The sequence below is a fragment of the Lithobates pipiens genome, unplaced genomic scaffold, assembly GCF_037356315.1.
Source record: "Lithobates pipiens isolate NorthernLeopardFrog02 unplaced genomic scaffold, aLitPip1_a1.2 Scaffold_8, whole genome shotgun sequence".
Taxonomy (NCBI): Eukaryota; Metazoa; Chordata; class Amphibia; order Anura; family Ranidae; genus Lithobates; species Lithobates pipiens.
Window position 1 is genome coordinate 689,531,140 of NW_027507903.1, and position 288,358 is coordinate 689,819,497.

Genomic DNA, 288,358 nt, shown 5'->3' on the forward strand with positions numbered 1-288,358 from the left:
CATGCCCACAGGCAAAATGGAAAACGCCTGGAGACGTTTTCCTAAGCAGTTTTGAACAAAGAAAAACACTTGGAAGAGACTCGGACAGCACTTAGAAGTAAAATATTTAGAATACTTAATTTCAAACATTATTGCGGGAAAATAAAAAACCGGCGGTGGAACCCCGCTTTAAGGATATAAAATTGTGCCTGAAATTCATCAGCCTATGGGACCTTTTCTGTTTGTTCTGTCCTAATAACATCCATCAATGTGGCTGAGATGAGAGACATATAAAGGAGGAGGCACACGAATTTGAGCTACCAGTGATTGCATAAAGATCCTGGCTGGGGGATGAGTTTCAGGCATGATTTGTTCTCCTTAAAAAGAGATCTGGTCAGCTGGTAAGCCTCAGTGGATCTATTGGTGGAGGATTTTCTCTTTGATGCACCTTTCTCACGGCTTGAGGGTGTTGTGTGCAGTGTCACCTAACAGGACTGAAGTTTTGTCTCCGTATCCTCCTGCTTCTACAATTTAATTGTGGATTTTCCATATATTTGTGGACTATGTGCACTTGGCTTTCACTATTGTCATTTCACTTTACTTAAATTTATGATTTTCTATATAGCTTACTACATGTGAAAAATGTATTTATTTTTGGCACGTTAGTAGTGAATTAATTCAGTATAATTTATAATATTATTTGTCATATGAATGTATATCACGTATCTTTATGGTTTTTCATTGCAGCTTCTTTTTTGATTAGTATTCTATTGTGTGTATCTCACATTAAGTTGCAGCAGAAATCTTTTCTTTTCCATTTATTATTTTTTTCTGTTCACTGATATTTATTTATTTATAGACAGCGCTGTTTTTTTTCACCTTTCACATCCTCCATACTACTCTCTGTCCTCCATACTACTCTCCTCTCCTCTCCCTGCACTCTCTCCTCTCCTCTCCTCTCCCTGCACTCTCTCCTCTCCCTCTCCCTCTCCCTCTCCCTCTCCCTCTCCCCTCTCCCTCTCCCCTCTCCCTCTCCCCTCTCCCTCTCCCTCTCCTCTCTCCTCTCCTTGGATGTAATAAGGTGATGCGGCTCTATCTAACATATACGGCATTCCCGGCTCCCAGTGTCTCTCTGCAATGTCTTTCTCCATGTTGCTGACATTATCTTGTATAAGAACAGAACCCGATCCATCAGCAATCCCAAGGAGAGACGGAGATCTCATAGCCGGCTCTCTGCTGCCTTATATCAGAGTTTTTCTTCCACAACCAGAACTTTATCCCCCTGAATGACAAGCTTAGCCAAGTCATCCCATTTCTAGAAGTTCATCTTTACTTCTGCCAACTCCCCCATCTCTGCTCTGCATGACTCTCTGCCAACACGGCTACTAAGATTTCATTGTGCCGAGTCCGTTCAGCCGCTTCGCCTTTCACTGACAACTTGCTTCAATTTTTATTATATCATCTAAATGGATTTATCCACCGATTGTTCTGATTACATTTCATGTCTGATATATTGTATATGAGGATCATGTATTATTCCCGGAGGATTTCATGTCATGGATCATTACCCAAAGGGACGCAATTATCCCGATTGATTATTTGGATACCAATATTATTACCTGGTTATTGGAAGGTGTTATTCTCTATAGATTTACCCCATTGAGGGTTTTTACTCATCAATAAAGTTGTGTATATTTTATTAACATTATTCTGCGATGCTGTGATTATTACCAACTTCTCAGCTTGTTCTCCACAACTGATACCCTCTCACCTCTCCCTTCCCCCACTCACCACTCCCTTCCCCCACTCACCACTCCCTTCCCCCTCTGCCTTCTCACCTCTCCCCTCTCCCTTCCTCCTCTCACCTCTCCTCTCCCCCTTCCACCTCTCCCTTCCCCCTCTCCTCTCCCCCTTCCACCTCTCCCTCCCCCCTCTCTACTCTGCCTTCACCCTCTTACCTCTTCCCCCTCTCTCACCTCTACCTTCCTCCTCTTACATCTCCCTTCCCTCTCTCTCCTCCCCTTTCCCCTCTCACTTCTCCATTTCCCTTCCCCCCTCTCTCCTTTACCTTCCCCCCCTCTCTCCTCTCCTTTCCTCCTCTCTCCTCTAACTTCCCCCCTCCCTCCTTTACCTTCCCCCCCTCTCTCTCACCCCTCTTTGCCCTCTCTGCATTCTGTCCTTTCCTTGCACTCTCTTCTCCCTGCCTCTCTATATTTACCACATAATATGTTCCTCTCACCTCTCCCTCCCCCTCTCTCCACTGCCTTCACCCTCTTACTTCTTCCCCCTATCTCATCTCTACCTTCCTCCTCTTACATCTCCCTTCCCTCTCTCTCCTCCCCTTTCCCCTCTCACTTCTCTTTTCATCTGTCTTCCCCATTTCCCATCCCCCCTCTCTTCTCTCCCTTCCCCCTCTCTCTCACCCCTCTTTGCCCTCTCTGCATTCTGTCCTTTCCTTGCACTCTCTTCTCCCTGCCTCTCTATATTTACCACATAATATGTTCCTACCATATACTGTATATATTACATAACATTTGTACCATAAAATGTATGCATGTTTCCTATATATAAGTCCCAAATTGGATGCACAGAATACAGGTGGAGCATTGAGGACACCTACTGGTGGGTGAAGAAATTACAGCCCAGTCCAATCACACCTTGCTATGGGTAGTAAGAAGATAGGTACAGGCAGGAGAAGCAGGAATCTCTTGAGGTCTCTGGTGCAGCACCTTCCCCTTCTATGGAAATATGAGTTGTCAGAGCTGCAGCCAATGCTATAGGTAGGAATAGGGAAGAGATGTCTGTGCTGTGGACAGTTGGAATAAGAGATTGCAAGATATCATACACAAGGTGGAGGGGATGGTATTAGGTGAGGCGGGGTCTCCTCAGGTGGAGGGGATGGTATTGGCTGAGGTGGGGTGTCCTCATGCAGGGAGGACAGTATCGGGTGAGTTGGGGTCGCCTCAGGTGGAAGGGTTAGTATTGGGTGAGATGGGGTCTCCTCAGGTGAAGCGGATGGTATTAGGTGAGGTGGGGGTCTTCTTGGGTGGGGGACGGTATTGGGTGAGGTGTGGTCTCAGGCAAGAAGGACGGTGACAGGTGAGGTGGGTTCTTGGGCGGGGAGGATGGAATCCGGCAAGGTTTTCTCAGGAGAGGATGGTAATGGGTGAGGTGGGGTCTCCTTGTGCAGGGAGGATGGCAACCCGCCTCCTGTATACTCCCACAAAACTAAGGCACACTGGGAGTGGGAGTAGGAGGGGCTATACTGGGCCACAGTTTTTGTTTGCCAGTGTTCTATTGGGGCGGCAGTATAACCCAACAGTCTATAAATTATTGGGCCCCCTCAAAGAAGAAGAAATAAATACAGATTTTGTTTTCCTTGACAGAGAGAATCCAATGGTAATGGAAGGGTCATCAGAACAGCTGAGGCACCTGGAGAGATACAGCACACCAGCCAGGGGCCCACCTAGGGCCAATGATTCCACCTGCTGCTAATGAGACACTGAAAGAGGACATATCACAAATGGGGTATCTATGGTGTCAGCTGGATCAATATTACCCAGATGGGTTCCTATCAGAACACTGGGATCTAGTCATTGGTGGACAGGAGAGGGGCCCCAGTGCAGATCCAGGCCATCTTCTTGCAATCTATCCATGGACAGGTCCTCTTATCTTCACTATTCCTCAGCAATGCCACTGCCTGTCCTTGTTATACATAGAGAAAATATGCATCTGCATAGGAAATTTAGCCATGGAAATATGGGACAGCAAAGCACATTAATAATGTGAAAGTCAAACCCAACAGCAGTAATGTAAATCTGAACTCTGATTTCATTGGAGGGCCCAGGATGGAAGGCCAGCCTCCATCTTTGTCCATCCACAAATCACTGTGAGATGTGATGACACTGGGTGAGGCTCCTTGTGTACTGATTGGCTGGATATAAATTGGGCCCCCAATATGGTGGTACCACACCCAGCTGACGTGTTCAGGGACATGACTCCTCCCTATAACCCCATCTGCAGCATCCCAATATACACGTATGATCTCCTGTGTGATGTCCACAGCTGTCACATGACCTCTATGTCCACCACCAAACTCTCAGATTTCATGTAGTTGCACCATTTGGGCACCGGGGAGGTCAGTTCTCTCCCGCCCGCCATGTATCATGTCCGGCGTCGCTGAGTTTTGTCTGTGCGAATTTCAGTGCCACCTCCAGAACTAATGGGAGATGACAATACGGGAGGTTCTCCAACCTCTGATGACTTCACTCCCACACCATTCCCTGACACTCTATTGTCCTTCCATGCTCTTCCACCTCACTGTTTATCATCAGGCGGCTCTCCTGAGACCGGATGGAAGCAACAATCAGCCTGCTGATACGGAGCATGCCTGAGGAGCACAGAGGAGGCGTTCCAGGAAGGCAGAGGGAGGGGGAGTTCCAGGGAGGCAGAGGGAGGGGGAGTTCCAGGGAGGCAGAGGGAGGGGGAGTTCCAGGGAGGCAGAGGGAGGGGGAGTTCCAGGGAGGCAGAGGGAGGGGGAGTTCCAGGAAGGCAGAGGGAGGGGGAGTTCCAGGAAGGCAGAGGGAGGGGGAGTTCCAGGAAGGCAGAGGGAGGGGGAGTTCCAGGGAGGCAGAGGGAGGGGGAGTTCCAGGGAGGCAGAGGGAGGGGGAGTCCCAGGGAGGCAGAGGGAGGGGGAGTCCCAGGGAGGCAGAGGGAGGGGGAGTCCCAGGGAGGCAGAGGGAGGGGGAGTCCCAGGGAGGCAGAGGGAGGGGGAGTTCCAGGGAGGCAGAGGGAGGGGGAGTCCCAGGGAGGCAGAGGGAGGGGGAGTCCCAGGGAGGCAGAGGGAGGGGGAGTCCCAGGGAGGCAGAGGGAGGGGGAGTCCCAGGGAGGCAGAGGGAGGGGGGAGTTCCAGGGAGGCAGAGGGAGGGGGAGTTCCAGGGAGGCAGAGGGAGGGGGAGTTCCAGGGAGGCAGAGGGAGGGGGAGTCCCAGGAAGGCAGAGGGAGGGGGAGTCCCAGGAAGGCAGATGGAGGGGGAGTTCCAGCGAGGCAGAGGGAGGGGGAGTTCCAGGGAGGGGGAGTTCCAGGGAGGGGGAGTTCCAGGGAGGGGGAGTTCCAGGGCGGGGGAGTTCCAGGGCGGGGGAGTTCCAGGGCGGGGGAGTTCCAGGGCGGGGGAGTTCCAGGGAGGCGGAGGGAGGAGGTGTTCCAGGGAGGAAGGACAATATTCTCTATATCAGGAGAGGAAATGGTGATCTCTCATTGGAAGAGACTCCTCCTCCACACAGTCCACGATGATGGGACGCTGGCCATTCCTCTCCAGCAGACTCAGGACTCTCTCTACAGCCTGGTGGAGGGGGAAAAGGAGCATTTGAATCTGATTGGTGGCAGGAGATCTCCCAGGACTGAAGTCTGCTCTATGCCAGGATATCCTATACCTTGGAGGATTCCATCCAATGAATAGCTGTAAAGGCATCCGACCAGACAGTATAAAATATATTATCCCCATGTGCAAGATATCCCCACCTCTCCTTTACCCATCTCCTTATCCCCCATGTGTAAGATAACCCCACACCTCTTTTAGCCATTTCCCTATCCCTGCCCCTCCTTTAGCCGTCTCCTTTTGCCCATGTGTAAGATAGCTCAACACCTCCTTTACCCATCTCCCTATTGCCATGTGTAAGAAAGCCCCGCCCCTTCTTTACCTTTCTCCCTATCACCTTCCTCACAGCTATGTTGGTCGATCATTGCCAAGCAATGACACGGTTATGGTTACGGCTTTGTTGGAGCTTCCAGTGATAGATTGTCTCCCTCGATCACACATCTCCCCACCAATGTGAAACTTCTTATTTTTATTTTGGTGTCCATCATTTTTTTTTCCAATCGGTACCCCTTCTATTTAGTCTGTAAGTCAGGTGACCACATTTCTCCCCTCTGCTGTGGGTTATAGAATCACCCGTTTCCTAACACCCCCCATTTTCACTTACATCCATCACAAGTCCGACCTCCGAGCGTCGTTCAGGGAAGGAGTTATCATCTTCATCCGCTCAACAATGGAATCCACTTCCCTGCATAGAACCTGCCCCGTCTCCCATGCCTGGAGAGAAGGATCAAAATAACAGTACATTTCAATGATTTTTAATTCTAAGGCCGCGTACACACGGGCAGATTGTCTGCCCAACTTAGTCCGCTGAACAGTGTTTCAGCGGACAATCCGCTCGTGTGTGGGCTTCAGCTGACTTTTTCAGCGGACAATCTGACGGACAAAGTCTTACGGAATTTCCGTAAGACAGTCCGTTCAAACTTGGTTTTGTCCGTCCAAACTTGGTTTCAGTGGACAGTCCGCTCGTGTGTAGGCAAGTTGGACGGACTAAGTATGGCGCATGCTCAGAAAGGATTTACACGGCCGAAGGTTGCATTGCAGTGTATAGGACGTCGTTTTTCTAGTCCCGTCGTACCTGCTGTACACGTCATCGCGCACGCTTTCAGCGGACTGTCTGCTCATCGTGTGTGGTCAAGTCCGTTCATGCAAATTTTCATGCACTGTCGGATTGTCTGACGAACTTAGTTGGCCAGACAATCCGCCCGTGTGTACGCGGCCTTAATCATCATCAATAATTACAAGAATTATAATTAAATTGTATCACAGAATTGAACACAGAAAGTAAGAGCACAGCGCAATGTTTCCACTGAGTGAGGGAACTGAAGTGGGAACCATCAGGACTTCAGAGGATTATTTTTCTCTCCAAAAGGTACAGTCAAGACTCCGTCCCCTTCACCCACGCCATGGCTTGTTGCCTATGACTGAATTATACACAGCTAAATCTGATCATCTTCATTGATCATGTTAATCACATTTGGCTGCTATATATTTCAATGATTATCATGATAGTCACACAGTACAGGTGCTTGACTATAGGATCTGTCAACCTTGGGACTTACCATTAAATTAAAGACACAAACTGCGTGACATGGATTTTAAATGGCCACAGCAGCCATGTTTTATTAACCAAAGAATAAAATAACATTACTTAAAACATGTAAAACAATACCGATAACAAGAGGTCTTTGGGTGTCTTTAAGGCACAATTTTAACTCTAATGATCTATGTCTATGCCCCGACCGGCTCGAGGACTCTCTGACGTCACCCATACTTCCATATTACCTTCCCCCAGGGGACCCAGCTCCTGGGAGAACCACCGCTAACCAAGTGTAAGCGCCATACACCTTAGATGGGCCCCACTAATCCTGTAACAACGTAATCCCTCACTGACCCCCCAAAGACCCCTTGAACCACCACATGAGCTTGATTGAACTCTCATTCATGCAAATCCCTCCACACCCACAAGGCCCTCACCACCCCTTTCTGAAGGCCCAGGGACCAGAAGTCAATGCCCACTGCATTCAAGTGAACACCACCATCTCACCACTATGCCCCCAAGCCGAGCCACAAACCTCCCAACTGCTCTATTCAACTTAATCCTCATTTTGTTCCAGCGGCCAACTGAGCGAGTAAAACGCCACACCTTTCTAGCCACAATTTCCGACCACACAATGATGAAGACGGGGAACTCAAGCAGTAAGTGCAAAATGTCAAATTTGCCCTCGCCAGGTCCCTAGCGGCCCGGACACCCAGATCATTACCTCCTGCCTGCAGTACTAAAACATCCCGGGGCTTGTCAACTCGGGAATAATAATGAAATTCTGGAAGGACCTGGCCCCAAATCATGCCCCGCACTCCCAACCATTTGAGCACAGCTTCTACCCCCAGAAAAAATATGAATCCCCCAAGATCTTAAAAAGAAGATAAAAGAACATGAAACCGACAACACCCATTAAAACATATCACAGTAGATAAGGGTGAACATAAATCTTAAAACAATCCAACTCCCACTCCTATGCATCTCACCACCCGTGCCTCCAAACCCCGTCTGGCCGCCTTGGTAGCCGCCGCCACCCGGAAAGAATGAGTATTAAACTGGGAAACGTCTCTACCCGCCATAGCTAGACAACGGCGGAAAACCATCAAAAACTGAAAATGCGGCAAAGACAAACCGTCCTTGTGCAGCAAAAAGGAACCCACCCCCGAACCCCTCACCCTAAGGTACTGTAGGACTGCAGAAACGGGGCAAACCGCTTCTGGCAGCACCCGAAACAAACACACTGAAACCCCTTTACCCAACTCATCCGTTTTAGACCTCCCAATATGAAGCCAGATGCAATCACCGGACACAGTAACATCTGATAGTTGGAGATCCCCCACACCCCGCTTGTTTTTGCTCACCAGCTCCCCAATGCGCAATGCCCCAAAAAAAGCCAAAGCGAAAGCCACCGTGAACAAACTCACCTCATAAGCAGAGGTACAAACCTCAGGCAACCTCTCCACCAAATCCTGCAGTAACTCAAACGAGACCGGGCATCTAGTATCCAGCAGCACCCGCCCACGCCTGAAAGCCTTCATAGCCTGCCTCACCCTAAAGTCCTTTGTCATGTCGACAAGGCCGTGCATCCGAAAAAAAACGCCAATGCCGCCAAATTCCTGTTCATTTTTGAAACTGATATTCCCTGGGTGAATCCTGTCCCAATGAAATACAACAGCAAAGACAGTTGGTCCAGTGTAGAAACACACCCCCAACCGACCTTACCAAATTGGACCACTCACCCCAAACAGATGAGTATGCAGCCCAGGTGTTCTCGCTCAGCGTTCGATGCAACAACCCTTCCGCTACTCCAATGCCAGACTCCACAGCCGCTCGGGACAAGGAACCCCCTGTTGCTCTGCCTCCGGGGCCAACTTCCGGAACCTCTCCCAATGGAAACGAGACAAGGAATTAGCAATGGAATTTAGAACACCCAGAACATGAACAGTTTGTACAAAGAAATTCAAGCTTAAACAATGCAAGACCAGATGACGCAGCAAAGCGCACCACTGGCCGCGAAGAAGCGGACAAACTAGACACCACCTCTACCACCCCCATGTTATCACAATGAAAACAAACGCACCGATTCTGAAATTTTGGGGTCCCAAATTTCCACAGCCACTAGAATTGAGAAGAGTTCCAGTAAAACCAAATTACACAAGAACCCCGCTTCACGCCAAGCCTCAGGCCATGCCACCGCACACCACGCCCTCTGACAAAATGCCCAAACCCTGAACTGCCCACCACGTCAGTGTAAAGGTCTATGTCAGAAGTCGCCACCACTGGGGCCATCCATAAAGACCTACCATTATAAAAGAGGCCAAAAACACACCCCACACCCTCAAATCATCCTTCAACTCACGCGAAAGCCTGATTATGTGGTGAGGCAAGAGAGTTCCCGGAGTGGCACCACTAAGGCGATGGCTTAAAATGTGACCCATAGGCATGATGCGGCAGGCAAAATTGCGTTTTCCCAACAAGGACTGCAATTGCCTAAGCCTGACTTTCTTCGACCACCCTCTCCCACAGATCCTCCAGCTTGTCCATTGGTAAGCGACATTCCATGCGCCGTGTATCAATGACAATGCCCAAAAACTGTATGGCCATAGCTGGACCCTCTGTTTTCCCAGGCGCCAACGGAATCCCGAACCGCGTCGCAATAGCTTCCAGTGTGTGCAACAATACTGAACAGACCAAGGAATCGGGAGGGCCAATGCAAAGGAAATCATCAGCCGCGTCTCCTCCCGGACCACCCATTCCACAAAGGTGCTAAATACCTCAAAATACAGCAGCCCATCGGGAGACAACGGTCAAGAAAAAACTGCCCTTCTCAACAACAACCCAGCAAGTGCTGGCTCTCCGGGTGTACCGGCAGCAAGCATAAGGTGGATTCAATATCCATCTTTGCCAACAGCGAACCCTGTCCATAACACTGCACCCAACCGACTGCGGCATCAAAGGAGGTGTAAAACACCGAAGACAACTCCGGATCAATAGCATCATTCAACGAAGCCCCCTTTGGATACGACAAATGATGCATTAACCAAATTTTGTTGGGTTCTCTTTTGGGCACCACCCCTAACGGGGACACATGTAAAGACAGAATGGGAGGATGATCAAATGGTCCAGCCATCCTCCCAAGCTCCACCTCTTTCGCCAACTTATCAAAGACAACCTGGGGAAATTGCCTAGTTGATTTTGGATTTTTTTAGCCGAGGGGGCGTGGCAACTGGCCCCGAACTTGGAATCCGAAAACCATGTGCAAAACCCTCCACTAAAAAAACTTGCCGCCCCCTCCGCTGATACCTATCTAGATATGGCACCATTGCGGGAAGGCTTAATGGAGTCCTCTCTTTTCGAAGCAGACTCACCTGGCTGTTTTTTTCCTTTTTTGAAACATTTGGCATAGCTGTGTGAGCCCCCGCAACCAGAGCACTCGTGACGGAAATGACAGGCCACGCCAAAATGGCATGACCTCTCATTAAACTGCCAACAAATGCCTCTCTTAGAAAAGGCTGACTGTCCAGCGGTACCTGAACCGCTGGCCCCTCTGAAAAAGGGCTGACCCGGAACCCTCGCCTGCACCATGAGCTTCATCCAAAACCCAATGTCTTTATGATCCCAGCGCAAGCTAGGCCGCAAGGCCTTGCGCTGATGGAACTGCTTGTCATAGCGCAGCCAAGCAATCCCACCATAAACCCTGTACGCTTCACCAATGGCATCCAGATTAGAGGTTGACCGATATATCGGCCAATATTTGACGTTTTTTAATTAATTGGCATCGGCCGATTTTGCTGATAAAAAGGCAGATTTAGAACTACAGCAGGACTTACAAACCACTTCTGTCTTCATAGAAGAGACTTTCCTCCTCTCTGGGCAGTCTGCCAAGAAAAGAGCAAAGAGATACAATGTTTACACTTGAATGAATGAACTCATCTCAGTGTGTAGAGTTCTCAGTTTAACCATTTAAAGACTAAATATTTTCTGACATTTGTTGCTTACAAGTAAAAATCCTGTATTTTCTGCCAGAAAATCACTTAGACCCCCCAAAAATTATATATATTTTTTTAGCAGAGATCCTAGGGAATAAAATAGCGGTTGTTGTAATATTTTATGTCACACAGCATTTGCGCAGAGGTCTTTCAAATGCAATTTTTTGGGGGAAAAAATACACTAATGATTTTAAAAAAAATAAAATAAAACAGTAAAGTTAGCCCATTTTTTTTGTCCAAAAGTTTTGACTACCTGTTTTTATTTAATATATAGTGTTTTTTTTTTGTTTGTTTTTTAATCTAAATCATACATACAAGTAAACTGATTGGAGGTTTGTTTTGTTTAATAAATGTTTAAATGTAAGAAATTTTCTGTATCACTTATGAAGGCGGCTTTCACACTGGAGCGGGCAGATGATGATGGTACAACGCTGCTAGTTTTAGCGGCGCTTTACCATCATTCTAGTGGTGCTATTTGGCTGCTAGTGGGGTGCATTTAACCCAGCTAGCGGCCGAGGAAGAGGTTAAATGCGCCCGAGAAGCACCGCTGCCAAATCACATTGCATGCGCTTCGGCAGTGGTACCCATTAATAGCCATGGGCAGGAGTGGTGGAGGAGCGGTATACACCACTCCAAACGTGCTGCTTGCAGGACTTTTTTAACATCCTGCCAGCGCATCGCCTCAGTATGAAAGCGCTCGGTCTTTCACACAGACTGCAGGGGAGCCGTTTTGCAGGCACTTTACAGGCGCTATTTTTAGCCCAAAAGCGCCTGAAAAACGTCCCAGTGGGAAAGGTGTCTGTTAGATTTTATGAGATGGAGGGGGATAGGAAAAAAAAAATCGGCCTAACATCAGCCCAAAAAAATAAAATCAGCATCATATACGCCGATGCTTGCCACGCTGTCTCCACCGGGGGGACAGATACAGATGCAGATCTGAGGCGGTGACTGGCAGAGGAGGATTGGGGCACCCCCCAGTGTGTCTTCTCCCCTCATGCACAGCATGCCCTTCCGAAGCAGCCAAGGGGCGGTGGCGCCCCGCTGCGTTTCCTCAGCGGGGGAGGAGGGGGAGGCGGCCGCAAGCTCCGGCTAGCACGAGGGGGATAGGAAGGGCTCTGGGGGCTCGGATTCCTCCCAGAGACCCCGCCAAGGCAGAGAGCAGGCGCCCGGCAGTAAGCCCTGGAGGGTCCCTGCGCAAGGGGCTCCTAACTGGGGATGGGCTCCAACAATCCGGGGGCTCCTCTTCCTAGCCTATTTTTGGCCTGGTGAGATGCAGTGGAAGCCCCCGACCCCCCAAGAACTCCAGACAGCTGCTGCTGCAGCCACTGAGGGCCCCGTTTGGCCCTACCCTGATCTAACAAGGCCTCTAGATCACTCATCCCCCTTTCTTTTCTACCTGCAGATGGAAGCTGGCTGTCTTGAAGCTGTCTTGTCCTCCTAATCCCTGGAATGCTGCGTCAAACTCCCCGTCCACCTGACTCCCTCCACTGGACCCAGCCCCCTCTTCCTTTGACCACCAATCAGGTAAGAGCTCCCTTCCTTGTCCCAACACTGACCTAGCTGACCGATAGCTGACCCCTTGGTCCTCCCCCTAGTCATGCAGCCCCTCTGTCCATCCTTTCCTACAGGTCTCACTTTAAGTCACATGACCTGTACTGTGTGTGTAATTCTCATGGTGATGATGATGGGCGGTGAAATGCATCCTTGGCACTCATTTAGGGCTCATTCACACAGGGCACAGACATCCATCTGCCATGCACAGACTTTTACCAGCGCAGTGTTGTGTGTGTCCCCATGTCAGTGTCCCGTTCATTTATTTTGGGACACATGGCTGCATGGACACAGAGACTGCGCCCCAATATGTCTGGAGGGGGCATGTCCTGATAGAAATGGAAGATCGGCATGATGATGTACACAGCACTGTGCTGGTAAAGGCCTCTGCATGAGACATGGGTGCCGGTGCCCTGTGTGAATGTGCCCTCACACTTGTGTTTGGGAGGGTGGTAAAAATGTCACGCGTGTCTTTTTACCATCCCCAACCACTTCCCCTTATTTTGTAAATCAGCCGAAGGTGGATACTATATGCTGTGGCCATGAAGCGTTTTCCACAGCAAACATGATCCCTGCTGCGTTCAGCCCCCCCCCCCGTTCTCCCCTCCCCCGTCCTCCCCTCCCCCATTCTCCTCTCCTCCGTTCTCCCCTCCCCCGTTCTCCCCTCCCCGTACTCCCCTCCCCCGTTCTCCCCTCCCCCGTTCTCCCCTCCCCCGCTCTCCCCTCCCCCGTTCTCCCCTCCCCCGTTCTCCCCTCCCCCGCTCTCCCCTCCCCCGTTCTCCCCTCCCCCGTTCTCCCCTCCCCCGCTCTCCCCTCCCCCGTTCTCCCAGTCTCTCCCATTCCATCTGGTGGGATTGGCAGCACACAGAGAAGGAGGAACGTCAGTTTCTCCCTCTCCTCTGTGACAACTGAGGCCATGAAGATCTCATCACTTCCACTATCAGTTCTGCATTTCCCTGGCTGCTCCCAGCTTTCTCCATAGGATATGTCACTGCCCAACGTATCACAAGGATGATAAATATCACTGGAAGACAGCTCAACTCTTTTATGAGGTTAGGGCCGGGTCAGGGATGGGCCCAGGGGTGGGGTCATGGACCCCATCAGGTAGGCTGTAGGAGGCCCCATGGTATCTAACAGTTGCCCCCTGCCTCTGATAAGAAGGGAGGGCACAGACTCAGGCAGTGGCTGTGTATGTGCAGTCATCCTTCTCAGTCACACTGTGTGGGGGGCGCTAGGGAGCCACAGAGAAATAAGAGCACAGACTACTATGCTGGAGTTTGTAGTCCCATGGAGGTGGGGAAATGCTCACACATACTGGGGAGGGGGAGGGGCTGGACATATAAAGTAAAAGGCTCTGTGCTGTTACAGGGCTGCCATGGCTGACCTGACCCCTGTCTAGAAATACTTATTGTCTGGCTGTCCTTTCCGTTAAGGTTTTGATGGGGCAATTTTGATGGGACAATTTTGATGGGGAAATATGATGGTGCAATAAGATGGGGCAGTTTAGTGGGGCAGTGTAATGGGGCAATTTTTATTGTGGCAGTATAATGGGGAAATTTTGATGGGGCAAATAACATGGGGCAATAGGATGGGATAGTTTTGATGAGGCAATTTTGATGGTGGTAGTTTTGATGGGGGCAATTTAGATAGGGCAATTTTGATGAGTTTTGATGGGGCAATTTTGATTGTGGTAGTATAATGGGGCAATTGGGATGGGGCAGTTTCGATGGGGGTAATTTTGATGGGGCAGTTTTGATGGGGAAATTTTAAAGGGGGCAGTTTTGATGCAGCAGTTTTGATGGAGGTAGTTTTGATGGGGCAGTTTTGATGCGGCGATTTTGATGGGGAAATATGATGGGGCAATAAGATGGGGCAGTTTTGATGGGGCCAATATGATGGGGCAGTTTTGATGGTGGAAGTATAATGGGACAATTTTGATGGGCACAATAGGATGAGGTAGTTTCGAGGGGAAAATTTTGATGGGGCAACTTGATGGGGCAGTTTTGATGGAGAAATTTTGATTGTGACAGTATAATGGGGCAATTTTGATGGGGGCAATAAGATGGCAACATTTTATGGGGCAATAGGACGGGGCAGTTTTGATGGGGGCAAAATGATGGCTCAATTTTGATGGGGCAATTTTGAAGGGGCAAATTTGATGGGGCAGTTTTGATGGGGCAAGTTTGATATTGCAATATGATGGGGCAATTTTGATGGGTGCTGTTTTGATGAGGCAGTTTTGATGGGGCAATTAATGGGGCAATTTTGATTGTGGCAGTATAATGAAGAAATTGTAATGGGGCAGTTTTGATGGGGCAATAGGATTGGGCAGTTTTGTTGGGGGTAATTTTGATAGGACAGCTTTGATGGTGGCATCATAATGGGGCAATAGGATGGGGTAGTTTTGATGGGAAAATTTTGATGGGGCAATTTTGATGGGGGCAGTTTTTATGATGCAATTTGATAAGGGCAATAAGATGGTACAATTTGATGGGGCAGTTTTGATGGGGCAATTTTAATGGTGGCAATATGATGGGCAATTGTGATGGGGCAATTTTGATGTTGGCAGTTTGATGGAGAAATTTTCATGGGGTCATTTTGATGGGGGCCGTTTTGATGGGGGCAATTTGATGGGGCAGTAATGATGGTGGCAGTATAATGGGGCAATTTTGATGGGGCAATAGGATGGGGCAGTTCTGATGGTGGTAGTATAATGGGGCAAATTTGATGGGGGCAATAGGATGGGGTGGTTTTAATGGGGCAACTTTATGGGGGCCAATATGATGGTGCAGTTTTAATGGGGCAATATGATGGTGCAGTTTTGAAGGGGCAGTTTTGATGGGGGCAAAAGGATGGTGCTGTATAATGGGTAAATTTTAATGGGGCAATAGGATGGGGTAGTTTTGATGGGGGGATTTTGATGGAGAAATATGATGGGACCATTTTGATGGGGCAATTTTGATGGGGGCAATTTTGGTCAAGTTGCATTAAAAATTGCAGCAAAAATTGCGGTAAAGTTGCGGCAAAGTCACGCAACTTTGGGGTTGCAGTGGTGAAGACCTAGCCTCAGTGGCATATGTGATCTTCATGCATCCAATTTAGTATGGAATATGACCACTTATATTAAACGATTGATTTGCACAATTTACCAGTATTTTTTTATTGTGATATTAATATGTTATAAATGAAGCACAAATTGGGGAGGGTCGTTTACATTGCGATTTGCATTGTCACCTTGGCTGTTAAGCCGTTGTTTCTTCTGCCATACACAGTGCAGTCAAGCAAGATCCCGATCTGCGGGCGATTTATTAGATGGTGACAAATGTGATGTAGATTGTGTTGAATATATAATGTATAATGATATCCCTGGTTGGATATAGGAGGTGTGCTTGGATTTTTGAATTGTTGAAATGCTCATATTGATTGTAGAATGCAGTGCAGCCCTTATGAGAATACATGATAGCTGGAGAGTGCAGCTGGATGGGAGGTGAGAGACGCTCAACAGCAACATGAACACATGGCGGGGTTAATGTCCGTCTATGGGTATAAAAGGTTGGGAGGTGCGTTGTGTGGCCACGCCCTCTGATGACAGCAATGAGGAAACGTGTCAGGTGTGACCATGTAATGACCCACACCACAGAATCACCCTGCCGGCTCTCCAGTTGGCCTCACCCGGGATCACCGCTGTAGTGGTATAGAGGTATATAAAGGTATATAGAGGTATATAGAGGTATATCAGGGGGAGGGGCTTCATTATAATTCTATTCATGATTTTATCATCTGTTGTTATAGTAAGTGAACATCTAGGAGGAGCTACGGGATAAACACACCTTATTGATGAATTGGATTACGTTATGAGAACCTCTTTTCTCCGCTTATAACGAGCGACATATAGATGGGAAGATTCAGTGATTGCTGATTATAACCACCTGACATCCACACACCTTCCTATTGGAGGAAGATTCACAGAGCCACACCCAGAGATACGCCGTATATCCCCTAATATCTGGTCAGTGACCTTCCTTTGGGGGATGGTCATACAAGTGTCACGGAGATGGTCAATCGTCTGGATCCATGAATTATAACTCACCTCTAATTCTTATCTTCTGGAGAGGATCACCTTTCATCTCTTTTCTTACATTTTACTTCCTATTTTATCAAATCTACACGGAGCATCAAGTCTGAGGACTCTTGGATTTTATAAGCTCTATTAGTGTTTTATATATTTATATTTGGAGACATTTTCTGATGTATTGTTTTCCTATTATAGTAGCAGCTTTGTAGATATTATACTGTGAGCGCTGAGGGGGAGATCTCTACCATTGTTTGATCATTTCTCATTTCTCTGTCATGTAGAAGAATAAATATCCAACTAAACTCAGGAAGAAATTCCATTTTATACATTTTCTTTGGATATTTAATATAGAAAAAAAGTAAAAAATATGGTTTTGTTTTCAAAATTGTTGCCCTTTTTTGTTTATAGCGCAAAAAATTAAAACTCAGAGGGGATCAAATACCACCAAAAGAAAGTTCTATTTGTGGGAAAAAAGGACGTCAGTTTTGTTTGGGAGCCGCGTCACATGACCGCGCAATTGTCAGTTAAAGTGACGCAAAAAGTGCTGTGGTCATTGGCCAGTGGAATGGTCCGGGGCTGAAGGGGTTAAACCTTCCTCTATGTTTTTTGGGGTAACACTTTCTAGGTACCAATTTATCTACATCCTTTAATACCATTTGTATAAAAACCTCCCGATGTCTATTGGAAGGTTGTGGAGGATTAAATAAAGATTTATTGTTTAGCCCACTATCGCCCCCTCTGGTTGTGTGATCAATTCTATTCCTTGGATCCCATTGAATTCCTAAGAAGTATCTTTTCATCTTTATTTCTCTTCTATATTTCTGTACATCTATATAAACACCACATTTGTTCATCGCTTTATTAGCGGCACGTTTGAGTCCGGAATTTACAATCTTCATTTCTTTATGGTTGAATTGTATGTTTGGTAAATTATATATTATATTATTATTACTGGTAAGGGGCTGCGGGGTATTTCCTATTGGGGTGGATTCCACCCCCCTCGCCCCCTGGTGCATCGCATACTAGTCCTGTGTGGGCAGCATCCATCTTCTTGCCCTCTTCCTTTGGGCCCGCTGACTCCGGCAATGTGATTTTCCGGAGCCGTGTGATGTCACTCCCATGCATACGCACGGAAGCCGTGACTAGCGGCATATGCTAGGGAAGAAACTGCATTTAGCTTTGTTTCTTCCCCGTGCATGGGCTGTACAAATTTCCGGCAGACTACAAGTGAAATATCTCCTAAACAGCGCACGTTTAGGAGATATTTCCACTACCTATAGGTAAGCCTTACTCTAGGATCACCTATAGGTAAATGTACAAAAAGTGGGTTTACAACCACTTTAACTATGGGTACTGTCTGTAGCTTTGTCTGGTTCCCACATCCTCTGTGGTTGGCTGGCTCCTGTGTCCTCTGTGGCTGGCTCCTGTGGGTGGCTGGCTCCCTGGTGTGGGTCGGTCACCAAGGGTGGCTAGCTGGCTGGCACCCTGGACCTGCTGTGGGTGAGTCACTGTGGGTGTGTGGCTGGCACCCTGGCTTTGCTGTAGGTGGGTCACCATGGGTGGTTGGCTGGCACGCACCCTGGCCCTGCTGTGGGTGGGTCACCATGGGTGGTTGGCTGCCTCCCTGGCCCTGCTGTGAGTGGGTGGCTGACTGGCACTCTGGCTGGTTGGTGTGTCATCTCCTCTTCCGCCATTTTGAGCACTGTTTGTCAAGGTGAGGGAGGTACTTGGAGGTAGTTTGTGACCTTTGCCCTACCCAGGACGGTACATCTAGAAGGTTTGCAGCAGGCCCTGTGGGACATGTCTCGCAACAGATAATGACTTCTCCTGTGTGTGTGGGTCCTCTCTGTGCCCATTTGAGAGTCTATGTTAGAAAAATTTCTCATCAGTACCCATCAGTGCATCCTCTCCAGTGCTTCTCAATGCAGCCTCACCAGTGCCAGTCAGTGCAGCCTCACCAGTGCCCATGAATGTAGCTTCACCACTGCCAATGAATGCAGCCTGATCAGTGCCCATGAATGCAGCCTGATCAGTGCCCATCAATGCAGCCTCACCAGTACCTATGAATTCAGCCTCACTATTGCCTCTTAATGCAGCCTCACCAGTGCCCCTTAATGCAGCCTCACCAGTGCCCCTCAATGCAGCCTCACCAGTGGCCATCAATTCAGCCTCACCAGTGCCCCTCAATACAGCTTTACCATTGTACCCTTCAATGCAGCCTCACCAGAGTGGCCCCTCCATGCAGCCTCACCAGAATGCACAGGAATAGAGAGGAGAGCCTCCGGATCACACAGAGCGGGTGAACTCCCACTGTGACACCTGGCGACCGCTGTTATCGGATGTCCTGCCTCCTTTGTTAGATGTCACACTTCCCAGGATTGGACCAGTGAGATATCTATCAAAGGAGGCGGGACATTGGATGACAACGTCAAGTGGGAGATCCCTGCTCTATGTAATTCAGCGACGCCTGCCCTCCCCTTACCCTCCGAGGCAGTGCTGGGGCCCATGTGGGCTGAAAAGGTGATCACCAGCCTTAAAGGGTCCAGCAGGTGGATCTGGCAGGCCCCCTTTAGTGTCTGAAGGGTCCGACTGGTCAGTCTACCCCTGTCTAAGAGTCACAATCACCAATATAAACTCACAGAAAAAGCCATTTGTAAAGTATAGAGTGACTACAGTTACCGGAATAGAGAAGAGCAGCGTTCCGGGGGTGTCCCCTGCTTCCCGCAGCGTCTCCATGCTGCTGGGAGCCACTTTAAATACCATCCCTCTGATGTGAATACCGGATGCGGACGTAAGAACTGCGCTGCGTGTGCGCGAGCCTCGCCGCAGTGACTCGCTCGTCCATTCCTGCTGGGTCCTAAGGCCCGGTCCGATGAATGGAAGCAAGACTCCCTCTGCAATTGGAATGACGTTGGATTTATTTATTGAAAGCTACAGCTTATCCCGGGATAAATGAAATGCTTTGTTACAAACTGTTCCCTTAAGACCCTTATTTTTGGTACTTTGTTACTTGTCCCTCATCTACTTTATGGATTGTCCATCCTCCTCCTTCTCTCTGCCTTTCCTTTCCATTCCCCCTTTCCTTAACCTTCCCCCTTTCCTTCCCCCCTTTTTTTTCCCCTCCCCCTTATTTCCTCTCTCTTTTTCTCCCCCACCCCATTTTCTATCTATCCCTGTTCCCAGTGTCTTCTTCATATTGTATTGGATCCCAACAACAAACCCCCCTCTTTTCATTACCCCCCTTGACCTGCAGACCACATTCCACCTCATGTTCAGATAAATGACCTAAACATAAAAAGTGGTGTCTCTGCCTTATGATTTGCTGAACCATTAATGGGCTCCTAATTATCACATATTTTTCATGTATATTATCATCGTTAAAACAAATTTATGCTCCCTTTATTATATTATTGCTGTCTTAAGTTTTTTCATGATTTACTTTTGTATTTTTACTGATTTGGGTTCTTTTTATTATTATAATCATATATTGTAAATGCCATTGTGTCTCCAAGTTCATGGCTATGCCCCGCCTCCTTATGTCCATCTCTCTCCTAATTCCATCCAGCCGACCGCTCTGCAAAATCGGGATGTTGTTTTGCTGATTTTGAATCTCATATGGCATTGAGGTGAACATATGGATGCCCAGGCTGTCCTGGCGTACAGCCGGCGCCTGTTCTGCTGTGCCCGAGGTGTGTGCATCACTACCTGTGTGAAGTCTTTCCTGTCCTTGTGACTGGAGAGTTCTCCTCACTCCACCCCCACAGGGAGTCTTATTTCCATTCATTGGACTGAGCCTTAAGAGCCGGTGGGAATGGACGAGAGAGTCACTGCGGCGAGGCTCGCGCATGCGCTGTGCAGTTCTTACATCCGCATCTGGTGTTCACACTGGAGGGATGGTATTTGAATTGGCTCCCAGCAGCATGGAGAGTCTGCGGGAAGCAGGGGACACCCCGTCATGCTGCTCTTCTCTAGTCCGGTAACTGTAGTCACTCTATACTTTACAAATGGCTTTTCCTGTGACTTTAGATTGGTAATTGTGACTCTTATGCCCCGTACACACACTCCGACTTTCCGACGGAAAATGTGCGATCGGAGCTTGTTGTCGGAAATTCTGACCGTGTGTGCACGAATAAGACTATTGAAGATAATTATTTCAGTTTGCTGGCCTTGTACAGCAAGTTACAAGTGTTGTTCTAATTTTGTTCACCAGATATCCCAAAACTTACCTGATTATTGGGAGGTGTGTGGCCCTGGGCATTTAGCCAGCTGCTGAACCTGCCCCTGTAAGTAGACCCCACTTTAGCTTCTTGCCCCCTTGATGTCTGAAAGGATATTCCATCTCTCCCTCTGGCACTATGGGGGTCATTACTGTTTTCCCGTTTTTCAGTTGGTCTTTATTCACCATTTTAAAGCCAGGTTCCTCTGATGCAGTAAAACATCCGGCCATCCCGGCAGTTCTTGGTCTCCTCTTAGGAGAGGTAGGTAAGCAGTGCTACCTTGAAAGAGGAGACCCATTTCTATAAGAATGTTTTCTGATATAAAAGTTTCTATTTTTGTATTCTTGAATTAATCCAATATGTCCAATTGTCTGTTTCTTGGTAGAAGGCACTGTACGTCACACATGACCAGCATCCCCTGAGGAAGCCCAACTTATGGGCGAAACATGTTGGGAAGTCCATCATATATTACTGTGTTGCCGTAACTGTAACCTATTGTACTAATAATCATTGTATCTCCTTTCCTTCTTTCCTTTTAATGAATGAATTCTTATTTTGTTCCTCAAAATAAAATATTTTATATACTATTTTTGATATTAATTTTAATTTATGTGCACCTTTTAAAATTCCAATTTCTGTACCTTTTGATTGTCGCATCCTATTGCCCCATCAAAACTGTCCCATCCTATTGCCCCATTATACTGCCACCATCAAGATTGCCTCATAAAATTACCCCATCAAAATTGCCTCATCAAATATGCCCCATCAAAACTGCTCCAACAAAACTGCCCCATACCATTGACCCATTATACTGCCACCATCAAAATTGCCCCATCAAAATTCTCCCATTAATACCGCCCCATCAAAATTGCCCCTGTCAAACTGCCCTATCAATAATGCCCCATCAAAATTCCCCCATAAAAATTGTCTTATCAAAATTGCCTCATAAAAACTGCCCAATATAAATAGCCCCATCTAAATTGCCTCATCAAAACTGCCCCATTATACTGCCTCCATCAAGATTGCCCCATAAAATTACCCCATCAAAATTGTCCCATCAAAACTGCCCCAACAAAACTGCCCCAACAAAACTGCCCCATATCATTGCCCCATTATACTGCCACCATAAAAATTGCCCCCATCAAAATTCTCCCATTAATACTGCCCCATCAAAATTGCCCCTGTCAAACTGCCCCATCAATAATGCCCCATGAAAATTCCCCCATCACAATTGTCTTATCAAAATTGCCTTATAAAAACTGGCCAATATAAATAGCCCCATCTAAATTGCCTTATCAAAACTGCCCCATCCCATTGCCCCATTATATTGCCATCAAAATTGCCCCATCCTATTGCCCATCAAATTGCCCCATTAATACCTTCCCATCAAAACTTCCCCATCAAAATTGCCCCATCAAAACTGCCCCATTATACTGCAACCATCAAAATTTCCCCATCCTATAGCCCCATCAAGACTTCCCCATCAAAATTGCCCCCATCAAAACTGCCTCATCAAAATTGCCCCATCAAAACTGCCCCATTAAATCTGCCCCATCTAAATTCCCTTATCAAATCTGGCCCATCTAAATTCCCTCATCAAAACTGCCCCATCTAATTGCCCATCTAAATTGTCCCATCAAAACTGCCCCATTCTATTGCCACTATCAAAATTGCACATCCTATTGTCCCATCAATATTGCCCCATCGAAACTGCCCCATCAAATTTGCCCCCATCAAAGCTGCCCCATCTAAATTGCCCCATCAAAACTGCCCCAACAAACTTGCCCATTTCAAAACTTCCCCATAAATTGCCTCATCAAAACTGCCCCGTCATTATGCCTCGCACTGCCACCATCAAAATTGCCCCCACCAAAATTGCCCCATCAATACTGTCCCATCTAAATTGCCCCATGTAAATTGCCTTGTCAAAACTGCCCCATCCTATTGCCCCATCCTATTGCCTCATCAAATCTTCCAGTTTCAAAATTGCCCCATTCTATTGCCCCCTCAGCACAGGTATTTTGTCCCCACCCCCTCATGTGTTGTGTAATGGAATATTGATGGGTTGATCACATGACATGTTTTGAGATTCTACTTCCAGCACTGGGAGTCTGGGATTATCTCCTCACAATGGATTTTGGCATCTTGGCCCCACCCCCTCAGGTGATGTATAATGACTTGGTCATGTGACATGAGGTAATGACTCATACACATGCACTGTGATGTCATTTCTCCATGTATAGATAGCACACATATAGGACTAAGCGCCATGCTGATACAAAGAACAATCCACTAACATATGTGGGGATACAGATACCAGGTGTGTCTAAATAGTTCATCCATCACTCCCATATCACAACATGGGCCAGGTGCACACGCATGTACATGTCTATTCAGAGACACGCTGAGAAGAACCATCTAGTGTGGAATACACGTGACTGTCGGGGTAAATCCACTGTGGGCGGGGGGAGGGGCACAATGGGACAATGATGGAAGTTCTGCTACAAATTGGGGAAACCAGCGAAGGAGACACATGAAATGTTGGACGATTGTACGGGACGGAAGTCGTGAGCAGAAGATGAGTTTATGACGGTTCAGGAAGGAAAGAACTGAGGAGGAGCCACGCTCGGGTCACTCATCTACAAGCAGGACCCCACACACCATCCAACAAATCCCACAAATGCTGCCACCAGATTGGCCACTGACTCTACAATGGATGGTGGAGTAATTGGGCATTAGCCAGGACACTGTGCCCCCCATCCCCCACCAAGATTTGGGGAAGCAGAAGATCTCTTCCATCATTCACAACATTTTATAAATTGGAGATGAATATCTCAATCCTTTCTTGTGATTGGTCAGCGCTGACAATCTGATCGCTTTTCTGGAGCAGATTTTTGTGACCATCGATTGATTGTTATAGTGGCTGCTTATGTTGTTTTGGATCCTCATTCTGTGATTGGATGAGCACTGGGGGGAGGGGCCAACCTTTTATGTGACTATTTCTCATTGATTAGATATTGAATTTTGTTCCCTATAGCAGCCATGGAGGCGGGGAAATCGATCAGTAACCAAACAATTCATTCAGATGACTTATTTGCAGTAGATGCGGCACCAGGTGAAAATGTGGATCATCAATAATTCCTCACAACATCGGGGGACACATTAGAGAAGACAAATCGGCACTTGGTGGGATATTTGGACGATCGAACAATACCTAAAAGAGACAATCATCATGAGGAGCCTCAGGGGGGAAGGGACCCCACAGGGGGGTCTAAGTGAGGAAGGGTCTATGAATGACGACTTACACTTCTTTAATGGGGGGTTTAAATTACACCAACTGGTGTTATAAAGGAAAAAAAAAGGTTATTTGAGAAAATGATCGATGATTTGTAAACATTTAAAAGAAATGAGAAAAAATTGATAGAGAAACACAGAAAAAGAAAATAAAACAATTCCACAGGGACATGGGAAACTTCAAAAATAATTCAATTTACTTAATGCAAAACGCTAGTAGGGAGCAGAGGGATGTGGATGAGAAGGCTGATCTAGCACCACTGCCATTGAGAATGGTTCCAAATAATGGGGTAGAAGATGATTTGTCAGCACCAAAATGGACTGCCATCCCCCAACCCTTCACCCAACGAGGTAGAGGAGGCCGAAGAGGGAGGAGAGGGAGAAGAAATAATAAAAATGAAGATAATTGATATTTCAATCAGCCGTATCCTCAGAAGACTTCTAGGCCCCATTCAGTGCTCCCTACTAATAATTATTATACAAATAATGATAATAGGGATCATTATAGAGCACAACCTATTAATATTAGGGAACAAAAGTATAGGAACCCATGGACCAATCACCATCAGTATTCTGATGATAGAGATCAATGGAGTCCATCCCCCTTCTAATCAATATGAAATGTTACACCACTGGAACACCAATACCTCAAAACCAGCAAGGAGGAGGGGGAGGGGTGGGCAGAGAGGAAGAGGAGGGACCCAGTGGAAATTTCACGCCCCCAAAGATGACACAATACCCCAGGGAGCGAGGAGGTGGGATTCACCCCAATAGGAAAGACCCCACAGCCCCTTACCAGTAATAAGAACACAGGATATAGAGGCTGTAGAGGGTGGTGAAGAGTCCAAAAAAAGAAGGGAGATGGATTAGAAAGATTTATAATTTACCAAACATCCAACTCAACCATAAAGAAATGAAGATTGTAAACGCCGGACTCAAACGTGCCGCCAATAAAGAGATGAACAAATGTGGTGTTTATATAGATGTGCAGAAATATAGAAGAGAAATAAAGATGAAAAGATACTTCTTAGGAATCCAATGGGATCCAAGGAATAGAATTGATCACACAACCAGAGGGGGCGATAGTGGGCTAAACAAGAAATCTTTATTTAATCCTCCAAACGTTCCAATAAACATCGGGAGGTTTTTATACAAATGGTATTAAAGGATGTAGATAAATTGGTACCTAGAAAGTGTGTTACCCCAAAATACATAGAGGAAGGTTTAACCCCTTCAGCCCCGGACCATTTCACTGGCCAATGACCACAGCACTTTCTGTGTTGCTTTAACTGACAATTGTGCGGTCATGTGACGCGGCTCCCAAAAAAAATGAACGTCCTTTTTTCCCCACAAATAGAACTTTCTTTTGGTGGTATTTGATCGCCTCTGTGGTTTTTATTTTTTGCGCTATAAACAAAAAAGTGCGACAATTTTGAAAACAAAACCATATTTTTTACTTTTTATTATAATAAATATCCCAAAAAAATGTATAAAATGGATTTTCTTCCTGAGTTTAGTTGGATATTTATTCTTCTACATGACAGAGAAATGAGAAATGATCAAACAATGGTAGAGATCTCTCCCTCAGCACTCACAGTATAATATCTACAAAGCTGCTACTATAATAGGAAAACAATACATCAGAAAATGTCTCCAAATATAAATATATAAAACACTAATAGAGCTTATAAAATCCAAGAGTCCTCAGACTTGATGCTCCGTGTAGATTTGATAAAATAGGAAGTAAAATGTAAGAAAAGAGATGAAAGGTGATCCTCTCCAGAAGATAAGAATTAGAGGTGAGTTATAATTCATGGATCCAGACGATTGACCGTCTCCGTGACACTTGTATGACCATCCCCCAAAGGAAGGTCACTGACCAGATATTAGGGGATATACGGCATATCTCTGGGTGTGGCTCTGGGAATCTTCCTCCAATAGGAAGGTGTGTGGATGTCAGGTGGTTATAATCAGCAATCACTGAATCTTCCCATCTATATGTCGCTCGTTATAAGCGGAGAAAAGAGGTTCTCATAACGTAATCCAATTCATCAATAAGGTGTGTTTATCCCGTAGCTCCTCCTAGATGTCCACTTACTATAACAACAGATGATAAAATCATGAATAGAATTATAATGAAGCCCCTCCCTCTGATATACTTCTATATACCTCTATATACCTTTATATACCTCTATATACCTCTATACCACTACAGCGAGGATTCCGGTTGAGGCCAACTGGAGAGCCGGCAGGGTGATTCGGTGGTGTGGGTCACTGCATGGTCACGCCCTGATGCATTTCCTCATTGCTTTCATCAGAGGGCGTGGCCACAAAACGCACCTCCCAACCTTTTATACACATACGGAAAGACGGACATTAACCCGCCGTGTGTTCATGTCTCTGTTGAGCGGCTCTCACCTCCCATCCAGCTGCACTCTCCAGCTATCCTGTATTCTCATAAGGGCTGCACTGCATTCTACAATCAATATGAGCATTTCAACAATTCAAAAATCCAAGCACACCTTCTATATCCAACCAGGGATATCATTAAACATTATATATTCAACACGATCTACATCACATTTGTCACCATCTAATAAATCACCCCGCAGATCGGGATCTTGCTTGATTGCACTGTGTATGGCAGAAGAAACAACGGCTTAACAGCCAAGGTGATAATGCAAATCGCGATGTAAACGACCCTCCCCAATGTGTGCTTCATTTATAACATATTAATATCACAATAAACAAATACTGGTAAATTGTGCAAATCAATAGTTTAATATAAGTGGTCATATTCCATACTAAATTGGATGCATGAAGATCACATATGCCACTAAGGCTAGGTCTCCACCACTGCAACCCCAAAGTTGCAAAGACTTTGCCGCAACTTTACCGCAATTTTTGCTGCAATTTTTATGCAACTTGACCAAAATTGCCCCAATCAAAATTGTCCCAACCTATTGCCCCTATCAAAACTGCCCCATCAAAACGGTCCCATCACATTGCCCCCATCAAAACTACTCCATCCTATTGCCCCATCAAAATTTACCCATTATACAGCACCATTCTATTGCCCCCATCAAAACTGCCCCTTCAAAACTGCACCATCATATTGCCCCATCAAAACTGCACCATCATATTGACCCCATAAAGTTGCCCCATTAAAACTACCCCATACTATTGCCCCCATCAAAATTGTCCCATTATACTGCCACCATCAAATTGCCCCCATACAAATGGCCCCCATCAAAATGGCCCCATGAAAATTTCTCCATCAAACTGCCAACATCAAAATTGCCCCATCACAATTGCCCATCATATTGCCACCATTAAAATTGCCCCATGAAAACTGCCCCGTCTTATTGCCCCATCAAATTGTGCCATCTTATTGCCCTCATTAAATTGCCTCATACAAAATGTCCCCGTCAAATTTCCCCATCAAAATTTTCCCATCAAAACTACCCATCCTATTGCCCCATTATGCTGCCACCATCAAAACTGTCCCATCAAAATTACCCCATCAAAACTGCCCGATCCTATTGCCCCATCAAAACTGCCCCATTACAATTTCCCCATTATAATGCCACAATCAAAATTGCCCCATTAATTGCCCCATCAAAACTGTCTCATAAAATTTGACCCTTCAAAATGGCCCCATCAAAATTGAGCCACCATATTGCCCCCATCAAAACTGCCCCATCCTATTGCCCCATCAAATGTTGCCATCTTATTGCCCCATCAAAATTGCCCCATCATATTGCAATATCAAACTTGCCCCATCAAAACTGCCCCATCAAATTTGCCCCTTCAAAATGGCCCCATCAAAATTGAGCCATCATATTGCCCCCATCAAAACTGCCCCATCCTATTGCCCCATAAAATGTTGCCATCTTATTGCCCCCATCAAAATTGCCCCATTATACTGTCACAATCAAAATGTCTCCATCAAAACTGCCCCATCAAATTGCCCCATCAAATTTTCCCCTGAAAACTACCCCATCCTATTGTGCCCATCAAAATTGTCCCATTATACTGCCACCATCAAAAGTGCCCCATCATATTGCCCCCATCAAAACTGCCCCATCATATTGCCCCCATCAAAACTGCCCCATCTTATTGCCCCATCATATTTCCCCATCAAAATCACTGCATCAAAACTGCCCCATCAAAACTGCCCCCTTTAAAATTGCCCCATCAAAATTACCCCCATCAAAACTGCCCCATCACAATTGCCCCATTATACTGCCACAATCAAAATTGCCCCATCAAAACTGCCTCATCAAAATTGCCCTATAAAAATTGCCCCATCAAAACTACCACCATCAAAATTGCCCCAACAAAACTATCCCATCCTATTGCCCCATGTTATTTCCCCATCAAAATTTCCCTATTATACTGCCACAATCAAAATTGCCCCATTACACTGCCCCATCTTATTGCCCCATCATATTTCCCATCAAAATTGTCCCATCAAAACTGCTCGATCAAAACTGCCCCATCCTTTTGCCCCCATCAAAGCCTTAACAGAAAGGACAGCCAGACAATAAGTATTTCTAGACAGGGGTCAGTTCAGCCATGGCAGCCCTGTAACAGCACAGAGCCTTTTACTTTATATGACCAGCCCCTCCCCCTCCCCAGTATGTGTGAGCATTTCCCCACCTCCATGGGACTACAAACTCCAGCATAGTAGTCTGTGCTCTTATTTCTCTGCGGCTCCCTAGCGCCCCCCCCACACAGTGTGACTGAGAAGGATGACTGCACATACACAGCCACTGCCAGAGTCTGTGCCCCCTCCCTTCTTATCAGAGGCAGGGGGCGACTGTTAGATATCATGGGGCCCCCTACAGCCTACCTGATGGGGCCCATGACCCCACCCCTGGGCCCATCCCTGACCCGCCCCCAACCTCATAAAAGAGTTCAGCTGTCTTCCAGTGATATTTATCATCCTTGTGATACGTTGGGCAGTGACATATCCTATGGAGAAAGCTGGGAGCAGCCAGGGAAATGCAGAACTGATAGTGGAAGTGATGAGATCTTCATGGCCTCAGTTGTCACAGAGGAGAGGGAGAAACTGACGTTCCTCCTTCTCTGTGTGCTGCCAATCCCACCAGATGGAATGGGAGAGACTGGGAGAACGGGGGAGGGGAGAACGGGGGAGGGGAGAACGGGGGAGGGGAGAGCGGGGGAGGGGGGCTGAACGCAGCAGGGATCATATTTGCTGTGCAAAACACTTCATGGCCACAGCATCTTCGGCTGATTTTCAAAATAAGGGGAAGTGGTCGGGGATGGTAAAAAGACAAGCGTGACGTTTTTACCTCCCTCCCAAACACAAGTGTGAGGGCACATTCACACAGGGCACCGGCACCCATGTCTCATGTAGAGACTTTTACCGGCACAGTGCTGTGTACATCCTCATGCCGATCTTCCATTTCTATTAGGACACGCACCCTGGGGACACTGACATGGGGACGCACACAACACTGCACTGGTAAAAGTCTGTGCATGGCAGATGGGTGTCTGTGCCCTGTGTGAATGAGCCCTAAATGAGTGCCAAGGATGCATTTCACCGCCCATCATCATCACCATGAGAATTACACACACAGTGCAGGTCATGTGACTTAAAGCACCTGTAATGTGTGACTATCATGATAATCATTGGAATATATAGCAGCCAAATGTCATCAATATGATCAATGAAGATGATCAGATTTAGCTGTGTATAATTCAGTCATGGGCAACAAGCCATGGCATGGGGGGAGGGGGTGGAGTCTGGACTGTACCTTTGGAGAGAAAAATAATCCTCTGAAGTCTTAATGGGTCCCACTTCAGTTCCCTCGCTCAGTGGAAACAGTGCGCTGTGCTCTTACTTTCTGTGTTCAATTCTGTGATACAATTTAATTATAATTCTTTTAGTTATTGATGATGATTAAGAATTAAAAATCAGTGAAATTTACTGTTATTTTGATCCTGTACAATAAAATATAAGACCTCCCGGGGTCACCTTCATCCTCCGATCTTCTCTCCAGGCATGGGAGACGGGGCAGGTTCTACGCAGGGAAGTGGATTCCATTGTTGAGCGGATGAAGATGATTATTCTTTCCCTGAATGACGCTCGGAGGTTGTCCAAGGAGGTCGGACTTGTGACGGATGTAAGTGAAGATGGGGGGTGTTAGAAAACGGGTGATACTATATCCCACAGCAGGGGGAGAAATGTGGTCACCTGACTTACAGACTAAATAGAAGGGGTATCGATTGAAAAAAGATGGACACCAAAATAAAAATAAGAAGTTTCACATTGGTCAGGAGATGTGTGATCGTGGGAGACAATCTATCACTGGATGCTCCAACAAAGCCGCCATAACCGTGTCATTGTTCCTTTACATTGCAGAGTGTGGACAGCGCCTCCATGCGCCAGTGGCAGATGAAGGAACTACAGGCGTCTCTCAAGGCTTTGCAATGATCGACCAACATAGCTGTGTGGAAGGCGATAGGGAGAAAGGTAAAGAAGGGGCGGGACTTTCTTACACATGGCGATAGGGAGACGGGTATAGGAGGGGTGGAGCTATCTTACACATTACTAATGGGAGATGACAAGCAGGTGGAATCATTGGCCCTAGGTGGGCCCCTGGCTGGTGTGCTTTATCTCTCCAGGGGCCTCAGCTGTTCTGATGACCCTTCCATTACCACTGGATTTTCTCTGTCAAGGAAAACAAAATCTGTATTTATTTCTTCTTCTTTGAAGGGCCCAATCATTTATAGACTGTTGGGTTATACTGCCGCCCAATAGGACACTGGCAAACAAACTGTGGCCCAGTATAGCCCCTCCTACTCCCACTCCTACTCCCAGTATGCCTTAGTTTTCTGGGAGTATACAGGAGGCGGGTTGCCATCCTCCCTGCACAAGGAGACCCCACCTCACCCGTTACCATCCTTTCCTGAGAAAACCTTGCCGGATACCATCCTCCCCTCCCAAGAACACACCTCACCTGTCACCGTCCTCCTTGCCTGATACCACACCTCACTCAATACCATCCCCCCACCAAAGAAGACCCCCACCTCACCTAACACCATCCCCTGCACCTGAGGAGACCCCATCTCACCCAATACTATCCCCTCCACCTGAGGAGACCCCAACTCACCCAATTCTGTCCTGCCTGCATGAGTAGACCCCCACATCACCCGTTACTGTCCTCCCTGCATGAGGAGACCCCACTTCACCCGTTATCATCCTCCTCCCCAGAGGAGACCTCACCTGATACCCTCCCCTTCACCTGAGAAGACCCCACCTCACCTAATACCATCCCCTCCACCTGAGGAGACCCCCACCTCACCTAATACCATCCCCTCCACCTTGTGTATGATATCTGTCAGTCTCTTATTCCAACTGTCCACAGCACAGATATCTCTTCCCTATTCCTACCTATAGCATTGGCTGAAGCTCTGACAGACTCATATTTCCATAGAAGGGGAAGGTTCTTCACCAGAGACCTCAGGAGATTCCTGCTTCTCCTGCCTGTACCTACCTTCTTACTACCCATAGCAAGGTGTGATTGGACTGGGCTGTAATTTCTTCACCTACCAGTAGGTGTCCTCAATGCTCCACCTGCAACCCCTGCATTCTGTACATCCAACTTGGGGCTTTTATATAGAAAACATGCATACATTTTATGGTACAAATGTTATGTCATATATACAGTATATGGTAGGAACATATTATGTGGTAAATATAGAGAGGCAGAGAGAAGAGAGTGCAAGGAAAGGACAGAATGCAGAGAGGGGGAAGAGGGGTGAGAGAGAGGGGGAAGGGAGAGGAAAGAGGGGGGAATGGAGAGGAGAGAGGGGGGAATGGAGAGGAGAGAGGGGGGAAGGTAGAGGAGAGAGGGGGGAAGGTAGAGGAGAGAGGGGGGTGGATAGGGGAGAGAGAGGGGGAAGGGAAAGGTAGAAGGCAGATAAAAAGAGAAGGGAGAGGGGAAAGGGGAGGAGAGAGAGTTAAGGTAGAGGTGAGGGGGAGGGAGAGGGGGAGGAAGAGGTGAGAGGGGGAAGGGAGAAGTGAGAGGGGGAAGGGAGAGGTGAGATGGGGGAAGGGAGAGGTGAGAGGGGGAAGGGAGAGGTGAGGGGGAAGGGAGAGGTGAGAGGGTATCGGCTGTGGAGAACAAGATAAGAAATTGGTAATAATCAGAGAATCGCAGAATAAGGTTAATAAAATATACAAAACTTTATTGATGAGTAAAAACCCTCAATGGGGTAAATCTATAGAGAATAACACCTTCCAATAACTAGGTAATAATATTGGTGGCCCAATAATCAATCGGGATAATCGCATCCCTTTGGGTAATGATCCATGACATGAAATCCTCCGGGAATAATACATGATCCTCATATACAATATATCAGACATGAAATGTAATCAGAACAATCGGTGGATAAATCCATTTAGATGATATAATAAAAATTGAAGCAAGTTGTCAGTGAAAGGCGAAGCGGCTGAACGGACTCGGCACAATGAAATCTTAGGAGCCGTGTTGGCAGAGAGTCATGCAGAGCAGAGATGGGGGAGTTGGCAGAAGTAAAGATGAACTTGGGATGACTTGGCTAAGCTTGTCATTCAGGGGGATAAAGTTCTGGTTGTGGAAGAAAAACTCTGATATAAGGCAGCAGAGAGCCGGCTATGAGATCTCCGTCTCTCCTTGGGATTGCTGATGGATCGATTTCTGTTCTTATACAAGATAATGTCAGAAACATGGAGAAAGACATTGCAGAGAGAGACACTGGGAGCCGGGAATGCCGTATATGTTAGATAGAGCCGCATCACTTTATTACATCCAAGGAGAGGAGAGAGAGTGCAGGGAGAGGAGAATGGAGGATGGAGAGGAGTATGGAGGACGGAGAGGAGAGATTATGGAGAGATTATGGAGAGGAGTATGGGGGATGGAGAGGAGTTTGGATGACGGAGAGGAGTATGGAGAATGGAGAGGAGTGGGGAGGATGGAGAAGAGTGGGGAGGATGGAGAGGAGTATGGAGGATGGAGAGTAGTATAGAGGACTGAGAGGAGTAGGGATGATGGAGAGCAGTATGGAGGATGGAGAGCAATATGGATGACGGAGAGGAGTATGGAGGATGGAGAATTGAGCGGAGGATGGAAAGGAGTGGGGAGGATGGAGAGGAGTATGGAGGATGGAGAGGAGTATGGAGAGTAGTATAGAGGACGGAGAGGAGTATGGATGATGGAGAGGAGTATAGAGGATGGAAAGGAGGATGGAGAGTAGTATGGAGGATGGAGAGTAGTATGGAGGATGGAGAGGAGTGGGAAGGATGGAGAGGAGGGTGGAGAGGAGTAGCAGTAAGAGGAAGATGCGGTCTCTTTCTCTGTATTAGTGATTGCTCCGGTCAGCTTTCATTAATGAGAAACTTTAAAAATTTAGAAAATGTATTTTTCCCGCCATGAATGAGTCTTAATAATGAGTTGGATCCTCATCACCATCATAGTAGTATTGATAATATTGGAAAGTGTGGAATCCTACAGAGGGGAGAAGAGGGAATTCACAATGGGAGGCGACCATTATATCCATGAAGAGTAGAAGACTTTCCTTTAGAGGGTTGCAGAGAAATCCGAGGTGTCGGTGAGGAGATCCTCTATACATGGAAGAGGTCCAGCAGACCCAACACCGGGACACAATCACCAGACACATCTCTAGCCGTCTACAAGAGATAATTGTACAATTACACGGAGATATTACATTGTATACATTCCATGAAATGTGTCATCAATACATATATATGTGAATGTGATGTGAATATCATTCCATGTTACACAGGGACTCGTCATATCAGTAATTTGGCTACTTTCCATCCACAGAAGAATTGGGATCATGTGACCTGAGGAAGATCTGCAGATCCCAATATCAGCAGCAGAGCCGACTGAGGAGACGATTGTATTCAGAATATTGAATGTCGGTCCCATTCCCATCCCTGGAACAGCCAGGACGGGTTTTATTATTTTCTGTTAGGAAGTGATCCAGATCTATAGAGAGGAGAAGCCGGAATCCAGGAACTGGACTGATCAGCACTAGAGATGGGCCAACAGTTCTATCCGAGCAAAAGTTCCCCCTGAACATCACCTGCTCGCCCGCTCGGCAAACACACACATTTGCGGTTAGTTTGGCGGAATGTTCACCCGCTGAGCGTCCCCACAATGCACTGTGAGCTTCGCACTGCATTCTAGAGGACCTAATTGGATGAAGCCAGTGGTCAGGTGCAATTAGCACTTTCAGGACCCTGATTGGACAAAGTTATGATGACTTTCTCCAACCAGGGCTCAGTGCTCATAGTCCCACCCCACACTATAAATGGTTCCTTCTTATAGGAAGCCTTTGCAGTGTTGGAGTGGAGATATATAGAGCCGGGCTCAGTTTACTACAGGTGAGTTAGTGTGTTCATTTATTGTGATTCTGAGTGTAGAGTGTGAGTATAGTGTAGTGTCAGTGTAGAGTGTTGGTGTATTATTAGTATAGTGTGTGAGTATGGTGTGTCAGTATAGTGTAGTGTGTGTGTAGAGTGTTAGTATACTGTTAGTATAGTGTGTGAGTATAGTGTAGTGTGTTGTGCAGTGAAGTGTTTAACACCACATTACATAACATTTAGTGCTGTATATCCTTCTTGGTTGCTGCATGTTTTTTTTTTTCCTGCCCCCTTTTTTTAAATTGTCAGCTGCAGTTTTTTCTGACTGTGACGTTGGTGTTCCCCCTTTTTTTATAGTTTTTACATTTCTGTCAGCGGAAGTCCTCAATTTAAAGTGCACCAAACACCACTTCTCATTGAATAAAGTGCATCCAATCACACATTTTCCGGTTTATAATAAGTTTGGGTAATAACCCCCCATCATGTCTGGGAGGACAACAAGGAGAGGCAGACATTCCCCATGGCACTGTGAGGGGTCCAGCAGCGTATGTGACCACAGGCAAAGGTGGATGTGGTCAGTCCTCAGGCAGGACATCATTTCCTCTGTTTAGTGATGGTGCCCGTGCTATCCAGCCACAGCATGCAGAGGAGGTGGTGGACTGGCTTACTAAACCCTCCTCATCCTTGGTCATCCTCCTCATTATCCTCATCCTCCGTCACCCTAGCAGAGACTAGTGCACAGTCCCCTGCAGTTGCCAGAGCAGCTTATTCTGCCTCCTTGTCCACATCTATTCCTGCCCTAGCCCCAGCATCAGGCATGCTCCTTGATGATGCACAGCCATTACTGGATTCAGATGTTGGTTCTGAGGTTGAGGTTGAGGAAGGCAGGAACATGAGCCTACAGAGAGGGGAGAACACTGGCACACAAATTGGCAGTCATGTTCCCCCAGCTGCAGCGTATTGCCAAGTTGTCTCCGGTGGTAATGAGGATGGAGGTGATGATGATGATGAGGTCACTGATGTGACTTGGGTGCCGGATAGAGCAGAGGAGGAAAGTGAGGGTGAGGCACAACCCCAACGAGACAGCCATCATGGAAGAGTAGAGAGCAGCCACCCTATTCCATCACATTGTGGAGCTGTCATCTCCCGGCCCACTTCCCACAGCTCAGATGTCTAGACTTTTTTTGCACATGTGCAGCCGATCGCACTGTTCCAATTTGCAAACTTTGTCTCAAGCACATTGAACATGGCAAAAACTCCAACCAGTTGGGTGCCACATGCTTGACAAGGCATTTAACCTTCCACCACTCAGCCCATTGCAAGAGCACCTAAAAGCCACACAAAAGGGGCACAAATCTGTCCCTCCTCCTCACCTCAGTCTGTCCCCGCTATGCCTCATGACCTCTCAGCAGCCTCCACTGACAGGGATGATATTATAGTGCAGGGTGTCCCAGGTCCTTGCAGCACATCTGCCAGCAGCACACCACCAGATGCAGAGTAGTAAGGCTTGCTCAAAGTGGTGCAAAAAATGTGTTATTTCCATCCAAAGTCTGCCAAAGAGACACCAGAATGTATCCAACAATCCTCTAATCTTGTTCCCAGTGCACTGCATTGTGACCTCATCATACAGACTGGCCCCCAAGCCGTTATTTATAAAAGAAAGCTTGCAGGAAAAAACTATTTAACCACTTTCAGACCGGACCATTTTGCTGGTCAAAGACCAGACCACTTTTTGCGATTCGGCACTGCGTCACTTTAACTGACAATTGCGCGGTCGTGCGACATGGCTCCCAAACAAAATTGACGTCCTTTTTTTCCCACAAATAGAGCTTTCTTTTGGTGGTATTTGATCACCCCTGCAGTTTTTATTTTTTGCGCTATAAACAAAAATAGAGCGACAATTTTGAAAAAAATGCATTATTTTTTACTTTTTGTTATAATAAATATCCCCCAAAAATATATATAAAAAAAAAAAATTTTCCCTCAGTTTAGGCTGATACATATTCTTCAACATATTTTTGGTATAAAAAAAATCGCAATAAGCGATTATTGATTGGTTTCCGCAAAAGTTATAGCGTTTACAAAATAGGGATAGTTTTATAGCATTTTTATTAATAATTTTTTATTATTTTTTTTTTACTAGTAATGGCGGCGATCAGCGATTTTTATTGTGACTGCGACATTGTGGGGGACCCATCGCACATTTTTGACACATTTTTGGGACCATTGTCATTTATACAGTAATCACTGCTATATAAATGCAGGGATTCCTGTGTAAATGACACTGGCAGTGAAAGGGTTAACCAGTGGGTGGCAGTGTAGGGGTTAAGTGTTCCTAGGGGTGTGTTACTAACTGTGGGGGGCTGGGATTTCATTTAGTGAACACTGATCTCTGCTCCAATCACATGGAGCAGAGATCAGCGTCACTAGTTGCTGGGCAGAATGGAGAAATGCTGTTTACACGGCATTTCCTCCATTCAGCCGTCCCGTGAGACGATCGCGGGGATGCCTGCGGCGATCGAGTCCATGGGTCCCGCGACCGGACTCACGGGGGTCCCAACCAGCACGGGAGCACGCCACCAGCGGTGCGCTCCCGATGGCAGGGCGGCATTTCCTCCATTCAGCCGTCCCGTGAGACGATCGCGGGTATGCCCGCGGCGATCAAGTCCACTTTACAGGCAGAGTAAAGACACCCCTGGCACTATATTTAACCACTTGCTTACTGGGCACTTAAACCCCCCTCCTGCCCAGACCAATTTTCAGCTTTCAGGGCTGATGCACTTTGAATGACAATTGCGCGGCCATTGTACCCAAATGGAATTTTTATCATTTTTTTCCCACAAATAGAGCTTTCTTTTGGTGGTATTTAATTACAGCTGGGAGTTTTATTTTTTGCTAAACAAACAAAAAAAGATGCAAAATAAAAAAAATAAAAAATCATGTTTAATAGTTTGTTATAAAATTTTGCAAGCAGGTCATTTTCTCCTTCATTGAAGTGCGCTGATGAGGTGGCACTGGTGGGCACTGATAGGCTGCACTGGTGGGCACTGATAGGCATAGTTAAGGCGGCACTAATAGGCACAGATAAGGTGGCACCGATAGGCACAGATAAGGCAGTACTGATGGGCACAGATAAGGCAATACTGATGGGTACAGATAAGGCGGCACTGATGGGCAAAAATGGGCACAGATACGATGGCACGGATGGGTGGCACTGATAGGTACCAATGATAGATGGGACTGATGGGCACTGATAGGTGGCACTGATGGGTGGCACTGATGGGTACCACTGGTAGATGACTGATGGGCACGGATATGTGGCACTGGGGTGCAGCACCGTTGTTGAGGCAGATTGTGTGCACTGATGGGTGGCACTGTGGGCACTGATGTGTGGTACTTTTTTATTACTGAGCTGGCATTGGCAGGGGGCAGGTGGGCACTGATGGGTGGCACGGATGGGTGGCACTGATAGGTACCACTGATAGATGGGACTGATGGGCACTGATAGGTGGCTCTGATGGCTGGCACTGATGGGTGGCACTGGTAGATGACACTGATGGGCATGGATATGTGGCAATGGGGTGCATCACCATTGTTGAGGCAGATTGTGGGCACTGATGGGTGGCACTGTGGGCACTGATGGGTGGCACTTTTTTATTACTGAGGTGGCACTGGCAGGGGGCAGGTGGGCACTGGTAAGTGCCCCCTATCAGTGCCACCCATCAGTGCCCATAGTGCCATACATCAGTGCCCACAGTGCCACCCATCAGTGCCCACAGTGCCACCCATCAGTGCCCACAATCTGCCTCAACAACGGTGCTGCAGTCCCGATCACGGCCAGCTTACCAGTGCCCACCTACCCCCTGCCAGTGCCACCTCAGTAATAAAAAAGTGCCACCCATCAGTGCCAACAGTGCCACCCATCAGTGCCACCCATCAGTGCCCACAATCTGCCTCAACGGTGAGTGAATGAATGAATGAAATACTTATATAGCGCACAATGCAACCTGAATCGCCTCTAGGCGCTGTGGCGAGCTTTGATCATCTGCTAAAAGAGGAAGGTCTTGAGTTTTTTCCTAAAAGCCAGGTGATTTTCTTCCAGGCGGATGTTGATTGGTAGAGCATTCCATAGCCGAGGCCCTTGGACAGCGAATCTCCGATCACCCTTGGATTTATACCGGGCTTTGGGCACAAGGAGGAGGTTTTTGTTGGCTGATCGAAGACTGCGGTTTGGTGTGTAATGATTTATTTTCTCCATTAGGTATTGCGGAGCTTCTCTATGCACGCATTTGTGGGTGAGGCAAAGGGTCTTGAACGTGATCTGATTTATTATGGTTAGCCAACGTAAGCTCCTCAGTGAAGGAGAAATGGATTCCCAGGGTTTTTTTCCTGTTATCAGCCTTGCCGCCGTGTTTTGGATCAGTTGTAATCGCGCAAGTTGATATTGTGGTAATCCTATGTAAAGCGAGTTTGCGTAGTCCAGTCGTGAATTAATGATTGTTCCAACTACCACTGCTTTGTCATTCTTTGGGATAAAAGGGATGAGTCTGCGAAGCATGCGCAGCAGATGGTGAGATCCACTGACTACAGATCCTATTTGCGCATCCATTGACATTTGTGCGTCTAAATTAACCCCAAGACTCTTCGCTTTGGTCTTTGGGGAGATAGTCTGCCCAAAGACGGTTGGTGGAGACCAGGAGGTTTCGGTTGCGGGCTTATGATTTGGGTGTAAGATAAGAAGCTCTGTCTTTGATTGGTTCAGCTGGAGGGAGTTGGTGGTCATCCAGTCCTCTATTGATTTGAGGCAGTTTTCAAGTTGTTGTTGGTGATCTTTTTTTCCATTGATCCGGAAATAAAGTTGCGTGTCGTCAGCATAAGAGTGGAAGCAGAGATCTGAGCATCTGATGATTTGAAGGAGTGGGCGAATGTAAATGTTGAAGAGAACGGGTGACAACGGAGAGCCTTGAGGGACTCCGCAGGTGACTGCCCGAGTTTCGGAGAGGAATTTTCCTAGTTTCACTGTCTGTGACCGATTTCCTAGGAAGGACGCGAACCATTGGAGATCTATGTCTTGGACTCCGGCTACTTCTGCGAGTACGAGTAGAGTATTGTGATCTACTGTATCAAACGCTGCACTTAGGTCTAGCAGTACGAGGAGACACGGCTCTCCGTCATCTGCTGCTTCGAGGGCATCATCCCAAATCTTGAGGAGAGCTGTGTCTGTTCCATGACCCGGGCGGAAGCCTGATTGCAGCGGGTCCAGGAGTTTGTGAGTATCCAGGTGAAGTTGTAGCTGATGTACTACAGCTTTCTCCATGATCTTAGAAATGGTGTTGAGGCTTGTAATTGGCCTATGGTTGTTTGGATCCTGAGGGTCCAGGTTTGGTTTCTTGAGTAGAGGTTTGACGATGCCTTGTTTGAGGATGCTGGAACAATCCCTTCGTGGAATGATCGGTTTATGAGGTGGGTTATGGTTGGAGCCACGATGTCGGAGCATTCTTTCAGTAGTTTTGTGGGGATGATGTCAATAGGTGAGGTACTGTCACTCAGTTTATTAATGATGTTTTTTGCGGTGTCTACGGTAATTGGGGATAGTGAAAATTTTGGCGGTTGCGGTATGTTGGTGCGGACATCCTCTTTATGTATTTATTGGCTGAGGTTTGATGTTTTCTTCTGACAAATTGTTTCCCTGATGGTTTTGACTTTATCGATGAAAAAATCCGACAGTTTGTCACTGTAATCCTGGGATTCGCTTTCTGGGGGTTCTAGGCACACCGGATTCATTGATTGATTAACCAGTTTAAACAGTTCCCGTGGTTGGTTTGCGGCCGTTGAGATTGTATATGAGAAGTGGTCCTTTTTGGCTTTGAAGATTGCTTTCCGATAATTCTCTGTCAGACCTTTGTAGTTAAATAGGTTTTCCTCGGTGAGATTTCTTCTCCATGTTCTTTCCGCTCTTCTGCGTTCTTGCTTTAGTACGGAGAGGGAGCTATTAAACCATCCAGCATTTTTCTTCCTGATGAGAGCCCAGCGTTTTGGTGCTACCGAGTCTGCTGATTGCAGTAATGCCTTGTTCAGGGAGTTGAATGTTTCCACCGTAGAGTGGTTTAAGGTTATTGTAGATATTTTTTTGGACAGAGTGGTTTTGAAGGCTTCGGAGTACAGTTTTTTGTGCGATCTGGTCCAATGCGTTGTTACAGGTTTCCGTTTTGCGTTGGTGATGTTGGTAGCGATTTTGAATTTGATGGCGTGGTGATCCGTCCATGGCAGAGTCATGTTGTCGAGTATGTTGACGTCGATGTTCTGTTTGAAAATGAGGTCCAGGGTGTGTCCTGACCCATGCGTGGGAGTCTTTATCAGTTGCTGTAGACCCAGTTCTTCTAGTTGATTGATGCAGGCAGTCGTGATGGGGTCTTTAGGCTCGTTTGCCCAAAGGTTGAAATCTCTGAGTGCCAGGAAATTTTTGAATTTTAGGGTGTGCATTGCAAAGGATTCCGTGAGGGGTGAAAGAAGATTGGACTTTGGTCCCGGTGGTCTGTAGCACAGTAGAATATGAGTGGTGTCATGGGGTGTTGGTTGAAGATGTAGCGTCAGGGTTTCCATAAAAGACACTGGGTTCTGAGATGATGGTTTAGTGAGATCCAGGTGACCTTTAAAGATCACTGCTAGGCCTCCTCCTTTTTTCCCTATCCGGTGTTCGGTTAGGATCCTGTAGTTTTCCGACACCAATTCGGTGAGGATGGTGTTGCAGTCAGAGGTTAACCAGCTTTCGGTGATGAAGAGGCAGTCTACATTGTTCTCGATGATGAAGTTGTGTACTTCCAGTCTATGTTTGACTGCAGACCTGGCGTTAATCAAGGCGCAATCTAATTGTAGTGGTCGAGTAGATGTCTTCCTGTGGTTGGGAGCTGGTTGTCGTCCGGTTTTTAATAGTTGTTCTCTTTGAAGTATTTTTTGTATGGAAGATGGCAATGTGGTGTTGATGTTCCTTAGTCTGTGCAGAACTTCAGCTGAGTATTTGAAGTAGCACATGGTTTGTGGATGCTGTTGATGGTACTATGGGCCTAAGATGATGATCCTGATCAGGGTATTGATCCTGAGGTGGGGCTAGGTATCAGACTTGCCACCGTGCTTGAGGCTATTAGCGTGCAAGTTGATCAGGGGATGCCTATATGGATGCGGAAGGAGTTGTTGTATTTGTTTGCTGGCTGTTCCAGCTGCCTTTACTTAAGGTTGAGGTCTCCGCTTAGAAAAGAAGTCTGGCTGTGATCTGGAATAGTCGTCCTAGGATAGCGTAAAAAATGGAAAGGAGGCCGGAGGTAGGGGTATGCTAACCTATGGTTGTTCCAGAGGAAGGCGAAAAAACCCCTGACAGTAACAGCCAAATGCACCAGTGGGGCAAAAATTCCTTCCTGACCCCCATAGGCAGTCGGACGGAGTCCCTGGAACAATCACTGGGGGGGGGGGAGTGGAGGTGCGAGCTTACCTGGCTGCGGTTGTCCCCTTTAAACACTCTGGTTCCGGTGAATCTGGCTTGCTGTCAGCCTGACATTTCTGGAAAGCTGTCTGGTTGCCCCTTGCAGTGGGATCTTTAAAATGGAGGGGAGGATGGAGGTGGGATAGAGGTTAGAGACTCCTGTCTTAATTCCTGTTTTCACGGTGCTGCAGTCCCGATCACGGCCAGCTTACCAGTGCCCACCTGCCCCCTGCCAGTGCCACCTCAGTAATAAAAAAGTGCCCCCATCAGTGCCACCCATCAGTGCCCATAGTGCCACACATCAGTGCCCACAGTGCCACACATCAGTGCCCACAGTGCCACCCATCAGTGCCCACAATCTGCCTCAACAATGGTGCTGCACTCCCGATCACGGCCAGCTTACCAGTGCCCACCTGCCCCCTACCAGTGCCACCTCAGTTAAAAAAATCGCCGATTACCAGCTCCATTGTGTCACATGATCAGCTGTCATTGGCTGACAGCTGATCACATGGTAAGGGGTCAGGATCGACCCCTTGCTTCGATCCGTGATCAGGCGAGTCTCATAGACTTGCTGATAACAGAGCGTGCCGCGCGCGCCCCTCAGGGGGCACGCAGGCCACTCGTGCACAGGACGACGTCAATAGACATAGTCCCGGCAAAATAGGTCTGCGTTGTAGCCATCATTCGGCTATAGCGCAGATCCCTAGTGGTTAAAGGAATTTTTCATTTTTATTGTTTCACTTTAAGCATCATTAAAATCATTGCTCCTTTAAAAAATATTGTTTTAAAAAAAATGTTTTTCATTGATGTCCCCCAGGGGAGTACCCGGGCCCCCATACCCTCTTTATGGCCAATTAGTTGCATATAAGTCTTTAAAATTGGGACAATGAGGTTTGCCATTCAGGTCTAATTTTTTGTGATGTTCAAACGTTCTGATATGTTATGAACAAGAGGGTGTGCAGCCCATCACTAGTGACTACACGTAATGCTCTGCAGTGGGTTGGGTGACATGTAATGCTCTGCAGTGGGTTGGGTGACATGTAATGCTCTGCAGTGGGATGGGTGACATGTAATATGCTCTGCAGTGGGATAGGGGACATGTAATGCTCTGCAGTGGGTTGGGTGACATATAATGCTCTGCAGTGGGATGGGTGACATGTAATATGCTCTGCAGTGGGATGGGTGACATGTAATATGCTCTGCAGTGGGATGGGTGACACGTAATGCTCTGCAGTGGGATGCGTGACATGTAATGCTCTGCAGTGGGATGCGTGACACGTAATGCTCTGCAGTGGGAGGGGTGACACGTAATGCTCTGCAGTGGGATGGGTGACACGTAATGCTATGCAGTGGGATGGGTGACATGCAATGCTGCTAGAATAGATGGGTGACACACAATGCCCTGGGGGGTGACACTGAATCTGCCTGGGGTGGCACAGAATCTTCCTAGGGGGTGACACTGAGTCTTCCTGGGTAGAGACACAGAATCTTCCTGGGGGGTGACACAGAATCTTCCTGGGGGTGACACAGAATCGTCCTGGGGGGTGACACAGAATCGTCCTGGGGTGACACATAATAAACCAGAATAAACCATTTTTTTCCAATGAAAATTGAGTCAGTAAAATGTATTGTCAGTAAATTTGACACAACAGGACAGTGTCTTGTATGAATAAAGTTTGTTGTAATGTTTGGTCCTTGTGCCGTTGTCACAGAACATCATTCAGGAGCCAATCCACATGCAGCTCTGAAAGTGCGGGGGCAGTTGTCACTCATAGAGAGGAGGCGGGGCTCCAATCAGATGACAATGGAGGCGGAGCTGTATCGGTGATCTGATGGGCGGTGCAGCCAGTGTGTCACCGCAGGCTTGTAGTACAATAGATGGGAGCACGCATGCGCGGGTGCCCCTATCAGATCAGTGGTGTGAAGGGGGCACCGGTCACACAACAACACAGGAAGTGGGCAATACTGAGCAGAAATGACGCCATTTAGAAGAGGAAAAGAAGAGAAAGATTACTATTACTGGAATTCTATATTTAAGGATCAGAAAGAGAAAATAAAAGCTGAGAGTTGATGTGACTTTACTCTGATATCATCCATTCCGGACATTCTCTTCATATCCGGATCCGTGTATTACCTGAGAGGGGGAGGGGCTCCCACACACCATCTTCTGATCTTCTTCTCTTTATAGATACATCCCAGCCTCCTCCTGCACCCCTTCATAGAAGAATAAAATGAGCGTTAGAGGAGGAAATGTTGCTGTGATGATGGAAGGGGGGAGGGGCTCATACTGAGCTCTGTAAGAAATGATGGAAAAGTGAGGGGCCCTCACCATGGCAGGGGCCCCACACTCATCTCCATCCATCCATTGGGTTAGCAGACTGTATGCCGGGTGTGCTGGGCTGTCATGTGTACAGGCTGAGAACACACATCTGATTGGCTCAGTTATACTGACACATTGGATGGACCTCGGGGGATGGGGGGGTTTCCTGTAAAAGGTAAAACCTTGTGGAAGATTGTAGGACCTGACTAAGATTATTATTGGTGGATCTGATTCTCCCATCCCCCATCTGTAATGATAAAACTTGGGATGAGGAATAAATTCTCCATCATCTGGGAAATCTGTGACTGGCACAGGAAATCTCAATCATCTCTCTCATTATCTGTATAACTACAGAGACCTCCAATGGGCTCTACAGAAATTGTATAGAATGTTTGTCACCCGTCCTTCCATCTTCATTACAGAGCAGCCCGGGTGTCAGAAGACCTCCCAACAACGTCTCATCTCCATCATCTCATCTCCATCACCTCATCTCCATCATCTCATCTCCATCATCTCATCTCCATCATCTCACCTCCATCTCACCCCCATCATCTCATCTCCATCACCTCATCTCCATCATCTCATCCCCATCATCTCATCTCCATCATCATCACACCTCCATCATCTCATCCCCATCATCTCACCCCCATCACCTCACCTCCATCATCTCATCACCATCATCTCACCTCATCATCTCACCCCCATCATCTCACCTCCATCATCTCATCTCCATCATCTCACCTCCATCATCTCATCTCCCCCATCATCTCGCCCGCATCATCTCACCCCCATCATCTCATCTCCATCATCTCATCTCCATCATCTCACCTCCATCACCTCACCTCCATCATCTCATCTCCATCATCTCACCTCCATCATCTCATCTCCATCATCTCATCTCCATCACCTCACCTCACCTCCATCATCTCACCTCCATCATCTCATCTTGATCATCTCATCCCATCATCACATCTCATCACATCTCCATCATCTCACCCCCATCATCTCACCCCCATCATCTCACCCCATCATCTCACCCCATCATCTCACCCCCATCATCTCATCCCCATCATCTCATCCCCATTATCTCATTCCCATCACCTCACCCCCATCATCTCACCCCATCATCTCACCCCCATCATCTCACCCCATCATCTCACCCCCATCATCTCACCCCCATCATCTCACCCCCGTCACTTCACCCCCATCCAATGTTGTCTACATTTTACTATTCACATTCTAAGACTTAGTATGTGTGTTACCTCCAATAGAACAGATCTTACCTGTCTCTATCCACAGAGAAGCCGGCATTCCGGAGGACCTCACAACGTCGTCTCACTTCTGACTCTGACATCTTCTCATCATCATTCAATGATATAGACAGATCGGTCAGAGTTCGGTTTGTGGAGATAACGGAGCAAAGATCATCACAGCTCCATAATGTCCCTTTACATTCATAGACACTGGAGGGAGAAGCAGGAAAGAGGTGAAATTTTCTTCCAGGGAGGGGCAGAAGTAGACATATCCAATGAATAATCAGTGGGCGGGGTCCTAGAAAATGAAATACAAAGCCACCTCATATGTGCCCACAGTGCCCATTAATCAGTGCCCACCAGTGGTGCTGATCAGTGTAGTCTCATCAGGCAATTTGAAGGGGCAGATTTGATGATGGCAGTTTTTTATGGGGAAAATAGGATGGGGAAATTTTGATGGTGGCAGTATAATGGGACAATATAATGTGGCAGTTTTTATGGGGAAATTTGATGGAGCAATTTTGATGTTGGCAGTATAATGGGACAATTTTGATGGGGGCAATTTCATAGGGCAGTTTTGATGAGGCAATTTTGATGGGGCAATTTCATGGTGTAATTTTGATTGTGCCAGGATAATGGGACATTTTGATGGGGCAGTTTTGATGGGGGCAATATGATGGAGCATTTGTTATGGGGTAATTTTTACTGGACAATTTTAATGGTGGCTGTATAATAGGGAAATTTTGATGGCAGCAATAGGGTGGGGCAATTTTGATGGTGGCAGTATGACTGGGCAGTTTTTGAGGGGCAATTTTGATGGTGGCAGTATAATGGGGCAAATTTGATGGTGGCAGTATAATGGGGCAAATTTGAAGGGAGCAATTTCATGGAGAAATTTGATGGGGCAAATTTGATGGGGCAATTTTGGTGGGGAAAATTTGATGGGGGCAATTTTGATTGTGGTAGTATGATGGAGCAATTTTATGGGTGTCATTTTAAGGGGACAATTTGATGGGGCAATAGGATGAGGCAGTTTTGATTGTGGCAATTTTGATGGGGCAATAGGATAGGGGTAATTTTGATGGTGGCAGTATGATGGGGCAATAGTATGGGGCAATTTGATGGGGCAATTTCCTGGTGCAATAGGATGAGGCAGTTTTGATGGGACAATTTTGGTGGTGGCAGTATAATGGAGCAATTTTGATGGGGCAATAAGATGGGATAATTTGATGGGGCAGTTTTGATGGGGTTATTTTGATGGGGGCAATATTATGGGGCAAATTTGATGGGGCAATTTGATGGTAGCAGTATAATGGGGCAATTTCATGGGGAAATTTGATAGGGCAGTTTTGATGGGGCAATTTGATAGGGCAATTTTGATGGAGGCAATTTACATGGTGGCAGTATTGTGGGGCAATATTGATGGGAGTAATAGGATAAGGCAGTTATTATGGTGGCAGTATGATGGGGCAATTTTGATGAGGGCAATTTTGATGGTGCCAGTATAATGGGCAATTTTGATGGGGACAAAAGGATGGGGCAGTTTTTATGGGGCAATAGAATGGGGCAATTTTGATGGTGGAAGTATAATGGGGCAAATTTGATGGGGGCAATTTCATAGGACAGTTTTGATGAGGCATTTTGAGGGGGCAATTTCATGGTACAATTTTGATTGTGCCAGTATAATGGGACATTTTGATGGGGCAATAGGATGGGGCAGTTTTAATGGAGGGCAATATGATTGGGCAATTGTGATGGTGGCAGTAAAACGGGGCAATATGATGGGGGCAATGTTGATGATAGCAGTTTTGATGGGGATAATTTTAAGGGGGCAATTTGATTGGGGCAGTGGGATGAGGCAGTTTTGATGGAGTTTTGATGGAGCAATTTTGATTGTGACCATTTTGATGATGGCAGTATGATGGGGCAAAATGATGGGGCAATTTTGATGGTGTTAATATGATGGGGGCAATTTTGATGGTGGCAGTATGATGGGGCAATTTTGATGTGACAGTAGGATGGGGCATTTTTGGTGGGGGCAATATGATGGAGCAATAGGATTGGGCAAATTTGAAGGGGCAATTTTTATGGGGCAATAGGATGGGGCAGTTTTGATGAGGATAATTTGATGGGGAAGCTTCTGCAAAAGGAAATTACTTTATAAAAGATGCACATAAACAAGGAATATCATTTACAATTATCTTTTATAAAGTAATTTCCTTTTGCAGGAGATTTTTGTATTTCTAGATTTATAATCTTTGTAAATGTAGATAAAATTCCTGCTTCCTGGAGGGGGAGGGGAGGTTTGCATAGCTAAGGGGTGGGAACTTCCTCTGACATTGCTATGGAAACCCGACCTACAACCTATTACACGGCTCGTGCTGCTCTGAGCATGTGCAAGATCTGGTGGTGCATGCTGGGTAACCATGGAATAACCATGGAATACAGGAAGAGATACAGTCTGGCTTCAGATGCCCACACATGAGATGGCGGCGGCCTGCTGGGACTTACAGAAGTAAGAAATCAATGCTGCAAAAATAGAAAGCGGCCCTTGGATTACAGCGTAACCTTTACTAGAATACATGAATCATGAGGATTATAGGGGGAGATTTATCTACAAAGTCACATTTCTCCGGAGCACCACTTTATATATACAAGTGCCATAAAAGCCCCCCTTAGGGGTATTTATTTTGCTTCTAACAAGTTTTTGGATGTGGCACTACTGAGAGGAAATCCTCAGCGACTCCATTTCTACAATTACCGGGATAAAGTTGTTAGTTTTCTGTATAAAGTGTATTAATAGCAATTCATTATTGTGCAGCACATTGTTCCAGCACTGAGGTTGTGGTAGTAGCAGACATATATTCTATGTAGTATTTGCTTTGTATTATCATTTTTGTTGTGTAATTATTATTTGGAAGTATCAGGATCAGGTGGTTAGGTGGTTTGTTACATAGTTACACAGCCGTATAGTAACACTGGGGTTGTGGTAACACTTACCTCTGTCTGCAGGTAGGTTGTCTGTCTGTGTAATATAGAGCAGAGCTACACTAGTTTGTTATTTAGTGTATAAAATATGTAGAAAGATAAAGAATGAGAGAAAATACAACAAAGACAAAAGGACAGACACAGTCTGGCTGTGAGAATAAAACAGAAATAAACTTTTTCTGAGGATTATCCTGTGACAGGAACATGTCAGGAACATCCACTATTCACCGGTTAGACCGGCACCATGGGAATCACCCCGTCCATATCTCAGGATCCTCAATTTATGGATGTGGGTGGAGTTTAGCCATCAGCCAATCAACCCTGGGGGGTGTTCCCTGCCCAGCCCACAAGCCGGTCCTGTGTTCTGAAGGAACCAGAGCTAAATGGACCATGAATGGTTCTGATGGATGAGGATTGGATTTCCAACACCGGCATGTCAGTCTGATCCCAACAAGACCAATCAGAGCTTGTCTGGTGTGATCAGACCCCATAGAACCATTCTGGGGGTTCTCCTGGATTCTATCCTCACTACACATACAATGTTATATGTACATGTACCCCAACATGTCTACAATCAGGAGCAATTATTTCCATCTCTCTGCAACTAATATTTTATTTTGTATGAGAGATAAAATAGATTCCTCTGATCTCTGATATAAATCAATGTGTGGCAGACAGTTCGGGGTCTTCTCCCTGTATCAGCATGAAGGGTAAGGTCGCGCTATGGAACTGTTGGATATAGTTCTGGTAAGAGCGGCCTCTATTTAAATTTCTACCCAATGTGGGTGAAACAATGAAATGAAATTGGGGGAAATAGACTTGGCGCTATACCATTTGAGATTCAAAATAATTACAATTTGCATAAAATTTCCAGCGTGCTGGTAAGTAATAAAAAGTTAATATTTAAAAGTACACAAATAATAGTGCAAACCTCTCTGTGTAATGCCAAATGATAGTCTATAGCAATTGTTCATATATATATATATATATATATATATATATATATATATATATATATATATATATTTATCAATAGATGTCATTAAATCATAATAATCAATAAACCATAAAGATCAATGAGCCATAGGTAAACTAATGCTACATGCAATTCTTACATTACAATATTAAAGTGCAAGTGCCAGTGAACAAACTTGTGCCAGTGTTTAGAATGCACGAAATTCAATTGCAAAAAATATAGAAAATGAAAATAAAAATGAATAAATATAAATATAAAAATAAAAATAAATATAAATGTAAAAATAAAAATGAATAACCATTCAATTATCTATTTTGCATATCATATGTCCATTTGTGCACCTGTGACGAGAAGTCCGTGAATGAATGGTATATAAGAATATGATTAAAACAGAAAGAATGTAAAATTAATAATGGATATTAAAATGAAAAAATGTGATAAAAAATTGACCAAAAATTGATGATAAAAATAGTGAAAAAATGGTGAAAAATAGTGAAAAAATAGTGACAAAAATGGTGGAATTTCTTCTATAAGTGGGGGGGAGGGGGGGTGACTTCAACTGTTGCTCCCGGTGCTCGGTGACCACTTATGTAATTGCTCTCACCAGAGGTATAACCCCGTCCGGTGTGGATCAGCCTTCACAGTATGAGCCACTGTGTTGCTCTCTGGCTTGCCTCTGCTGTGGTTCTGGGAGTCCCTCGTTCCTCCATTGGTATAGCGTGCAACGTTATATGCAACAAGGAAGAGGCATATCCATGGTGTAGTACATTTATAATTTAAGGTTTTATTTAACCGCCTCCCGCCCGCCCTATAGCCGAATGACGGCCTTAGAGTGGGCGTTTCCTTCGCCTGGCCGTCCCTGGACGGCCTGGTGTTTACTTCCGCAATGCGCGCCGCCGGGGGCGCGCATCGTGGAAGTATTGTATTTGCCGTGTCTCCCGGAGACAGGCAAATACAGATCGCCGTGAACGGCCAATCAAAGCGGCCGTTCACAGCGCGATCGCAGCTGCCAATGGGAGATGATCTCATATGTAAACATATGAGATCATCTCCCATTGCCGTGTCTCTCCCTCCTCACACAGAGACAGCGTGTGAGGAGGGAGAGAGATCTATGTGTCAGCCCCAGTGCCAGTGTCAGCCCCAGTGCCTGTGTCAGCCCCAGTGCCTGTATCAGCCCCAGTGCCTGTGTCAGCCCCAGTGCCTGTGTCAGCCCCAGTGCCAGTGTCAGCCCCAGTGCCATCTGTCAGCCCCAGTGCCAGTGCCATCTGTCAGCCCAGTGCCATCTGTCAGCCCAGTGCCATCTGCCAGTAGTGCCAGTGCCACCTGCCAGCGCCTGCCGTCAGCCCCAGTGCTGTCAGCCCCAGTGCCGACAGCCCCAGTGCCGCCAGCGCCAGTGCCACCTGCCAGCGCCACCTGCCATCGCCAGTGCCGCCCGTCAGTCCCAGTGCCGTCCGTCAGCCCCAGTGCCGTCCGTCAGCCCCAGTGCCGTCAGTGCCGTCAGCCCCAGTGCCGCCAGTGCCGTCAGCCCCAGTGCCACCTGCCAGTGCCACCTGCCAGCACCAGTGCCACCTGCCAGTGCCATCCGTCAGCCCCAGTGCCGTCAGCCCCAGTGCCAGTGCCACCTGCCAGTGCCACCTGCCAGCGCCAGTGCCACCTGCCAGCGCCAGTGCCATCCGTCAGCCCCAGTGCCACCAGCCCCAGTGCCACGTGCCAGTGCCACCTGCCAGTGCCACCTGTCAGTGCCACCTGCCAGCGCCAGTGCCATCCGTCAGCCCCAGTGCCGCCAGCCCCAGTGCCACCTGCCAGTGCCACCTGCCAGCGCCACCTGCCAGCGCCAGTGCCATCTGCCAGCCGCAGTGCCATCTGCCAGCCCCATTTGCCAGAGCAATTAGCCAGAGCAAATAGCCAGCACCATCTGCCAGTGCCAGCCCCAGCCCCATCTGCCAGCCCCATCTGCCAGCCCCAACTGCCAGCCCCAACTGTCAGCCCCATCTGCCAGCCCCATCTGCCAGCCCCATCTGCCTCCAGTGCCATCTGCCTCCAGTGCCATCTGCCTCCAGTGCCATCTGTCAGTGCCACGTGTCGTCAGTGCCACGTGGGGTCACTTTGTGGGCATTTCCATTGTCCTGGTGCTCCAGGGCCTTCAAAACTGTAATAGGTTGAGAAATGAAATGTGTAATTTATGCTCCTAGAACGCCTGATGGTGCTATTTCCATATTGGGCCTCTGTATGTGGCCAGGCTGTGTAAAAGTCTCACACATTTGGTATCGTAATACTCAGAAGGAGTAGTAGAACGTATTTTGGGGTGTCATTTGTGGTATACACATGCCATGTGAGAGAAATAACCTATTACATTGAAAATTTTGTGAGAAAAAAAAAATAAAAAAAATCTTCATTTTGCAAAGAATTGTGGGAAAAAGATGACAACATCAAAAACCTCACCATGCATCTTAGTAAATACCTTGGAATGTTTACTTTCAAAAAAGGGGTCATTTGGGGGTATTTGTACTTTCCTGACTTGTTCGGGTCGCAAGAAATTAGATAGGTCACCAGTACATCAGGTGTGATCAATTTTGTGCGTTTCGCACCACAGATTGTAGACTCTCTAACTTTCACAAAGACCAAATAATATCCACTAATTTGGGTTATTTTTACCAAAGATATGTAGCAGTATAAATTGTGGCCAAAATTTATGAAAAAAAATTATAATTTGCAAAATTTTATCACAGAAACAAAGAAATATGTGTTTTTTTTCAAAATTTTCGGTCTTTTTTCATTTATAGCGCAAAAAATAAAAGCCCCAGAGGTGATCAAATACCACCAAAAGAAAGCTCTATTTGTGGGAAAAAAAGGACACAAAATTCATTTGGGTACAGTGTTGCATGACTGAGTAATTGTCATTCAAAGTGTGAGAGCACCAAAAGCTGAAAATTGGTCTGGTCAGGAAGGGTGTTTAAGTGCCCAGTAAGCAAGTGGTTAAATAAACAAATTTACTCACAAGCAATCAATGAATGTAATCTCGTTTGTTTATGCTGCTTGGTTTCTTTTAAAAGAAGACAGGTCCCGCTCGGCTGCCTCGCCATCTGAGTTAGAGGTGTATGCTGTCTGGCCACACCCTACGCGTTTCGTCATTAAGACGTCATCTGGAGCGGCCATCTGCATGCACCTTTTTCTTTATATAGGGTGTAATGTGCCAACACGCATGCGCGGAAAAACGCCGCCATTTTTATTGAGGGAATGCCCTCTATTAGCGATGATATAAAACATACTGGGCTAAGCAGGGGATTGTTTAATGCGCCTGCGTTGATACTGTTATTTGGTGCCGGAATAAGGGTTGGACATTACTCCTGTATATATGGACTCTGTATATCTGGGATTTACTGTAAAATCACTGCCAATTCATTAAACCAAAATGAAACACAAGTAAATACAGATAAAAACATTAGTGAACTTAGGTAAATAAAAACATAATGCGCTTGGATAAATAGAAAAGGAAGAAAGGGGAATAAAGCGGAAGAAAATATAGCGGAAGAAAATGTAAAAAATGTAATTGAATGTACTTCTCCCTGTATCAGCCTCGTCCCCTGCTGGGCTTGTAGATGAAATGACTAGGACTTCTCTTTGAGGCTCAGTGAGGTGACAATTTTATATCTACAAGGATGGGGGGATTTTATTGGCATCTAGGGGTCACTTCTGGTCTAGAGACTCACTCTGTCCTTCCAGATTCTAATTGAGGACCATCTGTCTATGATTGGTCACTGAATGAAGAGAATACAGAGTCCTGTGCGTCTTCTGGTCTGTTTCAGGTCCAAATTCAGCCCAAAATTAAGCCATAAATCGGACCAGAAAAGGTGAATGGAGACGCACCGGACCCCCTTCTGTGATCTGCTGTGACCTCCAGTGTGACCCCAAGTCTGATCTCTGATAGTCAGTGGAGGGGGAGGGGATGAAAGCCAATAACAGCGAGTGACCTGAAGGACTATGATGGGAACTCCCAGTGTAACCGGCCAATCAGAAGTCTGTCTTTGTATAACTTTCATCTAGGTGATATGTCTGGATCCCTCACATAGAAGATTTATACCAGAATCCTGCAGAATATTATATCATTCATAGGATAATTCTCACCTCAGACTCTGCAGAGTACAGCCAGGATCTCTGAGCGTCTCACATAGAAGTTTTATTCCAGAGTTTTCCAGATTATTATATGATAAATCCAGTGTGGTGAGGGATCGATTATTGATAAGAATGGATCGGAGATCATCACAGCCGGAGGAAGTCACACCACATCCCTCCAACCTGCAGAGACAAATCCAGACACATGATATTATATTATAAGATGAATATGAGGAATTATTCCCATTTAGTGAAAAGTAACATAACATCAGTAGAGCGGAATATCAGGATATACAGAATGTTATACAGAGGAAAGATCTTGTTATTAGGGAAGCTGATAAAGGTGAAGCTGTTGTAGTACTTATGTCTACACGATATAAAGAGGGGACGCTGTGACAGCTCAGTCACCCCCTTATGTACCCGGTTATTAAGCAGGACCTCACACAGTGTCTCAAAGGGGCTTCTGAAATTGATAGATAAAAGGAAAGGATCTGGGGGGTTTATGAAATAAAACAGCAGAATTTCTGACGGTGGTTCCCCCATGACCCCAATATTCCATCACCTTCATAAAGTCCACCAATCAGAAGTTCCCATTGAAGGTCACCGGATTGTGGCAGGACTAGGATCCCTTATAGAGAATGTAGGGGGATGGGTGGATATACATTTCCAGCCTTTAGTGCTGAGACTTCTGGGATATATTAGAGATACAAGTACTATATTGGTGGATATTCCACATTTACAATGGGATTCTACATTCACATGGGGGACACTTCACATTAAAGCACTTTATTCTTCCATCCCCCATTCTTTAGTGTCTCCACCAATCAGATATCATCTCCATATATATAGATCATATACTAGGATGTTACAGGAATTATTACAGAGGATGGAAAGGATGAAGGTTTTTTACCTTAACCACTTCAGCCCCGGAAGGTTTTACCCCCTTAATGACCAGAGCACTTTTTACAATTTGGCACTGCGCTGCTTTATCTGGTAATTGTGCGGTCATGCAATGCTGTACACAAACAACATTTGTGTCCTTTTTTACTACAAATAGAGCTTTATTTTGGTGGTGTTTTATCAGCTCTGGGAATTTTATTTTTTGCAATATAAATGAAAAAAGACAAAAAATATTTAAAAAATATATATTCCAACTTTTTGTTATAAGAAAAATCCAATAAACTCAATTTTAGTCAATGTTGGAAAGTAAAGTAGATCTCCTCCAGTCATATATCTGCCAAAATATGCCGATAGTATCACACTGACACTGAATGAGATAACAACTGATGCAGTGTCAGTGTGATACTATCGGCATATATAGTGACATAGTTAGTCAGGTTGAAAAAAGACACATGTCCATCCAGTTCAACAAAAAAATAAAATAATAATAATAATATCATACAATCCCATATACCCAATTCTATACCCACAGTTGATCCAGAGGAAGACAAAAAACCCCAGCAGGGCATGATCCAATTTGCTAAAGCAGGGGAAAAAATTCCTTCCTGATCCCCCGGGAGGCAATCGGATTTTCCCCGGATCAACTTTACCTGTAAATGTCAGTACCCAGTTATATTATGTACACTTAGGAAATAATCCAGGCCTTTCTTAAAGCAATCCACTGAGCTGGCCATAACCACCTCTGCAGGGAGTCTATTCCACATTTTCACACTGTGAAGAAACCTTTCCGTATTTGGAGATGAAATCTCTTTTCCTCTAGACGTCAAGAGTGCCCCCTTGTCCTCTTTGTTGACTGTAAAGTGAATAACTCAACACCAAGTTCACTATATGGACCGATTATATATTTGTACATGTTGATCATATCCCCCTTAATCTCCTCTTATCAAGAGGGAATAAATTCAGTTCCTGTAATCTTTCCTCATAGCTGAGCTCCTCCATGCCTCTTATCAGTTTGGTTGTCCTTCTCTGCACTTTCTCCAGTTCCCTGATATCCTTTTTGAGAACTGGTGCCCAAAACTGAACTGCATATTCCAGATGAGGTCTTACTAATGATTTGTACAGGGGCAAAATTATATCTCCCTCTCTGGAGTCCATACCTCTCTTAATTCAGGAAAGTACTTTGCTCGCTTTGGAAAACGCAGCTTGGCATTGCATGCTATTATTGAGCTTATGATTTACCAAAACCCCCAGATCCTTCTCCACTATGGATTCCCCCAGTTGTACTCCCCCTAGCACATATGATGCATATTCTTAGCCCACAAGTGCAGAACTTTACATTTCTAAACATTAAACCTCATCTGCCACATAGTCCCCCAATTAGGCAGAGCATTGAAGTTGGCTTGTAAATTGGAGACATCCTGTAAGGACGTTATTCCACTGCATAGCGCGGTGTCATCTGCAAAGACGAAAATGTTACTTTTGATCCCAGACCCAATATCATTTATAAAGCTATTAAAAAGTAAGGGTCCCAACACTGACCCTCGGGGTACACCACTGATAACCTTAGACCATTCAGAGTAAGAATCATTACCCACTACTCTCTCTGAATTCTGTCTTTTAGCCAGTTTTCTATCCATTTACAAACTGATATTTCCAAACCTGTAGACTTTACCTTACACATGAGCCGTGTGTGTGGAACTGTATCAAACGCTTTTGCAAAATCCAAGTATACCACGTCCACCGCCCCCCTTCTGTCTGAGTATACCACGTCCACCGCCACCCCTCTGTCCAACTATACCCCGTCCACCGCCACCCCTCTGTCCAAGGTTTTACTTACCTCTTCATAAAAAGAAATTAGGTTTGTCTGACAACTTCTGCCTTTCATGAATCCATGCTGTCTGTTGCTTAAAATATTTTTTTTCCTGCAAAAAATCGTCTATGTGGTCTTTTATTAATCTCTCCAGTATCTTCCCAACTATAGAAGTTAAGCTAACAGGTCTATAATTACTTGGTAAAGACTTTGGCCCTGCGCCAATCCAGTGGTACTATTCCTGTCATTAATGAGTCCCTAAAAATTAGATACAATGGCTTTGAAATTACAGAGCTCAATTCTTTTAGGATCCGTGGGTGGATGCCATCAGGTCCAGGAGCTTTATCCACCTTTATTCTGTCCAAATATTTCTGTACCATATCACTTTTGAGCCATTGTGGATTTGGGGCTGTGTCACTACCACACCCATTATGGACATGAGCTCCCCCATGCTCCTTTGTATACACAGAGCTGAAGAAAGTATTTAATAAGTTAGCCTTCTCTTTGTCCCCAGTCACCCACTCCAGATTAGTTTGTAAAGGGGCTACATGCTCAGACTTGACCTTTTTACTATTAATATATTTGAAGAATTTTTGGGGGTTTGTCCTACTATCTTTGGCAGATATATGACTGGAGGAGATCTACTTTACATTCCAACATACGGGATACCAGCTGAAAGGCAGCCAGGTGATTTACAGATGGATACTGCAATGGTGTGGTGACTGTGGTGCTGATATACATCTTAGCACTCGCTGACCAGCATCTGACTTGAGTTTCCTTTTGAAATAACAGCTGAAAATCTTATCTGTTTATTCACATCAGAGTCATTCTGCCTTGCTACTTTGTCTGCCTAAATAAACAAAGGAGATTACTTGTTGCCAGTGGTTGAAACATTATAAGTCTGCCGGCCGCTTTGGAATGTGCATTGGAAGTGTGGTGAAGTGATTAAATAGAAGGCTGTTACAATTAAATGCCACGGATTGGATGGGATTTCCTACTGTGCATTGGCTTTTTCTATCGTTACACTATTGCACATTGTTTAACCTTTCCAGCACCAAGGGATGGAGACGTGACTATCATAGCAATATTATTAGCATTAACTACAGATAGGATTTGTCTGAATTGAACATGTAATTTTTCAGCTATCTACCTCATCCCCTCTCTCCCTTCCCCCACTCAATATTGATTTAGTTCATTGATTAACCGTTTAGTTATTGAAAGAAATAGGGAATTTTGACCCTGTAATATTCAGTAGGTAATCTAATACGTGGGTTGCAATGGACTAAAGCAATTTGTCCAGACCTGGAGTAGTGTTTTGTGTTTTATGTATGTCCTGTTTGTCTTATTGTCTGTGGGTACACAATTAATTATATTAGATTGAGAACCATTACTTTTATAAACTGCACAGTTTTTTTTTTTTTGATACTTTAATAAAATTGGTTGTTATTCATTTAGATCTATTTATTGTTGCCATTAGTAACCCCTTGTTAGCCTGCTCTTAGCGGGCTAAAGTTCTCTTTTTTCTATATCTCCTGTACCCTGCCCACAGCTTCTGACATCTCCTGTACCATGCCCGCAGCCTCTACATCTCCTGTACCATGCCCGCAGCCTATGACATCTTATGTACCATGACCACAGTCTCTGCCATATTGACATCTTCTGTACCATGCCCACAGTCTCTGCCATATTGACATCTTCTGTACCATGCCCACAGCCTCTGCCATATTGACATCTTCTGTACCATGCCCACAGCCCCTACATCTCCTGTACCATGCCCGCAGCCTATGACATCTTCTGTACCATGCCCAAAGCCTCTGACATTTCCTGTACCCTGCCCGTAGCCTCTGGCATCTTGACATCTCCTGTACCATCCCCACAGCCTTGACATCTCATGTACCATGCCCACAGCCTTTGACATCTCCTGTACCACGACCACAGCCTCTGACATCTCCAGTAGGGATGAGCCGAACACCCCCCGGTTCGGACCAGAACTTTCGAACGGACCCCAAATTCGAACGAACTTTAGAACCCCATTGAAGTCTATGGGACTCGAACGTTCAAAATGAAAAGTGCTAATTTTAATGGCTAATATGCAAGATACTGTCCTAAAAAGGGTTTGGGGACCTGGCTCCTGCCCCAGGGGACATGGGTCAATGCCTAAAATGTTTTTAAAAATGGCCGTTGGGCGGGAGCACTGATTTTAATGGCGATTAAAGTGAAAAAAAAGTGAAATATTCCTTTAAATATGGTGCCTGGGGGGTGTCTGTAGTATGCCTGTGAAGTGCCACGTGTTTCCCGTGTTTAGAACAGTCCCTGCACAAAATGACATTAAACGGAAATAACACCATTTAAAACTGCTTGCGGTTTTAATGTTATATCTGGTTCCTGCAATATGGTTGAAAATCATTGAGAAAAATGGCATGGGTAGCCCTCCCTGCCCATTACCAGTCTATTTGGGTCTTGTACGCATATTAAGGGGAACCCTGTAGCCATATTAAAAAAAGGAAATGCGTGTGGCCCCCAGGCCCTATATACTCAGAACAGCAGTATACAGGCGGTGCAAACAAGACAGGGACTGTGTAGGTTTGTTGTGTTAAGTTGAATCTGTTTGTAATTTTCAACTGGTACATTTTTAAAGTGTAGCTCCAGTCAAAAAAACTATTTTTAATCTTTTTGGAAAACATAGGGAAGGGTTATCACCCCTGTATAATTTGTTTTGTCGTCCATCTTTTTTCATCTCACTTGCTGTTGTCTCCTTCCGTTTGCAAGTAGGAGATGTTTGTAAATTGGATGTTGAAAGTAGGGGCCTGCCCTATATGCTCTGCAGAAATGGCGGAACAAGGTGTTGGTTTTGCCACAACATAGTAAGTCCTCAAAGTGACTCTTGGTGGGCGCTGGAGCGCCCTGCTGTGAACAATTATATCAAGAATTGTAATTACATGCCATTGTTGAACAGTGGTAGAAAAATTGACCTTTGGTGGTTGTGGTGCTGGTGCCACAACACTATAAGTCCTCACCGTTACTCTGGGTGGGCACAGGAAGGGGCCCTCCTGTGAAATATTATATCAAGAATTGTAATTACATGTCCCTGTTAAACAGGGGCAGAAAAATTTGGCCTTAGGCACTCCTGCTGGTGCCACCACACTGCAACCTCTCCCATATACTCTAGTTTTATTGCAGGAATTAGCCCTGCTGCAAAGCATTGCATCAAAAATTGTAATTAAACGCCCCTGTTAAACAGGGGCAGAAAAATTGGGCCTTAGGCACTGGTGCTGGTGCCACCACACTGCAACCTCTCTCATATACTCTTGTTTGATTGCAGGAATTAGCCCTGCTGCAAAGCATTGCATCAAAAATTGTACTTAAACGCCCCTGTTAAACAGGGGTAGAAAAATTGGGCTGATGGCATCAACCAGAAATGTTCTTCCAACATATCAGCGGAGGAGGAAGAGGATAGACAATCAACATAACAGGACAGTCACTCAGCATCAGCATAGGCAGTCTTGAAGGGATGTGATATTTCAAAAAAAATTATTCTGTTACATCAGCTTCAGGCGCTTGGTAGCTGTGGGTGATCCAAGACTGATTCATCTTGATGAAGGTCAGTCGATCAACTGATTCGGTGGACAGGCACACCCTGTGATCGGTAACAAAGCCACCAGCAGCACTGAAGGTGCGTTCCGAAAGAACGCTGGATGCAGGACAGGCCAGTAGCTCAATTGCATACTGTGCAAGCTCTGGCCAGTGATCCATCCTCAAGACCCAGTAAGCCAGAGGATTTTCGGTGGGAAAGGTGTCCAAGTCTGACCTTGCCCCTAGGTATTCCTGCACCATGTAAATCAGACACTGGCGATGGGTGCTGGAACCGATCATACCTTGGGGCTGCGGACTAAAAAATTGTCTGAAAGCATCAGTCAGACGGCCACTTTCTCCACCGCTCCTTCTGACCGATGCCTCAGCAACACGTTGTCCAGGACCAGGAGTTTGTAACCTCCCAGTCTCTGGGAACGCATTGCACAGACCTTTCTGCAAGGCCTCCGGAGATGTCTCATCCTCTGCTCCCTCTGCGATGGCAAGACAAGATCGGCAACCTTACCCTTGTACCGTGGATCAAGGAGAGTGGCCAGCCAGTAATCGTCCCTCTCCTTGATCCGAAGAATACGAGGATCCTTCCGCAGGCTTTGCAGGATCAGGGAGGCCATGCAGCGTAGGTTAGCTGAGGCATTCGGTCCGGAGTCCTCTGGGTCACTAAGGACAACATGATCCGCAGCTACCTACTCCCAGCCACGTACAAGTCCACGTGTTTCTTGGGACTGTAAATCATCCCTACAAGACTGCTGCTGCTGCTGCTGCTGATGCTGAGTGCCAGCCTCCACCTCCATGCTGACACAATCATCCTCCTCCTCCTCTTCCTCCTCCTCATCCTCTTCCTGTGTGATGGGTGGCACAGCAGGAACACTGTCTGGATAAAGGGGGCCTTGAGAGGCAAGGAAGTCCTCCTCTTCCTGCCTCTGTTCTGCCTCAAGTGCCCTGTCCATTATTCCACGCAGCGTATGCTCCAAGAGGTGGACAAGAGGTACAGTGTCACTGATGCATGCACTGTCACTGCTCACCATCCTTGTGGCCTCCTCAAACGGTGACAGGACAGTGCATGCATCCCTGATCATGCCCCACTGGCGTGGTGAGAAAAAACCGAGCTCCCCTGACCCTGTCCTGGTGCTGTAGTCGCACAGGTACTCATTGATGGCCCTCTGCTGCGTGTGCAGCCGCTGCAGCATGGCCAATGTTGAGTTCCATCTGGTGGGCATGTCACATATAAGGCGGTTCTTGGGCAGGTTCAACTCCTTTTGGAGCTCAGCCATCCGAGCACAGGCATTAAATGATCGGCGGAAATGCACACAGACTTTCCTGGCCTGCTTCAGGACATTCTGTAAGCCGGGGTACCTGCCCAAGAACCGCTGCACCACCAGGTTAAAGACGTGAGCTACACAGGGCACATGGGTCAGTTGTCCCTGTCGGAGGGCGGAGAGGAGGTTGGTGCCATTGTCGCAAACCACCATTCCTGGCTTAAGCTGGCGTGGCGTCAACCACCTCTCGGCCTGCCCCTGCAGAGCTGACAAAACATCCGCCCCAGTGTGGCTCCTGTCCCCCAAACAAACCAGCGCAAGCACGGCATGGCATCGTTTTGCCTGCGTACTTGCGTAGCCCCTGGAACGCCTACGAAGCACAGATGGTTCTGAGGACAGAGCACTGGAAGAGGCCATGGAGGAAGAAGAAGAGGAGGGGGTGGAGGAGAGAGGTGTGTCACAACCAATAGTAGCATTTTGGAGGCGTGGTGGCGGAACAACCTCCAACACTACTGCACCTTGTCCTGCATCCTTCCCAGCTGCCAGAAGAGTGACCCAATGGGCCGTGAAAGATAGGCAACGTCCCTGTCCATGCCTGCTGGACCATGAGTCAGCGGTAATATGCACCTTACCGCTGACCGCCCTGTCCAGCGAGGCAAGGACATTCCACATGCCGATAGAGAGCCGGAATCGCCTTCCGTGAGAAAAAGTGGCGTTTGGGGACCTGCCACTGAGCAACCGCACATTGTACAAACTCACGGAAGGGGGCCGAGTTTACCAACTGAAAAGGCAGCAGTTGAAGTGCTAGCAATTTAGCCAAGCTAGCATTCAACCGCTGGGCATGTGGATGGCTGGGAGTGAACTTCTTTCGCCGGTCCAGCAGCTGGGGCAGGGACATTTGCCTGCTATAATCGGACGTGGGTGTACCGCTAGCAGAGTTCCCGGAAGCACTTGGCTGTGACACACCTAATTCTACACCTTCATTCCTCTCAGAGCAGGTTTCAGAGAGGACTGAAGGTCTAGTGGGGTTGGAGATGCCAGCTGATGAGGAGCAAGGAGAGGTCCGCTTTGTTCTTTGGTGTGGGTCTTTGAGGTACGCTTGCCAACGAGCTGCATGGCAGGTCAACATATGTCTGGTCAAGCATGTGGTGCCCAAGCTGCTGATGTTTTTGGCCACGTGAGATACGCTTGAGACATATGTTGCAAATAGCAGTGGTGCGATCTGATGCACTCGTCTCAAAAAAGGCCCACACCAAAGAACTTTTAGAATAACGCGCAGAGGCAGCGCTCTGCACAGCGGAGCACTGCGGTGTGATTCAGTCGGTGTGCTGCCCCTAAGCTGGCCCCCGGAGGGCATCCTGCCTCGTTGGACATGTGCCTCCTCCTCTTCCTCCTCTCTCCTTCCAGGCACACACGTGGAGTCAGTGCCCTCATCATCCCCTCCCTCTTCATCGCTGTAGCAAACCTGGCAGTATGCTGCAGCTTGTGGAACATGACTGCCAGATTGCTGTCCTTCTTGAGCATCCCCTCTCTCTGCGCTCACGCTACTGCCTTCCTCTAGCTGAGTGTCATCATCAGAGCCCACAAAACACTGGGCATCCTCCTGGAGCATGTACCCAACACTGTGCTCAAAGAGTTCAGGAGACTCCTCAGGAGGACGTGGTGGGTCTAGGGAAGGAGTCACTGATGATGACATTGAGAGGAGGGAAGACGATGCATTGGCAGCTGCTTTGCTAGTACCCTGAGACTGGGTGAGAGAGGGTGAGGAGGATGAAGAGGGCTTGGTCATCCACTCTACCAAGTCTTTGGCATGTTGCGGTTCAACATGTCCAGCTGCCGAAAAGAAGGACAAGCGTGTTCCATGGCCACGTGCTGATGACAATGCACCGCGTCCACGACCAGCACTGCTGTCTCTAGACACAGAGCCTTCTTGCCCTCTTTTATCGGCTCGCGCCTGTCTGCCTCTCCTTGCTGGCCTTCCAGACATGGTAATGGCCTGAAGGGAGTTGGGTAAAAAAAGCAGTTGGGTAGTGTATATTGTGCTAGAGGCACACAACACCCACTAACTCCTGCAGATGCCTTTATTATAGAACACCAGAGATAAAGGGGTATATACAGATGTATAATGTGCTGTGCTGGAGGCACACACAACTTCCAATAACTCCTGCAGATGGCAAGTGGTCTCAAATAGAGAAGAGCTATGTAGGTGGATATAGCGGTATGTACTGGGTACAGAGCACGCAGACAGCACGCACTAGCTCCTAACACTACTGACTGCAAGCTCTATTATAAAAGATAGATCACTAGCTATATAGGTGAGGTGAATATAGCGGTGTATACTGCGGTCAGGGCACGCAGACAACAACCACTACACAACAGCAAGATCGAAAATTGTCCGAAAACGATCGGTGTGTACTGTGCTGAAGCTACACAGAACACCCACTACCTCCTGCAGATGCCTTTATTATAGAACACCAGAGATAAAGGGGTATATACAGGTGTATACTGTGCTGTGCTGTGCTGGAGGCACACACAACTTCCAATAACTCCTGCAGATGGCAAGTGGGCTCAAATAGAGAAGAGCTATGTAGGTGGATATAGCGGTATGTACTGGGTACAGAGCACGCAGACAGCATGCACTAGCTCCTAACACTACTGACTGCAAGCTCTATTATAAAAGATAGATCACTAGCTATATAGGTGAGGTGAATATAGCGGTGTATACTGCGGTCAGGGCACGCAGACAATAACCACTACACAACAGCAAGATCGAAAATCGGCCAAAAACGATTGGTGTGTACTGTGTTGAAGGTACACAGAACACCCACTGCTTCAGACGCCAACACACTACACAAGGCCGCCACGCTGGCGGCCTTATATAGTGTGGGGCGTGCACTACACAGCCTGAGCTATGATTGGCCACAAGCATCCTGCCTGTGGCCAATCATGGCTCTCCTCGCTGCTGGTGCTGCGATTGGCCAAGCATGCGGGGTCACAGTGCATGCTTGGCCAATCATGAGCCAGCAATGCACTGCGCCATGGCAGTGCATTGTGGGCCGTGAGCGCCACACGAATTTGGTGCGAACGGACCAAAATGTTCGGACTTCGCCGAACGGACGAACAGCCAATGTTCGAGTCGAACGTATGTTCGACTCGAACACGAAGCTCATCCCTAATCTCCAGTACCATGCCCGCAGGGTCTGCCATCTTGACATCTTTTGCACCATGCCAACAGCCCCTACATCTCCTGTACCATGCCCACAGCCTCTGACATCTCCAGTACTATGCCCAAAGCCTCTCCCATCTTGACATTTTCTGTACCATGCCCACAGCCTCTGACATCTCCTGTACTATGCCCAAAGCCTCTGCTATCTTGACATCTTCTGTACCATGCCACTGCCTCTGACATCTCCTGTATCATGCCCACAGCCTCTGCCATACTGACATCTTCTGCACCATGCCCACAGCCTCCAACATCTCCTGTACCATGCCCACAGCCTCTGACATTTCCCGTACCATGCCCGCAACCTCTGACATCTTCTGTACCATGACGATAGCCTCTGACATCTTGACATATTCTGTACCATGCCCACAGCCTCTGACATTTCCTGTACCATGCCCGCAAGCCTCTGCCATCTTGACATCTTCTATACCATGCCCACAGCCTTGACATCTCCTGTACCATGCCCAAAGCCTCTGACATCTCCTGTACCATGACCACAGCCTCTGCCATCTTGACATATTCTGTACCATGCCCACAGCCTCTGACATCTCCTGCACCATGCCCACAGCCTCTGACATCTCCAGTACCATGCCCGCAGCCTCTGCCATCTTGACATCTCCTGCACCATGCCCACAGCCTCTGACAACTTCTGTACCATGTCCACAGCCTTTGCCATTTTGACATCTTCTGTACCATGTCCCCAGCCTTGACATGTTAGCCGGCAGCTTTGGAATGTGCATTGGAAGTGTGGTGAAGTGATTAAATAGAAGGCTGTTACAATTAAATGCCATGGATTGGATGGGATTTCCTACTGTGCATTGGCTTTTTCTATCGTTACACTATTGTACATTGTTTAACCTTTCCAGCACCAAGGGATGGAGACATGTGACTACCATAGCAATAATATTAGCACTAACTACAGATAGGATTTGTCTTAATTGAACACATCATTTTTCAGCTATCTACCTCATCCCCTCTCTCCCTTCCCCCACTCAATGTTGATTTAGTTCATTGATTAACCGTTTAGTTATTGGAAGAAATAGGGAATTTTGACCCTGTAATATTCAGTAGGTAATCTAATACGTGGGTTGCAATGGACTAAAGCAATTTGTCCGGACCTCAGTAGTGTTTTGTGTTGTTTTATGTGTATCCTGTTTGTCTTATTGTCTGTGGGTACACAATTAATTATATTAGATTGAGAACCATTATTTTTATGAACTGCACAGGTTTTTTCTATTTTTGATACTTTAATAAAATTGGTTAAGCTATTTAAACTGGAATCAATTAATTTAGATCTATTTATTGTTGCCATTATTAACCCATTGTTATCCTGCTCTTAGCGGACTAATGTTCTCTTTTTTCTATATCTCCTGTACCATGCCCAAAGCCGATGACATCCTGACATCTCGTGTACCATGCCCACAGCCTCTGACATCTCCTGTACCATGCCCACAGCCTCTGACATCTCCTGTACCATGCCCGCAGCCTCTTACATCTCCTGTACCATGCCCACAGCTTCTGACATCTCCATTACTATGCCTGCAGCCTCTGACATCTTGACATCTTCTGCACCATGCCCACAGCCTCCGACATTTCCTGTACCATGCCCACAGCCTCTGACATCTTCTGTACCATGCCCACAGCCTCTGCCTTCTTGACATCTCCTGTACCATGACCACAGCCTCTGCCATCTTGACATAGTCTGTACCATGTCCACAGCCTTTGACATCTGCTTTACCATACCCACAGCCTCTGACATTTCCTGTACCATGCCCGCAGCCTCTGACATCTTCTGTACCATGCCCACAGCCACTGACATTTCCTGTACCATGCCCACAGCCTCTGCCATCTTGACATAGTCTGTACCATGCCCACAGCCTCTGACATCTGCTTTACCATGCCCACAGCCTCTGACAACTTCTGTACCATGCCCACAGCCTCTGTCATCTTGACATCTTCTGTACCATGCCCACAGCCTTGTCATCTCCTGTACAACACCCACAGCCTCTGACATCTCCTGTACTATGACCACAGCCTTCGACATCTTGACATATTCTATACCATGCCCACAGCCTCTGACATCTCCTTTACCATGCCCACAGCCTCTGACATCTCATGTACCATGCCCAAAGGCCTCTGACATCTCCTTTACCATGCCCACAGCCTCTGACATCTCCTTTACCATGCCCACAGCCTCTGACATCTTGACATCTTCTGCACCATGCCCACAGCCTCTGACATCTCCTGTACCATGCCGACAGCCCCTGACATCTTGACATCTTCTGTACCATGCCCGCAGCCTCTGCCATCTTGACATATTCTGTACCATGCCCGCAGCCTTGACATCTCCTGTACCATACACACAGCCTCTGACATCTCCTGTACCATGCCCGCAGCCTCTATCATCTCCTATACAATGCCCACAGCCTCTGCCATCTTGACATCTCCTGTAGCATGCCCGCAGCCTCTGCATCTTGACATGTTCTGTACCATGCCCACAGCCTCTGACATCTCCTGTACCATGCCCACAGCCCCTACCTCTCCTGTACCATGCCCAAAGCCTCTGCCATCTTGACATCTTCTGTACCATGCCCACAGCCTTGACATCTCCTGTACCATGCTTGAAGCCTCAGACATCTCCTGTACAATACCCACAGCCTCTGCCATCTTGACATCTCCTGTACCATGCCCACAGCCTCTGACATCTCCTGTTCCATGTACTTATGCCCACAGCCTCTCACATCTCCTGTACCATGACCACAGCCTCTAACTTCTTGACATCTTTTATTACATGCCCACAGCCTCTGACATCTCCTGTACTATGCCCAAAGCCTCTGCTATCTTGACATCTTCTGTACCATGCCACTGCCTCTGACATCTCCTGTATCATGCCCACAGCCTCTGCCATACTGACATCTTCTGCACCATGCCCACAGCCTCCAACATCTCCTGTACCATGCCCACAGCCTCTGACATTTCCCATACCATGCCCGCAACCTCTGACATCTTCTGTACCATGACGATAGCCTCTGACATCTTGACATCTTTTGTACCATGCCCACAGCCTCTGACATTTGCTGTACCATGCCCGCAAGCCTCTGCCATCTTGACATCTTCTATACCATGCCCACAGCCTTGACATCTCCTGTACCATACCCAAAGCCTCTGACATCTCCTGTACCATGACCACAGCCTCTGCCATCTTGACATATTCTGTACCATGCCCACAGCCTCTGACATCTCCTGCACCATGCCCACAGCCTCTCACATCTCCTGTACCATGCCTGCAGCCTCTGACATCTCATGTACCATACCCACAGCCTCTGACATCTCCAGTACCATGCCTGCAGCCTCTGCCATCTTGAGATCTCCTGCACCATGCCCACAGCCTCTGACAACTTCTGTACCATGTCCACAGCCTTTGCCATTTTGACATCTTCTGTACCATGTCCCCAGCCTTGACATGTCAGCCGGCAGCTTTGGAATGTGCATTGGAAGTGTGGTGAAGTGATTAAATAGAAGGCTGTTACAATTAAATGCCATGGATTGGATGGGATTTCCTACTGTGCATTGGCTTTTTCTATCGTTACACTATTGTACATTGTTTAACCTTTCCAGCACCAAGGGATGGAGACATGTGACTACCATAGCAATAATATTAGCACTAACTACAGATAGGATTTGTCTTAATTGAACACATCATTTTTCAGCTATCTACCTCATCCCCTCTCTCCCTTCCCCCACTCAATGTTTATTTAGTTCATTGATTAACCGTTTAGTTATGGGAAGAAATAGGGAATTTTGACCCTGTAATATTCAGTAGGCAATCTAATACGTGGGTTGCAATGGACTAAAGCAATTTGTCCGGACCTCAGTAGTGTTTTGTGTTGTTTTATGTGTGTCCTGTTTGTCTTATTGTCTGTGGGTACACAATTAATTATATTAGATTGAGAACCATTATTTTTATGAACTGCACAGGTTTTTCTATTTTTGATACTTTAATAAAATTGGTTAAGCTATTTAAACTGGAATCAATTAATTTAGATCTATTTATTGTTGCCATTAGTAACCCATTGTTATCCTGCTCTTAGCGGACTAATGTTCTCTTTTTTCTATATCTCCTGTACCATGCCCACAGCCGATGACATCCTGACATCTCCTGTACCATGCCCACAGCCTCTGACATCTCCTGTACCATGCCCACAGCCTCTGACATCTCCTGTACCATGCCCGCAGCCTCTTACATCTCTTGTACCATGCCCACAGCCTCTGACATCTCCATTACTATGCCTGCAGCCTCTGCCATCTTGACATCTTCTGCACCATGCCCACAGCCTCCGACATTTCCTGTACCATGCCCACAGCCTCTGACATCTTCTGTACCATGCCCACAGCCTCTGCCTTCTTGACATCTCCTGTACCATGACCACAGCCTCTGCCATCTTGACATAGTCTGTACCATGCCCACAGCCTTTGACATCTGCTTTACCATACCCACAGCCTCTGACATTTCCTGTACCATGCCCGCAGCCTCTGACATCTTCTGTACCATGCCCACAGCCACTGACATTTCCTGTACCATGCCCACAGCCTCTGCCATCTTGACATAGTCTGTACCATGCCCACAGCCTCTGACATCTGCTTTACCATGCCCACAGCCTCTGACAACTTCTGTACCATGCCCACAGCCTCTGTCATCTTGACATCTTCTGTACCATGCCCACAGCCTTGACATCTCCTGTACAACACCCACAGCCTCTGACATCTCCTGTACTATGACCACAGCCTCTGACATCTTGACATATTCTATACCATGCCCGCAGCCTCTGACATCTCCTTTACCATGCCCACAGCCTCTGACATCTCATGTACCATGCCCAAAGGCCTCTGACATATCCTTTACCATGCCCACAGCCTCTGACATCTCCTTTACCATGCCCACAGCCTCTGACATCTTGACATCTTCTGCACCATGCCCACAGCCTCTGACATCTCCTGTACCATGCCGACAGCCTCTGACATCTTGACATCTTCTGTACCATGCCCGCAGCCTCTGCCATCTTGACATATTCTGTACCATGCCCGCAGCCTTGACATCTCCTGTACCATACACACAGCCTCTGACATCTCCTGTACCATGCCCGCAGCCTCTATCATCTCCTATACAATGCCCACAGCCTCTGCCATCTTGACATCTCCTGTAGCATGCCCGCAGCCTCTGCATCTTGACATGTTCTGTACCATGCCCACAGCCCCTACCTCTCCTGTACCATGCCCAAAGCCTCTGCCATCTTGACATCTTCTGTACCATGCCCACAGCCTTGACATCTCCTGTACCATGCTTGAAGCCTCAGACATCTCCTGTACAATACCCACAGCCTCTGCCATCTTGACATCTCCTGTACCATGCCCACAGCCTCTGACATCTGTACCATTCCCACAGCCTCTGAAGTCTCCTGTACCATGCCCATAGCCCCTGACATCTCCTGTACCATACCCAAAGCCTCTGACATCTCCTGTACAATGCACACAGCCTCTGACATTTCCTGTACCATGCCCATAGCCTCTGCTATGTTGATATCCTCTGTACAATGCGCACAGCCTCTGACATTTCCTGTACCATGTCCATAGCCTCTGACATCTCCTTTACCATGCCCACTGCCTCTGCCATCTTGACACCTTCTGTACCATGCCTACAGCCTCTGACTTCTCTTGTACCATGCCCGCAGCCTCTGCCATCTCCTCTATAATTGTTAATTATGTTCCTTTGTGCCGTGAGTATACGCCTCCTATGGTGTACTACAATGGAAAAATCCCAGTGACAATATTTAATTTAACAGGGCACTGTGTCCTCTGAATTAATTTGTGCCGTGAGTGCACCCCGCTTACTGGGTATTACAGTAAGTCAATCAGTGACTATATTTAAGAGTGTTGCATCCCCTGAATCAAAATGTGTGTCCCTCCCATCCTTAGAAAGGGTACTTGCAAATAGTAGAAATATTTTTTTGTTTAAAGTATGTGAAAAATGTAGTAGATAGTGATACGTATCTAAGATCAATATCTAATGACCAATTTGAAACCATAAACAACCATTATACATACATGCATACCTCTAATATACTGTATCATCAATAGATGATAAACAGTTGACTTACAAGGATGCATACATATGGTAATGTGCAAAAATAAAGCATGTGAGGGGAAAAAATATTTCTATATAACTAGACCCAAAAAAGTTTTTTCAAAAAGTGACTTGTGCAGACTTTCTGTGGTTGTTCCAAAGGTGGAAAGAGCTCCCGGTGCGCTTTTCTGTGGAAATAAATGATATTGCGCTCACCAGATACCCTGCCCCTGCAGGGGTAGATTCGCCCCTGTGCCGCTCTCTGGTATTTCCCTGGGAGTTTAATTTCTCATCCACTGGTATAAATGCCTCATTTATATGTTCAACAAAAGAGAAGAATATCCATGGTGTTGTATGTCTTCATAAACAATTTATTTAGAAAATAAAACTATTCACATGTAGCAAAGATTAAAAACCGTAATATAAGAAAACCACGCCATCCACTGTAGTTTGTTATGGAGAGGTTACATCCTATGGCCACTCCCTGCGCGTTTCGTCATCAGGACGTCATCTGGAGGGGCCATATTGGTGCACCTCTCTGCTTATATAGGGTGCAGTGTTCCGCTCATGTGTGGGATCGATCCACGCCATCTTTGTTGGGGGAGCCTGTCAGTTCTATGTACTCATCCGATCTCCTGTACCATGCCCACAGCCTGTGACATCCTGTTGTATATCATGTCTGGAGTCTGGATAGGAATCAACAGTGGGAACACCGCCAGGATGGGGGTCATGGGAGAAGTCAGACTTGTATGTGGACTTCGGAGAGGATAGTATAGGAAACCAGAACTTAGTGTATTCTTTCTGCGGAAGGTCATCTTTGGTCATCAGAGTCCCCCCACTTTCCCAGAGTCCCAGGTGTCCCCCTTAATGATTGCTCCACGTTTACCACTTATAACTGGAATTTTATATATATATATATATATATATATATATATATATATATATATATACACATAAAATTGAGTACCTGTGTGAGTATGGCACCAGGACAGGGTCAGGGCAGCTTGGCTTCTTTTTACCATCCAGTGGCTACTGATCAAGGATGCATGCACTGTCCTGGCAACATTTTGAGGAGGCCACAAGGATGATGAGCAGCAACCATGCATGCATCAGTGACATTGTCCCTCTAGTCTAGCACACGCTTTGTGGAATCATGGACAGGGCACTTGAGGCAGAACAGCTGGAGGAAGAGGAAGACTTCCTTTCCTCCCAAGGCCCCCTTTTTCCAGATAGCATTCCTGTGGGCCCACCAAACACACAGGAAAAAGAGGAGGAAGATTGTGTCAGCATGGATGTTGAGGATAACATGCAGCAGTCTTCAACAGATGGTTTTCAGTCCCCAGAAACCGAAGGAGTTGTACATGGCTGGGAGGAGGTAGTTACTGATAATGTGATAATTAGTGACCCAGAGGACTCAGAATCAAATGCCTCTGCAAACTTATGTTGCATGGCCTCCCTGATTCTGCAAAGCTTGTGAAAGGACCCAAGGATTTGTGGTATTAAGGAGAGGGATCATTACTGGCTGGCAACCGTTCTTGATCCATGTTACAAGGGTAAGGTTGCAGAACTCATCCTGCCTTCGCAGAGGTAGCAGAGGATGAAACATCTTCAGGAGGCCTTAATTAAAAGTTTGTGTAATGCATTTCCAGACCCTGGGAGGTTTCCATCCTGGTGCTGGACAATCTGTTTCTGAGGCTTTGTTCGGTCAGAGGAAGAGCGGTGGAGAAGGTGGCCGGCTAACCGATGCCTTTAAACAATTTTTCAGTCCTCAGTGCCAAGTTCTGATAGGTTCCAGCAACTATCATCAGTGTCTGCATTATATGGGGCAGGAATATCAAGGGCAAGAGCAGACTTGGAGACCTTTCCGAACATCCATTAGGTTAATGGGTCTTGAGGTTGGACCACTGGCCAGAACTTGCTCAATATGCAATCAAGCTACACAGACTCCATTGATAGGCTCACATTTATAAAAAAAATAGTCCTGGATCAGCAGCTATCAAGCACCTGAGGCTGATGTAACTGATTGAACTTGCTATTGTCAGGGCTCTGCTCGCGCTTTGTGGGCGAATCTGCGTGCACGCTTGCGCACGCGCGCCGTTATGCAACCCAAGAATCGGCGTGTGTGTGTGCGCCAGTATGCACCTCAAGTGCACTCGCATGCACAACAGGTGCATGTGCACGCTAGTGCGGTTTGTCGCCAGTGGCCCTATTTAAAGTTACAGCTGCATTTGTTCAGTGCTGTTTGTCTGCAGCTTGTACCTGAGACTCCTGTTACCTGTTCATCTGATTGCTATCACTGACCCAGCTTATGTCGGACTCTGCTATTCTCTTCTGCCCCGATCCCCGCCTGCCTGACCCTGTTTATGGACTGCCTATTTGATGCTGAACCTTTGCTAGCCTGTGACCTTGCCTTTGCCTGCCATTACTGCCCGATTGCCTATCTGCTCTGATCCGGCTTGTCTGACCAACCCTCTGCTTGTTCCAAGTGTGCTGAGTCTATCCAGGATCTGCTGCCACTGTTCCTGTGCCTTCATCTACCCAGCTGGCTGTTCATCCTCCTGCTCTGCCCAACTTCTGCCAGCTCTGCCAGTTTCTGCAGTTTCAGCTATCCGGAGGACCATCTCCACTGCCTGCATCGGCTGCTGCATCCAGCTCAGACACTCCTACCCTGCTGCACTCACGGGACCACTGTCTTCACTCCAGTGGGCCCTGAACCAGAGTTGTAAGAGAAGTCTTCTTCCACAAGTCAGGCTCACCACCCAGGTACCTAACAGTACAAACAACCATGACTGAGCCTGCGGAAGAAGCTTCTGCTATGAAGGAGATCTGTTCACTAGAGATGGACGAACTTCCGACGGGACATTTTGCGAATGCGAACTGTGAACGCGGATGAAAGTTTGCGAACAGCAAAGACACCAGCACTGTGATATAGAGCACTGACACCAGCACCATGATATAGAGCACTGACACTAGCACCGAGATATAGAGCACTGACACCAGCACCGAGATATAGAGCACTGACACCAGCACCGTGATATAGAGCACTGATACCAGCACCGTGATAGAGAGCACTGACAGTAGCACTGATACAAGCAACTCACTGCTGGGCCCCAAAAATATGACACCGCTCAACCTCTTCAAATAGGAGGGTACGGGCATATAGTATGGTGTGCTTTTTTTGTACAAGGAAGTGAGCCAAATGTAGAAAAAAGGTCTGTGTGCTCAATTAACCGGTTCCCGACCAACGCACGACGATGTACGTCGACAGAATGGCACGAGCAGGCATATTGGCGTACAGGTATGTCCAATATTCAATGCCGCCCTGCCATCGGGAGTGCGCCATCGGCGGAGTGCTCCCACGCTGGTTGGGACCCCCGTGAGTCCAGTCGCGGGACCCACAGACTCGATCGCCGCGGGCACCCCCGCGATCGTCTCACGGGACGGCTGAATGGAGGAAATGCCGTGTAAACAGCATTTCTCCATTCTGCCTAGCAACTAGTGACGCTGATCTCTGCTCCATGTGATTGGAGCAGAGATCAGTGTTCACTAAATGAAAGCCCAACCCCCCCACAGTTAGTAACACACCCCTAGGAACACTTAACCCCTACACTGCCACCCACTGGTTAACCCCTTCACTGCCAGTGTCATTTACACAGCAATCACTGCATTTATATAGCAGTGATTACTGTATAAATGACAATGGTCCCAAAAATGTGTCAAAAATGTCCGATGGGTCCCCTACAATGTCGCAGTCACAATAAAAATCGCTGATCGCCGCCATTACTAGTAAAAAAAATAATAAAAAATTATTAATAAAAATGCTATAAAACTATCCCTAATTTGTAAACGCTATAACTTTTGCGCAAACCAATAAATAATCGCTTATTGCGATTTTTTTACCAAAAATATGTGGAAGAATACGTATCGGCCTAAACTGAGGGGAAAAAAATGTTTTTTTATATATTTTTGGGGGATATTTATTATAACAAAAAGTAAAAAATAATGCGTTTTTTTCAAAATTGTTGCTCTATTTTTGTTTATAACGAAAAAAATAAAAACCGCAGGGGTGATCAAATACCACCAAAAGAAAGCTCTATTTGTGGGAAAAAAAGGACGTCAATTTTGTTTGGGAGCCACGTCGCACGACCGCGCAATTGTCAGTTAAAGCAACGCAGTGCCGAATCTCAAAAAGTGGTCTGGTCTTTGACCAGCAAAATGGTCCGGTCTGTAAGTGGTTAAATAAATCATTTTTAGAGATATGCATGGTCTACTGGTCACATGTGTTGAATTCCTCAGAGATCCATGCCTAGAGTGCACTGACACTAGCACCGTGATAGAGAGCACTGACACCACACCAGCACCGAGATAGAGAGCACTGACACCAGACCAGCACCATGATAGAGAGCACTGACACCACACCAGCACCATGATAGAGGGCACTGACACCACACCAGCACCATGATAGAGAGCACTGACACCACACCAGCACCGTGATAGAGAGCACTGACATGAGCACCGAGATAGAGAGCACTGAGACCACACCAGCACCAAGATAGAGAGCACCGACACCACACCAGCACAGTGATGGAGAGCACTGACACCACACCAGCACCGAGATAGAGAGCACTGACACCACACCAGCACCGTAATAGAGAGCACTGACAGCAGCACTGTGATAGAGAGCACTGAGACCAGCACTGAGATAGAGTGCACTGACACCAGCACCGTGATATAGAGCACTGACACCAGCACCGTGATATAGAGCACTGACACCAGCACTGATACAAGCAACTCACTGCTGGGCCCCAAAAATATGACACCGCTCAACCTCTTCAAACAGGAGGGTACGGGCATATAGTACGGTGTGCTTTTTTTGTACAAGGAAGTGAGCCAATTGTAGAAAAAAGGTCTGTGTGCTCAATTAAATAAATCGTTTATAGAGATATACATGGTCTACTGGTCACGTGTGTTGAATTCCTCCGAGATGCATGCCTCATTCATTTTTAGAAATGTGAGATAGTCAACACTGTCGTGAGCTAGGCGAGTGCGCTTATCGGTCAAGATCCCCCCTGCTGCTCTGAACGTCCTTTCGGACTGGACACTGGATGAGGGGCAAGCCAACAGTTCCATTGCAAATTGTGCAAGCTCTGGCCAGAGGTAAAGTCTGCCCACCCAGTAGTCCAGGGGTTCATCACTCTTCAGAGCATCCACATCGGCCGTTAACCCGATGTAGTCAGACACCTGTTGGTCTAGGCATTCCCTGATGCTGGATCCGGATGACACCTGTCGATGGGTCGGCTGAAAGAATGACCTCATATCAGAAGTCACCAACACATCTTCAAACCACCCTCTTCTTGCAGGCGCTGTTGGATTAGTACCCGCAACTCTTTCTCTGGGAGTGGGAATTGCTCCACTGCCAGCGCACGCAAAAGCAAAATGTAGCATTTCTCGAAGCAAGGCCTGAAAGTGCTCCATTCTGACAGCCCTCTTTTGTGTTTGTACCGGGGTCTAAGTACATTGCCACCCAGTACTGGTCCTTTACCCTTATGATTTTTATACGGGGGTCCCTGTTAAAACACTGGAGCATGAAGGCCCCCATTTGCACTTAACTGGAAGCGGTGTGGTGGCCAGGCTCCTGCTCATCATCCAGAATAATGTCGTCCTCCTCTTTCTCCTCTCCCCATCCACGCACAACAACAGGGATCCCAGAAAGGTTTAAAGCATGCTCTTCTTGTTCCTCCTCATCCGCCCGGCACCATCCTCCTCTGACTCCTCTTCAGACTCCTGTTGTTGACTTGTCTCAGATAGAGTAGCCCCCAGGAATTCATCCAGCATTGCGACTTCCTCATCTTCCCGCTCCTGCTCCTCCAAGGCTTGATCAATGGCACGACGCAACGCAAGCTCCATAAAGAAGGCATAAGGTACCATGTCACTGATGGGGCCATGGCTGTGACTGACCAGTTTTGGTGATCTCATCAAATGGCTGCAGAAGTCTGCATGCATCGCGCATGAGCAGCCACTGGCGCTGTGAAAAAAAAAACAGCTCCCCAGAACCTGTTCTGCCGCAGAGTTCATACAGGTAGACGTTAACTGCACGTTTCTGCTGGAGCAGCCTATTAAGCATATAGAAGGTTGAGTTCCATCGCATCGGGCAATCGTAAATAAGACATCTGACTGGCAGATTGTGTCGCCGCTGAATGTCAGCAAGGCGAGCCATGGCCGTGTAAGATCTTCTGAAATGGGGCGAGATTTTCCTTGCCTGCCGCAAGATGTCCTGGACCCAAGGGTATTTGACAACGAATCGCGCATGACCAAGTTTAAGATGTGTGCCATGTATGGCACGTGCAGAATTTTTCCCTGTTTCAATGCGCTAAGACGACTGGCACCGTTGTCACACACCACTTTACCAACTGTCAAATTGAGCAGTGTTAGTCACTGATCTGCCTGTGAACGCAAAGCTGAAAGGAGTGCCAGGCCAGTGTGGCTCTTGGCTTCCAGGCACAACAGACACAGCACGGCATGGCAACGTCTCACCTGGCATGTCAAATAGGTTCTGGGGAGCTTGGGCGGTGCAGCGAAAGAGACTTTAGCAGCAGAAAAGGAGGAGTCAGCCAAGAATGAGAGGGAGGAGGATGGAGAAGGAGGAGGAGGAGAAGAAGAGCCAGGCCTGAATGCAATTCGTGGCAGTAAAACCAAATCTACACAGGTGTCACGGGTTATATGCTTGACGGCCATCAAAAAGTTCACCCAGTGGGCAGTAAAAGTGATATACCTTCCCTGCCCGTTTTTGCTAGACCATGTGTCTGTGGTCAGATGTATCTTGGCACAGACACTGTGTGCCAGAGATACATTCACTTGCCGCTGAACATGGCCATAGTGTTGGGCTTACCGCGACTTATGTGTTGACTGCAAAGATTGCAGATGGCAACACTATTGTCAGCAGCGGACACGTTAAAAAAGCCCACATTGCGGAGCCATGTGCCGGCATCCTGGGAGCGCCAGATGTGACCGTACATGGTTGATGACTCGCTCCTGATACATTAGCAGTCTGCTTTGTCCCTCCTCTGCAATCTAAGTTCTTCCTGCTTCTCCTCCCTATCTGTTGGTCCATATCTTCCTCTGAACTCCCCTCCTCTTCCTCTCTTGTGGGCACCCACATCACATGGCATCACTAGACAAGTCATCATCAACGTCACCTTCCCCACCACTATAATTAGAGATCTCGGAGTAGGCAGCAACAGAGGGGACAAACCTCCGCCTTGGGCTGATCTGGGTACTGTCGCCAGACTGTTGATTGGCGGTTGTTGCTACCTCCTCTTCCTGATACAATGCCAAGAGTGGCTGTGCATTAGAAATGTCTTGATATGGACCAGAAAATAATTCCTGTGACTCAAGCGGAAGGTATATGGTGGTGGTGGTGTTGGTGGTAGTGTCTTTGGGGGTGCACATAGCAGAGAGTGAAGAGGGTGTAGATCGAGAGGATGAGGAGGGTACATAAGAGTAAGGCTGAGTGAGCCACTCAACCAAGTCTGGTGCGTCCTTTAACATAACCGCACGCACCTTCTGCAATTTGCCACTTTGGCTCAAGTCTGTTGCTCCTGCCCTACCCCTACCACCCCTGCGGAAGGGCCTGCCTCTTCCTCTGCCTGTCATTTTTTAAATGACCCTGTGACAAAAGTCTCTAGAGAAGTGCAGTATCTATGTGGAAGAAGGTATATAACAGCGCTTCAATCTTTCGTTTTTGGGGGCCACTGGTCTATCACACCAGTTATAATACTTTTTTTAATTGCGTTTGTCACTCTTTGTAGTATCGCTGCAGAACCCCTCAGCAGTCACAATGCTGCACAGTGGAAATGCACTATACTATGCTTTCTATATGTGCAAGTATTGTATACGTGTATTACACACCTATATACTGCACACCAAATAGTACACCTATACCAGTCCTTAAAAGGACCTTAGTGGACCTAGTAGCTAGTGATTTGCAGACTGTACCTCAGTCCCTACACTGACAAAGGACTGTTGCAGATTAGGGCAGTAATCTGCAGCAGTGCACCACAACCCTATATATTGTACACCTATGCCAGTCCTTACAAGGACCTTTGTGGACCTAGTAGCTAGTGATTTGCAGACTGTACCTCAGTCCCTACACTGATAAAGGACTGCTGCAGAATAGGGCAGCAGTCAAGTATAATATTCTTTCTATATTTGGAAGAAAGTATATTATACGTGTACAACCCTATATATTGTACACCTATACCAGTCCTTAAAAGGACCTTTGTGGACCTAATAGTAATAGCTAGTGATTGAACTGACTGTGCCAGCTGCACACAGCGTCCTGTCCCTCCCTGAACTGACAAAAGACAGGCTGCTGCAATCACCAGCACAGCAGTGCACTCAACCCTATATAGTGTACTACACCTATACCATACCAGTCCTTAAAAGGACTTTCGTGGACCTAATAGCTAGCGATTTGTGTCACTACAGTCTCTCCCTGCTCCACACAGCAACCTCTCCCTATAATGACATAAGACAGAATGTAAAATGGCTGCCAGATCAGGTCTATTTATAAGGTAGGGGGGATGTCAAATTGTCCATGTGCTGAAATGTCTCAATTGGCTGTCCTGTACCCCATGATGGATGTGTCATCATGGGTCAAAGTTCTTTCACACTATAAACACATATGTCCGCTGGGCGAACAGCAGCAATAGTCCGCCAATCGGGCGAATCGCGAACACGCAAAATTTGCCACGAAGCGACCGCCGGGCGAACAGTTCGGCCATCCCTACTGTTCACATCTTGTGGCTCTCACTTAGGCCATGAAATCTCTCCAGGAAGGATACACCAGATTGGAAGAGCGGGCTCAACATCTTTCTGGTTCCAGTCCCATGGTCGCTGCACCTCCTTTGCTTTCTGCTCAAACCCCTTCCCAGCCTGCAGTGATGATGCTCCCACCTGAACCAAGGGTGCCTATCCCAAAAGGATTCTCGGGGGCCGTTATAAGTTCCGGGCTTTCTGAAATGCCTGCCAGCTGTATTTTGCTCTCCAACCCAGGACTTTTTCTTAGGAAGATACCAAGGTGGGATTCATGATTTCTCTGCTGCAAGGGGAGGCTCAGACCTGGGCCCATCATCTCCTGGAAGCAGACAGTGCTCTGACTCAATCCCTTCCTTCCTTTTTTGAGGCCATGGCACAGCTGTATGAAGACCCCCAGAGAACTGCTACAGCTGAATGTGCCCTATCTGCGCTCCAGCAGGGCCGCAGAGAGGCCAAGGACTACATTACATTCACCCAGTGGAATGAGTCAGCTCTGAGACACCAGTTCCACATGGGCCTCTCAGAAGGACTTAAAGATGAACTTGCTCATGTTGGTACCCCAGATTCCCTGGAAAGTCTGATCACACTCGCCATCCAAATTGACCACTGGCTCCGGGAACGCTGATCTGAACATTCCTCACAACTCCATCACCCGGCTTGGATGACTGCAAGGGTCCCTACTCCTGCCACCCGCTACCCACCTGCTCCACAGGGGGGTTCTGCCAGCCCTGCTCCTGTCACCGATGAGCCAATGCAGCTTGGACTTATGCGACCCACCTTGTCTCCGGAAGAACGTGCTCGTCGCCGGCAGTTGAACTTGTGCCTCTACTGTGGTGGGTTGGGCATTATGTGAATAACTGCCCTGCTAAGATACGCAAGTGCCTCTCCTCTGTGTCTGCCAGCCCTGTATCCTTGCCAGTCAACACCACCCACATTGCTCTCCAGTGGAGGCCCATCCATAGGGGGCACCCGGGCACCACCCCCCTTCTGTGTAGTTAAAAAAAAGCGCCGGACACAGTGCACTATGGGAAGCACCATGTCAATGCAATCATGAGATTGCAGATGTGGCGCTTCATTTGCGGGAGTTTAGCCCACCTTGGGGCGATTTCTGAAGCGCTGAGTAGTTTCCCCCCGACGCTGTAGTATGTATTACTACGGCCGGGCGGTTTGATTGATATCTGACTCAGATGTCACTTCCTGTCTTCTCTCTCCCATTGCACCGGAGAGAATACAGGAAGTATGAGGAGTGGAACACACCGCAGGAGAGGAGAACACAGTCATCAAGGTAAGTGCCGAGGCTGTGCTCCCATGGAGATAAGGGGGGGAGTATCTGTAACATGTTTTAAAGCTGCTGGATTTTTTGTAGTTTTATTTCTCTCTGAGCGATTGAGCCTGCCCCTGCCTGTCTGGAGAGAACACATAGAGAGAGCTCTGCTGTTCTGATCTGCAGCTTTCCTGGGCAGCTGTAACTTTGCTCTCCCTCCTGCACTAACTTTGGACATGACAGAAAATAGAAGAGCCCTGCCAGGGAGTACACTTGGTATCACATGGCTCCAGCCTGTCCCTGACAAAACTCTAGCCCTGCAGCTGCAAAGCAGATGCCTCTGATCCTTCCCATGCACCCCCCCTCCCCCCCTGGTGCTTGGTAATGGAGGTGAAGTCCTCTCCAGCCAGCTACTGTCTCTGATGTTCTTCCATCCACTGCATGGTGCCTCTCTGATCCTTCCCATGCGCCCTCCCTCCTCTCCCTGTACTTGATGATAATGGAGGTGAAGTCCTCTCCATCCAGCTACTGTCTCTGATGTTCTTCCAACCACTGCATGGTGCCTCTCTGATCCTCCCTCATGCTCTCCCCTTCCTCTACTTGGGCTTGATAAGAGAGGTCACTATAATGGCTCCTTTTCAGCCTAACAGACTGCACACCTCCTGTCTCTGCATGCCTGGTTGCTGTGAATCTCCCTGAGATCCCTCAAACACCACAGTAGAAGAGGGGCACATTTAGGGTCATTTCACACTGCTGCAATGTCTGACATCACATGTGATTCGCACCGTACTGCTGTGCAAATCTCATGTGAAGTCTGTGTGATGCAAATGGCTAAAATTGCATTCGGACCAAACTCACACAGGATCCATTTTTTTGGTCCACACCAGAATCGGATCAGATTAGTGTTTACACCCATGTGATCCGATTCCTGTTCAAATTCACAGTTCACACTGCGATATGCAAACTTTACTGGAGGTGTCATTAACATTGTATTGACACCCCCAGCTGTTTGCAAAGGGCAATGTGAACTGCCTGTGAGTTGTATGCAATGCAGGAACCAATACTGGATTTGCAGGGTTCCCTCATTGCTATAGTGTGAACCAAGCCTAAGAGTACCTGTCTTGCTCAGCAGCAGCCTGGCCTGTCATCACAAATTCTGGCCCTGCTACCAGCAATTTCTGAGGGGATTCTGGCTCCCTTGGCAGCCTGGCCAACCACGACTCACAAATGGTTGTCAGTAAAACACTTTGGGGAAAAAAAGTCTGAAGCCCCGACAGGCCCACTGGGCCCTGTTCTTTTCTCGATTCTGTTTTCACATCGTGTATCGCCCTGACTCAAAGAATGAGAAAACCAGATGCTCTCTCGCGCATGTATGACTGCTCCAAAGACTCTGCTGCCCCAGATACTATTCTACCTGTGAGCACCTTTCTACTCGTACAGCCTGACCTGCTGTCCCAGATCAGAGAGGCATCTTTGAACTCACCCTCTCCTCCAAGAATTACTTTGACAACCAGGGAGGGCCTTTTGTGGAAGGACAGTCAAGTCTTTGTTCCTGGAAGTATCCGAGTAAGAGTCCTTGCCCTTCTTCATGACCACCCATTAGCAGGGCATTTTGAGGCTCGCAAGACTCTGGAGCTTGTGCAGCGCACTTTCTGGTGGCCTGGTTTAAAAGAATTCTGCAAGAAGTATGTCAATTCTTGTCCTGTATGCATCCGGAGTAAGACAACTAGGAACTGAGCCTGGGGACTACTGAAACCTCTTCCTGCACCTGATAGGCCTTGGTGAATGATCACCATGGACTTCATAGCTGAGCTTTCACCCTCCGAGGGTCGCACAGCCATTTTTGTAGTCATGGATCGACTTTCCAAGATGGCTCATTTCCTACCATTAAAAGGGACTCCATCGGCATCAGAGACAGCCTGTATCTTCATCAAGGAAATCATTAGACTACATGGGGTACCTTCTAATATAGTGTCAGACAGGGGGTCCAATTTACATCCCACTTCTGGAAGGCTCTGTGTGAGAGTTTGAAGATCGAGCTGGCCTTGTCATCTGCTTATTACCCCCAGACCAACGGGCAGACTGAATGAACAAACCAGACTCTTGAACAGTATATCAGATGTTTCATGTCCTTTGTACAGGATGATTGGGTATCCCTACTGCCTCTAGAAGAATTTGGTTACAACAATGCCAGTCATTCAACCACAGGACAGTCTCCATTTTTTGCCAATTATGGGTTTCATGTATCATTTCTCCCTGATTTCCTTCCAGAATCTTCAGTGCCAGCAGTCCAGGACACAGTGACCTTCCTCAGCCATAACAACCAGGTTCTACAAGAAGCAATAACCAAGGCCCAGGCAGACAGTAAGAAAGCCTTCGATCGGAAGAGAAGGGGAGAATTGGATCTTCAAATCGGGGATCAAGTATGGCTTTCTACTTCTAATCTCAAGTTAGCCTGTCCTTCGAAAAAACTTGCACCCAAGTTTTTGGGCCCTTTCCCAGGGAAGAGAAGGATTAACAAAGTATCTTATGAATTGTCCTTACCTGAGTCAATGAAGGTGCACCCAGTTTTTCATGTGTCCCTGCTAAAACCTTTGGTACCTGACCCCTTTCCGAATAGAGGAACTAGACCAACTGAGCCCGTCTTAGTTGATGGTAGTGAGGAATATGAGGTGGAGGCCATTCTTGACTGTAGAAGACGGCAAGGGCAAAGACAGTTCCTGATAAATTGGAAGGGCTACGGCCCGGAGAACAACTCTTGGGAGCCTGATAGTAATTTACATGCTGGAAGATTAAATTTGTGCCTTTTTCTCTGCTCATCCCGAAAAGAAAGACATGTTGGGCACCCGGAGGTTGCCCCTTGTGGGGTGGCAATGTCAGGGCTCTGCTCACACTTTGTGGGCGAATCTGCATGCGTGCTTGTGCACGTGTGCCATCAGGCAATCCAAGCATCGGCGCGTGTGTGTGCGCCAGTACGCACCTCAGTCACGCGTGCTCAATGGGCGCATGTGTGCACGCTAGCGCGGTTCAGCGCCAGTGGCCCTATTTAAAGTTACAGCTGCATTTGTTCAGTGCTGTTTGTCTGCAGCTTGTACCTGAGACTCCTTTTACATGTTCATCTGATTGCCATCACTGACCCGGCTTATGTCTGACTCTGCTGATCTCTCCTGCCCCGAGCGCAGCCTGCCTGACTCTGTTTATGGACTGCCTATTTGATGCTGAATCTTTGTTAGCCTGTGACCTTGCCTTTGCCTGTCGTTACTGCCCGATTGCCTATCTGCTCTGACCCGGCTTGTCTGACCAACCCTCTGCTTGTTCCAAGTGTGCTTAGTCTATCCAGGATCTGCTGTTGCTGTTCCTGTGCCTTCTTCTACCCGGCTTGCTGTTCGTCCTCCTGCTCTGCCAACTTCTGCCAGCCTCTGCCAGTTTCTGCAGTTTCAGCCATCCGGAGGACCATCTCCACTGCCTGCATCAGCTGCTGCATCCAGCTCAGACACTCCTACCCTGCTGCGCTCACAGGACCACTGTCTTCACTCCAGTGGGCCCTGAACCAGAGTCATAAGAGAAGTCTTCTTCCACCAAGTCAGGCTCACCACCCAGGTACCTAACAGCTACAGATTTGGGATCCCTTGAAGAATGCCTATGCTGACTATCCTATTCCTCCTCAATCATGATGATGTCAGCTTCCAACAATATTTTTGGCTTAGGGCACCACCAACGCCCAAGGCCCAATTTATTTGCCCTTGTTTAACAGGGGCATGTAATTACAATTTTTTTTTAAATGATATTTAACAGCAGGGACCATTCCTGTGCCCAACAAGAGTAACTGTGAGGGATTACTGTGTTCTGGGACCACCAACACCTAAGGCCCAATTTTTCAGCAGAGTATGTAGTGCAGTCTCTATAATATATATATATACTGCAGTTCAGAGTATATAGTGCAGTCTGTATAGTATATATATACTGCAGTTCAGAGTATATAGTGCAGTCAGTGTGGTATATATAATAGAGTGCAGGGTATACAGTGCAGTGTACAATATATTATATAGTGTATTGAAGTGGTTAAGGGTAGTCCTGTGACAGAATTAACAAACAAAAAACGGAATGGGGGGACTATCACGCTATTTAAAAACAAAAAAAATTTCTGTGGAGTTACGCTTACTATAAATACCATACCTAGAAGGGCCTGGTATGGACTGTGGGGGGGAGGGGTACCCACGCTGTTATATACATTACAGCCGTGAGCAATTTTAAATGAATTTTTTTCCTTTAGAAATGTTATTTTGCTGTGGTACTGTTATAAACATGGGAAAATGTGCTACTTTACAGGCAGACTAAGGGGACGCCCCGGGCACGATATTTAAAGGAATATTTAATTTTTATTGTTTCACTTTAAGCATTATAAAACCACTTCAGCCCCGGAAGAATTTAACCCCATCCTGACCAGAGCACTTTTTGCAATAAGGCACTGCGTCGATTTAACTGACAATTGCACGGTCCTGAGATGTTGCACCCAAACAAAATTGACGTCCTTTTTTCCCCACAAATAGAGCTTTCTTTTGGTGGTATTTGATCACCTCTGCGGTTTTTATTTTTTATAAACAAAAAAAGAGCGACAATTTTAAAAAAAGCAATATTTTTTACTTTTTTCTATAATAAATATCCCCAAAAAATGTATATATAAATGTTTTTCCTCAGTTTAGGCCGATACATATTCTTCTACATATTTTTGGTAAAAATAATTGCAATAAGCGTACTGTATATTGATTGGTTTTCGCAAAAGTTATACAAAAGTTATAGCGTCTACAAAATAGGGTATAGATGGGGCGTGGCTAGCCAGCGGAATGGATGGCTGCTTTCTAAAATAGCTCCTCTCCACTGAGGGTCAACGGAGGTCGATACAGCGACGTGCAGCCTTGTTTCAGCGCACAGACTGCACTACAAGGTCCAACGAGCCTAAGAAATTACATTCCGCAAAAGAAAGGGGTAAAACAACCGGGAAAGATGACCGAATTCTTTGCCATGCAGCGCCGTTACATGAACCGAGATGGCGGCGACAGGCACTGGTGAGACACACGCGGCACCTATACACAGCGCAGTGCGCCCACAGGAACCCAACTCGGCCGCAATCACAACAAGCAGGGACCGGAGAACTTTCCCTCACCCCCATTGGCATCATCCAGTCCAGCTAAAAGTAAACAGTAGCTGAATGAAATGCCAGATCCGAACGGCTTGGAGGTAAGCTTAGACTCCTCTTTAGATGACACAAGAGAACTGCAGGAATCTCTATCTGACTTCCCCACAGCAAACAAACCAGTAATGGACACCACACTAAAAGACATGTTAATGCCCTTAAGATCCACTCTGCATGCTGACATAATGGCACTAACCAACCAATTTAAATCAGAAATATCAGCAGTCAACAAGCGGGTCTCTCACGTGGAAACAAAAATGGGTGAATTTACCTCCACTTTCAATGACTTGGTGGATGCCCACAATGATAGGGACAACGAGATATTGCAGATGCAACTGAAATTGGCAAATTTAGAGGATAGGTCCAGGAGGCATAACATTAAAATATGGGGAATACCTGCAACAATAAAACCTCCTGACCTAAAAGAATACTTTACTATGGTGATGAAATCAGTTCTTCCTGATGCACCTATAGAAGACCTAATTGTGGAGCACATCCACAGGCTTCCCAGGCCTAAACACATTGCATCACACCTTCTCAGAGACACCATAGTCAGGATTCATTTTTTTTTCATACAAAAGACAGATTCATGGCCACGGTTAGGCACCGCGACGATATACCCCCTGACTTGCAAGACCTCTCCTTCTTCACAGACCTGTCGGCATACACTATGCAACAGCATAGACAACTGGCAACCATCACAAAACCTCTGAACAAAAACAAGATAGTGTACAGATGTATGTACCCAGCGAAGCTGCTAATAACTAAGAATGGACACAACTAGGGATGAGCTTTGTGTTCGTGTCGAACATACATTCGACTCGAACATCGGCTGTTCGCCCGTTCGGCGAATTCCGAACGTTATGGGCCGTTCGCGCCAAATTTGTGTGGCGCTCACGGCCCACAATGCACTGCGCCATCACAGTGCATTGCTGACTCATGATTGGCCAAGCATGCACTGTGACCCCGCATGCTTGGCCAATCACAGCGATGGCAGCGAGGAGAGCCATGATTCGCCAAAGGCAGGATGCCTGTGGCCAATCATAGCTCAGGCTGTGTAGTACACGCCCCACACTATATAAGGCCACCAGCGTGGCGGCCTTGTGTAGTGTGTTGGTGTCTGTAGGAGTTAGTGGGTGTTCTGTGTACCTTCAACACAGTATACACCGATCGTTATCGGATGATTTTTTGTTCTTGCTCTTCTGTAGTGGTTGTTGTCTGCGTGCCCTGACCGCAGTATACACCGCTATATTCACCTATATAGCTAGCTATCTTGCTCGTTTTAAATAGAGCTTGCAGTCAGTGGTAGGAGATTGTGTGTGCTGTCTGCGTGCTCTGAACCCAGTATACACCGCTATATCCATCTATATAGCTAGCTATCTTGCTCGTTTTAAATAGAGCTTGCAGTCAGTGGTAGGAGATTGTGCGTGCTGGCTGCGTGCTCTGATCTCTGAGGACTTCCAGAGTGGTGGAGGAGGAGAGGGAGCTGATGGCTTCAGTCAGCCCAGGCCAGGTGCCTGTTTCTCAGCCTAATGAAGGACGTGGAGCCCCTAAGCTCCTGGAGCTCGTCAAGGAGGAGAGGTTGTTCTTGGAGAACCAGCTGGATCTTGCAGATTGGTCTCTGAGACAGCCAGGAGAGGATGCGGAGAAATCTGCAGACAGAAGGAAGAAAGCTAAAAGCTTAATTGTGAAGGCTTCCCGCAGCTACTGCGAGAAAATGAAGGTCCTGGCGGAGCTAAGGAACCGGAGAGACAGATCGGGCGTTGTAAAGAGACAGGAATATAAGACGGTGATAGACGGATTGAAGAAGCAGTGCAGCATGATGGGTGAGCTGTTATCCAACCTGATTGACAGTGCTTCTGGTGAGAAAGACTTTCTATCTAACGTGGACAAAGCGATGAGAATTGCGTGTGACGAGGGGACCCAGGCAGGGAGACGCCACAGACAGCGTTCAGCCCCTGACACAGCGCCTGAAGAGGAAATGGCGGGTCCCTCTGTGGAAACCAGCCATGAAGAAAAGGAAAGTGCGGTAGAAAGAAAGGTGGCCAGTGACAAACCAGAGGGAAAGACTGTGGTGGAAAGAAAGCCAGCGGTGTGTAAAGAAACAGTTTTGGTGAGAGAAAGTGCTGTGAAGGCTGGAAATGTGAAGAGCATTCCTGGTGAAAAGACTGCTAGCCCTGCTAACTCCGCTAATCCTGCAGAGGGGTCAGGTAAGCCTAAGGGTTGCCAGCCTATGAATGAGGCTGTGTCCCCAGAGGGCAGGTTAGACCCCGGTGAAGTGGGAAGGAGGCAGCAAAAGGACATTAATGTTGTTAAGAAGATACCAGTGGTGCAGCTTGCTAGGATAGTAAGCAAAGGAAAAATGGACTTACCTGTACAGTCCCCAGTGATCCCAGCCGGTGGTTGCAAGCAGGGCACGCCGTCAGTTGCGTTGTCGGCTGCCACTGCTGCAAGCCGGTCTCAGGGTAAGGGGACTAGGGTATATGAGAATCAAGCCAGCTTGGCTGCCGCTGTGGGCAGCGGTGCAGTGTCGGCCGGCGGCATGGCATCTGACAGTTCGGGAATGGCGGCCGTAAATAAGAAAACGCCGTCTTCCCGCGGGAGGAGGGGTGGTGCTACTGACCGCGAGGCCAATAGTAGCGCGGGAAGGGGTGATGACGCACTTTCGGTGCGCAAACTGGTTCATGGCGGGAATAGCCCGCGGCCGGAAGTGACGGTGGCGGGTCCGGAAGTTGACCCCGAGGGTCGTTTTCAAAGGACTTCCGGTCTGCTTTCTGGTCAAGAGAATGTAAACAGTAACAGTAATGTTGAAATGTCTAGTTGTATAGTGCCAGAACAAGCTACGGCCTGGGGTGACTGCCCAATGGGCGAGCTTGATGGTGAGAACCCTGCAATGACGTTCATTCGCGGCTTGGAGGGTTCTCAATCAGGGCCGAGCCAGGTGTCAGTGGATTCCTGCGGGGCCCATATGGAGGTGGAGTGGCAGGAAGCCTGGGAGGCTTTGCTTTATAGCTCTGAGGATGAGACCTATCCTAAAGTTCAGGCTGGGGTAAACGATGTGGGGAGTGTGACTTCCCATGCCGTGAGTGGGGGGGCTGCTTCTCATGTTGTACCCCCAGTGTCTGTGGCAGAGGCTCCTCCTCCGGGACCCGTACTAAGGGGGACACCGGAGGTAAGGTTGCTGACGGCACTTGGTGAAAGGCGTTCCTACGCCAATGTGGCTGGGTCCAGTGTGCCTCTGGACCACCTGTACCACCAGTTTGGGGCCAGTAACTTTCGGGTACCCCCGGCTGGTCAGACCCCTGGGGCCAGTACTTGGTCTAGGGGGACAGGTGGTCCGGAGCGCAAGCGTAGGAATGTGGTCCAGCTGAGATGGGAGGGTGAAGGTCAGTGCCCCACGAGGGGTCAAGTGGTTGACATGGTCCTGGCGTTGGGGTTCAGGGTGGCTGAGCTATTTGCTGTGATCCACCCAGCTGGCACCCCTGACTTTGATGTCAGTTTCACCAACGCTGTGACCATGGAGCGTTTTATAACCGCTTTTGGGTTGGTTAAAGGGGCTGATCCCTGGAAAGGATTCCGCCTGATTCCTTTGAGTAGGCAGGAGGAGATTAAAAACCTGACGGTGTTAGTAAGGAACGAGAGCCTGCCCCCGGAGGACATAGCAACTTGGCTGGGGAGACACGGCCAGTTGCAGTGTCCTCTAAATAAATGCTTAGACGAGCGTGGGGTATGGACTGGAGCATGGAACACCAGGATTCGTTTGAGAAGATCTGGCAACACGGTTGCACATGTCCCAGGAAGTGCTTTCCTGGGACGAGACAGAATCCTGGTGTTCTACCCAGGCCAGCCCCGTAGGTGTTTCAGGTGTGGGTGTCCAACCCACATGAGTGCAGATTGCACAGTTGTGCGCTGCACTAAGTGCAATAAGTTTGGACACTCAGGTGACACGTGTGGGTTGATCTGCTGCAACCTTTGCGGTCAAATGGGGCATCCCTTTAGCAGATGCCCCAGAGCCTACAGGGGTGAAGCTGCAGCAGGTGGTGGGCCAGGAGGGGATAGTGCACCTCCTCCTGCTGGGCAGAGTTCTGGAGGGGAAAGGCAAGGAAGCGCTCCTACGGCGGAGCCACAGGGTGCACCCCGAGCCCAGAAGGCAAGTAGGGTCCCTCAAAGAGGAAAGGGGGTACGGCCTGCAGATGTTGCCCAGGCCCCTGTCACTGAAGTTCAGGTGCCCGGTCCAGATATTGGTCAGGTGGAGGTAGTTGGGCCTCCCCTTTTGGATAAGGGGGGGGCACAGGGTTCTGTTTCCCAGGTTACTGCTCCCACTCCCCTTCCTCGGAGATGTAGGCCGGGCAGACGTCTGGTCACTGTCTCCTCATCCGATTCTTCGGCTGGGGATGACAGGTCTGGGGAGGAGGAGATGGAAGTCTCGGTTAAGGGGGCTCAGAAACGCCCAAAAGAAGTATCGGATGAGGAGGGTGAAGTGGCTTGGGTCACGATTAGGAAAAAGCAGGGGAAGAAGAAGAAAAAAAGGGCCCCGTTACCTGAGGTGGATCCTGGACCACCAGAGGGGCCTAGCAGTAGGGGTGATGCTCGACTTATAAATTTTTCTTCTGGGGAGGAGGAGGGGGAAGATGATATGTAAAAATTGTTTTTCCCTTTTTGACTGTATAGTTTATCATTGTTAGTTTTTGTAAAGTGAATGTAAACTGATGTTTGTTTTGTTATGTTAAGCTTGTAATTTGGTAGCAGTATACTGGAATAAAAAATATCCACCTATATAGCTAGCTATCTTGCTCATTTTAAATAGAGCTTGCAGTCAGTGGTAGGAGATTGTGGGTGCTGTCTGCATGCTCTGAACCCAGTATACACCGCTATATCCATCTATATAGCTAGCTATCTTGCTCGTTTTAAATAGAGCTTGCAGTCAGTGGTAGGAGATTGTGTGTGCTGTCTGCGTGCTCTGAACCCAGTATACACCGCTATATCCACCTATATAGCTAGCTATCTTGCTCATTTTAAATAGAGCTTGCAGTCAGTGGTAGGAGATTGTGCGTGCTGTCTGCGTGCTCTGCAAGCAGTTTTAAATGATGTTATTTCCGTTTAATGTCATTTTGTGCAGGGACTGTTCTAAACACGGGAAACACGTGGCACTTCACAGGCATACTACAGACACCCCCCAGGCATGATATTTAAAGGAATATTTCTCTTTTTTTTTACTTTAATCGTCATTAAAATCAGTGCTCCTGCCAAAACGGCCATTTTTAAAAACATTTTAGGCATTGACCCATGTCACCTGGGGCAGGAGCCAGGTTCCCAAACCATTTTTAGGACAGTATCTTGCATATTAGCCGTTAAAATTAGCACTTTTAATTTCGAACGTTCGAGTCCCATAGACTTCAATGGGGTTCTAAAATTTGTATGAATTTGGGGTCCGTTCGAAAGTTCTGGTGCAAACCGAACTGGGGGGTGTTCGGCTCATCCCTACCTACCACTAACTGCCCTAATGCTGATTAGTGTCACAAGTGACACCAATACATTGACCAGTGAAAAATCTGAAAGTTGCACTTGGTGACACTGTGACAGGGAGTGAAAGGGTTAACTGGGGGGTGATCAAGGTGTTAAATGTGTACCTACATGTCCTGGTGTCAGTGTAGTGTTGGTGTACTCACAGTAGATGTCTTCTCCCTCACTCGCTGGAAACTAAAAGGGCTCCATGAGGGGAGATGACATCACTTCCTCTGCCTGTGTTTTCATTACACATCTGCAGAAGGGAGACAATGACAGATGATATTTCTGGAGTATGAGTTGTATTGGTTATGGGACGGCCTTTTGTACAGAAGTGAGAACTGTCTGAGGTCTTTGTCTTCAGAGGAATGGATCATGTTTTCTGTCTTTATTATGGTCAGGACAAAACATTCCATTCATAGATTTGTAAATATGAAATATTGTATATAAATAATTAGCATTTTCATTTTCAGCCAGCAGGTGGAGCTGAAATCTCATTTCCACATGTTTACCTGCCTGTCCTTCCCACATCATTGTACAATCCATGTTATTTACAGAACTCAGTAGCTCAAGCTGTAATTTCCCTTCATAACTGAATGACTCAGAGGAGGGGGAGGGGGAGCAGATTCCTGAAAATTGAGAATGAATTGATCCATGGTGTCTGTAGCTACAGAGGTCAGTGAGGCCTTGGTCACACGTGTCAGTACCATGTGATTATGTGACATTTATTCTGCATTTCTAAAGCCTAATAAGCGCCTTCCATGCCTGCCATGAATATTACAATGGCGGCACACAGTGCTGGTCACACAGGAGCGGTAGCGTTGTGTCGTGTTATAAATGAAGCCGCATGTCGCTGTCATGAGACATCCACGCTTGTCAGTCACCTCCATTCATTCCATGGTGATATCCAATAATCGCTGGGCATTGGAGGACAGACAGCGGAGGCTCCAGTATCCCAGAATGCACTGGGAAATAATAGAGAAGTAGGACAGAGCAGCTCCGGCCACTTCTGGTTGTACAGAACAGCTGTGTGGTAACTCCAATAGCTTCTGTGTGCCGGAAAAATCACCAACCAGCCGGCAATACTGACAGTGCCAGGCAGGAAATGTGTCACTGCACAACCAAAATCCTCTTCCAATTATATATACTAATCAGCTGAACACAGAAGGATTCATCCACAAAATCCAACACCAAATACATAGAAAGACAACTGTGCAGCACTACAAGTGAGACCCTCCCTAAACCTAAAAATAGGATTTGTATTTCAAATGTTTAACCACTTGCAGACCGCCGCATGACGATGTACGTCGACAGAATGGCACGGGCAGGCATATGGGCGTACATGTACGTCCCTGCCTTCCCGCGGGTGGGGGACCCGATCGTGCCCCCCGGTGCCAGCGGCAGTCGGATTCCGTGCAGGAGCGATCCGGGATGAGGGGGCGGCCATTCATTCATGGCCACCCCCTCGCGATCGCTCCTGACAAATGAAATGGCAGCATTACATCACTTCCTCTACTGTATTGTAAACACAGGCAGAGGAAGTGATGTAATCTCTCCTTGTGTCGGTCTTTTTTGTTCCGGCACCGAGGAGAGAGGATCTGTGAGTTGCACCAACACACTACGCTTACAGTAGAACACGCCAGGCACACTTTCACCCCCCTTCACCCCCCCATCACCCCCCAATCACCCCTGCACCCCCAGTCACAGTGACACCAATTGCATTTTTTTTTTGTATTATTGCATTGGTGTCATTTGTGACTGCAATAACTGTTAGGTCAGTTAGGGTTAGCCCCCTTTAGCTCTAGGGTACCCCCTAACCCCCCAATAAAGGTTTAACCCCATGATCACCCCCCGTCGCCAGTGTCACTAATAAGCGATTGTTTTTCTGATCGCTGTATTAGTGTCACAGGTGACGCTAGTTAGGCAGGTAGGTATTTAGGTTTTCCGCAGCTTTTTATAGCGTCAGGGACCCCCATATACTACCGCATAAAGCCCCCTGATTGCCCCCTAGTTAACCCTTTCACCAGTGATCACCATATAACTGTTACAGGTGACGCTGGTTGGTTAGTTATTTTTTTATAGTTTCAGGGCACCCACCAATTATTACCTAATAAAGTTTTAACCCCCTGATCACCCGGCGGGTGATATAAGTTTGAGGGTCAGATAAGGTCTGCGTCGCCCCAGCGTCAGGTTAGTGCCAGTACCGCTAACACCCACGCGCAAAGCATACACCTCCCTTAGTAATATAGTATCTGATCAAATCTATATTAGCGTTGCCAGCATTTTAGGTTTCCCAAAACGCATTGTTAGTGGGATCAGCCCAGATAACTGCTAGCACCTGCGTTTAGCCCCTCCGCCAAGCCCAGCCCAGCCCACCCAAGTGCAGTATCGATCGATCACTGTCACTTACAAAACACAACACACATAACTGCAGCATTCGCAGAGTCAGGCCTGATCCCTGCAATCGCTAACAGGTTTTTTTGTAGCGTTTTGATACAGTCGCTGACAGCCTAGGTGCTTTTTTACCTGTGAGTCTCACTAGTGTACCCCTAAATTTAGAGCCCAAAATGGCAAAGCAAAGGTACACTAGTGAAGAGGCCTACACATTTCTGAGCATGACAGTGAAGAGGACGTCACTCATCTGTCAGATTCAGGCTCAGAATACGATCCTGTAGAGGACAGCGGCTCCATGACAGATAGCTCTGGCGACGGAAATGAGGTCCCTGTTAAGGACAGGTGTACCCGATCCCGAATGTATTCTGTTGTTCAGGTGAAGGAACCGCAGGTCACTCGTATGGAGCAGAGACGTACTAGAGCCGCTCATCCTTCTGGTGAACTGGCAAGCACCAGCGGCCTAGTACACCCTGGACGTACATCCAGCACTGCAGTAACACGTGGTGACGTGGCGAGTCCCATAAGTGCAGTTCAAGCTGGCGAGGTGGCAAGCACAAGTAGTGTCCCGCTGCCACCAAGACAAAGACAGGCCCGTCGTACCCATAGTGCCATTCCTGCAGAATTCGCCAATCCTAATTGGGTGCCCACCACTTCTGCAGAACTCGTACTTCCCCCATTCACTGGCCAACCTGGCATTAACGTGGAAACAGTTGATTTTACGACACTTGACTTTTACTCACTGTTTTTCACCGAAGATCTCTATAGATCTATTGTGGACCAAACCAATTTGTACGCTGGACAACACATCGCCACTATTCCCCAGTCCACCCTTGCCAGACAATGCAAACCAATTATGATTTCCGAATTTAAGATCTTTCTGGGCCTCTCCCTCAACATGGGCATAACCAAAAAGAGTGAGTTGCGGTCATATTGGTCCACTGACCCAATTCACCATATGCGCGTGTTCTCTGCTTCCATGACCAGGGCACGATACGAGATGATTTTGCGGTTCATGCACTTCAGCGACAATGAACTCTGTCGTCCTCGTGGAGACCCTGAATACGATCGGCTCTACAAAATTCGCCCCCTCATAAACCACTTCAACCAACGTTTCGCAGACTTGTTTACTCCCCATCAAGTTGTCTGCGTTGATGAGTCCCTGATTAAGTTTTCTGGTCGCTTGTCATTCAAACAAAACGTTCCCAACAAGCGTTCCAGATACGGGGTCAAGATGTATAAGCTCTGTGACAGGGCCACAGGCTATACACGTAGTTTTATGGTTTATGAGGGTAAAGATAGTCACGTAGAGCCGGAGAACTGCTATGACTACATAGGAAGCGCTGGCAAGATAGTGTGGGACATGGTGTCACCCTTATTCAGAAAGGGGTACCACTTGTACGTGGACAATTATTACACAAGCGTGCCACTGTTTAGTCACTTGTTTGATCAGCAGATTGGAGCATGTGGCACCGTGCAACCTAATCGCCAGGGCTTTCCCCAGCGGCTTGTAGAGTCCCGTCTTAGGCTGGGGGAGAGAGCCTGCTTGCGCAGTAATAATTTGCTCGCTATGAAGTGGAGGGATAATAAGAATGTTTTCATTCTTACCTCCCTTCATGCAGACACGACGGTCCAAATTCCTACGGCGACTGGTATTGTGGAGAAACCCCTCTGTGTCCACAAATATAACCAAAATATGGGAGGGGTGGACCTTAATGACCAGTTGTTGGCGCCGTATCTAGTTGCCCGTAAGGCCAGACGCTGGTACAAAAAAGTGTCTGTTTATTTATTCCAATTGGCTATGCTGAATGCTTATGTGCTATACAAAGCTTCAGGACGGACTGGATCCTTCCTTAAATTCCAGGAGGATATCGTCAGAGCCCTTCTGTATCCAGGCAGTGCTCCACCTCACCTTCCCCAACCAGATGCAGTAAGCCGGCTGCATGAGAGGCATTATTCTTATGTCATCCCGAGTACCCCTACCCAACGAGCCCCCCAAAGAAAATGTTGTGTCTACAGAAAGCGCGGATATAGGCGTGACACCCGTCATTATTGTCCACGCTGTCCTGACAATCCTGGTCTTTGCATTGGTGAATGTTTTGAACGCTACCATTCACTAGTTGAGTATTAGCGTAGGGTACAGCATTGCACAGGCTAGGCACACGTTCACAGGGTCTCCCAAGATGCCATCGCATTTTGAGAGACCCAAACCACTGGAAACGTTACAACAGAAGTTTTAAAGTTACATAAAAAAGTGTTTTAAAAAAAAAAGTAAAAAACCAAAAAACCAAAAAAAATATAAAATAAAAAAAACAAAAATAGTTGTCATTTTATTGTTCTCTCTCTCTCTATTCTCTCTCTATTGTTCTGCTCCTTTGTACTGTATTCTATTCTGCAATGTTTTATTGTTAACCATTTTTTGTTTTCAGGTACGCCATTCAGCTGTAGCATGGATTTATTTATCTTGACAGCAACAGCGTTTGCTCCCACGATACATAAAGCCGCGACTCCAGCACTGTCGGAGATTTCACCACCACAGTTAAAAAAGAGCATATATGCCGAAGCATGGGGGCATAAGGGGTGGAGGAGCGATTTGCTCCTACCTTTTGCGGGAGGATGCCCCCATGCTTCAGCATATATAAATGGTGCATGTATGTCCACCATTAGAAGTGGGTGGATGAAGGGAGGTATTCTAATGGTGGGCATACCCACCGATCACCCACCATTTTAATCTGTAGGGCCTTTGCTTTAAAAAAAATACTTCATGTTTGGGGGTTCAAAGTAATTTTCTTGCAAAAAAAAAATATTTTTTCATGTAAACAAAAAGTGTCAGAAAGGGCTTTTTCTTCAAGTGGTTAGAAGAGTGGGTGATGTGTGACATAAGCTTCTAAATGTTGTGCATAAAATGCCAGGACAGTTCAAAACCTCCCCAAATGACCCCATTTTAGAAAGTAGACAACCCAAGCTATTTGCTGAGAGGCATGTCGAGTCCATGGAATATTTTATATTTTGACAAAAGTTGCGGAAAAAAGACATTATTATTATTTTTTTATTTTTTTTTTTGCACAAAGTTGTCATTAAATGATATATTGCTCAAACATGCCATGGTTATATGTGAAATGACACCCCAAAATACATTCTGTTGCTTCTCCTGAGTACGGGGATACCACAAGTGTGAGACCTTTTGGGAGCCTAAACGCGTACGGTACCCCAAAATCCAAGCACCACCTTCAGGCTTTCTAAGGGTGTACATTTTTGATTTCATTCCTCACTGCCTATCACAGTTTTGGAGGCCATGGAATGCCCAGATAGCACAAAATCCCCCCAAGTGACCCCATTTTGGAAAGGAGACACCGCAAGCTATTTGCTGAGAGGTATGGTGAGTATTTTGCTGACCTTCATTTTTGTCACAAAGTTTTGAAAATTGAAAAAAATAAAAAAAATATACATTATTTTTTTTCTTCATTTTCAAAAACAAATGAGAGCTGCAAAATACTCACCATGCCTCTCGGCAAATAGCTTGGGGTGTCTACTTTCCAAAATGGGGTCATTTGGGTGGGGTTTGTGCCATCTTGGCATTTTATGGTCTTCAAAACTGCGATCGGTAGTGAGGAGTGAAATCAAAAATTTACACCCTTAGAAATCCTGAAGGCGGTGCTTGGGTTTCGGGGCCCCGTACGCGACTAGGCTCCCAAAAAGTCCCACACATGTGGTATCCCCGTACTCAGGAGAAGGAGCAGAATTTATTTTCGGGTGTAATTTCACATATGCCCATGGCATGTGTGAGCAATATATCATTTAGTGACAACTTTGTGAAAAAAATAAAAATAAATAAAAGTTTGTAATTTTCCCGCAACTTGTGGCAAAATATAAAATATTCCATGGACTCAACATGCCTCTCAGCAAATAGCTTGGGGTGTCTACTTTCTAAAATGGGGTCATTTGTGGGGGTTTTGTGCCATCTTGGCATTTTAGAGCCTTCAAAACTGTGATAGGTAGTGAGGAGTGAAATTACAAATGTATGCCCTTAGAAATCCTGAAGGCGGTGCTTGGCTTTCGGGGCCCCGTACGTGGCTAGACTTCCAAGAACATGTGGTATCCCCCCGGTATCACCGCCTTCAGAATGTATTTTGGGGTGCAATTCCACATATAACCATGGCATGTGTGAGCAATATATCATTTAGTGACAACTTTGTGTAAAAAAAAAAAAAAAATGTTGTCATTATTCAATCGCTTGAGGCAAAAAAATAAAATATTCAATGGGCTCAACATGCCTCTTATCAATTTTCTTAGGGTGTCTACTTTCCAAAATGGGGTCATTTGGGGGGGGGGTTGTACTGCCCTGACATTTTAGCACCTCAAGAAATGAGATAGGCAGTCATAAACTAAAAGCTGCGTAAATTCCAGAAAACGTACCTTAGTTTGTAGATGTGACAACTTTTGCGCAAACCAATAAATATACAGTTATTGACTTTTTTTACCAAAGACATGTGGCTGAATACATTTTGGCCTAAGGTCCGGTTCACACAGGGGGCGACACGAGGCGACACGACTTGCTGTGCCACGACCTGACAAGTCGCCCCCGTTCTGTACTATGGAACCGTTCTAAGAGGAGCGACTCGAGCCGCTCCGACTTAGAAAAAAGGTTCCTGTACTACTTTTGGGCGACCTCGGGCGACTTGCATTGACTTCTATACAGAAGTCATTTGCAAGTCGCCGCTGAGGTCGCGGCAGGTCGCGGCGCGGCAAGTCGTGTCGCCTCGTGTCGCCCGCTGTGTGAACCAGACCTAAATGTATGACTAAAATTGAGTTTATTGGATTTTTCTAATAACAAAAAGTAGAAAATATCATTTTTTTTCAAAATTTACGGTCTTTTTACGTTTATATCGCAAAAAATAAAAATCGCAGAACCAGTCAAATACCATCAAAAGAAAACTCTATTTCTGGGAAAAAAAGGACGCAAATTTTGTTTGGGTACAACACTGCATGACCGCGCAATTACCAGTTAAAGCAGTGCAGTGCCAAATTGTAAAAAGACCTCTGGTCATTGACCAGCAAAATGGTCCGGTCTGAAAGTGGTTAACCACTTGCTTACTGGGCACTTAAACACCCTTCCTGACCAGACCAATTTTCAGCTTTTGGTGCTCTCACACTTTGAATGACAATTACTCAGTCATGCAACACTGTACCCAAATGAATTTTGTGTCCTTTTTTTCCCACAAATAGAGCTTTCTTTTGGTGGTATTTGATCACCTCTGGGGTTTTTATTTTTTGCGCTATAAATGAAAAAAGACCGAAAATTTTGAAAAAAAAACACATATTTCTTTGTTTCTGTGATAAAATTTTGCAAATTATAATTTTTTTTTTCATAAATTTTGGCCACAATTTATACTGCTACATATCTTTGGTAAAAATAACCCAAATTAGTGGATATTATTTGGTCTTTGTGAAAGTTAGAGAGTCTACAAGCTGTGGTGCGAATCGCACAAAATTGATCACATCTGATGTACTGGTGGCCTTTCTCATTTCTTGCGACCCGAACAAGTCAGGAAAGTATAAATACCCCCCAAATTACCCCTTTTTTGAAAGTAGACATTCCAAGGTATTTACTAAGATGCATGGTGAGGTTTTTGATGTTGTCATCTTTTTCCCACAATTCTTTGCAAAATGAAGATTTTTTATTTTTTTTTCTCACAAAATTTTCAATGTAATAGGTTATTTCTCTCACATGGCATGTGTATACCACAAATGACACCCCAAAATACGTTCTGCTACTCCTTCTGAGTATTACGATACCAAATGTGTGAGACTTTTACACAGCCTGGCCACATACAGAGGCCCAATATTGAAATAGCACCATCAGGCGTTCTAGGAGCATAAATTACACATTTCATTTCTCAACCACCTATTACAGTTTTGAAGGCCCTGGAGCACCAGAACAATGGAAATGCCCACAAAGTGACCCCATTTTGGAAAGCTAACACCCCAACGTATAATCTATAAGGCATAATGAGTCGTTTGAATGGTTCATTTTTTTTCCAGAAGTTTTGGGAAAATGTGGAAAAAAAATGAAAACGCATTTTTTTTACGCAAAGTTGTCCATTTATAAGATATTTCCAACACATAGCATGTACATAGCAAAAATGACACCCCAAAATACGTTCTACTACTCCTCCTGAGTATAACGATACCAAATGTGTGAGACTTTTACACAGCCTGGCCACATACAGAGGCCCAATATTGAAATAGCACCATCAGGCGTTCTAGGAGCATAAATTACACATCTTATTTCTCAACCACCTATTACAGTTTTGAAGGCCCTGGAGCACCAGGACAATGGAAATGCCCACAAAGTGACCCCACGTGGCACTGACGACACGTGGCACTGACAGATGGCACTGGAGGCAGATGGGGCTGACAGATGGGGCTGGCAGATGGGGCTGACGGATGGGGCTGGCAGATGGGGCTGGCAGATGGGGCTGGCAGATGTCGCTGGCAGATGTCGCTGGCAGATGGGGCTGGGGCTGGCACTGGGGCTGGCACTGGCAGATGGCACTGGCAGATGGTGCTGGCTATTTGCTCTGGCTAATTGCTCTGGCAAATGGGGCTGTCAGATGGCACTGTGGCTGGCAGATGGCACTGGCAGGTGGCGCTGGCAGGTGGCACTGGCAGGTGGCACTGGGGCTGGCGGCACTGGGGCTGACGGATGGCACTGGGGCTGACAGATGGCACTGGTGCTGGCAGGTGGCACTGGCAGGTGGCACTGGCGCTGGCAGGTGGCACTGGCAGGTGACACTGGCGGCACTGGGGCTGACGGCACTGGGGCTGACGGATGGCACTGGCAGGTGGCACTGGTGCTGGCAGGTGGCACTGGCAGGTGGCACTGGGGCTGACAGCACTGGTGGCACTGGGGCTGACGGCACTGACGGCACTGGGGCTGACGGCACTGACGGCACTGGGGCTAACGGACGGCACTGGGGCTGACGGGCGGCACTGGGGCTGACGGGCGGCACTGGGGCTGATGGGCGGCACTGGGGCTGACGGGCGGCATGGGCTGACGGCACTGGGGCTGACGGCACTGGGGCTGATGGCAGGCGCTGGCAGGTGGCACTGGCGGCACTGGCACTACTGGCAGATGGCACTGGGCTGACAGATGGCACTGGGCTGACAGATGGCACTGGGCTGATAGATGGCACTGGCACTGGGGCTGACAGATGGCACTGGGGCTGACACAGGCACTGGGGCTGACACTGGGGCTGACACACGCACTGGGGCTGACACTGGCGCTGGGGCTGACACTGGCGCTGGGGCTGGCACTGGGGCTGGCACTGGGGCTGGGGCTGGCACTGGGGCTGCACTGGGGCTGACAGATCGCTCTCCCTCCTCACACGCTGTCTCTGTGTGAGGAGGGAGAGACACGGCAATGGGAGATGATCTCATATGTTTACATATGAGATCATCTCCCATTGGCAGCTGCGATCGCGCTGTGAACGGCCACTTTGATTGGCCGTTCACGGCGATCTGTATTTGCCTGTCTCCGGGAGACACGGCAAATACAATACTTCCGCGATGCGCGCCCCCGGCGGCGCGCATTGCGGAAGTAAACACCAGGCCGTCCAGGGACGGCCAGGCGAAGGAAGCCGCCCGCTCTAAGGCCGTCATACGGCCATAGGGCGGGTGGGAAGCGGTTAAACAATCCACACGTGTTTCAGCACAATTATACAGGAATATTACAATGTTAGAAAAAACAATATAAGTAAGATATTGTCAAAGTGCTCAATATTGCAGCATGATGAGTGAGACCACCCAAACTTTAGCATACTATGTACATCAAAAAACCTACTTTGTGGTCTGCTACTTATGATTGGTGATGTGCAGTGACACCTCCCTTACAGGATAGATATAAAGATAGCTGTGCAGCACTAGAAGTGAGACTCCCTAAAGCTAAAAGTGTTAATATTTACACATTTTAAACAAACAACACAAATATACATGATGAAGCCCCACCTAGGGCGTAATGTGTAAGGTGGAGACGTCATCACGCCTGTCAGATACATTAGGAGAGCCGCTGCTATACTGTTATGAAGGAGAGGAGGGTCGCCGGGCGCTCTGTGCATTCTTACATGGATATATTGTGATTCTATGTGAGGATTAGGGATGAGCTTCGAGTTCGAGTCGAACTCATGTTCTACTCGAACATTGCCTGTTCGCCTGTTCAGCGAACAGTGAACAATTTGGGCTGTTCGCAGCAAATTCGAAAAGCCGGAACACCCTATACAAGTCTATGGGAGAAATCTAAAGTGCTCATTTTAACTAGTTGCTGACCGCCGGCAGTCAAATGACGGCCAGGCGGCGCAGCTATTGTGGTGGGAGGCCGTCATATGACGGCCTCCCGTTTAAACAGGGATGCGCGCGATCGTGCGCGCGCATCCCTGTTTCTTCGGTGGCGGCGTGTCACGGAGACACCGCTCGCCACCGAAGGGGGTGAACAGCCATTCGTTATGGCTGTTTACCACGTGATCGGCCGTGATGAAGTCACGGCCGATCACAGATGGTCACACCCCCTACGTGCACGGCGCATGCGCGCGATCGCGAGCGCGCTGCGCGTGCACGTCGGTGGCGGCGTGTTCCCCGGGAACACTGCTCGTCACCGACACTGGTAAACAGCCATTGGCTGGCTGTTTACCCACGTGATCGGCTGTGATCCTTTCACAGCCGATCACTAAAATGTAAACAAACCGCGGTAACGGGATGTTACCGGGTTCTCCTCCTCACACACCGATCGTGTGTGAGGAGGAGATTGCGGTAACATCTCGTTACCGCACACAGTGTACATGAAACATACTGATTGCCCCCCCCCCAATAAAGAGGACCTGTCACCACCCCTCATAGTACCTGTCAATCACAGTCCATCAGAGTACCTGTCACAGTCCATCAGAGTATTTGAGTACCTGTCACAGTCCATCAGAGTATTTGAGTACCTGTCCCAGCCCATCAGAGTACCCGAGTACTTGTCCCAGCCCATCAGAGTACCCGAGTACCTGTCCCAGCCCATCAGAGTACCCGAGTACCTGTCCCAGCCCATCAGAGTACCCGAGTACCTGTCCCAGCCCATCAGAGTACCTGTCCCAGCCCATCAGAGTACCTGTTCCAGCCCATCAGAGTACCCGAGTACCTGTCCCAGCCCATCAGAGTACCCGAGTACCTGTCCCAGCCCATCAGAGTACCCGAGTACCTGTCCCAGCCCATCAGAGTACCCGAGTACCTGTCCCAGCCCATCAGAGTACCCGAGTACCTGTCCCAGCCCATCAGAGTACCCGAGTACCTGTCCCGGCCCATCAGAGTACCCGAGTACCTGTCCCGGCCCATCTGAGTACCCGAGTACCTGTCCCGGCCCATCTGAGTACCCGAGTACCTGTCCCGGCCCATCAGAGTACCCGAGTACCTGTCCCGGCCCATCAGAGTACCCGAGTACCTGTCCCGGCCCATCAGAGTACCCGAGTACCTGTCCCGGCCCATCAGAGTACCCGAGTACCTGTCACCGCACATCAGAGTACCCGAGTACCTGTCACGGCACATCAGAGTACCCGAGTACTTGTCACGGCACATCAGAGTACCCGAGTACCTGTCACGGCCCATCAGGGTACCCGAGTACCTGTCACGGCACATCAGAGTACCCGAGTACCTGTCACAGTCCATTAGAGTACCGAGTACCTGTCACAGTCCATTAGAGTACCGAGTACCTGTCACAGTCCATTAGAGTACCGAGTACCTGTCACAGCCCATCTGAGTACCGAGTACCTGTCACAGTCCATTAGAGTACCGAGTACCTGTCACAGCCCATCTAAATACCCGAGTACCTGTCACAGTTCATCTGAGTACCTGTCACCGCCCTTCAGAGTACCCAAATACCAGTCACCAAACCATCAGAGTACCTGTCACCAGGCCATCAGAGTACCTGAGTACTTGTCACCAGGCCATCAGAGTACCCGAGTACCTGTCACCAGGCCATCAGAGTACCCGAGTACCTGTCACCAGGCCATCAGAGTACCCGAGTACCTGTCACCAGGCCATCAGAGTACCCGAGTACCTGTCACCAGGCCATCAGAGTACCCGAGTACCTGTCACCAGGCCATCAGAGTACTCGAGTACCTGTCACCAGGCCATCAAAGTACCCGAGTACCTGTCACCAGGCAATCAGAGTACCCGAGTACCTGTTCCAGTCCATCTGAGTACCCGAGTACCTGTCACAGTCCACCTGAGCACCCGAGTACCTATCTCCAGCCCATCAGAGTACCCGAGTACCTATTTGCAGCCCATGTCTCATAGAATATACGTTGGGGTGTTTACTTTCCAAAATGGGGTCATTTTGTGGGTAATTTCACTGTCCTGGTGGTCCAGGACCTTCAAAAGTGTGATGGGTAGGAATGAAATAAGATGAGTCATTTATGCTCCTAGAACGCCTGAACGTACTACTTCAATGTTTGGCCCATCTATGTGGCCAGGCTGTGTAAAAGTCCTACACATGTGGTATCGCCATACTCGGGAGGAGTAGCAGAATGTATTTTGGGGTGTAATTTTTGCTATATACATGTTATGTGTTAGAAATATCTTATAAATTGACAATTTTGTGTAAAAAAAAAATGCGTTTTAATTTTTTTCCACATATTCCAAAAACTTCTGGAAAAAAATTAACCATTCAAAAGACTCATTATGCCTCACAGATTATACGTTGGGGTGTTAGCTTTCCAAAATGGGGTAATTTTATGGGAAATTCCATTGTGCTGGTACTCCAGGGCCTTCAAAAGTGTAATAGGTGGTTGAGAAATGAGATGCGTAATTTTTGCTCATAGAACGTCTGAAGGTACTACATCAATGTTAGTGCTCTGTATGTGGCCAGGCTGTGTAAAAGACTCACACACGTGGTATCGCCGTACTCGGAAAGAGTAGCAGAATGTATTTTGGGGTGTAATTTTTGCTATATACATGCTATGTGTTAGAAATATCTTATAAATTGACAATTTTGTGTAAAAAAAAATGCGTTTTAATTTTTTTCCACATATTCCAAAAACTTCTGGAAAAAAATTAACCATTCAAAAGACTCATTATGCCTCACAGATTATACGTTGGGGTGTTAGCTTTCCAAAATGGGGTGATTTTATAGGAAATTCCATTGTCCTGGTACTCCAGGGCCTTCAAAAGTGTAATAGGTGGTTGAGAAATGAGATGCGTCATTTTTGCTCGTAGAACGTCTGAAGGTACTACATCGATGTTGGTGCTCTGTATGTGGCCAGGCTGTGTAAAAGTCTCACACATGTGGTATCGCCGTACTCGGGAAGAGTAGCAGAATGTATTTTGGGGGGTAATTTGTTGTATACATATGCTGTGTGTGAGAAATAACCTGATAATATGACAATTTAGTAAAAAAAAATAAAAAAAAATAAAAAATCTTCATTTTGCAAAGAATTGTGGGAAAAAATGACAACTTAAAAAAACTCACCATGCTACTTACTTAATACCTTGGGATGTCTACTTTGTAAAAAGGGGTCATTTGGGGGGTATTTGTACTTTCCTGACTAGTTAGAGTCTCAAGAAATGAGATACACCTGATGTACTGAAGGCCTGATCAGAAGTGATGAATTTTCAGTGATTGGCACCATAGATTGTAGACTCTATAACTTTCACAAAGACCAAATAATATATACTAATGTGGGTTATTTTTACCAAAGATATGTAGCAGTATAAATTTTGGCCAAAATTTATGAAGAAAAATTACTAATTAGCAAAAATTTATGACAGAAACGAAGAAAAAGGCATTTTTTTCACAAAATTTACGTTTTATTTTATTTATAGCACAAAAAATAAAAAACCCACTAGTGATTAAATACCACTAAAAGAAAGCTCTATTTGTGTGGAAAAAAGGACGCAAGTTTCATATGGATACTGTGTTGGATGACTGAGTAATTGTCATTCAAAGTGTGAGAGCGCTGAAAGCTGAAAATTGGTCTGGTCAGGAAGGGGGTGTAACTGCACTGTACTGAGGTGGTTAAAGGGTAATATGCAAGTTACTGTCCTAAAAAGTGTTTGGGGACCCGGGTCCTGCCCCAGGGGACATGGATCAATGCAAAAAAAAGTTTTAAAAACGGCTGTTTTTTCAGGAGCAGTGATTTTAATAATGATTAAAGTGAAACAATAAAAGTGTAATATTCCTTTAAATTTCGTAGCTGGGGGGTATCTATAGTATGCCTGTGAATGGGGCGCATGTTTCCCGTGCTTAGAACTGTCGCTGCACAAAGTGTCATTTCTGCAGGAAAAAAGTCTTTTAAAATCACTTGCGGCTAAATTGTCGGGTCTCCGTAATACAGAGAACACTCAATGAGTGTTCTCTGTATTAGCCGACAATTCATTCATTCATTGATGAAAAAAAAAAAAAAGCGTGGGGGTTCCCCTAAATTCAATTACCAGGCCCTTCAGGTCTGACATGGATATTAAGGGGAACCCCGTGTCAAATTTTAAAAAAAAATTGACGTGGGGGTCCCCCTAAATATCCATACCAGACCCTTCAGGTCTGATATGGATATTAAGGGGAACCCCGCATCAAATGTAAAAAAAAATTGATGTGGGGGTCCCCCTAAAAATCCATATCAGACCCTTTATCCGAGCATGCAACCTGGCAGGCCGCAGGAAAAGAGGGGGGGACGAGAGAGCGGCCCCCCTCCCTCCTGAACCGTACCAGGCCACATACCCTCAACATTGGGAGGATGCTTTGGGGGTCTGTGACCCCTCAAAGCACCTTGTCCCCATGTTGATGAGGACAAGGGCCTCATCCTCACAACCCTGGCCGTTGGTTGTAAGGGTCTGCGGGCGGGGGGCTTATCAGAATCTGGAAGCCCCCTTTAATAAGGGGACCCCCAGATCCTGGCCCCCCCTGTTTGAAATGGTAAGGGGTACCATTTCACAAAGAAAGTGTCAAAATGGTTAAATAAGACAAACACACTTTTGAAAAATTCCTTTATTAACAATAAAAAAAATAAAAAAACGATTCCAGCGGTGCTAATCCCCTCTTGCTATCCAGCGACGGATCTCCGGGGTCCAGCGATGGATGATCATATCCAGCGACGGGGGATCTCTCAGTCCAGCGCTGTCCATACATCCTTCTTCTGTCTCCACTGCGGAGACTGCGGAGATCCCAGCGCTGACGTTTCTTATATAAGGAGGGCGGGGCCACCCGTCACCTGACCCCGCCCCTCTGACGCTGGAGAGGGAAGCCAGGGGTTCCCCAGTGACGTATGGGTGACCCCGCCCCCTCTGATGTAACGGAAAACTGCGTTACATCAGAGGGGGCGGGGTCACCCACACGTCACTGGGGAACCCCTGGCTTCCCTCTCCAGCGTCAGAGGGGCGGGGTCAGGTGACGGGGGGCCCCGCCCTCCTTATATAAGAAACGTCAGCGCTGGGATCTCTCCAGTGTCTTCGGAGTGGAGACAGAAGAAGGATGTATGGACAGCGCTGGACTGAGAGATCCCCCGTCGCTGGATATGATCATCCATCGCTGGACCCCGGAGATCCGTCGCTGGATAGCAAGAGTGGATTAGCACCGCTGGAATCGTTTTTTTATTTTTTTTATTTTTAATAAAGGAATTTTTCAAAAGTGTGTTTGTCTTATTTAACCATTTTGACACTTTCTTTGTGAAATGGTAGGGGTACTTTTGTACCCCCTTACCATTTCAAACGGAGGGGGAGGCGGGATCTGGGGGTCCCCTTGTTAAAGGGGGCTTTCAGATTCTGATAAGCCTCCCGCCCGCAGACCCTTACAACCAACGGCCAGGGTTGTGAGGATGAGGCCCTTGTCCTCATCAACATGGGGACAAGGTGCTTTGAGGGGTCACAGACCCCCAAAGCATCCTCCCAATGTTGAGGGTATGGGGCCTGGTATGGTTCAGGAGGGAGGGGGGGCAGCTCTCTTGTCCCCCCCTCTTTTCCTGCGGCCTGCCAGGTTGCGTGCTCGGATAAAGGGTCTGATATGGATTTTTAGGGGGACCCCACGTCAATTTTTATTTTTAATTTGATGCGGGGTTCCCCTTAATATCCATATCAGACCTGAAGGGTCTGGTTATAGATATTTAGGGGGACCCCCACGTCAATTTTTTTTAAAATTTGACACGGGGTTCCCCTTAATATCCATGTCAGACCTGAAGGGCCTGGTAATTGAATTTAGGGGAACCCCCACGCTTTTTTTTTTTTTTTTTTTTATCAATGAATGAATGAATTGTCGGCTAATACAGAGAACACTCATTGAATGTTCTCTGTATTACGGAGACCTGACAATTTAGCCGCAAGTGATTTTAAAAGACTTTTTTTCCTGCACAAATGACACTTTGTTCAGGGACAGTTCTAAGCACCAGAAACATGCGCCCCTTCACAGGCATACTATAGATACCCCCCAGCTACGAAATTTAAAGGAATATTACACTTTTATTGTTTCACTTTAATCATTATTAAAATCACTGCTCCTGAAAAAACGGCCGTTTTTAAAACTTTTTTTTGCATTGATCCATGTCCCCTGGGGCAGGACCCGGGTCCCCAAACACTTTTTAGGACAGTAACCTACATATTACCATTTAAAATGAGCACTTTAGATTGTGAACGTTCGAGTCCCATAGACTTTAATAGGGTTCTAAAGTTCACACGAAGTTTAGGTCTGTTCGCAGGTTCTGGTGCGAACCGAACAGGGGAGTGTTCGGCTCATCCCTAGTGAGGATATATTACATGTTATTATTAATAAACTATTAATGACCCGAGTATCCCAGCTATTGTGACACATACAAATAAAACAGATGTGGTAACAAGTCACCAAGCGGGTATTATCCTCAGAGCGGGAAATCTGTCCTCCAAGGGGCAGGAGAGCGATAGTGAGTATGATGACATGGCGGCTGGTTTTCATCCTATAGAATTATTGTAATATCCGAAATCCACATATCAGAGGAGATCATTTCCTCTACATCACTTCCCCTTTAGGCTCCTCCCACTAGAAGAACAACCCCTCCCCCGGACATTTCTCCAGCATTCTTATAGTGTTTTCAGAGCTTCATAAACACAATAAAGACACATGATAAATGTCATAGAAGTGTTACTGAGCATTGCTTCCTTCTACATAATCATCAGACGTGTGAGCGAGTCCTAAGGGGGTCTATTCCATCCTATTTCCTGCTTGTTAGGAATATGGAGGGTCATTCCATATGTACAGAGCCTGGTCACTGTTCTACTATAAGGGGAACCCCAAATCCCATGGATGAGATTACAAAGAGAAAGATTCCCTCAGAGAGAGGAGAAGACATGAGAAGAGGACAGGTGATGGAAGATTCTACATGGGTGAGGATGGAGGACACCCAGAGATAGAAGGAGACACTGAGAGACGGGAACAATCACAAGACGTCACATTTCCCCATCACGGCACATCACACATTTCTCTTACTCTAATTCCTGAATTTTACTCTCCGGGTTCATCAGAAAAGAAAGAGAATCACACTTCATATTATATCCTGAAGAGGAGGAACCTTCTTCTTCTGCTTTGTCCTCTCCCGGACAATCTTTACTGGAAATATTACAACACCGAAATCTAAAATCCAATAATGAGATAATAATTATCACCAAGAATGTATGACCTCTGACCCCAAGAATAACAATGTAACCCCAACATTTCCCTTCCACATGGCTGCCTTCCCTCCGGCTCTACAGCCTCATACTGGACCTGATGAGGACTTCTCATTGGTGGCTATGAGTGGTCTTTGAAGTCACACTCCAGACAAAATTTACAGGAGGCCCCTGATATGTATACGGGGTCTCCGGCCTTCCTACACAGGGGTCTCCATTCAGCTTCTGGGAAATCCTGGAACACCACTTTGGTTCCAGATATAAAATGCAGTCCAGACATTCCCATCTCCGCCCACTTCTGCAGACAATTGGCCCCTCCAATGTTGGGATGATGATGTCACACCCCTGACAATATTTCCCTCCCCCACATCTCTGAACACGAAGCTTTCCCTCCAAATGTTCTGTGTGATAAATGGTATAATTGGGGGCAGGGAAAGGGTTAATGCGATGTAAATGATGTGATTGTTCCCAGAAGTTGTGTAGAAGGTGATATGTGGGAACCACCATTTAGCTCTGGTTCACACAGCACAACATGAAAGTCGCAGCCACTTCCAGCTTGACTTTGCTCTACAACTTCCCGGCGACCAGGTGCGACTTCAAAGTGACTTTATTGAGAAGTATTCCTATGTGACTTTGATGATCCGTGTTTATAGCGTGTTTTATCACATGACAAAACATGCGTCTGATAACCGTGATTGGGGCGTCATTAACAATCAGGCTGCATTTACATCTGCATGATTCTGAATGCACATCAACCGCCAGAAATTGTGTGCTTTGCCGCACGTTTCAGAAATGCGATGCGACCGTGCATCCCGTTTGTACTGCAATGATGGCAAGGCGAGCGCGATGCATGTTTCCAAAACGTGTGGCAAAGCATGTGTTTTCCTGCAGGTTGCCGGGCATTCAGAAATGTTCAGACGCCAACGAATGGTATCACAAGTGCAGCGTGTGTTGTCACACATTTTCAAAATGCACAGCAAAGCATGCGTTTTCTTACGGGTTGGCGTGCGTTCAGAAACATGAAGATGCAGATGAATGGTAACACAAGTGTGATGTGCATTGTCACACAAAACACGCAGAAAAGCATGTGTTTTCTTGCGGGTTGCCGTCAGTTGTAAATACGTTTCCATTCATTCACATCTGTACATTTCCAACTACATAGCAACCTGCAAGAAAATCCATGCTTTGCTGTGCGTTTCATAAATGTGCGACAATGTGCGTCACACTTGTGTTATTATTCATTTACTTCTGCACATTTTTGAATGCATGGCAGACCGCAAAAGAATACATGCACTTTGCTGTATGTTTCAAAAACGCACAGCAAGGAGCATTGCTTTTGCATTACCATTCATTTACATCTGCGCATGTGTGGCGTGTGTTGCTGTGCATTTTTCAGACATATGAAAAAGCGCACATTTTCTGTGTGGGTCGCCTCGTATTTGGAAACACGCAGATATGAATGTCGGCTGATTGTTAATGACACCCCAATCACAGTTATCAGATGCATGTTTTGCTGCCAACATGCATGACGCTCCATGACTGAGAAGATTCTTGAGCTACTTTGGGGTGTTTGTTGCATGTCGGGCAGAACATTCCAGTGAATGGGCTCCCTATACACAATGTGTGATTACACATGAAAAATACACAAATAATGGAAGTGGGAATGTGCGTTTCCTCTACGCTCAGGTGTGACTGGGATGTGATTGGAGGAAGATTTTAGGCAGCAAGGATGACCAGGGAGGAGAGGTGGGGGGTAAAGAAGCCTCAGAAGTCACAGCAAAGTCTTAAAGATTTAGACAAATGTGCGACTTTCTGGTGATTTTACATTGAAGTCTATGGGAGTCGTGCAGCACAAGAATCACACAAAAGTAGTGCAGGAAGTATTTTCTTTTGTTGCAGTGACTCAAATCGCAGCAATTAAGACAACACCCAATAAAATCTTTGTGTTTTCACCTGACCTGCGACTTTACATGTCATCAGAATGTCGCTGGAAAATTGCTGTAGTGTGAAGCAGGGCTTAGGGCTGAGGAAAGTGTGAGTTCCCAGGACTTCTAACAAGTGTGGTAGATGGAGAACATGTCTGATAATCACCGTTATACTGTATGCAGGTTCCTGCCCATTCTCTGAATTCAGTTAGGATATCCTCACACTCACTTACCTGACCTCCTGACTCCTGTGTAGGAATGGAGATAGAAGTTTCTGGCACTCTGGACCCACAGTGAGAAATAGAAAATGTAAAGACTGAAAACTTTCTCTCTTCAAAGACTTCAAGCAATAGATCAGCTGCTTGGAATAATTCCTGTCCATCCACAAGTGATCAGTATGTGAGCCCCACAGATACAAATCTGTACAACCCGACATGACTCTCCTAATGAAGTCCTCATCCTGAGTCTCATACAGATAGGAGATGGTCTGAGTATAGAAAATCTGATCACTGTCCTCCATGGCCCATTCTATGATTGCAGGTTTGGCTCGGAGTGAGATGGGGATTCCTGTGACCTCTGAGAATGTCTTCACCTGATTTTCATTTAAGAGACCAAACAGGAATTGTACAGATAATGATAAATGTGAGTGATGTGATCTGAGGTCATCGAGTGATTTCCCTTTACAGATCTCCGGGAGGAAAGTACCTTCCATAGACCCAGACCCATCATCCATCCCATAATAGAGAGCAGCAAGGAACTCCTGTACACTCAGGTGGATGAAGCTGTAGCAGGTCTGATGACGGACGTCCCAATGAAAGATGTTCTCATTCAGAAATACAGACTCCACCTCATCCAGAGAAAGTCCATGTCTTTCTAGATCTTTCTTCTCAAATAAGATTTGTTGGTTCAGAAGTCCCTGATTGGCCAGAGCACACAGCTTCTTCAGACAGGTTTGTTTCCGGTGTACAGACTGCTCCTTCTTGCTGTGATGGGTTAGTAAAACCTCCAGGAAGAGAAGATAAATTGAAGTCGTTGTCTTACACTGAATTACATCCAAATCTTTTCTTATTTCTTGTTTCATTACAGTGCAGACAATCCAGCATGTGATGGGGACGGCACACATGGTGTACACAACGTCATTGTCTTTTATTATACTGAGAACCTTGTCTGCATCTTCTTTATTTCCATAGAATTTATGGACATATTCCAATCGATCGTCCCTTGTAAATCCCTGGATTTCCACATTGCGAGAATCATCGATGAATGTGTTAAGTTTCTCCATGGCCAGTGACCTTGTGGTGATGATCAGAGAAGATTCTGGGAGAACGTGTCTCCTGAGCAAGCTTTGGAGAATTATTTCTTTGTGGGTTTCCATAGAAATGTCAGGACAACCCTCAGATTTCTCCTCCAGAGTCCACCTCAGTTCATCAAACCCATCAACTATGGTGAGAAGTTTTCTCTGACTTCCAGGATCCTTCAGAATAGACACCAGGTCATCTGAACTCAGTCTGCAGGTTCTGGATAAAAGTCCCACAAGACTTATGTTTCCAGGGATGGTGTTGATTTCTCTACAGCTCAGATAAAACACAAAATCAAACTTGTCTCGGTAGAGATCCTCAGAGGCCCAGTCCAGCATGATCTTCCTGGAGGTCATTGTTTTTCCAATCCCAGCAGGTCCTTGTAACACCACAATCTTAGGGATGAACCCACATTTATCAGGGTCAAAGAGGGCCTGGATTGTGGTTGGAGATCTTTTCTCCATGATCTGTAGATGTCTTCTGCCTGAACTCCTTATTTCTTCTTCTTTTCCCTCTTTATTCTGGGGTCCCTTTATCATCAATAAATTGGTAAATCTTTCCTGTAGATGAACATTCTCCCCCATACGGGAATTATATTCTTTAATCCTCTGGAACCTCTCTTTCTCAGACTCTCTGTGTTCCTTACTGAAGTCTTTATGAGAGAAAAGAGAATATTTTATTTCTCATACACACATGAAATAATAATAATAATAATAATAATAATAATAATAATATATTTTATTTATAATGCACTTTCCATCAAAAGACCTCAAAGTGCTACATAATTACAATAAAAACAAACAAACCACTTAATTTACAAAACATTTGCTAAAAAGAAAAGTCTTCAACCCCTTTTTAAAATTTTCAGTAGACTGAGAAACCCTAAAACTATCAGGCAAAGCATTCCACAGACGTGGGGGAGCAGCACAAAAAGCCCTATCTCCCATGGTTTTCAACCTAGTTTTTGGAATCTCTAAACAATTCAAATTAGTTGAGTGAAGGGAACACGGTAGATTTTGCAATCTAAGAAGTTCCTTAAGATAAGGTGGAGCTTGTCCATGTATAGCATTTATAAGACAGAGTTGGGAATATTGTATTCAAACCATGAACCCGAAGAATGGAACTCTAAAAGAAGATATCCCATGAAATACAGGAGGACTGTGGAAGCATCCAAACTATGGACACACCATCCAGACCAGAGGCATGAATATAACCTACAGGGCTCTGGTGCAAAAAACTATAAAGGGTACCCCCTGACTCCTGGGGCCCTTTCTATCAGTTGCAGGCCCTTTCCTCTGGTCCCGGGGCCCTTCCCTCCAAGGCTGGGGCTCTTCTCTCTGAGGCAGAGGCCCTTTCTTTAGCCCATGGCCCTATCCGCTTGTTCCCATAGTGGGGGCCTTTATAAGCCCTGGTTCAGACTGCTGAAACTTATCATGTGACTTTCAATACAAAGCCACATGGCAAGTCAAAACACATTCATTGGGTCCTGTCCTAATAAATGTGACTAAAGTCACAGCAAACAAAGTAAAATGAATACTTTTCTATGACTTTGGTGTGATTTGAGTGGCATAGACTGCAATGTTAAATCACAAAATTGCAAACAAGTCACAAGGAGATTTCAATCAAGTTGCAAAACTTTGGGATCACTGGAGCCAATGTTCTGCAGTGGGCCCCCTTCCTGCCATCTTGGGCCCCCTACAGTGGCAGAATGCTAGGGCCCGGTCTCAAGTGCAACCTTTCTGACTCTGGTAGTACCACCACTGATCAAAACTACAATAAAAACAAAATGTTCATCCAGAAGAGATTTCATATGAAAAGTGGATGTCCTACTAACCTGATAATGTTTTGCTATGTGTCGTCTTCTTCAGTTTGGCTGGAAATAAGATTAGGGAAGTGATTAGTCCTGACAAACCTCTGAAATGTATAAAATAATAACTAAGAGAGTTATTAGTGTAGCAGATCCTCCCAGTCACCATCATCCCACCAACCCTCTGTAGATTGGAGTCTCTCCTCCTCCAGGTGATGGGAGAGTCTTTGCCTGGTAACATCTCAGCACATTGCAGTGACATGTGACCATGGTGGGGGGACCAGAAAAGCCCCCAATTCTCTATGCAGGGATTACAGGCACACACCTAGAATCTGGAGCCGTGACTCCTCTTTCTGATGGAGGTTCAGGAGGATGCATGGGGCACAAGGCTCAGAACCCCGAGCAACAATCATGAGGGTCTCCTAGGAATACAGATATAAATATGGAGGTTCTGTATAATAGACAAGTGGCTGTGATTGTATTGCTCTGCTCGGCATGCTGAGTGATGTCATTGTGTTATGGTGACTGACTGCCGGCATCCTGGAGAAGTGTTACTCCGCTTCCCTTTTACATTGTTCCTGAACTCTGTAGCCTTTTCCTTCATCCACAATTTTATACCCAAATGTATTTTATTCTGTAAACTCCCTCAGTAAAGATTGTTTAACCCCTTAGTGACCGAGGGTAAAACAAATGTTAATGCCTGAACACAATTTTGCAACTTTGACCTGTGTTAGTAAATCTGTACATATCATCCCAACTACATTGTGTATCCAGGAGGATTATACCGGATTAATTTCAGGACAAATTGAGCTTCTTTTGGTAACACTGGCACAAACACTGTTAGTTGTGGTTTGTACCCGTAGTATGGCCTGAAGAACATTGCACACATTCTGCTTTTTTGTCCTACCTAAAAAAACTGACACTGATACTAATTTAGAAAATGTTTTTCAACCACTTCCTGAACGGCTCACGCCCATATATGTTGGCACTTTGACGAGGGCTATTGTTGTTATGGCAGCAGCTACCATAACCCCGGTATTCTCTTCTTCAGTGAGCGGTCATGTTTCCAATAAAAGTGGTCTCTGAGGTGGATTCACCGCAAGATAACTTTTAGCGGTGACGGGAGAGGGACCCCCTTCTGCCGCTCTCAGGTGCTCTCCACCGCTTACCGGAGCCATTGGTAGTGGCAGAGATGATCAAGTCCACTCCTGTGTGTGGCATGGAGCTGAGTGAGGGGAAGATGGCCCCCACCCATCTCCATACTATTGCAGGGTGGAAGCCACAGAAAAACGTCACTTCCACTCATAGCTCTTAAAGATATTTTTTTAATTTATTTTTATTGCATATTAGTGTAAATATGAGATCTAATGTATTTTTGATTCCAGATCTCATATATAAGAGGACCTGTCATACTTTTTTCTATTACAAGGGATGTTTACATTCCTTGTAATAGTAATAAAAGTGACATTTAAAAAAAAAAAAAAGAACAGTGTAAAATTTAAAAATAAAAGGTAAAATAAATAAAAAAAACTTTTAAAAAATGTAAACCCTCCCTGTGCCGCTGAGCTCGTGTGCAGAAGCACGCATACGTGAGTAGCACCTGTATATGAAAACAGTGTTCAAGCACACATGTGAGGTATCGCCATGATCGATAGAGCAAGAGCAATCATTTTATACCTCCTAGGATTAGGATTATTATGCAAGAGCAATAATCCTATACCTCCTCTGTAACTCAAAACTTGCAACCTGTAGATTTTTTATTTAAACATCACCTATGGAGATTTTTAAGAGTAAATGTTTGTCGCCATTCCGCGAGCGGGTGCAATTTTGAAGAGTGACATGTTGGGTATCAGTTTACTTGGCGTAACATTATCTTTAACAATATAAAAATTGTTGTCTTATTTTTTTCATTAAAAAAAAGTGTATTTTTTCCAAAACAAGTGCGCTTGTAAGACCGCTGTGCAAATATGCTGTGACAGAAAGTATTGCAACAACATTTTATTCTCTAGGATGTTAGAAAAAAATATATAATGTTTGGAAGTTCTAAGTAATTTTCTAGCAAAAAAAAATGTTTTTAACTTGTAAACACCAAATCTCAGAAAGAGACTCGGCTCTTAATTTGTTAAAAAGAAACCGACCCAAAATACACTAACCCTAACAACCTCTGACCTTTGACCCTAAAATTAAATCTTGCACTGACCCGGATCTAACCTTGATCTAGCTATTTTTTCCCCTTTATTAGAAAGAACACAATGTATTATATAATATATCCTGTATGTATGCAATGTATTATATAATATATCCTGTATGTATACAATGTATTATATAATGAGTCCTGTATGTATACAATGTATTATATAATATATCCTAAATGTATACAATTTATTATATAATGGTTCCTGTATGTATACAATGTATTATATAATGGATCCTGTATGTATACAATGTATTATATAATGGATCCTGTATGTATACAATGTATTATATAATATATCCTGTATGTATACAATGTATTATATAATATATCCTGTATGTATACAATGTATTATATAATGGATTCTGTATATATACTTCTGTGAGGCCTCATATTTGTGTACTGTAAGTGGGAAGTGGTTAATCCAGTTGGAAGCTCCCGATTGGTCACTGGCTTTCCCTGAATGACATTCCTAGTTCTTCCTCACACAGATATTGATTAGGAATTGGTAGGAAATGGTCATTATAGATGGCAACTCACCATGTTCTGCTCTCCTCTCCTGGAGGTCATCTGCAGGTCCCATCAGACCGATCAGTGTAAAGACATGAATGGTGACATCCAGAGCCCCTTCTTCTCCATATTTGTCTATAAGGAGGTCCTTGGTGGTGGTCCAGTCTGCATTTTCTAGTCTTCCTCGGGGGATGGGACGTTTATCTCCATAGGAGAAGTCAGACAATTTGTTCCTAAATCTCTTGAAGTCACTTGTATTCAGATCCTCCAGAGAATATATGATAAGATCCCCGGGGGTTTGTTTCCTATTCTCCCCCACAGCAGGAGCCAACCCTGCAGAGAAGACAATCATTAACCATAAACATTCATCCTGATTGGTTGATTTCTGACACATGACAGCAGATGAGTCTGCACTGGCAGCCAGTAATAGAGATGGGCCTCCTATTTGGTTTGTAGCAGAACTCCCGAACAGGGGAAAGGATTGCCCCCAAACAACGGACCCCATTAAAGTCTATGGAAGACACATAGTAACATACCATTCAGTCAGACATGAAAAATCAAAAGTGCCCATTTTGAAGGCTTATATGCAAGGTATTGGCCATAAAAGGGGTATGGGGGGTCCGGGGACTGCCCTAAGGAACATGTATCAATGCAATTTTTTTTTCAGAAGCAGTGATTTAATGATGCTTAAAGTGCAACAATAAAAATGAAAAATTCATTTAAATAGTGTGCCTGTGGGGTCCCCTTAGTCTGCCGGTAAAGTAGCACATCTGTACCATGTATAGAACCTTCTGCAACTAAACTGACATTTATGAAGAAAAAAAAACAAGTCAAATCACATTGACTCGTGGTTACAATTGCTGGCACTTGGCTATTTTACCACTTACCGTCCGGGCCATAACCAAATGACGGCTACAGCACGGTAGGGTAATTCTGGGATGGCGCACTATGACATTCTCCCAGAATCGCACTCTCGCACACCCTGTGAGTATCCGTGTCCGCCGATGACAGTGGCCCTTTACCATGTGGGACATAGCGATCAGTCGTAAAGAAGTCGGCACATGCCTGGTTCAGCTCTTCCCCTCCCCTTACCGATTGGTACAGTGTGAGAGGAGATGGGAGAGATTGAGTGCAGCAGCACTGTGGGCTGGATCAGAAGTGCCCACAGCACTGATCTGTGCCAATTCCTGCACTCATCCTCATCTCTGCTCAAATATCCTCATCCATGCTCAACCATCCCGATCCACAGCTCAGCCATCCCCATTCATGGCTCAGCCATCCCCATCTGTGCTCAGCCATCCCCATCCATGCTCAGCCTTCCCCATCTATGGCTCATACATTCACATTCATGGCACAGCCATCCATGCTCAGCCATCCCCATCCACGGCTCATCCACTCCCATCCATGGCTCATCCATTCCCATCCACAGCTCATCCATCCCTATCCATGACTCATCCATCCCCTTCCATGGCTCATCCATCCCCATCCATGACTCATCTATCCCCTTCCATGGCTCATCAATCCCCATCCATGGCTCATTCATGCCTCAATCATGTTCATCCATGCCACACCAGTTCTCATTTTTGTCACATCCATGCCACTACAGTGCCCATCAGTGCCTCACCAACGTGTAATAGGTAGGAATGAAATTAGATGTGTAATTTATGTCCTTAGAACGCCTGAAGGTGCTCCCTGCATGTTGGGCCTCTGTATGTGGCCAGGCTGCGTAAAAGTCTCACACATGTGGTATTGCCATACTCAGGAGGAGTAGCTGAATGTATTTTGGGGTGTTATTTTTGGTATTTATATGCTATTAGGGATGGGCTGAACACCCCGCTGTTCGGTTTGCACCAGAACATGCAAACAAGCAAAAAATTTGTTCGAACACGTGAACACCATTAAAGTCTATGGGACACGAACATGAAAAATCAAAAGTGCTAATTTTAAAGGCTTATATGCAAGTTATTGTTATAAAAAGTGTTTGGGGACCTGGGTCCTGCCCCAAGGGACATGTATCAATGCAAAAATATGCCGGGATCTGGGGGTCCCCTTGTTAAAGGGGGCTTCCAGATTCTGATAAGCCCCCCGAACACAGACCCCCACAACCACCGGGCAAGGGTTGTGGGGATGAGGCCCTTCTTCCCATCAGCATAGGGACAAGGTGCTTTGTGGGGGCTACTCCAAAGCACCCTCCCAATGTTGAGGGCATGTGGCCTGGTACGGCTCAGGAGGGGGAGCGCTCTCTCGTCCCCCCCTTTTCCTGCAGCCTGCCAGGTTGTGTGCTCCGATAAGGGCCTGGTGTTTTTTTTAATGTTGGTGCAGAGTTCCCCTTAAAATCCATACCAGACCTAAAGGATCTGTTATGGATTTTGAGGGGGACCCTTGGGGCAACTCCGGAGCAGCTTGCATTGACTTCTATACAGAAGTCATTTTGCAAGCCGTGCTGAAGTCATGCTGTACGTGGTGGTTTCAGAGTCAGACAACTTTGTAGCCGCTCCAGTGTGAACGAGCATTTAGGCTACTTTCACAATGGGGCAATGCGGGGGCTGGCGGTAAAGTGGTGCTATATTTAGCAGCGATTTACCGTCATTTTAGCAGCACTATGCAGCCACTAGCAGGGTAGGTTTAACCCCGCTAGCGGCTGAAAAAGGGTTAAAACAGCGGAGCTTTGCAGGCGTGTTTGCAGCACTGCCCCATTGTTTTCAATGGGAAGGGGCGCTTTAGGAACGGTAAATACACCGCTCCTACAGCGCTCCAAAGATGCGGCTTGCAGGACTTTTTTGACTGTCCTGCAAGTGCACCGCTCCAGTGTGAAAGCCCTCTGGCTTTCACACTGTAGAGACAGCAGCGGCTGTTTCAGGGTGCTTTGCAGGCGCTATTTTTAGCGCTGTAATGCCTGCAAAGCTCCCCAGTGTGAAAGGGGCCTAAATCTGGCCATACACTGGTCGAATTTCGAAAGAACTTTTTTTGAAAAACTTATCTAAGAGTTTTTGTATACGAATTTCGAACCATTAGTGAGCTGCAGCAACAGACGATTTTCATGTGGCCATTGAATTTAAAAAATCTGACATGTTGGAATTTTTTTAAAAAAACCTTCGATTTTCGAACCAATGATGGGAGATTGTGTGAGAAATGTAATCAAAAAAGAAATGCGCATGTGCAAGAAAAGAAGATTCCCAAAAAGAAAAGAAGATTCTCAGACACGAAAATTCTTTTCTGTAGGAACATGAGGTGAACTTGAAGGTTTGGTTGGTCGAATTTCAAAATCAATGGTGGCATCATCAAATCACAAAACGCACAAATTTTCTGATTTTCAAAAGAAAATTTTCAGGAAATTAGATAGGCTGTCAGTACATCAGCTGTGTTTAGGTGTGATCAATTTTCAGTGATTGGCACCATAGCTTGTAGACTCTAAGAGCCGGTTCACACAGGGGCGACTCAGATCCGACTTCAGGTCGCCCCTAGTCACCTCAGGTCGGACAACATGTAAAAATCAATGTAAGTGAATGAGAGCCATCTTAAGGCACGCTACTGAAGTCGCTCTGACTTCAGAAAAGGTTCCTGTACTACTTCAATCCGACTTGTAGGCAACTGGTACCCATTGATTTCAATGGAGGTCGCCTCCAAGTTGGATCTCCGTCTATACGGAGGTGACTCTGACAGAATTATTAGCTCTTAAGAGGGAACTCCACACCAAATTTATGAAAAAAAATTGGCGTGGGTTTCCCCTCCTAGAGCATACCAGGCCCTTAGGTCTGGAATGGATTCTAAGGGGAACCCCCTACGCCAAAAAAAACGGCGTGGGGGTCCCCCCAGATCCATACCAGACCCTTATCCGAGCACGCTACCCAGCCCTCCAGGAAAAGGGGTGGGGACAAGCCAACCCTGGCCGTTGGTTGTCGGGGTCTGCGGGCGGGGGGGCTTATCGGAATTCGGAAGCCCTCTTTAATAAGGAGGCCCACAGATCCCGGCCCCCCACCCTATGTGAATGAGTATGGGGTACAATGTACCCCTACCCATTCACCTGTGAAAAAATGTACAAAAAACACAACACACAAGGGTTAAAATAGTTTATTGCACAGCTTCGAGGGTCTTCTCGCCGGACTCCTCTGCTATCTTCTTCTAGCTCTTTTACTAGCGGAGGAGCCCAGCTTTCCTCTTCGCCACCGCCCTCTTCTTCCGACTTCGGGGGTCTTGTCCCCCTCTTCGGTTCTTCTTGCCGGGCCACCTCGCCTTCTTCTAGCTTTTTGGCCCGGTCTTCTGTCGCCGCTGTCGCTGTCTTCTGTTCTTCTCTTCAGATGTTGCCACGTCGCTGCCTCCGGTCACAATGACAGGGACGCGGCATGCGGCGACTTATATAGGGACATCACCGGATGATGTCCCTGCCCATTATGATGTCACAGTCCAGCATCCTCTGGGACTGTGACATCATAATGGGCGGGGACATCATCCGGTGATGTCCCTATATAAGTCGCCGTGCGCTGCGTCCCTGCCATTGTGAGCAGAGGCAGCGATGAGGCAACATCTGAAGAGAAGAACAGAATACGGCGACAGCGGTGACAGAAGACCGGGCCACAGCGTGTAAAAGAGCTAGAAGAAGGCGTGGTGGCTTGGCAAGAAGAACCGAAGAGGGGGACAAGACCCCCGAAGTCGGAAGAGGGCGGCAGCGGCGAAGAAGAATGCCGGGCTCCTCCGCTAGTAAAAGAGTTAGCAGAAGATAGCGGAGGAGTCCGGCGAGAAGAACCCCGAAGACGGAAGACCCCTGGAGCTGTGCAATAAACTATTTTAACCCTTGTGTGTTGTGTTTTTTGTACATTTTTTCACAGGTGAATGGGTAGGGGTACATTGTACCCCATACTCATTCACAAAGGGTGGGGGGGCCGGGATCTGGGGGCCCCCTTATTAAAGGGTGGTCCCGGATTCCGATAAGCCCCCCGCTTAACCCAACGGCCAGGGTTGTCGGGAAGAGGCCCTTGTCCTCATCAACATGGGGGCAAGGTGCTTTGGGGTGGGGGCCCCATGTTGAGGGCACGTGGCCTGGCACGGGTCAGGAGGGGGTGCTCGCTCGTCCCCACCCCCTTTCCTGGCCAGCCGGGTAGCGTGCTCAGATAAGGTTCTGGTATGGATCTGGGGGGGCCCCCCCACGCCGTTTTTTTTTTGGCGTAGGGGATTCCCCTTAGAATTCATACCAGACCTAAGGGCCTGGTATGCTCTTGGAGGAGGAACCCATGCCATTTTTTTTTTAAATTTGGCGTGGAGGTCCCCCTTCAGAGCTCATTCTCTAAATGGCCATGGCAAAAGTCGCCTGGCCTGGGGCGACTTAAAGTCATGTTATAAGTCGTCCCAGGTCGTGTCTAAGTCATGTTTAATTCGTCTCCAAGTTGCCTCACAAAGTCATCCTGAAAGTCGTGTCGCCCCTGTGTGAACCAGCTCTAAAGCAGTGATTCTCAACTATGGTTCCTCCAGAGGTTGCTAAGGGTTCCTTCAGCATTGGGCCATTTCTGCCCCTTGGATAAGTTCCCACTGACACCATTGATCTTTTTAGCTATCTGTAAGGAGGTCATTCTTCCCAATGACCACAAGTGTAAGGACCATTCTTCCCACTGACCATCAAACTATTGTATCATGAGTTGTATTTTTCCAACTTTTAGCAGGGGTTCCCCGAGACTGGAAAATTATTTCAAGGGTTCCTCTGTGTTGAAAAGGTTGAGAAAGACTGTTCTAAAGCCTCGTACACATGCTTTGGTTTTCGGATGACCGAACGTTCATTTTCTGTGGCATGCGAGTCTCATGTGGAAAGTAAAGAGGTTACACACAATACAAAAATTTTAGTACGACAGAATACAACGTCAGAAGTGACGTAATGTGTTGAATAGTTTTGTATGTATTTTTTCATTTCTGAGTATGTGTAATCTTGCTCTTGCGATTTTTTTTTTTTTTTCGTACTAATGGAATGAAAATGAAAGAGTCCTCCCCTGGGGTTCTTCAGTGGCTGGGCCTCTCCCTTCAACTGAGAGGGAACCGGATCTTACTTGTCATTCAAAATGTGACAGCACTGAAAGCTGAAAATTGGTCTGATTCAGGGCTGGGCTGGGACAAAAATTTAGCACTGGACTTTATCCAGACTGGCCCACTTTTATTTTGTGAACACGCACAAAAACAGTATATAAACTAGACATGATACAGGACATGGTCAGAGACTGCAGACATGATATAGGAGATGGTCAAAGACTGGGGACATGGTACAGGAGATGGTCAGAGACTGCAGACGTAATACAGGAGACGATCAGAGACTGCAGGCATACTACAGGAAATGATCAGATACAAAAAGGGGGGGGGATGCAGTTCGATTAGCACGAGCTGCAAAGAGAGGTTACTTTGGGCACCAAAAAGATTTTTTCAGAGATGAGGTTAATTTATACAGAAATGTATAATTTATTTTGAATTTTAAATAACATAATTAACCATAATTAAATCATTAAAAAACCAAGACAGTTCATGAAGAATGTCATTATTGCACATAGAAAAAAACATATATCATGTGAAACAGACCACAGACAAAACATAAATGACACACACAACAAACACCAAAAATGACGCTGGTCTGGACCAAATGCTGCTAATTGCCGTGAATAATTCTAATGAACCAATTAGACCTGGAGAAATGCTCACAATGTCAATTAGTAAATTTATCAGGCAATAAACAGCAAGTTAGAGAAGGAGACTAATTTTAAATTGCAGCTATTACTATCAGCCTGGTTACCAAAAATATTTGCAACAGAGTGTTCATTCAATAATTATAAATATAAGCTTCATTCTCCTGTGACAGTGTAGACTGTTTCTATAAATTGTTGGCTTGGATTAGGCTAATTCACTTTATAGTATAAAAGTTATTTCCTTCAAAGACAGTTATTAATTTCCAGAGGCCACAGAAAGCTAATATATGGCAATACAGCTGAATTGTTTCACAACTGGAAGCAGTTCGTTTTCATTAGATCAGTGAGTGTTGCGCTATCCCAGTAAATCAACAAATGGTTTTGAATGGCCATTAATATATGTCGCATACATTACCATGGCCCTCCTGAGCGCTGTTGTTCGTTTCTCGTAGGAAATAAATTTATCAGATCTTACAGATGTCACTTCGCGGGCATATATTTGGCTCTACCACGCTGTGTTTTACAATGTCCACCAAATATGCACTACTCACAGGCCGACCGCACATCGATCATTATGATTTTCGATGTATGAAGATTTCGGCGGCCCGAGACAAAGGGGATCCTCTGCTATTGTTGGTTCAGCACACTTTAACCCGCTCTAGCAGACAAGGGCTTACATAGGCACCGATCGTCCGTATAGGAGAATAATATTGGATTTCACAGAGGCAAGAGAAACACTCCGTGTATCAGGCTGCATCAGCTGTCTCCAACCTATGCAAGGTTCGCCCAGCGTCCGCATGTGACGTCAACGCGTTTCGCTGGCTATTAGCATAGCTTCCTCTCGGACGATTATTACCACACAGTCACACATCCTTTTGTAACAAGTTTTTCCAGGTTTGTTAAATTAATCAATCAGCATTTATTTCTGCCTGTGTTTAACAAAAAATGTTTAAACTGTCAAGAAGCCTCCTTTCATAGGGGCTACTCCTGTCAATCTTTTGATAGTTCAACGATTGGACATTCTTAAAGATAGAAGTATAGGATACTTACTGACAAAAACAAAAACAAGAACAAGACAAAAGACGGACAAACGAAACAGACCGCACACTTTCACTATAACAGTTACGAACATCGAGAAGACAATCACAATCACCCAAGAAAACATACCTCATACAGTCCACCAATCAACACAAATGGAGAGGAAAATAAACCGATTTTTTTTAATCAAATTATAGCATACACCAAGGTATGTGATAAATAGAAAACAAAACTAACCCCTTCATTAAGAAATACTAGAAACTAATATAGCATATCAGGGTTTTACTGTTCCAGAAACACCTGCAGATTGAACTCAGTCTTCAAGCCTGCTGGAGCAAGCGATTTTAATTGGTATACCCACCATTTTTCTTTTTGTAGGAGGATACGATCTAAATCACCCCTTCTGCTAGGCAATTTTAGGGCATAAATACCTTTCACTGTCATACCCATTGGGTTATGGTCGTGGTGCATAGCAAAATGTTTGGCGAGTGGTTTCTTAGGTGGTTTGCTCTTATCTTTATTTTCACGTATATATTCACCGATCCTAATTCTCAACATTCTTTTAGTTTTACCAACATATATTTTAAGGCAAGGGCAGATGATTACATAAATCACTCTCGTTGTTGCACAATTTATTAAGTCTCATATCTCAAAGGACACCTGGCCAGTAGCATCTGTAAATACTGCTGTTCGATGCACATATGGACAGATTTGACACTTAGTGCAAGGAAACATTCCTTTTGCACGTGGATACTCTGATAACCAATTTGGATCAGAATCTTTGGTAAACTCAGAGCTAATTAATACATCTCCTAGATTTCTTGCACGTCTTGCTACAAGGCTGGGAGATTGGCCAACAATTTTGGCCAAACCGGGTGAGTTGGTAAGGATACCCCAATGTTTATTCAAAATTGATCTGACCTTGTCCCATTGGGATCCATAATTTATTATGATCCTCACTGGCTCCACTACTTTTTGTGAGGCTTTTGCTGTCACAGATGGACCTAGCAAAAGGCTCTTACGTTCCCTCAGTGCCACTTTCTTCTTAGCTTTTTTAATTTGCCTGTGGGAGTACCCACGATTGCAGAATCTTTCATATAATTCCTTACTTTCGCGTCTGAAGTCGTCAGCACTTGCACAATTCCCTTTAGCCCGTAAGAATTGACCAACCGGAATGCCATTTTTAAGCCAATATGGATGATGGCTTGTTGCATGCAAGAGAGTGTTTGCTGCTGTTTCCTTTCGGAATGTGCAAGTGCTGAGTCGACCATTTTTGAGAGAAATGTGAAGGTCCAAAAAAGACAACTTCTCCTGATCATAGGAGTAAGTTAAATGTATATTACGTTGATTTGAATTCAATTCTCTCATAAATTGATGTAACTGTTCTAAGGGGCCCCTCTAGATCACCAATACATCATCAATGTACCGCAACCACAACTGAGTGTGGTCGCGGTACAACAAGGATGCATAGACGTCTTCTTCTTCCCATATACCAAGATGGAGGCACGCATAGGACGAAGCCCATGCCGCCCCCATCGAGGTACCTCTAATCTGGTTAAGGAATGTAGCCAGGAACTGGAAAAAGTTGTTTGTCAAGGCTAATTCTAACAACTCCGTAAGAAATTCATTTTGTGGTCCTGATTCTGGGTAAACCCTATCCAGGGAACATGATACTGCCTGTATGCCTACTTTGTGGGGGATCGAGGTATATAAAGATTCAACGTCTATACCTACCAGCCACAACTCATCTGGTTGGCTATAGACCTCCAAGGACTCAATTTCTGCTAACACATGTCTAGTGTCCTGTACGAAGGATCGCAATTTCTTGACTGAATTCTGCAGAAGTGAGTCCAAATAACGACCGACCCTTTCGAGAGGACCTCCACAGGTGGAAACTATGGGTCTGCCTGGGGGATTTTTTAGATCTTTGGGAACTTTTGGAATAATATAAAAGGTCGGTATATTGTACTCACAAACTTGCAAGTGTCTGAATTCGTGATCCGATAATAGTCCCTCATCCCTGGCAAACATCAACTTTCGATTTAGTTCCTCAACCAGTTTAGGAAAGGGGTTGGCATCCAATTTCAAATATGTCATGCTATCACCAAGAAGACATTTAACTTCTCTTTCATATTGTTGTTGACTTAAAAGAACAACATTACCACCCTTATCACCCTTAACACTTTTTTATTCCGATATTCCGTCTACTTTTCAGATCACAAAGGGCCTGCCGTTCACCCACTGAAAGATTGTCAGGGGATCGGTGCGACCAGTCAATTTTCTCTCAATCAGTCTGTACCATGTCCAGAAAAAGGGTCAACCACTTATTTCTGGATAATGGTGGCATTTTTTGAGACCGTATAGATAGATTTGCTGGTCTTTTTATAGAAACTGGTTGCTCAGCCGGGCCCTCGCTTTCCTCAAGTAGGGAATTTAATATTGCCAAAGCTTTCTGATCTTCTGCATCAAGTGAATGAGTCTTTACCTCTGGATCTACTGCATAGAGAGAACAAAAAAATACTTTACGTAGGAATAAGGTGACATCCTTATAGACAGTGAATTCGTCCATGTTTGACACTGGGGAAAAGGTCATTCCCTTTTGAAGTAAGGTAATGTGATCAGTTGACAATTTTAGATCTGTAAGGTTAATTATCTTTTTATCCATCATGTCTAATTTTGTGAGTGTTGATGTCTGATCTATCAAACTCTTTTTTGACTCCTAGTGTACGTGCGTTCCTGCAATGTTTTTAGCGGTTTTGGATTTTTGAGACCCGTCTTTATTTTTGGAGGTGACACTTGGCCGCTTATTGGCTGTATTGCCATATATTAGCTTTCTGTGGCCTCCGGAAATTAATAGCTGTCTTTGAAGGAAATAACTTTTATACTATAAAGTGAATTAGCCTAATCCAAGCCGACAATTTTTAGAAACAGTCTGCACTGTCATAGGAGAATGAAACTTATATTTATAATTATTGAATGAACACTCTGTTGCAAATATTTTTGATAACCAGGCTGATAGTAATAGCTGCAATTTTACATTAGTCTCCTTCTCTAACTTGCTGTTTATTGCCTGATAAATTTACTAATTGACATTGTGAGCATTTCTACAGGTCTAATTGGTTCATTATAATTATTCACGGCAATCAGCAGCATTTGGTCCAGACCAGCGTCATTTTTGGTGTTTGTTGTGTGTGTCATTTATGTTTTGTCTGTGGTCTGTTTCACATGATATATGTTTTTTCTATTTGGAATAAGCACATTCTTCATGAACTGTTTTTTTTTTTTTTTTTTACCACTACAATTCCTTTATACTGGCTTTTGAAATTTACAAATGCAGTGATTTAGAACTTTTTTTTTTTTATTTCAATAGATTTTTATTGTTTTGCAAAGGTGATACAAAGGTAGGTGTTACATGACATGTTGATTTTACAAAAGTAATCAATAGTCGATGCAATTCAGAAAGGGAAGAGGGGAGAGAAAGAGAAAAAAAAAAAAAAAACGAGGAAGAAAATAGGTGGTTACACAAACAACAATGCAAGTACTGGTTACTACACAGAACTTTTCTTATCAGGACTAAGATCTAGGTCACAGATTTCTTATATTTGGTGGTCCAGATTTTCCATTGCGTATCAAATAGACCGCACTTCAGTGCATTCATGGCTAGTACACGCTCTACAGTATGGTGTTGGTTTACTCTTCTGGTCAGGTCAGAGATGTTTACCGTCATGGCAGTTTTCCAGTGTTGTAATGTCAGGGATCTAGCAGAAAGAAGGATGTTGGAGATAACAATCCTCATGTCATGTGGAAATTGTTCAATACCTATATGCAGGATCGCTAGGGATGGATTGGGATGAGTGATGACACCCGTGAGTGATGTTATTAGTTGGAACACTTGGTTCCAGTAGCTAACCAGATTGGGGCACTCCCAAAACATATGCAGTAGGTGTCCTGGTTGTCCACAGTTTCTCCAACATGCACTCGGGGCAGATGGGGAAAATGTTGCCAGTCTACACGGTGTGTATTGCCATCTATTGATGATTCTAATGGTCATTGCCCAGTGATTAATAGAGTGTGAGGCTTTTTGGATTTCTCGGAATGCAGTTGTCCACTGGTCATCCGTGAATGTTTTCCCTAAATCTGCCTCCCATTTATTAATCGATTTTGTCTTTACAAAGGATTGTTTATCCTGTAGGAGGGAGTAGAAAAGCGAGATGTCTTTCCTTGTGGGGTGCTCGCGAGTGAAGAAGTTCCATGCACTGGATGGCAATGTTAGCGTGGGGGGAGGGTTGTGTTTTAGAAAGTGTGCCACCTGGATGCACGCAAATTGGTATTTGTTGGGAAGATCATATTGAGCCATGATCTGTGCGCTGGTGAGAGCTGTACCATTAGACAGTAGGTCCTGGATGGTATGGATACCATGGTTGGGGAACTGCCTTAGGGACAGCATAGGAATTCTAGTTTCGAGTAGGGTAAGTGGAAATTTGTAGTCCACAGCCTTTTGAGATGTATGGGCATGATGTAAGAAGAACCTCCATGCTTGTAGGGAGGCTTGGAGGGTGGGGGCGATGGAGTGGAGAGCCCAGGGCTTCCAGACATCACTCACGAGTAGTGCTACTAGATCTGGCATTGGGGCCATATGTTTTTCCAACTCAACCCAAAGCAGTATATCTACAGTTTTGAACCAGTGTTGGAGTTGGTCTAGTCTAGATGCCCACAAGTAATCAGAAACGTCAATTAGTCCCACTCCACCTACTCGGCTACTCAGGTTGCTAGGAGAGCAACAAGCTTTTTTCCCATTCCACAAGAATTTCCACAGAGTGGTAGACAAGGTCTTAAGGAAATGGGTCGGGATAGGTAAAGGTATGGATCTGAACGTATACAATATGAGAGGGAGAACCAACATCTTACACGCTGCCAATCTACCCATCCAGGACAGTTCAGTCTTGGCTATGCATTTAAGCGTTTCGTCTATCTTTAGAAGCAGTGGTTTAATGTTGGTAGAGACCAGGGTTTTTGTGGAGTTGGTGATTCTCATACCTAAGTAGGGTATGCTATCATCCTTCCATTTATATGGGAGGGTATTTTGAAGTTGGAGTCTGATACGTTTGTCAATTCCTAAATCTAAAATCAAGGATTTAGCAAAATTAACTTTGTAGTACGATATCTCACCAAAGTTTTTCAAAGTTTCATGAACTAAGGGGAGAGACCGGGATGGGTTTGTCAGCATCAGGACAACGTCATCTCCGAATAAGTTGATAACGTGGTTACGGGATCCTAACACGTGTCCAGTAATATTGACCTGGGATCTAATGGCCTCCGCCAGGGGTTCAATCATAAGGTTAAAAATAGTTGGGGATAACGGACACCCCTGACGGGTGCCATTAGAGATAGGGAAGGGTGTGGAGAGCATACCAGCTGTCAAGACTTGGGCAGATGGACTGGAATATAAAGCTAACATTGCGTTGGAGATAAGACTGTGGAAGCCAAATCTCTGGAGGACTTCTTTCATGTAACACCATTCTACCCTATCAAACGCCTTCTCTGCATCTATGGAGAGCAGCAGAGAAGGCATTTTAGATATGTTAGCATAATGAACAATATTGATAATACGTCTTGTAGCATCAGAAGTTTGTCTCCCCCTGATGAAGCCCATCTGGTCGCTTTTAATTAAGGATGGCATAAACTCTGCTAGTCTAAGGGCGATAAGTTTGGCGTAAATCTTTTTATCCGTGTTTAGGAGGGAAATAGGTTAAAATTACTAGGGGTAGTGGGATCTTTACCAGATTTGGGTATGGTGGTCACGTAGGCTTTTAACATTTCACAAGGAAAGGACGCTGAGTCTGCTGCTTGTGTGAACATTTTTTGGAGATATGGGGAGAGAATAGTGGAAAATGTTTTGAAATACTCATTGTTTAGTCCATCAGGACCGGGGGATTTCCCATGGGGAAGTGAGGTGATAACTGATGTTATCTCATGAATTGTGAAGGGTGAATTCAGCAATTCAAGCTGAGTTTCGGAGAGCCTAGGGAGATCCAAATCTTTGAAGAAATGCTGTATCTTAGGAACAGTGGGTTGAGTAGTGTGGGGGTCAGTGTTGAGGTTATAAAGCTCACTGTAGTATTGTGCAAAGTGGTTCGCGATGTCCTGAGGATTAATGATTTTGTGATGGGATGTAGGGTGTATCAAATGGGAAATCCTAGTTTTGGTGCGTATTGCTCTGATCCTATTGGCGAGGTATTTGCCTGCTCTACTTGCACTGGTGTAGGTACGCAGCTGCAAGCGACGAAGGTAAAAATCATAATTTTGGGCCAGGTGATCTCTTAATTTTTCTCTAAGTGAAGTTAGTTGAGTAGTCAGCTGGTGGGAGGGAGATGACTTATTAAGGGCTTCTAGGTTGTGGATGTCGGAAGTTATGGAGTCTATGGTTGCTGTATACTTCTTTTTAGCTCTAGCTCCTAGCTGGATAAGGATGCCTCTGATAAACGCTTTATGGGCATTCCAGAGCGTAAAAGGACTCTCTACTGAGTGTTCATTTTGTCGGACGTATGTTTGTAGGTTTTGAGAGATCAGTTCCCTAGTACTGGGGTCTTGTAGCAATCTAACACTGCAGCGCTGGATGAGTGAAGAGGGGGAGAAACCCTTCTCATGCATAGAAAGTGATATGGCAGCGTGGTCCGTCCACGTAATGTCATAAATCTTAGAGGATGATACATTTTGTAGAGTCCATTGATCTGTTAAAAATAAGTCTATTCTGGAGTAAGAACCATGTCTATGGGAGAAGAAGGTAAAGTCTTTCTCGTTGCCATGCGTACATCTCCATGCGTCGTACAGTTTCTCTGAGTGTAGGACCTTATTAAGGTAGGTATTACTACTGCGGGTGACATTAGAAGTGTCAAGTTGTGGATGGACAATGAGGTTGAAATCGCCACCAATAATGAGACTACCGTATTGGATAGAGTGTACTTTATGGAGTAGTCTATTCAAAAACCTGACCTGTCGGGTGTTTGGGGCATATATGGATACAATGGTGTAAGGTTTAGAATTGATATCACCCTGAACAATGATATAACGACCGTTGTCGGCTGCGATGGAGTTCTTGAGGTGGAAGGAGACCGTGTCACGGACGGCAAGGAGAACACCTCCGCTTTTTTTATTCGGAGTAGGTGCTATAAACATATGTGGGTAATTCTTGTGTGCGCATTTGGGATGGTTGTCCTTTTGGAAATGGGTTTCCTGCACACATATGATATCCGCCTTTAGTTTCTGGGCTTCGGTCCACAGCGAGTGGCGTTTAACGGGGTGGTTGAGGCCTCTGGCATTAATGGAAACAAGTGTAATAGTCATTTTTCAGGTAGGAGAAAGCTTGTAAGCGTACTTACAGTGTTCTCTGAGAGTTGTCAGGGTCAACTGATCTCCACGAGGGCGGTATAAGATGTACTGCCATGGTAGCTGGATATGCAGTAGGGCAGGAGGTGATGGTCCATAATGTGTAGGTCCGGTGCTATTGAAACAGAAGGTGTAACCACAAAAATAAACAATAACATACAGAATAATAAAAATAGAATCATGAAAGCGATCCAGATGCAGACAAAGCTGCATAAATGACAAATGTCAGGGGTAAGAACAAGGAAAGATGAAGAAGCCCTTGTGTCCAAGGAGAGAACAGATTGGTTAGCGGTGTATGATCATGTACTTCCATCAGTGACATTTTTGGGGGCCCGTCTGCGTGAAACTACTTGCCACTCATCTGGAATGGAGCGTAGTTGTGTAGCGGGTGGTTCCAGAGGGCTTTGTTGTGGAAGTATGCCCCATTGTCGCAAGAGTGCGATACCTTCAGCTAAAGTGGCAATTGTGTGCGTGGTACCATCGTGTGAGATGGACAACTTTGCCAGGTAACGCCACTTGTGCGGTATATTGTGATTGCGCAAGGCCTTCGTGATGGTCGCCATGTTTTGGCGCAATTGAAGGGTATGCCTTGACAGGTCAGGGAGGAGGATCAATTCTGCATATTGAGAGAGGTTGCTGCCTCGTGTACGAAACGCAGTCATAATTTGCTCCTTGATATGATAGTAATGCATCTTGAGCAAAACATCCCGAGGGGCGCCTTCAGGAAGGAATGCTGGCTTGGGGATTCTATGAATCCTGTCAATGGTCAGTTCTTGAGAAGATAATGTAGGGATAATGGTGGAGAATAGCGTGTGTACATACTGCAGCAATTGGTTTGGAGGTACAGCTTCAGGAACACCTCCGATCTTAATATTGCACCTCCTAGAGCGGTCCTCGAGGTCTGCTACCTTACTCTTTAGCCATGCTATCTCTTCATCATGGGACTTGTGGGCCTCTACTAAAGCATTGAAGGAGGTAGTGCATTCCCCCATGCTGCGTTCCACTTGATCCACTCTGTTGCCCAGGGCCAATACTTCTTTGTGGCAGTTAGTGACTTCCACAGTGAGGTCAGCTTGTATGGAGGCTTTGGGGGATAGCAACATCTCCTTAAGGACCGTATCTGAGACCGGTCAATCGGAGGTGGGGTAGGCCACAATTGGGTCGGAGGCCGTTGGATGTGGAGCATGGCCTATAGGAGCGGATCCGCTTACCTCCATGTCGTGATCCGCTCGGTTTGCGTCCGGAGAAGAGATCCTCTGCCTTTGCTTGGCTGGGCTTCTAGTTGTCGGGCTATCAGTCCCCGAGGAGGATCCGCTGAGGGAAGTCGTCCGGAGGTGATGCTGTTGTAAGGCCTTCTCCGGATGCTCAGTCTCACGCAATCTGGCGCCATTTTGTGTGGTCCCGCGAGCTCCGAAGAAGTTCGGGAGTTTCCGCGGCGTCTGTGGATTCTTCTTATTTTTGGGCATATTTAGTGGAAGCAGCGGTGTCTGCGCTACGTCTCAGATAGTTTTATGCAGGTATATGTCACCGATGGAGTTGCGACAGGGTAGTTCTCTCCGGTGGCCGAGCGGAGCTCTTAGCTCAGGCGTCCATCTTGGAGCTCGGTCGCCACGCCCCCCCAACTGTCTTGTTTTTGTAATGATTTAATTATGGTTAATTATGTTATTTAAAATTCAAAATAAATGATACATTTCTGTATAAATTAACCTTATCTCTGAAAAAATATTTTTGGTGCCCAAAGTAACCTCTCTTTGCAGCTCGTGCTAATCGAACTGCATCCCCCCCCCCTTTTTGTATATGCTATTCGGTTACGGCGCCAATACCTTAAATAACGATTCAATAGGGGTAGAATTAATTTAACCCTTTATTTGTGGACATATCTGCTTTTCTTTTTATTTTTTCCTTTTTCTTAATTAAAAGGAGATGATCAGAGACTGCAGACATAGTACTGGAGATGGTCAGAGACTGGGGACATGGTACAGGAGATGGTCAGAGACTGCAGACATGGTACAGGAGATGGTCAGAGACTGGGGACATGGCACAGGAGATGGTCAGAGACTGCAGACATAGTACAGGAGATGGTACAGGAGATTGTCAGAGTGCAGAGACTGCAGACATGGTACAGGAGATGGTCAGAGTGCAGGCATGATACATGAGATGGTCAGAGACTGCAGACATGATACATGAGATGGTCAAATTGCAGACATGATACAGGAGATGGTCAGAGACTGGGGACATGGCACAGGAGATGGTCAGAGACTGCAGACATAGTTCAGGAGATGATCAGAGACTGTAGACATAGTACAGGAGATGGTCAGAGACTGCAGACATGGTACAGGAGATGGTCAGAGACTGGAGACATAGTACAGGAGATGGTCAGAGACTGCAGACATAGTACAGGAGATGGTCAGAGACTGCAGACATAGTACAGGAGATGATCAGGGACTGAAGACATACTACAGGAGATGATCAGAGACTGCAGACATAGTACAGGAGATGGTCAGAGACTGGGGACATGGTACAGGAGATGGTCATAGACTGCAAACATAGTACAGGAGAGGGTCAGAGACTGAACACATACTACAGGAGATGATCAGATACTGTAGATATACTGCAGGAGATTTTCAGAGACTGCAGACATGATACATGAGATGGTCAGAGACTGCAGACATGATACATGAGATGGTCAGACTGCAGACATGATACATGAGATGGTCAGAGACTGCAGACATGATACATGAGATGGTCAGAGACTGCAGACATGATACATGAGATGGTCAGACTGCAGACATGATACATGAGATGGTCAGAGACTGCAGACATGATACAGGAGATGGTCAAATTGCAGACATGATACATGAGTAGGTCAGAGACTGCAGACATGATACAGGAGATGATTAGAGACGGCAGACATGATACAAGAGAGGGTTAGAGACTGCAGACATAGAAAAGGAGATCGTCAGAGACTGCAGACATAATACAGGAGATAGTCAGAAACTGCACTTATGGCTGAACCCGGTGTAAAAGTGTAATGTATCACAGGGTTGCTCCACTCTGTTTAAACCAGCTCTGCAAGATCAAGTCAGTAATCTTCCTTTGAAAGTACATCCATGTGACAGAAGACAGCAGCCCATCCAATTTCCAAAATACAAACTGTCTTACAAACAGTGAACTGGTCAGGATTAGTGGAGGACAATAGACAGTTAAGGGGTCTGTGAATCTTCTAGCCTGAACTAGCAGTAAATCCTTCCAAAAAACATCACAGACCATGCAGCACACACAGAGCACTGACTAAATAACTGAAAAGAAGCGGAAATGGTCAACAGCCAGCCACGTGTCACACTGTCACTGGACAGAGAATGCTGAGCAGATCTCATCAGTGTGCAGGAAAGACAGATATTAAAAAAAAGTACAGAGCAAGACAAGAGGGAGAAGAGAGGACAGATCAGTAACCTGCACACTGCCTGAAGGCATATATTTCTGGAAGACACTGCAGCCAGTGTACATGTGACATTGCTCCCGAGTTCCACCATCGTGTTCCCATTCAGCTAGTGCTCTGTGTGCTGCAGGACTGGTTATGCTGCAGCTGTGGTCATACCTTCTTGTATCTCATCGGCTTCAGATACTGTGTGTTTCTCCTTTCTCGTGCCCCCATTCAGCCCCGCTCCAGCACCTGTGTATTCATGTGGCAGGCTGGGGAGGGTTACACTACCTGCTGATTGGCTGTGGATGTGTGGGAGGAGCAGAGCAGGTCCTCACTTATACTCTCATAAGCAGCGGAGCGCAGAGACTAGGGCTGTCACTGTAAACTGACCCACTGAGCCATCAGCCCACCGGGAAACTCCCGGTAGTCCCGATGGCCAGTCCATTCCTGGTCTGATGGTTTAAGTGCCCAGTGGGCAAGTGGTTGAAAAAAAGAAAGAAAAAAAAAACAGCATGGGGCCCCCCTCCTTAGTCCATACCAGACCAAAGGATCTGGTATGGATTTTAAGGGGAACCCCATGCCAAAATTTTTGGGTGTGGAGTCTCCTCCAAAATCCATAGCAGACCCTTATCTGAGCATGCAGCCTGGCAGGTCAGGAAAGGAGGAGATGAGCAAGTGCCCCCGAACCATTCAAGGCCACGTGCCTTTAATATGGGGTGCTTTGGGGTAGCAGGGTCTGTTGATGGGGGCAAGGGTCTCTTCCCTACAAACCTGGGCTGTGATTATGGGGGGCTGTGGGCAGGATCCCAGCCCCCCATGTGAATGAGTATGGGGTACTATCCTACGCATTCACCAAAAAATTGTCAAGAAGTAATAAAAACACAGAGATCTTTTTTGACAATTCCTTTATTAAAAAAAAATAATTTCCCCGATGTAAATCCATAGTCAATCATGCCACCCACTGCACTGCCGACCTAAAAAAGAAAAAATCTCTCTGCCCGTCCTGAAGGCATACTCTCTGTAGATATCGGCGGGGCCATCTGGCAACGTCAGCAGGTGGCACTGTCCCTATGCAACATCACTGACACAGCATGCACTGGTTGGTGATGTCACAAGGGGGGTGGTGGCACCAGGTGATATCGCCTATATAAGAAATATCAAACGGCAAGCCAGCCTTTCAGTGTGTTGCCTTCACGGTGGGTGGAGTGTTTTTGTTTTTTTCGGGTCAGGGGTGATGTGATTGATGATGGATTTACATCAGGGGACACAATTTTTTTATTTTTTAATAAAGGAATTATCAAAAACCTGTCTCTTTATTTTTATGACTTTTTGACACATTTTTGGTGAATGGGTAAGGGTACAATGTACCCAATACTCATTTACATGGGGGGTGGGATCTGGGGGGCCCCCCCTTGTTAAAGAGGGCTGCCAGGATTCAATAAGCCCTTTTCTCACAGACCCCAACAACCACAGCCCAGGGTTGTCAGGAAGAGACCCTTGTCCCCATCAACATGGGGAGAAGGTGCTTTGTGGTGGATACAGAGCCCCCCTGCCCCAAAGCACCCATCTCCCCCATGTTGAGGGCATGTGACGTGGTCTGGTATTATTTGGGGGAGGCGACCAAGCGCCCCCTCTTTCCTGATCTGCCAGGCTGCATGCTTGGATAAGGGTCTAGCCTGGATTTTGGGGGAACCCCACACTTTTTTTTTTTTTACTATTTTTATCGCACATTTTTGAAAATTTTAATTGCTGAAGGTGGTTATATTCCTTATATTTTATTCTATTCTATTCCATTATTTTCTTTTCTATTCTGTTATTTTGGATTCCATTGTTTTGGATTCTTTTTTTTTAAGTTTTTTAAAATTTTTATTGAATGATAAAAATTGTTGTAACAAAAGTTCTCCCTCGCAGGGGAGTCTGAAAAGGGTAAATATTAACATACATATTAACAACGGTTATCCAGATAAATTACTGGGAATAAAAAGCACTTGGACATATCAACTGTGAAATCAGAAGATATCATTGAGGGAGTTATGAACATTAATTGGTTAAGGACCGCCTCCTGCACATATACGTCAGCAGAATGGCATGGCTGGGCACAAGCACGTACCTGTATGTTGCTTTTTAAGTGCCCAGCCGTGGGTTAGGAGTGTGCCGCCAGTGCCACGTTCCTGACCCGGTCCTGAGCTCTGTGACCGTGGCCGCAGGACCAGCGGACCCAATCGGTTCTGCTGGTGTCCTGCGATCAGGTCACAGAGCTGAAGAACGGGGAGAGGTCTGTGTAAACAAACCTCTCCCCGTGCTTCCTACTGAGCCTGTCACAGATCGTCTGTTCCCTTTTATAGGGAAAGACGATCAGTGATGTCACATGCCAGGCCACACCCTCTACAATAAAAAATAAACATAACGTCATACATAACACCTACACTTCCCCTAGTGGTTAACTCCTTCACTGCCATTGTCATTTACACAGGAATCAGTGCATTTAAATAGCACTGATTGTTGTATAAATGACAATGGTCCCATAAATGTGTCAAAAATGTCTGATGTGTCCACCATAATGTCACAGTCACAATAAAAATTGCTGATTGCTGCCATTACTAGTAGGGATGAGCCGAACACCCCCCGGTTCGGTTCGCACCAGAACTTGCGAACGACCCCCGCGTTCGGCACGAACGTTAGAACCCCATTGAAGTCTATGGGACTCGAACGTTCGAATTGGAAAGTGCTAATTTTAACGGCTAATATGCAAGATAGTGTGCTAAAAAGGGTTTGGCGATCTGCCTCCTGCCTCAGGGGACATGGGTCACTGCAAAAAAAAGTTTTAAAAACTACCGTTTTGGCGGGAGCACTGATTTTAATGACGATTAAAGTGAAAAAAAAAAGTGAAATATTCCTTTAAATATGGTGCCTGGGGGGTGTCTATAGTATGCCTGTGAAGTGCCATGTGTTTCCCGTGTTTAGAACAGTCCCTGCACAAAATGACATTAAACGGAAATAACACCATTTAAAACTGCTTGCGGTTTTAATGTTATATCTGGTTCCTGCAATATGGTTGAAAATCATTCAGAAAAATGGCATGGGTAGCCCTCCCTGCCCATTACCAGCCTATTTGGGTCTTGTACGCATATTAAGGGGAACCCCGTACCCATATTAAAAAAAGGAAATGCGTGTGGCCCCCAGGCCCTATATACTCAGAACAGCAGTATACAGGCGGTGCAAACAAGACAGGGACTGTGTAGGTTTGTTGTGTTAAGTTGAATCTGTTTGTCATTTTCAACCGGTACATTTTTAAAGTGTAGCTCCAGTCAAAAAAAATATCTTTAAGCTTTTTGGAAAACATAGGGAAGGGTTATCACCCCTGTATAATTTGTTTTGTCGTCCATCTTTTTTCATCTCACTTGCTGTTGTCTCCTTCCGTTTGCAAGTAGGAGATGTTTGTAAATTGGATGTTTGAAAGTAGGGGCTTGCCCTATATGCTATGCAGAAATGGCGGAACAAGGTGTTGGTTTTGCAACAACATTGTAAGCCCTCAAAGTGACTCTTGGTGGCCGCTGGAGCGCCCTGCTGTGAACGATTATATCAAGAATTGTAATTACATGCCATTGTTGAACAGTGGTAGAAAAATTGACCTTTGGTGGTTGTGGTGCTGGTGCCACAACACTATAAGTCCTCACAGTTACTCTGGGTGGGCACAGGAAGGGGCCCTCCTGTGAAATATTATAACAAGAATTGTAATTACATGTCCCTGTTAAACAGGGGCAGAAAAATTGGGCCTTAGGCACTGGTGCCATCACACTGCAACCTCTGCCATACTGCAACCATGCCTTTTATTGCAGGAATTAGTCCTGCTGCAAAGCATTGCATCAAAAATTTTACTTAAACGCCCCTGTTAAACAGGGGCAGAAAAATTGGGCCTTAGGCACTGGTGCCATCACACTGCAACCTCTGCCATACACTCTAGTTTTATTGCAGGAATTAGTCCTGCTGCAAAGCATTGCATCAAAAATTTTACTTAAACGCCCCTGTTAAACAGGGGCAGAAAAATTGGGCCTTAGGCACTGGTGCCATCACACTGCAACCTCTGCCATATACTCTAGTTTTTTTGCAGGAATTAGCCCTGCTGCAAAGCATTGCATCAAAAATTGTACTTAAACGCCCCTGTTAAACAGGGGCAGAAAAATTGGGCCTTAGGCACTGGTGCCATCACACTGCAACCTCTGCCATACACTCTAGTTTTTTTGCAGGAATTAGCCCTGCTGCAAAGCATTGCATCAAAAATTGTACTTAAACGCCCCTGTTAAACAGGGGCAGAAAAATTGGGCCTTAGGCACTGGTGCCATCACACTCCAACCTCTGCCATATACTCTAGTTTTTTTGCAGGAATTTGCCCTGCTGCAAAGCATTGCATCAAAAATTGTACTTAAATGCCCCTGTTAAACAGGGGCAGAAAAATTGGGCCTTAGGCACTGGTGCCATCACACTGCAACCTCTGCCATATACTCTAGTTTTTTTGCAGGAATTAGCCCTGCTGCAAAGCATTGCATCAAAAATTGTACTTAAACGCCCCTGTTAAACAGGGGCAGAAAAATTGGGCTGCTGGCATCACCCAGAACCAAAAATGTTCTTCCAACATATCAGCGGAGGAGGAAGAGGATAGACAATCAACATAACAGGACAGTCACTCAGCATCAGCATAGGCAGTCTTGAAGGGATGTGGTATTTAAAAAAAAATTATTCGGTTACATCAGCTTCAGGTGCTTGGTAGCTGTGGGTGATCCAAGACTGATTCATCTTGATGAAGGTCAGTCGATCAACTGATTCGGTGGACAGGCGCACCCTGTGATCGGTAACGAAGCCACCAGCAGCACTGAAGGTGCGTTCCGAAAGAACGCTGGATGCAGGACAGGCCAGTAGCTCAATTGCATACTGTGCAAGCTCTGGCCAGTGATCCATCCTCAAGACCCAGTAAGCCAGAGGATTTTCAGTGGGAAAGGTGTCCAAGTCTGACCTTGCCCCTAGGTATTCCTGCACCATGTAAATTAGACGCTGGCGATGGGTGCTGGAACCAATCATACCTTGGGGCTGCGGACTAAAAAATTGTCTGAACGCATCAGTCAGACGGCCACCTTCTCCACCGCTCCTTCTGACTGATGCCTCAGCAACACGTTGTCCAGGACCAGGAGTTTGTGACCTCCCAGTCTCTGGGAACGCGTTGCACAGAGCTTTCTGCAAGGCCTCCCGGAGATGTCTCATCCTCTGCTCCCTCTGTGATGGCAAGATAAGGTCGGCAACCTTACCCTTGTACCGTGGATCAAGGAGAGTGGCCAGCCAGTAATGGTCCCTCTCCTTGATCCGAAGAATACGAGGATCCTTCCGCAGGCTTTGCAGGATCAGGGAGGCCATGCAGCGTAGGTTAGCTGAGGCATTCGGTCCGGAGTCCTCTGGGTCACTAAGGACAACATGATCCGCAGCTACCTCCTCCCAGCCACGTACAAGTCCACGTGTTTCTTGGGACTGTAAATCATCCCTATAAGACTGCTGCTGCTGATGCTGAGTGCCAGCCTCCACCTCCATGCTGACACAATCATCCTCCTCCTCCTCTTCCTCCTCCTCACCCTCTTCCTGTGTGATGGGTGGCACAGCAGGAACACTGTCTGGATAAAGGGGGCCTTGAGAGGCAAGGAAGTCCTCCTCTTCCTGCCTCTGTTCTGCCTCAAGTGCCCTGTCCATTATTCCACGCAGCGTATGCTCCAAGAGGTGGACAAGAGGTATAGTGTCACTGATGCATGCACTGTCACTGCTCACCATCCTTGTGGCCTCCTCAAACGGTGACAGGACAGTGCATGCATCCCTGATCATGCCCCACTGGCGTGGTGAGAAAAAACCAAGCTCTCCTGACCCTGTCCTGGTGCCGTAGTCGCACAGGTACTCATTGATGGCCCTCTGCTGCGTGTGCAGCCGCTGCAGCATGGCCAATGTTGAGTTCCATCTGGTGGGCATGTCACATATAAGGCGGTTCTTGGGCAGGTTCAACTCCTTTTGGAGCTCAGCCAGCCGAGCACAGGCATTAAATGATCGGCGGAAATGCACACAGACTCTCCTGGCCTGTTTCAGGACATCCTGTAAGCCGGGGTACCTGCCCAAGAACCGCTGCACCACCAGGTTAAGGACGTGAGCTACACAGGGCACATGGGTCAGTTGTCCCTGTCGGAGGGCGGAGAGGAGGTTGGTGCCATTGTCGCAAACCACCATTCCTGGCTTACGCTGGCGTGGCGTCAACCACCTCTCGGCCTGCCCCTGCAGAGCTGACAAAACATCCGCCCCAGTGTGGCTCCTGTCCCCCAAACAAACCAGCGCAAGCACGGCATGGCATCGTTTTGCCTGCGTACTTGCGTAGCCCCTGCAACGCCTACGGAGCACCGCTGGTTCTGAGGACAGAGCACTGGAAGAGGCCGTGGAGGAAGAAGAAGAGGAGGGGGTGGAGGAGAGAGGTGTGTCACAACCAATAGTAGCATTTTGGAGGCGTGGTGGCGGAACAACCTCCAATACTACTGCACCTTGTCCTGCATCCTTCCCAGCAGCCAGAAGAGTGACCCAATGGGCCGTGAAAGACAGGTAACGTCCCTGTCCATGCCTGCTGGACCATGAGTCAGCGGTAATATGCACCTTACCGCTGACCGCCCTGTCCAGCGAGGCAAGGACATTGCCTTCCACATGCCGGTAGAGAGCCGGAATTGCCTTCCGTGAGAAAAAGTGGCGTTTGGGGACCTGCCACTGAGGAACCGCACATTGTACAAACTCACGGAAGGGGGCCGAATCTACCAACTGAAAAGGCAGCAGTTGAAGTGCTAGCAATTTAGCCAAGCTAGCATTCAACCGCTGGGCATGTGGATGGCTGGGAGTAAATTTCTTCCGCCGGTCCAGCAGCTGGGGCAGGGACATTTGTCTGCTATAATCGGACGTGGATGTACCACTAGCAGAGTTCCCGGAAGCACTTGGCTGTGACACACCTAATTCTACACCTTCATTCCTCTCAGAGCAGGTTTCAGAGAGGACTGAAGGTCTAGTGGGGTTGGAGATGCCAGCTGATGAGGAGCAAGGAGAGGTCCGCTTTGTTCTTTGGTGTGGGTCTTTGAGGTATGCTTGCCAACGAGCTGCATGGCAGGTCAACATATGTCTGGTCAAGCATGTGGTGCCCAAGCGGCTGATGTTTTGGCCACGTGAGATACGCTTGAGACATATGTTGCAAATAGCAGCGGTGCGATCTGATGCACTCGTCTCAAAAAAGGCCCACACCAAAGAACTTTTAGAATAACGCGCAGAGGAAGCGCTCTGCGCAGGCGGAGCTCTGCGGTGTGATTCAGTCGGTGTGCTGCCCCTAAGCTGGCCCCCGGAGGGCATCCTGCCTCGTTGGACATGTGCCTCCTCCTCCTCCTCCTCCTCCTCCCTCCTTCCAGGCACCCACGTGGAGTCAGTGCCCTCATCATCCCCTCCCTCTTCATCGCTGTAGCAAACCTGGCAGTATGCTGCAGCTTGTGGAACATTACTGCCAGATTGCTGCCCTTCTTGAGCATCCCCTCTCTCTGTGCTCACGCTACTGCCTTCCTCTAGCTGAGTGTCATCATCAGAGCCCACCAAACACTGGGCATCCTCCTGGAGCATGTACCCAACACTGTGCTCAAAGAGTTCAGGAGACTCCTCAGGAGGACGTGGTGGGTCTAGGGAAGGAGTCACTGATGATGACATTGAGAGGAGGGACGACGATGTGTTGGCAGCTGCTTTTCTACTACCCTGAGACTGGGTGAGAGAGGATGAGGAGGATGAAGAGGGCTTGGTCATCCACTCTACCAAGTCGTTGGCATGTTGCGGTTCAACATGTCCAGCTGCAGAAAAGAAGGACAAGCATGTCCCATGGCCACGTGCTGATGACAATGCACCGCGTCCCCGACCAGCACTGTTGTCTCTAGACACAGAGCCTGCTTGCCCTCTTTTATCGGCTCGCGCCTGTCTGCCTCTCCTTGCTGGCCTTCCAGACATGGTAATGGCCTGAAGGGAGTTGGGTAAAACACTAGTTGGGTAGTTTATATTGTGCTGGAGGCACACAACACCCACTAACTCCTGCAGATGCCTTTTTTATAGAACAGCAGAGTTAAAGGGGTATATACAGATGTATACTGTGCTGTGCTGGAAGCACACACAACTTCCAATAACTCCAGCAGATGCCAATCGGGCCCAAATACAGAACAGCTATGTAGGTGGATAATAGCGGTATGTACTGGGTACAGAGCAGGCACACAGCACGCACTATCTCCTGAGTGACACTGCTGACTGCAAGCTCTATTGTTAAAGATGGACCACTAGCTATATAGGTGAGGTGAATATCACGGTGTATACTGCGGTCAGGGCACGCAGACAATAACCAGAAAACAGCAGAGTTAAAGGGGTATATACAGATGTATACTGTGCTGTGCTGGAAGCACACACAACTTCCAATAACTCCAGCAGATGTCAATCGGGCCCAAATAGAGAACAGCTATGTAGGTGGATAATAGTGGTATGTACTGGGTACAGAGCAGGCACACAGCACGCACTATCTCCTGAGTGACACTGCTGACTGCAAGCTCTATTGTTAAAGATGGACCACTAGCTATATAGGTGAGGTGAATATCACGGTGTATACTGTGGTCAGGGCACGCAGACAATAACAAGAAAACAGCAGAGTTAAAGGGGTATATACAGCTGTATACTGTGCTGTGCTGGAGGCACACACAACTTCCAATAACTCCAGCAAATGACAATCGGGCTCAAATAGAGAACAGCTATGTAGGTGTATATAGTGGTATGTACTGGGTACAGAGCACGCAGACAGCACGCACTAACACTACTGACTGCAAGCTCTATTATTAAAGCTAGATCACTAGCTATATAGGTGAGGTGAATATAGTGGTGTATACTGCGGTCAGGGCACAGACAGTAACCACTACACAAGAGCAAAATAGTAAATCAGCCAAAAACGATTGGTGTGTAACTGTGTTGAAGGTACACAGAACACCCACTGCTTCAGATGCTAACAAACACTACACGAGGCCGCCTGAAAGGCAGCTTTATATAGTGTGGGGCGTGCACTACACTGTCTGAGCTATGATTGGCCACAGGCAGGATGCCTGTGGCCAACCATTGCTCTTCCCGCTACTGGCGCTGCGATTGGCCAAGCATGCGGGGTCACAGTGCATGCTTGGCCAATCGTGAGACAGCAATGCATTGCGCCATCGCAATGCATTGTGGGCCACACGAATTTTGCCGCGAACGGCCCAAACGTTCGGAATTCGGCGAACGCACGAACGACCGATGTTCGAGTCGAACATGTGTTCGACTCGAACACGAAGCTCATCCCTAATTACTAGTAAAAAAAAAAATAATAAAAATGCCATAAAACTATCCCCTATTTTGTAAATGCTATAACTTTTGCGCAAACCAATCAATAATCGCTAATTGCAATTTTTTTTACAAAAAAAATATGTAGAAGAATACGTATCGGCCTAAACTGAGGGAAAAAAACGTTTTTTTATATATTTTATGGGGATATTTATTATAGCAAAAAGTTAAAAATATTGCTTTTTTTCAAAATTGTCGCTCTATTTTTGTTTATAGTGCAAAAAATAAAAACCGCAGAGGTGATCAAATACCACCAAAAGAAAGCTCTATTTGTGGGAAAAAAAGGACGCCAATTTTGTTTGGGAGCCACGTCGCACGACCGCGCAATTGTCAGTTAAAGCGACGCAGTGCCGAATCGCAAAAAGGGCCTGGTCCTTTGGCTGCAAATTGGTCCAGGGCTGAAGTGGTTAAGGAGAATTAATGCACAAAGACAGTTGAGTTAATAACCCACCAGAGGACCAGAAACCTCGACACCCCGAATGGGTTCAGACTGTGTCAGGGCCTCAAGCCCCCCTCAGCCATCAGGTAATTAGGAATTCAATGTGCACTAATCGGGTTTAACAATTTAAAGAAAAAAGTAAAAATAAAAAAAATATAAATGAATAAACAAGATAAAACCTCTTTTGAGATCCTGGTATGAACATTGTCCTCATGAACAAAATTGGGTCTGCCTGAAGGACATCTGACTAAATGAAATGTGGCACACATTAACAATATGTGCCAGTGATAAGCAAGTGCGTAATCTTTGTTACCTGCACATCCAGCCTTCCCACCAGCAGGCACCTTAAGGAAGGGTGGAAACAGAGATAGTAAATAAATAGAGAGCAAGAGATAGAAAGGTAGGAGTGGAGATAGGAGGGGGAGAAAGAGGGGGTCATAGAGGTAAGGAGAGCTCAAGGGTGTGAGGGGGCTAACTTCTGGAAAGTCATCAGTGTGTATGATTGGGTCCTGGTTTAAGGAGAACCCCAATGTATCGGGCCCAGGGTTCCCATACACGTTTTTGTTTTGAATTCTATTCTGATCTATTGTATTTGAATTTTGGAAGACAGTCATAGTCTATTCTATTCTATTCTTTAGTATTTTTTTTTCATTTTTACTCTATTGCTTTATGATTTTGTATTCCATTTTATTGCAATCTTTTTAGAAAATTGATTTCTATTTTTTTATAATTTGATTTTCATTCAAATTTGTTTTAAATTTGATTTGAGTTTGTTTTCTAATCAAATTTTGCCCGAATTTTGATTCATTATTTCAGATTTGTTTAAATGTGTTACCATTGTAATTTGGTAATTCAGATACATCCGATTACTGAATAATAAAAATGTGGTGTTCAAATTTTGATTCAGAATGAAATGAACCGCACCTGTCTAGTGCAAACACCTAGGTGTCTATTTATACAAAAAAAAATCACCTTAGTGAATAATCCCCATAATGTGTCTGATATGTTTATTTTCTATAATCATCAGCTCCATCTAGTGGCCATAAAGCCATATCTTACTGTTGAGGAATTTCAAGAAAATACTGTATCATGGCCACAAGATGAAGCTGATGATCATAGGAAGTAAACCTATCAGACACATTACGGGGATTAATTATTGACGGCTGCGCAAATTATACAAATTCATAGCTTATATTTTCATATATAGACCTCGTAATGTAGATGTAGGGGTGACCATTTTAAACATCATGTTTATTGATTGTTTCATAGTAAAACTAAAAAACTATAATTCATTTAAAAACCTCCCCCCTGAATAATGATGTGTCTGATCAGTGTGAACTAAGAACTCTGATTACCCCCAAATCTCCCAGCAGTATGTGTCATGTGACACGGGGCTGTTTTCTCCTTAGGATTATAGAAAAAGAATTCCCCCGACCACTACACAAATAACCATATAATTTGTGTGAGTGTGGGAGAAAACCGGAGTACCCGGAGAAAACCCACGCGGGCACAGGGAGAACATGCAAACTCCAGGCAGGTAGTATCGTGGTTGGGATTTGAACCAGCGACCCTTCTTACTGCTAGGCGAGAGTGCTAACCAACTAAAACAATATATGTATAAAACCTTTAAATAACATTCCCCCATGAATAATGATGTGTCTGATCAGTGCTAACTAAGAACTCCGATTACCCCCAAATCTCCCAGCAGTATGTGTCATGTGACACAGGGCTGTTTTCTCCTTAGGATTATAGACAAAGGATTCCTCCGACCACTACACAAATAGCCATAAAATTGGGGACCTCCAGTCATTATGGATCACTGGACCATCTCAGAAGATCATTTCCATCAATGATAAATAAAATCTGAAGAGATGGGAATGTGATGGTGGATTTGATGAAAAGCTCCTGAACTCTTCTAATGGGTGGACTGACCAGATGTCTACAGGAAATGTCCAGACTATGGAGACATAAGATGTCCTATCATCTAATTCCAATCTCTGGAGATGTGAGATGGAGTAAAACATTGTAAAGGATTGACAGGATCAGCAGTCATACCTCGTGAGCAGCAGAATTTGGAGTATAAGTTCCCCATGACATCAGGAGATAACCCGAGATGACATCACCTGGAAGGAGTACAAACAATAATAAACTCAATTGTAGTCAGATGAATGTAACCAATAAGAAGGATTTTTTCCCTTATGTGGATAATGATTGGCTGCCTAGGTGTCCAATCAGAGAAGATCAGAATTGGATGAAGGTCTGTCATTTACAACCCATAAAACTATGAGGGTCATTCAGAACTAGGGATGGCCTTGCGGTTCGCCCGGTGGTCAGTTCGCTGCGAATTTTGCGCGTTCACAATTCGCCAAACCGGCGGACTTCTGGCGCTGTTCGCACGGCGGAAATATGGTTTACATTGTGAAAGAACTTTGACCCATGATGACACATCCATCGTGGGGTACAGGACAGCCAATTGAGACATTTCAGCACATGGACAATTGGACATTCCCCCTACCTTATAAATAGACCTGATCTGGCGGCCATTTTACATTCTGTCTTTTATCAGTTTAGGGAGAGGTTGCTGTGTGGAGCAGGGACAGACTGTAGTGACACAAATCACTAGCTATTAGGTCCACAAAAGCCCTTTTAAGGACTGGTATAGGTGTACAGTATATAGGGTTGTACACGTATAATATACTTTCTTTCAAATATAGAAAGCCTATTATACTTGACTGCTGAGTGCTGACTGATTCTGCAGCTGTCTTTTATCAGTGTAGGGGCTGAGGGACAGTCTGGTGTTTGGAGCAGGGACAGTCTGCAAATCACTAGCTACTAGGTCCACAAAGGTCCTGTTATAGGTGTACAGTATGCTGTGCTGCTGACCAATTCTGCAGCTGTCGTTTCTCAGTGTAGGGAGGGACAGTTTGGTTTTTGGAGCAGGGACAGTCTGCAATTCACTAGCTACTAGCTAGCTACTAGACATGTGCAAAAGGAAAAAATTTGTTTAATTTTGTTTCGTTTTAATTAGTTCATTAATTAATTTAGTTTAGTTATATTCATAAAATTTGTTTTCAGATTTTGTTTAGTTTTCTACCGAATTTGAAAAATTGGTCGCATTCGAAAATATTTCAGCCAAATTCAAAAATATTTCTACCGGATTCGAAATGATTTCAACATGATTCGAAATTATTTCAACCGCATTCGAAAAATATTTTGTGACCCGACTGTAGGGCCATGTATCTCGGGGTCACTTGGTGATAGAATTTGGAGACATTGTAGTGCTAGTTCTATTGTGTTTGCATACCAAATTTGGTGTTTCTAGCTATAAGTGATCCCAAGATATGTGGCCCCAAAGTCGGGTCGCAAAATGTCATTCTCTGCTGCAGAAAAGTGCTTTACATTTTGCGACCCGATTTGGGGCCTCATAACCCAGGGTTATTTGGAGCTAGAAACCCCACATTTGGAGTGCTAGTTCTACTGTGTTTGCATACCAAATTTGGGGTTTCTAGCTACAAGTGGCCCCGAGATATGTGGCTCCAAATTCGGGTCATTTTTCTAATTTGATTTGAATTTCGTCCGAATTCAGTTGAATTCGTTAGCATTGTAATTCGGTAGTTCGGATGCATCCGAATGTTCGAATAATAAAAATTCGTCCGAATTTCGATTCGGAACTAAACGAAATGCACTTGTCTACTAGCTACTATTAGGTCTACAAAGGTCCTTTTAAGGACAGGTAAAGGTGTTCTATTTGGTGTGCAGTATATAGGGGTGTAATACACGTATAAAATACTTGCACATATAGAAAGCATAGTATAGTGCATTTCCACTGTGCAGCATTGTGACTGCTGAGTGGTTCTGCAGCGATACTACAAAGAGTGACAAACACAATTTTAAAAAAAGTATTATAACTGGTGGGATAGACCAGTGGCCCCCAAAAATGACAGATTGAAGCGGGGTGTTATGTACCTTCATCCACATACATGCACTTCTCTAGAAATTTTTGTCACAGGGTCATTTAAAAAATGACAGGCAGAGGAAGAGGCAGGCCCTTCTGAAAGGGGTGGTAGGGATAGGGCAGGAGCAACAGGCTTGAGCCAAATTGGCAAATTGCAGAAGGTGCGTGCGATTACATCAAAGGACGCACTCAGCCTTACTCTTCTGCACCCTCTTCTTCACTCTCTGCTGTGTGCACCCCCAAAGACACTACCACCAACACCGCCACCACCATATACCTTCCGCTTTAGTCAGATGAATTATTTTTGGATCCATCACAAGACATTTCCGATGCCCAGCCATTCTTGCAATTGGATCAGGAAGAGAAGGTAGCAACAACCGCCACTCAGCAGTCTGACGACAGTACCCAGATCAGCCCAAGGAGGAGGTTGGTCACCGGTGTTGCTGCCTACTCCGAGATCTCTAATTATAGAGGTGGGGAAGGTGACATTGATGATGATGTGTCTAGTGATGTCACGTGGGTGCCCACAAGAGAGGAAGAGGAGGGGAGTTCAGAGGGAGATATGGACCAGCAGATAGGGAGGAGAAGCAGGCGGAACTTAGATTGCACAGGAGGGACAAAGCAGACTGCAAATGTATCAGGAGCGAGGCATCAACCATGTATGGTCACATCTGGCGGTCCCAGGACGCCGCCACATGGCTCTGCAGTGTGGGCTTTTTTTAACGTGTCTGCTGCTGACAATAGTGTTGCCATCTGCAATCTTTGCAGTCAACGCATAAGTCGTGGTAAGCCCAACACTCACCTAGGGACAACCGCCTTAAGAAGGCACATGAGCTGCCATCACCGAGCCCAGTGGGAGCAATGGAACCCACAAAGCCACACTCCAGGCTCCCACCGTCCAGCCTCATCTTCTACTCTCTCCTCACAACTCTCCTCCACTCCACCTTCCATCATGCCGTCCTCACGTTTTTCTGGAAAAAACGTTTGGCCGTGGGCCAAATGTTCGAGTGTAAAAAAATTATGACGCCGGATAACCCTCTTGCCCAATGGTTGACGGCTGGCTTGTCAGAACTGATAGCCTGCCAACTACTGCCATATAGACTGGTGGACTCGGAGGCCTTTCAAAAATTTGTGGCCATTGGAACACCACAATGGAAGGTCCCAGGAAGGAAGTATTTCTCACAGAAGGGCATCCCAGAGCTATATGGCCATGTTCAGCGGCAAGTGAATGTATTTCTGGCACACAGTGTCGGTGCCAAGATACTTCTGACCACAGACACGTGGTCTAGCAAACACGGCAGGGAAGGTATATAACTTTGACTGCCCACTGGGTGAACCTTCTGATGGCCGTCAAGCATGTAACCCATGGCACCCATGTAGATTTGGTTTTACCGCCACGGATTGCATGCAGGTCTACCTCTTCTTCTCCTCCTCCTACTCCATCCTCCTCCCTCTCCTCCTCAGCTGACTCCTCCTTTTCTGCTGCTAGTGTCTCTTCCGCTGCGCCGCCTAAGATCCCCAGAACCTATTCGACATGCCAAGTGAAACGTTGCCATGCTGTGCTGCGTCTGTTGTGCTTGGAAGCCAAGAGCCACACTTGCCCTGCACTCCTTTCAGCTTTGCGTTCACAGGCAGATCAGTGGCTAACACCGCTCAATTTGACAGTTGGTAAAGTGGTGTGTGACAACGGTGCCAATCTGCTTAGCGCATTGAAACAGGGCAAAATTACACACATGCCATGCATGGCACACATCTTAAACTTGGTCGTGCAGTGATTTGTTGTCCAATATCCTGGGATCCAGGACATCTTGCGACAGGCAAGGAAAATCTCGGGCCATTTCAGAGGTTCTTACAAACCCATGGTTCGCCTTGCTGACATTCAGCAGCGACACAATCTGCCGGTCATACGTCTTATTTGCGATTGCCCGACGTGATGGAACTCAACCTTCTATATGCTTGATAGGCTGCTCCAGCAGAAGTGTGCAGTTAACGACTACCTGTACGAACTCTGCGGCAGAACAGGTTCTGGGAGCTTGGTTTTTTTCACCGCACCAGTGGCTGCTCATGCACGACGCATGCAGACTTCTGTGGCCATTTGATGATATCATCAAACTGGTCAGCCGCAGCCATGGCACAATCAGTGACATGGTACCTTATGCCTTCTTTATGGAGCGTGCTTTGCGTCGTGTCATTGATCAAGCCGTGGAGGAGCAGGAAGATGAGGAAGTCGCAATGCTGGATGAATTCCCAGGGGTGGCTACTCTATCTGAGACAAGTCAACAACAGGAGTCTGAAGAGGAATCAGAGGAGGATGGTGCCGGGTGGATGAAGAGGAGCAAGAACAGCATGCTTTAAACTTTTCTGGGATCCCTGTTGTTGTGCGTGGATGAGGAGAGGAGAACGAGGAGGACGACATTATCCTGGATGATGAGCAGGAGTCAGCCACCACACGCTTCCAGTTTAGTGCAAATGGGGGCTCCAGTGTTTTAACAGGGACCCCCGTATAAAAAGCATAAAGGTCAAGGACTAGTACTGGGTGGCAACATACTTAGACCCCCGGTACAAACACAAAATGGCGTAAATGTTACCACTGTCACAGAGGGCTGTCAAAATGGAGCACTTCCAGGCCTTGCTTCGAGAAATGCTGCATTCTGCTTTTGCTTCTGCTTTTGCGCTGGCAGAGGAGGAATTCCCACTCCCAGAGAAAGAGTTGCGGGTACCAATCCAACAGCACCTGCAAGAAGAGGGCGGTTTGAAGATGTGTTGGTAACTTCTGATATGAGGTCATTCTTTCAGCCGACCCATCGACAGGTGTCATCCCGATCCAGCATAAGGGAACGCCTAGACTGACAGGTGTCCGACTACATCAGGTTAATGGCCAGTGTGGATGCTCTGAGGAGTGATGAACCCCTGGACTACTGGGTGGGCAGGCTTGACCTCTGGCCAGAGCTTGCCCAATTTGCAATGGAACTGTTGGCTTGCCCCTCGTCCAGTGTCCAGTCCGAAAGGACGTTCAGCGCAGCAGGGGGGATCATGACCGATAAGCGCACTCGCCTAGCTCACGACAGTGTTGACTACCTTATATTTATAAAAATGAATGAGGCATGGATCTCGGAGGAATTAAACAGTAGACCATGTATATTCATAACTCTATAAATGATTTATTTAATCAAGCACACGGACCTTTTTTCTACCTTTGGCTCACTTCCTTGTACAAAAAAAGCTCAATGTACTATATGCCCGTACCCTCCTGTTTGAAGAGGTTGAGCAGTGTCATATTTTTGGGTCCCGCAGAGAGTTGCTGGTATCAGTGTTGCTGTCAGTGTTCTCTATCTATCTATGCTGGTGTCAGTGCTCTATCTCGGTGCTGGTGTGGTCTCAGTACTCTCTATCTCGGTGCTGGTGTGGTCTCAGTGCTCTCTATCTCAGTGCTGATGTGGTCTCAGTGCTCTCTATCACGGTGCTGGTGTCAGTGCTCTCTATCACGGTGCTGGTGTGGTGTCAGTGCTCTCTATCTCGGTGCTGGTGTCAGTGCTCTCTATCTCGGTACTGGTGTCAGTGCTCTCTATCACTGTGCTGGTGTTGTGTCAGTGCTCTCTATCACGGTGCTGGTGTCAGTGCTCTGTATCACAGTGCTGGTGTCAGTGCTCTGTATCACGGTGCTGGTGTCAGTTCTCTCTATCTCGGTGCTGGTGTCAGTGCTCTCTATCTCGGTGCTGGTGTCAGTGCTCTGTATCTTGGTGCTGGTGTCAGTGCTCTCTATCACGGTGCTGGTGCCAGTGCTCTCTATTATGGTGCTGGTGTCAGTGCTCTCTATCTCGGTGCTGGTGTCAGTGCTCTCTATCACGGTGCTGGTGCCAGTGCTCTCTATCTCGGTGCTGGTGTCAATGCTCTCTATCACGGTGCTGGTGTCAGTGCTCTCTATCACAGTGCTGGTGTCAGTGCTCTCTATCTCCGTGCTGGTGTCAGTGCTCTCTATCATGGTGCTGGTGTCAGTGCTCTCTATCGCGGTGCTGGTGTCAGTGCTCTCTATCGCAGTGCTGGTGTCAGTGCTCTCTATCTCAGTGCTGGTGTCAGTGCTCTCTATCTCGGTGCTGGTGTCAGTGCTCTGTATCTTGGTGCTGGTGTCAGTGCTCTCTATCACTGTGCTGGTGCTATATTTTCAGTAAAAGTGTTCCAATGGGACAGAGTCATTCAGAAGGGGGGTTTCTCAGTAGGGTGCAGGTCCAATTCAAATCATCAGCTCCTTCGGGGGACAGTGCTACACTAGGTATCCAGAAGACTAGGACTACTCCTTATCCACAAGGGGACCCTCAGTTGGAAAGGTTCAACAGGACTCTCCTGAATATGTTGGGGATGTTAACTGCAGAGCAGAAACCCCACTGGAGTAGGCACATCACTGCACTGGTCCATGCTTACAACAGCACCTAAAATTATGCCACTGGGTAATTGCCCTACCAGCTAATGTTTGCCCATGAAGCCTGATTACCAGTGGATCTGGCTTTTGGAACCTCCTTGGATCACACATCAGAGACCTCTCATAGAGGGTATGTGAATAGGCTGAGGCGGAACTTGAAATCGCTTACGAGCAGGCCCATGCCACTTCAAGCTCCAGAGAAAACAGAAACAAGAGTAATTTTGACCTGAAAGTGAGAGTCCAAGATCTTCAACCAGGTGACCGGATTTTGCTGAGAAATTTAGGCATCACAGGCGAGCATAAGCTGGCTGATCTCTTGAGATCGCAGCCTTATGTTGTGTTTAGGAAACTTCTAGGGCTCACAGTATATGAAATCAAGCTAGAAGGAAGCACTGGACCAGTGAAGACCTGGCACCGGAATCACCTTCTGCCTCTCACTGAGGCAGTGAGGATAAGGGCTGAGGAGGAACTTCCATCCACACCCACCGATGTGAGTAAGCCAACAACCAGATCTCAGCTGGCACCCCTTACAGATGAAGAGGAGAAAGTGGGGATGAGTTGGCTGTAGCCTACAGCAGATGCAGATGCAGATGGGGATGTCTTTTTGGAAGTGGAGGAAGATAATAATGGGACTCTCAGGCCAGAGGCCCCAGAGTTTGTACTGGCAACTAATCCTACAGAAGAAGTCAGTTCTCCTAGTCACTCCCCATATCATATAAATGTACTCACCGAGGCCAAGATGCCGAGAGCGGTCGCTGTTGCGACTCGGCGCAGACCACCCCTGAAAGTGGTACAGAGAGTGGTTGCACCAAGAGGCACAAGCTACTAGTAGGACAGTCACTTGCTAGCAGATCAGCAGGTAGCTTGAGCAGAGCTGAGAGGTGATGTCCCGTGGGAAGGTCCAAAAGCAATGGTAGCAAGTCCGTAAGGCAAAGACAGAATCCAGGAGACAGGCCAGGGGTCAAACACAGTCCAGATCAGAAGATAAGTACCAGGAACGCTGAGACAGAAGGATAATCCAAGACAAGCCGGGGGTCGAACACAGGAGACAGCAGGTAAGTCCAGATGCAGGGTGAGGGTCAAACACGTTAGAAAGCAGGAGTCCAAGATCAAGCCAGAGGTCGGGTCAGGAGAAGATCAGGATCGGGGCGGTGCAGCGTCATGACGTAGGGGGCGTGGCCTCGGAACTCGATCCTCCGTACCCTTCGCACCCTCCCCGCTCTCCCTCGTCTTCCTGATGTCTCCCGCTGTATGGAGCTTGGCGCCGCGAGAGGAAACCATGAGGCATGCGAACCTGCCGGCTAATTTGAATGCCGTTGAGGCACAGCACTAACGGAAGAGCCGAGCGGATTAGACAGCCGATACAGGCGCCGGAGACGTGAGATACAACAGCGCCGCCGCTCTCCGCCTGCTACACAGATGTTACCTGTCAGTCGGAGAAAACTGCATTCCTGAGCTCCCTCGCTTCCCTTTTCAGTACCCTGGCAGAGTCACTGGAAGAGTAAAGGTTGGTGGAAGACCGCCGAGACAGTGCAGGGACACTGACAGGCTTTGAGGACTGAGCCAGTGAGGTGGTAAGCTGACAGCCTGTGAGGGCTCAACACAGTTGCACTCTGAAATCTGCATATGCTATCTGTAAAGGGAGTGTGGTAACTGGGATAGGGGGATGGAGGTCTGGGTCTGGAGATTGACTCAGGGAATGAGGGCCCAACAGCAACCCCCCCAATAGGTATCCCGGAAGAGAGTTACCTGCCCTTGACACGGGAATTATATTGAAGAACTATTTAAATGCCGAGGGGCTACCGAAATGTTGAAATCCCTGTATTCCTGAAGCTTTACTATTCCCTTACTATTGCATATGCTCGCCCATAGACTAAGGTGGGAGAATTATCTAAAGTACCCATAGTGAATATTGCGCTATGAAAGCTCTTTGATGGAACAATAGAGGCCTGAAGGGGAACAATTGTGTGAGATACTGCATGATATTGCTAGTGTGAACTTGTGCAACGGATGGTCTGGTAATATCAGAGACTACGATATGGTCCCCTGAAAGCAAAGTCTTCTATGGGCCGCAGTAAAATTTTTTTGAAAAGTGGACTTTATTTTTTCCTGAAACAGGTGGACCGAAGAAGCCTATCCATGTAATATACCTGGACTTATACCGATATTATTGTGACTAAATGGTGTCTTTTTTTTTTTTTTTTTTTTGTCTCTTTCTGCGCTTTTTGCCTGTGCTTTTCTCTCTCTTAAGTGAAGAAAGGTGGGGACAGACGTAGATAGTTGAGCAAATTAGTGATGTCTGGTGACTACTAGAACCCCCCTACATCTCAGTGCCGCCTTTTCCCCTTTTTTTTTTTTTTTTTTTGCCTTTTTGCATTATGAGGGGGAAATCGAGTAAAGCAAAACCGTCCACCCCAGTCTCAAGTCCCGTGGGGATCCAAAGGTATATGGCGGCCAACTCCACCATAAGAGAAAAGGAGAGTGGGAAATCTACGCGGGCGGGATCCAGCAGACAGAGAGGGGGGGAAAGTAGACCAGAGAGGAGTATCCCCGCAAAATTATCTGAGAGCCAGAAAAATGAAAGGCCTACACAGGGGGAAGGGGGAAGACAGGAGGAAACGCAGGAGGAGCGGAGGCAAGTCATGGAGGAAGAAGGGGCACCTTCGGGGGGTAATGGGCAATCACCACCCTTAGAGCAGACTTTATATCTAAAAGAGATGCTTGGAGAGATGTTTGAAAAAATGGAAACCTCCCTTAAGATAGAAATTGCCACAATAAGGGTGGATATCGGGCAGGTATTGGGTAGAGTAGAGGAAATAGAAAATAGAGTAGAGATCCATGAGCATAGAATAGAAGCAATGCGAGAGCAGGTCATAGCACTACGGAAAGGAAATAGGGCCTTAATGCATAAATTAGAAGACCAGGAAAATCGCACTAGGAAAAAGAATCTACGGATAAAAGGCCTCCCTGAGTCCCATAATAGCCTTACACTCAAAGAAGTGGCCCATCAAATATTCAACCCACTCTTAGATAGAGAAATCTCAGAACCTTTAAGAATAGATAGAATACATAGAATAACACGATCCTTGGGAAGGAGGTCAGAACACCCACGAGATGTAATAGTGAGGTTCCATTATGTGGAGGAAAAGACTCAGGTGATGGAAAAGATCAGAACTAACCCAGGGCTGTCATTTGGGGGCGTAGAGTTGCAGATTTATTCAGACTTGGTGGTAGAGACCCTAAGAAGAAGAAGGCGACTTAAACCGCTCACAGAGATGTTGGTAGCAGCAAATATCCCTTATCAATGGGGATTCCCATCATGTTTAATTGGGAAGAAAGAGGGACGTTCCGCGGTACTCCGTTTTCCGGAAGATCTACAAGATTTCTGTGAGCGGTTGGGTATAAACCCTCCCCCGCAACTAGAATGGGAAAACGATGAGGATGTAGGGTTGACAGGGAAACCCCTTAAAAATGGGAGGACTCAGGAGTTTTGGACTAGGTAGAGAGGAAGAGGGACTATGGGCGGGGAGGGGGACTGGGGGGAGGGGAGGGGGGAGGCGAGTGAGGTGAGGTCTCCTATGTTTGAGGGCCTGCATGAACCCCAGGGGAACTATGGAGGAGGGCCAACCAGGTTGGGGGGCGGCCCAGAACCATAGAAATAACGGGAAAAGGGGGGTCTTACCCAATCTTTTGAGATGTTCCGTTAAAAGACAGGGGGGGGGGGGAGGGTTTGGAAGGGGGGGGAGAGGGTGGGAATGGCTTTTTATAGGTTTTTCTGTTTTTTCGTTTTTTTTTTTTTCTTTTATGTATTGGGGATCTCACTCGATCCTTCCTTAGAATCAGTAAAAGTATACTTAACTGGGTTCACTGGACGCGTCAGAAAATGAGGTTATCAACACTCGCAAATAAAACATGGAAGTATTGAATGTGGTTACATACAACGTAAGGGGTCTAAATACAAAAAGGAAAAGATATAGGATTAACGATGAACTAAGGCATATGGGAGCAAATGTGGTGTGTCTTCAGGAGACACACATAACACATATTTCAGGTGTTAAGATTAACACAGTGGACTTCCCGGTGTGGATATATGGGGACTCTCCCTCTGCTTACTCTAGAGGAGTGGCGATAGGCTTTGGTAAAGGAACGAGATTCGAGCTAGAAAAGCGTCTAGTGGACCCAGAGGGGAGATATTTGTGTGTAAAAGGGACGTTATTAAACATGAAATGTACAATCTTAAATGTCTATGCTCCGAATAAGAATGCTGATAAATTTTTAAGTAAATTGTTAAAAAAGATAGAAGACTTCAAGGAAGGGAATTTGATCTTAGCAGGTGACCTTAATTGGAACATGGACGCGAAGGGGGAGAAGACCAGGGAGGGAGGATATGGGCCATCTAATGATAAACAAAGGAAGTTGGTAAAAGCTTTAGCGGCCTTTCAATTGCAGGATGCTTGGAGGGCATTACACCCAAGAGATAAGGACTATACCTGCTTCTCCTCGGTACACGGCTCTTTCTCTAGAATTGACTACATTTTTTTAGAGTTTCAGCTTCTATCAGCGTTGAGGAAGGCTGAAATAAAATCAATAACGGCTTCTGATCATGCGCCAGTAATGATCCAGCTAGAGACGAGGGGGGTGCGTGTACCGGGGACAAGCTGGAGGCTTAATGAATTATTACTACAAGATAAGGAAACAATAGATAAGATCGAACAGGAAATGGAACAATTTTTTAGGTTAAATGACACCCCGGAAATCTCCATCTCAACATTGTGGGAATCACATAAAGTTGTAATGAGAGGCATACTAATTGGGATTGGGGCTGGAAAGAAGAGAGAGAGGGGGAAAAGGAAGCAACTATTATATGAAGAAATTCAGAGACAGGAACAGAATAGAAGAATAGAGGGAAGTTCGGAGAGCCAGGAGTTGAAAAGGATGAAGAGTGAGCTAGAAGAATGCCTGGAGCAAGAGAGGAGAGCTGCTTACCATATGCTAGATAAGGAGAGATATCTTTGGGGAAATAAATCAGGAAAATGGTTGGCCAGGAAGGTGAAGGAAAAGAAAAATAGAACATTTATCTCAAAGGTAAAAGATAAGAAGGGAGAGGTACAAATTATTCCGGAAAAAATAGTAGACACCTTCCATGCGTATTATAGTGATCTCTATAATATTGAACATAGGAGGGAGGGTGCGACCGGAGAGGAAATAGGTGATTATCTGAGGGGGCTAGATATACATAAATTAACGCAAGAGGAAATGGCCTCGTTAGAATCCCCAATAGTGATCGAGGAAGTGGAAAGAGCAATTAAAAATACGGCAGCGGGAGGATGTCCGGGTCCGGACGGATTCCCGATTCTATATTATAAGAAATTTCAAAAACAACTTGCGCCAAAATTATGTGAGTACTTTAATGCGGTGGGGGAGGGGGGGGACAAGTTTAGAGAAGAAACAACGCTGGCACATATAGCATTAATTCTGAAGGAGTCAAAAGACCCTATGGCAGTGGAAAGCTACAGACCAATATCTCTCCTGAACTCGGACATAAAGCTGTTTGCTAAAATCATCACGGAACGATTAAGACCCTATGTACCGGATTGGATTCAGAAAGACCAAGTGGGCTTTGTACAGGGAAGAGAGGGGAGGGATAATGTCCTGAAAACCATTATGTTGATGCAGGAGGCAATCAGGCAGGGAGCCCCCACTGTGCTCGTGTCGATTGATGCTGAAAAAGCATTTGACAGGGTCAGTTGGGGCTTCCTGTTTGAGGCATTAAGATATTTTGGAATAGGTGAAAGGATGAGAAGATGGATAGAAGCTCTATATGACCATCCCAAAGCTAGAATAAGAATTAATGGATCTTTGTCCCCCCCCCTTGAGTTATTCAATGGGACACGTCAGGGATGTCCCCTCTCACCGCTCCTTTTTATAATGGTTTTAGAACCTCTTCTGGCAGCTATTAGGAAAAATCAAGACATCCAAGGAATAAAAGTACTGGGCAAGGAGTATAAGACGGCAGGCTTCGCCGACGACCTTCTACTTTATATGTCTAACCCGAGGATTTCTATCCCGGGAGCTATGAAAGAACTTATGAAATATGGGAAACTCTCAAATTTCAAAGTGAATATGTCAAAATCTGAGATATTAAACTTAAATTTATCGATAGCTGAACAGAAGGCGTTGCAGGGGAAGCTGCCGTTTAGATGGTGCTCGAAAGGAATAGGATATCTTGGAATTAATTTGACGGTAAAAATGGGGGCTCTGTTCGAGGCTAATTATATCCCTCTCCTTAATAAAATTAAGCAACAACTGAGTAGGATTCAATATAGAGCCCTTTCGTGGACAGGAAGAATAAACGTTATAAAGATGTTTATCCTACCGATATTTACATACACCTGCCAAATGATTCCTGTTCTGTTATCCCCTATGTATTTAAATAAACTTAAAACTATGATCAGAAGATTCATATGGAGGGAGAAGGCAGCGAGGGTAGCAGCTCATATCCTGTCCAGACATAAAGAGAGAGGGGGGCTGGCCCTACCCGATTTCAAAAAGTATTATGAGGCTATTATGTTATCCCGTATTACGGATTGGATATATAACAGGGAGGGCAAGGACTGGGCAGAATTAGAAGTTAATTTAAGCACAAAGAAAATAGGAGAATTAATATGGATCCCAGCAAAAACTAGAGAATTAGCGGCAAACACAAGTACACTGACGAAAAATGCACTGCGGGTTTGGGACACAGTAAATAAGAGATATGGTTGGACACACAATTCACCATTAATTCCACTGTTGGACAATTCTTTTTTTAGACCAGGGCAGGAGGAGTATGTATATTTTAGTAGGTGGGCAATGAAAGATAGTATAAGATTGCACGAAGTTATGGTAGGCGATAGATTATGCACTTATGAAGAAATTATTGGGAAATGGGGACATAAGTCACTAGACAAATGGAGATACTCACAACTATTTTATTTTGCCCAGTCCTTGCCATGCCCATTGAGGGGAAAGGAAAAGTTGAGACCCCTAGAAAAATTATTAATAAACCGGTATAGTTTGGAAAAAAGGATAGCAAAAATATATAAAATCTTGATAGATGAAAAGGGAAATAAATATCCTGAGTATTTGGGGAAATGGGAAAGGGAAATAGGCTCTTTAAGTAATGATGAACAAAGAAATAAAATATTGAGACGTACGTACTCGGTAGCAATAGACTCACAAACAAGGGAGATGTCCTACAAACTTCTGACTAGGTGGTATATAACCCCACAACAAGGTAATAAGATTAGTAAGGATAACCCCTCTAGGTGCTGGAGAGGATGCTTGTCGGTAGGGTCTTTTGCTCACTTATGGTGGGAGTGTCCCAAAATACAAGGATATTGGGGGAAAGTATTAGAAGCAAGTTTAAATATAACAGGTGAAAGAATTAGGAGGGATCCATGGGTGTGTTTATTTCATGGCTCAGAAGATAGAGAGGAGGCGTTTGAACAGTCCCTGATCCCTTGCTTGTTGAACGCCGCTAAAGCTTTGATCCCACGGAAGTGGAAAAGTCAGGACCCCCCCACAATGAGGGAATGGGTTGAGAGACTGGAAAACATAAGAAATATTGAAGCTACGATTTCCAAGTCAGAAAGCACAGAGGAGAGGTACCTGAATAAGTGGAAGCATTGGATACATTTTAAAAAATCTGACAATTACTGGAAGCTACTTGAATGTTAAGGAACTGTAATAATGGAAGGATCGAGTGAGAAGGGGAGGGGGGGGAGGGAGGGGAGGGAATAAAGGAGATTCAATATTGGAGACAATGTTAAGAAATGTTTGTTTGATTGTTTGATAAATTTGAAAAATAAAGAATTATAAAAAAAAAAAAAAAAAAAAAAAAAAGAAAGCAGGAGTCCAAGATCAAGCCAGAGGTCGGGTCAGGAGAAGATCAGTGAGGTCGATAAGGCAATCCGGGTCACAAAGGGCAATGCAGATAACAGAAGCAGACGTGGGAATCACAGGAAGCTGAAGACAAACCAGCAGTGTGTTTGGATGACCTCACTTCCTGTATAGGTCAGCGAGGGGTCACACCCTGTGTGTGTGTGCTTGTGTGCTCTCATTTATTCCTCTTGCACACAGCTGTGCGCCGGAGTGCTTTAACCGTGCGCATCCTATGACAGTGCCCCCCCCGAGGGGCGGCCTCCGGACGCCCAAGCTAGCCATCAATTCCGGATGTTGCTGATGGAATGTCTTTATTAATTTGGGAGCGTGAAGGTTCTTGGATGGTTCCCAGGAGTTATTTTCTGAAGGATACCCCTTCCATTTTACCAGGTATTGTATTTGTCTACCGACTTTCCTGCATCCTAGTAAAGCTTCTACTTCGAATTCATCTTCTCCATCGATCTTGATGGGTGGAGGAGGAGGCACTTCCCTTCCAGGAAAAGGACTAGGAACCAATGGCTTCAAAAGGGAGGCATGGAAAACAGGGTGTATCCTGTATGATTCAGGGAGGGCTAGTTCAAAGGCTACAGGATTTATTACCCTTTTGATTTTGAATGGTCCTATGAATCTGGGACCCAGCTTGCGTGTGGGACAAGGAAGTTTGAGATTAGTGGCAGATAGCCAGACTTCCTCGCCAATTTTAAAGGTAGGGTTCTCCTTCCTTCCCCTATCATGGTATTTTTTGTAATCATCCTGGGCCTTCTGTATGGTCTCCTGGATCCTTTGGAAATTAGATTGGATGGCGGCTATCCGATCTTGGACCGCAGGAACAGTGGATTCTGGGATGGAGTTAGGGAGGAAAGAAGGGTGAAACCCACAGTTGATCCAAAAGGGAGTCTGGTTGGTAGTTGTATGAATAGAATTATTGTAGGCGAATTCTGCATATGGCAATAGGGCCGACCAATCATTTTGAGATCCTGAACAAAAGCAGCGAAGATACTGCTCAAGGGTTTGGTTTGTCCGTTCCGTTTGCCCGTTACTTTGGGGATGATATGCCGATGACAAACAGATCTTGATTTCCAGTATCTTGCAGAGTTCTCTCCAAAATCTAGAGGTAAACTGTGGACCTCTATCAGACGTGATACTGCTGGGAACCCCATGGAGCCTGACAACCTCCTTAATAAAGAGATTGGCAGTTTCCAGAGCAGAGGGAGTACCGACCATAGGTAGGAAATGGGCCATCTTTGAAAGACGGTCGACTACTACCAGAATTGTGGTGAAACCTTCCGAGGGCGGTAGCTCCACAATAAAATCCATTGACATGTCTGCCCAAGGTCGGTCAGGAATGGGCAAAGGCCTTAACAGACCCCAGGGCTTGATCTTGGGACCCTTGCTACGCTGGCACGGTACACAAGAGGCAATGTAAGTCTGGCAGTCCTGTCTCCAACCTGGCCACCAGAAAGAACGAGAGATCAGTTCCGCTGTTTTCTGTGTCCCAAAGTGGCCGGCCAATTTGTGATCATGACAAATCCTTAGAACTTGAGTCCTAATCTCAAGGGGAACGAAGACCTTGTTTCGGGCCCAAAACAGATTGTCACGTTTTTCCAAGGTAGATAGGACTGGGTCATGGCAATGGACTGAAGCTGTTTTGATGGCCGTAAGTAAGTCAGGCTGTGGGAGTAGAAGGAAGTTGTGAGGAGACAAGATCGTACTAGGCTCCGTTACCTGGCAAGACTCAGGGAACATGCGCGAGAGCGCATCCGCTTTGTTGTTCTTGGATCCGGGCCGGTACGAGATATGGAACTGGAATCTTGAAAAGAAAAGCGCCCAACGGGCTTGACGGGGTCTTAAGCGTTTGGCAGTCCGCAGATATTCAAGATTCTTGTGATCTGTGAATATTGTGATGGGATGAGTGGCTCCTTCCAAGAGGTATCTCCACTCCTCCAGGGCGAACTTGATGGCCAATAGTTCTCGGTCGCCTATGTCATAATTCCTCTCCGGTGGGGTTAGCTTCCGAGATGCGAAAGCCACCGGGTGTAACAAAGCTTTAGGCCCTTGTCGTTGAGAGAGGATGGCTCCTGTGGCTGTCTCTGAGGCATCTACTTCCAGTACGAATGGTAATACTGGATCGGGATGCCGTAAAATAGGAGCTGAGGTGAACAAGGTCTTTAGTTTGGTAAAGGCTACTTGGGCTTCTTGAGACCACTGAAATCGGGTGTGTTGGCGGGTCAGCTGAGTAATGGGGGCGACTATTGAAGAGAATCCGGCGATGAATCTGCGATAAAAGTTAGCGAAGCCTATAAACCTGGTAGCAAGTCCGTAAGGCAAAGACAGAATCCAGGAGACAGGCCAGGGGTCAAACACAGTCCAGATCAGAAGATAAGTACCAGGAACGCTGAGACAGAAGGATAATCCAAGACAAGCCGGGGGTCGAACACAGGAGACAGCAGGTAAGTCCAGATGCAGGCTGAGGGTCAAACACGTTAGAAAGCAGGAGTCCAAGATCAAGCCAGAGGTCGGGTCAGGAGAAGATCAGCGAGGTCGATAAGGCAATCTGGGTCACAAAGGGTAATGCAGATAACAGAAGCAGACGTGGGAATCACAGGAAGCTGAAGACAAACCAGCAGTGTGTTTGGATGACCTCACTTCCTTTATAGGTCAGCGAGGGGTCACACCCTGTGTGTGTGTGCTTGTGTGCTCTTGTTTATTCCTCTTGCACACAGCTGTGCGCCGGAGTGCTTTAACCGTGCGCATCCTATGACACCCCACCTGCTGACACTGAGAAAGGGGTTGAAGATACTTGTCAGAAAGAAATCGCCAAGAGCAAAGATAGACATTCGCCCGCCCCGCAGACTTACGATACTTTGGGCGAATGCTCTGAAGCATCCCAGTTTATCAGCAAAAGAAACCCTGAACTTGCTGGTCCCTCTACTACTGATTTAGTAGGGGACAGCCCCATCTCACCCCTTGGCAAATCTGTATCAGATATGGTAGTATCAGCTGTGAGTGCACAGGATAGCTCCCCTTCATATGACAACAGGTGGGAAGCTCCTCTGTCCATATTATATGACCATATTGAAGCTAAAATACCGGATAGAGCTAGCAATTTGAGCCTCTTTGGGGTCCAAAGAGCTAAAGTAGGGGGAGTGTATAGCGCTGACATCCTTACTTATTGATGTGGTTATATACATAGTAATGTAAGGTTCATGGACATTACTGTGGTTCCGTTATCCAGAGCCATCTAGTGACTAAATATAGGTAATGCACTTGTGTATTGTTATTTCGGAACAACCTAAAGACTTGTACAGGAAGTGACTGTGTTTTGATTCAGAGGTTGACCTTGTTACCCAGGAGTCTGTGTGACCTACCCATGAACACTCTCTTATGCAGTGCATGCTGGGTAGAAGATAAAAGGAACCCGAGCGGCCATTTTAGGTCTTTTGGCATCACGTTGCCTGCCTGTGCGGATCTGTGAGTAGGCTTCCCGGAGATAGCGGCAGACAGTTGCTACGTAGAGAAGACCTGTTTATTTGTGAAGTGACCTGACGGAGCCTGAGAGACGGTGACCGGATTGACAAGGCCCAGAGACACTCATCGACGTATCGGAGGAATAGATCCATCCAGCGGAGCGGTACAGAGCATCTGGCCCAGCTGACTTAGAAGCAAGCTACAGTCCCCGCACCACAGTGATCACACAGAACTCTGATCCAGTTGGTGAGTGGGTTACGGCCCACCGTTTGTTAACTTTTGCATGCAGTTAGACTCACATACAGGCCTCACTGGAATCTGTAGTTCCACTGAGGAGTAGCAGAGCAACTGACACTGAGCAGGCTTGAGGCCTATCTACCCTGGTGCCTCAAGCGCTGTAAATATGTTATTGAAGTTACACAGGAGCAATTCAGCTTAACCCTCTATAGACTTTAGATTACAAATAACAAAGGAGTGACTTAGCCAGCGAAGAAAGAAGATCTGGACAAGGTACTTTAAGTGAGATCTCACGTATAGCTTTAAAGTAGGGGAGCTCCCAGGTTCACATATATAAATATACATTTTATATTGTTTTATACTGAAATATATTGTGCTGTCATCCTATGTTGGGATGACAGCACAATTTCTGTAATCACCTGTTCAAATATTTTGCAGTAAAAATATTTTTGGTTAAGTATCCAGTTTTGTATGGTGTACTGTTTTTTCCCCACCAGGTGGAGCCAGTGGATCCTGAGGGATTTATAGCTTATTTTTGGGAAGACAGGGTAGGGTTTATTTGGTGGGTAGGGCTTATATTGCAGCCATCACCGACAATTACGCTAGGTCTTATTTTCGGGGAAGCAAGATATATATATATATATATATATATATATATATATATATATATATATATATATATATATATATATATATATACAGCAACAAGTTCCTAACCCTGAGTGGCTCTCTGGGATTTGTCAGGTTAAAGAAGAGAGAGCTATATATATAGTTACAAAAACCATAACACGCCCGAGTTTGGGGGCCACAGAAGGATATATATGCAAATTGCAAGTGGGGGCCACATCAAACCGGAATGTGGGCCGCTATTGGCCCACGGGCCAGACTTTGGACATGCCTGATCTAAAGTAACCAGCCTATAGAATTCATGAATAACAGACAACAAGCATTGAAAAGTCTGGCGCTCTCTGCGATCCACGGGCCTGAACCAGATGTGACGGAGCTAGAGCGTCATTATGTCACATCCCGTTCAGGTCTGTGGAGCACATCGATGCCCTGGACTTCCTGCTTTTCAATGCTTGTTGTCTGTTACCTGATGGAAGTGCAATATTTATCTTCTATTTATTAAACAGAATCATGCTATGGAGGCGTTTTATTATCCCTACATGATACCTGCTTGACCAATTACCCTAATGCCGCATACACACAATCAAACTATCTGGCGGAAAAGTCCGGTGGACCAGAGTCCGACGGACAATCTGTCCTTTTTTTTACCCAAAAGTCCTGCTGACTTAGAAAGCAGATTTGACTCAAAAACTGTCGCAGTCCGGCGGACAATCCAGCCATCGCTGACACATTGCTGGCCACGTCACCTGGTATGGACTTAAAGGGGAAGCCCTACGCCGAAAAAACGGCGTGGGGGTCCCCCTAGGTCCGTATCAGACCCTTATCCGAGCACGCTACCCAGCCGGTCAGGAATGGGGATGGGGACGAGTGAGCGGCCCCCCTCCTGAGCTGTACCAGGCCGCGTGCCCTCAACATGGGGGGGTGCTTTGGGGAAGGGGGGCCCTGCAGCCCCCCACCCCAAAGCACCTTGTCCCCATGTTGATGAGGACAAGGGCCTCTTCCCACCAACCCTTGCCGTTGGTTGTCGGTGTCTGCAAGTGGGGGGCTTATTGGAATCCGGGAGCCCCTTTAATAAGGGTGCCCCAGATCCCGGCCCCCCACCTTATGTGAATGAGTATTGGGGTACCATGTACCCCTACCCATTCACCTGTGAAAAAAAAGTGTAAAAATAAAACACAACACATGTTTTTAAAATGATTTATTGCACAGCTCCGGTGGTCTTCTTCCGTCTTGGGGGGTCTTCTCGCCAGATTCCTCCGCTATCTTCTGCTCTTTTACTAGCTCTTTCACTAGCGGAGGATCCCGGCTTTCTTCTTCGTCGCCGCCGCCGTCCGGGGGTCTTCTTCCTACTTTAGGGGTCTTGTCCCCCTCTTTGGTTCTTCTTCCCGGGCCACCCCGCCTTCTTCCAGCTCTTTTACAAGCGGTGGCCCGGTCTTCTATCGCCGCCACCGCCTTCTCTTCTTCTTCCTTGAGATGTTGACTCAACGCTCTCTCTGGCCGCAATGACAGGGACGCGGTGTGCGGCGACTTATATAGGGACATCGCCGGGTGATGTCCCAGCCCCTTATGATGTCACAGTCCCAGAGGATGCTGGGACTATGAAATCATAATGGGCGAGGACATCACCCGGCGATGTCCCTATATAAGTCGCCGCACACCGCGTCCCTGTCATTGCGGCCAGAGAGAGCGTTGAGTCAACATCTCAAGGAAGAAGAATAAGAAGAACAAGAAGAACAGGAAGAAGAGAAGGCGGCGGCGGCAATAGAAGACCGGGCCACCGCTTGTGAAAGAGTTGGAAGAAGGCGTGGATGCCCGGCAAGAAGAACCGAAGAGGGGAACAAGACCCCCAAAGTCGGAAGAAGAGACGGCAGCGGCGACAGAAGACCAGGCCACCGCTAGTAAAACAGCTAAAGGAAGAAAGCGGAGGCCCTGCAAGAAGAACCGAAGAGGGGGACAAGACTCCCGAAGTCGGAAGAAGACCCCCGGGTGGCGGCGAAGAAGAAAGCCGGGCTCCTCCGCTAGTAAAAGAGCTAGCAGAAGATAGCGGAGGAGTCCGGCGAGAAGACCCCCCCAAGATGGAAGAAGATCCCCGGAGCTGTGCAATAAATTATTTTTAACCCTTGTGTGTTGTGTTTTATTTACATTTTTTGCACAGGTGAATGGGTAGGGGTACATTGTACCCCATACCCATTCATATAAGGTGGGGGGCAATATCCGGGGGCCCGCTTATTAAAGGGGGCTCCCGGATTCCGATAAGCCCCCCGCCCGCAGACCCTGATTGGTTGTCGGGAAGAGGCCCTTGTCCTCATCAACATGGGGACAAGGTGCTTTGGGGTCTGGTATGGCTCAGGGGGGCGCTCGCTCGTCCCCACCCCCTTTCCTGACTGGCCGATCTGCGTGCTCGGATAAGAGTCTTATATGGACCTTGGGGGGGACCCCCACACTGTTTTTTCGGTGTAGGGCTTCCCCTTTAAGTCCATACCAGGTGACGGGGCCAGCGACACGTTAATGTTGTCTCGTCTACTAGGAGCCGCGTTCAAAATGAACAGACTTTCCTCCGTGTGGGGGCAAGTCCGTTAATTTCATAAGTACGGTGGTCTCCTGCCATAGTCTGGAGGACCTAGTCTGCCTGAAAAGTCTGGTCGTGTGTGGGCAGGTCCGCTCATTCGGAAAGTCTGGCTGACTATCCGGTGGTTTGTCCGCCAGACTAAGTCCGTCGGATAGTCTGATCGTGTGTACGCGGCATTAGGAGAGTGAGATATCCGTGGAAAGACCCGTTTACCACTATGAATCCCATAAGGGGGAGCACGAGTGACACACGGACACCACCCTCTTGTAGGGATTAAGGTTGTCACTTTTTCTTCAAGCTAAACCCGAACACTTTAGTGGCGCACAGTTAAATTTTTTTTTGTTTTAGCATATACTATAGAATTGTAACAGACCTGGGACACCTTTGGGCATGCCAAAGAGTATAGTAATGAGGAGCACATACTGCCCCCCCACCTTCCTGTCAATCCCTGTTCCGAGCCACATTCCTGTCTGACGGCCGCACTTGGGACATCTCTGCCCTTTGGAGCCTGCCTGATGACAGGTTCTTTCCTGTTTGCGCTTCACTGTGAGGCACAGACCGGCGGGCTACATGTGCATCGGTGGTATGGTGACACGGGATGTGGCCTAGCCCCTTGGGATGGGCTTGCGCCACACGTCATCGTGCTGAGAGACTCCATGACAGATTGAGGTTTCAATTGGTCGAGCGACGCGATCTGTCACACTGACCACCAGCTGATTTCACTTGCACAGAGAGGCAATTGATCTCAATCAGCCTCACCAGGGGTATATTAGCCCACATCCCAGACATCCACAGTGATGCCATGGTGGTGATGTGACGATACACTACAGAACACAAGGCAGAAGTATGTGATTAGCAAACAGAGTTTTTTTTCACCTTATTGGACTCTACCATTTCATAACCCAGCATTTTTTTTAAAGTGCTGACATTTTTAGAGTTTTTATTTTTTTTAAAACGGAAGAAGAAGGAAAGACGGATTTGACCACAGACAGTTCATATTTAAAGAACCATTGTATAGTAAAGAAATATTGCTTGCGCACTAAACTACTATTCAGTATATGAATTCCTTTATTTCAACTATAATGCTGTCAGGGGTCCTTAAAGGAGGAGTCGGGCGCCCGCCCCAAAAATGAAAAAAAAGCAGCAGCTACAAATATGGTAGCTGCTGACATTCTGACATTTACTATTAGGGCACTTACCTGTCCAGGCATCCAGCAGTGTCCTCACCCGAGCTGACTCTTGAATCGGCTTTTGGGTGCTGGCTAAGGAAAACCAGCAGTGAAGCCTTGTGGCTTCGCAGCCGGTTTCCTACTGTGCATGCTGGAATCGTGCTGCGCTCTGAACAGGTCGGCAAACTTCTGTCTCACTTTGCTTTGGCAAATTCAAATCTACCTTCCCTTATCTGTTCCACCCTATTCAGCAGAGTATTGCTTGGGGTGAAGCTTTCAGATAACCATCTCTACTGTGTCTACCAATCTGCATCTCTACAATGTTCTATGAGTACCCTTTTTATACTCTTTTTTTTTTCTCTTATACATATACAGAAAAACATACACAGCACTCTACTGTATTATACATCCAGACTCCACCGCTTGTTGGTCAGAATTTTGTCAGGAGTTGACTCCACACACCTGGGGTCCTTACAGTTGGGACAGGTGCCTCCCCTTTGCTCTCCTGCCCCTCTGTGCATTCCCGCTCCTCTTTACCCGGTTGCCCTCTGGGGTTTACCTCGGTTTTGCTCTCAATCTTCAGGCATACAACCTTTGGCCCCCTGGTTGTTTTTATCGGTGATTCGCTCATCCTTGTAAGTATAGTCTCTTTTGTTGTTATCAAACGTGTTTGGAGATGCAGATCCGTTTTGATTATTTTTCTTGTTTAATTACTATTGTCAAACTGTTATACTAGTTCATGACTTTACTAATGTATTACTATATTTATATTATAGAATACTCATGACTTTCAAAAAATGACATAAGCCTCCGAAGGAGGACTACAAGGTCTGAAACATGTTAGGAGTCATTTGTAGTATGCGTTCTTGTTAGCACAGCACTGTCTACAGGGCAGCTGAGCTTCATACCAATGTCATTTTGATAATACATGCGATGTGTTATATACACATTTTTATCATGTAATGTCTACCCTTTTGCTTATGCAATTTTACTGTATGTTTATAATAGAAAATATCTTTTTTCTACTACATTACCTGGTCTATAAAATCCAGAAGGGTATTACTGTGCCTTGAGCACCAGGTTTTCCTTTTTTTTTGGTTGTCTTCATTGGATCAGATGGTGTTTTTACACACACTGCCAATCCCTGCCCTATTATTTCCAGTCTGAATGATGTGTCTGGGTTTCAGGTGGACTGAAACCCGGACACATGATTCAAAACCTGAACTGTCCTGGACAGGGGGCAACCCTAATACATGCCCTCATAGATTGATTGGTGTCCTTATTTAACCTTACCAGCCATGCAACTAAGTAAAACATAGGCCCATTGCACAGTGTCCATTGTGCTATGACATGCATGTCAATGAGGGAGCATGGGTATAAGGCTGGCTTCCCTTGCCACTCACTGTCTGGCATATTACTCCTTTAATTTGTTTTCTATTCAGATTTGACTTGGAGCAGAAATCTGCACCCTCGTAGCTCTTTTTTAGATGACTCTCGTGAAAAGTGTTTTCTGGCGTGATGTCATATCAACTGCAGATGCATTGTGGTTTTGAAATTCAAAGCACTTTATTATATATAAACCTTCGATCTTCAAAAAGAAAATGGTGATTAATTAAAACGCAGTTTTAATGGAAAACAATTTCAACAACTTAGGTCCGAGTACACTAAACTTCCTTGAGTGCTTCTGTCAGTACACCGCTTACTCCAGTACGAAGATCGATATCAGATATTATAGTCGCTTGCAACCAAGAACTAGGCAGGACTGGCTGCTAAACTGGAACATGGAATAACTTTATTTGACCAACTAACACAGCATATATACACCATGGGAGGACTCCCCCGTCTGATCATATTACCCTAACAATACAAACTGTAACCAGAAACATAAATTAACATGACACTTAAACAAGCCTAGGTGACTCAATTCCCCCAGACAATGTTGCGATTAATCACATATCCCAACTTCAGGCCTAACTTGCTGGTTCAAACTTGCAAAATACAATACACATTGATACAAGTATAAACACATCCCCCAATAGTTTGCTAGGAGACAAAGGTGTATTAATTAGCACAATTACCAATGGGTGAAAGGCTCTTCAGACTAGTAGACAACAGAAGACTTTCCAGATCTCATTAATCAGCTTTCCTTTCACATACATCTGTCTACAGAGTCCCAAGGTGGCAGAGACCATCTGAAGTAATCCAAACTACATCCTCAGTGTCTATTAAGTAGTTGTCCATCATTTTCTCAGTCCCCCTGTGCCCCTAATAGACCATAGTTGCCAACTATCCTGAATTTCCAGAGACATTCCTGGTATTTATACCTTTGTCCCTGACTTACCATTTCCCAGGAAATGTCCCAGGAAAATCAGCATTTCCTAATTTTTCACCGCCGCCACTAGAGGTTCACAGCCGACACTGGTAAATTGTCTCCGCTGGCCGCCATTTTACAAGAAGACCGGCTATCGTGAGGAAGAAACAAGAGGCACAACCCAGGATCTGCCTTTTGGTTCTTCCCTTCAGCCTCCACAAGCTGGTCTTCTGTAAATGTCGTGGAGAACAAATCACCAGTGGCGTCACTACCGGGGTGCGGCCCACACCCGGGTGAAGAGGGGTGACAGTGTCTACCCCATCAGAGTTCTGGGACCCCCAAGTCACCTCCATTCCCTCTGTGCACAGAGTCCACCAGGACAAACAAATTTTAAGCACATGTTTGCATCCCAGGCAATGGTATAAGGAGGGACTCTACTGGGTATAACTGATGTAAGGAGGAACTCTGCTGGGGACGCCTAATGTAAGGAGGGACTCTACTGAGGACCCCTGATGTAAGAAGGGACTCTGCTGGGGACAACTGATGTAAGGATAGGACTCTGCCGGGGCACCTTATGTAAGGAGGGACTCTGCTAGGGCACCTGATGTAAGGAGGGACTCTGCTGGGGTAATAATAGAAATAATGCGCTTCAATCATCCTGACACCATAACAACCATGGTGTCGGGATGATTGGAGCGCTAACACCAGGTGTTTGGAGTATCTTTATCTGCTGATTGATAAACTTTCTGGAATACACATATTGCTATTGTGGTGTAGGATCTGGGCCTGCCGTCCCTCCATCCCTCTTTCTTTTCTTCCTTCTCTCTCCTTCCCTCCCTATTTCTTTCTTTCTCCCTACATCCCTCATTCATTTTAGACTTAAAAAGTCAGAAAGATACAACAAATTCTTACCTCTGTGACACGCTTAGATGAGTCTCGTAATGTTTCACTTCCTTATAGCAGTCTCTTGTATATATCTCTCCCACACCCATAGCAATAAATCACGTGTTTACTGAGCTTTGTTCTCCAAGAGGGCCGTGTGGAAAGCTGAAGAATAAACTCGCCCTCTGAGCTCCTATCAGGACTTGTTTACAACACTCAGATGCACTCAAATGTTTTTTTAATGCAGTACAAATGCATATGCAAAAAAAGTTTACGTATTTCAATAAACCTCATTTATACCATTGTGTTGCCTTTATGTACATTTAAAAAAAGTACAGCTTGCTGCATTTTGTGTGATTCCATCAAAACAATCCAATCCACAAACAATTGAATAGCCTTACCATCTCATCTGATCAATTTTGATAGGATTTGATCAAACTGAGTCGATTAGTCAGGGCGGAATATTATAATTTTCAATCAGTCAGCGGCACTGACAAACCCTATCTTACCAAAAGTATTGGGACGCCTGCCTTTACATACACACATGAACTTTAATGACATACCAGTCTTAGTCCGTAGGGTTCAATATTGAGTTGACCCACCCTTTGCAGCTATAACAGCTTCAACTCTACTGGGAAGGCCATCCACAAGGTTTAGGAGAGTCTATGGGAATGTTTGACCGTTCTTCCAGAATTTCTTCAGCGCATTTGTGAGGTCAGGCACTGATGTTGGAGGAGAAGCCCTGGCTCACAGTCCCCGCGTTAATTCATCCCAAAGGTGTTTCATCAGGTTGAGGTCAGGACTCTGTGCAAGCCAGTCAGGTTCATCTACCCAAAACTTGTTCATCCATGTCTTTTTGGACTTTGCTTTGTGCACTGGTCCAAATCATTTGGTGGAGGGGGATTATGATGTGCAGTGGCGGCTGGTGTTTTTTTGGGGGGTAAACAACCACCCCCTCTGGTTCAGCTGGTGGCTCCGCCACCCCACTGCTCCCAATCGATTGGGTCACCCTCCCCCCCAGTTATCTAGCCCGGCACTTACCGTCTTCTCCCTCCTCCTCCTAGGCATCGAAATGGATTGCCTGTCCTTTCAGCCAATTTCAGGACCCACTTCCTGATTGGCTGGGAGGAGGATCAGTGTGAGAATAGTGAATATTAATTTGCTATTGTCAAACAACTGGGTGGGCTTGCAACACAGAGCTCTGCACCCCGAGTCCACCCTTTTTTTAAGCGCACACTTTTTTTTAAGCCTATTAGAGCCGTTCCAACCCCATTGGGATCCATGCATCAGTTGCCCTGCATGTATATTAGGGGGCTGGACACATGGATAGGGGGCAGTGCCCATGCACCCCTAATGGACAGGCTGCCACAGATGGTGTGGGTTTGTTTTTCAGGGGTTGGTCTTGGCCCCTCAGGGGTTGGGCTTGGCCCCTTAGTTCCAGTGAAGGGAACTTCTTAACAAAGGATGCAACAAGAAATGTAAGGGTGCAATTAGGGTGGCTAAGGTAGAACACGAAAGACACACAGTGGAGCAAAAAAAATCCCAATAAATTCTTTAAGTATATAAACAGTAAAAAAGGGAGGATAGACCATATTTGCCCCATAAAGAATGAAAAGGGACATCCGGTTACAAAGGATGGGGAGATGGTGAAGGTATTGAATTTGTTCTTCTTTTCAGTCTTCACGAGGGAATCAGGGGCTTCAATAATCAAAACTGCAGTGTTTATCCTCATGACACATCACAGGAAGCACCCTCATGGCTAACAGAGGACAGAATTAGAAATAGACTCGGAAAACTTTACATTAATAAATCACGAGGGCCAGATGGCTTGCACCCGAAGGTCTTTAGGGAACTCAGTCAAGTAATTGCCAGACCATTGTTTCTAATTTTTATGGACAGTCTACTGACTGGAATGGTACCAGGTGATTGGAGAAAAGCCAATGTAGCACCAATAATGAAGGGACAAAATACATCCCTGGGAATTGCAGACCAGTTAGTCTAAGATCAATAGTATGCATGCACTTAGAGGGGAATGATAAGGGACTATATACAAGATTTTAGTAATGAGAATGGTATCCTTAGCAGTAATCAGCATGGATTCATGAAGAATCGTTCTTGCCAAACCAATCTATTAACCTTTTATGCCTTGTACACACGGTCGGAGATTCCGTCGAAATGTTTCTGATCAGAGCGTTTTGTCGGATATTCCGACTGTGTGTGGTCTGCATCGGACTGTTTCCGTCGGAATATCCAACTTTTCCAACTTGCCAGAAATATTTTCCGACAAAATGCTACGATCGGACATACTCCGATCATGTGTAGCCTACTCCGACAGACAAGGTGCCACGCATGCTCACAATCAAATTCGGACACGGAAGCGCTCGTTCAGGTAAAACTACTGCTCGCAATCTATATAGCACATTCGTCACGCTGCAATGTTAAAAATTCTTTCATGAAGCGCATTCTCTTGTTCTTTACAATGCTGCAAGAAGGAACTTGATGCTCATAGTCACACACACTTCTCCCGAACGTACTTCATGACTCTTTTTTACTCATTTCAGCAATACAATTTTTGAAATCATCACATCTACAAACTTTTATATTTTGTTTATTCTTTTTTGGCTGAATTGTATTTATTTTTTCCTAAACATCTCCCTTTTTGACAGTTTGCTCATCTTTCCATTTTTTGGGGTGTGTTTTGGGTTTCAACTTATCACAACAACATTATTATATTTTTTATATTTTCTTTTTTAATCTACAGGAGGTTGTTTGGTGTTGGTGCCCCTTGTTATTCATTTCACTTTGTATTTTTGAAATGTACCTGCCTACTCACAAATAAACTGGCCTTTTGGAAGGAAAACACATACGCAAGTATTCCTTCAAACAAAAAAAAACCTTTATTTAGGTCTTAATAAACTAAAAAGAGGAAGGCAGCGCTGGAGAAACTTGTTACTTTAGCGCAGCCTTTGGCCCTCAGGGCAGACATGAAATAATTAGAAAAAGAAAAATTGGTGGCCTGAGGAGTACATACTGTATCTCAGGGAGAGAAGTCTGGTCCAGAAGTCCTAGAGATCAGGAAAAGCAGATGCCATCTATGTCCCCAGGATGTGGTTCTTCAAGAGGCTGCATCTTCTGTCAGACCAGACTGAACCCAGGCCATCACTCTCTCGTCTTCCTTAGTCACTTTCCACCAGGCATCCTTCCAGGCTGTGGCTGGGCTCCTGTAGTTGTTGCAGGAGGAGGAGAAGGAGGGCGTTGGTCGACCTCCTGGCTGCCACTTGCCACAGCCTCCCCCTGACTGAGGTATTCCTGTGCATGAAAATGGGACATAGTTTTAGTTTTTTGCTCATCAATCACACCATTTTTAGCTCATGACTTTTGCAAATTGAATGTTACCAAATAGAACAGACTATCATTCTGAGCCCAGCATTTTTCATTGTTGGTCACTACTGTCTATTGATATGTAAACCACTTTGTTAAATCCCAACTTACTGATCAATAATAACATCTAGTTAACATCATTAAATGTACGACAAGAAATATGTTCAACAATGCTATACCTGTCTCAAGCTGGGCCCCACCACATGTTGCTGCCTGGAAGGTCCAGGTTAGATGTTGGAAGCCTCAGCTGGGGGTGAAGGAAGCCTTGAAGGAAGACTGGAGAGTGGTGGCCTGGGTACCCCCTGGTCTACCAGAAAATGCAGCCTCTGGAAGTACACCATCCTGGGGTAATAAACGGCATCTGGATCTCAAGGACTCCAGGTGCTTCTTTCTCTCCCTGAGATATGTACTCTTCATTACACCAATTTTCCTAGTCACATAGGCCATGTCTGCCGTGGGGACCATGATCCGCACCAAAGAAAGAAGTTTCTCCAGCACTGCCTTCCTTTTTCTTCTGTCGTAATAAAACTGGTTGTTGATCTGCCACAGGCAGGGCATCTCCCTGTACAGTTCCAGGAATAGACCCATAAAATTGGGGTTTTTGAATGGATCCATCTTCTCTGCAAGACACAACACAAGACAAACCCTAAAATATTAATAATGCCATGATAAACCCTCCTAATCTTGTCCCAACATCGGCCTAGATAGAAGCAGTCTAGTCTAGTGATGTATCAAGTTCAAAATTTTACCTTCGTTTGCACGATTGTCACGTCAGCTCCTCACTCTGTTCCCAGATCGTACGGACAACACACGCGTGTTGCGTTTTATATACAGTGCGCATGCGTGAAACTCCGCCCGCCCCTGACGTTCTTTCTAGACTATTCCCCACCCCTTCGCTTTCGGCGCAGTGGGGAGAGCACATAGCGGAGAGAATGCAGGTGCGCAATCACAGTTCCACTAACGAGGAGGAGGGTGAGGAAAACCCAGATCCAGAAACATCCCGATCCAGGAAGAGAAGATTTAAGGCCTCAAATATGTCTTTTGGAGAGATGTTGGAGATGGTGAGCATATTGAACAGGACCGACTATGATGGGAAGTATGGACCTTACCCCAACCCAAATATCAGAAAGGCCAAGATCATGACTAAAGTTGTGAAGAGTCTTCAGAAGAATTTTGGGGTACGCCGATCCAAGGATCAACTGAGAAAACGCTGGTCAGACCTGAAACTGAGGGAGCACGATCAGTACAGAAGGATCAAGCATGTTCTTCAAAAAAGTAAGTAGTTGTCGTGTGTTCATTTGATTATTCTCACTTGCATACTGCTCCATGTGCTTTGATTTCATGTTGTGCATTTTAAAATGGCCACTTTCAAGTTCATGGTTTCATTCGTTCGTAAGTAACATCGTTCTGCAGGTAAGTATTCCAGCTTAACAAAGTGTCCACAATAATGTTCTCACCTTGGAACTCGGCCAAAAAATACAATTGTACAACCCTTCCAAGCAATGTTTCATATTCCTAATTCTGCCCTCTGTGTGCTAATTATTCTTTTTTTACATTCTCATAGGGGAGAGAAGACTCAGCAAGTATGAGGACACCAGGGACCACACCCCTCCCAAAGAAGGCAAAATTCAAAAACCAGAAGCAGAGGAGCAGGAGGAGGAGGAAGAAGGAGAGATCATTGAAGTTGGACAAATTGTCACCACAACAGGTGAGTGTCGGAGAACACAGCTTCCGGTAAGCTCATCAATGTATGTCACCATATTTTTAATACATGGTGTGTTTTTTTGCTTTGTTTTGTAGGTGATGTGGAAGAATCACATTTTACCAGTGAAAGTGCCCAGATCCTGATTGAAGAGATAATGGGGTGCAATCGGGATTCAGAAAATATACAGCAAAACATCAATGATGTTAAAAATAAAATGAAGATGTTTTGGGTAGAGTGTGAAACAGCCCAAACTAGCTAGGGTTTTATTTTTTGGCTTTTAATCAACAACTTTTGTATTTTTTGAAAATCCAAATTTGGAAGATGCATAGAGTATGTCAACATGCACTATCTCCCATCATGGGGGATCAATGTACGTGTTTTGTGTAAAGTGGCTGAGATGAAGGGGTTGCAGCCCCAAAGCATGTACATTGATCCCCCATGATGGGAGATAGCACATGTTGACACACTCTGTGCATCTTCCAAATTTGGATTTTCCAGGGGTGACACCCCATGTGATGAAGGCAATATCAGCCCAGTTTGTACATACTCATGTCTGATATTGTCTTCACTTTTCAAAGTTGAACTTTGTAAGTTCCTGTGTTCTGTATGTTACGTTTTGATACATGCCTGTTTACACAAAAACACCAAGTAAACAGAAAGTACCTGAAAGAATGTTTTTGATACACTCAATTTGTTGGTTTGTTGTAAAACCCTTTTTCTAAACGCACGTGAGTGTGCTTTGATTAAAAATTAAAATTATGAACAATGTGTGGCTTCCTTTTTCATTGCGCAAATGATGTATTTGGAGTAAAATTGTTGTTTCCGGTGAGAATGGGTGTTATTTACTAAAGGTAACTCCACTTTGCACTCCAAGTGCAGGTTCAGGTGCACTTTTGCAGTGCACTTGTAGTGCATAGTGGATGTGCCTTTAGTAAAAAAAACACCCACAGTGATGTGTTAATTTTGACAATCATGCCATTTTCCTGCCATGGTGCTGAAAATGAGCACGATTTTGGTCAGTAATGCACTACATACATTAGTTACCAAAAACAAGGTGTGTGTGTAGCAGACCCACAACATAATAAGCTTATCTGAAGAAGAGACTGTCCCCTCATCTCGCTCAGAACTTGGGTTTGCACTGTTGGTGAAAAAGGCACAACAAGAAAAAACATAAATTTACATAGGAGACACCTAAAAGCAAGCCAAGCAGTAAATGAAGCAGTTTCAAAGAAAAATGTATTCTGAAAATGCCGCTCAGACATTGTCTGGCATATCAATGGCCCCCTACCCACAAAGTAGTCCATGTATTGGGTTCTAACCTCACAGGCGCTTTGGGGGGGCAAGCCAGGATGAGCAGGTTCACGGCCCCTGAGGTTATCATTTTCCAGCAAGTCTGCTTCTTGGACAACTGAGACTGCATAGTTTGCAGAATGTCTTTTTAGAAAATTGTGAAGAACACAGCATGCCAGCACAATGTGATTTAGTTTGTATTCCGCCATGTGGATAGGCGTTAAAAAAAGGCGGAACCGGCTGGCCAGTATTCCAAAGGTGTTCTCCACCACTCTTCGGGCTCTGGACAGGCGGAAATTTAAAATCCTCTGGTCCAGGGTGAGGGTCCTCATCGGGAAAGGCCGCATCAGATGGTTCGCCAGGGCAAACGCCTCATCCGTGACAAAGATGAATGGGAGTCCTTCCTGATTCTCCTCTGGGGGTGGCAAGCCCAGACTGCCAATCTGGAGACGCCAGTAGAACTCCGTCCAGGAGAACACTCCACCATCCGACATCCATCCATTTTGCCCCACGTCCACATACAAAAACTCATATGTCGCAGACACCACCGCCAACATCACGATACTATGAAACCCCTTGTAGTTAAAATAGTATGACCCCGAGTTGGGGGGTGGGACGATGCGGACGTGCTTCCCATCAATTGCTCCTCCATAATTGGGAAAGTGCCAATGACTGGCAAAGTGGGAGGCCACAGTCTGCCATTCCTGTGGTGTTGAAGGACACTGTGGAGTGAAACAAGACCAAAAATTAGTAATTTTAAAAATCAACATTGCAAGCAGATTAGACACCAACATTTTTGGCCAAGATTAGTATAACATTTTGGGAACGGAGTATTTAAAGCCTCAGTCATCACCCCCCATCCCCCCCATCTGATGGGCCCTTGCTAAAAAAATGAGGGGGGGGGTGTTTTGGACAGGTAATCCTCTCCACTTGATTGAGAACTGAATGCCTAAATAATGTGTGCTACTTTGGGAAGCCCCTCCTTAGTTACACTATTGGCAGCCCACCGGACAGGTAAGAAGTGTCATAATACCAAAAAGAAAACAAAATGGAAGCACATTTTGACATTCTGCTATTACATATCAAGATAATTATAGGGAAAAAAAAAAAAAAAAAAAGCATTTGAAAGTATTGAGGCAGGCCCTTGTACTACATGCTTTGGTGAATTCATCCATAAATGTGACCATAAAATAGGTAGGTATAGTGTGTATTGGGTTTGGTAAAGTCAGCAGATAGAAGATTGCTATCAGCTGAGGTAGCAGTTGGGGGGAGGGGGGTTCCTAATGAGTTAGGCACAACCAAAAAAAAATGTCACTCTGCATGAATTGAAGCACACACATCACATTTGTAGACATTTTAGGGGGTGTTTAGGGGAAAGCAATACTATGGAGCTGACAAAAGACATTGGTAAGTGACTAGACTATAGTTTTATGGGCCAAGAAGAGCATGGTGGTGAAGTTAGTGAGGCAAATCTGCATGAGGACAAAGGGGCAGAGCATATGAATTAGAGCATATTGCAATGATGGTAATTAAGGAATGAGGAAATAAATGCAAGACATTAGAAATCATTCAATACATAGAATGTGATGTTAAAGGATAAAACTTACCTTCATATAGTCCTTCTGCAGGACCTGAATGATGGCAGGACAGGTCTCTGGAATAATGATCCCCAGAGCCTGGGGGGAGATGCCTGTAGAGAACTTGAGGTCCTGAAGGCTTCTCCCTGTTGCCAAGTAGCGCAACGTGGTGATGAGCCTCCGGAGTGATGCTGCATGCAGGTATCCTGCCTGGTGATATAAGGGGTCAGCTAAGCCAGTAGACAGTGAAAAACGGGGTCCAGAGATAATTCCTGAAATTATCAGGATTATTCTCCCGGATCTCACGGAGCAAAGGCATGTACGAGAACTGGTCACTCTGGCGCAACCAATTCTTGGTCCACAAACGCCTCCCCTCCCTGTTCATGGACCGGGCTTGTGTCAAAGTAACAACCCCAACACGAAGCCCCTGCACAGCACAAACTCTACGACGAGTACGTAGACAAAACATGGTTTGAAAACGGTCGGCTCGTCAGAACGGACAACAGAAAGCACCGATAAACAGCAATGCCTGAAAGAACGAACTGAATAGCAGAAGCAAGCAGACAATAAGAAATGCAAATCAAAGCGTACTATACCAAGATATAGTCCACAATGAGAAGCAAATACTTACTGACTACACACACTGATTATCAGATACACAAAGACAAGCACAAACCGAAGAGCAGTAGCGATCTGAATCACTAATCTGAAAAGCGCGAATTGTCTCTCACCAAACTTCTACTAACACGCGATAGACACGAGATCAGCACAAGGAGCCCAAAGGGTGCCGGACGTGGTGCTGAACTTCCCTTTTCTAGTCCCACCGTACGTGGCTTACGTCACCGCATTCTTGGCAACCGGAAATTCCGACAACTTGGTCCGACCGTGTGTATGCAACATCACTTCCGGACCTTGTCCGGAATTAATCGGTCCGAGTTATTCCGACGGATTTGGTCATCGGAATCTCCGACCGTGTGTACAAGGGCTTTGAGGAGGTGAGCTGCCATCTAGATAAAGGAAGGCCCGAAGACACGTTGTATCTGGATTTTGCAAAAACATTTGACAGTTTAATAAGACACGTGGCCACTCATTAAAATTAGAAGAAAAGAGGTTTAACCTTATATTGCGTAGAGGGTTCTTTACTGTAAGAGTGGCAAGGATGTGGAATTCCCTTCTACAGGCGGGGGGGCATCAATATTTTTCAAAAAACAATTAGATAAGCACCTGGATGATTATAACATACAGGGCTATACAATGTAATACTGACATATAATCACACACATAGGTTGGACTTGATGGACTTGTGTCTTTTTTTCAACCTCACCTACTATGTAACTATGTAAGGCGTCAGCATACGATGACATTATGGACTATTTCATGCTCCCAGCTTTGAGGAAACAGTTTGGGGTGGCCCCTTCATGTTCCAACATGACTGTGCACCAGTGCACAAAGCAAGGTCCATAAAGACATGGATGAGCAAATTTGGGGTGGAGGAACTTGACTGGCCTGCACAGAGTCCTGACCTCAACCTGATAGAACACCTTCGGGATGAATTAGAGTGGAGACTGTGAGCCAGGCCTTCTGATCCAACATCTGTGTCTGACAAATGTACTTCTGGAAGAATGGTCAAACATTCCCATAGACACACCTAAATCTTGTGGACAGCCTTCCCAGAAGAGTTGAAGGATTTGTAAAGGCAGAAGGTGAATTCTATGCATTAAGATAAAAAAAACCTTCTGTGTGTAGCAGCCCCTCCAGCACCCCCTAATTACTTACTGTGACAGGAGGGCCCATGGAACCCAGAAGCCCTTGGAGAGATTGGGAAACCCTTGTTTCAGCTCCCCATGCACCTCCTATGTCCAAGTTACCCTGTATCCATTAGGGGCACAGGGTGAATGAGAAAAATGATGGACAATTGTTTAATGGACAATGAGAAGGTGGTTAATTAAATATAACAGTAATATTTATCCACAATGTCTCCTAGGATATATATAAAGAGCTGATCACAGGCCTCTAGGACAGAGTAGGACTTGGACAGTCTACTTCTACTATAGTTTGTTGCCTACTAGGCTGAGGGGGGAAATCATTGTATGTATTGTTAATTGTAATTAGCTTCTGCTATTGTGAGAAGGTTTTCTGTGTTCATATTTATGATAATGTTGATTGTGTCTTTTGAGCTAAAAGACGGCAATTCTGTCCTGAAAGGTCATGCCTCGGAGTCACCTAGGCTGTCTAAATGGTTAGTTAATTAGCTCATGTTAATTAGGTTCCAGTTTGTATTGTCATTCTGGTGTATATATTTGTGTGAGGTCTCAAAATAAACAGTCCATGTTCAAGCTGTGTTACGGATATAGTCTTGTCTGGATCTTGGTTACAATATTTGGCTGTAAAATCTGATATCTGAAGGCCTGAATTGGAGGAAGCAGTGTTCTGATGGAAGCACTCAAGCGGACTGTGACGGGGATCCATTACACTTACCTGAGCCCCAGCTCTATCTTGTCCATGAATGTCTTAGCCATCCAGGACACTTCTCCTGTTTGGTTAAGACACAGCAGTGGCACCTTTGGCTCCCTCAGCTGTTAAGCATAATTAGACAGCCAATCAGGGAAGAGAGGGGGTGGGGTTAGGTTGGGGCTCCGTGTCTGAATGGATACACAGAGCTCTGAGTCGGCTCAGGTGCCCCCATAGGAAGCTGCTGGCTGAGCGGGGACTCAATAGGAGGGATGGGCCAGGAGCAGCAAAGAGGGAACCCCAGAAGAGGAGGATCATGGCTGCTCTGTGCAAAACCAACTGCACAGAGGAGGTAAGTATAACATGTTTGATATATATTTTTTTAAATACAGTAATAGAGTTTTTACAATAACTTTAAAGCTGTTATAGCTGCAAAGGGTGGGCCAACTCAATAATGAACCCTACGGACTAAGACTTTGATGTCATTAAAGTTCATGTGTGTGTAAAGGCAGGCTATTGGACTTTAATGGTACCGTAACAATTAAGATACACGATTATGTAAAACAAAATAAATGTTATTAAATTAACATCAAAAAAGGGGGGTACAGCTGAAAAGCATGGCAATACAAGTTCACCCTGTGTTAATTAAATTGCTATGCTCGACATGTTTCCTGGATATTCACTGCTTCTTCAGGAGCTTTGTATTGCATACTATGAACAGAGACAATATATAGTACTACAGAGATAAAAGAAAAAAGGTATCAGATTAATCATAATACAAAAATAGTCCGAAAATAACAAAGTTAGATCCACTCTATTTGTACTGCGGCCTGTGTTGCTCCCTTCAGTAAGGGTCATGATTATTCTCTGGAAGGGATGCCATATTTTGTCACTACTCTCTTATTTTCTGACTATGCTGTGTGATGTTTTTTGTTTGTATTATGATTAATCTGATACCTTTTTTTCTTCAGGCTGCTCCAGGACTCGTGCCTAGGCCTTGGGTCTGCTCCTCCGACCAACACCAAGGTTTTCTTCAGCCAAGATCTCTCAAAGCTTATTAATAATCAGCTCCTTGCTGCATAGGGATGGTAATGTCCTAGTATGGGGGTGGTAATATCCTTGTATGGGAGGTGGTAATATGCTGGTATGGGAGGTGGTAATCTCCTGAGATTGTAGGGTGGTAATTTCCTAGTATGGGGGTAGTAATATCCTGGTATGGAGGTGCTAATATCCTGGTATGGGGGTGGTAATCTCCTGGTATTGGGGGAGTTGTAATATCTTGTTATGGGGGATATCTTGGTATGGTGGGTTGTAATATACTGGTATTGGGGGTGGTAACCTACTGGTATTGGAGGGTGGTAATCTGCTGGTATTATGGGGGGGTGGTAATCTCCTGTTATGGGTGTGGAAATCTCCTGGTATTGGGGGGGTGGTAATCTCCTGGTATTGGGGTAGTGGTAATCTCCTGTTATGGGGGTTGTAATATCCTGCTATAGGGGTGGTAATATCATGGTACAGGGGGGGTAATATCCTGTTATGGGGGTGTTGCTCTGCAGCAGTGAGTGGAGCACTTGTCAGGATAGAAGGAAAAATGGGTGGGGCAAAATACTGCCAAATTGTTGAGGAAAATCTGCTGCCCTTTGCTGACAGAAAGTTGTAATGGGAAGAAGAAGGTTTCCTTCACAAAGCACACAGCAACTATTCATATCAATTTCATTGCAGAGGTTATGTCTGGATGTTTCCGCACACAAAGTGACATCTCTGTGAGAGATTAAGTGAGCGTCTGTATGTGTACCTACACTATATATATCATGTATGTGTACCTACCTACATTTTATATCATGTATGTGTACCTACCTACAATATATATATATATATATATATATATATATATATATATATATATATATATATAGATAGATATGTATGTGTGTGTGTGTGTGTGTGTGTGTGTGTGTGTATATCATGTATGTGTACCTACCTTCACTATATAAAGGAAAATTGATATCAATTACTTACCATAATTTTCCTTTCCTGGCCTCTCCTCACGTCAGCACATAATGGGTTCACAGCTCCTCTGGAGAGCCACATGACCACCTGTACCTAGCTGAATAAAAGACAGCCCCTCCCCCAACTAAGATGTTCGATAACTTAGCCTGCGACAGGCCACTAGGGAGGGAGTCCTGTGCTGACATGAGGATCGGCCAGTAAAGGAAAATTACGGTAAGTTTTTGATAACAACTTTCCTTTTTCCTGGCCCACCTCACCTCAGCACACAATGGGATATACCAAGCTAATATTGGGCGGGAGAGAACCAATGAAAAGAGATACTGAGAATTAAAGAAAAGTTGCTAAAGCCAGAAATAAAAGAATTGATCTCTCTTGTCCCAAACTTGCTGGTCACATATTTAGTTTGTAAGGTTGAATGAAGGCTGCACCAGACCTTCAAGCTGGCCCTTACCTATATCTTCCAAGCAATCCTGGCATAACTGCCCCAAAGGCTGCCACCCCTCTAGTCAAATAGGCTTTCAATAGTTTCAGAGCAAAAAAGCGTACTTCCTGCAAACCAATCTAATCACCTGGGTGACCCAAGACTGGATGACCCGATGTCTAAATGAAAAGATTGTACACTTTCCTCTTTTGACCAAGTACACTGTTAGTAACTCGACCATGTGTAAGAAAACTGAAGTCTTCCTGTTGTGCACTCAGTGGCTCTCGTGTGAAAACTCGGAGGGACTACTGGACACCACTTTAAAATTGAACTTTGGAGATAGACGTGGTGTCCCTATCTCTCGTATAAGGAACAGAAAAAATAACCCCAAAGGGCCCTTGCAGGAAAATGTTGCAATCTTCAACATCCTTCTGTCTGAAGTAGCTGCTGTCTGGAGAACTAGTTTTACCAGGAGGTACTTCAATGGAAATTAAACCTATTGGAGCAAAGGGTGCTCTCAGATCCAAGCCCAAGTCCCACAGAGGGAACAAGGATTACCTTCAGGGTCATACATAGATTGTCATCTGGAAGAAGCATCTGGCCACTGGATTTTACACCCATCTGCAGCCTGTGAAAAGCTAAAGTAGAGATCTGTACCTTAAATGGAATTGTATGCCAGACCAACCTCTAGTGCTGATTGTAAAATGTCAAGGATATTGGCTAGAGCAGGGAACACAGGAGAGAAAGCTTTTGCTGAGCAAACAAAATAAACTTCTTTCATATCCTCTCCTATGTAGTGATCTTGGATGATCTTCTGGTCACCAAGGTCTGAACAACCTCAGGTGAGAATCCATGCACCTCTATTGTAGCCTAGTCCATAGCCAGGCTATTAAAAGTAGTTTCATTGGATTGGGGTGCTGTTATTGACCTTGCCATAAAATATGTATTTTGACCAGAGACAAAGATCAAACAGAAAATTGCATGGCACTGTGAACCTATCTTGTATGATGGAGTCTTTGCATTGGTATCCTGTTGCAAGTATTAGAAGCTGCATGTTCAGTGAAGTCTCCCTGAGAACTTCTGCTGGAACACCCCATAGGGCCAATATTGGTATGAGGCACTTGTTGAATAAATATTCTGCCTAACTGAACCAATAATTGGATTTTCTTCCCTGACAAGAAGACCAACCTTAACCGACTGTATGTGGTTCTCTGCCCCACAAAATGTTTCTTTGCAATAATTAACAAGAAATGACTTTTGGTGTCCCCTTGTCAGGCAATGTGGGCTACTACTGTCATGTTGTCAAACTTACTCAGGCTTCCTTGAAGATCCTGAAAGACTTCCAATGCTGAAAAAAGGCTTCCTTCCATTCAAGATACTCGGGGAGTCTGAGCTTCACCGCGCTCCAATGGCTTTGAACTTGTTTCTTCAGATTGTGGACTCCCAGCCCCAGAGACTGGCATCAGAATCATCCCATCTTCTGGGCTGAGAGGCTTGCCTCCAAAAGAAGCACAGTGGCAAGGTCCAAAATTCCAGTTCTTGTTGAATTTGTTTAGGCACAAAGATTTTCTGATCCATAGATGGCCCAGCTCATAGGCTAACGAAGGCAAATTGAAAAAGCCCTCATGTACCACCTGGGTCAAGGTACTACCACTGCCAACAAGATCTTCAAAAAGATTCCTGGGGCTTTTCCAATTCTGTAAAAGGCAGACACCTGAACTGGAAGTGATATCTGGCCGCCGCAAATCTCACACGCCTCTGGTGCTCAGCAATGATCAGTACATGGAAGTATGAGTTGGCCAGTCAAATGATACCAACTGGTCCTCCTGCTGAACTGTACCTGTGACTGTCTGCATGGACTCCATCTTGAACCTCTTGGTGTATATGAACACATTCGATAACTTCAAACTGTAACAGGCCAGAAGGCTCCTGCCTTAAGTTCTAGAAAAACTGGGGAGAAGGGCCTCCAGATAATTCTATGTTTCCAGTATCACTGGCATGTTGGACTTGTAGCAGTAAAGCAAAGACTTGCAAACTGTTTCTAATCTGAGATCTGCTGAACATAAATTAAATGAATTCAATGGTCAACTTTGGAATTCTCCATGGACTCCCACCTGTCTTCTGGACCCACTGGTCTTTGATGATTATCATCCAAACCCTTCAGAAGGAGGCTACAATCATCAACTTCACTCAGGCCCCCTGGCCCCAACTGGAAGAGACTGGTTGGATGCACCTTCAAAAAGACTTTCCAGCCCTCTTAGCAGCTTGCTCTGGACTTTATTTCATGTCAAAAGTAACTTTGAGACACCTCCATTGTGATCTGCTAAATCTGCAGCCTGTCCTATAAGATTTGGCCTCCCGCACCTTCTAAAGTTGAGTAGGCTTGAGTCAAGGATGGCGGCTTCCTCCTATTAGTCTGGCGCCACAGTCCGGTCTTTTTCTCCTGTCATTCACTTAATTGCGTTGTTCAGTGTTTGGCCAAAAAATAACCTCCCATTATAGGAAATGTCGACGGCTCATGTAGAAGTTCTGCCTGCCTCCAGCGGTGTAACCACAATTCATTCATAGCAGTGACTGAGTGCCCCAGCGCTTGTACTATGTCTATCAAAAGCATCAACCAAAATTCAGTTGTCAGGTTCCACTCTTTCCAGAAACTGTGCCAAATCTTGCAGTTTCCAGTGTTGAATATAATTCCATCTCTGAAGTTTATATACCAAAGTTAACTCTATTGCTGGTTGGCAGGAAAAATCTGTCACTATAGATTCTGAGCAAGACTGATGGTCAGATCACTACAATTTCTGCATTCCAGATGTGTTTCTGCATGAGTGTTTTTGATACATTCCCAATGCGTTTTGCCACTTTCCTTTGACTGCACTTACACAAGGCAGTTCCCATACGTTTGAGGCCCATCAAGACAAAAGATCACCACCAGTGACAAGAATTTTTCCAAGTCACTACAAAGCCATGCAATGGCAATAAAAGGGAAGAATGAACATTGAACAAATTATCGTTCACATGCTTTAAATGTTGCTTAACCACTTCCCTCCCCCCATTGTGGATTGACAACCGCAATGCAGCTCCATTATCCTGACTTGGAGTCATATGATGTTCAGCAGGATAAGCCACTCCTGCGCTCCCCTGGGGCCACGCAGCACAGCAGCACAGTGATCGATGGTGTTGTGTGTCATTCTGACACACCACATTTCTGATCGTGGTAAAGAGTCTATTGGTGTGAGGTACTTTTCAGACCTAGTATCAGTTAGTGTCGTGTTTTAAGTAGGATAAAAAAGCAAAATGCCCACTATTGTTTCTAGGCCATACTATGGGTACAAACAACAAATAGCATCCACATATGTGGTATCACTGCCATCATCAGGAGCAGGCACATTTATTTTGGGTTGTTCTTAGGTGGCAGGTAATGGTAGTAACAAGAAATATACTGCTAAATTTACAAACTTATGTTTGTTACTATTTTGGGTCAGATTTTCTTTGATAATAATATAAAACAATCAGGAGATATCCATTACCATTTACCACCAAATGAAAGCCCAATTTGTCCTAAAAAACACAGTATAATCCACCTGGATGCACAAAGTAGTTGTGATGTATGTACGGTTTTACTAACACATGTCAAAGCTGAAAAATTGTGCTTAGGCATTAACATTTGTTCACCCTTAGGCCTGAAGGGGTTAACCACTTGGTGCCCAAGGTACATCATATGATGTCATGGACCTTCAGTGGTTATATCTGAATGATGGGTGCAGCTACAGGCATCATCCAGATTTTTCCACCGGCGATTCTGAACACCATAAGAAAGATAATAGCAGTGGTTCAGCCGCTTGATCGTTCTTACTGGCGATGAGAGGGGACATTCCCCATACCGCCCCCCTCCGGTGCTTTTCTGGGCTCTCCCTACAATCGGTGACCCCGGAGAAGGAAACCCACAGGATGAGAGTCATAGAGAAAACTGAGGGGGCAATCTCTATGACTCTTGGAGGTCCGGGCGCAACATTATGATGTCACGTCTGGGCCAGCGTAAGTAAACAAAGCCGGGGACTTGTCAGGAAATGCTGGGATTGTGACTTTTTAATGATTTCAGCCTTTCCTGCCTAGAGGAGAGATGTGCGGTCTTATAGACCCCACATATAGAGAGGACCTGTCACACATCATTTCTATTAGAAAGGGATGTTTACCTTCCTTGTAATTAAAAAAAAAGATCACTTTTATTTCTAAGTGAAAGTGTAAAAATAAAAAACAAGTCAATAAAATAAACAATAAATGAAAAAAAAATGTAAGCGCCCCCGTCCCCGCGAGCTCGCACTCAGAAGAAAACACATATGTACGTCACGCCTGCATATGTAGACAACGTTCAAATCGCACATGTGAAGTATCACTGCGATCATTAGAATGAGAACAATAATTCTAGCCCAAGACCTCCTCTGTAACTGTGAACATGTAACTTGTAAACATGTTTAAAGCGTCGCCTATGGAGATTTTTAAGTACCAAAGTTTGGCGCCATTCCATGAACGTGTGCAATTTTAAAGAGTGACATGTTAGGTATCTATTTATTTGGCATAACATCATCTTTCACATTATACTAAAAAAATAGAATACTATAGTATAAATAGTACAATTTACTGTTTTTTTTATTGACTAAACAGTTAAAAAAAAAGCGCATTTGAAAAATTGCTGCGCAAATACCATGTGACATAAAAAGTTGCAACAACCGCCATTTTATTCCTTATGCCGCGTACACACGAGCGGACTTTTCAACATCAAAAGTCCGACGGAATGATTCCGTCAGACTATTTGATCGTGTGTGGGCTGCAACGGACTTTTGATTCGCAAAAGTCTGACGGACTTTAGAAATGAAACATGCTTCCAATTTTTCCGACGGAACTCCGCCAGACCCAGTTCCTACCGAAAAATCCGCTCGTGTGTGTGCTATTCCAATGGACTAAAACCGACGCTAGGGCAGCTATTGGCTACTGGCTATGAACTTCCTTATTCGAGTCCAGTCGTACGTCATCACGTTCGAATCCATCGGAGTTTGGTGTGATTGTGTGTGGCCAAGTCCGCTCAGTCGAAAAGTCCGTCAGAACTCTGTCGGAACTCCGGCAGAACTCCGGCAGAACTCTTTCGGAAGTCTGTCGGACATAAGTCCTCTCGTGTGTACGGGGCTTTAGGGTGTCTGCTAAAAAAAACATATATATAATGTTTGGGGGTTCTGAGTCATTTTCTAGAAAGAAAATTATGATTTTTATATGTTGGAGAGGAGTGTCAGAATAGGCTTGGGCGCAAAGTGGTTAACCCCTTCCTGTCCGTGCTACAACGTGGACCTACTTTGCCAGGAGGGCGTCAATAGACATCCTCCCGTGCTTGAACGGCCTGCACACCCCCTTCAGGGCATGAATGGTGTGCTCTGTGATCAGCGAGTCAAGGAGACTCAGCTGATCACAGATCGGAGTAAGGGCTCAATCCTGGCCCCTTACCACGTGATCAGCTGTCAGCCAATGACAGCTGATCATGTGATGTAAACAGAGCCGGTAATTGGCTATTTTTTCCCTTCATGCTAATAGCTAAAAGCCAATCACTGGCAACTGTCAGAGAGACATCGGTCCTGGTCACGGAGAGCCCACAGTGGCACCTATCAATTCCCATCAGTGCTATCTATCAGTGCCAATCAGTGCTTCATCACCAGTGCTGCCTATCAGTGCTACCTACCAGTGCCCATCAGTGCCACCTACCAGGACCCATAGGGCCGACTACCAGTGCTCACAGTGCTGCCTACCAGTGCCCCCTGCCAGTGCCACCTATTGTGCCCACAGTGCCACCTATCAATGGCCATCAGTGCCACTTATCAATGCCACCTATCAGTGCCAATCAGTGCTTCATTACCAGTGCTGCCTATCAGTGTTACCTACCAGTGCCCTTCGGTGCTGCATATCAGGGCCACCCATAAATGCAACCTATCAGGGCCCATTAGAGCCACCTCATCAGTGCCGCCTTATCTGTTCCCATCAGTGCAGCCTCATCAGTGCACATCAGTGAAGGAGGAAAATTACCTGTTTGCATAATTTTATAACAAACTATAAAAACTTTTTTAATTTTTTATTTTATTTCCCATCCTTTTTTGTTTGTTTAGAAACAATAAAAACCCAAGTAGTGATTAAATACCACCAAAAGAAAGCTCTATTTGTGTGAAAAAAATGATACAAATGTCCTATGTGTACAGTGTAGGATGACTGCTTAATTGTCATTCAAATTGTGACAGCGCGGAAAGCTTAAAATTGGCCTGGGCAGGAAGGGGAGTTAAGTGGCCGGTAAGCAAGGGGTTAAAGTTATATATGAAGATATTTATGTGGAGGACTGTATGAAGGATTTGTGGACTGATTCCTTGTATAGAATAGATAATGTTATGTGTGATATTCATATAAACACAATTGGTTGGTTTGGTAGACATTGATATTGAAGTATATAGTTGAATGTCATTTCTTATGGTTCATATTCTGATCACTTTCATCATTTATCACTATTTGTGGGAACACAAACTGGTGGCAGCAGTTTCTGGTTAATAATATTTCTTTATTGATTTGATCTGATCAGAGTTATCACTGGAAGCCCCGGGGAACTTCTATATATTACCAAATTCTGGAAATTCATTTTGCCGTTATTTAAGTCTATTAGGCAAGAAATGGTGAAATAAAGGGCATGGGGGGCTGGGTGTTGCCAGGAGTAACATATACCAATGCAAAATATATTTATAAATAATGTTCTTCGGGAAGGAAGGGGGAGGGGCAGACATTTTAATATTTTACAAAGACTTAAAGAGCAACATTGAAACTGCAAAATTTCTTCAAATATCTTCTCAAATGCTTTGCCTTAAAGCCGGTCCACTGGAAAAGCCGACACAATGGTAAAGATCAGCAAGGTGTACCTGTGTTTATTGTATGTGGGAAAATACAACCAGTAAATGTCAACGCATTTCGGCCATTACAGCCTTAATCATGACTAACACACACTTTGAATGGACATCTTGTTAAGATACAGAATATCTTGAGTCTGGAATTATGAAGCTTCTGGAAGACTCCTGCAGAGTTCCCCCTTATATTGAACTGTTTGCTTCTAAAAATATAGTTTAGTAATCTTTTGTAACTCTCAGGCCGCGTACACACGGGCGGACTGTTCGCCCAACTTAGTTTGTCAAACAGTCCGACAAACAGTCCGCTCAAAATTTGCATGAGCGGACTTGACCACACACGATGAACGAACAGTCCACTGAAACCGTGCTCGATGACGTGAACGGCACGTACGACGGGATGAAAAATACGACGTCCTATACACTGCAATGCAACCTTCGCCGTGTAAATTCTTTCTGAGCATGCGCGAGACTTAGTTTGACGAACAAGCCTACACACGAGCGGACTGTCCGCTCAAACCAAGTTTCAGCGGACTGTCTAACGGGAATTCCGAAAAACTTTGTTCGTCAGACTGTCCGCTGAAACTGTCCGCTGAAGCCCACACACGAGCGGACTGTCCGCTGAAACACTGTTCAGCGGACAAAGTTGGGCGAACAGTCCGCCCATGTGTACGCGGCCTTAGGTATTAAGCAATATTTTTGCATTGAAGGAATTGCAATGTGCTGCCAAATGCTAGCTTGGCTGTATATCGTTCCTTTTCTGGGAAAAAGCTATTATCACAAAAAGTCCCTTTTGGATGAACCCCTCTTGTGCAATCATAAGATTGATATCGTATGAGAAGTAAACCAGAGGTCAAGATGACCATATGTAATGTTAGAAATAATAAGGATGACTTGTGTCTTGGGACAATGCCATACATAGACAATCATTCTGTGATTTCTTTATAAAAGCTGACGTTTTATTTGTATTGGGACCACACCCCATTGAGCTGTGGTCCAGCATACACAGCAGATGTATCTGTATGTATTATTCTAAGTAAACCTGTACTTGAAAAGAATGCTACTGGATCGTTGGTGCCTTTCATTTCAAGGAACGAACCTAACGGTTAAATTTAACAGTTGGTTTCCCTGATTTGTGTCTTCTTGTCTGCATCTCCACCTCCGGCTCTCAGCCCACTTCTGGAGGGCCAACACAATGGCCTAAGGTGAGATATGTCTCCCATATTATTATTGGGAATGAGGTGCCGGAGGAGGAGTGCAGCTACAGAAGGTAGCACGTTTCCTTTATTTTGAAAAACAAAAATGCATTCTGCTTGTGCACGTTTACAGAGAATAATTATTTCTAGAATATTCAGATAAATTATAAAGTTAATAATTGCATGTATTACTATGCCAGAATAATAAGAGTACTCATTTTCCTTACCCTTTGAAATGACAATATAATATATATGCTTTGATTAAGGGATGTACTGAAGCAGGCACCACAATTTCTAAGAGTTAATAGAAGTTGTTGAATGTTGAATTTTTGTATGATTTTTTGTACATCTGTGGTCCTAGGATGAGTAGTCCTCAGCGGAGTGAATATATGACCTGCTGTGTGTTCCTTGGAGTAGGGAGTCTAGTCAGGGACTAGCCTATTGCCACTCAGAGAAGAGACCTCCCTCTGAGAATAGAACAAGAGAGATGTCTCGAGTAATATTTGACTGCTGGTACACAGTCATTGGGTTATAAAAAGAGGAACTTTTGGTCCCGGAATTCCGAATTTTGGAATTTCTTGAAGAGGTTACAAAACATTTCTAAGAAAGATAACAAGAGATTACAAATGCTTCACTTAATGAAAGTATACATCAACAGAAATGGGAAGTTTGTTTAACAAAAATGTCTTACCCATAATGGCAAGCGGAAGTGACGTTGATGCACCCATAGACGTTCTCCCTCTGTGTTGTTGATCCTGTTGGAGTTTTACTTCCTGGGTCACTTGCGGTTCACAGCAGATTGTTTGCGTTCCGGGAAACCGGAAGCGGAAACTACGCTGTGACGCTGTCCATATATGTGGTTCAGATCATAACGCGCTGGCATTCCTGGAACACACCAAGCGGAAGTGACGACGAGCCATCGCCCGCGTCACTTCCGGGTCATTATACCAATAGTGACTTAATCTCTTCCGTTTTTTATCTTGTGAGATAAGTTAATAAACCATTTATGCGAGGCCTCTTCTTTTGGCCTCTCAATGGCCTCTTCTTTTTATGTTTTCGGTTCACAAGCAGATCTTTGCCCATTTTGGTTTGTGTACTTCCTGTAGTTGAGAAAGAGGCTTGAAACACACACGGGGTGGCCATTTTGGAACCAAAACCGGAAGTGGCTTGCAGTGACACTGGGAGGGGGATTTCAATCATTAGGACTAGTGTAGCAGTAGAGTGACACCCCAGACGATGTCCAAGGAGACGAAACGCGTCAGTAGGACTCTACTGCTGCCTTTTTATTTGAGAAGCGCTTAATTCACTGCTTAAATGTAAGTGTGATTTATTTTTAATAAATTTGTTTATTGTACGGAATTACGCTATTTGGCCCAATCTTCTTATTCCGCATGGTTCCTTGAGGGGAGTGTGATCTTTTCCGGGAGCATTGGCTCCATGTCCAATTCAGTTTGAACAATTGTGGAGTAGCCATCATCACTGAGTGCTCATCTTCTATGACCTGAGGATTTCTTACCTGTATGACAGAAAAGCGTATTTGACCCTTGGAGCGTATGCTCGACTGGGGTCATTTGGAGTCGGTAAGCTTACATCCTTCTTCTGTGTGTGGTGGTGTCAGCACCAGGGTGTTTTTTGGATCAAACATTCTATGGACTGAATGAATATTTCCATCTCTCCATGTTTGCACCAAGGGCGAGCACAATTATGATCTTCTAGCAAAGGACATTCTTTTGTTTACACTTATTTGTTTACAGTTACTTGGTATTAGGCATTGTTTCAGATGTTTATCATTATTTCTTAAAATTCAAATGGGTAAGACATTTAGTCACTACTAGTACACTCTCACATTGTACATGTTTTCTAGCGCAACACTTTTTGTACACATATTATTTGAACTAAAACTATCCAATTTAGTGTGTTAGCTGCTTTTTCTAATTTTTTGTTTGGATAGCGCAGTGTTTTTGTTTTCTTTTGTCTTGAAATATTTTAAGCTATGGATTAACTAGGGAAAATGCTAAATGCCTGTTAAAAATAGCAAAAGCCACAGGGTTAAGTATTGCTAAATTACACCCAAGTGCCAACATAGTTAATATTATGGTAAAAGGAGAGCCAGAGGCTTTTAAACATCATGTCAAATGGTGTAAAATCACTGTAAATAATATAAAAACAATCCTGCTAAGTGGTGGCCACCCGAAGGACCTCTAGATGCCCCAACCATAGATGCCTTATACAGCTTACTTTTTAAAATGTCTGATTGAATGTCTGGCTGCATGGGAAGAGGTATCTATAAAAGATAAGAGCCCCTCCTTATAAAATGTGTTCTGAAAAAAACTTCTTTGCAATTTGAGGAGGAAGAAGAATTGCCAAATGCATGGGCTTCCCCTTATGTTGTATTAAGAAGAGAGTTCCGATGTTAGCACAGTCAGTATCAGTGGAAAGGGTGCTTGAGATCTCTTACATGCATGATACCCCTATGCATCAAAAGGATGATCAGGAGAGAACCCCTCAGAGGAGAGATACAATTAGGACTGTGCCTGAGCAAAGACATTGCATAGGACGATTGCTAGAAAGAGACAGCAAGCTGTTCTTTGATAAATATGGGGACACATGAATACACCTCACCAAGCCGGGATGCCTTAACCAAGTTCAGAAGACTAGATAAACCTACAAGCCCATTGGCTCAGAGTCCCTCACCAGTTCATACCAGAAACCAAGCAAAAGCAATGGAAAAAGCCCTCAGAGAAGCAGGAGTTAGTGTTACTCCTGAAGGAAGAGAGATAGAGATTATTTTGCCTCCCAGGTACGGGATGCACCCTTGGAAGAGATGCCTCTAAGAGAGGTTGCTCTTCCAGGAGTGGCAGATGGCGATGGAAATTACACAGCACATATAGGCAAAGTTTATATTCTCTGGAAACCTCAGAAATAGGGATGAGCTTGGTGTTCGAGTCAAACGTATGTTCGACTCGAACATCGAATGTTCGAACGTTTGGCGAATACCAAACGTTATGGGCCGTTCGCGCCAAATTTATGTGGCGCTCACGGCCCACAATGCACTGCGCCATCACAGTGCATTGCTGGCTCATGATTGGCCAAGCATGCACTGTGACTCCGCATGCTTGGCCAATCACAGCGCCGGCAGCGAGGAGAGCCATAATTGGCCACAGGCAGGATGCCTGTGGCCAATTATAGCTCAGGGGGTTTAGTACACGCCCCGCACTATATAAGGCCGCCAGCTCGGCGGCCTTGTGTAGTGTGTTCCGGCATGCAGGGAGAGAAGGATAGGCAGGGACAGTTTGTTCTTTTCTCAGGCATCTGCAGGAGTTAGTGGGTGTTATGTGCCTCCAGCGCAGTGTGACGGAACCGATCCCACACTCTGATTGAGTGCTTCCGTCATATGCAATATACACCTGTATCTACCCTTTATTGCGGTTGTTCTCTTATACAGCAATCTGCAGGACAGCACAGTATACACCTGTATCTACCCTTTATTGCTGGTGTTCTATAATAAAGGCATCTGCAGGAGTTAGTGGGTTTTGTGTGCCTCCAGCACAGTATACACCTGCATCTACCCTTTATTGTTGGTGTTCTATCATACAGGCATCTGCAGGAGTTAGTGGGTGTTGTGTGCCTCCAGCACAATATACACTACCCAATTGCTGGTTTTCCCATCTCCCTGCAGGCCATTACTATGTCTGGAAGGCCAACAAGCAGAGGCAGACAGGCACGAGCCGATAAAAGAGGGCAAGCAGGCTCTGTGTCTAGAGACAACAGTGCTGGTCGTGGACGCGGTGCATTGTCATCAGCACGTGGCCATGGTACACTCTTGTCCTTATTTTCGGCAGCTGAATGTGTTGAGCCGCACAATGCCGAAGACTTGGTAGAGTGGATGACCAAGCCCTCTTCATCCTCCTCATCCTCTCTCACCTAGGCTCAGGTACTAGCAAAGCAGCTTCCCTCGTCTCAATGTCATCATCAGTCACTCCTTCCCTAGACCCACCATGTCCTCCTGAGGAGTCCCCCAAACTGTTTGAGCACAGTGTTGGGTACATGCTCCAGGAGGATGCCCAGTGTTTTGAAGGCTCTGATGATGATACCCAGCTAGAGGAAGGCAGTAGTAGAGAGAGGGGATGCTCAAGAAGGACAGCAATCTAGCAGTCATGTTCCACCAGCTGCAGCATACTGCCAGGTTTGCTCCAGTGATGGTGAGGGAGGGGATGATGAGGTCACTGACTCCAGGTGGGTGCCTGATAGGAGAGAGGAGGAGGAGGAGGCACATCTACAATAAGGCAAGATGCCCTCCAGAGGCCAAATTAGGGGCAGAACTCTGACTGAATCACACCTGAATGACACATGGTCACTCTTCTGGCAGCTGGGAAGGATGCAGGACAAGGTGCAGTAATGTTGGAGGTTGTTCTGCCACCACGCCTCCAAAATGCTACTACTGGTTTTGACACACCTCTCTCCTCCACCCCCTCCTCTTCTCCTTCCCCCATGGCCTCTTCCAGTGCTCTGTCCTGGGAACCAGTGGTGCTCTGTAGGCGTTCCAGGGGCTATGCAAGTACACAGGCAAAAAGATGCCATGCTGTGATTGTGCTGATTTGTTTGAAGGATAGGAGCCACACTGGGGCAGATATTTTGTCAGCTCTGCAGTGGCAGGCCGAGAGGTGGTTGACGCCATGCCAGCTTAAGCCACAAATGGTGGTTTGCAACAATGGCACCAACCTCCTCTCCGCCCTCCGACAGGGACAACTGACCCATGTGCCCTGTGTGGCTCACGTCCTTAACCTGGTGGTGCAGCGGTTCTTGGGCAGGCTTACAGGATGTCCTGAGGCAGCCAAGGAAAGTCTGTGTGCATTTCTGCCGATCATTTAATGCCAGTGCACGGCTGGCTGAGCCCCAAAACGAGTTGAACCTGCCCAAGAACCGCCTTATATGTGACATGCCCACCAGGTGGAACTCAACGTTGGCCATGCTGCAGCAGCTGCACATGCAGCAGTGGGCCATCAATGAGTACCTGTGCGACTACAGCACCAGGACAGGGTCAGGGGAGCTAGTTTTTCTCACCACGCCAGTGGGGCATGATCAGGGATGCATGCACTGTCCTGTCACCGTTTGAGGAGGCCGCGAGGATGGTGAGCAGTGATAGTGCATGCATCAGTGACACTGTACCTCTTGTCCACCTGTTCGAGCATACGCTGCGTGGAATAATGGACAGGGCACTTGAGGCAGAACAGAGGCAGAAAGAGGAGGACTTCCTTGCCTCTCAAGGCCCCCTTTATCCAGACAGTGTTCCTGCTGTCCCACCCATCACACAGGAAGAGGAGGAGGAGGAGGAGGAGGAGGATGATTGTGTCAGCATGGAGGTGGCGCCTGGCACTCAGCATCAGCAGCAGTAGTCTTTTAGGGATGATTTACAGTCCCAAAAAACCTGTGGACTTCTACGTGGCTGGGAGGAGGTGGCTGTGGATCATGTTGTCCTTAGTGACCCAGAGGACTCCAGACCGAATGCCTCAGCTAACCTACGCTGCATGGCCTCCCTGATCCTGCAAAGCCTGCAGAAGGATCCTCATATTCTTCGGCTCAAGGAGAGGGACCATTACTGGCTGGCCACTCTCCTTGATCAAAGGTACAAGGGTAAGGTTGCGGACCTTATCTTGCCATCACAGAGGGAGCAGAGGATGAGACATCTCCAGGAGGCCTTGCAGAAAGGTCTGTGCAACGTGTTCCTAGAGACTGGGAGGTTCCAATCTCCTGGTCCTGGACAATGTGTTGCTGAGGCTTCGGTCAGTCACAGAAGGAGCGGTGGAGAAGGTGGCCGTCTGACCGATGCATTCAGACAATTTTTTAGTCCGCAGCCCCAAGGTATGATCGGTTCCAGCAACCATCGCCGGCATTCGATTTACATGGTGCAGGAATACCTAGGGGCAAGGTCAGACCTGGACACCTTTCCCACCGAAAATCCTCTGGCTTACTGGGTCTTGAGGATGGATCACTGGCCAGAGCATGCACAGTATGCAATTGAGCTACTGGCCTGTCCTGCATCCAGCGTTCTTTCGGAATGCACCTTCAGTGCTGCTGGCGGCTTTGTAACCGATCACAGGGTGCGCCTGTCCACCGACTCAGTTGATCGAATGACCTTCATAAAGATGAATCAGAGGGGGTGGAGCCGGCCGGCGGAGAGAATGGCTGCGTAGTAACACAGCTCCTGCCGACAATACTCTCCAGACCGATCCTCAGCGACGAAAGGCACCTAATTAACATCGCGATAGCGAGCCGAAAGCGGACTAGTCCCGGGGAACATGCCGAGGAAGCGGAAAGAACACAAAGGACAGGGTAGGATGACGGATTTCTTCACCCGCTCTGGCCGCTCTGACTGCAAAGATGGCGCCGGCCATAGTTCAGGCGCGCCACATTCGCCCTCACCGCATGTAGGAAGGAGATGGAGAGGAGATAGTGATTCGACGGAGGAGCGGAGGATTCGATCACCTGATTCCCGCGCCTCATCTGCCTACAATAGTCCGGCGAAAACTAAACAGAAAATGACAGATCTCTCACCTTCAGGCTCTGAGACCACAGATAGGGGAGTTCTGATCGATGATACTCTGGAATTCCAAGACGCCATTGCAGCTTTCCCTACCAACAATGCCCCAGTAATAGACTCCACCATTAAAGAGATGCTGATGACTTTACGCAGCGTTATACACACTGACATGCTACAATTGGTTAAACAGTGTAAGACCGAAGTCAAGGCTGTGAGCAACAGAGTGACCCATATTGAAAACAAGATGGGCGAATTTACTACGACATTTAACGCTATGGTGGATGCGCACAACGACCATGACGACGACATCCAATGGCTTAGATCTAAAGTTGCGGACCTTGAAGATCGCTCTAGAAGAAATAACATTAAAATAAGAGGGATCCCTGAAACAGTCCGCCCACAAGAATTAATGGCGTATTTGTCCACAGTTATGAAAGACGCACTTCCCGACCTCCCATTGGAGGAGTTAATAATTGACAGAATTCACAGGCTGCCGAAGCCTAGACACATCCCTGATCAACTTCCTAGAGATACCATTGCACGTATACATTATTATCACGTCAAAGAAAAATTCATGTCCATCACCAGGAATGTGTCCCAGCTGCCCGAAAGCATGCAAGGGCTATCTTTCTTCGCAGATCTGTCAGCTCATACAATGCAAAGAAGACGCAACTTGGTAACCATCACCAAGCCACTACGGAATCACAAAATTCCATATCGATGGAACTACCCAGCCAAGCTAATCGTGTCCAGAGACGACCGAGAATATGTGATCTCCACTCTGGAAGACGGCATCCAGCTTCTTGACAAATGGAACATCTTTCCACGACAAGATGACAACCCCCATCTGGCAGGAAAAGATGGTAAACGCGATCTGGATCAATCTACCTGACAATTTCAAAGGTTGGTGCCCTTACCTTGACCCACACACTCCGGAGAGTTACACCGGCGGATTGAACTAGTTAACCTTTCCCCTAAAATTAGCGGGTATTTACCTGCTCAGATTTCGTAAGAAGTCGCATCTTTTTATATCAAGTGCAAAAAGCACGTTTGTCTGTTTGCCTTTTCCATTTTTTTTTCTTTTTATTATCTTTTATATTTTATCTTTTTCCTTTTTCCTCCTTTTTTCCTTGTCTTTTTTCTAATTTTTTTCTATTTTTGGAATTCCTCCCTTTTTTCGCAATTTTGGTGTCCACTTGGGCAGCTCATCCGGTTGAATCGTACAAGTTATTAACTCTGTTCATTACAGACGAGGCTACACAGTTAACTCTTGAGACTATTTTCTACCTCTTGGTAATTTTATGGACAGCTAGGTACACCCCACTGCAACATCCTTATATATAACCCAATTTTTGCTTTTGATTTCCCTGCAGTTCTATTGCTAAGAAACAATTGACTATGGCTTTTAAAATTACTTCTCTTAATGTCAATGGTTTAAATACTCCTCAAAAAAGGCATATGTTATGGAAAGAAGCTCAATCCCAGAAATGTGATATATTATGTTTACAGGAAACGCATTTTAAGGCACAAGGTCACCCACACTTATCTCACAGCCACTACCCCCATTGTTATTACGCCTGTGCACGAACAAAAAAAAGAGGTGTCGCCATCTTAATTAAACAATCCATTACATTCAAATACAAAACCCATTGCAGTGATACAGAAGGCAGATATATCATTCTGGCATGTGAGATAGGTGGGGTGGCCTACACCATCGTCAATGCATATGCTCCTAATACTAATCAGATTGCCTTTTTGAATAAGTTATGGTGGAAAATACAACAAAATCGGGTGGGTTATGTTATTTTATGTGGTGACCTGAACGTTGTCTCGGACCCATGTTTGGATGTTTCCGGTTCTGGCCACAGGAGAACGTTCAGGCCATCCCTGACAGATTTTACTCGCAAACATGATTTATATGATGTTTGGAGGAGTCACCACTCCAATGAAAAAGATTTCACTTTTTTCTCAAAAGTACACTTATCGTACTCCAGGATTGATGTGTTTTTAGTAGATAAGTTTCTCTTGCAAAAAATCTCAGACTCTACCATAGGCACTATCTCCTGGTCCGATCACGCACCGGTTTCTGTAACAGTAGGCACTCAAGGTATCACGACTAAAGCCAACAAATGGCGTAATGACACAATGCTGTTTGCAGACCCGCTGCTTGTATCGGACATAGGGAATTCACTAAAATAATTTTTTGTCTTTAATGATGCGCCTAATATTGATCCATTTACTTTATGGTTATCTCATAAAGCATATATGAGAGGGATCATGCTGAAACATAGCGCAGCCATTCGAAGGAAAAGGAGGCAGTGAATGGAAGACATTCTACATGACATTAACCGGTTAGAATCCCTAAACAAATCTGCACCGTCCTTAAATCTCAGTTCGAAGCTAGCCGCAGCAAGGGATGAGCTTAGGAATCTTTTGGTAACACAACATGTTCGGAATGTACATAGGCTTAAATCTAACTTTTACATGCACGGAAATAAAGCAGGCAAATTACTAGCGAACCAAATTAAAGACAACATTTTTAGACAAAAGATTCCCTATCTAATCCACCACAAAAGCGGCTCAAAACACATTAATCCTAAGGAAATTGCTGACACATTTCGGTGTTACTACGAAAATTTATATAATATAAAGAAAGACCCTGACACTCCCCAACCTACGCCAAATTTAATAAAATCCTTCCTAGAAGATATTGCCCTCCCTTCGCTTCAACCCATGGAATTGGAAAAGCTAAATTCTCCTTTCACTGAATTAGAAATTAAGGACACTATTGCCTCACTTGCCAATAATAAAACACCTGGTCCGGATTGTTATTCCTCGGAATACTATAAAACCTACAAAGACATATTAGTACCATATCTGCAGAAGGTCTTCCAAAGCGCTGCTTCCTTGTCCTCCTTCCCTGACGAAATGTTGCAAGCCACAGTTATCACACTACCCAAACCAGGGAAGGAACCAGACAAGGCCCAAAATTTCAGACCTATATCACTTTTAAATACGGATGTCAAGCTGTATGCAAAAATTTTAGCCAACAGACTGGTGAAAATTCTTCCTCGCCTAATACACCATGACCAGGTGGGATTCGTGGAGGGTAGGCAGACCACGGATGCCACCAGACGGCTTCTCAACATCATACATTGTGCGACTGAGTCAAACCAACCGTCAGTTCTCCTATCATTAGACGCTGAAAAAGCCTTTGACAGGCTACATTGGGGCTATATGACTAGTGTACTAGACAAATTTGGATTTAATGGTCAGATACAATCAGCGATAGGAGCTTTATACTCCAACCCCTCAGCTATGATCTTTACAGAAGGCATTTTCCCTTTCCTATAACTAATGGCACACGGCAGGAGTGTCCGTTGTCACCCCTGATATTTACATTAGTGATGGAACCGTTAGCAGAAAAAATAAGACGTCACCCTCAAATAACGGGAATACAGATAGGTAAAGAGGAACATACGGTAACTTTATTTGCTGATGATATTATAATATCATTATCAAACCCGACCCATTCGCTTAAAGCTGTACAAGATTTATTAGCTCAATTCAACGCAATATCTTATTACAAGGTAAATGCCTCAAAATCCAACATCTTGGGGATAGCGTTACCTGTTGCAACAGAATATACCTTAAGAAACTCCCTACCGTATACATGGGTGAGCAAATCGATCCATTATCTAGGCATATCACTCATTAGTCAACTCTCCCACTTGTATCAGGCTAATTTTGAACCGCTACTTACTGAATTCGCACAGGAAATGTCCAGATTAAAAAGATACTATTTGTCCTGGTCCGGCAGACTAGCGGCATATAAAATGGTCTTGCTTCCCAAGTTATTATACTACTTTAGAGCACTTCCTATACATTTACCAGCCTCCTTCTACTCCAAGATACAAAATCTTTTGTCTAAGTTCCTTTGGGAAGGAAAAAGGGCTAGGTGTCAGCAGTCTATCCTCACGAAACAAAAAGAAGCGGGAGGCATGGGAGTCCCACTTATAAAAGATTACCATATAGCAGCAATCCTGGCCCAAACAGCAGCATGGTACGATACATCCAATCCGATACATTGGAGCAAAGCGGAGCAAGCATATGTACAAAGGGGGATATGAAAAACTTACTACTGACTACAGTACTTACTAATCAGAGATCGTGGGATACCCATCCCACAATTTCTGCAACGCTCCAAGCCTGGAATTATCTTAGACTAGTTAAAAACCCCCACGTTAAACAAGTAATCACGCAAATTCCTATAAATACTCTCATCTTGATTGCGCCAAACCTGTCTCTCTACAACTGGGAAAGAGCAGGCATTCGGGTTATAACAGATTTGTATGATAAACAGGGATTGAAATCATTTGTTAATCTACAATCTACATACGCCCTACCACACTCAGACTTTCTAACATACGCAAGGATTTCGTGTATCTTGAAAGAGGCATCGGCATATACAGTTGACATTCCAGAAGAAATCCACAAATTGTGGAAAGTGGGCTCTACTAGAAAGAAAAGTATTTCATGTATCTACAATTTATTAAATAGTAAAAAAACATTTAGATGTCCCCAAACAATTCCAAAAATGGGAATCAGAACTAAAGACAACTATATCCCGGGAACAATGGTACCGTGCACTTAGACTCAATGCTGCCCATACTAAATGTGCGAATTATAAGGAAGTAGCCTATAAGATACTTCTCAGGTGGTACAATACGCCATACACGTTAGCAACCTACAATAAAACACTAAGCAACTTATGTTGGAGAGGATGCGGCCAAGTTGGCAATTTTATACATATGGTATGGTCTTGTGTCTCTTTGAGGAGCTTCTGGGTAGTAATCTCGAACTTGATAGCTAGACTGACAGGTATACTCAATAAACTAAAAGCTGAACAAGCTATCCTAAGTGTGGATTTTGATGTCTATCCCAGTAATTGCCGCACCCTGGTTCTGCATGTCCTTCACGCTGCCCGTTTGGTCATAGCTCGACACTGGAAATCAACATCACCCCCACTAATTAACCAGTTGCTGACCGCCGGCCGTCAAATGACGGCCAGGCGGCGCAGCTATCGTGGCGGGAGGACGTCATATGACGGCCTCCCGTTTAAACAGGGATGCGCGCGATCGTGCGCGCGCATCCCTGTTTCTTCGGTGGCGGCGTGTCACGGAGACACCGCTCGCCACCGAAGGGGGTGAACAGCCATTCGTTATGGCTGTTTACCACGTGATCGGCCGTGATGAAGTCACGGCCGATCACAGATGGTCACACCCCCTACGTGCACGGCGCATGCGCGCGATCGCGAGCGCGCTGCGCGTGCACGTCGGTGGCGGCGTGTTCCCCGGGAACACTGCTCGTCACCGACACTGGTAAACAGCCATTGGCTGGCTGTTTACCCACGTGATCGGCTGTGATCCTTTCACAGCCGATCACTAAAATGTAAACAAACCGCGGTAACGGGATGTTACCGGGTTCTCCTCCTCACACACCGATCGTGTGTGAGGAGGAGATTGCGGTAACATCTCGTTACCGCATACAGTGTACACCAAACATACTGATTGCCCCCCCCCCCCCAATAAAGAGGACCTGTCACCACCCCTCATAGTACCTGTCAATCACAGTCTATCAGAGTACCTGTCACAGTCCATCAGAGTATTTGAGTACCTGTCCCAGCCCATCAGAGTACCCGAGTACCTGTCCCAGCCCATCAGAGTACCCGAGTACCTGTCCCAGCCCATCAGAGTACCCGAGTACCTGTCCCAGCCCATCAGAGTACCCGAGTACCTGTCCCAGCCCATCAGAGTACCCGAGTACCTGTCACAGTTCATCTGAGTACCCGAGTACCTGTCCCGGCCCATCAGAGTACCCGAGTACCTGTCCCGGCCCATCAGAGTACCCGAGTACCTGTCCTGGCCCATCAGAGTACCCGAGTACCTGTCCCGGCACATAAGAGTACCCGAGTACCTGTCACGGCACATCAGAGTACCCGAGTACCTGTCACGGCACATCAGAGTACCCGAGTACTTGTCACGGCACATCAGAGTACCCGAGTACTTGTCACGGCACATCAGAGTACCCGAGTACCTGTCACGGCCCATCAGGGTACCCGAGTACCTGTCACGGCCCATCAGGGTACCCGAGTACCTGTCACGGCCCATCAGGGTACCTGAGTACCTGTCACGGCCCATTAGAGTACCGAGTACCTGTCACAGTCCATTAGAGTACCGAGTACCTGTCACAGTCCATTAGAGTACCGAGTACCTGTCACAGTCCATTAGAGTACCGAGTACCTGTCACAGCCCATCTGAGTACCCGAGTACCTGTCACAGTTCATCTGAGTACCTGTCACCGCCCTTCAGAGTACCCAAATACCAGTCACCAAACCATCAGAGTACCTGTCACCAGGCCATCAGAGTACCCGAGTACCTGTCACCAGGCCATCAGAGTACCCGAGTACCTGTCACCAGGCCATCAGAGTACCCGAGTACCTGTCACCAGGCCATCAGAGTACCCGAGTACCTGTCACCAGGCCATCAGAGTACCCGAGTACCTGTCACCAGGCCATCAGAGTACCCGAGTACCTGTCACCAGGCCATCAGAGTACCCAAGTACCTGTCACCAGGCAATCAGAGTACCCAAGTACCTGTCACCAGGCAATCAGAGTACCCGAGTACCTGTTCCAGTCCATCTGAGTACCCGAGTACCTGTCACAGTCCACCTGAGTACCCGAGTACCTATCTCCAGCCCATCAGAGTACCCGAGTACCTATTTGCAGCCCATGTCTCATAGAATATACGTTGGGGTGTTTACTTTCCAAAATGGGGTCATTTTGTGGGTAATTTCACTGTCCTGGTGGTCCAGGACCTTCAAAAGTGTGATGGGTAGGAATGAAATAAGATGTGTCATTTATGCTCCTAGAACGCCTGAACGTACTACTTCAATGTTTGGCCCATCTATGTGGCCAGGCTGTGTAAAAGTCCTACACATGTGGTATCCCCATACTCGGGAGGAGTAGCAGAATGTATTTTGGGGTGTAATTTTTGCTATATACATGTTATGTGTTAGAAATATCTTATAAATTGACAATTTTGTGTAAAAAAAAAATGCGTTTTAATTTTTTTCCACATATTCCAAAAACTTCTGGAAAAAAATGAACCGTTCAAAAGACTCATTATGCCTCACAGATTATACGTTGGGGTGTTTGCTTTCCAAAATGGGGTAATTTTATGGGAAATTCCATTGTGCTGGTACTCCAGGGCCTTCAAAAGTGTAATAGGTGGTTGAGAAATGAGATGCGTAATTTTTGCTCATAGAACGTCTGAAGGTACTACATCAATGTTAGTGCTCTGTATGTGGCCAGGCTGTGTAAAAGTCTCACACACGTGGTATCGCCGTACTCGGGAAGAGTAGCAGAATGTATTTTGGGGTGTAATTTTTGCTATATACATGCTATGTGTTAGAAATATCTTATAAATTGACAATTTTGTGTAAAAAAAAATGCGTTTTAATTTTTTTCCACATATTCCAAAAACTTCTGGAAAAAAATTAACCATTCAAAAGACTCATTATGCCTCACAGATTATACGTTGGGGTGTTAGCTTTCCAAAATGGGGTGATTTTATGGGAAATTCCATTGTCCTGGTACTCCAGGGCCTTCAAAAGTGTAATAGGTGGTTGAGAAATGAGATGCGTCATTTTTGCTCGTAGAACGTCTGAAGGTACTACATCGATGTTGGTGCTCTGTATGTGGCCAGGCTGTGTAAAAGTCTCACACATGTGGTATCGCCGTACTCGGGAAGAGTAGCAGAATGTATTTTGGGGGGTAATTTGTTGTATACATATGCTGTGTGTGAGAAATAACCTGATAATATGACAATTTAGTAAAAAAAAATAAAAAAAAATAAAAAATCTTCATTTTGCAAAGAATTGTGGGAAAAAATGACAACTTAAAAAAACTCACCATGCTACTTACTTAATACCTTGGGATGTCTACTTTGTAAAAAGGGGTCATTTGGGGGGTATTTGTACTTTCCTGACTAGTTAGAGTCTCAAGAAATGAGATACACCTGATGTACTGAAGGCCTGATCAGAAGTGATGAATTTTCAGTGATTGGCACCATAGATTGTAGACTCTATAACTTTCACAAAGACCAAATAATATATACTAATGTGGGTTATTTTTACCAAAGATATGTAGCAGTATAAATTTTGGCCAAAATTTATGAAGAAAAATTACTAATTAGCAAAAATTTATGACAGAAACGAAGAAAAAGGCATTTTTTTCACAAAATTTACGTTTTATTTTATTTATAGCACAAAAAATAAAAAACCCACTAGTGATTAAATACCACTAAAAGAAAGCTCTATTTGTGTGGAAAAAAGGACGCAAGTTTCATATGGATACTGTGTTGGATGACTGAGTAATTGTCATTCAAAGTGTGAGAGCGCTGAAAGCTGAAAATTGGTCTGGTCAGGAAGGGGGTGTAACTGCACTGTACTGAGGTGGTTAAAGAAGTTATACAACTGGTTAATGATTCCTGTGCATATGAAAAAACAATGTCATGGAGGGAAGGAAATCAAAAGAAAGTAATAGCCCAGTGGTCCATATGGGAAAAATTTACCAAGAAAACGTAATAGATTTATCTATTTTCTAGACCTGTAACCTCGTCTTGTATATTCTTGTGTACTCTTATTTCAGTTATGTGTACCCGTATAACATCAACACATCTTACTAAAGTTTTTGTAGATATGCTTGACTATGCATATAGTATTATATAATTCAGCGATATAAATATTTCTTTGCAATAATAATTCAATTTTACTGGTATCTATGTGTTATGATGGGTTAGCTATTTATCTCGCTACTTTCTATCACAATCCTGTCAGTACACCTGTCTATGTTGTTTGTATCTATCTTTTAAAATTAATAAAAAATATTTAAAAAACATAAATATGAATCAGTCTTGGATCACCACCAGCTACCAAGCACCTGAAGCTGATGTAACCGAATATTTTTTTTTGGAAATGTCACATCCCTTCAAGACTGCCTATGCTGATGCTGAGTGACTGTCCTGTTATGTTGACTGACTATCCTCTAACTCCTCAATGATCCTGCTGATAACTTGGAAGAACATTTTTGGTTCTGGGTGATGCCACCAGCCCAATTTTTCAGCCCCTGTTTAACAGGGGCGTGTAATTAAATTTTTGATGCAATGCTTTTGCAGCAAGGCTCATTCCTGTACTCCAAATAGAGTATATGGGAGAGGTTGCAGTGTCATGGCACCAGCACCAGTGCCACCAACCCAATTTTTCAGCCCCTGTTTAACAGGGGCATGTAATACAATTTTTGATGCAATGCTTTGCAGCAGGACTTATTCCTGCACTCCAACTAGAGTATATGGTAGATGTTGCAGTGTCATGGCACCAGCACCAGTGCCACCAGCCCAATTTTTCAGCACCTGTTTAACAGGGACATGTAATACAATTTTGGATGCAATGCTTTGCAGCAGGGCTCATTCCTGCACCCCAACTAGATTATATGGTAGAGGTTGCAGTGTCGTGGCACCAGCGCCTAAGGCCAAATTTTTCAGTCCCTGTTTAACAGGGGCATGTAATTACAATTTTTGATGAAATGCTTAGCAGCAGGGCTCATTCTTGGACTCCAACTAGAGTATCTGGGAGAGGTTGCAGTGTCGTGGCACCAGCAAGCAGTGCTTAAGGCCCAATTTTTCAGCCCCTGTTTAACAAGGGCAATTAATTACAATTCTTGATATAATATTTCACAACAGGGCACGTTCCTGCTCCAACCAAGAGTAACTGTGAGGACTTATAGTGTTGTGGCACCAGCACCACCACCACAAATACCAAAGGCCCAATTTTTCTACCACTGTTCAACAATGGCATGTAATTACAATTATTGATGTAATCGTTCACAGCAGGGCGCTCCAGCGGCCACCAAGAGTCACTTTGAGGGCTTACAGTGTTGTGGCAACACCAACACCTTAGGCCCCCATTTCTGCAGATCATATAGGGCAGGCCCCTACTTTCAAACATCCAACTTACAAACATCTCCTACTTGCAAACGGAAGGAGACAACAGCAAGTGAGATGAAAAAAGATGGACGACAAAACAAATTATACAGGGGTGATAACCCTTCCCTATGTTTTCCAAAAAGCTTAAAAATAGATTTTTTGACTGGAGCTACACTTTAAAAATGTACCAGTTGAAAATTACAAACAGATTCAACTTAACACAACAAACCTACACAGTCCCTGTCTTGTTTGCACTGCCTGTATACTGCTGTTCTGAGTATATAGGGCCAGGGGGCCCACGCCTTTCCTTTTTTTAATATGGGTATGGGGTTTCCCTTAATATCCGTACAAGACCCAAAGGAGCTGGTAATGGTCAAGGGGGCTACCCATACCATTTTTCTCAATGATTTTCATCCATTTTCATACAGATATGACATTAAAACCGCAAGCAGTTTTAAATTACTTTTTTCCGTTGAATGTCATTTTGTGCAGGGACTGTTCTAAACACAGGAAACACGTGGCACTTCACAGGCATACTATAGACACCCCCCAGGCACGATATTTAAAGGAATATTTCACTTTTTTTCACTTTAATCGTCATTAAAATCAGTGCTTCCGAAAAAAACTGCCGTTTTTAAAAACATTTTAGGCATTGACCCATGTCCCCTGGGGCAGGAGCCAGGTCCCCAAACCCTTTTTAGGACAGTATCTTGCATATTAGCCATTAAAATTAGCACTTTTTATTTCGAACGTTCGAGTCCCATAGACTTCAATGGGGTTCTAAAGTTCGCACACATTTTTGGCCCGTTTGAAAGTTCTGGTGCGAACCGAACTGGGGGGGTGTTCGGCTCATCCCTACTCAGAGATTAGATTTACCAAATCTTGAAAAGTGTCCAAAGAAGTGGTACAAAAAGGTAACATGGGTACAAAAGACCCAACAGGCTACCTTCGTGGATATATGGATTCTGATTGATTGTGCAATGCCAGAAAAGTACGCAGGTGTCTGGAATGTGTTTGCCAAAAATAAGGGTGTTTATGCAAGGGTGATGCAGGAATATCAATTGAGCTGCAGCGGGCCTGCTGGATTCCCCTCTTAACCACCTCACCCTATAATCTCATTCAGGGGACCTTACACACTGAGGGGTCCCAACTAATATTTAAATGCTCTGTACGGGCTCCCACAATGGGCCCTGTGTAGTCTCGTTCCTTTCCTCACTATTCAGTGTTGATCACATTGGGACTTCACTACCCACCTTGGTGCACCCGTGGCGGCGGCCATCTTGGTGCACCCGTCGGCCATTTACAATGTGATTGCTCCGTCAAATGACGGAGCGATCACTTGTAAACAAACCGGCGTCATGATGACGCCGGTTCCTCCCTCCCCTCTGTCTACAGATCTGTACAGTGGAGGGGAGAGATCAGATGGCAGCAGCGCTGTGGGCTGCATCTGTAGTGCTCACAGCGCTGCTCTGTGACAAGTGCAGTCAAAGCCCTCCCTCCATACCCTGCCAATACTCTGCAATTCCCTGCCAATACTCTGCAATTCCCTGCCAATACTCTGCATTACCCTGCCAATACTCTGCAGTACCCCGCCAATACCCTGCCAATACTCTGCAATTCCCTGTCAATACTCTGCAATACCCCGCCAATACCCTGCCAATACCCTGCCAATACCCTGCCAATACTCTGCTATACCCTATCAATACTCTGCAATACCCTGCAATACTCTGCAGAACCCTGCTAATACTCTGCAATTCGCTGCTCTGTGACAAGTGCAGTCACAGCCATCCCTCCATACCCTAACAATACTCTGCAATACCCCGCCAATACTCTGCAGTATCCTTCCAATACCCTGCCAATACTCTGCAGTACCCTTCCAATACCCTGTCAATACTCTGCAATACCCTGCCAATACTCTGCAATTCCCTGCCAATACCCTGCCAATGCTCTGCAGTATCCTGCCAATACTCTGCAGTACCCTGCCAATACTCTGAAGTACCCTGCCAATACTCTGCAGTACCCTGCCAATACTCTGCAGTACCCTGCCAATACTCTGCAATACCTCTGCAGTATCCTGCCAATACTCTGCAGTACCCTGCCAATACTCTATAATACCCTGCCAATGCTCTGCAATACCAAGCCAATACTCTGCAATTCCCTGCCAATACTCTGCAATTCCCTGCCAATACTCTGCAATTCACTGCCAATATTCTGCAACACTGTGCCAATACTCTGCAATACCCCACCAATACCCTGCCAATACTCTGCAATACCCTGCCAATACTCTACCAATACCCCGCTAATACTCTGCCAATACCCCACCAATACCCTGCCAATACCCCGCCAATACCCTGCCAATACTCTGCAATACCCTGCCAATACCATGCCAATACTCTGCAATACCCTGCAAATACCCTGCCAATACTCTGCAATTCCCTGTCAATACTCTGCAATACCCCGCCAATACCCTGCCAATACCCTGCAATACCCTGCCAATACCCTGCCAATACTCTGCCATACCCTATCAATACTCTGCAATACCCTACAATATTCTGCAGAACCCTGCTAATACTCTGCAATTCGCTGCTCTGTGACAAGTGCAGTCACAGCCATCCCTCCATACCCTAACAATACTCTGCAATACCCCGCCAATACTCTGCAGTATCCTTCCAATACCCTGCCAATACCCTGCCAATACTCTGCAGTACCCTTCCAATACCCTGTCAATACTCTGCAATACCCTGCCAATACTCTGCAATTCCCTGCCAATACCCTGCCAATGCTCTGCAGTACCCTGCCAATACTCTGCAGTACCCTGCCAATACTCTGCAGTACCCTGCCAATACTCTGCAATACCTCTGCAGTATCCTGCCAATACTCTGCAGTACCCTGCCAATACTCTATAATACCCTCCCAATGCTCTGCAATACCATGCCAATACTCTGCAATTCCCTGCCAATACTCTGCAATACCCTGCCAATACCCTGCCAATACTCTGCAATACCCTGCCAATACTCTACCAATACCCCGTTAATACTCTGCCAATACCCTGCCAATACCCTGCCAATACCCCGCCAATACCCTGCAATACCCTGCCAATACTATGCCAATACTCTGCAATACCCTGCCAATACCATGGCAATACTCTGCAATACCCTGCCAATACTCTGCAATACCCTGCCAATACTCTGCAATACCCTACCAATACTCTGCAATACCCTGCCAATAGTCTGCAATTCCCTGCCATACCCAGCCAATACTCTACCATACCCAGACAGTACTCTGCCATACCCAGCCAATACACTGCCATACCCAGCCAATACTCTGCCATACCCTGCCATACTTGGTAATACCCAGCCATACTCTGCCATACTCGGTAATACCCAGCCATACTCAGCAATACCCAGCCGTACTCAGCCATGCTCAGCCGTACACAGCCATACTCAGCCAATATTACAGTGGGGGAGATGACGTGGATATTACAGTGGGGGAGATTGTGTATATATCACAGTGAGGACTATATGGTGGTTGAATTTTCACAGGTTTTTGCAAATTCAATTATTATCTGCTGATCCGAAAAATGATCCGATTCATGACTCTGATCCGAGGAACGATCCGATCCGTGAGTTTGGGGGGGGACAGATGTACAGAGGGGGAACAGATATATGTTTGTGGGGGGATGACAGACGTGTAGTAGGGTACAGAGGGGGAACAGATATATGTGTGGGAGGGGAACAGACATGCAGGGGGGTACAGAGGGGAAATAGACGTGCAGGGGGAACGCACCCCTTGCTTACAGTAATACTAGACCCGCCCCTTAGAATATTTAAAAAAAGTCACAGTTACTTTTCTAATGTAGTAACTGAGTTACTAATGCAATTACTTTTTGGGAGAAGTAGTTTGTAACTTAACTAATTACTTTTTTAAAGTAAGATGACCAACACTGCATGTCAGATATGTATGCCTTACTATTTGCTAAAATCTCTACTAAAGATGACACTGCCAGCCAAAAATGGAAAAAAAAATAACTAGATAATGACCTAACTCAATAGGAATGGGACCACATCCTTACCCACATACATAAAGGATCTCTGAACATTTCCACACAGGAAAACGGATACATTTTCTCAAGGTGGTATAGAACTCCTGATAAAATCCACAGATTCCACCCCAGCATCCAACCACTATGCTGGTAATGCAACAGCACCCACGGATCACTGTTACACATATGGTGGGATTGCCCCATAATCCAAGCCTACTGGAAAGAGATACATCATCTTACATCACAAATCACAACCTACACCCCGGACTTTACTCCAGACCAATATTTACTCCACCACACTTCCATCCCCCAAGGAGCGTACAAAAAGTCCCTCACCCTACACCTGATCAATGCGGCAAAACTTTGCATACCAACTCACTGGATGACTACTTCTCCCCCAGCATATATGAATGGTTATGTAGAGTGGGTAAGATAGCTGAGATGGAGGATCTAATACACCAGGTGAGAGACACCTCTTCCAAGTTTCATATATCATGGGCATTCTGGTTACATTTTAAGGAATCCGCAGAATACCATAGCCTCCTTTCTGAATCCCAGTAGCTTGACCTGAGGGACAGAACCGGCTACCTAATACATGAGCCGGATACACCTCTACTCTACAGACACACCCCACCCCCCTTCTACCCATCATATATCCCCCCTCCCCCTATAATCAAATGATGGCTTCACGTACAGTGTATGACCATTACTCCAATGTTCCTGCACAGAGCTGTAATAACCAAACCACTCTGTAGTAAGCATCACCCAACTAGGAGATTGGTAAAATGGCATCTCAAAGTCAGGCAGGTGAGGCCTCCACCCAAGCACAGTTAGATCCCGACAGAGGTGTTTGGGGTGATGAGGATAACTACCCGATCTCACCGCACAATGTGCGGTACAAGTCAGTACAGTGTCCTTCAAAAGAATATGATGTACCATTTCAGTTTAAAGACATCTTATAGTTGTACGTGTTCTAACTGAGTTATATAAGTTACTACTTGGTTGTACCTCTTCTGTATTTTATCTGTATACCAAAATAGACAATGCATTTCAACAGATTTCAAGATTGTAATGATATTTTTCTCAATGGCCTCATGTATGTACTATGCAAAATCTTTAATAAAAACATTGAAACAAAAAGAAAGTGCGAATGTATGTGGATGTATGTGAATACCAAAATAGGTTCAAGGATGTGATTAGAAAGCATGTGGATTGGATCCCAGTAGATGAAACTGATTTGACCACACATGATCTGGTTAAAAGTTTAATGGGGGATGGTTACAAGAAGTTAGAGAATGGAGAAAGAAGCCAGCACCAGAACTAGTGGATATTGCTCAAAGAATCTTTATGATTAATGCCCATGAGTGAAATTCCACTCAAGCCTGGCTTGCATACACGCGGTCACACAAAATTTTGCTGAACTTTCGAACGTCAAGAACGTGGTGATGTACAACACTATGATGAAGTTCAATGCTTCTGAGCACGCGTCAAATTGTTTACGAGCATGCATAGGAATTTTGCGCATCGGAATTGGTACAGAAGATCGGAATTTCCGATCTGAACTTTTTCCGACCGAAAAATTGAGAACATTCTCTCAATCTTTTGCCAGCTGGAATTCCACCAGCAAAGGTCCGATGGAGCATACACATGGTTGCATTTTTGGACCAAAAGTTCTCATCTGACTTTTACTGACGGAATTTCCACTCCTGTGTACGGGGCATACGGCTTAACCACTTAAGCCCCAGACCAATTTGCAGCCAAAGGACCAGGCCCCTTTTTTGCAATTTGGCACTGCGTCGATTTAACTGAAAATTGCGCGGTAATGCGACGTGGCTAAACAAAATTGGTGTCCTTTTTCCCCCACAAATAGAGCTTTCTTTTGGTGGTATTTGATCACCCCTGCGGTTTTTATTTTTTGCACTATTGCACTATAAACAAAAATAGAGCGACAATTTTGAAAAAAATGCAATATTTTTTGCTATAATAAATATCCCCCAAAAAATATATAAAAAAACATTTTTTTCCTCAGTTTAGGCTGATACGTATTCTTCTACATATTATTGGTAAAAAAAAAATCACAATTAGCAATTATTGATTGGTTAGCTTTTACAAAATAGGGGATAGTTTTAAAGCATTTTTATAAATATTTTTTTTTACTAGTAATGGCGGCAATCAGCGATTTGTGACTGCGACATTATGGCCGACACATCTGACATTTAGACACATTTTTGGGACCATTGTCATTTATACAGCGATCAGTGCTATTTAAATGCACCGATTTCTATGTAAATGACACTGGCAGTGAAGGAGTTAACCACTAGGGTGCAGTGTAGGGGTTATGTATGACGTGATTTTTTTTTATTGTAGGGGGCGTGGCCTGGCATGTGATGTCATTAATCGTCCTTCCCTATAAAAGGGAACAGACGATCGGTGACAGTCACACAGGGAAGCACGGGAAGAGGTTTGTTTACACAGATTCTTCAGCTCTGTGACCCGCTCGCAGGACACCAGTGGTCCGCTGGTCCCGCGGTCATGGTCATGGAGCACAGGACTGGGTCAGGAGCGTGCCGCCGGTGGCTCCCAACCCACGGCTGGGCACTTAAAGAATCATGTACTGGTATGTGATTGTGTCCAGCCGCGCCATTCTGCCAACGTATATTGGCGTGGGGTGGTCCTTAAGTGGTTAATGTACACAGGATGTTTTTACAACCTCTCCTGAACAATTTAACTTGATAGATAGTAACTAGGGATGAGCCGAACACCCCCCGGTTCGGTTCGCACCAGAACTTTCGAACGGACCCCACGTTCGTTACAAACGTTAGAACCCCATTGAAGTCTATGGGACTCGAACGTTCGAAATGGAAAGTGCTAATTTTAACGGCTAATATGCAAGATATTGTCCTAAAAAGGGTTTGGGGACCTGCCTCCTGCCTCAGGGGACATGGGTCAATGCAAAAAAAAGTTTTAAAAACGGCCGTTTTGGCGGGAGCACTGATTTTAATGACGATTAAAGTGAAAAAAAAAGTGAAATATTCCTTTAAATATGGTGCCTGGGGGTTGTCTGTAGTATGCCTGTGAAGTGCCACGTGTTTCCCGTGTTTAGAACAGTCCCTGCACAAAATGACATTAAACGGAAATAACACCATTTAAAACTGCTTGCGGTTTTAATGTTATATCTGGTTCCTGCAATATGGTTGAAAATCATTCAGAAAAATGGCATGGGTAGCCCTCCCTGCCCATTACCAGCCTATTTGGGTCTTGTACGCATATTAAGGGGAACCCTGTACCCATATTAAAAAAAGGAAAGGCGTGGGGCCCCCAGGCCCTATATACTCAGAACAGCAGTATACAGGCGGTGCAAACAAGACAGGGACTGTGTAGGTTTGTTGTGTTAAGTTGAATCTGTTTGTAATTTTCAACTGGTACATTTTTAAAGTGTAGTTCCAGTCAAAAAAACTATTTTTAAGCTTTTTGGAAAACATAGGGAAGGGTTATCACCCCTGTATAATTTGTTTTGTCGTCCATCTTTTTTCATCTCACTTGCTGTTGTCTCCTTCCGTTTGCAAGTAGGAGATGTTTGTAAGTTGGATGTTTGAAAGTAGGGGCCTGCCCTATATGCTCTGCAGAAATGGCGGAACAAGGTGTTGGTTTTGCCACAACATTGTAAGCCCTCAAAGTGACTCTTGGTGGGCGCTGGAGCGCCCTGCTGTGAACGATTATATCAAGAATTGTAATTACATGCCATTGTTGAACAGTGGTAGAAAAATTGACCTTTGGTGGTTGTGGTGCTGGTGCCACAACACTATAAGTCCTCACCGTTACTCTGGGTGGGCACAGGAAGGGGCCCTCCTGTGAAATATTATATCAAGAATTGTACTTAAACGCCCCTGTTAAACAGGGGCAGAAAAATTGGGCCTTAGGCACTGGTGCCACCACACTGCAACCTCTGCCATATACTCTAGTTTTAATGCAGGTATTAGCCCTGCTGCAAAGCATTGCATCAAAAATTGTACTTAAACGCCCCTGTTAAACAGGGGCAGAAAAATTGGGCCTTAGGCACTGGTGCTGGTGCCACCACACTGCAACCTCTGCCATATACTCTAGTTTTAATGCAGGAATTAGCCCTGCTGCAAAGCATTGCATCAAAAATTGTAATTAAACGCCCCTGTTAAACAGGAGCAGAAAAATTGGGCTGCTGGCATCACCCAGAACCAAAAATGTTCTTCCAACATATCAGCGGAGGAGGAAGAGGATAGACAATCAACATAACAGGACAGTCACTCAGCATCAGCATAGGCAGTCTTGAAGGGATGTGGTATTTCAAAAAAAATTATTCGGTTACATCAGCTTCAGGTGCTTGGTAGCTGTGGGTGATCCAAGACTGATTCATCTTGATGAAGGTCAGTCGATCAACTGATTCGGTGGACAGGCGCACCCTGTGATCAGTAACAAAGCCACCAGCAGCACTGAAGGTGCGTTCCGAAAGAACGCTGGATGCAGGACAGGCCAGTAGCTCAATTGCATACTGTGCAAGCTCTGGCCAGTGATCCATCCTCAAGACCCAGTAAGCCAGAGGATTTTCGGTGGGAAAGGTGTCCAAGTCTGACCTTGCCCCTAGGTATTCCTGCACCATGTAAATTAGACGCTGGCGATGGGTGCTGGAACCAATCATACCTTGGGGCTGCGGACTAAAAAATTGTCTGAAAGCATCAGTCAGACGGCCACCTTCTCCACCGCTCCTTCTGACCGATGCCTCAGCAACACGTTGTCCAGGACCAGGAGTTTGTAACCTCCCAGTCTCTGGGAACGCGTTGCACAGACCTTTCTGCAAGGCCTCCTGGAGATGTCTCATCCTCTGCTCCCTCTGCGATGGCAAGATAAGGTCGGCAACCTTACCCTTGTACCGTGGATCAAGGAGAGTGGCCAGCCAGTAATGGTCCCTCTCCTTGATCCGAAGAATACGAGGATCCTTCCGCAGGCTTTGCAGGATCAGGGAGGCCATGCAGCGTAGGTTAGCTGAGGCATTCGGTCCGGAGTCCTCTGGGTCACTAAGGACAACATGATCCGCAGCTACCTCCTCCCAGCCACGTACAAGTCCACGTGTTTCTTGGGACTGTAAATCATCCCTATAAGACTGCTGCTGCTGCTGCTGCTGCTGATGCTGAGTGCCAGCCTCCACCTCCATGCTAACACAATCATCCTCCTCCTCCTCCTCTTCCTGTGTGATGGGTGGCACAGCAGGAACACTGTCTGGATAAAGGGGGCCTTGAGAGGCAAGGAAGTCCTCCTCTTCCTGCCTCTGTTCTGCCTCAAGTGCCCTGTCCATTATTCCACGCAGTGTATGCTCCAAGAGGTGGACAAGAGGTACAGTGTCACTGATGCATGCACTGTCACTGCTCACCATCCTTGTGGCCTCCTCAAACGGTGACAGGACAGTGCATGCATCCCTGATCATGCCCCACTGGCGTGGTGAGAAAAAACCAAGCTCCCCTGACCCTGTCCTGGTGCCGTAGTCGCGCAGGTACTCATTAATGGCCCTCTGCTGCGTGTGCAGCCGCTGCAGCATGGCCAATGTTGAGTTCCATCTGGTGGGCATGTCACATATAAGGCGGTTCTTGGGCAGGTTCAACTCCTTTTGGAGCTCAGCCAGCCGAGCAAAGGCATTAAATGATCGGCGGAAATGCACACAGACTTTCCTGGCCTGCTTCAGGACATCATGTAAGCCGGGGTACCTGCCCAAGAACCGCTGCACCCCCAGGTTAAGGACGTGAGCTACACAGGGCACATGGGTCAGTTGTCCCTGTCGGAGGGCGGAGAGGAGGTTGGTGCCATTGTCGCAAACCACCATTCCTGGCTTAAGCTGGCGTGGCGTCAACCACCTCTCGGCCTGCCCCTGCAGAGCTGACAAAACATCTGCCCCAGTGTGGCTCCTGTCCCCCAAACAAACCAGCGCAAGCACGGCATGGCATCGTTTTGCCTGCGTACTTGCGTAGCCCCTGGAACGCCTACGGAGCACCGCTGGTTCTGAGGACAGAGCACTGGAAGAGGCCATGGAGGAAGAAGAAGAGGAGGGGGTGGAGGAGAGAGGTGTGTCACAACCAATAGTAGCATTTTGGAGGCGTGGTGGCGGAACAACCTCCAACACCTTGTCCTGCATCCTTCCCAGCAGCCAGAAGAGTGACCCAATGGGCCGTGAAAGACAGGTAACGTCCCTGTCCATGCCTGCTGGACCATGAGTCAGCGGTAATATGCACCTTACCGCTGACCGCCCTGTCCAGCGAGGCAAGGACATTGCCTTCCACATGCCGGTAGAGAGCCGGAATCGCCTTCCGTGAGAAAAAGTGGCGTTTTGGGACCTGCCACTGAGGAACCGCACATTGTACAAACTCAGGGAAGGGGCCGAGTCTACCAACTGAAAAGGCAGCAGTTGAAGTGCTAGCAATTTAGCCAAGCTAGCATTCAACCGCTGGGCATGTGGATGGCTGGGAGTAAACTTCTTCCGCCGGTCCAGCAGCTGGGGCAGGGACATTTGCCTGCTATAATCGGACGTGGGTGTACCACTAGCAGAGTTCCCGTAAGCACTTGGCTGTGACACACCTAATTCTACACCTTCATTCCTCTCAGAGCAGGTTTCAGAGAGGACTGAAGGTCTAGTGGGGTTGGAGATGCCAGCTGATGAGGAGCAAGGAGAGGTCCGCTTTGTTCTTTGGTGTGGGTCTTTGAGGTACGCTTGCCAACGAGCTGCATGGCAGGTCAACATATGTCTGGTCAAGCATGTGGCGCCCAAGCGGCTGATGTTTTGGCCACGCGAGATACGCTTGAGACATATGTTGCAAATAGCAGCGGTGCGATCTGATGCACTCGTCTCAAAAAAGGCCCACACCAAAGAACTTTTAGAATAACGCGCAGAGGAAGCGCTCTGCGCAGGCGGAGCTCTGCGGTGTGATTCAGTCGGTGTGCTGCCCCTAAGCTGGCCCCCGGAGGGCATCCTGCCTCGTTGGACATGTGCCTCCTCCTCCTCCTCCCTCCTTCCAGGCACCCACGTGGAGTCAGTGCCCTCATCATCCCCTCCCTCTTCATCGCTGTAGCAAACCTGGCAGTATGCTGCAGCTTGTGGAACATGACTGCCAGATTGCTGTCCTTCTTGAGCTTCCCCTCTCTCTGCGCTCACGCTACTGCCTTCCTCTAGCTGAGTGTCATCATCAGAGCCCACCAAACACTGGGCATCCTCCTGGAGCATGTACCCAACACTGTGCTCAAAGAGTTCAGGAGACTCCTCAGGAGGACGTGGTGGGTCTAGGGAAGGAGTCACTGATGATGACATTGAGAGGAGGGAAGACGATGCGTTGGCAGCTGCTTTGCTACTACCCTGAGACTGGGTGAGAGAGGATGAGGAGGATGAAGAGGGCTTGGTCATCCACTCTACCAAGTCGTTGGCATGATGCGGTTCAACATGTCCAGCTGCAGAAAAGAAGGACAAGCATGTCCCATGGCCACGTGCTGATGACAATGCACCGCGTCCACGACCAGCACTGTTGTCTCTAGACACAGAGCCTGCTTGCCCTCTTTTATCGGCTCACGCCTGTCTGCCTCTCCTTGCTGGCCTTCCAGACATGGTAATGGCCTGAAGGGAGTTGGGTAAAACAGTAGTTGGGTAGTTTATATTGTGCTGGAGGCACGCAACACCAACTAACTCCTGCAGATGCCTTTTTTATAGAACACCAGAGATAAAGGGGTATATACAGATGTATACTGTGCTGTGCTGGAGGCACACACAACTTCCAATAACTCCTGCAGATGGCAATTGGGCTCAAATAGAGAACAGCTATGTAGGTGGATTATAGCGGTATGTACTGGGTACAGAGCACGCAGACAGCACGCACTATCTCCTAACACTACTGACTGCAAGCTCTATTATTAAAGATATATAAATATAGTGAAGTGAATAGTGAATATACTGCGGTCAGGGCACAGACAATAACCACTACACAACAGTAAGATAGGAAATCAGCCAAAAACGATCGGTGTGTACTGTGTTGAAGGTACACAGAACATCCACTGCTTCAGACGCCAACACACTACACGAGGCCGCCGCTATGGCGGCCTTATATAGTGTGGGGCGTGCACTACACAGCCTGAGCTAGGATGCCTGTGGCCAATCATGGCTCTCCTCGCTGCTGGCGCTGCGATTGGCCAAGCATGCGGGGTCACAGTGCATGCTTGGCCAATCATGAGCCAGCAATGCACTGTGCCATCGCAGTGCATTGTGGGCCGTGCGCGCCACACAAATTTTGGCGCGAACGGACCAAGAGTTCGGATTTCGCCGAACGGACGAACAGCCAATGTTCGAGTCGAACGTACATTCGACTCGAACACGAAGCTCATCCCTATATATAATACATTGCAATCAGTGTACAGTATATAATAAACGCCAGGCGGTGTACAGTATATAATACAGTGCAGTAAGTCAGGGCTCGACAAACCCCGGGCGCCAGGTCGCATTTGCGACTAGAATTCGTGACCTAGCGCCTGGGGCAGCACAGCGGGGGGTATCCTGTCTCCTTCCACCCCCCCTGTCGTGATCGCGTCGGGCCGCGCCGCCGCCGGCCGGTAATTGAGGCCGCGGCTTTGAGGCCTTCTGTGGTCCTATGTTTAGTTCTGTAATTTGGCGCCATCTAGTGGTGGCTGTTGGTATGACAGCCAGCGATGCTAATGAAGCTTTCACTGCCCACCCATCTCACCTTTACTTAGAATAAAAAATATATATATAATGTTTAGGAGTTCTAACAACCTAGAGAATAAAATGGTGGTCGTTGCAATACTGTCTGTCACACTGTATTTGTGCAGCGGACTTACAAGCGCATTTTTGGGGAAAAAGTCTTATTTTTTTAATTAAATAAATATAACAGTAAAGTTGGCCCAATTTTTTTTATATTGTGAAAAATAATGTTACGCCGAATAAATTGATATCCAACATGTCACGCTTCAAAATTGCGTCCGCTCATGGAATGGCGACAAACTTAGCCTTTAAAATCTCCATAGGCGACGTTTAAAAAATTCTACAGGTTGCACGTTTTGGGTTACAGAGGAGGTCTAGGGCTAGAATTATTGCTCTCGCTCTACCGAACGCAGCGATACCTCATGTGTGGTTTGAACACCGCTTTCCTATGCGGGCACTACTCACGTATGCGTTCGCTTCTGCACGCAAGCTTGGCAGGACAGGGCGCATTTAAAACATTTTTTTTTTCTTATTTTAACTTTTTATTTTTTCACGGTGCTTTTAAAAAAAAATTTCACTTTTATTCCTATTACAAGGAATGTAAAAATCCCTTGTAATAGAAAAAAACAGGACAGGTCCTCTTAAATATGAGATCTGGGGTCAAAGAGACCTCAGATCTCAAATTTACACTAAAATGCAATAAAAAAAAAAAAAAATGTCATTTGAAAAATAAAAAATTAAAAAAAATGTCCCTCTAAGAGCTATGGGCAATGACATGGAGACAGGTGGGGGGGCCGCGCTATCCTCCCCTCACTCGTCTCCATGTCAGGCCAGGGACAGGTCTGGATTGCCGTTGCCGACCCGGCTCCTAACTTTTTTAGTTGGCTCCTAGATTCCAAGCAAATTTGTCAAGCCCTGCAGTAAGTGTACAGAATATAATACAGTGCAGGCAGTGTACAGTATAACTGCAGGCAGTGTACAGTATATAATACAGTGGAGGCAGTGTACAGTATATAATACAGTGCCGTTGGTGTTGTACAGTGTGTACAGTATATAATACATTGCAGGCGGTGTACACAGTATATAATACATTACAGGCGGTGTACAGTACATAATTACAGGCAGTGTACAGTATATAATACATTGCAGGTGGTGTACACAGTATATAATACAGTACAGGCAGTGTACAGTATATAATACAGTGTGTACAGTATATAATATACTTCAGGTTGTGTACGGTATAAAATACAGTGCAGTCAGTGTACAGTATAAAATACAGTGCAGGCGGTGTACAGTATAAAATACAGTGCAGGCGGTGTACAGTATAAAATACAGTGCAGGCGGTATACAGTAGATAGTGCAGAGTATATAACAAGAAACAAATAAAAAAACTAACATTTTACAAAGAGTTTACACAGAAGTGGTTGTTGGTGAACAATTACATTTCACATATATACTGCAAATATGCAAAAGACACTTATAGAAATGTCAATAAGGGTGCTAGAAAAATGTCAGAAATAGCAATAGTTCTCAAATTAGGGCACTGCAGTAACTTTGTCTGTCCAGATTTCCCAAGATTTATCAAACAATGTACAAGAGAGGGTGTTGATGACCAATAGGCATTCAAACAAGTGATTTTGTTGGACTATCAATTTCACATCTGTCAGATGTGATGGCTTTCCAGTTGCAAAGCACCAAATTGCGAGCAGCTATTAGTATGTGAGTGATGACCGGTCTAAAAGGATGCGGATACTTCTCTATCCCTATGTGAAGTATGGCTAAAGTAGGGTTGGGGGTGAAATAATGATGGATAATGGGTAATTGATGAGATCAGTTGGAATACCTCTGATTAGTTGGATAGCTCTGGCTGTCAACCCTAAAAGCCCAAGAGGAGGAGAATGGCATAAACAAATTCTTCAAAGGGAAACCTTATGGATTGAATGTCTTTCCGGGACATATGCTCCAGGTATTAATGAAACACAATCTTATAAGCCATTCCTATTGTCAGCAGTGATGTGGGCGCATGCATGGTAGCCTGTGGCTGGTCTGGGTGATGTCACTTCCGGTGTCAGGCATGACGCGTGTCTGGTCGGGACGTATATACACATGGACATGGCGGTGTTCAGACGGAGACAGCTCCACTCTGTCTGGACGCACAAGGATGGCTGGATTAGCTGTTATAGCCACCATTACTAGGTATGCTTGGAGTTTTTCCATTCCACTTTTATTGCTGTCTTTTGTGTGGCTATGGGGGTTTCTTGATCGTTGCGTTACTACAAATGTGGACTATTTTTTTTCTTTTTTCAGCTTTGAGGCTCTTCGACCCTTACAGGACCCTGGTGCTTATGCTGGATATACAATAAGGATAGTTTATATTAGACTATTCTTTGAAGCTATGTGGCATTACCCTATGTTGGACATTTGAAGGGCCTTGAGATTGGCTCTACTGTCCAGTAGGGATGAGCCTAACACGCCCGGTTTTGTTTGCGGCATAACATGCAAACTGACAAAAAGTTTGTGTGAACACCGTTAAAGTCTATGAGACCCGAACGTGAAAAATCAAAAGTGCTTATTTTAAAGGCTAATATGCAAGTTACTGTCCTAAAAAGTGTTTGGGGACCCGGGTCCTGCCCCAGGGGACATGGATCAATGCAAAAAAAGTTTTAAAAGCGGCCGTTTTTTCGGGAGCAGCGATTTTAATAATGATTAAAGTGAAACAATAAAAGTGTAATATTCCTTTAAATATTGTGCCTGGGGGGTGTGTATAGTATGCCTGTAAAATGGTGCATTTTTGCCGTGTTTAGAACAGTCCCTGTAGCAAAATGACATTTTTAAAGAATAAAAGTCATTTAAAACTGCTTGCGGCTGTAATGTAATTTTGGGTCCCGGCAATATAGATGAAAATCATTGAGAAAAACGGCATGGGTCCCCCCCAGCCCAATACCAAGTCCTTCGGGTCTGGTAAGGACATTAAGGAGAACCCCGCACCCCCCCCCCTCAAAAAAAAAAGGCATGGGGCCCCTTATATACTCTGAACAACAGTATACAGGTGGTTCCCTGGGTTAAAAACAAGACAGGGACTGTAGGTTTGTTCTTACGTTGAATCTGTTTGTAATTTGGAAGAGGTACATTTTGTAAGGGTAGCTCCAGCCAAAAAATCTATTTTTAAATTTTTTGGATAACATAGGGAAGGGTTACCACCCCTGTAACATTTGTTTTGCTGTCTGTGCCCCTGTTCAGAAGATTTCACCTCACTTTCTGTCCCAATGACAATTGGATTTTGAAAACTTGGGGGTTTTAACCACTTAAGGACCAGGCCTCTTTTTCAGACTCGGTGTTTACATGTTTTTTTGCTCAAAACTTACTTAGAACCCCCAAACATTTTATATTGTGTTTTTTTTCCAACACCCTAGAGAATAAAATGGCGGTCATTGAAATACTTTTTTTCACACCGTATTTGCGCAGCGGTCTTACAAGCGCACTTTTTTTTTGGAAAAAATTCACTTTTTTGAATAAAAAAATAAGACAACAGTAAAATTAGCCCAATTTTTTTTATATTGTGAAAGATAATGGTACGCCGAGTAAATTGATACCCAACATGTCACGCTTCAAAATTGCGCCCGCTCGTGGAATGGCGTCAAACTTTTAGCCTCAGAAATCTCCATAAGCGACATTTAAAAAATTCTACAGGTTGCATTTTTTGCGTTACAGAGGAGGTCTAGGGCTAGAATTATTGCTCTCGCTCTACCGATGGCGGCGATACCTCACATGTGTGGTTTGACCATCATTTTCATATGCGAGCGCTACTCACGTATGCGCTCACTTCTGTGCGCTAGCTCGTCGTGACGGGGTGTTTTTAAAAACCTTTTTTTTTTTTTTTTCTATTATTTATTTTAATTGATTTTATTTATTTTTACACTGTTTTAAAAAAAAATAAAAAATGGATCACTTTTATTCCTATTACAAGGAATGGAAACATCCCTTGTAATAGAAAAAAGCATGACAGGTCCTCTTAAATATGAGATCCGGGGGGGTCAAAGTCCTCACATCTCATATTTGGACTAAAATGCAAGAAAAAAAAGAAAAAATTACATTTAAAAAAAATATACCTTTAAGAGGTATGGGCCAAAGTGACGTTTTGACATCGCTTCCACCCTCCTATGGGGGCCATCTTAGCCTCACTCATCTCCATACCCAGCTAGCGAAAGGACCCAATCGCCTCCGCCGCTACCGACGGCTCCGGTAAGCAGCAGAAGGTGCAGGAGGGTGGCGGGAGGGGGGTGGCACCTCTCCCGCCGCTGATAGCGGTGATCTCGCGGCGAATCTGCCGCGGTCGGTAAGTGGTTAAGGAAACAAGTATGTGTTATAAGTTCAGGCCATGCAAATCACTCATTCCTTGCAATATAAGATCACGTTGCATGTGCCTATAATGCTAAAAAAACTAAAAAACACCCAGTGTATGAACAACAAGTCTGTGTATATAAATCACAGAAAATCACTTTCAAAAACTGTGAGTAAAGTCCTCCACAGATGAACCATAAAAATCGTAGAAGATCCACTGCTGGGGCCAATTAGATAGTGCTTGATCCTCCACCAAAACACAATTACATTTGCCGCTTACCAGAAAGACATGACCCCCCCGCTACAGAGGGTCACAAAAGACCTATGGATATAGATTCGTCTTCCAGCCACAAGGGGTCCTCAGTCCTCACTTCCGGGTTATTGTTCCGTCCCGCGTATTGACAGCGGGTAGTGCCGTTTCGCACAGTACTACGGAGAGGTATGTTATGTTCTATCTTTCTTCCATGGCTTTGATGTTCCTGCCCTGAGTCCCTCTGGACCTATGAGAAAGATGTCTGGGAGTGTTTTCTCCATAACCCTTATTGGAGTGGTGACGCAAGGAGAACACTGAGGACCCCTCGTGGCTGGAAGACGAATCTATATCCATAGGTCTTTTGTGACCCTATGTAGCAGGGGGTCATGTCTTTCTGGTAAGCGGCAAATGTAATTGTGTTTTGGTGGAGGATCAAGCACTATCTAATTGGACCCAGCAGTGGATCTTCTACGATTTTTATGGTTCATCTGTGGAGGACTTTACTCACAGTTTTTGAAAGTGATTTTCTGTGATTTATATACACGGACTTGTTGTTCATACACTGGGTGTTTTTTAGTTTTTTTAGCATTATAGGCACATGCAACGTGATCTTATATTACAAGGAATGAGTGATTTGCATGGCCTGAGCTTATAACACATATATGTATTTCACTATCTATGATATAAGTGTATATCAATTTATGTGTAGAGGATATTAACAGTTCACGATTCATTTTGTAATTTTTGCACAATTTGATGTTTGTGTGAGTTAGCGCGGCTTATTATTTTTCGTTTTGTTTTTCTGTATTCATGTGACAGTCAAGCTGCAGCTAAATCTTTCATGATAAGAGTATCACATATGATTAATGATTAATTTTTATGTTTCACCTTAGCGCAGTTTTTTCCCTCTTTTTTCTGTTAAGGAAACAAGGATTGGTAATAACTCAGTGGAGGAGACACATTTTTCCCATATCAACTCTTACAGGAGAGAATTTCCCTTCCTAGGGGTAGATTTCCTCTCACTTCCTGTTGTCTACATCTGTTTGTAAGTAGGAGACATTTGTAAGTCAGATGTTTGAAAATAGGGGACCGCCTGAATATACTATATGGCATGGGTCTTCAAACTACGGCCCTCCAGTTGTTTAGGAACTACAATTCCCATCATGCCTAGTCATGTCTGTGAATGTCAGAGTTTTACAATGCCTCATGGGATGTGTAGTTTCACAACAGCTGGAGGGCTGTAGTTTGAGGATCCCTGCTTTATGGCCTGCCCTATATATACTCTGCAGAAAATTGGGCCTTATGCCACGTACACACGATCAGAACTTGGTTCAGTGGACAATCCGCCGGACTTAGCAGCAGAGGTCTTCCGGACTTTCCAAATGAACAGACTTGCCCACACACATTTTGAATGTGACTTCAGGTACGATGGTAATAGAGAAGGAAGTCAATTTCGACACTTTCATTGGCGAGATTGACACCTTTCGAGCCCCCCCCGTCACCTATTATGGATTTTAAGGGTAACTCCCTATGCCAAAAAAAACGCTGTGGGGGTCCCCCCAAAGCCCCTACCAGACCCTTATCCGAGCATGCAGCCCGGCCGGTCAGGAAAGAGGGTGGGGATAAGCGAGCGCACCCCTCCTTAACCGTACCAGGCCGCATGCCCTCAACATGGGGGGTGGGTGCTTTGGGGAAGGGGGGCTCCCTGTGGCCCCCCCCACCCCAAAGCACCTTGTCCCCATGTTGATGAGTACAAGGGCCTCTTCCCAACAACCCTGGCCATTGGTTGTCGGGGTCTGCGGGCAGGGGGCTTAAATAATAAATATTTAATAAGGGGGCCCCCAGATCCCACCCTATGTGAATGAGTATGGGGTACATTGTACCCCTACCCATTCACCTAGGGGAAAAAAAAGTCAATAAACAAAGACACTAGACAGGTTTTTAAAGTAGTTTATTAGGCAGCTCTGGGGGTGTTCTTCCGACTTCGGGGGTCTCTCTGCACTTTGTGGCCTCTTCTCCCACTCTCCGGTTCTTCTGCTGGGCTCCTCTGCCATCTTCCTCCAGCTCTTTTACTAGTGTTGGCCCAATCTTCTCATTCATTGTCGCCATCGCCGCCGCCGTCTTCTTCTTCTTCCTTCTCTTCTTCCGGTGTTGACATGACTCTCTCTCTCTCTCGCTTTAATGCGGTGGACACGCTGCGCATCGATGTATATAGCATAAGGGGCGGGGTCACCGGGTGATGTCAAAATTGGGCCTTAGGCAGTGGTGGTGGTTCCCTGAACCAAAAATATTCTTAGAAGCTATCATCATGAAGAGGATAGTTACTTAGGATTAGGAATACCGACTAGCGAATAATTTGGGGTGTTCGCAGCAAATTTGAAAGCCGCGCTTCAAAAGTCTATGGGAGAAACCAAAAGTGATAATTGTAAAGGTTAATATGCAAGTTATTGTCATAAAAAAGTGTTTGGGGACCCGGGTCCTGCCCCAGGGGACATGTATCAATGCAAAAAAAAAAAGTTTTAAAAAATGGAAATTTTTTCAGGAGCAGTGATTTTAATAATGCTTAAAGTGAAACAATAAAAGTGAAATATTCCTTTAAATTTCGTACCGGGGGGGGGGGGGGGGGGGGGTTATAGTATGCCTGTAAAGTAGTGCATGTTTCCCGTGTTTAGAATAGTCAGAGAAAAAGATTACATTTTTAAAGGGGAAAAAAAGTCATTTAAAATTACTAGTGGTAGCGCCGGCTATAATGAATTGTTGGGTCTCTGCAATACACATAAAATTCATTGAAAAAAAATGGCCTGGGATTCCCCCACAGTGCATTACCAGGCCCTTTGAGGCTGGTATGAATATTAAGGGGAACCCCGAACAAAAATGTAAAAAAAATGCGTGGGGGTCCCCCTAAAAATTCATACCAGACCCTTACTTGAACACGCAACCTGGTAGGCCACAGGAAAAGAGGGGGGGATGAGAGAGTGCCCCCCCTGAACTGTACCAGGCCACATGCCCTCAACATGGAGGTGTGTACAGGATGTGTACAGGATGTGTACAGTGTGTGTACAGGATATGTACAGTGTGTGTGTACAGTGTACAGGATATGTACAGTGTGTGTACAGAGTGTGTACAGGGTGTATACAGTGTGTGTCCAGGATATGTACAGGATGTGTACAGGATGTGTATAGTGTGTGTCACTGTACAGGATGTGTACAGGATATGTACAGAGTACAGGATATGTACAGTGTGTGTACAGTGTACAGGATATGTACAGTGTGTGTACAGAGTGTGTACAGGGTGTATACAGTGTGTGTCCAGGATATGTACAGGATGTGTATAGTGTGTGTCACTGTACAGGATGTGTACAGGATATGTACAGAGTACAGGATATGTACAGTGTGTGTACAGTGTACAGGATATGTACAGAGTGTGTACAGGGTGTATACAGTGTGTGTCCAGGATATGTACAGGATGTGTACAGGATGTGTATAGTGTGTGTCACTGTACAGGATGTGTACAGGATATGTACAGAGTACAGGATATGTACAGTGTGTGTGTACAGTGTGTGTACAGTGTACAGGATATGTACAGTGTGTGTACAGGATGTGTACAGTGCGTGTGTACAGGATATGTACAGTGTGTGTACAGGGTGTGTACAGTGTGTACAGTGTACAGGATATGTACAGTGTGTGTACAGGATGTGTACAGTGCGTGTGTACAGGGTGTGTACAGGATATGTACAGTGTGTGTACAGGGTGTGTACAGGGTGTGTACAGTGTGTGTACAGGATATGTACAGTGTGTGTACTGTGTGTGTACTGTGTGTACAGTGTACAGCATATGTACAGGATGTGTATAGTGTGTGTGTGTGTGTGTGTGTGTGTACAGTATGTATACAGTGTGGATGTGTACAGGATGTGTACAGGATGTGTACAGTGTGTGTGTACAGGATGTGTACAGGATGTGTACTTGCTGGCTTTTCATTTTTGCAGAGGTAGGTGCGGACCTCCTCTTTAATATGACTCTTTATGTTACAGTTTAACCACCCAGGATTAACCTTCACTCTTCTATATTTATTGGAATGCACGTTCTTTCTTCATTTACTAACGTGAGGAGGAAGCGGATTGGCTGACCAGATAATCTCTTTGTAATTTTACAATGTTCCCTAGATACCAATTGTCGCATGATGTGTTGGAGACGTGCCCTGGAGACGTGCCCTGGAGACGTGCTCTGGAGACGTGCCCTGGAGACGTGCCCTGGAGACGTGCACTGGAGAAGTTCTCTGGAGACGCGCTCTGGAGACGCGCTCTGGAGACGCGCTCTGGAGACGCGCCCTGGAGACGCGCCCTGGAGACGCGCCCTGGAGACGCGCCCTGGAGACGTGCCCTGGAGACGTGCCCTGGACACGTGCACTGGACACGTGCTCTGGAGAAGTTCTCTGGAGACGTGCACTGGAGACGCGCTCTGGAGACGTGCCCTGGAGAAGTTCTCTGGAGACGTGCCCTGGAGACGTGCCCTGGAGACGTGCCCTGGAGACGTGCCCTGGAGACGTGCCCTGGAGACAGGGATCATTCATTTTAGGTTAAAAGTAGTATTTACAACCCTAGAAATTTGTCCCTATAACAGTAATCTCCTTTTACTCTTCTAAATGAACATTTCCCCATGAGTGGAGGTTATTGGTTTTCTAAGCCCTTGTACACACGGTCGGAAAATCTGACCACAGAATCTGTCTGATTTTTTCCGACGGACTTTATCCGAAACTGGTGTTACATACACACGGTCGGACAAAGTTATCGGAAAATCTGATCATTCTAAACGTGATGACGTTCGTCCGTTATGACGGGACTACGTTCAGGCTAGTAGCCAATAGCTTTTGGTCTCGTAATTTGATGTGAGCATGCGTGGCACTTTGTCCATCGGAATGCTCGACACATGATCAGAAAAACTCCAATAGGATTTTGTTTTTGGAAAATTTGAGATCCTGCTCTCGAATTTTTTCAGTCGGCATTTCCGACAGAAAAAGTCCGATAGAGCTCATACACGGTCAGATTTTCCGACAACATATTCCGATTTGACTTTTCCCGTCGGATTTTACAACCGCGTGTATGAGGCATTTGTCCTCATACACACGGGGGTCCTGTGTAGGAAAGGGACAGATGCCCCCGGGTTCGGGGTAAGAAGGGTTCACCAAACATGACTAAAGTTTGAGTGTAGAATCTGAACCCCATTGAAGTCACTGGGAGGGAAATGGTAAAAATAAAGAAAGAAGAAAACGGTTTTGGCTTTTTTCTGTTGTGGAAATTGTTATTAATGTATATTGTCAGATGTCCCCCGATGTCAGTTTTGCTCAGGAGAGCGTCTCCGCACATACAGACTCCGGTGGAGGGCCGGTGGTTGTGGAAACCTTCCCATTAATGAGGGAAATCTGTTCCCCTTTATCGGATGTTTCTTTATAATTCCCAGCATGCATCAAATTGTTTCCCAGCATGCATCAAATTGTTTCCCTGCATGCATCAAATTGTTTCCCAGCATGCATCAAATTGTTTCCCTGCATGCATCAAATTTTTTCCCAGCATGCATCAAATTGTTTCCCTGCATGCATCAAATTGTTTCCCTGCATGCATCAAATTGTTTCCCAGCATGCGTCAGATTGTTTCCCAGCATGCATCAAATTGTTTCCCAGCATGCATCAAATTGTTTCCCTGCATGCATCAAATTGTTTCCCAGCATGCATCAAATTGTTTCCCTGCATGCATCAAATTGTTTCCCAGCATGCATCAAATTGTTTACCTGCATGCATCAAATTGTTTCCCTGCATGCATCAAATTGTTTCCCAGCATGCGTCAGATTGTTTCCCAGCATGCATCAAATTGTTTCCCTGCATGCATCAAATTGTTTCCCAGCATGCATCAAATTGTTTCCCAGCATGCATCAAATTGTTTCCCTGCATGCATCAAATTGTTTCCCAGCATGCATCAAATTGTTTCCCTGCATGCATCAAATTGTTTCCCAGCATGCGTCAGATTGTTTCCCTGCATGCATCAAATTGTTTCCCAGCATGCGTCAGATTGTTTCCCAGCATGCATCAAATTGTTTCCTAGCATGTGTCAAATTGTTTCCCAACATGCGTCAAATTGTTTCGGAGCATGCGTCAAATTGTTTCCCAGCTTGCGTTAAATTGTTTCGGAGCATGCGTCAGAATTTTGCGCATTGGAATTGCCACAATCGGCAAGTTCTCAATATTTTGCTGGCGGAAATTCCACCAGCAAAAGTCTGATGGAGCGTACACACAATCACATTTTCCGACCGAAAGCTCACATCGGTCTTTTGCTGGTGGAATTTCCGATCGTGTGTACATGACATTATTTGTTTTGCTGTCTGTGCGCCTCTTCACCTCACTTTCTGTCCCAATGACAATTGGGATTTAAAAAATTTGGGGTTTTTAGGGAAACAAGGATTGGTAATAAAGCCTCAGTGGAGACACCTTTTTCCCACTCCCCAGACAGGTAAGTGTCCCTTTTCCCCACGCCCGGACAGGTTAGTGTCCCTTTTCCCCACGCCCCGGCTGGGTAAGTGTCCCTTTTCCCCATGCCCCGGCCGGGTAAGTGTCCCTTTTCCCCACGCCCCGGCCGGGTAAGTGTCCCTTTTCCCCACGCCCCGGCCGGGTAAGTGCCCCTTTTTCCCACACCCCGGCCAGGTAAGTGCCCTTTTTTCCCACGCCCCGGCTGGGTACGTGTCCCTTTTCCCCACGCCCCGGCCGGGTAAGTGTCCCTTTTACCAACGTCACCGCCGGGTAAGTGTCCCTTTTCCCCACGCCCCGGCCAGGTAAGTGCCCCTTTTTCTTTTTCCCACGCCCCGGCCAGGTAAGTGCCCCTTTTTCCCACGCCCCGGATGGGTAAGTGCCCCTTTTCCCCACGCCCCGGCCGGGTAAGTGTCCCTTTTCCCCACGCCCCGGCCGGGTAAGTGTCCCTTTTCCCCACGCCCCGGCCGGGTAAGTGTCCCTTTTCCCCACGCCCCGGATGGGTAAGTGCCCCTTTTTCCCATGCCCCGGATGGGTAAGTGTCCCTTTTCCCCACGCCCGGACAGGTAAGTGTCCATTTTCCCCACGCCCCGGACAGGTAAGTGTCCATTTTGCCCATGCCCCAAGTGTCCCTTTTCCCCATGCCCGGACAGGTAAGTGTCCCTTTTCTCCACGCCCGGACAGGTAAGTGTCCCTTTTCTCCACGCCCGGACAGGTAAGTGTCCCTTTTCCCCACGCCCCGGACAGGTAAGTGTCCCTTTTCCCCACGCCCCGGACAGGTAAGACTCTCTTTTACACACGCCTCGGACAGGTAAAACTCCCTTTTCCCCACGCCCCAAGTGTCCCTTTTCCCCACGCCTCGGACAGGTAAGTGCCCCTTTTCCCCACACCCGGGCAGGTAAGTGTCCATTTTCCCCACGGCCGGGTAAGTGTCCCTTTTTCCCCACGCCTCGGACAGGTAAGTGTCCCTTTTTCCCACGCCTCGGACAGGTAAGTGTCCCTTTTTCCCACGCCTCGGACAGGTAAGTGTCCCTTTTTCCCATGCCCCAGACAGGTAAGTGTCCCTTTTTCCCATGCCCCAGACAGGTAAGTGCCCCTTTTCCCCACGCCCCGGCCGGGTAAGTGTCCCTTTTCCCCACGCCCCGGCCGGGTAGGTGTCCCTTTTCCCCACGCCCCGGCCGGGTAAGTGTCCCTTTTCCCCACGCCCCGGCCGGGTAAGTGTCCCTTTTCCCCACGCCCCGGCCGGGTAAGTGTCCCTTTTCCCCACGCCCCGGATGGGTAAGTGCCCCTTTTTCCCATGCCCCGGATGGGTAAGTGTCCCTTTTCCCCACGCCCGGACAGGTAAGTGTCCATTTTCCCCACGCCCCGGACAGGTAAGTGTCCATTTTGCCCATGCCCCAAGTGTCCCTTTTCCCCATGCCCGGACAGGTAAGTGTCCCTTTTCTCCACGCCCGGACAGGTAAGTGTCCCTTTTCTCCACGCCCGGACAGGTAAGTGTCCCTTTTCCCCACGCCCCGGACAGGTAAGTGTCCCTTTTCCCCACGCCCCGGACAGGTAAGACTCTCTTTTACACACGCCTCGGACAGGTAAAACTCCCTTTTCCCCACGCCCCAAGTGTCCCTTTTCCCCACGCCTCGGACAGGTAAGTGCCCCTTTTCCCCACACCCGGGCAGGTAAGTGTCCATTTTCCCCACGGCCGGGTAAGTGTCCCTTTTTCCCCACGCCTCGGACAGGTAAGTGTCCCTTTTTCCCACGCCTCGGACAGGTAAGTGTCCCTTTTTCCCACGCCTCGGACAGGTAAGTGTCCCTTTTTCCCATGCCCCAGACAGGTAAGTGTCCCTTTTTCCCATGCCCCAGACAGGTAAGTGTCCTTATTTTAAAAGTCAGCAGCTGCAGTATTTGTAGCTGCTGACTTTGGCGGAACTCCACTTTAAGGTGCTAATTAAACTCACTTGGTGCCTTTTCTGTATGAAATGATCCTCAGATCCCGTGTAATTCATATGTGTTCAGGATTAGAGGGATGAGGTGTCCCCCCTACATACATGTAATGATCTGATGATAAAGCCCATATATATTATAGACAGAAGCAGATCACATGCAGCCTATTAGACGCTACTTCACTGTCCAAGCAAAAAAAAGTGACTTGTGCAATAAATAAGCGTCTGTAATTCCGTGTACACACGATCGGAATTTTGGCCAGCAAAAGTCTGATGTAAAGTTTTCGTCACAAAATGTGACCCTGTGTACGCTCCATCAAACTTTTTTCTGGCCGAATTTCCACCAGCAAAATTTTAAGAGCAGGTTCTCAATTTTTCTGATGGAAAAAGGAAATTCTGATCATCTGTAGCAATTCTGACGTGCAAAATTCCTACGCATGCTCGGAAACAATTCGCTGCATGCTCGGAAACAATTCGCTGCATGCTCGGAAGCATTGAACTTAATTTTCACGGCTCGTCGTAGTGTTGTATGTCACCACATTCTTGGCGGTCAGAATTTGGTGTGACCATGTGTAGGCAACAAAAGCTTGAGCAGGATTCCATCGAAGACTTTTCCGACGAGAATTCCGATCATGTGAGTTCATCCGGACATAATAGAGCAATGCTGACTTCCTGCTGCCTCTTTACCGCCACTTTGGTGCCCCTCCCCCACACATGTGATCACACAGGTCACGTCCCAGAAGGGTCGTTAACATCACATTATTATCATCATCCCTTTTATTGATGACATGAAGCGCAGAGGTTTTCTACATGTATGATCCATTCATTTCCATCCTCCAACATCATGCGTGTATTGGGAGGTCCTGGCTGGCTGGATAACAATGAAGTGATTGGATTAGGTGGGTCCTCATATTCCATAGATTGAGGGAAATAGAAAAATGATTGTACAAAGATTGTATGATCAGATTGTAACGTGTATGATGAGTCTAATGCCGCGTACACACGAGTGGATTTTTCGTCAGAAAAATCTTGGCTGTTTTTTCTGACGGAATTCCGCTCAAGCTTGTCTTGCATACACACGGGTCACACAAACGTTCTCTGAACTTTCCACCGTCAAGAACATGGTGATGTCCAACACTATGACCAGCCGAGAAAATGAAGTTCAATGCGAGCATACGCCAAATTGTTTCCGAGCATGCGCCAAATTGTTCCGAGCATGCGCCAAATTGTTTCCGAGCATGCACCAAATTGTTTCCGAGCATGCGCCAAATTGTTTCCGAACATGCGCCAAATTGTTTCCGAGCATGCGCCAAATTGTTTCCGAGCATGCGCCAAATTGCTCAGCACATGCTCGGAACAAAGCCTCAGCAACATGTTGTCCAGCACCTGGAAATTGTAACCTCCCAGGCTCTGGAAACGCATTGCACAAACCTTTCGGCAAGGCCTCCTGAAGATGTTTCATCCTCTGCTCCCTCTGCGAAGGCTGGATAAGTTCTGCAACCTTACCCTTGTAATATGGATCAAGAAGGGTTGCCAGCCAGTAATGATCCCTCTCCTTGGTACCACAAATCCTAGGGTCCTTTCGCAGGCTTTGCAGGATCAGGGAGGCCATGCAGCGTAGGTTTGCAGAGACATTTGATCCTGAGTCCTCTGGGTCACTAAGAATCACATGATCCTCTACCACCTCCTCCCAGCCATGTACAACTCCTTGGGTTTCTGGGGACTGCAAACGATCCCTTGAAGACTGCTGCTGATGCTGAGTGTTATCCTCCACCTCCATGCTGACACAATCCTCCTCCTCCTCCTCCTCTTGCTGTGTGATCAGCGGGCCTGCAGGAATTCTAGTATCTGCATAAAGGGGCCTTGAGAGGTAAGGAAGTCCTCCTCTTCCTCCTGCTGTTCTGCCTCAAGTGCCCTGTCCATTGCACGAAGCATGTGCTCCAACAGGAAGACGAGAGGTACTGTATCACTGATACATGCACTGTAACTGCTCACCATCCTTGTGGCCTCCTCAAAGGGTGACAGGACAGTGCATGCATCATTGATCAGTAGCCAATGACGTTGTGAAAATTAGCCAAGCTCCTCTGACCCTGTCCTGGTGCCATACTCACACAGGTACTCATTGATGGCCCTCTGCTGTGTGTGCAGCTACTACAGCATTGCCAATGTTGAGTTCCACCTTGTGGGCATGTCACAAATGAGGCGGTTCTTGGGCAGATTTCAATCTCTTTGCCCACGTACCTGCTCAAGAACCGCTGCACCACCAAATTCAGGACATGAGCCAAACAGGGAACATGGGTCAAATGTCCCTGTCGGAGGGCAGAGAAGCGGTTGGTGCCATTGTTGCATACAAGCATTCCTGGCTGAAGCTGGCATGGTGTCAACCACCTCTGAGCCTGGCCCTGCAGAGCTGACATAATCTCTGCCCCAGTGTGGCTGCTGTCCCCTACGCAGACCAACTCAAGCACAGCATGGCAACTTTTTGCCTGAGTTCTTGCCAAGCCCCTTGAACACCGACGGTGCACCGCTGGTTCAGAGGACAAATCTGCAGAGGAAGAGGCCATAGAGGAAGAAGAGGGGGGTGGAGGAGAGAGCTGTGGCAGAATCACAACTAGCATTTTGGAGGCGTGGTGGCAGAACAAGCTCCAACAATACTGAACCATGTCCTGCCAAGCTGCCAGCAGAGTTACCCAGTGCAAAGTGAAAGAAAGAGAAGCACGGATTAAGAATGAAATGATATAAGGAGTGCTGGACATGACAGTGTGTATGAGGGACACAGAGGGTTAAGCTTTATGGGTGGAGTTTAGAAATAGGTTTGCAGGAAACAAGTTCAGAGTAGGGGAGGGGTCACATAAAAGGGAGGGGTGTGGCTTTAGGAGATCATTCGGAGCCCAGTGTTACACAGAGGAGGCAGTTTTTTCGCTGCTCCGCTGCAATGGCGGACCTCGAGGGACTCTTCGCGCGGCTGCGACGGGCGGCGGAGGTGCACGGAGCGGACTGGCTGCGGGACCGCGTGGGTGACCTGGCGGACGGCGATGTGGACGGCGGCGGGACAGGTGAGGTTCCACTGTGCGCGCGGAGGTCTCGGCCTCCGGCGCGTTTTTCTCCTGGGCCTACTCCTCGGCCGCCTCGTGACTCCCGGAGCCCGGGGGAGGACCGATCGGTCCCCCCGGCAAAACGGCCGGTTCCCGGCTCTCCCCGGTCCGGGCGGTCGTTGCGCTGCCGACCGGAGGGGGGCGGGGCTTCGCGGCCGCATGGCAATGGCGTCGGGCCTGCACGGGGCCCGGTGGAGATGGGGGGGGGTGCGGATGGCTCTGGGTTTGAAGGCCACGGGGGGGTGCACAGGGCGGGGGATCTGCGGCGAGCTGGGTCTGGGGCCCTCATCCGCGCGGTGGGGGGGAGGGGGGCGCACCGGGGGGGTCGCATGCTTGAGGGGGGGGAGGGAGGGTCGCAGAAGGCTGCCAAGGTGCCTGGCAGGGCCGGTTTTAGACGCCGGCATGCCAGGGGCGGCGGGGGGAGGAGGACATTGCCTGCAGTCCCGGATCGCATGGACCGGACAGACCGCTCGGAGCACAGGGGGATGGCTGCGTCCCCGGTGCGCGCTGGTGAGGTCGGTTCGGAGAGCGAGCTGTCCCAGGAGGAGGAGGTGTCCTTGTCTGCACCCGGACCGGTTCCGGTCGCCGTGGCCCAAGGGGGGCCGGGTAAGTTGCGGGAGTCTACATTACTGGCGGATGCTTTGCGGGGTCTGATGGGGGTGTCGCAGGGGGGTGCGGTGCCCACGGGATCCCGGGACGTCTTGGGGGGGGTTTCGGCTGGTTTATCGCAGGGGGCGGGGCCAATGGCCCCTGGGGGGCCGTCAGGTCCGTTGCAGGAGCTGTTGGAGGGGCGGCAGGCCCTTGTTGGTAAGTTTGCTGGGGGCTCGGGGTCGCCTCAGGTGGCCCCCTGGCTGGGTACTGGGGGGGGGGGCCGGGGGGGCGGAGGCTGTGCCTGCACGGGACGCACCGCCTGCTGCGGTGTCGGGGGGCATGGAGGCGGGGGCTGTGGGCTCGGGGGTCCCCCCGGTGCCCGCGGACCCGGGGGCGCGGTCCGACTTGGTTAGGCTTGCGGATGCTGCCCGGTGCGAAGTTTATGTTTGCTTCGAGGGCCCGTTGGGGGCGCATTTGAAGCAGGAGGTGCGGGACAAGATCGGCAAGGGTGAGTATGTGGAGATTTTCTCTTTGCTCCCCCTCGAGAAATTTAATTTGGACAGGGTCAAGCCGGACAGTTCCAAGAAGGACGACGAGGAGAAGCGTAGGTATCGGCTGATCCCGCGCACATTTGCGAATTGGCTTCAGGCGTTCGCTATCTTGGCTAGCGTGATAGGGGAAAAGAACCCCGAGCATTGCTCGGCGTTATTTTGTTACCTGGACGCGATTGGTGAGGCTCATCGGGTGTACGGAGGGTTGGCGTGGCTGCGCTATGATGAGCAGTTTCGTCAGCGTAAGGCGGTGCGGGCTGACCTGCGCTGGGATCACAAGGACATAAGCCTCTGGATGAGGCTTATGTCTGCTCCGCGGACGCCCACTCCGTTTCTTCAGGGGGGGGCCGGGAGTGCGTCGTCCTCGGGACTGCCGGCCGGAAAGAAGTGGGGGGTGTGCTGGCCCTTTAATGAAGGGGCTTGTAAATTCGGGGGCGCGTGCCTTTTCAAGCATGAGTGCTCCAGGTGCGGCGGCACCCACCCCCTGTCCCGCTGTTTCAAAAAGGGTCAGCGCGCCGGTGCCGCCGGTCACAAAAGGGATGACGCCGGTGAACCTGGGAAGGATGCTTCCTTTCCTAAATAGGTATCCGGAAGGTGAGGCGGCGCGGGGGTTGATTTCGGGCTTTCGGGACGGTTTTAGGATTCCCTGTTCTTTGGTAGGGGTGCCGCCGTTGGCCAGGAATTTGCGATCGGCTTTGGATCACCCGGGGGTTGTGGATGAAAAATTGGGTAAGGAGGTGGCGCTGGGCCGGATGGGCGGTCCTTTCGACGTGCAGCCGTGGGGGGACCTGGTGGTTTCCCCGTTGGGTGTGGTTCCTAAGAAGGAGCCGGGGAAGTTTCGCTTGATTCATCATCTGTCTTTTCCAAAAGGGGGGTCGGTCAATGATTTCATTGACCCGGAGGCGTGTACGGTTTCCTACACGTCTTTTGACGCGGCGGTACGGTGGGTCAGGCGGTATGGTCGTGGGGCTCTCATGGCCAAGGCGGATGTGGAATCGGCGTTTCGTCTTCTGCCGGTCCACCCGGACAGCTTCCGGCTGTTGGGATGCCATTGGCGGGGCAAGTTTTATGTAGACTTGTGCCTGCCCATGGGTTGTTCCATCTCATGCGCCTATTTTGAAGCTTTTAGCTCATTTTTGGAATGGGTGGTGAGAGATGTTTCGGGCCTGGAGTCGGTCATCCACTATTTGGATGACTTTCTGTGCGTGGGCCCGCCTGCCTCCAATGTGTGTGCGATTCTTCTGTCCACGTTGCAGCACATTGCGGGCAGGTTCGGGGTGCCGTTGGCGGGGGATAAGACGGAAGGCCCGGTGACGGAATTGAGTTTTTTGGGGATCGTGATCGATTCTCTGGCAATGGAGTGTCGCTTGCCAGAGAATAAATTACGGGATCTGCAGGCGGAGTTGGCAGGAATGCAGGGCCGGCCGAAGGTTCAGCTTCGGGCCCTGCAGTCCCTGTTGGGCAAGCTGAATTTCGCTTGCCGGATCATCCCTATGGGCCGTGTGTTCTGCCGACGGCTGTCGGGGGCCACCGCCGGGGTGACCGCCCCTACCCATTTTGTGCGTTTGCGAAAGGAACACCGGGAGGACCTGCGGGCATGGCATGAATTTTTGGAGTCGTATAATGGGCGGGCCATGTGGATGTCGGGGCCGGTGAGCAACTTCGATGTGGAGTTGGTTACTGACGCGGCTGGCTCTACGGGTTATGGGGCGTTTTTCCGGGGCCGGTGGAGTGCGGAACCTTGGCCACGCTCCTGGGAGGTTGCGGGGTTGTTGGGCAATTTGGTTTTGCTAGAATTGTTCCCGATAGTGTTGGCATTGGAGCTGTGGGGGGCGGAGTTTCAAAATTTGAAGTTGCGCATCAATTGCGACAACATGGGGGTGGTTCAGGTCCTCAATCGGATGACTGCTTCCTCCCCCCCGGTCATCCGGCTGCTGCGACAGCTGGTCTTTCGCTGTTTGCGGCTCAATGTTTACGTTTATGCTGTGCACATACCTGGGGTGGAGAATTCTTTGGCTGACTCGCTCTCTCGTTTTCAGTGGGACAAGTTCCGGCAGCTGGCGCCGGGAGCGGAGGAGTCGGGGGCGCCCTGCCCCGGGTGGATGTGGGAGCTTCCCTTGGAATCGCCGCAGGTTGGTTAAAAAGGTCGTTGAGTGAGGCTACATGGTCCGCTTATTCTAGGGTGTGGGCGGAATGGTGGGCGTTCCTGCGGGAGGTTGGTATGGCTGGTCGGGGCTCCGACCGGCGCTGGGTGGTATTGTACTGGGTGGCCCGGAACATTGAGACGGGTCTGTCTCCCGCGTCTATTGAGCGGAAGCTGGCGGGGTTGGCCTTTTTGTTCAAGCTGTGGGGGGAGCCGGACGGGACTAAGGATTTTTGGGTGCGGCAAACGTTGAAGGGGTACAGGAGGGATTGGAAGGGTCGGGATGCGCGCCGGCCGGTGTCGTTTGACAATTTGGTGGCAATTTGTTCTCGTCTGGTGGATGTTTGCTCGTCCGCTTACGAGACCGTTCTGTTTACGGCAGCTTTTTCATTGGCGTTTTATGGGGCGTTTAGGATAGGGGAGTTGGTGTGTCGCTCAAAACGGGTGGCTGGGGGTCTGTTGGATCAGGATGTGCAGGTGGTTGCGGATCGGGTGAGTATACGGTTGCGTAGGTCCAAGACTGATCAACGGGGCAAGGGAGTGGCGATTACGCTGCTCGCCCTTCCGGGCTCGGTAGTGTGCCCGGTGGCGGCGGTACGGGCTTTCCGGGCGGTACGGCCTGCGGGGGCGGGCCCCTTTTTGGTGCACGCGGAGGGCTCTTTTCTATCCCGTTTTCAGTTTGTGTCGGTCTTTCGGCAATGCCTGAGGGCGGTGGGTTTGGATGAGCGGGACTACGCGTCCCACTCTTTTCGGATTGGGGCGGCTACGGAAGCGGCTCGATGTGGGCTCGAGGAGGCGGTGGTTCGCCGGATTGGTAGATGGGAGTCCCGGAGGTTCCGGTCCTATGTCCGGCCGCAGTTGCTACTTGGGTAAGGTTTGTGCGGCTGGGGGTGTTGTTTTGCTGTTGGATTTCTGGGGGGGGTGGACTGTGCTTGTTAAATTCCTTTGGTTGTTGTGTTATTTCTCTTGTTTTCATTCCAGATGGAGGTTCTCCACGCCTCGTTTGGATCCTGGGGCATTCGTACGTCTGCTGGGGGGCCAGGAGAGGTGATTCTCTACCAGCAGGCAGGCAATTGGGTATCCCCAGGCGGGTAGCTAGGGTGATGTGGTTGGGTTTCCCGGGCATGAGGTGGGAGCGTGTCATGAGGGAGGTGGAGCGCTTCGCTTTGAGGGATAGGCCCCCGGATGTGCTGGTTGTTCATGCGGGGGGCAATGACCTGGGAGTTCGGAAGGTTAAGGACATTTTGGCGGATATTAAGGCCGATGTGTTGCGCATGCGAGTCCTTTTCCCGGGCACCATTTTGGTGTGGTCGGACATTGTGGCCAGAACGGTGTGGCGGGGGGCTAGGTCTTTAGCCAGCCTTGAAAAAACTAGGATTAGGGTTAATAAGGTAGTTGGGCGGTTTGTGGTGCAGAACGGGGGCATCGTGGTTAGACATCGGGAATTGGAGGTGAATGTGGGGCTTTATCTTCGGCGGGATGGCGTTCACCTATCGGATGTGGGGATTGACCTCTGGTCCTTTGGTTTACAGGAGGGGATACAAAAAGCTCTTCGGGTGTGGGGTGGCCCTCAAGGTTGAGGGGGTCACCCTTTCGGGCTGTGGCGGTGTGTTTTCTGGTGGTTTCTGACGGTAGACAGGTACTCAGAAGGGATCTGAGGGTGTGGGGGGCTCATCTAACGATCGGCCCCTCTGGGTATTCCTGAACGTTGGAGGGAATACGGTTATGTTCACTGGCGGAAGTTGTCTCCGACCGGTCACAGGTGGAGGCCTTTGGGAAGTTGGTCAGGTGTACCGCAGTGATTTGGTATTGGCTTAAGTAGGGTCACCGTCAGAGATCACCAGAATGGGCAGTTAATGTTATTTAATGGGGTTTAATGTTAATAAAGTTATTTATATTTATATATTTATATATATTTATATATTTTCATATTTACAAGTTATTGGAGTGAATTTTGAGTTATGTTTAATAAAGGCTGTTGTGGCCAGTTTACTCCAACCTATGGTGTGGTCTCGTTTCTAATAGGTAAGGAATAATATAAGGGGAACATTCAGACTACACTAGTCAAGAGAAGTACGGATTAAGAATGAAATGATATAAGGAGTGCTGGACATGACAGTGTGTATGAGGGACACAGAGGGTTAAGCTTTATGGGTGGAGTTTAGAAATAGGTTTGCAGGAAACAAGTTCAGAGTAGGGGAGGGGTCACATAAAAGGGAGGGGTGTGGCTTTAGGAGATCATTCGGAGCCCAGTGTTACACAGAGGAGGCAGTTTTTCCCACCCTCCCGCCCTACTGTTATGTGTTTGTTTTGTTGTCTTTTGTTGCTGGTCTTTTCTTCTTTTGCAGGTTTCATCGGTTGTCACGGCAGCTGAAAGTTTTCGGGTTGGCGGTGTGTTTTCTGGTGGTTTCTGACGGTAGACAGGTACTCAGAAGGGATCTGAGGGTGTGGGGGGCTCATCTAACGATCGGCCCCTCTGGGTATTCCTGAACGTTGGAGGGAATACGGTTATGTTCACTGGCGGAAGTTGTCTCCGACCGGTCACAGGTGGAGGCCTTTGGGAAGTTGGTCAGGTGTACCGCAGTGATTTGGTATTGGCTTAAGTAGGGTCACCGTCAGAGATCACCAGAATGGGCAGTTAATGTTATTTAATGGGGTTTAATGTTAATAAAGTTATTTATATTTATATATTTATATATATTTATATATTTTCATATTTACAAGTTATTGGAGTGAATTTTGAGTTATGTTTAATAAAGGCTGTTGTGGCCAGTTTACTCCAACCTATGGTGTGGTCTCGTTTCTAATAGGTAAGGAATAATATAAGGGGAACATTCAGACTACACTAGTCAAGGTAATATCCCTGTCCATGCCTGCTGGACCATGAGTCAGCAGTAATATGCACCTTACTGCTGACTGCCCTGTCCAAGACATTGCCTTCCACATGCTGGTAGAGAGCCGGAATGGCCATCCGTGAAAAGAAATGGCGTTTGGGAACCTGCCACTGAGGTACGGCACATTCCACAAATTCACGAAAGGGGGCCAAGGTTACCAGCTGAAAAGGCAGCAGTTGCAGTGACAGCAATTTGGCCAAGCTAGCATTCAGACACTGAGCATGTGAATGGCTAGGAACAAATTTATTTTGACAGTTTAGCAACTGGGGTAGGGAAATTTGCCTGCTAAAATCTGATGTCACCCCTAGCAGATTGGCCACAAGTACTTGGGACACCTATTTCTATACCTTCATTCCTCTCAGTGCAGGTTTCTGAGAGGACTGGAGGTATATTGGGGTTGGAGATCCCAGCTGATAAGGAGCAAGGAGAGGACCGCCTTGTTCTTTGATGTGGGTCTTTTAAGTGCTGTTGCCAATGGACTGCATGGAAAGTCATCATATGTCTGGGCAAGCATGTGGTGCCCAAGCAGCTGCTGTTTTGGACACACTTGATATGCTTCAGACATATGTTGCAAACAGCAACGGTGCGATCTGTTGCATATGTGTCAAAAAGGGCCCACACTAAAGAACTTTTCAAAATATGCGGGGAGTCAGCAGCGCCCTGCACCTGCTTAGCTCTGCGGTGTGATGCAATAGGGTGGCTGCCCTTAAGCTGCCCCATGGAGGGCATCCTACTTCATTGGAGATGTGCCTCCTTCTCCTCCTCCTCTCTTCTATCAGGCACCCAAGTTGAGTCAGTGACCTCATCATCCCCTCCCTCCTCATCCCTGGAGAAATCTTGGCAGTATTCTGCAGCTGGGGGAACATGACTGCCAGTTTCTTGACCTTCTTGGGCACCCCCTCTCTCTAGGCTGATGTTACTCCCTTCCTCAACCTGGGTACCATCATCAGAGCCTTTTAATAAATGCTGCGTATCCTTCTGTAGCATGTACCCAACACTGTGGTAGAATAGTTCGGGGGACTCCTTCATGCATGATGGTGGGGCTAGGGAAGGAGTGACTCTTGACAGGTAGCTGATGGATTGAGCCGCTTTGGCAGCTGCATTGGCAGGCAAACTACTCTGAGCCTGTATTTGAAAATGTTGGATAGGGATTAGCTCCTTAACTGAAAAACATGGTACCAACATCCCAAAGTTTAAGATAAATAGAGACGTTTGGCGATACGGGACTTTAAAGGTACCTGGATAGTATAAATATCACATAATAGTCAATTAAGATATCAAAAAGATTTTTTTATTTACACAAAGTTAAAAAAGAAGAAAAAAGACAGAAAAAAAGCCTGCTAACATACAGTAGGGCTATACATATAACCTATTGCAAAGAGACAAAAAATGACAGCATTCTAGTGCATAAAATATTCTGTTCCCATTTGGCTTCTTCAGGAAAGGGATACAGATATTTTTTACTGAGTGAGCAAGAGGATGTGATCCATTTTAGATGTATATAACTAAAAAGAAAAACATAAAATTAATATATGAGAAAGTAAGCAAAAACTATATTAATATAAACAGGATACAATGAATTTATTTTTTGCAAATGTGTGGCTTCCAACACCCAGACCCCTCAACAAGGAAAGGAAGAAAGTACTTAATATATGTCCCACTCCAAAACACAAAATTACATGTTCCCCCTACCTCCAACAAGGCATATGGGTCAAATACAGCACAGAGGAGGTTCCCAAGAGATCCTGTTATACACACAAGCCAGAAATTGGTCCATAAACAGCCAGAAAACCCGTAGAAAGGGATAGATTCACTACAGCATTTCCTTGTCATACAAAATATAATACCTGCAAAATTAGAAATAATAGGAAAAGGGAATAAGCTGATTAAAGTGGAGGGAAGCAGGAGAAAAGTCCAGAACAGGCCATTAAAGCTGAACTGCACCTACCTCTCACCAGAAAATAGATAAGGATATATTCAAATAACTCCGGGAGCTCAGGTAAACCGCACATTAGGCAATTGCCTGATGAGTAGATGTTCACATCAACAGAATCTATGTAAAATATCAAAGAGATGGTGCAAAAATGCTATTTTATATGAGAATGGATACAGGGATAGCCCACCTTAATAATTATATATGTATATAGTCCCACCACACTGCAGACTCCACTGAGACTTAAATTCATTAATCAAATCTAACAATACAAATCAGTGCTCTCACCTTCCTGACTTTCTCTGTATGGTGGCCCTTATATGTGGCAATGGGCGGGATCCCCAAAAGGGGGAAGAAGGCATGGTCACACCATCCCCCACGTCCCCACACCAAAATACGCTTCCTCTCCAAGAGGTCAAGAGCTCCTCATAGTTAACCTAGTTTTAACAGAGATTTATTTTATGTATTAATTTGTTGTACATGTATCAAATAAACACCAAGTATATAAACCTCACACTGTCCAAAAAAAAGACCAAACTGACATTTGCACTAATGACCAAGGAAGAGGGGCTATTGTTGTACCTTTACACTGCGGTTAAGCGAATGTCCTGAGCTCCACTGCACTCGGCTGGGCTTAAATAATCCCTCTCTGTGGCGCCAAACAACGGCGCGTGACGTCACGCTGCCGCGGCATCACGCGGACGCTATAGCGGAAGTTACCCGAGCGCAAACTAACCACTGGAAGCGGAAAGTGAAACATCGCTTCCGGTGTATACCTCCAATCCACACACGAAAGTGCCCCATTGCTGACACTAACCAGGGAAAGTCCAATAGGACCAAGATTTTAACAGGGAAATATACAAGGACTCCAGGGGATTGCACAATAAAAGGAACCTCCATAGACGGGCAAATGCGGAGACACACCAGATCAGCAACAAATTGTATGGGCAGGAGCTGGCCACACCCCCCCCATTTGCCCACAGGTGTCCATACGGGCATCTATGGCATCTAGGCCAAAAAAAGGGGGGGAGAAAAGGGAATATACCATGATAAAGATAAATTGTTGTCAGAAGTCACACAATTGCATCACAAAAGTGATTATCACAATAAATTATTATATACAAATATCATTTCTTTTTTCTTATTTCTTTGATGATATTTGTATATAATAATGTATATTATTGAATTCAGACTCTTCGGTATGTGGAATGTGCTTCATATAGGGGTAGGTACTGGCTCCCCAATGTTATGGGTTTGGCATGTAACACATTCACAAATCTTTTTATCATGTCTGAAAACCTGAGGCCACCAGTGCCCATTAATAGTCTGACACGTCACTCCTGTTGAGACATGACAAGGCCCAGGACACAAAGGAAACAAAGAAGGAAGCAGAGTCGGAGGAGCAGCCGCCTTTCCCTTCATGGTTCTCAGGCCACCCTCATCACACCCTTTAGAGGGTCAGGACGGTCTGTGAGGCGAGTTCTCCTGTAAGGCAGACAACATGTATAAATCAGTCGGAGACAACATGGCGCGGCACTGGACGGAGATGCATGGATTGCTCCTTTAGCATATTTATCAGATGAAGAATTACCCTTTGATACACAATCATCAGAAGGAGTCTGAGCTTTGCACTTGATAACAGCAACACACAAAGCACTTATCTCACCCGCCTGGGCAGATTTGGAATTTGATCGGATTGAAGCATGTAGTAGATTCCCTCATCATTCACCCCGGCACTAGCAGCTAATGTGAGCCCATCATCCCTCCTCACTGATCATCCATCCACAAAGAGGTTTGCTCAGGGGGACAACCCTGCTATGGGAAGACCCTGCAAGTCAGGTCTAGGCCTGGTCACTGTCTATAGCTGTAGTACAATCCTGGTCAATACATTCATTAGTGTCACCAACATCAGTGTCAGCTTCAGGCACAGAGGTAGCTGGATTTAAATCTGACACCGTTGGATACACAGATTTGAGGCTGACAATAAAACGAGATGATAATGAGTCACTCTTTGTACGGAGAAATGCTTAGTATATGCAGTTGTGGTGCATTAATAAGGGCGCATGTCATAAGGGCGCATGTCATAAGGGGGCATGTCATAAGGGGGCATGTCATAAGGGGGCATGTCATAAGGGGGCATGTCATAAGGGGGCATGTCATAAGGGGGCTTGTCATAAGGGGGCTTGTCATAAGGGGGCATGTCATAAGGGGTGCATGTCATAAGGGCACATGTCATAAGGGTGCATGCCCTCTCTCCTGCCACCCCTTCTATGAACAATGCATAGATTCATGCATTGCATGAATCTATCTATGGCCGCCGCTGCCACCCCCTATTCAGGCACCCACCCCTTTTTCAGGTGCCGGGCGCCTGAATTACATTGGGGGGTGTTTTTAAGCACCTGATTAGAGCCATAGGCTCTAATAAGCATCAAAAAAGGTGATCTGTGAGCACCAAGCTGTGTTAGCCTTTGTACACACAGTCGGAGATTCTGGCAACCAAATCCGTCGGAGTAATTCCGATGGATTAATTCCAGAAGAGGTCCGGAAGTGATGTTGCATACACACGGTCGGACTATTTGTCGGAAAATCCGATTGTACATAACGTGATGACCTTATTTTGTTATGACAGGACTACGTTCAGGCTAGTAGCCAATAGCTTTAGTCTAGGAATTTGATCTGAGCATGCGTGGCACTTTGTCCATCGGAGTAGGCTACACATGATCGGAGTATGTCCGATAGGAGCATTTTGTAGGAAAATTTTACCAGCAAGTTGGAAAACTTGGTCCGTCGGATACTCCGACGGAAACAGTCCGATGCAGACCACACACAGTCGGATTATCCAACAAAAACGGTCCGATAGGACACACTCTGTCAGAATCTCTGACCGTGTGTACAAGGGCTTAGAAAATCAAATGAATATTCACTTTCCTAACACTAAACTGCCTCTCCACCAATCGGGTGCTCGGGTCTGTTACCTGTCGCCCGATTGGCTGAAATGACAGGTACCACTATTGGACACCCAGAAGGAGGAGAGGATGGGAGATGAAGATGGAAGGAAATGCATGGGAGGACCCAGCTTGTCACAGTCACCCGCTGCACCACCAAGACAGGGTAACCACCACCAGGACAGCGAGCAGGTGGGGGTCACACTGTTGGCATTCAAGGGCACACTGGCAGCATTTAATGGACACACTGGTAGCATTTGATGGGCACATTGGCAGCATTTGATGGGCACACTGGCAGCATTTGATGGCACAGTGGCAGTGGTTGATGGCACAGTGGCTGCAATCGATGGCACAGTGGTAGCGTTTGATGGGCACAGTGGCAGAGTTTGATGGGCACAGTATCTACAAGTGATAACACAGAGTCTACAATTGATGGCACAGTGGCAGCATTTGAAGGCACAGTGGCTGCAATTAATGATTTTTTTTGCGCCACCCCCAAAGATTTTGAGCACCAGCTGCCACTGAGTACATGCAGTGTTAAGCATTGCTTCCAGATCATGAGGACACATTAGATTTAAGGTATTTCCTAACGCAAATGTCAGCTGTCTTTTCTAATAATGCCCCGTACACATGATTGGACATTCTGACAACAAAATTCACAGTTTTTTTCTGACGGATGTTGGCTCAAACTTGTCTTGCATACAAACGGTCACACAAAGTTGGTTGGAAATTCCGAACGTTAAGAACGCGGTGACGTACAACACGTACGACGAGGTGAAAAAAATGAAGTGCAATAGCCAGCGCGCCTCTTCTGCTTGATTCTGAGCATGCGTGGAACTTTGTGCGTTGGAATTTCTTCTGCTTGATTCCGAGCATGCGTGGAACTTTGTGCGTTGGAATTGTGTACACACGATCAGAATTTGAGCAAACAAATTTTGTTTTTGTAAAACCGGATCTTAAATTTTGTGCAATGGAAATTCCGATGGAAACTGTCCGATGGAGCCTACCCATTTCCGGCAAGCTCCGATCGCATATTTTACGTAGGAAAGTCAGACCGTGTGTACGGGGCATTACAGGCCATCAGCTGCCACTGATTATAAACAGCCAGGAAGTCCTCTGGCTACACTATCCAGGGGTAAGTGTTGTCACCCACCGGTCTGTGTCTGTCACAAAACTGCTGAGTTAGTACTCCGTTAGCATGGCCGGTAACTTCTGCATAAAATAAGTAGTAGGGTTTACTATAGTCAGGTAACCCGAGATTCAGAGCCGTCAGTAAAGATGCTTTGATTTCTATGAAATTATTCCTCACTGCTGGGGTTAATTCTTCCTCACTGAACTTGTAACTACCCTTAGTACTACCCTTAGTATGTCCCTTTAATAATTCCTGTGGGACCTATAATAGTGGAGTATTGAGTCGCCCTCATCCAGTGATTCTTTAATCACAGGCGGATCCCTTCGGTGGTCTCTCCAATCACAAGGACACTGAGGACTTCTTGGTACTGGCAGGACTAAATCCCTATGACTTTTTACTGCGGCCCCTTCCATATAGCCTGGTGATCATTTCCAGTAATCCAGACTTCTGGATCAATAACCCCTTGTGGGCTTCTGTAATCCTCCCGTTTGGGGTTAATGAAGTGCTGGAATAAAGAGCAAATCTGAAGTCTCCCCTTCAGGGGTTAAAGTTATAGTTTCTCTGATTTTTATAAGTAAATCTCTGTGTAGCAGACTATCGGGGGAGTACGGCGATACAACAAATGTACGTTTATAACACGGACCTCCAATTCTTGCCTATAGAGGTTCAGTAATTCCATCATTACTTCCCCCGACCAAAGATACCTTCTGATTCCAAGCGGGGGAATTGGCATCACATATATTTATCAAACTCTTTGAACCGTCTTTCTCTATTAAACACAGGATAGAAAAACCATTAACTGACACATCAATCATTGGTTCTGTATTTTGTCCCAAATTCAAGACAGCAATCTCCATCAATCAGATCACCGCACTCCACCTCATCCTCGCAGAAACAACATGCAAGAGAAGCCATCACACCATCTTACTTCTCTGTGGGGTCATCTGCTGAAACCCATCCCCCACCCTCGGGGCATTTCTGACATACATTTTAGTTCTGCTAGGCTTAGCTTGCATTCCCCATCTACCAGAGTTTCCATAGTTTGATACCTACCCTACCCCTGAAGGTGGGTATGTGGGTGTAGCCACAGAAACCTGAACACCTAAGACCTGCACCTCAATACTCTCCATATGCAGTGCTGCTTCCTTAGGTACGGGAACTTGTTGTACATTCACTATTTTATCATTTTCCTCTAATGTTTCCTTTTTCGGCTTCATGGACTCTGCTTCTGGTAAACAGACGTTCAGAGGCAATTTCAGATGCTTTTTTCAGCTGCTCCGGAACTCTCCTCTATTATCTTATCACTACATGTACACAGGTTCCTTTAATGACGTTTTTAGGCAGTTGAGTTTTAACTCGTGTTTAGGCGCGTTTCGTTTACAGGCGTTTTTCATTTTTGGCTATTTTGAAGATAATTTTTTTTTCAAACGCTTCTAAGCACAAATGTGGAAAAACACTCCTAAACACGGCAGAACGGACATTTTAAATGTGGGTTACTATATATAAAGTTAAATTGTTCAGGAGAGGTTGTAAAAACATCCTGTGTACATTAACCGCTTAAGGACCGCCCCACGCCGATATACGTCAGGAGAATGGCGTGGCACAATCACATACCGGTACATGATTCTTTAAGTACCTAGCCCTGGGTCGGGAGCGCGCAGCCGGCGGCACGCTCCTGACCCAGTCCTGTGCTCCATGACCACGGGACCAGCGGACCCGATCGTCGCTGGTGTCCTGCGATCGGGTCACAGAGCTGAACAACGAGGAGAGGTCTGTGTAAACAAACCTTCCTAGTGTGACTGTCACCAATTGTCTGTTCCCTTTTATAGGGAAGGATGATCCATGACATCACATGCCAGGCCACGCCCCTTACAATAAATAAAAAAAAAATCACATCATACAACCCCTACACTGCCCCCTAGTGGTTAACTCCTTCACTGCCAGTGTCATTTACACAGAAATCAGTGCATTTAAATAGCACTGATTGCTGTATAAATGACAATGGTCCCAAAAATGTGTCTAAAATGTCCGATGTGTCCACCATAATGTCGCAGTCACAATAAAAATCGCTGATCGCCGCCATTCCTAGTAAAAAAAAATATTTATAAAAATGCTTTAAAACTATCCCCTATTTTGCAAACGCTAACCAATCAATAATCGCTAATTGTATATTATGTAGAAGAATACGTATCGGCCTAAACTGAGGAAAAAAAAAATTAATATAATTTTTTGGGGATATTTATTATAGCAAAAAGTTAAAAATATTGAATTTTTTTCAAAATTGTGGCTCTATTTTTGTTTATAGTGCAAAAAATAAAAACTGCAGAGGTGATCAAATACCACCAAAAGAAAGCTCTATTTGTGGGGAAAAAAAGGACGCCAATTTTGTTTGGGAGCCACGTCGCACGACCGCACAATTGTCAGTTAAACCGACGCAGTGCTGAATCGCAAAAAGGGGCCTGGTCCTTTGGCTGCAAATTGGTCCAGGGCTTAAGTGGTTAAGCCTTATGCCCCGTACACAGGAGTGGAAATTCCGCCAGTAAAAGAACTTTTGGTCCAAAAATGCAACCGTGTGTACACTCCATTGTACCTTTGCTGGCGGAATTCCAGCCGGCAAAAGATTGAGAGAATGTTCTCAATTTTTCGGTCGGAAAAAGTTCAGATCGGAAATTCCGATCTTCTGTACCAATTCCGATGCGCAAAATTCCTATGCATGCTCGGAAACAATTTGACACAAGCTCAGAAGCATTGAACTTCATCATAGTGTTGTACGTCACCACGTTCTTGACGGCCGAAAGTTCAGCAAAATTTTGTGTGACCGTGTGTATGCAAGCCAATCTTGAGTGGAATTTCACTCATGGACATTCATCTCAAAGATTCTTTGAGCAATATCCACTAGTTCTGGTGCTGGCTTCTTTCTCCATTCTCTAACTTCTGGTAACAATCCCCCATTAAACTTTTAACCAGATCATGTGTGGACAAATCAGTTTCATCTACTGGGATCCAATCCACATGCTTTCTAACCACATCCTTGAACCTATTCCAGTATTCAAATACATCCACATACATTCACACTTTCTTTTTGTTTCAATGTTTTTATTAAAGATTTTGCATAGTACATACATTAAGCCATTGAGCAAAATATCATTACAATCTTGAAATCTGTTGAAATGCATTGTCTATTTTGTTATACAGATAAAATACAGAAGAGGTACAATCAAGTAGTAACTTATATAACTCAGTTAGAACACGTACAACTATAAGATGTCTTTAAACTGAAATGGTACATCATATTCTTTTGAAGGACACTGTACTGACTTGTACGGCACATTGTGCGGTGAGATCGGGTAGTTATCCTCAGCCCCAAACACCCCTGTCGGGATCTAACTGTGCTTCGGTGGAGGCTTCCCCTGCCTGACTTTGAGATGCCATTTTACCAATCTCCTAGTTGTGTGATGCTTACTACAGAGTGGTTTGGTTATTACGGCTCTGTGCAGGAACATTGGAGTAATGGTCATACACTGTACGTGAAGCCATCATTTGATTATAGGGGGATATATGATGAGTAGAGGGGGGATGGGGGTGTCTGTAGAGTAGAGGTGTATCCGACTCATGTATTAGGTAGCCGGTTCTGCCCCTCATGTCAAGCTACTGGGATTCAGAAAGGAGGCTATGGTATTCTGCAGATTCCTTACAATGTAACCCGCATGCCCATGATATACGAAACTTGGAAGAGGTGTCTCTCACCTGGTGTATTAGATCCTCCATCTCAGCTATCTTACCCACTCTACATAACCATTCAGATATGCTGGGGGAGAAGTAGTCCTCCAGTGAGTGGGTATGCAAAGTTTTGCCGCATTGATGAGGTGTAAGGTGAGGGACATTTCAAAGCTCCTTGGGGGATGGAAGTGTGGTGGAGTAAATATTGGTCTGGACTCTCTGGAGTAAAGTCCGGGGTGTAGGTTGTGATTTGTGATATAAGACGATGTATCTCTTTCCAGTAGGGTTGGATTATGGGACAATCCCACCATATGTGTAACAGTGATCCGTGGGTGCTGTTGCATCACCAGCATAGTGATGGGATGCTGGAGTGGAATCTGTGGATTTTATCAGGAGTTCTATACCACCCTGAGAAAATGTTGTATCCGTTTTCCTGTGTGGAAATGTTCAGAGATATTTTATGTATGTGGGTAAGGATGTGGTCCCATTCCTCGTTAGGTCAGTATCTAGTTCTTTTTTTCCATTTTTGGCTGGCAGTGTCATCTTTAGTAGAGATTTTAGCAAATAGTAAGGCATACATATCTGATATGCAGTGTTGGTCATCTTATTTAAAAAAAGTAATTAGTTAACCACTTACAGACCGGATCATTTTGCTGGTCAAAGACCAGACCATTTTTTGCAATTCAGCACTGTGTCGATTTAACTGACAATTGCGCGGTCGTACGACGTGGCTCCCAAACAAAAGTGACGTCCTTTTTTCCCACAAATAGAGCTTTCTTTTGGTGGTATTTGATCACCTCTGCGGTTTTTATTTTTTGCGCTATAAACAAAAATATAGCGACAATTTAAAAAAAAAAACGCATTATTTTTTCATTTTTGTTATAATGAATATCCCCCAAAAATATATAAAAAAACATTTTTTTCCCTCAGTTTAGGCCAATACCTATTCTTCTACATATTTTTGGTAAAAAAAAAAAAAAAAATCGCAATAAGCGATTATTGATTGGCTTGCACAAAAGTTATAGTGTTTACAAAATAGGGGATAGTTTTATGCCAGTTTTATTAATAATTTTTTATTATTATTTTTTTTTTTAGTAGTAATGGCGGTGATCAGCGATTTTTCTTGTGACTGCGACATTGTGGCGGACACACCGGACATTTTTCACACATTTTTGGGACCATTGTCATTTCTACAGTAATCACTGCTATATAAATGCAGTGATTCCTGTGTAAATGACACTGGCAGTGAAAGGGTTAACCAGTGGGTGGCAGTGTAGGGGTTAAGTGTTCCTAGGGGTGTGTTACTAACTGTGGGGGGGTTGGGCTTTCATTTAGTGAACACTGATCTTTGCTCCAATCACATGGAACAGAGATCAGCGTCATTAGTTGCTAGGCAGAATAGAGAAATGCTGTTTACACGGCATTTCCTCCATTCAGCCGTCCCATGAAACGATCACGGGTATGCCCGTGGCGATCGAGTCCGCGGGACCCACGACTGGACTCACTGGGGTCCCGACCGGCACGCAGGTGCGCCACCAGCGGCTCGCTCAGCGATGGCAGGACAGCATTGAAGATTGGACGTACCTGTACGCCAATATGCCTGCCCGTGCCATTCTGCCGACGTACATCGGCGTGCGCTGGTCCGAAACCGGTTAAAGAGGGCCAGTTTAAAAAAAAAAAAGTCAGCAGTTGCAAACACTGTAGTTGCTGACTTAATAAGCCGACTTACCTGTCCAGGGCGCCCGTGATGTCGGCCACCCGAGGCTAACCCGTCTCTCGGGTCCCGGCCCTGCCATTTTGGCTAAGGGAAACAGGCAGTGGAGCCTTGCGACTTCACTGCCCGTTTCCTACTGCGCATGCAGAACAGTGGTGTAGTGGTCATTGGTTTGAATCCCAACCATGACACTACCTGCCTGGAGTTTGCATGTTCTCCCTGTGCCTGCGTGGGTTTCTTCCGGGTACTCCGGTTTCCTCCCACAATCCAAAGACATGCAGGTAGGTTAATTGGCCTCTGTCCAAAACTGGCCCTAGTATATGAATGGGGACCTTGGATTGTGGGCTCCTTGGGGGCAGGGACCAACATGAGTGTGCAATGTACAGGGATAGAGACAATTGTAGATACTCACTCAGGTTGAACTGGTTGAACTGGATGGACTGGTGTCTTTATTCAACCTAACTAACTATGAAACTATGCGCGAGTCACGCAGCGCTTTGTGAATGGGGCGCGCTGTGTTCTGGGACACACAGTTCCCAGAACACAGTGCAACCCATTACCCAGAAGACTCTGCACGGAGGAGAGAAGATAGAAGATCTCCGTGGAGGAGGAAGAGGCAGATTAGGATGATGTGCCTAGCAACAGGCATTTCTGGTAAGTTAAAAAAAAAAATCATTTTTCTTCAGATTTTTTTCTAATTTTTAATGTATTTTTTTTTCAGGGTGGCCCTCCACTTTAAGTTACAAATTACTTCTCCCAAAAAGTAATTGCATTAGTAACTCAGTTACTACATTAGAAAAGTAATTAGTTACTTAGCAAAGTACTGTGACTTTTTTTTTATTCTAAGGGGAGGGTCTAGTATTACTGTAAGCAAGGGGCACGTTCCCCCCACATGTCTATTTCCCCTCTGTACCCCCTGCATGTCTGTTACCCCCCACACATATATCTGTTCCCCCTCTGTACCCCACTACACACCTGTCACCCCCCACACATATATATCTGTTCCCCCTCTGTACCCAACTACACGTCTGTCACCCCCCCACAAACATATATCTGTTTCCCTCTGTACATCTGTCCCCACCCCAAACTCACAGATCGGATTGTTCCCCTGATCAGAGTCACGGATCGGATCATTTTTCAGATCAGCAGATAATAGTTGAATTTGCAAAAACCTGTGAAAATTCCACCACCATATAGTCCTCACTGTAATATCCACATCATCTCCCCCACTGTAATATCCACGTCACCTCCCCCACTGTAATATCCACGTCACCTCCCCCACTGTAATATCCACGTCACCTCCCCCCACTGTAATATCCACGTCTTCTCCCCCACTGTAATATCCATGTCATCTCCCCCACTGTAATATCCACGTCACCTCCCCCACTGTAATATCCACGTCATCTCCCCCACTGTAATATCCACGTCACCTCCCCCTACTGTAATATCCACGTCATCTCCCCCACTGTAATATCCACGTCATCTCCCCCCCACTGTAATATCCACGTCACCTCCCCCACTGTAATATCCACGTCTTCTCCCCACTGTAATATCCACGTCATCTCCCCCCCACTGTAATATCCATGTCATCTCCCCCACTGTAATATCCACGTCGTCTCCCCCACTGTAATATCCACGTCACCTCCCCCACTGTAATATCCACGTTACCTCCCCCACTGTAATATCCACGTCACCTCCCCCCACTGTAATATCCACGTCTTCTCCCCACTGTAATATCCATGTCACCTCCCCCACTGTAATATCCACGTCATCTCCCCCACTGTAATATCCACATCACCTCCCCCTACTGTAATATCCACGTCACCTCCCCCACTGTAATATCCACGTCACCTCCCCCCACTGTAATATCCACGTCATCTCCCCCACTGTAATATCCACGTCATCTCCCCCCCACTGTAATATCCACGTCACCTCCCCCACTGTAATATCCACGTCTTCTCCCCACTGTAATATCCACGTCATCTCCCCCCCACTGTAATATCCACGTCACCTCCCCCCACTGTAATATCCACGTCACCTCCCCCCACTGTAATATCCATGTCATCTCCCCCCACTGTAATATCCACGTCTTCTCCCCCCACTGTAATATCCACGTCATCTCCCCCACTGTAATATCCACGTCTTCTCCCCCACTGTAATATCCATGTCATCTCCCCCCACTGTAATATCCATGTCATCTCCCCCCACTGTAATATCCACGTCATCTCCCCCCACTGTAATATCCACGTCATCTCCCCCACTGTAATATCCACGTCATCTCCCCCACTGTAATATCCACGTCATCTCCCCCCACTGTAATATCCACGTCACCTCCCCCACTGTAATATCCACGTCATCTCCCCCCACTGTAATATCCACGTCATCTCCCCCCACTGTAATATCCACGTCATCTCCCCCCACTGTAATATCCACATCTTCTCCCCCACTGTAATATCCACACAATCTCCCCCACTGTAATATCCACACAATCTCCCCCCACTGTAATATCCACGTCATCTCCCCCCACTGTAATATCCACATCTTCTCCCCCACTTTAATATCCACGTCATCTCTCCCCACTGTAATATCCACGTCTTCTCCCCCACTGTAATATTGGCTGGGTACGGCTGAGCATGGCTGGGTATCGCCGAGTATGGCTGGGTATTACAGAGTATTGCAGAGTATGGCTGGGTATAGGGCTGAAACAACTAATAGATTATGAAATTAATCGATTACTATTTTCATAATCGATTAATCGGCCAGTAACATAATGAGGTTAAAAAAAAAAAACTAAAACAAGCCCTTTATAGTACAGAAAAAATCAAATAATTGCTACTGTAAATATTACTTTCACAGTTCCACAGTAAAAAAAAAAAAAAAATAACCCCTTACAGTAGTGATTATCTGCTTTTTTGTACTATAAAAGGGCTAATTTTATTTATTTATTTATTTTTAACCCCATTATGTTACAAAACGTGTAAAGTTAAAACACATAAAGTGTTTTTTGGTGCTTTTTGTAGAAACGCAGTTCATTTACATGGTTTCCTATGGGACACGTTCACATCCATGATTTTTTCAGCCGCTGCATATTTGGAAAGGGTCAGGCACACAAAACTTTTGTGCTTTTTTGGCTCAATATACTTCAATGTAGAAGCTGTAGATGCTGCAAATGCAAAAACGCAAATCGCAGCAAAATCACGTGCGCACAAACCAAAACAGCAAAAAGCACTGCAGAAACACATTAAAAGCAAACTGCATAGGTGGATCAGTGTATGTGTCAGGTGGGTAGGTCAGTGTGTATGTGATGGTCAGGTAGGTCAGTGTATTGTGTGTGTGTGTGTGTAATGGTCAGGTAGGTAGGTCAGTGTATTGTGTCAGGTAGGTGGGTCAGTGTCTGTGTAATGGTCAGGTGGGTCACATATTGCAAAGGGGGTGGAGTCATGGGCGGAGCCAATGGGGGTGCGGCAAAATGAGGTTTCGCCTAGGGTGTCACAAATTCTTGCACCAGCCCTGCGGTAAAATATACGTAGGAAAGAGGATAAGAGAATTTAAGAGAAGACTGGGGGGCGTGTCTCTAGTGTACTCACCAGGGACGAGGACTCACCTGTACCGATGCATTTCAGGGATCACTATAAAGCAGAACCTTCTGGTCTGCAATGTTTGGTTATCCATAGACTGGAGATGAGTAATAGGAGAGGAGACTGGAGATGAGATTGCACAATCTTTACATTTTTATGGTGACTGTACCATGAAGTGACGCCCCGGCCTAGAAAACCATTTATTTGTAGACAGAACAGTCCCCATTTTATTTAGAGGGTCTAATATTTTACATCCACTTAAATCGTTCTCTTCCAGGAGAACAACGAAGATATCCAACACAGATCACCCTTATATAGGGAATATGATCAGCCAACTACTCCAAATATATACCCCACTTACCCTGCAAGAGAGCTGGGGGGAAATAAACTCCTTCGCACTACACAACATATGAATGTCAACTGTTCATTTTTATTTATTTATTTCTTATTATTATAAAAGGCGGGACTTGTGTAATAAATGCAAAGAGCAGGAAGGAGATAAAGAGCAGTGCGCCCGTCTACCTCCTGATCCACTCCCTATGTAGCTGCACATCCGGCACCATCAACATCTTTTACAGACAGATTTATAATATGATTGTGATAAAGGAGAGCCGGTCACATGACACAGAAAAAGGAAAGAATTGTGAAGAGGTGAAATTGCTGAATCAGCTCTATTGGGAAATGGGAATGGCCTAAGACATGAAATGATAACGGCCTATCCTGGTCTTGTTAGGCCCCATGCACACGAGACGCCGCCACAAACTCTGCTGGACACATGTTTTTAAAAGCTGTAACTGGCATTTAGAAACGCCCATTTTGCCACAATTTTTACCGCAATTTACCAACGTTTTACCGCATTTGCGTCTAGAAGCGTTTAGTTAAGCTGACATCATAGACCCTCCCCATCTCAAAAAACAGTATTATTAACTATTTCAGCCATTTTGTGAGACCAGAGTGAGTAGTACTTGTATTTAGCGTGTCACTTGCCACAAGGTGTGGATTGTCCACTTGCAATTGTTTCAAATATTTTTTTAATGGTTTTTCATCATTTGCCATGATTTTTTGTGATTTTTCACATAAAAAAATAGGTCACCTTTAAAAACGCTTATAAACGGAAACGTGGCAAAATGCGGTACCAGAGTTTTGCTGTGTTTTGTGTCTGAAACGTGGAAAACTTTTTTATCTGAACCCATTTTTTTGCTTCTGGAAAAACGAGGTTAAACGCACTGCATAAAAACGGCAATAAAGGAGACGGTGTAGATGGACACATAGGAGGAGAACATTGAATGAGTTCAGGGGGAAGTTGAAAAAAGTGTCCAACATCCTCTGAACACGCGTTTCGCAGCGTCTCGTGTGCATGGGGACTTAATCTAATTCTGCAAACACCTTTGTCTGGCCAGTTAACAACTTACCTCAACTCACCCGACTTACCTGAGTGGTAAAGCAGTTGTAATGTGTTTTCTATGCAGAAGAACAGATTGATTACAAAGCAGTAGTGAAATGAAATGACATGTTGGATGCGATTTGTGACCCAATAGCAGCATATAAACACGGCTTCTAAACTCCTTTCCAGAACTCCTTACCAAAAGCCAGAATGAGATGCAGAGTCGTTGTGTCTCAAACTCCTACTAAGAGTTGTGATGAGAGAATGTGGAAAGAAGCACTTTGATAAATGTCATATAAAGGGAGAAGAGTTGTGCGGAGTCCTGCGAGGAGAAGCGACCTCTGACATGGACAATGCCGGTTGTGTTCAGCGAGGGAATGGAATAGAATATCGGACAGAACTTCAAGCAAACAAACTGGTTATAAGGAGATTGTCGGCCTTCGCTCAGTGCTGGGGGAACCGTCGTCCTGAAACACTGGAAACAAGGCAAACAAAGCGTCTGCTAGGAAATGTTTTGCTTCCCTGAAAATGTGCGACTTTAATGTAAATATGAAATGAAGAGCAGGAAGAAGCATTTATCTCAGACAGTTCATTGCATAAAAACGCTCTTCTAACATTCATCAATAAGAGGCTCTGGGGGCTGAACTGACCCCCCCAAAGGGCCACAACCACCGGGAAGAGCCAAGTGAAGAAGATTCTTAGAGATCCCATGAAAATACAATATTCTGCTCCAAACGCCGAACATTCACCACACCGCAAATCACCACATTCAATAGAAGCATAAATAAATGCAACACTGGAGCAGAAATGCATTGTGATTTACTAAAAGAAAAGCCGAGCCCTGCACTGAACTGAGAGGGGGAGGGGCATTGGAGAATGGAAAAGCGGGCGGAAGCATTGGGGCCGCTTTCCTGGGAATGTGGCCACTTACCCCTCATTCTGGTAGTCTAGGGGTTAAGTAGGTTCAGGTTGGGGGTGGGTGATTAGGCGGGTGTGGGGTGGCCAATGTGTGATCTAGGGTCAGTTTCTCCATCTAGATAGTCTATATAAGGGGCTGCAGAGAGTCTTGTGCTTCCTCTGCAGCGGACCTGGTGAAGAAAAGAAGCTCCTCCCTCCCTTCCCGTCGTGGCATTTTTATGTGGTAGGGTCACCCCGGAATCCGGGGGGAGGGGCATATTCATTGTTGGTTTAGTGAAGTTCCCGAGTTCCAATAACTGGACAAGGTTAAGTGATTTTTGGTGTATTTTATGAAAAGTGTTTGATTTATATGGTCATGTAAAGATGATAAACCAATAAAGTGGCGCGGCCATTTTCTGCACACTTATATGGTGTTTTTTCTTGGGTGGTGTGATTGTATGTGGGTATGTAGGTGGGGGAGGGTGTGGCCTACAGTCCCATATAGATCTCTGTGACAGAGCCTCCGAGGAGATTATGGAGCTCCACCAAAAGCCTTCCAATGCTTCACTATTCAATCTTCATGCCGCTTATCAAGAAAATACATTGGAGATGAAGCAAGAAAAGAAAAGAATGAGCCGAGACTTACAAGATCCTCCCCAAAAGCCGAGAATAAACCAGAAGAGGTCATGTCAGGTGTGACTAAAAGGGCATCTGACCCAATCATCCAATCACAGGAAGACCCCGATATTCTGTAGATTTAGGTGTATCAGAGAGAAGAGGCGATCAATAATTAGATCAATAATAAAGAACAGGAACCCTTAGGAACTGACAAATGATAAAACTCATTGGATTCTTCAGGAGTCACAGCGGAGGTGATACCGAAATCATCACACGGAGGCGACATCCGCACTTTATACATTTATTTATATAATTTTATATTCTATCGTGTCTACATGTCATGTTCTGTGACACCCTGTGTACTGTATGTGTACTGTATGTGTACTGTATGTGTATTGTATGTGTACTGCTCTTTAACTTTTCCTAATAAAACAAAGTATATAAAAATACAATATCGGCAACTCATTCACAGATTTAAAACTTACAAGTCCTAAAAAGCCCAATTCCTGTGAAAAAAAGTAAATAAACCCTCAGAAAAGGCATTGATGATAAGCTGAGTGATCATACAATGTCCCCCAACACCCCGACATGCTGTACACTGCACAGGAGCACCGACCATCCGAGCACAGAACTTATATCTATCTATCAAACAATCATGTGAGGTAGTATTTAGTACATATATATCCACCAATTGATATGGAGATCCAGTGATTCTTCTAGTTTGTATTTGGGAAACATTTTCCAGGATGTCGGATCAATACATATATCTGCCACTAATCCTCATATCAACCACATTTCCGGATGTGCAAAACAACTTATAAAAGTGCAAAATTGTTTGATGTGCCAAATATTCCACTTGTGGCGCCGTGTCCTCATCCTCTTCATGCCACACCACACCAGTAAGCAATGGCCACTTACCTTGCGGTAAAGAGGTAACCACATAGAAGTATACCGGCTATTCCCCTTCTTCTCCTTCTCCTTGGTAATGAATAAACCTGGACCCTCAGGGTGGTCTTTATATCCCGTCTTTGTTTCTAAGCAGCAGCAGGGACAGCTCCTTTCTACCTTTCCTCTTATTACCTCTCCCCTCTCAATCCCCCCTCCCCCTCCCTGGATTCACATATTATTTCATCACACGGTAGTGCTAGAAAAACTTTGAAATGACCTGTCGGAGAGGTGTCGGTCACGCTGTCGGAGAGGTGTCGGTCGCGCTGTCGGAAATAGCGGGTACACATAGACACACCGGGTACACAGAGACACACCAGGTACACAGAAACACACCGAGTACACAGAGACACACCGGGTACGCAGAGACACACCGGGTACGCAGAGACACACCGGGTACGCAGAGACACACCGGGTAAACAGAGACCCCGCCCAATGGCTCCGACCTGCAACAGCCAATGGAGGCTTAAAGTATGTATTTACTGCTGCAACACCCCCTACACAGAGACACACCGAATATACAGAGACACACCGGGTACACAGAGACATACCGAGTACACAGAGACGCACCAAGTACACAGAGACATACTGAGTACACAGAGACACACCGGGTACACAGAGACACACCGGGTACACAGAGAACACACCGGGTACACAGAAAACACACCGGGTACACAGAGACACACCGGGTACACAGAGACACACCGAGTACACAGAAAACCCACCCAATGGCTCCGACCTGAAACAGCCAATGGAGGCTTAAAGTATGTATTTACTGCTGCAGCACCTCCTACACAGAGACACACCGGGTACACAGAGACACACCGAGTACACAGAGAAATACCGGATACACAGAGACACACCGGGTACACAGAGACACACTGGGTACACAGAGACACACCGAGTACACAGAGACACACCGGGTACACAGAGACACACCGGGTACACAGAGACACACCGGGTACACAGAGACACACCAGGTACACAGAGACACACCGAGTACACAGAGACACACCGGGTACACAGAAACACACCGGGTACACAGAGACACACCGAGTACACAGAGACACACCGGGTACACAGAGACACACCGGGTACACAGAGACACACCGGGTACACAGAGACACACCGGGTACACAGAGACACACCGGGTACACAGAGACACACCGGGTACACAGAGACACACCGGGTACACAGAGAAATACCGGGTACACAGAGACACACCGGGTACACAGAGAAATACTGGGTACACAGAGACACACTGGGTACACAGAGACACACCGGGTACACAGGGACACACCGAGTACAAAGAGACACACCGGGTACACAGAGACACACCAGGTACACAGAAACACACCGGGTACACAGAGACACACCGAGTACACAGAGACACACCAGGTACACAGAGACGCACCAGGTACACAGAGACACACCGAGTACACAGAGACATACCGAGTACACAGAGACAGATCGGGTACACAGAGACACACCAAGTACACAGAGAAATACCGGGTACACAGAGACACACCGGGTACACAGAGACACACCGAGTACACAGAGACACAACGAGTACACAGAGACACACCGGGTACACAGAGACACACCGGGTACACAGAGACACACCGAGTACACAGAGACATACCGAGTACACAGAGACACACCAGGTACACAAAGACACACCGGGTACACAGAGACACACGGGTACACAGAGACATACCGGGTACACAGAGACACAGCGGGTACACAGAGACACAGCGGGTACACAGAGACACACCGGGTACACAGAGACACAGCGGTTACACAGGGACACAGCGGGTACACAGGGACACAGCGGGTACACAGAGAACACACCGGGTACACAGAGACAAACCGGGTACACAGAGACACACCGGGTACACAGGGACACACCGAGTACACAGAAAACCCACCCAATGGCTCCGACCTGCAACAGCCAATGGAGGCTTAAAGTATGTATTTAGTGCTGCAGGACCTCCTACACAGAGACACACCGGGTACACAGAGACACACCGGGTACACAGAGACACACCGGGTACACAGAGACACACCGAGTACACAGAGAAATACCAGGTACACAGAGACACACCGGGTACACAGAGACACACCGGGTACACAGAGACACACCGGGTACACAGAGACACACCAGGTACACAGAGAAATACCGGGTACACAGAGACACACCGGGTACACAGAGAAATACTGGGTACACAGAGACACACTGGGTACACAGAGACACACCGGGTACACAGGGACACACCGAGTACACAGGGACACAGCGGGGACACAGCGGGTACACAGGGACACAGCGGGTACACAGAGACACACCGAGTACACAGAGACACACTGGGTACACAGAGACACACCGGGTACACAGGGAGGATCGCATAAATCAAAGAAAAGTACCCGGAGCACCAGCTGCAAGAAGAGAAATGAATAATGGCCCACCTACATATACTTCAATAGATAGTGACTGTACCTACCTAAATTAATTGTACAAAATGTACACGTGACCATTGGGGGATGAACTGGTAATATAAAAATGCTCAGAAATGGTCTCCATCTAGTCACTCCTCACTATGTTAGGTATGCTCAAATTCATTGGTACAATCCAATTGGTAAGTATGTTCATTGATGGTGTTGCACCTATTGGCTCGACACGTTTCGTGGTGACTGCCACACTTCAGGAGCAAGTATGGGGTATATGTCTAAGTATTGAAACACATAGTTAATTTGTAAAAATAAAATAAAATAATGGGAATTTTATGTAGGAAAAAGAGAGGGGAAATAACACCAATTTACCAAGACTACTTACAGGAATGCCAATGACACTGGATGCAGGCATGGAGGGCCAGAATGCCGTCCAGAAAGAGGTTATTTCCCCTCTCTTTTTCCTACATAAAATACCCATTATTTTATTTTATTTTTTAGATTAAATATATAAAGCAATAAAGGAAACACCTAACGGGAAAAGTCTGGGTCCGGACAGTTTCTCAATTAAATATTACAAGAAATTTAAAGAGCAATTAGCCCTAGAACTCTGAAAATACTTAAACAAAATAGGTGAGAACGAGGATATGAGGAAAGAATCATTGTTGGCAAATCTAACGGTTATACCGAAGCCCGTGAAAGATAGGTCAGTCTGTTCTAATTATAGGCGAATAGCGCTGCTGAACACTGACACAAAGCTATATGCGAAGGTGTTAGCAACAAGATCGAAAAATCTTATGCTGGAACTAATAAATGGGGACCAAGTAGGATTTGTACCAGGTAGGGAGGACAGGGACAATAGTCAGAGGGTGGCAGTACATGTAGAGTACACTGAGTGGAGGTGTGCTGATTATGTTGTTATGGAGCACTCCTGATGAATGACCACAAGGTGGCAGTACATGTAGAGTACACTGGGTGGAGGTGTGTGGATTATGTGTTATTATGGGGCACCTCTGATAAATGACCACAAGGTGGCAGTACATATAGAATACACTGTAGGCAGATGTGTGGACTATGCTATTATGGGGCACTTCTGATAAATGACCACAAGGTGGCAGTACATGTAGAGAACACTGAATGGTGGTGTGTGGATTATGTTATTATGGGGCACCTCCGATAAATAACCACAAGGTGGCAGTACATATATTATACACTGAGTGCAGATGTGTGGATTATGTTATTATGGAGCACTTCTTATAAATGACCACAAGGTGGCAGTACATGTAGAGTACACTGAGTAGAGGTGTGTGGATTATGTGTAATTATGGAGCACTTCTGATAAATGACCACAGGGTGGCAGTACATGTAGAGTATGCTGAGTGGAAGTGTATGGATTATGTGGTATTATGGGGCACTTCTGATAAATGACCACAAGGTGGCAGTACATGTAGAGTACGCTGAGTGGAGGTGTAAGGATTATGTTGTTATGGAGCACCTCCGATAAATGACCACAAGGTGGCAGTACATATATTATACACTGAGTGCAGATGTGTGGATTATGTTATTATGGAGCACTTCTTATAAATGACCACAAGGTGGCAGTACATGTAGAGTGCACTGAGTGGAGGAGTGTGGATTATCTTATTATGGGGCGCTACTGATAAATGACCACAAGGTGGTAGTACATGCAGAGAACACTGAATGGTGGTGTGTGGATTATGTTATTATGGGGCACCTCCGATAAATGACCACAAGGTGGCAGTACATATATTATACACTGAGTGCAGATGTGTGGATTATGTTATTATGGAGCACTTCTTATAAATGACCACAAGGTGGCAGTACATGTAGAGTACGCTGAGTGGAGGTGTGTGGATTATGTGGTATTATGGGGCACTTCTGATAAATGACCACAAGGTGGCAGTACATGTAGAGTACGCTGAGTGGAGGTGTATGGATTATGTTATTATGGAGCACTTCTGATAAATGACCACAAGGTGGCAGTACATGTAGAGTGCACGGAGTGGAGGAGTGTGGATTATGTTATAATGGGGCGCTTCTGATAAATGACCACAAGGTGGAAGTACATGTAGAGTACACTGAGTGGAGGTGTGTGGATTATGTGTTATTATGGAGCACTTCTGATAAATGGCCACAAGGTGGCAGTACATGTAGAGTATGCCGAGTGGAGGTGTGCGGATTATGTGTTATTATGGAGCACTTCTGATAAATGGCCACAAGGTGGCAGTACATGTAGAGTACGCTGAGTGGAGGAGTGTGGATTATGTTATTATGGGGCACTTCTGATAAATGACCACAAGGTGGCAGTACATGTAGAGTATGCTGAGGGGAGGTGTGCGGATCATGCATTATTATGGGGCACTTCTGATAAATGGCCACAAGGTGGCAGTACATGTAGATTACACTGAGTGGAGGTGTGCGGATTATGTGGTATTATGGAGCACTTCTGATAAATGGCCACAAGGTGGCAGTACATGTAGAGTACGCTGAGTGGAGGTGTGTGGATTATGTTTTTATGGTGCAATTCTAATAAATGACCACAAGGTGGCAGTACATGTAGATTACGCTGAGTGGAGGTGTATGGATTATGTTATTATGGAGCACTTCTGATAAATGACCACAAGGTGGCAGTACATATAGAATACACTGTAGGCAGATGTGTGGACTATGCTATTATGGGGCACTTCTGATAAATGGCCACAAGGTGGTAGTACATGTAGAGTAGGCTGAGTGGAGGTGTAAGGATTATGTTGTTATGGAGCACTTCTGATAAATGACCACAAGGAGGCAGTACATGTAGAGTACGCTGAGTGGAGGTGTATGGATTATGTTATTATGGAGCACTTCTGATAAATGACCACAAGGTGACAGTACATGTAGAGTGCACTGAGTGGAGGAGTGTGGATTATGATATTATGGGGCACTTCTGATAAATGACCACAAGGTGGCAGTACATGTAGAGTAGGCTGAGTGGAGGTGTAAGGATTATGTTGTTATGGAGCACTTCTGATAAATGACCACAAGGTGGCAGTACATGTAGAGTGCACTGAGTGGAGGAGTGTGGATTATCTTATTATGGGGCGCTACTGATAAATGACCACAAGGTGGTAGTACATGCAGAGAACACTGCATGGTGGTGTGTGGATTATGTTATTATGAGGCACCTCTGATAAATGACCACAAGGTGGCAGTACATATATTATACACTGAGTGCAGATGTGTGGATTATGTTATTATGGAGCACTTCTTTTAAATGACCACAAGGTGGCAGTACATGTAGAGTACGCTGAGTGGAGGTGTGTGGATTATGTGGTATTATGGGGTACTTCTGATAAATGGACACAAGGTGGCAGTACATGTAGAGTAAGTACGCTGAGTGGAGGTGTGTGGATTAAGAGTTATTATGGGGCACTTCTGATAAATAACCACAAGGTGACAGTACATGTAGAGTACGCTGAGTGGAGGTGTATGGATTATGTTATTATGGAACACTTCTGATAAATAACCATAAGGTGGAAGTACATGTAGAGTACACTGAGTGGAGGTGTGCTGATTATGTTGTTATGGAGCACTTCTGATGAATGACCACAAGGTGGCAGTACATGTAGAGTACACTGGGTGGAGGTGTGTGGATTATGTGTTCTTATGGGGCACCTCTAATAAATGACCACAAGGTGACAGTACATATATTATACGCTGAGTGCAGATGTGTGGATTATGTTATTATGGAGCATTTCTTATAAATGACCACAAGGTGGCAGTGCATGTAGAGTACGCTGAGTGGAGGTGTGTGGATTATGTGGTATTATGGGGCACTTCTGATAAATGACCGCAAGGTGGCAGTACATGTAGAGTACGTTGAGTGGAGGTGTATGGATTATGTTATTATGGAGCACTTATGATAAATGACCACAAGGTGGCAGTACATGTAGAGTACGCTGAGTGGAGGAATGTGGATTATGTTATTATGGGGCGCTCCTGATAAATGACCACAAGGTGGCAGTACATATAGGGTAAGCTGGGTTGAGGTGTGCCGATTAGGTGATATTATGGAGAACTTCTGATAAATGGCAACAAGGTGGCAGTACATGTAGAGTAAATACGCTGAGTGGAGGTATGTGGATTAAGTGTTATTATGGGGGACTTCTGATAAATGAAAACAAGGTGGCAGTACATGTAGAGTACGCTAAGTGTAGGTGTGTGGATTGTGTTATTACGGGGAACTTCTGATAAATGACCACAAGGTGGCAGTACATGTAGAGTACGCTGCGTGGAGGTGTGTGGATTATGTTATTATGGTGAAATTCTAATAAATGACCACAAGGTGGCAGTATATGTAGAGTACGCTGAGTGAAGGTGTGTGGATTATGTTATTATGGTGCACTTCTGATAAATGACCACAAGGTGGCAGTACATGCACAGTACACTGAGTGGAGGTGTGTGGATTATGTTATTATGGGGCACTTCTGATAAATGACCACAAGGTGGCAGTACATGTAGAGTACGCTGAGTGGAGGTGTGTGGATTATGTGGTATTATGGGGCACTTCTGATAAATGACCACAAGGTGGCAGTACATGTAGAGTACGCTGAGTGGAGGTGTATGGATTATGTTATTATGGAGTACTTATGATAAATGACCACAAGGTGGTAGTACATGTAGAGTACACTGAGTGGAGGAGTGTGGATTATGTTATTATGGGGCGCTTCTGATAAATGACCACAAGGTGGCAGTACATATAGGGTAAGCTGGGTTGAGGTGTGCCGATTAGGTGGTATTATGGAGAACTTCTGATAAATGGCCACAAGGTGGAAGTATATGTAGAGTAAACTGAGTAGAGGTGTGTGGATTATGTGTTATTATGGAGCACGTGTGATAAATGACCACAAGTTGGCAGTTCATGTAGAGTACACTGAGTGGAGGTGTTTGGATTATGTGGTATTACGTGGCAATTCTGATAAATGACCACAAGGTGGCAGTACATGTAGAGTACGCTGAGTGGAGGTGTATGGATAATGGTATTATGGAGCACTTCTGATAAATGACCACAAGGTGGCAGTACATGTAGAGTACGCTGAGTGGAGGTGTATGGATAATGGTATTATGGGGCACTTCAGATAAATGACCACAAGGTGGCAGTACATGTAGGATACGCTGCGTGGAGGTGTGTAGATTACTTATTATGGTGCAATTCTAATAAATGACCACAAGGTGGCAGTACAAGTAGTATACACTGAGTGAAGGTGTGTGGATTATGTGGTATTATGTGGCTTTTCTTATAAATGACCACAAGGTGGCAGTACATGTAGAGTACACTGAGTGGAGGTGTGTGGATTATGTTAATGGGGCACTTCTGATGAATGGCCACAAGGCGGCAGTACATGCACAGTACACTGAGTGGAGGTGTGTGGATTATGTTATTATGGGGAACTTCTGATAAATGAGCACAAGGTGGCAGTACATGTAAAGTACACTGAGTGGAGGTGTGTGGATTATGTATTATTATGGGGCACTTCTGATAAATGACCACAAGGTGGCAGTACCTGTAGAGTACACTGAGTTGAGGTGTGTGGATTACGTGTTATTATGGAGCACTTCTGATAAATGGCCACAAGGTGGCAGTACATGTAGAGTACGCTGAGTGGAGGAGTGTGGATTATGTTATTATGGGGCGCTTCTGATAAATGACTACAAGGTGGCAGTACATGTAGAGTACGCTGAAGGGAGGTGTGCGGATTATGTATTATTATGGGGCACTTCTGATAAATGGCCACAAGGTGGCAGTACATGTAGATTACGCTGAGTGGAGGTGTATGGATTATGTTACTATGGAGCACTTGTGAAAAATGACCACAAGGTGGCAGTAAATGTGGAGTACGCTGAGTGGAGGTGTGTGAATTATCTGGTATTATGGTTCACTTCTGATAAATGACCACAAGGTGGCAGTAAGTGTAGAGTATGCTGAGTGGAAGTGTGTGGCTTATGTGGTATTATGGGGCACTTCTGATAAATGACCACAAGGTGGCAGTACATGTAGAGTTCGCTGAGTGGAGGTGTGCGGATTAAGTGTTATTATGGGGCACTTCTGATAAATGACCACAAGGTGGCAGTACATGTAGAGTACGCTGAGTGGAGGTGTGTGGATTATGTGGTATTATGGGGCACTTCTGATAAATGACCACAAGATGGCAGTAAATGTAGAGTACACTTAGTAAAGGTGTGTGGATTATGTGTTATTATGGAGCACTTCTGATAAATGACCACAAGGTGGCAGTACATGTAGAGTACACTGAGTGGAGGTGTGTGGATTATGGTGGTATTATGGGGCACTTCTGATAAATGACCACACGGTGGCAGTACATGTAGAATACGCTGAGTGGAGGTGTGAGGATTATGTATTATTATGGGGCACTTCTGATAAATGGCCACAAGGTGGCAGTACATATGGTGTAAGCTGGGTGGAAGTGTGCCAATTATGTGGTATTATGGAGAACTTCTGATAAATGGCCAGAAAGTGGCAGTACATGTAGAGTAAGTACGCTGAGTGGAGGTGTGTGGATTATGTGTTATTATGGGGCACTTCTGATAAATGACCACAACGTGGCAGTACATGTAGAATTTGCTATGGAGGTGTGTGGATTGTTATTATAGTGCAATTCTAATAAATGACCACAAGGTGGCAGGACATTTAGAGTACGCTAAGTGGATGTGTGTGGATTAAGTGTTATCATGGGGTACTTCTGATAAATGACCACAAGGTGGCAGTACATGCAGAGTACGCTGATTGTAGGTGTGTGGATTATGTTATTATAGTGCAATTCAAATAAATGACCACAAGGTGGCAGTACATGTAGAGTGCGCTGAGTGGAGGTGTGCGGATTAAGTGTTATTATTGGGCACTTCTGATAAATGACCACAAGGTGACAGTACATGTAGAGTACACTGAGTGGAGGTGTGTGGATTATGTTATTATGGGGCAATTCTAATAAATTACCACAAGGTGGCAGTACATGCAGAGTACACTGAGTGGAGGTGTGCGGAATATGTTATTATGGGGCTATTCTAATAAATGACCACAAGGTGGCAGTACATGTAAAGTACACTGAGTGGAGGTGTGTGGATTATGTTATTATGGGGCAATTCTGATAAATGAGCACAAGGTGGCAGTACATGTAAAGTACACTGAGTGGAGGTGTGTGGATTATGTATTATTATGGGGCACTTCTGATAAATGACCACAAGGTGGCAGTACCTGTAGAGTACACTGAGTGGAGGTGCGTGGATTACGTGTTATTATGGAGCACTTCTGATAAATGGCCACAAGGTGGCAGTACATGTAGGGTACGCTGAGTGGAGGAGTGTGGATTATGTTATTATGGGGCGCTTCTGATAAATGACCACAAGGTGGCAGTACATGTAGAGTACGCTGAAGGGAGGTGTGCGGATTATGTATTATTATGGGGCACTTCTGATAAATGGCCACAAGGTGGCAGTACATGTAGATTACGCTGAGTGGAGGTGTATGGATTATGTTATTATGGAGCACTTGTGATAAATGACCACAAGGTGGCATTACATTTAGAGTACGCTAAGTGGAGGAGTGTGGATTAAGTGTTATTATGGGGCACTTCTGATAAATGACCACAAGGTGGCAGTATATTTAGAGTACGCTGAGTGGAGGTGTGTGGATTATGTGTTATTATGGAGCACTTTTGATAAATGACCACAAGGTGGCAGTACATGCAGAGTACACTCAGTGAAGGTGTATGGAATATGTTATTATGGAGCACTTCTGATAAATGACCAAAAGGTGGCAGTACATGCAGAGTACACTGAGTGGAGGAGTGTTGATTATGTTATTATGGGGTGCTTCTGATAAATGACCACAAGGTGGCAGTACATGTAGAGTACGCTGAGTGGAGGTGTGAGGATTATGTATTATTATGGGGCACTTCTGATAAATGGCCACAAGGTGGCAGTACATATAGTGTAAGCTGGGTGGAAGTGTGCCAATTATGTGGTATTATGGAGAACTTCTGATAAATGGCCACAAGGTGGCAGTACATGTAGAGTACGCTGAGTGGAGGTGTGTGGATTATGTGTTATTATGGGGCACTTCTGATAAATGACCAAAAGGAGGCAGTACATGTAGAATTTGCTGTGGAGGTGTGTGGATTATGTTATTATAGTGCAATTATAATAAATGACCACAAGGTGGCAGTACATTTAGAATACGCTAAGTGGATGTGTGTGGATTAAGTGTTATTATGTTGCACTTCTGATAAATGACCACAAGGTGGCAGTACATGCAGAGTACGCTGATTGTTATTTGTTTGGATTATGTTATTATGGTGTAATTCAAATAAATGACCACAAGGTGGCAGTACATGTACAGTACGCTGAGTGGAGGTGTGTGAATTATCTGGTATTATGGGGCACTTCTGATAAATGACCACAAGTTGGCAGTAAGTGTAGGGTATGCTGAGTGGAGTTGTGTGGATTATGTGGTATTATGGGGCACTTCTGATAAATGACCACAAGGTGGCAGTACATGTAGAGTACGCTGAATGGAGGTGTGCGGATTAAGTGTTATTATGGGGTGCTTCTGATAAATGACCACAAGGTGGCAGTACATGTAGAGTACGCTGAGTGGAGGTGTGAGGATTATGTATTATTTTGGGGCACTTCTGATAAATGGCCACAAGGTGGCAGTACATATAGTGTAAGCTGGGTGGAAGTGTGCCAATTATGTGGTATTATGGAGAACTTCTGATAAATGGCCACAAGGTGGCAGTACATGTAGAGTACGCTGAGTGGAGGTGTGTGGATTATGTGTTATTATGGGGCACTTCTGATAAATGAGCACAAGGTGGCAGTACATGTAGATTACGCTAAGTGGAGGTGTGTGGATTAAGTGTTATTATGGGGCACTTCTGATAAATGACCACAAGGTGGCAGTACATGTAGAGTACGCTGAGTGGAGGTGTGTGGATTATGTGGTATTATGGGGCACTTCTGCTAAATTACCACAAGGTGGCAGTACATGTAGAGTACGCTAAGTGGAGGTGTGTGGATTAAGTGTTATTATGGGGCACTTCTAATAAATGACCACAAGGTGGCAGTAAGTGTAGAGTACGCTGAGTTGAAGTGTGTGGATTATGTGGTATTATGGGGCTCTTCTGATAAATGGCCACAAGGTGGCAGTGCATGTAGGGTACACTGATTGGAGGTGTGCGGATTATGTTATTATGGTGCAATTCTAATAAATGACCACAAGGTGGCAGTACATGTAGAGTACACTGAGTGGAGGTGTGTGGATTATGTTAATGGGGCACTTCTGATGAATGGCCACAAGGCGGCAGTACATGCACAGTACACTGAGTGGAGGTGTGTGGATTATGTTATTATGGGGCACTTCTGATAAATGAGCACAAGGTGGCAGTACATGCAGAGTACACTGAGTGGAGGTGTGTGGATTATGTTATTATGGGGAACTTCTGATAAATGAGCACAAGGTGGCAGTACATGTAAAGTACACTGAGTGGAGGTGTGTGGATTATGTATTATTATGGGGCACTTCTGATAAATGACCACAAGGTGGCAGTACCTGTAGAGTACGCTGAGTGGAGGTGTGCGGATTATGTAGTATTATGGATCACTTCTGATAAATTACCACAAGGTGGCAGTACATGTAGAGTACGCTGAGAGGAGGTGTGTGAATTATCTGGTATTATGGTGCACTTCTGATAAATGACCACAAGGTGGCAGTACATGTAGAGTAAACTGAGTAGAGGTGTGTGGATTATGTGTTATTATGGAGCACGTGTGATAAATGACCACAAGGTGGCAGTACATGTAGAGTACGCTGAAGGGAGGTGTGCGGATTATGTATTATTATGGGGCACTTCTGATAAATGACCACAAGGTGGCAGTATATTTAGAGTACGCTGAGTGGAGGTGTGTGGATTATGTGTTATTATGGAGCACTTTTGATAAATGACCACAAGGTGGCAGTACATGTAGAGTACACTGAGTGAAGGTGTATGGATTATGTTATTATGGAGCACTTCTGATAAATGACCAAAAGGTGGCAGTACATGCAGAGTACACTGAGTGGAGGAGTGTTGATTATGTTATTATGGGGCACTTCTGATAAATGGCCACAAGGTGGCAGTACATATAGTGTAAGCTGGGTGGAAGTGTGCCAATTATGTGGTATTATGGAGAACTTCTGATAAATGGCCACAAGGTGGCAGTACATGTAGAGTACGCTGAGTGGAGGTGTGTGGATTATGTGTTATTATGGGGCACTTCTGATAAATGACCAAAAGGAGGCAGTACATGTAGAATTTGCTGTGGAGGTGTGTGGATTATGTTATTATAGTGCAATTATAATAAATGACCACAAGGTGGCAGTACATTTAGAATACGCTAAGTGGATGTGTGTGGATTAAGTGTTATTATGTTGCACTTCTGATAAATGACCACAAGGTGGCAGTACATGCAGAGTATGCTGATTGTTATTTGTTTGGATTATGTTATTATGGTGTAATTCAAATAAATGACCACAAGGTGGCAGTACATGTAGAGTACGCTGAGTGGAGGTGTGTGAATTATCTGGTATTATGGGGCACTTCTGATAAATGACCACAAGTTGGCAGTAAGTGTAGGGTATGCTGAGTGGAGTTGTGTGGATTATGTGGTATTATGGAGAACTTCTGATAAATGGCCACAAGGTGGCAGTACATGTAGAGTACGCTGAGTGGAGGTGTGTGGATTATGTGTTATTATGGGGCACTTCTGATAAATGACCACAAGGTGGCAGTACATGTAGATTACGCTAAGTGGAGGTGTGTGGATTAAGTGTTATTATGGGGCACTTCTGATAAATGACCACAAGGTGGCAGTAAGTGTAGAGTACGCTGAGTTGAAGTGTGTGGATTATGTGGTATTATGGGGCTCTTCTGATAAATGGCCACAAGGTGGCAGTGCATGTAGGGTACACTGAGTGGAGGTGTGCGGATTATGTTATTATGGTGCAATTCTAATAAATGACCACAAGGTGGCAGTACATGTAGAGTACGCTGAGAGGAGGTGTGTGAATTATCTGGTATTATGGTGCACTTCTGATAAATGACCACAAGGTGGCAGTATATGTAGAGTACGCTGAGTGGAGGTGTGTGGATTATGTGGTATTATGGGGCACTTCTGATAAATGACCACAAGGTGGCAGTACATGTAGAGTACACTGAGTGGAGGAGTGTGGATTATGTTATTATGGTGCAATTCTAATAAATGACCACAAGGTGGCAGTACATGTAGAGTACGCTGAGAGGAGGTGTGTGAATTATCTGGTATTATGGTGCACTTCTGATAAATGACCACAAGGTGGCAGTATATGTAGAGTACGCTGAGTGGAGGTGTGTGGATTATGTGGTATTATGGGGCACTTCTGAGAAATGACCACAAGGTAGCAGTACATGTAGAGTACGCTGAGTGGAGGTGTGAGGATTATGTATTATTACGGGGCACTTCTGAGAAATGACCACAAGGTGGCAGTACATGTAGAGTACACTCAGTGGAGGTGTGCAGATTATGTTATTATGGAGCACTTCTGATAAATGACCACAAGGTGGCAGTTCATGTAGAGTACGCCGCGTGGAGGTTTGTGGATTATCTAGTATTATGGAGCACTTCTGATAAATGACCACAAGGTGGCAGTACAAGTAGAGTACGCTGACTGGAGGAGTGTATAATATGTTATTATGGCGCACATCTGATAAATGACCACAAGGTGGCAGTACATGTAGAGTACACTGAGTGCAGGAGTGTGGATTATGTTATTATGGGGCACTTCTGATAAATGACCACAAGGTGGCAGTACATGCAGAGTAAATGTACTGCCACCTTGTGGTCATTTATCAGAAGTGCCCCATAATAAAACACATAATCCACACTCCTCCACTCAGTGTACTCTACATGTACTGCCACCTTGTGGTCATTTATCAGATGTGCGCCATAATAACATATTATACACTCCTCCAGTCAGCGTACTCTACTTGTACTGCCACCTTGTGGTCATTCATCAGAAGTGCCCCATAATAACATAATCCACACACCTCCACTCAGTGTACCCTACATGTACTGCCACCTTGTGGTCATTTATCATAAGTGCCCCATAATAACACACAATCCGCTCCCCACCACTCAGTCTACCCTACATGTACTGCCACCTTGTGGTCATTTATCAGAAGTGCCCCATAATAAAACACATAATCCACACTCCTCCACTCAGTGTACTCTACATGTACTGCCACCTTGTGGTCATTTATCAGATGTGCGCCATAATAACATATTATACACTCCTCCAGTCAGCGTACTCTACTTGTACTGCCACCTTGTGGTCATTCATCAGAAGTGCCCCATAATAACATAATCCACACACCTCCACTCAGTGTACCCTACATGTACTGCCACCTTGTGGTCATTTATTAGAATTGCACCATAATAACATAATCCACACTCCTCCACTCAGTGTACTCTACATGTACTGCCACCTTGTGGTCATTTATCAGATGTGCGCCATAATAACATATTATACACTCCTCCAGTCAGCGTACTCTACTTGTACTGCCACCTTGTGGTCATTCATCAGAAGTGCCCCATAATAACATAATCCACACACCTCCACTCAGTGTACCCTACATGTACTGCCACCTTGTGGTCATTTATCAGAAGCACTCCATAATAACACAAAATCCACACACCTCCACTCAGCGTACTCTTCATGTACTGCCACCTTGTGGTCATTCATCAGAAGTGAACCATTAACATAATCCACACACCTCCACTCAGTGTACTCCACATGTACTGCCACCTTGTGGTCGTTCATCAGAAGTGCACCATAATAATACATAATCCACACACCTCCCCTCAGTGTACTCTACATGTACTGCCACCTTGTGGTCATTTATCAGAAGTGTTCGATAATAACACATAATCCACACACCTCCACTCAGTGTACTCTGCATGTACTGCCACCTTGTGGGTCATTTATTTAGAAGTTTCCCATAATAATACATAATCTGCACACCTTCACTCAGCGTACACTACATGTACTGCCACCTTGTGGTCATTCATCAGAAGTACACCAAAATAATACATAATCCACACACCTCCCCTCAGTGTACTCTACATGTACTGCCACCTTGTGGTCATTTATCAGAAGTGCCCATAATAATACATAATCTGCACACCTCCACTCAGTGTACTCTACATGTACTGCCACCTTGTGGTCATTTATCAGAAGTGCACCATAATAATACATAATCCACACATCTCCACTCAGCGTACTCTACATGTACTGCCACCTTGTGGTCATTTATCAGAAGTGCTCCATAATAACATAATCTGCACACCTCCACTGAGTGTACTCTACATGTACTGGCACCTTGTGGTCATTCATCAGAAGTGACCCATTAACATAATCAGCACACCTCCACTAAGTGTACTCTACATGTACTGCCACCTTGTGGTCATTTAGAAGGGAGGGAAAATCTGTTGACCCGAATCCATTAAATGAAATAAGAATGGTACAAGATATGCCTAATGATAGAGTTTAAACTTTTAACATATGGGGGGCGTGGCCGGCCGGAACCAAGGACGGACGCTTTCTTGCAGAGCTCCGCCGGACCTCCGACAATCTGGTGCCATCCGCCGTTCCAGATCGCCCTAGGTTCCCACAAACTACACCATCCTGCTCCTCGGGTGCTCCTCCACAGGTCTGACTGTGTTTGACCGCCATTTGCGGTCCGTGGATCGAAGGATTCGGTCCGTTCCGGCTGCTGTAGGCCGCCTCGCCGGGCGCCATCTTGCGGCCTGCTAGGCCTCCATAATCCCCGGCCTTTCCTGCGGTGCTACCCGAGGGCCGCTCCGGCAGCGGATGCAGGCGACCCGGAGGGGGCGTACTCGGCCGCCGAATCGCTACACCCGCTGCACCTCTGCACACCAGAGTCTTCTGGGATCCCCTGCTCTGCATCCCTCCGGCCTGGTGAGTCCCCTGTGGGGCTATTTGAACTCTCCTCTGCCTACTCCCGTCCAATTCCCCCCTCCACAGCGTCAGGAGGACACCTTACTGGGCCACTTCTGGGGGTTTATGAGAACTGATACCCTTATCCCACTGCACCAGGCAACAATAGTCTCTGGCAGATAGAATTGGGATATCCCCGCACTATCATATACAAATCTCACTAAATACTAGGGGTGGGTTGCAGCAGAACACCGACAGAGATATAAACCCTACCACTGAAAAACGTATGACAAAAATCAAATAAGTGATGTTGTGCTCCCTTAAAATAGATAAAAACTCAAAAGTGCCTAAAGCTTACTATTGGTTGCATACAAAGTTGCATATGACTGCACAGTAATGTAAACTCATCTCTAAAAATCGCATAAATCTAAAGTGCCTAAGGGGAGACGTTGCTGGATCTGGTGGCAGAGGAGATCCTGTCATTTTAATAACTGATGAGGGGACAATATCCATAACCCGGGAGTAGGGGTACACCACCTGGATAGCCTGAGATCCCTGTTTTCTGCTGTTTGCCTTACAGCAGTAAGGTAAGGAGCCATTTCACTTGATGTGTGTGGAACACTGAAGAGGCACAGGAGTGTGTACACACTGTTTTGTCTGGCACCTTGTACCTGGAGAAGCACTGTACGAAGCACGTGGCACTTTATATATGCTGTTTTAAGAGACTGTGTGTTTTCTTATTTTATTTTATATATTTTAATTGCACTGTGTGATCCACATATATGTCATTATCAATACAGTTTGCAGCCTTAATTGTTTTTTGAGGAACAAGTTCACTTGCATGACATATTTTCACTGGTGTATGCGATTTTTGGATCTATGAAACACTGGACACTCTTATATTGTGCAAATGTCATATGTTTTAAGTATAATTTGCAGCACTTGACACTTTATTCACGGATTACTTTTGGTCACGGTAGATGAGTTCACATTACTGTGCAGTCATATGCAACTGTGTATGTAATTAATAGTAAGCATTAGGCACTTTTGATTTATGCAATTTTTATCAAGCACTGGACACTCTTATATTGTGTAAATACTGTATTTTTAGCACTTGACACTTTATTTATGGACTACGTTTTGTCACGATAGTTGGGTCTTTAGTATTGGTATATGCAATTTTGTATGCAATTTTGTATACAACCAATAGTAAGCATTAGGCACTTTAGAGTTTTTATCTATTTTAAGGGAGCGCAACATCACTTATTTGATTTTTGTCAATAGTCTCTGGCAGCCCTCTCCAGGCAAGACCCTGGCTCCGGCCTATATTGGATCCTGGTGGCCATCTTGCTACACCCTGCTACACCCAGTTTCTCACAGCTCCAACTACCACGGCTCCATACGGTGAAGGGTTTAAAAATAAAAAATAAAACCTCCTGACATTGACTGCCCCTGTCACCAGTAATCAATATGACCACAATCAACTTTAACCATCGTGGCTCCTAAATGAGTTAAGGGGTCTATCCACTCTCCACTAGGGATGGCCGAACAGTTCGCCCGGCGGTCGTTTCACGGCGAATTTCGGCTGTTCGCGGTCCGCCAGTTCGGCGGACTATTGGAGCTGTTCGCCCGGCGGACTTCCGTGTTTTTACTGTGTAAAGGAACTTTGACCTGATGACACATCCATCATGGGGTACAGGACAGCCAATTGAGACATGACAGCACATGGACACTTGGGCATTCCCCCTAACTTATAAATACACCCGATCCGGCGGCCATTTTACATTCTTTCTTCTGTCACTATAGGGAAAGGTTGCTGTTTGGAGCAGGGAGAGATAAAACGCTAGCTATTTGGTACACAAAAGTTCTTTTCAGGACTGGTATAGGTGTTAGGTGTATATAGGTTTGCTGTGCTACTGATTGTTGCAGCAGCCTGAGTGTCTTTTGTCAGTTTAGATAAAGGGACAGAGCGCTGTGTGCTGCTTTTTAGGGACAGCCAGATTAGTCATCATCATCATCATTAGCTGTTACTATCAGGTCCACAAAAGTGCTATTCGAGTGACCAGTAATTGTTCCAGTCTCCTCTGTTTTGCTAGTTTGTATAGGGACAGGAAGGAAGCAGTGTGTCAGGCAGTGAGGGTCAGTTTAAACAGTAGCTGTTACTATTAGTTCCACAAAGGTTCTTTTCAGGACTGGTATCAGTGGTATGGTAATAGGCTTGTACACGTATAATATTCTTTCTTCCAAATATAGAAAGAATATTATACTTGACTGCTGCCCTTCTGCTGCAGTCTGCTAATCATTCACAACTCACTTGTTCCACAAAGCTCTTTATCAGGACTGGTAACTTGGTCTGTGTAGGGTGCTACAGTACATAGGGTTGAGTGATGTACAGTCTGCCGTTCTGTAAGGACTGGTATTGGTCCACAATACATAGGGTTGAGGTGCACCACTGCTGACCGCTGCCCTATACTGCAGCAGTCCTTCAGCTGTATAGGGACTGACGTACAGTCTGCTAATCAGTCACACACAACCTACTTGGTCCACAAAGGTCCTTATAAGGACTGGTAAGGTCCAGGGTGCTACAGTACATAGGGTTGAGTGAGGTACAGTCTGCTGTTCTGTAAGGACCGGTATCGGTCCACAATAGATAGGGTTGAGGTGCACCACTGCTGACCGCTGCCCTATACTGCAGCAGTCCTTCAGCAGTATAGGGACTGACGTACAGTCTGCTAATCAGTCACACACAACCTACTTGGTCCACAAAGGTCCTTATAAGGACTGGTAACTTGGTGTAGGGTGCTACAGTGCATAGGGTTGAGTGAGGTACAGTCTGCTGTTCTGTAAGGACCGCTATCGGTCCACAATACATAGGGTTGAGGTGCACCACTGCTGACCGCTGCCCTATACTGCAGCAGTCCTTCAGCAGTGTAGGGACTGACGTACAGTCTGCTAATCAGTCACACACAACCTACTTGGTCCACAAAGGTCCTTATAAGGACTGGTAACTTGGTGTAGGGTGCTACAGTACATAGGGTTGAGTGCGGTACAGTCTGCTGTTCTGTAAGGACCGCTATCGGTCCACAATACATAGGGTTGAGGTGCACCACTGCTGACCGCTGCCCTATACTGCAGCAGTCCTTCAGCAGTATAGGGACTGATGTACAGTCTGCTAATCAGTCACACACAACCTACTTGGTCCACAAAGGTCCTTATAAGGACTGGTAACTTGGAGTAGGGTGCTACAGTACATAGGTTTGAGTGCGGTACAGTCTGCTGTTCTGTAAGGACCGCTATCGGTCCACAATACATAGGGTTGAATTGCACCACTGCTGACCGCTGCCCTATACTGCAGCAGTCCTTCATCGGTATAGGGACTAAGAGTTTTGTCACAGGGTGATTTAAAAAATGACAGGCAGAGGAAGAGGCAGGTCCTTCCGCAGGGGTGGTAGGGGTAGGGCAGGAGCACCAGCCTTGAGCCAAAGTGGGAAGTTGCAGAAGGTGCGTTCAATTACTTTAGGACGCACCAAACTTGGTTGAGTGGCTCACTCAGCCTTACTCTTCTGCACCCTCCTCATCATCTCGATCTGCACCCTCTTCTTCACTCTCTGCTATGTGCACCCCCAAAGACACTACCACCAACAACACCCCCACCACCACCACATACCTTCCGCTTGAGTCACAGGAATTATTTTCCGATCCATATCAAGAGGACATTTCTGATACGCAGCCACTCTTGGTATTGTATCAGGAAGAAGAGGTAGCAACAACCGCTACTCAGCAGTCTGATGACAGTACCCAGATCAGCCCAAGGAGGAGGTTGGTCCCCGGTGTTGCTGCCTACTCCGAGATCTCTACTTATAGCGGTGGGGAAGGTGACGTTGATGATGACGTGTCTAGTGATGTCACGTGGGTGCCCACAAGAGAGGAAGAGGAGGGGAGTTCAGAGGGAGATATGGACCAGCAGATAGGGAGGAGAAGCAGGACTAACTTACATTGCACAGGAGGGACAAAGCAGACTGCAAATGTATCAGGAACGAGTCATCGACCATGTACGGTCACATCTGGTGCTCCCAGGACACCGGCACATGGCTCCGCAGTGTGGGCTTTTTTTAACGTGTCTGCTGCTGACAATAGCGTTGCCATCTGCAATCTTTGCAGTCAACGCATTAGTTGCGGTAAGCCCAACACTCACCTAGGGACGACCACCTTAAGAAGGCACATGGGCAGCCATCACCGAGCCGAGTGGGAGCAACGTAACACACAAAGCCACACTGCAGGCTCTCACCGTCCAGCCTCGTCTTCTACTTCTCCTTCTCCTCTCTCCTCACAATTGTCCTCCACTCCACTTTCCATCACGCCAAGCTCACATTTTCCTGCAAAAAGGCAGGCTTCCGTGGTCCTAATGTTCGAGCGTAAAAAAATTATGACGTCGGATAACCCTCTTGCCCAACGATTGACGGCTGGCTTGTCAGAACTCATAGCCCACCAACTACTGCCATATAAACTGGTGGACTCGGAGGCCTTTCGCAAATTTGTGGCCATTGGAACTCCACAATGGAAGGTCCCAGGAAGGAAGTATTTCTCAGAGAAGGGCATCCCAGAGCTATATGGCCATGTTCAGCGGCAAGTGAATGTATCTCTGGCACACAGTGTCGTGCCAAGATACATCTGACCACAGACACGTGGTCTAGCAAACACGGGCAGGGAAGGTATATCACTTTTACTGCCCACTGGGTGAACCTTCTGACGGCCGTCAAGCATGTAACCCATGGCACCCGCGTAGATTTGGTTTTACCGCCACGGATTGCATGCAGGCCTGACTCTTCTTCTCCTCCTCCTCCTACTCCATCCTCCTCCCTCTCCTCCTCAGCTGCCTCCTCCTTTTCCGCTGCTAGCGTCTCTTCCGCTGCACCGCCCAAGCTCCCCAGAACCTATTCCACATGCCAGGTGAGACGTTGCCATGCCGTGCTGTGTCTGTTGTGCCTGGAAGCCAAGAGCCACACTGGCCCGGCACTCCTTTCAGCTTTGCGTTCACAGGCAGATCAGTGGCTAACACCGCTCAATTTGACAGTTGGTAAAGTGGTGTGTGACAACGGTGCCAATCTGCTTAGCGCGTTGAAACAGGGCAAAATCACGCACGTGCCATGCATGGCACACGTCTTAAACTTGGTCGTGCAGAGATTCCTTGTCAAATACCCTGGGGTCCAGGACATCTTGCGGCAGGCAAGGAAAATCTCGGCCCATTTCAGAAGATCTTACACGGCCATGGCTCGCCTTGCTGACATTCAGCGGTGACACCATCTGCCGGTCAGACGTCTTATTTGCGATTGCTCGACACGATGGAACTCAACCTTCTATATGCTTGATAGGCTGCTCCAGCAGAAACGTGCAGTTAACATCTACCTGTATGAACTCTGCGAAAGAAACGGTTCTGGGGAGCTGGGGTTTTTTTCACCGCGCCAGTGGCTGCTCATGCGCGATGCATGCAGACTTCTGCGGCCATTTGAGGAGATCACCAAACTGGTCAGTCGCAGCCATGGCGCCATCAGTGACATGGTACCTTATGCCTTCTTTATGGAGCGTGCATTGCGTTGTGTCATTGATCAAACTGTGGAGGAGCAGGAGCGGGAAGATGAGGAAGTCGCAATGCTGAATGAATTCCCAGGGGGGGCTACTCTATCTGAGACAAGTCAACAACAGGAGTCTGATGAGGAGTCAGAGGAGGATGGTGCCGGGGTGGATGAGGAGGAGCAAGAAGAGCATGCTTTAAACTTTTCTAGGATCCCTGTTGTTGTGCGTGGATAGGGAGAGGAGAATGAAGAGGCCGACATTATCCTGGATGATGAGCAGGAGCCAGGCCACCACACCGCTTCCACTTTAGTGCAAATGGGGGCCTTCATGCTCCAGTGTTTTAATAGGGACCCCCATATAAAAAGCATAAGGGTCAAGGACCAGTACTGGGTGGCAACGTACTTAGACCCCCGGTACAAACACAAAATGGCGGAAATGTTACCGCCATCACAGAGGGCTGTCAGAATGCAGCACTTCCAGGCCTTGCTTCGAGAAATGCTGCATTCTGCTTTTGCGTGCGCTGGCAGAGGAGCAATTCCCACTCCCAGAGAAGGAGTTGCGGGTACCAATACAACAGCACCTACAAGAAGAGGCCGGTTTGAAGATGTGTTGGTGACTTCGGATATGAGGTCATTCTTTCAGCCAACCCATCGACAGGTGTCATCCGGATCCAGCATCAGGGAACGCCTATACCATCAGGTGTCCGACTACATTGGGTTAACGGCCGATGTGGATGCTCTGAGGAGTGATGAACCCCTGGATTACTGGGTGGGCAGGCTTGACCTCTGGCCAGAGCTTGCCCAATTTGCAATCGAACTGTTGGCTTGCCCCTCATCCAGTGTCCTGTCCGAAAGGACGTTCAGCACAGCAGGGGGGATCGTGACCGATAAGCGTACTCGCCTAGCTCACGACAGTGTTAACTACCTCACATTTCTAAAAATAAATGAGGCATGGATCTCGGAGGAATTCAACACATGTGACCAGTAGACCATGTATATGTCTATAAACTATTTTTTTAATCAAGCACACAGACCTTCTTTCTTCATTTGGCTCACTTCCTTGTCCCAAAAAAGCACACCGTACTATATGCCCCTACCCTCCTCTTTGAAGAGGTTGAGTGGTGTCATATTTCTACTGGGGCTGCTTATGAGGGGATCACACCATGCCTGTGCTGTGCTGACTTCCTCCTGGGGGTTCTTATTATGAGGGGATCACACCATGCCTGTGCTGTGCTGAGTTTCTCCTGGGCCTGCTTATTATGAGGGGATCACACCATCCCTGTGCTGTGCTGACTTACTCCTGGGCCTGCTTATTATGAGGGGATCACACCAACCCTGTGCTGTGCTGACTTACTCCTGGGCCTGCTTATTATGAGGGGATCACACCATCCCTGTGCTGTGCTGACTTCCTCTTGGGGGTTCTTATTATGAGGGGATCACACCATCCCTGTGCTGTGCTGACTTCCTCCTGGGGCTGCTTACGGTGCTGCTGTCAGTGCTGTATATTACGGTGCTGGTGTGAGTGCTTAATGTCACGCTGCTGATGTCAGTGCTCTCTGTCACGGTGCTGCTGTCAGTGCTGTATATCACGGTGCTGATGTCAGTGCTGTATGTCACGCTTCTGATGTCAGTGCTCTCTATCACGGTGCTGCTGTCAGTGCTGTATGTCACGCTTCTGATGTCAGTGCTCTCTATCACGGTGCTGCTGTCAGTGCTGTATATCACGGTGCTGATGTCAGTGCTCTCTATCACGGTGTTGCTGTCAATGCTGTATGTCACAGTGCTGGTGTTAATGCTTTATGTCGCGGTGCTGTTGTCAGATGACTCTATCACGGTGCAGGTGTGAGTGCTTTATGTCAC

At 46.2% G+C, this 288,358-nt stretch overlaps 1 protein-coding gene across 1 annotated transcript; it reads right to left on the bottom strand.

Annotated features, from left to right (window-relative positions):
• Positions 1-32,216: 32,216 nt before the first annotated feature.
• LOC143963510 (NACHT, LRR and PYD domains-containing protein 3-like) lies at positions 32,217-173,001 on the bottom strand. The gene is made up of 9 exons (XM_077473154.1): positions 172,981-173,001; positions 147,448-147,515; positions 117,042-117,344; positions 114,335-114,373; positions 111,436-113,152; positions 109,099-109,242; positions 53,564-53,734; positions 45,505-45,684; positions 32,217-33,725 (listed from the first exon to the last, which is right to left on the bottom strand). The coding sequence occupies exons 2-9, from the start codon at positions 147,482-147,484 to the stop codon at positions 33,479-33,481; spliced, it is 2,838 nt and encodes a 945-aa protein (XP_077329280.1). The 5' UTR covers positions 147,485-147,515; positions 172,981-173,001; the 3' UTR covers positions 32,217-33,478.
• Positions 173,002-288,358: the final 115,357 nt, after the last annotated feature.

Coding starts and splice junctions, on each gene's coding strand:
- LOC143963510 (XM_077473154.1), bottom strand. CDS start 147,484: ATGGGGAACTTATACTCCAAATTCTGCTGCTCACGAG. Junction 114,374..117,041: donor GGAGAGGAGAGCAGAACATG/GTGAGTTGCCAT, acceptor TCTTATTTCCAG/CCAAACTGAAGAAGACGACA. Junction 53,735..109,098: donor AGTAAAATTCAGGAATTAGA/GTAAGAGAAATG, acceptor TTGTCTCTGCAG/GTTGGAGGGATGTGGTGTGA.